Source organism: Ovis aries, chromosome 4 (genome assembly GCF_016772045.2).
Source record: "Ovis aries strain OAR_USU_Benz2616 breed Rambouillet chromosome 4, ARS-UI_Ramb_v3.0, whole genome shotgun sequence".
NCBI classification, from domain to species: domain Eukaryota; kingdom Metazoa; phylum Chordata; class Mammalia; order Artiodactyla; family Bovidae; genus Ovis; species Ovis aries.
This window is the reverse complement of record NC_056057.1, coordinates 67,237,180-67,482,514: the sequence shown is the minus strand read 5'-3', so window position 1 is coordinate 67,482,514 and position 245,335 is coordinate 67,237,180. Positions and strand designations below refer to the sequence as shown.

The following is a 245,335-nucleotide window of genomic DNA, read 5'->3' as shown; positions in this document are numbered from 1 at the left end:
CTTCCACTATTAAAATTGACGAATCTTCGCTTGATAGGATTTTCATCAATATTGTACTGTACCTTGTCTAGCAAGGTGAGACCTCAAACTGTGTTGAGAATTGCTAGTGTTTGGATTGTTAGCTGACAGTCAAGTCAGAACAGCTTGTAGAAAATCTTCCTCTGGAGCTCTCCTGAGAGTTCGTTCCATGTTTGCAGAATCTGTAGCCACAGGAGAAGTGGAGCTTCCCTGAATGTAGCCACCTTCCTCTCTCCTGGGTTCCGTCTGGGTTCCATCTCTCGTGGGTCGTAGAGGCCCTGGAGGAGTCAAAGGGCCTTCAGGGGTCCAGGCCCACTCCAGAGTAAGGTGAGGCTGGGCTGGAAGACCTTTGAAGAGAAGACTCACCCAGCTCCCTGCCCCGCCCAGACCCTAAAGTAACCCAACATGACCTCCACGTGAGGGAGCATGGAACATTGGCTTGCGACACTTCCTGGAGTCCCCAGGGTTTTGTCTCCTAACTCACTGACCCAGAGGTGCTTGCTGCCATTCTGGGAAACCAGCTCGCCGACATTGCTCCCTCCCAGATCCTTTGTGTGGAGGAGTATTTCTCAGACATCCACGGCTTTCATTGTAAAAGTCTGGGGAGTAGGCACTTCTTTAAAGTTGCTGGAGTGAAATACCAAGAAGGCCTGGTGGTTGTGAAGGTCTCTGCAGTTCAGGATCCCACGTTGCCTCTAACCACCTCTAACAAGAGCTTGAGGAACTGAAAATCTGGCTTTGTTGTGCACAGAACTGTCTGTCTAGAAGGCAGCAGAAAAAGCATCTGAAAAGGCAGCCATGCTCTTCAAGCAGTATGTGCAAGACAACCTCTGATCGCATCAACACTCATCCATTCTGAAATGACATTGAGAACAGGCGGCTGCTGATAGGATCATAGAGGTTGTCTAGATCCTCACAGCTGTGGATGAAGCACACAAATCTGGAGTCGGTCATGGGGACATTGGGACTGAGAACGTGATGGGTCCTTCTCACTGGTTTTGCCAGTTTTAAATCCACTTACCTTTCAGAGGACAACCCAGCAGATGTCAACAATTTTTTTGATACTTTGCAGAGGAGAACTTGTTACATTGCTTAACCCACTATGATGCTGCTATTGTTAGACTAGCCTCTGCTGGTTAGAGCTTGTGTGTGTGCACTCAGTAGCTTCAGTCGTGTTCAGCTCTTTGCACTCATATGGACTGTAGCCCACCAGACTCCTCTGTCCATGGGATTCTCCAGGTAAGAATACTAGGATGGGTTGCCAACCCAGGAATTGAACCCATGTCTCTTGCATTGCAGGCAGATTCTTCACCCACTGAGCCACCTTATTGTCCATGTAATAACAATGCATATTTTTGAAGTTAGTGACTATAATATCCCTTATTTTTCTCATATCTTTGAGAATTCCAAGGGTAAACTTTGTTCCTTCAACTATTTGTGTACATTTTAATAATATTTATAGTTGATCTGTTGCTGGGACTCAAGCTTTGTGGGTACCCTCATTCTTGAAGTGACCAGAATTAAAGGAAAAGTATATAATACAGAAACTGTGGCTTTCCTGAGTGTATAATTTGGAGTAAGACCTAACTACATCGTGTGAATATCAGTGTATAAGTCTATTGCTGTTGACAAAAATAATATTGCTGGTAGTTTGATGTTGAAAGAAACTAGCCTCTTACGTTACTGAATTTTAAGGTCCTTTCAGCTACTATGATGCTTAGGATAGGTGGTGAGGTAGGTGTGTTATGTGACTCACCCATCTGTTTTATTTGTAATTCTCACTCGAAATCAGTTGATACAGATTCATATTTTTAGCTTCCCAAATTAATTTGAGTGCTTAATTCTGCATGGAAAATTTCATTGAAATATCTACATTATTTCTAAAATGTAATTTGTTGGGAATCACAGATTCGGAAGTCTATAAATAGTGCATATATGTGGTGATATTGTCACCTTTTTTGAAAGATACTGGCTTATTCAGTATGATTTACTTGTCATCATTTTAATGGAGTGTGAAAAATGCTCTTTGAACTGTGTCTATGGCTAGGCACATCCACAAAGTGATTGGTGGTTGACTTTCTTAAAAATACATATTTTTTATATTAAAAAAAAGCTTTCTTTGAAGATATCCCATGCTCTTGGATTGGAAAAATTATATTGTTAAAATGGTCTTACTGCCCAAAGCAATCTCAGATATGTAATCTCTATCAAATCACCCATGTTATTTTTCACAGAACTAGGACAAGTAATCCTTATATGGAACCATAAAAGACCCAGAATTACCAAAGAAATCCTGAGGAAAAAGGACAAAGCTCAAGGCATATCCCTCCCAGACTTAAGAAAATACTACAGTTACAGTAATCAAAATAGCATGGTATAAAAACAGACAAATGGATTAATAGAGTAGAATAAAGAACCTAGAAATAAACCCACACACCCAAGGTCAATTCATTTTTGACAAAAACAAGAATATACAATGGAGAAAAGACAGTCTCATCAGCAAGTGGTGCTAGGAAAGCTGGAGAGCCCCATGTAAATCAATGAAGCTAGAAGACACCCTCACACCCTCAGAAAACAATCTCAAAATGGCTTAAAGACGTAAATGTAATTCACAACATTATAAAGCTCCTAGAAGAGAACATAAGCAAAACATGCTCTGGAATAAATAGCAATGTTTTCTTAGGTCAGCCTCCCAAGACAATAGAAACAAAAGCAACCAAGAAAGAAAGGGGTGGCGGGGAGTGGTTAATCAAACTCATAGTCTTCCTTTGCACAGCAAAAGAAATCGTAAACAAAATGAAAAGACAACCTATAGACTGAGACGATTGCCAAAGTAAATATGTAAAACCACTGTTACAGCTGCTGAATGCATCACTTACTGTCCACTATTGTTCTGTATCCTCTTCCCTGTTTAATTTTCTTTAAGATGTTGTGTGAAAGCAGTTGATTTATCCACCAGTATCTCTCGAGATTACAAATTGAAAAGAAGGTAACTGAAGAATACAATTTAGTATATAGTGAAACTGTGGTGTCATCTCATTCCAGGGCATAGGTTAGCCACACATGATGATGGTAAAAAGACTATTAATTAAGCTATTGATATCAGCCCTTTGATAGTTCTTTTATCTGGCTTTTGTGTAATGAGCTTATGCTAATAAAAGCCATATCTTGTATCTTGTAGCACTCACTGTCTGCCACCCATCATGCTAAGTACAGATATCTCATTTAATCTGTTGTACAACAGCCTTTCAGGAAGGAATTTTCAGCCTCATCTTCACTGACAGGAAACTTGAGGAAGCTAAGTGATTTGACCAAGGGAAAACCACTGGTAGTTGACTGAACCAAAATTGTGAGTATGAATATCAGAATTCCTGGCTCCAGAAATTGGATAGTGTACCACCAGAAGTTTATAGAGAGGATGTAAAAGCAGAGCTTGATAAGATGTTAGTCTAGGATTTCCTAGTAGCAGAAATAGCAAACCCTTTTTGTCTCAACACAGCTGATCACTGAAGCTATATTATGATAAGGAGGTTGCTTGGTCAGTCATGGAATGCCATAGTAGAGGTTAAAACAGAGAGGACTCATGTGTAAAAACCTTGGGGAGCCTCTGTCTCCAAAGGCAGATTGAGTGGAAACCTCAAAGTCCAGATAAGGGGGAGTAGGACTTAAATTGTAGGGCTAAATGTTGACAGATTTATTTAGGCTCTTAATTTGTAGCTGAGCATAAGTCCCCCTCTTAAACCTCACCTGAGTGTGCCTGGGAGCTTTTAACACCTCATATTTGAAACACAGTACTTTAACTCTGTAACCAAATTCTATCTTTTCAACCACATAAACTATTTTTGCCATGTACCTTAGTTCAGTTCAGTTGCTCAGTCGTGTCCGACTCTTTGTGACCCCATGAACTGCATGCCAGACTTCCCTGTCCATCACCAACTCCCGGAGTCTACCCAAACTCATGACCACTGAGTTGGTGATGCCATCCAACCATCTTGTCCTCTGTCATCTCTTTCTCCTCCTGCCCTCAATCTTTCCCAGCATCCGGGTCCTTTCAAATGAGTCACCTCTTCACATCAAGTGGCCAAAGTATTGGAGTTTCAGCTTCAACATCAGTCCCTCCAATGAACACCCAGAACTGATCTTTAGGATGGACTGGTTGGATCTCCTTGCAGTCCCAGGGACTCTCAAGAGTCTTCTCCAACACCACAGTTCAAAAGCATCAATTCTTCGGCGCTCAGCCTTCTTCACTGTCCAATTCTCACATCCGTACATGACCACTGGAAGAACCATAGCCTTGACTAGACGGACCTTTGTTGACAAAGTAATGACTCTGCTTTTTAATATGCTGTCTAGGTTGGTCCTAACCTTCCAAGGAGTAAGCGTCTTTTAATTTCATGGCTCCAATCACCATCTGCAGTGATTTTGGAGCCCCAAAAATAGCCACTGTTTCCACTGTTTCCCCGTCTATTTGCCATGAAGTAATGGGACCAGATGGCACAATCTTCATTTTCTGAATGTTGAGCTTTAAGCCAACTTTTTCACTCTCCTCTTTTCACTTTCATCAAGAGGCTTTTTAGTTCCTCTTCACTTTCTGCCATAAGGGTGGTGTCATCTGCATATCTGACTTTATTGATATTTCTCCCAGCAATCTTGATTCCAGCTTGTGCTTCTTCCAGCTCAGTGTTTCTCATGATGTACTCTGCATATAAGTTAAATAAGCAGGGTGACAGTATACAGCCTTGACGTACTCCTTTTCCTATTTGGAACCAGTCTGTTGTTCCATGTCCAGTTCTAACTGTTGATTCCTGACCTGCATACAGGTTTCTCAAGAGGCAGGTCAGGTGGTCTGGTATGCCCATCTCTTTCAGAATTTTCCACAGTTTATTGTGATCCACACAGTCAAAGGCTTTGGCGTGGTCAATAAAGCAGCAATAGATATTTTTCTGGAACTCTCTTGCTTTTTTGATGAGCCAGCAGATGTTGGCGATTTGATCTCTGATTCCTTTGCCTTTTCTAAAACCAGCTTGAACATCTGGAAGTTCACCGTTCACATATTCCTTAAGCCCCAGTTAAAATCATTTGCTGCATCTTTAATAGACCTCTGTGGCAATCCAAAGGAATGGATGTCTAGGTTACTTTTTCCTTACATCCTTGCTTATAAATATTCTACCATTCTTTCAGTTCAGTCGCTCAGTCATGTCTGACTCTTTGCGACCACATGAATCGCAGCACAACAGGCCTCCCTGTCCATCACCACCTCCGGGAGTTCACTCAGACTCACGTCCATCGAGTCAGTGATGCCATCCAGCCCATCTCATCCTCTGTCATCCCCTTCTGCCCCCAATCCCTGCCAGCATCAGAGTCTTTTCCAATGAGTCAACTCTTCGCATCAGGTGGCCAAAGTACTGGAGTTTCAGCTTTAGCATCATTCCTTCCAAAGAAATCCCAGGGTTGATCTCCTTCAGAATAGACTGGTTGGATCTCCTTGCAGTCCAAGGGACTCTCAAGAGTCTTCTCCAACACCACAGTTCAAAAGCATCAATTCTTCAGCGCTCTGCCTTCTTCACAGTCCAACTCTCACATCCATACATGACCACAGGAAAAACCATAGCCTTGACTAGATGGACCTTAGTCGGCCAAGTAATGTCTCTGCTTTTGAATATACTATCTATAAGACCTTTCAAAATGCCCTTTCTTAGAGAAAGCTGCCTCTGATTGTGCTAACCTGTTACGAACCACATTCTGTAGTTTGTAAATACTTCATCACACTTAGCCTAATGCCTTTTATCAGTTATTTATTTTCTTATCTGATTCCATCTAGTAGACTTTAGGCCAAAGGGTGGACTTAGTTTTAAATCATATCCACAAATTCTTTGGTGTTTCCCCAATCAAGAGGTAAAAATCAACTTCATTTGTCTTGAGTGTGGGCTGGCCCTACTAATTCTAACTAATACAGCAGGAGTGATGTTGAATGCCTTCCGAGTCTTGGTTAGAAAAGGGAATACTGCTTCTCTCTGGCTCTCTCAGGATGTTTCTGTGCTCTGAGGAAGCCCAGGCCACATCAGTTGCCAGATACGTGAGGAAGCCTTCAAGATGACCCCAGCCCTAGCTACTATCAGACTACAACTATAGGAGAGACCCTGGGTGAGAACAACCTAGCTGAGTTCTTTCAACCCTCAGAATTGTGAGAAATGATAACACATGACAGTTTTGTTTTATGCCACTACATTTGGGATGGTTTTTTACACAGCAGTCACTAACAAGAACAGAAACCTAGGAACGAGAGAGTCAAGGACCATCCCAAAAGGTGGGATGGCTACTTCTCTCAAGCAGTGCCAGGATGTGTGTTTGCTCTAAGTCTTCTGTTGACCAGGGCTTCTTACCAAAGCTTTTCTTCGTCTCAGCATCCTGATGCTTTGGAAATCCTTGCAGTTATGAGAAATGTACAGACAGCTTTCCAAAAATTGGCAAGCGAAGTTAAAATGAAAGTTAAGTCGCTCAGTCATGTCCGACTCTTTGTGACTCCATGGACTGTAGCCCACCAGGCTCCTCTGTCCATGGGATTCTCCAGGCAAGAATACTGGAGTGGGTTGCCATTTCCTTCTCCAGGGGATCTTCCCGACCTAGGGATTAAACCCAGGTCTCCCACATTAGAGGCAGATGCTTTAACCTCTGAGCCACCAGGGAAGCCCGGTTACTACTAAATTTAAGCAAGAAGGAAAGTAGTCAGAGTTAAGAGAGTTGTTCAAGAGTTAACTATTTTCTTTAAGCCCTTCCTGAGTGCACCTGACATTTGTTAGCCATATACATGCTGCTTAGTTAATATTCATTTTTGCTTATCATCATAGTTGAAATGGGCTGTGTATGTTTATTTTGAGCTTAACATAATGCAAAGTTCACTTTAGTTGATGTTTCTAATAATTCCTCCTTTAGATGTTTTAAAATAAAAAATTTCAAGAAAATAAGGATATTTGTTGTAGAAGTTTTCAAAAATCCAAGTGTAACACAAAGGAGAAAACATCATGTTTTTCCTTTCCCCATTTCCCCAGGGATTTTAACCCCCTTAATATGTTGGTATATGTCATTCCAGACTCTTATTCTATGTCTGTGTATTCATAAGATGCCATAATATATCAGATCATATTCCTGTGTTTAAAATCCTCCATGGATCCCATCTTCCTCAGACACAGCTGGAGTCTTTACCATGACCTCAGAGACCCTTACAACATCTGGGGTGTGTGTGTGTGCACACACAGATATGTACATTCCAGTGGCTCTTTCTGAGTCATTCCCCCACCTTTCTTCCTGTTCCCTTGTAGCCACACTGGTTGGTTGATGTTCCTGAAATACCGCAGGCAAGCCCCTGCACCAGGGCCTTTGTGCTTGATCTTCCCTCTGCCTGTGACCTTTCAGGTCTCAAGTATCTTCTTTCACTTTTTAGTTGCTTTGGCTCAGCTGTTGCCTTCCCTATCAGAGGTACCTTCCTTAACCATGCAGTATGAAGTGGGAATACCTGATGAGCCCAGTAATCTCCCCTCACCCTCACAGCTCCTGTTCTCCTTACCCCAACTTGCTCTTTCTCTGTATCACATATTTGGCAAACTTGGCCCATGAACCTTAGATTGCTGAGTCATGTTCTAGAAGATTTGGTGTCATGTTTATTCTGTGATCCTTTTCCAATTTTTTTTTTTTTTTTTTTACTATGGTACAAAGAACGGATTGAAGCTGTTGGGTTTTTTTTTTTTTTTTGCATATGAATGTCCAGTTATTCTAGCAACACTTGTTGAAAAGACTGTTCTTACTTTGATTATATTATGTCAAAAATCAATTATCTGTTCATGTGTGGGTTTGTTTCTGGATTCTGCCTTTATTTCTACCCTTCCCCAGTCCTACACTATCTTGATTGCTGTAGCTTTGTGCTTAGTAGTAAGTCTTAAAATGAAGTAGTGTGAGTCCTCCAACTTCTTTTTTTTCCCGCAAATATTTTAGTTTTTATATTTTCTCCCCCTCTTCCTCGCTCCCTCCCTAGCCTCTTATTACACAGGCTCGGATCTCCAGCGTGATGTGAATAGAAGTGCTAAAAACTGAGAGCTTTGCTTGTTCTTGAACATAAAGGGAAACCCTTCAGTCTCACTACTAAGTTTATGTTAGCTGTAGTGTTTAGTAGATGACCTTTATAAAATTGAGGAAATTGCCCTTTGTTATTATGTCCTAAGACAGTTTATCACGAATGGATATTGAATTTTGTAAAATGCTTTTTTCTCCTTTTCTTTTGAGATGATTATAAGGTTTTTCTTCTTTGATCTGCTAAGATGAGTTTCACTGATTTTTGAATGTTGAACCAACCTTTTACATATTTCTAGGTTCCATTTGCTAATATTAGTTAAGATTTTTTTTACACCTGTGTCTGTGAGAGATGTTGGTGTATAGTTTTCTTACATTGACTGTATCTTTGGGCTCATTAAAAGAGGTAGGAAGTGTTCCTTCCTCTCTTGTTTTCTGAGTTTGTATAGAATGTTGTAAATTTTCCTTTTGGTTCTACTTTAGCTGTATCCCATGAAACTGATATGTTGGTTGAAAACAAGGACGGAGGGTGGTAGACTATATTGGGAGCTGACTCACATTAGACGTCAGTCAACTTTTGTCCCTTGAGGCAGGCAGATTTCCTGAGTTAAGTCAAAGAATTCTTTCAAATCAGGCTGAAGAGTCTCTGAAGAGAGTAGACTGACCGTGGCCGCAAGGATAGGGCCAGTATTTGTTCCTACTCCTAATGAGCTTGTAATGTTTGTACATAATGATTTCAGCAGAAGTATTCTGTTGACTTGAGGTTAGGTTCCAGTTTTTATAAGACTGAAGGGTTGGGGTTAATAAATGTGAGGGAAATCAAATATCACAAAAGACCTATTGTCTGAAGTATATAAAATAACAGTTGTCACTTTAAACTTTTGTCGGTGATGTCAGGTTGTGGATGAAAATAATCTAGCAGTCAATTAGATTTAGAGCAGTAACTGGGTTGAGAAGAGCATACAGGAGGTTTCGCCTTTTCTTGTATCACAGAGAGGTTGGGAGAATGAAAGGCAAAGGTGAGAATGTGAAAGTGTTTTGTTAAGCCATCAGGTGATGGCTAGAGGGCACCAAAGTGTGGTAACAAATAGGGTTAGCAGTAGAGAAGAAACCCTGAGACATCAGGAAATTCATCTCATTCCACTGTACTGGGTAGAAGCTGTCTGCTTCGTCATCATCTGGTCTATCTGAGGGCCTTCAGTCTTCATCTGAAGATCATCTGCTCCAAGAAGATCACTGAGACTCCAGGGCGCAGGTCTCCTGGAAAGGTCTGTTTCATCGGGGCTCAAAGGTAATTTTTCTCTGATATTCAAACACTTTTAAAAATTTCTCTTATGATTTGTCAGTTTTTGTTCTCCTACCCCAAGTTTTGAAAATGAAAATAATCTCTCAAAATAGTTTGTAGTTAAAATGCAAATCACCAGACAAATTCAGTTTTTTTCTGTTTTTCCTCCGTTTATATGGTGAAGAAAAATCACAAATTACCTAGTAGCTGCTGCTGCTGCTGCTGCTAAGTCACGTCAGTCATGTCCGCCTCTGTGCGACCCCATCGACGGCAACCTACCAGGCTCTTCTGTCCTTGGGATTCTCCAGGCAAGAACACTGGAGCGGGTTGCCATTTCCTTCTCCAGTGCATGAAAGTGAAAAGTAAAAGTGAAGTCTCTTAGTCATATCCGACTCTTCGCGACCCCGTGGATTGCAGCCCACCAGGCTCCTCCGTCCATGGGATTTTCCAGGCAAGAGTACTGAAGTGGGTTGCCATTGCCTTCTCCGACCTAGTAGGCATTGCATAATACCCAAAAAACATTGCATTGTAAAAGACACATTGGACGTTTTAGCATTCTTAAATTGGGAGAGGCAAAAATGAAGAGTTGACAAGGAGACAAGACGGAAACATTCAAGTACCTAACTGCAAAACATTTTTACAAGTTGATAATGTAAAAATAGTAACAGTTGCTATTCAAGTCACTCAGTTGTGTCCGACTCTTTGTGACCCCACAGACTGCAGCTTGCCAGGCTTCCCTGTCCTTCACTAACTCCGGGAGCTTGCTCAAACTCATGTCCGTTGAGTTGGTGATACCATCCAACCATCTTCTTCTCTATCATCCCCTTCTCCTCCTGCCCTCAATCTTTCCCATCGTCACAATCTTTTCCAATGAGTCGGCTCTAAGTGACAATTATACGAAATTTAATTTTTTCAAAAAAAAAATGTTAAAATAATTTGAGTGTGCCAAAGATATATAGATTTCACAATATTTTTATTTTTTAGAAAGAAACTACTGTTTGGGCTCAGAGTAAATTGGGTCATTTTATGGCAAGAAAACCCTAATTTTAATTTGACTTTATTGTACATCACCCAAATGGTGATTCACAGTGACGACTCTGTCTGCCTTTCATTAACACAACTTTCTAAAGCCTTCCTAAATATTTGTTAAGACATATGTAAACATGTGATTTTAAGTTTTAATCCTAAAAAATAGTTTTAATCCTGCTTTAAAATAGGATTACCTATTATACTGAATTTCCCATCTTAGTAAAATCATTTCCTTGATAAATAGTTAAACCCTGCTGCTGCTGCTGCTGCTGCTGCTAAGTCGCTTCAGTCGTGTCCGACTCTATGCGACCCCATAGACAGCAGCCCATCAGGCTTCCCCGTCCCTGGGATTCTCCAGGCAAGAACTCTGGAGTGGGTTGCCATTTCCTTCTCCAGTTAAACCCTATACTATGCTTAATCGCTCAGTCCATCAAGGGTCATTGCTTTGCACTCGGACCACTTTATTAAATAAATGTTCCTCAGTGTGTGTGGTCTGTGCTTAAATCTCTCAGTCATGTCCAACTCTTTGCAACCCCATGGACTGTAGCCTGCCAGGCTCCTCTGTCCATGGGGATTCTCCAGGCAAGAATACTGGAGTGGGTTGCCATGTCCTCCTCCAGGGGATCTTCCCAACCCAGGGATCAAACCCAGGTCTCCCACATTGCAGGTGGACCCTATTCATTATCTAATATATATGAGATATATTATTTTGTAACTACATTATAGTTTGAACCATTTCATTAGTTACTACCTTAACCAAGATAATTCATTTTATTTCCTCCAAACAGAGAACTAGAATACCTGAAACCAAAAACTTTAAATTTTTTTCTCCATAGTTGGCTGTATATTTTGTATCTTTTATAGACCTAAAGATTACAAAAATAAATATTTTCCAAGGCATTTACCCTTACTCTTTAGTCATTCTGTAATTTTAAAAATAGGAAACAAGGATAAATTAAAACTAGGTAAGTGACGAGCATTTTGTATCTTTTCTGTCAGTGTCCAAAGATAGTTTAACTCAATATTAATTTAATTTCTTAACAAAGTTAACAATGGATTGGGAAACTGCAATTTGTTTACACATGAAGTTCCTACAGTTCGTAGCATAATAAGTATTACACATGACTAAATCAACTTGACCTAAAATGCAAGAGATGTAGAAAAGTTCAAATCATAAAAACATTAAATCCAAGTCTGTACAAGCTAGTACTTTGCCCTAGTATTATTTTTATGTGATAGTAAATATGTGAGAAGATTGAAGGCTGGTTTCATCTCCATTCATAAGCCAAAAATGTGCTTTTTTAAAAATTCATAAGCTAACATGCAAGGCCATTATGTAATCTGACAATTAACTTTTTCTTCTATATTTTAGCAAGCAAAATTTGAAGAGACAATGTGTGTAAAGCTTGAGACTTAAAAAAAATTGTTTGCATTTTATCTGGACTGGAAGAACATGTGAATAACAACAGATAACTTTTTGATTAATTTTTACTTTTTAAAATTAACTTCTAGTTTAACAGGAAGGGAATGGGGGGCAGGGAGCCAGGTCTAGGCAGATGAGATCATCTGGTAATTGTATAATTCTGTAAAGTATAATTTAATATTTATAGAGAGAGTTGTGGGATTTATAGTACAACCCATGTCAGTTTGAAAGTTTTGTTTCTGTCCTTCCATCAGAGATAATCATCTTGGGCTAAGAGAGATCATTGGTGTTTGGCCGCTACAGTTTCCTTTATATCTCCTTTATGATCGTCTAGAGGCTTCAAGTTCTTCCTGTTTTCAGCTAGAATGAGAAATTGTTCCAGTGACCTTTTGGTTTACAGTGTCAAGTTTTTGCATCTCCTGGACCCATCTGAGGAAATAACGGCTTGCGTGCTTGAATGAGGTCAAGAAGGTTTGGGCCAGGACAGAATTGGGAAGTCCTTAACAATGGCACAAAGATCTGAATGTAACCAGAATTAGAAGTTGACATATTCAGGGCCTCTTCATATAGAGATTGCAGGACTACCTGGAGTTATCATGGATCATTCCAAAGGTAAAAAAGGAGAGGAGAGAAAGCAAAGACACTAAGAAAGTGTGGAACAGGGTTAAGATGAATATACAAGTGAGGCAGACTTTAAATTTTGTACATTTCTTGGTCTAGGGAGTCTATTAGGGAAGTTTTGGAGTCTGGACAGTATTTAGAAGTGTCTCCTACTAATTTTTAGGTGTATTTTAAAGTAACTTTACACTCACAAGGAATTGCAAAAGAATAGGACTGAGAACTAATACCTTCACCCAGAATTCCCCAGATGCCCTGGTAATAAGACCTTATATAACCACAGTTCACTATCAAAAATTAGAATTTGACAGTAGTACAATGCTCTTAACTACACATCTTTTTCAAATTTTACCAAGTTTTACGTGTATTCATTTTTTAAATGTGTAGTTCTATGACATTTTATCACATATATAGATTCCTACAACTACCACAACAATCAGGATACAAAACTTTCCCATGCTAACCTTTTTATAATCATATCTGCTCCATAGTTGTAACCACTGGCCACCACTGATTTGTTCTCTATCACCATAATTTTGTCATTTCAAGATGGAAATGTATATATAATTTTTATAAGTGGGATCATATAGTATATAACCTTTTGAAATTGGCTGTTTTTACTCAGGTTAATAGCCTTGAGATGCTTTCAACCTATTGCACGTCTCAGTCGCTCATTTCTATTGATGAGTAGTATTCCATTGTACAGACGTGCCACAGTTTATCCAGGCACTTTTTATAGGACATTTTGATTGTTTACAGATTTCAGCGAGTACAAGCAAATCTGCTGTAAACATTCATGTAGATTTTTGTGTGGACATGTGTTTTCATTTCTCTAGGATAAATACCCAGGAGTATGACTGCTAATTCCTATGGTATGTTTATGTTTAACTTAAACTGCCAAAAATTTTTCCAGAGTAGATGTATCATTTCATATTCCCCCCAGCAGAGTATGAGAGATCCAGGTGCTGTATATCCTCACCAGCGGCTGGTACTGTGAACTTTTTCATGCCATTCTTTATGGTTTCTAATTGAATTTTTTTGCTTTCTTACTCTTGCGTTTAGAGAATATATATTCTGAAAATAGGACTCGTGAGAATTGTGGATTGCAAATTATCTCCTAGTTCATATATTTTCACCCTTTAACAGGGTCATTCTCATAGCAAAAAGACTTAGTATTGATAAAATTCAATTTGTTATTCTTTTATGATCATGATTTTGGTGTCATAACTAAGAACTGTGCCCAACCCATAAGATTCTCTCCTATGTTGTCTTGTAAAAGATTCATGATTTCACTTTTCACATTGATATTTATGATCCATCTTGAGTTAATTTTGTGTTAGGTGTGATGATGTTTATATTAAAGCTCATTTTTATAAAATCTAAAAAGGTACAGTTATTATAATACCATTTATTGAAAGGCCATTGTTTCTCCTTTGACTTGTTTTGCCCTTTTGTCAAAATCTGTACTTGGTGTGTTATTCCTGGCACTATTTTCTGTCCTGTCCCTCCACCAATACTACATTGTCTTAATTACCATATCTATGTAGTAACTATTAGAAAATTGGGTAGTGTGATTCTACCAGCTTCTCTTTCTTCCTGAAATACTTGTTTTTATATTTCCATATATAAAGCTGCACTATGTCTACCAACAAAAAAGCCTGCTGAGATTTCAAAAAAAAATTGCATTAAGCCTGTAGATAATTGGGTGATAATTGATACCTTTAATATGTTGAATCATTTTTCAATCCATAAATACAGTAGGTTTCTCTATTTAAGTAAGTCTTTAAAAGTATTTTCATCAGATCTTGTCATTTTCTTCATACCAATCCTGTACATATTTTGTTGAATTTAGACTATAGCATTTCCCTCTTTGTGTGTGTGTGTGTGAAGCAATTACAAGTGTGTGTGTATTTTTTATGTGGATTGTTTAAAGTGTTCATTGGCTTTGTTGCAGTACTGTTTCTGTTTTATTGGTTTTTGACAGCAAGACACGTGGAGTCTTAGTTCCTGAGCAGGCATCAAACTCCCACGCCCTGTATTGGAAGGTGAAGTCTTAACCACTGGGCTACCAGGGTAGTCCCATGGTTTTGTGTTTTTAAATTCATTGTTAATATATTTATTGCGAGTACATAGACATCCAGTTGATTTTTGTGTGTGGATCTTGTATCTTGCAACCCTGCAAAACTCACTGTAAGTGGTGCTCTCTGTTCTGTTTCCTGGAAGAAATGGTATAAAATTGCTGTCATTTTTTCAGTGTTTGATACAATTAAGCAATGAAACCATCTGGCCTAGAGGTTTCTTTATCAAAGGGTTTTAAACTGTGGATTCACTTTTGTTAGTATTTACACAACTTCAGGTTACCTATTTTATTTGGGTAAATTTTGACAGTTTGAAGCTTTTGAGGAATTGGTTGATTTTATCTAAGTTGTCGAATTTATGGACATACAGTTGTTTTCCCTTAGTATCTTTTTAATGTTTGCTGAGTCTGTAGTACTTTTCCTTCTTTCATTCATGATGTTGGTCATTTCTTGTAAGACAGGAAAATGCATCTTTATTATGTCAAAGTTTTTTAAATCATGTATAGACTATTTACATGTAAGGTAATTTTGGTCAGTCAGTCAGTTCAGTCGGTCAGTCGTGTCCGACCCTTTGTGACCCCATGAACTTGCAGCACACCAGGCCTCCCTGTCCATCACCAACTCCTGGAGTCCACCCAAACCCATGTCCATTGAGTCGGTGATGCCATCCAACCATCTCATCCTCTGTCGTCCCCTTCTCCTCTTGCCCTCGATCTTTCCCAGCATCAGAGTCTTTTCCAATGAATCGACTCTTCACATGAGGTGGCCAAAGTACTGGAGTTTCAGCTTTAGCATCATTCCTTCCAATGAACACCCAGGACTGATCTCCTTCAGAATGGACTGGTTGGATTTCCTTGCAGTCCCAGGGACTCTCCAACACCACAATTATGTTAAGATTTAAGAGTCTTCTCCAACACCACAGTTCAAAAGCATCAATTCTTCGGTGCTCAGCTTTCTTTATAGTCCGACTCTTACATCCATACATGACCACTGGAAAAACCATAGCCTTGACTAGATGAATCTTTGCTGACAAAGTAATGTCTCTGTTTTTGAATATACTGTCTAGGTTGGTCCTAACTTTCCTTCCAATGAGTAAGGGTCTTTTAATTTCATGGCTGCAATCACCATCTGCAATGATTTTGGAGCCCAGAAAAATAAAGTCAGCCACTGTTTCCACTGTTTCCCTATCTATTTCCCATGAAGTGATGGGACCAGATGCCATGATCTTCGTTTTCTGAATGTTGAGCTTTAAGCCAACCCTTTCACTCTCCTCTTTCTTTCACTTTCATCAAGAGGCTCTTTAATTCCCTTTCACTTTCTGCCATAAAGGTGGTGTTATCTGCATATCTGAGGTTATTGATATTTCTCCCGGCAATCTTGATTCCAGCTTGTGTTTCTTCCAGTCCAGCATTTCTCATGATGTAAGTTAAATAAGCGGGGTGACAATATACAGCCTTGACGTACTCCTTTTCCTATTTGGAACCAGTCTGTTGTTCCATGTCCAGTTCTAACTGTTGCTTCCTGACCTGCATACAGATTTCTCAAGAGGCAGGTCAGGTGGTCTGGTATTCCCATCTCTTTCAGAATTTTCCACAGTTTATTGTGATCCACACAGTCAAAGGCTTTGGCATAGTCAATAAAGCAGAAATAGATGTTTTTCTGGAACTCTCTTGCTTTTTCTGTGATCCAGCAGATGTTGACAGTTATGTTAAGATTTAAGGCTACTATTTTATTTTCTCTTTGTTCCTTCTGTTTTTTCATTGATCTTTCCTATCTTGTGAGTTATTTGAACATTTTTTTTAGTATTCCATTTAAATTTATTTACAGCATTGATAAGTTTATCTCTTTGTACAATTTTTAAGTGGTTATCCTACATTTGCATATATAATATATATAACAGTTGACCAGTATCAGCATTATGTCACTTCAAACGGAATGTAGAAACTGATCATTGGTTAGTTGGAATTTTGCTCCCTTTTTGTGCTAAAGTGCCTGTCAGATGAACAACATTGCTCATGTCAGATTTCTCCAAAGTGACCACTGCAATACCTAATTGTCTTTGATAAAATTATGCACCTTGAAGAGATGTGTGCATGGTTTAGCAATATAACAGGTATCATGAAGAAAAGGTATCTGGCCTTATTAGGGAGTGCAAACTTAGAGTAAAAAATCCTCATGAGGATTATTGCATTGATAATGTGCTTTTGTAACTGTGTCTCCTGTTCTGTCAAAGACCAGATTGCAGGTGAGGACTATTTGAAAAAAAGAAAAAACAGCTCTAAGAAGACACAACTGTAGAAAGTAAGTCTTAAAATACCTTGAAAGGTGACTTTGTGGGCTGAATTGTCTACCAGAAAGTCATGTTGAAGTCTAAACTCCAGGTACCTGTGAATGTGAGTTTATTTGGAAATAGGGCAAAGTTAAAATGAGGTCATACTGAATTAGGATGGGCCCTGAATCCAGTGACTGGTGTCGTTATATGGAGAGGGAGGTCTGGAGATGCACGAAGAGGGACATAGGCCATGTAATCACAGAGGCAGAGACTGGAGAGCTGGAACTATAAGAAGGAAAACCAAAGATTGCAACAACTACCAGAAACTAGAAAGGACTCAAGTTTAATACAGTGACCCAAGGCAGAGTTTATTCCAAGGATTCAGAGCTGATGAGATGAGACTTTCTGAACTTAGAAGCTATCAGAACCAGCCTCACTGGCAGTCCGTCTGGTCTGTCTCCCTCACTGTAGGCTTTCCTTTTATAAAGGAGTGATTGTCAAGAAAATGGACAACTGGGCAGATAAATAGGAATGCTGAGTTAAATGCTTAGCAGCCAAATTTTACCAAAGAGGAGTATAAGATGATCAGAATTCAGAAGTCCTAGGAACCGAGTATAAAACTAACGTTGAAGGGCTCAACAAATTATTTGGAGCTCACATTTCAGCAGCAGTCCTCTTGTAAAGGACAACCTAGAGACTATGGAGATTCAAGGAGTTTGAGATTCGCTCCTGATTTACAAGTCAAGCATGGTTTGTGACAGAGAAGGGTCTAAGCTAGATTCAGAAAGCTCCATTCTTGTCATAACTGACCAATCACAGACCACTGTGGCCACAACTGAGATCAAAGTGAAGTTTCTTTAGCAAGGTGAGGACCTGAGGGGCATCCTTGTAAGAGAGTTGGAACAAACTTACAGGTCTGGACTGGTGCTGGGTGATTCAAAGAAAGGTTAACAAGATGGAGGCTGGTAGTGATTTGGGTGCTGTCAGGAGCTTGGGGCTACTCAGTAATTGTATACCTTGGTAATTTTATCTAGGAGGCGATACATTTAAAGCAGAGATAGAGTTGTTGACAAAAAGAAAAGTCATGTCAGAAACAGGAGATGCATAATTACTTTATACAGAATGTAGTTGCAGAATGTCTCGTCTCTTGTTTGAGACATGCCTGCTGAGTGGTTCTGCCCCGTCTGGGTCCACTGTCTTCACCAAGCTGCCTTGTCTCATCATTGATATATTGTTGTTGATATATGGTGACCATTGTTTATGTTTAGGTGGGGCTGTCGCAACCTTTCTACTACTTGCCAAGACTTTTTCCTTTTCTGGGAGTCCGGCCTGGAGACCACATTTATCACTTCCGCCTACATGCCGTTGGTTAGTACACAGTCATGTGGCTACAGCTAAGAGGATGGGAAGTAGGTTTTAGCTGTGTGCCCAAAGGAAATGTGAAATAAGTTTAGCAATTATGTGACACTCTCTTTTCATTTTTGTTGTTCTTTTTTCTCTTTATCCCCATTTGCACTCCCATAAGACATTCACCGTAGTATTTAATACATGTCCTTCTGAGGTACCTTCTATATATTTAGTTAATTAATATGAATGTTTAAAAGATGCATAGGATTGCTCTGAGTGCATTCTTCAAGTGTAAGTAAATGTTCATTGTATATCATTGTGATAATTTTTACTGCATTTTTGAGATCCGTTTATGCTGCTACATATAGATCAAATCCATACCTCTTGATTGCTTCAAAATATTATGTTTTATTCATATTCATTTGACATTTTACCTAGCGTTTCACCATGTACAAAAAGTCAAAAGCCTTACTAATTTGTCATATTTATTCTTCCGGGTTTTTTTGCCGAGTGGAGCACCCCTTAGTGGTTTACGATAAAGATTTTATTTTATTCACATGCCTGCGGTTGGACTGGGATTGGCAGAGACAGCTCATCTGTGCTCCATGCACTATTAGCTGGTGCTGGCAAGTTCTCAGCTGACTGGGGCTGGAGTCCACTGAATGCTCTGTCACCACTGGTGGATGATGTTGGCTTTTGGCTGGGGCTGTTTGCCAGAGCACCTACACAAACGTGTCCATGTAGCTGCCCGGCTTCCTCACAGTGTGGCAGCTTGGTTAATCTAGTCCTGGAAGTGGTTTCAGCTTAGCAGATCTGTCTTTGATGTTGAGAGTTGCAACCTGTCTTTCTATCCTTCTAAATAAACCCTTCTTTTTGTGGTAAGACTGCTTAGTTAGACTTTCATGACTTACGCTTGGAACTGTCGTTGACAATCCTACTGCTATCTGAATAGCTTGATGTTACTCTTTATTTCTCTCCATGCTGTCTGATTTCTCACACCACTCAGTTTAGTAATAATGCCATCAGCTCCCATTTATTGAATGCCTATCACGCACCAGACACTCTACCCTGTACTTGGCATTTAAGCCTCACAACAACCCACTGAAGAGGATAATTTCCCTATTTTTTGGAGGAAGAAATGAAAATTTACATGGATTAGGTCATTTGCTCAGGTTATATGTAATTGATGAATATGGAACCCAAACCCTACTCAGATCTTTCTAATTTTCAGTCTGTTTTCAGTCTGCCATACTGGATCTGACAGGCATGATTTTTATTTCCTAAAAAGCCAACACAGTTCTGTAGCATCAAGCCGTGAGTTGTTCATCAAACCACTTCCTCCTGTTGCTAGGCACACGACTAGATTCCTTCATTGCAGTTAGGCTTAGCCACATGGTTGGGTTCTACCTACAACATGTGAACAGAAGAGATAGACCCTATTTCATGGCCAGGCCCAATAAAATGTCCCATTTCCCGTCCTTTATGCTCTACTTCTGCCTTCTATTAATAGTTGATGGTGCCTAAAATGACCTTGGAAACCACACATTGATGATGGCAAGAACTGACAGCCCGGGTCTCCGACAGAGGTCCCTGCCACCAACCTCAACCTCTTTAAACTGTTTATATAAGAAGGAGATAAATTTCTGCTTATTTTAGCCATTATGTATTTAGGGGTCTATTTATTACAGCAGTTAGCCTTCCTTAATTTTTATGGACTGTTTCAATTATGCTTTTGTGGGTAACAAACCACCTCAAAATTTTAGTGGCTTAAAACCGCAGTCTTCACTCATGATTCTATGCATTAGAAACGTAGGCTCTTGCCTATACTTGTTCACGCAGCCACAGCCAGCAGGTGGGTCAGCTGGGGGTGACTGGTCTAGCATGGCCTGACTCATGTGTCCTGAGATAAGAGCTAGAGCTGGCTGCTGGCTGGACCACGTGTCTCTAGCAGGTTCGCCTGGGGTAATTCACATGGTGGGGGAAGCATTCTCAGCAGCAAGAGGGGCAAGCCCCAATCTGCAAGTACCTTTAAGGCTTCTACTTGCATGTGTTTGCCGATTTAGCAGTATCCAATGCAAGCCCCGTAGGTGGAGGGAAAAGTGATTTATTGGGGAGCGCTCAGTGCTAGCACTCTCCAGACATGCTGCAGTACTCATGTGCAAAGTAGGCAAATCGTTCACAAGTGTACAACAGCTCAGTCGCACATTTGACAAGAGATTCCAGCTTTCAGCTGTATTCATAATCTCTGAATCGAGTTGTAATAGCAGGGTTGGTTTTAATAAAAATTATAATGATTCTGTTTTAAAATTACATTTCAGGTCTGTATGAAAAAATGAAATATTTGCCAATACGTGATACATTCAGGTTAGTAACACCGGCACTAAAACGATGATGTTGTAGTTTATGGCCTAAATTTACCTGATGTTTTATGAATTCAGTTTATCAAGAGCCTATGGCTTTGTAACCGAATCCATACTGTGAAGCAACCTTTAATGCTAGATTTTTAATCTAGATCTTTAACTCTTTACTCTTTAGATTCACCTTTATTTAGGGTCACTTATAAATAAATAAGTTAGAAGTTCAGTACTTCCTCACTTTCTTTTAACTTTTGCTTTATTAGGCCACACTGAGCCACCTGCGATGGCAGAAAGCTTTCCTCTATGCTCAGGGTGAGGTACTCTGCGTGCTTTGCCTCCCTGATGGTATCAGTACAGTGGTCAAGACCCTGAGTTCTGGATCCAGAATGTCCAGGGTCATAGCCTATCATTTCAGCTGGTTGTGTGACCCTGGGCAATTTAACGACACAGTGCCTCAGTTTTGCACCTATAAAATGGGGATAATTACCACAAAGTAACTCATAGGATTTTTATGAGATTAAATGAGATAAAGTATTAAAAAAAAAAAAACCCTCAGTTCAGTGGCTAGCCGGTTAGAAGAAGTCATAATGACTTTTTAAAATTTGAGGTTTCTTGAGGTATAATTGACAATTTAATATTTTTAATTACTCTTCAGACCTATATATGAGAATGAAATATTTACCAATACATCAGAAACTCAGGTTTGTAGGAGACTGCCTATTAGGAGATGCATGCTGAAGCCTCGACATAAAAGTTTCAAGATGTATATAAGTGACTTTCAAATGCTATAGCAGATAGAAAAATTATATCAAAAATATATTAAGGTAGAACAAATATGATGAAATGTTAATACTTGTCAATGTATGTAGGATATGAGTGTTTGCTTATTATTTCAGGTTTTCTGTAGGTTTGAGACCTTTCCTGGTAAATACGGAGGACGGGCATTCTCTCCCCAGTTCTCTCAGCATCCCATTTTTCTTTTCATTCCTCCCTCCTTTCTCTCATCTGCCCCAGATTCTCTCCTGTCTCTCCCACGAGGGCCTCTTGTCTCTGCTCATCTACAGGTCATCTCCTTGTTATGCCCTTACGACTAGCAGCAGCGTATTGCCAGTATAAGTGGTTAAACATACAGCTCTGGAGCCAGACTGTCTGTGTTGGCGTATCTGCTGTCTCTCTTACTGTGTGACCTTGGGCAAATTACTTTTAAACTCTCTGTGGCTCCTCCAAATGGTTGTGAGGAGTGAAGAAACAATGAGTATCTATAAATAATTAGAAGAGGGCCTAGAATCTTGAGAGCTTTCTGTAGGAATTTGCCATAATGCCACTATCCTCCTGGTGTCCCTTCTTTTCTGTTCAGCAATGATGGGCCCTGCAGCCTTCCTCCTGAGGACAGGTATTTGAGGGAAGATTGCAAATGCTTCTTACTTAATACCTTTTTTTTTTTTCCAACACAAAGGAATTGAAATGAGCAAAAATCCTCCTGAAAAATGTTTCCACGTTTAGAAGAAATATATTCTACTCTGTTTTTGCTTTCCTGTTACCCTCTGAAGAGATAATTGTTTAACAGTAAATGTAGACCATGGCATTAACACCTTGTCTGCACTGTCTTAACTTCCTCTTGAAATGGCACAGCCCTTCTTCCCATGTGAAGCCAGTCTGTCACCTGTGCTGGAGATCCCAGCCTCCTTGCCTTCTCAGGAGCCACGCATTCTCATTTATTCCTTATTCCTCTAGTACTCACCTTTCCCTCCCATCCCATCTTTACCATGAACATTTAGCTCCTTCTCATCTTAAGTTGGGCTTCCCTGGTGGCTCAGATGGTAAAGAATCTGCCTGCAATATGGGAAACACGGGTTTGATCCCTGGAGAAGGAAGATCCCTCGAAGAAGGAAATAGCAACACACTCCAGTATTCTTGCCTGGAGAATTCTATGGACAGAGGAGCCTGGCAGGCTACAGTCCGTGGGGTCGCAAAGAGTCAGACACGACTGAGTGGCTAACACTTTCATCTCAAGTCAGATGAGGGACCCTCCCTAGACTCCATATCCCCTTTGAGCCACTGTCCTGTCTTTCTGCTTCACATGGTATTTCTGGAAAGGTATTTTCCTCTTCCAGTTATTTCTCAGTCCGCTCCAGTGGCTTCCCTGTTTCCAGTTTAACAAAACGGCTGTTACTAAGGGGACCCATAACCTCTGTGTCACTAAATGCATGGGCATTTACTTTGACTTACAGAAACATTCAGCAGCAGTGTAATCTCCTTCTTGAGACCTCTCTATTCATCATTGGCTGTCTGTTGTTCTGTCAATAATGAAGTACTGTGTCTTTGACCCAGGAGGCTCAGGTCTCACGCTAGCTTCCATGAAACAGTGTCTAACTTCTGACTTGTGAATAGGCCAAAATCCAGTCCCAGACATGACACCATTGTATTCCTAGCAGTTCCAGAGTGCTTGGCATGAAGTAGGTGTTCAATATTTGTGAGCTGGATGGATGGACAGACAGATGGACTTTCTCAGTTCTGCCAAGATACTGCAGGGATCAGACCTGAAGAGCCAACCATGTTCTGGATTCATTCTGGGGTCATGGGGGGAGACAGCTGAGAGAACATGAACGTTAATTTGATCTGAAGTTTCTCTGGGCTTATGTGTCTCATTGGAGAGTATTTTGAACAGCCAGCTTCTCTTCTGAAATGTAAACCATCTGACAGAGGTAATCCTATTAGTTCCATTTTATTCTGAATTACTTGAATCCGTGTAATGTTTTAATATTTAGCTGAGTGTAGCAATAGTGCGTGGGGAGGGTTGATGTGGGAGGTCTGCAGCCTGGAGTGGGCAGAGGCCTGGGTTCTCTTTCAAAGGGGGAATTCTGGATATTCCTGGGTTTCTTGGAGAGGATATGACGGTGGGGGAACCAGGAAGTGAGAATGAGAAGTGGGTAACAGCAAAGGCACATTTGGTCGGCCTCAAGATCTACCCAGAGCCTGCCAGCAGTCACTGGGGACATGCCATAGACGTTCATCTCTGAAGCTCCTGGTGACAGAAAGCTTCAGACTGTAATTGTCCCTGTTGGGATGGATTGTTCCCCTTTTACAAAGTAACATAAGCATAGTTTTTGCACATAGAATATAATTATTTTCAGGACAGATAAAAGAGTGAAAAGAATGAATGAAAAAATTTATACCTACTAAGATTTCTTGAATTAGATGCTGAATAATGTGTGGAAAGGCCAACAGCCTTTATGTTGACAGAGGGGTTCTTGGAATAGACAAAGGAGACAAGAATTATCTAGGGTTTGACTATCAACAGGAGGGATATCACCCCTAAGGAGGTAAAAGTTGGTTCTTGGTGGGGGAAAAAGAGTTTAGCTATTCAGTGGCCTGCAGGGTCAGGGTACCTAAACAGAAATACAGTATATTTGTGGTATTAAGAGTTTTATGGTGGAAGAGGGGATTAGGTAAAAATGTCTTAAAATTCTCTTTACAGGGGTGATAATGAAAAAAAGTTGAGAAAAATGGACTAGATGATTCAGATGGAAGCATAACGTTGACCACCAATAGGCCCTCCTCTTGGGAATATATGTTGACTCAGCAGAAGGAAAGAGATCTCACACATTGTCTGGTGAGTACCCACTGGGAGATCTAAAAGCAGCGGTGGGCAGCTGGGCTGTTCCCTGGAGCTGCTCAGTAGGTGATGAGCTGCTGGCTCCGTACAAATGCAGTGCCCAAGATGCCAAGCTGATGGGTCCCGACACATATGGCCAGCTCCTGGACAAGACACAGCAATAGGAGGGTATGAATCAGGATGGGAGTCAGGATTCCAGTGGCTAACCCACCCACCTTCCACACTCCTGTTCTGACCTCCCTCCATCACTACTCTTCTCTCCTGCTAGCTCTCAAGACTGCCATTATTCGTTTATGCTGGAGGCTGGGGGATCAGTAGCTATGTCAACCAAGTGGATGAAAAGAATGCTAGAAACACAGAACCACATGCTGACATCAAAGACAGAAATGACCTTCAGCCATACGATTTTAGTGTAGAATGCCAGATAATTCACTCTAATATCTGTGAAGTCAACTTAAAATGCAACAGACTTTAAGCTTGCCTAATCCCTGCTTCTGAATAGGACCTGGACAGGCAGTTCCTTAACAAAATAAAAATGGAGACAGTGTCAGGTACGTCAGGATACTTAGTTCTTGCGTGCATGCTGAGTCACTTCAGTCATGTCTGGCTCTGTGTGATCCTATGGACCAGAGCCCACCAGGCTCCTCTGTCCATGGGGTTCTCCAGACAAGAAGAGTGGGTTGCTGTCCCCTCCTCCAGGGGATCTACCCAACTCAGGGATCGAACTGGCACCTCTTAGGTCTGCCTGCATTAGCAGGAGGGTTCTTTATCGCTCATGCCACCTAGGAAGCTTAGTTCTTATCCCATAGGTATTCAGCCTCTGGCTTCTGGTTTCTGAGTTGCTTACAAGTCTAGACACTGCTGTCAGTTTGAAAATGGCGGTGTTGTTTCAGAGGGGCTCTCAAGGTGGGGAATGATGGCTTAGCACTGCTCCTCCTTTTGCCCTATCTCTGATGCTCATTAAGGTCGTGCTAGAGGGGAAAGGTCTGATTAGATAACAAATGTTGCTACTTCTAGAGCCCTACTACATGTCAGACACTGTTTTAAGTGCTTTATAAAAATATTTATTAATTTACTCCTCGTAACCAAACAGCCCTGCAAAGGGAGCAGTACTACTACAGATGGAAAGCTCAGGGACAGAAAAGCTAAGTCATTGTCCAAGGTCACACAAGTGGCAGCACTGGAATTTGAACCCAGACCCTCAGTACCCACAGACCTGGCTGTAACTCTGCTGTTTCTCTCCCTAACTTAACAGTGTCTTTGAAGTCATGGATGAATGCACTGACAATGAAATTGCTCTTAACACCATGTACTTTGGATTTTTATGTAAGTAGAACACTGGATCAGTATCAGCACCCCCTACACAATTGAATCCTTCAGGCCACTTATGTAATGGACTAATCGCTGGATACATGCTGCCCTCTTGTGATGGAAATAATCCCAGTATGACCTTCCCCAGGTCTCTGGAATACACCTACTTCCTTTGGTCCAGTCCCATGGTTGTGGCTGGCAGAGGATGTGTGGGCTTTGAAGAGTCAGACTTGGGTCACCCGACATTCTCCAGGGTGTTCCTCACCTTGAGACTGTCAGTCAGTGAGACTTGAAAACAGGAGTCCCGAGTTTTGGAGCTTTTCGCATCATTGGTATATAAAAATAAGACCAGACTTCCCAGAGCAACACTTAAGATACCCCACCTAAGTCCTTGGGGAGCAGAGTTCATTTTGTTTAACTTGCCCTAGTGGATTGAGATCAGGTTTAATAGGCTTGGCAAAAAAAAAAAAGGTCAACTGGAGAATGAACTGGAGGTTACAGACTGTCAGAACAGAAGGGAAAATAAAGCCAGCCAGAAGGCCTGTGTTCTAGTTCTTGCTCTACAGATAATGTGTGTGACCTTGGGCAAGTCTCTTTTGCCCTCTGAGCCAGTGTCCTCACTGGCATGGTAAGAAGGCTGAACTTACCAGGGCCTGTCTGTGGCGGTAGCATCCCTGTGTGTGTGGGCAGGGCCTGGGTGCCATCTAGGGTACAGGTCCAAGGCAGGGAGTCTCATTCCTATTCAAAGGAGATAGTACATTGTTCTCTAACTTCCACCCACTTCCAAACCATTTATTAGACTCCTAAACCTGATGGATTCATGTAGATTGAAAAAAAAAATTAAAATTCACAGCAAGAATCTTTGACTTGCTAATCCCACTCCAAAGAAATAATCCTAAAGAAACTTTTTTACTTCCATAGAAATGTCTATAATAATCATCCCTACAGCCAGTCTGGACACCTGAATGTCTAATACCTGGGACATAATTAAGCAAATTAACATAACAATACAATACAAATGATAATTATAAAGATTAATAACTGTGGGAAAACTAAATAAATTATAAATGTTCACTGTTCCTAAAAAAGGAAATTCTGACATAGATGAACTTTGAGGACATCATGCTAAGAGTCACAGAAAGACTCTGTTTGGCTTTACTTATGTGAGGGAACTAGAATAGTCAAAATCATAGAGAAAGAAAGTAGTAGGTGGTTGCCAGAAGTGGGGCCAGGAGGAATTATGTTTAATGAGCATAGAGTTTTAGTTTTATAAGAAGAGTAATTCTGGAGATGGGCATTGGTGATGGTTACACAACATATGAATGTGTTTATACCACTGAAATGTATAGAAATGATTAAGATGATAAATTGTATATTACATGTATTTTACAGTAATAAAAGTCTCCATGTAGGCAAAATAGGGAAAAATGACATGCAAAAATTAAGTTGCTATTAGCATTATTATAAGCATTATTTGCAGAGTACATCACGAGAAATGCTGGACTGGAAGAAACACAAGCTGGAATCAAGATTGCTGGGAGAAATATCAATAATCTCAGATATGCAGATGACACCACCCTTATGGCAGAAAGTGAAGAGGAACTAAAAAGCCTCTTGATGAAAGTGAAAGAGGAGAGTGACAAAGTTGGCTTATAGCTCAACATTCAGAGAACAAAGATCATAGTATCTGGTCCCATCACTTCATGGGAAATAGATGGGGAAACAGTGGAAACAGTGTCAGACACTATTTTTTGGGCTCCAAAATCACTGCAGATGGTGATTTCAGCCATGAAATTAAAAGACGCTTACTCCTTGGAAGAAAAGTTATGACCAATCTAGATAGCATATTCAAAAGCAGAGACATTACTTTGCCAACAAAGGACCATCTAGTCAAGGCTATGGTTTTTCCAGTGGTCATGTATGGATGTGAGAGTTGGACTGTGAAGAAGGCTGAGCGCCGAAGAATTGATGCTTTTGAAATGTGGTGTTGGAGAAGACTCTTGAGAGTCCCTTGGACTGCAAGGAGATCCAACCAGTCTATCCTAAAGGAGATCAAACCTGGGATTTCTTTGGAAGGACTGATGCTAAAGCTGAAACTCCAGTACTTTGGCCACGTCGTGCAAATAGTTGACTCAATAGAAAAGACTCTGATGCTGGGAGGGATTAGGGGCAGGAGGAGAAGGGGATGACCGAGGATGAGATGGCTAGATGGCATCACTGACTCGATGGCCTTGAGTCTGAGTGAACTCTGGGAGATGGTGATGGACAGGGAGGCCTGGTGTGCTGCGATTCATGGGGTCGCAAAGAGTCAGACAGGACTGAGCGACTGAACTGAACTGAAGCATTATTTTCCACAGTTTATTGTGATCCACATAGTCAAAGGCTTTGGCATAGTCAATAAAGCAGAAATAGTGTTTTTCTGGAACTCTCTTGTTTTTTCAATGATCCAGCAGATGTTGACAAGTTGATCTCTGGTTCCTCTGCCTTTTCTAAAACCAGCTTGAACATCTGGAAGTTCACGGTTCACATATTGCTGAAGCCTGGCTTGGAGAATTTTGAGCATTACTTTACTAGCGTGTGAGATGAGTGCAATTGTGTGGTAGTTTGAGCATTCTTTGGCATTTCCTTACTTTGGGATTGGATGAAAACTGACCTTTTCCAGTCCTGTGGCCACTGCTGAGTTTTCCAAATTTGCTGACATATTGAGTGCAGCACTTTCACAGCATCATCTTTTAGGATTTGAAATAGCTCCACTGGAATTCCGTCACCTCCACTAGCTTTGTTCGTAGTGATGCTTTCTAAGGCCCACTTGACTTCACATTCCAGGATGTCTGGCTCTAGGTAAGTGATCACACCATCGTGATTATCTGGGTCATGAAGATCTTTTTTGTACAGTTCTTCTGTGTATTCTTGTCACCTCTTCTTAATATCTTCTGCTTCTGATACCATTTCTGTCCTTTATCGAGCCCATCTTTGCATGAAATGTTCCCTGGGTATCTCTAATTTTCTTGAAGAGGTCTCTAGTCTTTCCCATTCTATTGTTTTCCTCTATTTCTTTGCACTGATCGCTGAGGAAGGCTTTTTTATCTCTCCTTGGTATTCTCTGGAACTCTGCATTCAAATGGGAATATCTTTCCTTTTCTTCTTTGCTTTTTGCTTCTCTTCTTTTCACAGCTATTTGTAAGGCCTCCCCAGACAGCCATTTTGCTTTTTCACATTTCTTTTCCATGGGGATGGTCTTGATCCCTGTCTCCTGTACAATGTCATGAACTTCCATCCATAGTTCATCAGGTACTCTGTTTATCGGATCTAGTCCCTTAAATCTATTTCTTACTTCCACTGTATAATCATAAGGGATTTTATTTAGGTCATACCTGAATGGTCTAGTGGTTTTCCCTACTTTCTTCAATTTCAGTCTGAATTTGGCAATAAGGAGTTCATGATCTGAGCCACAGTCTGTTCCTGGTCTTGTTTTTGCTGACTGTATAGAGCTTCTCGATCTTTGGCTCAGGAAGCAACAGTTAGCAACAGTTAGAACTGGACATGGAACAATAGACTGGTACCAAATAGGAAAAGGAGTACCTCAAGGCTGTATATTGTCACCCTGCTTATTTAACTTTTATGTAGAGTACATCATGAGAAAGGCTGGGGCTGGAAGAAGCACAAGCTGGAATCAAGTTTGCCAGGAGAAATATCAATAACCTCAGATATGTAGATGACACCACCCGTATGGCAGAAAGTGAAGAGGAACTAAAAAGCCTCTTGATGAAAGTGAAAGAGGAGAGTGAAAAAGTTGGCTTAAAGCTCAACATTGAGAAAACGAAGATCATGGTATCTGGTCCTATCACTTCATGGGAAATAGATGGAGAAACAGTGGAAGCAGTGCCAGACTTTATTTTTAGGGGCTCCAAAATCACTGCAGATGGTGATTTCAGCCATGAAAGTAAAAGACTCCTTGGAAAGAAAGTTATGACCAACCTAGACAGCATATTAAAAAGCAGAGATATTACTTTGCCCACAAAGGTCCGTCTAGTTACGGCTATGGTTATTCCAGTGGTCATGTATGGATGTGAGAGTTGGACTGTGAAGAAAGGTGAGCATCGAAGAATTGATGCTTTTGAATTGTGGTGTTGGAGAAGACTCTTGAGAGTCCCTTGGACTGCAAGGAGATCCAGCCAGTCCATCCTAAAGGAGATCAGTCCTGGGTGTTCATTAGAAGGACTGATGCTGAAGCTGAAGCTGCAGTACTTTGGCCACCTCATGTGAAGAGTTGACTCACTGGAAAAGACCCTAATGCTGGGAGGGATTGGGAGCAGAAGGAGAAGGGGACGACAGAGGATGAGATGGCTGGATGGCATCACCAACTCGATGCACATGAGTGTGGGTGAACTCCAGGAGCTGGTGATGGACAGGGAGGCCTGGCATGCTGTGATTCATGGGGTCGCAAAGAGTCAGACACGACTGAGCCAGTGAACTGAACTGAAGCATTATTTTAAAAATTTTAATATTGTCATACTGCTTTTGTAATACAAATGTGACAGAGAGGAAACTGTCAAGGAAAAAAAAAGATCAAGTTATTTTGATATTTGCTATTTGCCCCAAAAAGCACCTAAGTAGATATGGGGAAAATCAGAAACTTGTTTAGCATCCTTGAACTTATTTTATTTTATATTTTTTGAACTTATTTTATAATTTACCTGGTTTAAAATATTTTTTCATTATTCATTCATTCATTTCATTACAAATCACTGGGGGCCTACCCTCTTTTTAGTCCTTAGTGCTTCCGAAAGAGTTTTAAGCTGGTCTGGGTGCAGTTAATTCAGCTTTAAGTCTGTGAGAATCCTGCTGGGATGGCCCCTGGGCCCTGTAGCTCTGCGGCCAGCCCATCTGTGCAGCAACATGAGCTTTGGCCTCCTTACCAGCTAATTCCGCTTTTCATTAAAATTCCTCTCTATGGACCTGAGATGATGGTCATGCTTTTGCCTTTCAGGTCCAGAGCAAGGATTTTTATTCCTGTAAGTGAGCAATTAGTTACTGGAAATAGACATGTGTCACCCCTGGAAGTGGACCAAAACACCAACGAGCCAAATGTGCCTTCCCAGTTGGGGAGCTGAAAGGGACACCTGGCAAAGGCTGGCGGGCCTGGCTTTGTGCGGTGGTGCCAGCTTTGCTCTGTTCTTACTGTGCCGTGAAGACATGGATGCGCCTCCCTCTGTTCAGTGAGTGACACGTAATTGTAAGAATGATGACAACTCATGGCTGTGCTTTTCACTGAAGGTGTCAGGATACTGCAGGAAGCTCAATGCTGTATGCCTCTAGACTTGAATTTGAGAACTTCTAGTGCTATATTTGACCTTGTTGGGACGTTTCCTAAGCCTAAGTGTCAAGGGGATACTGGGGGATGCCACTGTGAGCAGAAATGAGAAACATTGGTTTTACAATTGTTGTTGTTTAGTCGCTAAGTCATGTCCAACACTTTGGGACCTCATGGACTTTAGCCCTCTAGGATCCTCTGTCCATGGGATTTCCCAGGCAAGAATACTGGAGTGGGTTACCGTTCCTTCTCTAGGGGATCTTCCTGATCTAGGGATCAAATCCGAGTTATCATACTGTGTATTGAGCACTGGGGGCTTCCCTGATAGCTCAGTTGGTAAAGAATCCTCCTGCAGTGCAGGAGACCCTGGTTCGATTCCTGGGTCAGGAAGATCCACTGGAGAAAGGGACAGGCTACCCACTCCAATATTCTTGGGCTTCCCTTGTGGCTCAGTTGGTAAAGAATCCGTCTGCAATGCGGGAGACCTGGGTTTGATCCCTGGGTTGGGAAGATGCCCTGGAGAAGGGAAAGGCTACCCATTCCAGTATTCTGGCCTGGAGATTTGGGTCTCAAAGAATCAGACACGACTGAGCGACTTTCACTTTCATTGAGCACTGACCCTGCACCAGCATTGTGCTGATCTCCATGCGGCAGCTCATTTAATCCCCACAACAACTTTGTAAGTCAGTACTCTGGGGTTTCCGTTTTCAAGGTAGAAACTGAAATTCTGACAGTCTTAAGACGTGGCCCAAAGCCCCACAGTGATTTTACATGGCTTATTTTGTAAGTTCCAAGTCGACATGGACATGTAGGTCTGAAACAATCAACTAACATGTCCTGTGGAAACAGTCGTATCCTAAGTTTGTGGAATTCCTCCCCTCCCCAATTTCCTATTATCTTTTTCTCTCCATTTCTCTGCAGAGAAGTTCACCTATGGGCAGTGGAGAACCTTTCCAACAACTTAGCAGTCTAATTTCTCTTTTGTAAGAAAATCCATCATTCACCATCTGGAAGACCAAAGTATTTCCAGGTTAGAATTTAACCCAATACCACACAAATTCAGTTTCCCTTAGAGGCAACAGTTTTAATTTTCATAGTCTCTAGAAGTAGTAATATTTGGTAGTTTCTGGGTTCATTTTATTATTTTTTGTCTTTTATTTATTTAAATTTATTTATTTTAATTGGAGGCTAATTTCTTTACAATATTGTATTGGTTTTGCCATACATCAACATGAATCCGCCCGTGTTCCCCATCCTGAACCCCCCTCCCTCCTCCCTCCCTGTACCATCCCTCTGGGTCATCCCAGTGCACCAGCCCCAAGCATCCTGTATCCTGCATCAAACCTGGACTGGTGATTCGTTTCTTATATTATACATGCTTCATTGCCATTCTCCCAAATCATCCCACCCTTTCCTTCTCCCACAGAGTCCAAAAGACTGTTCTATACATCTGTGTCTCTTTTGCTGTCTCGCATACAGGGTTATCGTTACCATCTTTCTAAATTCCATATATATGCGTTAGTATACTGTATTGGTGTTTTTCTTTCTGGCTTACTTCACTCTGTATAGTAGGCTCCAGTTTCATCCACCTCATTAGAACTGATTCAAATGTATTCTTTTTAATGGCTGAGTAATACTAAATTGTGTGTATGTACCACAGCTTTCTTATCCATTCATCTGCTGATGGACATCTAGGTTGCTTCCATGTCCTGGCTATTGTAAACAGTGCTGCGATGAACATTGGGGTACACGTGTCTCTTTCAATTCTGGTTTCCTCGGTGTGTATGCCCAGCAGTGGGATTGCTGGGTCATAAGGCAGTTCTATTTCCAGTTTTTTAAGGAATCTCCACACTGTTCTCCATAGTGGCTGTACTAGTTTGCATTCCCACCAACAGTATAAGAGGGTTCCCTTTTCTCCACACCCTCTCCAGCATTTATTGCTTGTAGACTTTTGGATCACAGCCATTTTGACTGGCGTGAAATGGTACCTCATTATGGTTTTGATTTGCCTTTCTCTGATAATGAGTGATGTTGAGCATCTTTTCATGTGTTTGTTAGCCATCTGTATGTCTTCTTTGGAAAAATGTCTGTTTAGTTCTTTGGCCCATTTTTTGATTGGGTCGTTTATTTTTCTGGAATTGAGCTGCATAAGTTGCTTGTATATTTTTGAGATTAGTTGTTTGTCAGTTGCTTCAGTTGCTCTTATTTTCTCCCATTCTGAAGGCTGTCTTTTCACCTTGCTTATAGGTTCCTTTGTTGTGCAGAATCTTTTAATTAGGTCCCATTTGTTTATTTTTGCTTTTATTTCCAATATTCTGGGAGTCGGGTCATAGAGGATCCTGCTGTGATTTATGTCGGAGAGTGTTTTGCCTATGTTCTCCTCTAAGAGTTTTATAGTTTCTGGTCTTACGTTTAGATCTTTAATGCATTTTGAGTTTATTTTTGTGTATGGTGTTAAAGTGTTCTAGTTTCATTCTTTTACAAGTGGTTGACCAGTTTTCCCAGCACCACTTGTTAAAGAGATTGGTTCATTTTAGAATCTCAAAAGTTTAGTTTTAGCAGTTTATAATAAAATATGATTCTGTCAGCTGGGAAGTGTGGTTTTCTGACTTGGCAAGTCTGAAGTCTGTTCTAAGCACCCTTGGCCTTCAACTCACCAAGCACTCAGTCCTTTATGTGATGTGGGCATATCTGCTGCTCAGATATTCTGGAAGAGAGATTCTCCCTTGGGTGGGGGTAGGGGTGGAGGTGGTGACTGTTAGAGATACCCAAACCTGGGGTGGCCAGGACCTTAGGGGACTAGCTCCCATGTGACTGTACAGGATTTTTCCCCTAACTTTCAGGGCTAACTTGTTGAATTATACCCTTCTTAACTGGGGCTGTTGTATAAAGCCTGGGGGGACTTCTGACAACTCCAATGTACTGTTGAATGGGCCCCCCACTTACCCCTGTCAGCTCAGTGCCTCTTGCCACAGTGGGTACAAGCCCACCCTGGTCCTCTACTTGGCAGTGAACAGCCGAGAAGGGTAGGGGACAGCCCATCAGGTTGTGGTGAGGGCCATGAAATCTGGCTATGCCACCATACCCTGGCCCCAACCACCAGGGACTCAAGGTATTCCCTCTGAGAAGCCGTTTGTGTGGACTGGGAGGTTAGATGGAGGGGCCTCAGATGCTTTCTCTGCCTTCTTCCTTCTCTTGGTAGGTGGAGGGATTTGTGAAGGATAACACTGAGGATGCCTCTGACTGTCCCTCGTCTGGTTCTCCTCACAGCACGTCACCCTGGGCCCCCACCCAGTGCAGTAAATGCCTCTAAAGGGGTCACAGCGTGCTTGCCAGGCCAACTTCCTTTTTAAAACCCCTGACTCAGACAATTGGAAGGACTGATGTTGAAGCTGAAACTCCAATACTTTGGCCACCTGATGTGAAGAGCTGACTCATTTGAAAAGACCCTGATGCTGGGAAAGATTGAGGGCAGGAGGAGAAGGGGACGACAGAGGATGAGATGGTTGGATGGCATCACTGACTCAATGGACATGAATTTGGGTGGACTCCAGGAGTTGGTGATGGACAGGGAGGCCTGGTGTGCTGCAGTTCATGGGGTCGCAAATAGTCGGACATGACTGAGCGATTGAACTGAACTCAATTAGAAATAATGAGGGTTTCAGTATTTTACTAACAAATGAATTAGCAAATGAATGAGTTATCTGGTAAAACCTCCTCCTTCCCCCCATTTAGCATCCACTGCATGCCCGCCATGGTGGCAGGGGTCTAACATGCTCTCCCAGCCGAGTTCTCAGCAACTCTGAGCCTTGCCTCCAACACAGCCACCCTCACAACTGCTCAGGGGCAGGAGACTTGCCTTTCTCCACAGAGCAAGAGAGAAGCTCCAGTTTGGATGCCACGGCCACAAGGTTCCTTTTGGAGGACGGTACTGATTCTTCTTCCTGGGGCAGAGCCCATAGCATCAGCCTTCTAGAGGTCAGCCCCATCCCATGAAAGCCCTGAGTGGAGCCTCAGTATTATGAAGACATTGCCCTGTCCCTCAGTCTGGTGAAGAGGGCATCCTGCCATCTTTGTCAGCAGAGGGTGAGACTCCAGAACTAAGACAAAAGCACATGTGGGTCCTTCCTTTGGCACCAAATCCCTACAGAGCCTTGGAGGAGTCAAACCCCCACACTGCACCCCCTCAGTGTCTACAGTGAGGTGGGAATAGTATCAACACTTGGGGAGGCACTGAGGAGGAAGACAGTATTTCAGGTGAAATACTTTCCTTTGTTGAGCACCTTTGCCCCCCAAGAAACATGGTACCAACTGTGCACCATGTCATCAGCTCTCTAGTGAGCACGGCGGTGACTGACTCGCTCCCCCTAGCCTTTGGGCAGGCGTTCCTACGAGCTCTGAGTCTCACTCCTCTAGGTGCAGATTTAAATAATCACGGCTGTGCATTAACATCTCTTTATAGAAAGTTTACAGTCACTAAAATGGCTCATGCTTTTTCCTGCAGAATTGTAACAACTACTCGGGGCCTCTGCCAGTTGGAGGGATCTCTGCCAGATCCCACTTGATCTGCATCATGAAGGCTGGATTCCTAGAAGTCCCTCCTCAGCAGACCCTGGATGCCACCATCCAAGCCAGGCGACTGCACTGAGTTGCCCCCAGGGCCAAGACCCACCCACGAGAAAATATCCCCTCAGAAACAGACAATCCGCTTCTCATCTTCAAAGACCTTGGCCTCCTCGGGCTTTATCAAGTTTCCATTTAAGCTGTTGGAGAAAAAGAACACAAGTAAGTGAGGGACTACTGTATACACCTTCCCAACATGTGTTCCTAACACACTCTCATGCTTCACACAACCCTGAAATTCAAACACTTTTTTCTTTTTTAAAACTGAAGTATAGTTGATTTACAGTATTGTGTTAATTTTAGGTGTATAGCATGGTGATTCAGTATTTCTGAACATTATTTTTTATTACAGGTTATTACCAGATAATGGGTGTAATTTCCTGTGCTACACAGTATATTATTATTTTATAATATAGTAATTTGTATATATGTCAATCTCATACCCCTGATTTGTTCCTCACCCTTTTGGAGGGTAACCACGAGTTCATTTTCTATATTTGTGAGTCTGTTTCTGTTTTACCTATATACAGGCATGTGTGTTATTTTTTAGATTCCACATTTACCTGATATAATAGTTTTTCTTTCTGTGACTTATTTCTTTTAGCATAATATTCTCTGGGTCCATCCACTTTATAAATAGCAGTATTTCATTCTTTTTATGGCTGAGTAATATTCCATTGTGCATATGTGTGTGTACATATATGTGTGTGTTTATCACATATTAATCCAGTCATCTGTTGATGAACACCTGGGTTGCTTCCATGTCCTGGCTATTGTAAATAGTGCTGCTGTGAACACTGGGGTACGTGTATCTTTTCAGATTAGTGTTTTATCTTTTTCTGGATATATACCCAGGGGTGCAATTGCTGGATCATATGGTAGTTCTACTGTTAGTTTAAGAATCCTCCACATTGTTTTCCATAGTGGCTGCACCAATTTACATTCCCACCAACAGTGTACGAGGGTTCCAATTTCTCTATATCCTCTCCAGAATTTATTTGTAGACTTTGATGGTGTCTATTCTGACAGGTGTGAAGTGATACCTTATTGGGTTTAGATTTGCATTTTCTAATAATTAGTAATGTTGAGCACCTTTTCATGTCCCTGTTGGGAATCTGTATATTGTCTTTGGAAAAACGTCTATTCAGGTCCTCTACCCGTTTTTTAATTGGGCTGTTCTTTTGATATTGAGTTGTATGAGTTGTTGGTATATTTTGGACATTAACCCCTTGTCAATTTCATCATTTGCAAATATTTTATCCCATTCTGCAGGTTGTCTTTTCATTTTTTCAGGGGTTTCCTTTGCTATGTAAAAGCTTTTAAGTTTAATCAGGTCCCGTTTGTTTATTTTTGCTCTTATTCATTTTGCCTTAGAGCTACATTTTTAATTCCTAATGTCATATTTTATATCTCCCTGCTTACCCCTTTATTGTTTAGTGTAGTTATAGTCATTTTTACAATTTTTTCACTTTTAATCCATGTACTGGTTTAAGTGATCGTCAATCCTCACTATATATTTGCTTTTCCTATTGGTATTTTCCCTTTCCTATAGATTCTTTTCCATTTAGAGAAGATTCTTCAGCATTTCTCTTAGGGTAGGTTTTGTAATGGTAATTTGCTTTTCTGAGAAATTCTTATATTCTAAATGGTAATCTTCCTGGGATTAAGTATCCTAGGTTGATATTTTTCCATTTCAGGACTTTGAATATATCACGCTATTAATACTTCCTCTGGCATGCCAGGTTTCTGCAGAGAAGTCAGCTGATAGCCTGATGGGGATTTCCTTGTAAAGGACTGTTTTTCTCTTGCTGCCTTTAGAATTCTTTGACTTTTGCCATTTTAATTACGGTGTGTCTTGGTGTGGTTCTGTTTGGGTTCATCTTATTTGGGACCTTCTGTGCTTCCTGTTCCTGGATATTTGTTCCCTTCTTTAGGTTTGGGAAGTTTGCAGCCATAATTTCTTCAAATACATGTTTTATTCCCTCTTCTCCTTCTGGAATCCTTACACAGCAGACACTGGCACAGTTTATATTATTCCATAGGTCTCATATGTTGCTTTCATTTTTTTCATTCTCTTTGTCTGCTATGTTGATTGACTTCCATTATTTTATCTTTCAGATCATTTGCATTTGTGTCATATGGTCTGCTATTGCTTTTACAGTGAGTTTTATCTCAGAAATTGAATTTTTGATTAGATCTTTTTATAGTTTTTGTTAAAATGATCTGTGCTTAGATCAGTTTCCTTTCTTCATTCAGTTAGCATTTTTATTACCAGCTTTTTGGTAATAAAAATTACCAAAAAGACCAATTGCCTCTATTTCATTATTTTTTCCAGGGGGCTTCTCTTGCTCTTTCAATTGGGAGTAGTTCCTCTGCTTTTCCCTTAACTGTTTCACCTAAATTCACTGAAAAAGAGAAAAGTAATCTGTTGTGGTCATGGAGAAGTGTTTTTATGTGAGTGTCCCTGTGTAGACTGTGTGTGCCCAGTGTCTTTGGTGTGAGGACTGGATTTGATTGTGGATGCCAGCCATGTCTTCTTCAGGGTGTGCTGGCCACCATCACCTTGATGGAGTATGGCTAGAACTAAAAGAGCTAGAACCTTCACAGGATGTGATGTGGGACCTCCTTTCTGCTCAGTGACCATCACACAGGGCAGGTGCTGCTCCCGAGCTGCTGGAGCAAATGCCCTGAGCTTTGGGCTAGATAGTTGGCTCTGCTCCCTGTAAGTGTATGTTTTCTCTCCTCCCTGCACTGGGGCTTGTGCATTTACAGAGGTCTGATGCACCACCTGTGTAGGCGGCTCACATGCAGCCCAAGGTCATGTTTCTTCCCATTGTGGTCGTGGCATGGAGAGGCTGGAGCATCTGCTTGGCTAGCAGTGGGGGTCATGGCATTAGGGTTGAAGTGGCTGTGTTGCCATCAGACATCTGGGCTGCTTTGTTAGTGCTGTCAGCAGGCTCCTGGGGGCCACATCTGTGTCCCTAGATCAGGTCTTCTGCCAGGACTTGGCTTCTCTAGATCCAGTGCCAATCTGTGGTGTGGAGTGAGTGGGCCTGGGGTGTTTGCTCAGCGCGGCTTTGGGAGCACAGTGAGGTGGCAGCCACTCGGGCAGACCTCTTTCTGCCCTGTCTGGTGGCAAGCAAGCACCCACACTCCTCCCAAGCGGAGCCTAGGCGCGCCAGCCTTTCTGTCATACTGGTTCTCTAAGCAGCCAACGGGGCTTGTCTCCTCTGCACAGGAGCCCAGGACTGGGACACCCAGTCTGTGGTTCAACCCGCTCACTTCCCAGGCTTCCTTTTCCTCTTAGTCCTTTCCGTGGGGTGCCATCCTCACCTGATTCTTTTTTTTTTTTTTTACCCAGCCTACCTGATTATATGGGAATCTTTCTTGGAGCCTTGGTTGTATAGGCGTTCTCCTGCCAGTTTCCAGTTTTCCATGAGACTTGTTCTACACTTGGATGTATCTGGGGGGAGGTGAGCGCCACATCCTCTTACTCGGCCATCTCGATGACTTGTTTGATATTAATCCTTTCCAGATGGCCAACACACACATGAAAAGATGCTCAACATCACTCATTATTAGAGAAATGCAAATCAAAACTCCAGTGAAGTATCACCTCACACCAGTCAGAACGTCCATCATCAAAACAAATCCACAAATAATAAATGCTGGAGAGGATGTGGAGAAAGGGAACCCTCCTGCACTGCTGGTGGGAATGTAAATTGCTACAACTACTATGGAGAGCAGTAGGGAGGTTCCTTAAAAAACTAAAAACTATGACGCTGCTAAGCTGCTAAGTCACTTCAGTCATGTCCGACTCTGTGCGACCCCGTAGACGGCAGCCCACCAGGCTCCCCCGTCCCTGGGATTCTCCAGGCAGGAACACTGGAGTGGGGTGCCATCTCTTTCTCCAGCGCGTGAAAGTGAAGTCGCTCAGTTGTGTCCGACTCTTAGCGGCCCCATGGACTGCAGCCCACCAGGCTCCTCTGCCCATGGGATTTTCCAGGCAAGAGGACTGGAGTGGGGTGCCATCACCTTCTCCGAAAAACTATCATAGGACCCAGTAATCCTACACCTGGGCATATACTCTGAGAAAACAATTCAAAAAGATACATGTGCTCCAGTATTCACTGCAGCACTACTTAAAATAGCCTAAATGTCCATGGACAAATGGATAAAGATGTGGTGTACCTATACAATGAAATATTACTCAAACACAAAAAGGAACAAAACTGGGTCAGTGTGGATGAACCTAGAGTCTGTCATACAGGGTGAAGTAAGTCAGAAAAATATATTAATGTATATATATGGAATCTAGAAAAACAGTACCGGTGAACCTATTTGCAGGGCAGGAATAGAGGTGCAGACATGGAGAACTGACTTGTGGACACAGTGAGGGAAGGAGAGGCCAGGACAGATTGAGAGAGTGGCATGGACGTATATGCACGCCCATGTAAAACAGAGCGCCACGGGGAGCTGCTCATCTCAGCGCCCTGTGACGGCCTAGGGGGGCGCCCGAGGAGGAGAGAGATGTATACACACAGCTGATCCATGCTGTTGTAAGGGAAACTAACAACATTGTAAAGCAATTATAATCCAATTTAAAAAAATCCCTTCAGGGAGCTACCATCACTCCATGGAATGGGTCTGAGGTCACCAATAGCCTCTATAAAACTGAATTTAAATGACATTTTTCAGGCCTTATCTTTCTTGATCCTCACAGGCATTTCTTCCTCCTCCTTGAAACACTACCATCTGTTTCTTGGCTTGATATTTACAGTCTCTGATATTTACATCAGATCACTCCATCTTCTTTTTTATATTCTCCTCCATATAGCTTCTAAATAATGGATTTCCTCCAGGCTTGGGGCCCAGCCCTCTTCCCCTAGAAGAACCTCATCTATCCCTGGCCTCATCTGTATGTCAGTGACCTGGGCAAGACCTCCCTACTCCGGAGCCTCTTACCTACTTGACGTTTCCATCTGGATGCCTCCCAGGTACCTCATAGTGGGCACCTCCCCCCAGGGTGCCCTAGCTCTGTGAATGGCACCACTCTTTCTCCAGTTGTGCCAGTTAGTAACCTGGAGGTTAACCTTACCACCTTCCCCACCTTCATATTCTGTCACAAAGTTTTGTTTCCTAAATATCCCTAGCATGGCTCCTGGAATCTCTCCACATGTTCCCACCGCCGTCCTGATCTGAGTACCTATCACCTCTTCTCTGCCTCACTGTGCTGTCCTGCTAACTGTCCCTTGACGTGGCCTCTGGCCTTTCCCAGTCCGCTTTCCTATAGGAGCCAGGGTGGTTTTAAAAAAAAAACAAAACAAAAAACAGTGTGGCTCTGAGCACATCCCTCTTTGCTTGAAACCCTTCAATGACTTACTACTGCTTTTAGGATAAATACCAAAAATATCCAGCAGGACCCATAGACCTTTCAGGGTCTAGTCTCCACCCTATCACCTCCACCTCCTGTGGCCCTTCTTCCACGCTGTTCTTCAAAGGCACCATGTTCCTTCGCGCCTCAGAACTTTTGCACATGACGTTCTCCTTCCTGGAACAGTCTTCCCACCTCAGCTGATCATCTCCTATTCGTCCCTCATGGCTTACTTTAAACGCCACTTCCTTCAGGAGACCTTCCCTGAAACCTCCTTTGTATCAGGTTCCTGTCTCAGCCTTCCCCTCTCCAGCACTCATCATGATTGTCATTAAATAATTACTTGAATAATTTTTTCCTTTGTCTTCCTCACTGGATGTAAAACCCATGAGAGCAGCTCCATCTTGCTCACCACTGGATTCTCGGAATCAGCACAGCACATGGCACTCATTCGTTATTCAAGAAATTAAGATGCTGTGCTTTCCCTGGGGACTCTGCAGTGACCCTGACACAGGCCCTACCCTCAAGGAGCTCACAGTCTGGAGGAGACAGCCTCACAGGAGGCTCTTGCAACAGAGTGTGGTTACGTGCTATAATTTATGACATCGGGTCATTGAATATTGCTCATTTCTGTCTTTGAAGGCATAACTCAAGGAGGGACTTCATATCTCAAGTTCTTTTTGAACAGGGATGAGGCAGACATAAATGTTATTACAAAGAGTCCGAGGAGCTGGCCGAAGGTAATCTCTGCCAGTGGTGACGCTGGGCAGAGCCTGACCCCAGCCCTGGAAGCCCATGAAGTGAGACTTCTGGGATGAGCCAGAGGCTGAAGATACTCCTGGGCCAGTGCCCGAGACGTCCTCCTTGTCCTCTTTTCTAATCCTTCCTGACACCAAGGCCTCATTCAGGTTCTACACAGCATTGCCTTAAAGACTGATACTGAGTCCTATACAAATAGTTCTTTGTGTAAGAACAATGGTCTTTGGTGGGCCATTTCAAGCTAGTCAGAATTAAAGCAGCTGCATGTCCTTAAACCAGTCACTGAGCAGAGTGGAGGCCAGCTCTCCTTCAGCCTGGTCCCCTGTCCTCTCACAACAGAGTCAGCAGCAAATGGGGTGCTTCTAGGAAAGGATTCCTGGCTGAGTAGGCTTGGCTTTGAAGACGACTTGCCACAGCCCCTCCATCAGTCTGTTTGGAGCCTGGGCTCTTTTCTCAAGCATAATGTTTTAGAATGTTTTTTTTGTTTGGCCTCCAAATAAGAACATTTTACATTGTGAACCAGCATCTATGCTGGTACACATCTATACATACACACCCACATCTGAAATTAGATTATGAAATATCTCATAGTGTGCACACAGCATTCTGGTGTTCTACTCCATTTCATTCTTTAAATAATGCTAGTTACAACCTACCAAACCAATTTCTGATCCTCTAAGGCGTTCTAAAGTAAAGTTTAAGAAACGCCGTTCTAGCAGCCAAGGTCAGGGAGAAAGCTGTACCTTGACTTATATTTTTGGGGCTATGAAATTCTTCTCCCCAGTACGAAGAAAGCACTATAGTTAAAGATAACTACCCCCTGCACTGAGGGTTTGGGTCATGGCAAGGCTGCTCCATGGACCTCAGGACCCTGGATGGAGCATGAACTCCTGTGGTCTCTGCCCTCCAAGGGAACCCGGCTCTGGCCACTGCCAGGCTTTCCATGTTGGTCTGAGCCTCACACTCTGCTGGGCTATCTCAGGCCAGGCCTGGGGCAGAGAGCAAATTCCAGAGCTCTTGGTGGGTCCGGGTCCGGGTTCAAGGACACAGGGGCCCTTTCTATTACTAGTGCAACACACACATTCCCTCATCCCCTTGAATGTAGCCCAGTCCTACCTGTGGGGGAAGGGGGGGGTGCTGTATGTGTCCCGTGGGAGGCACAAGAAATGGAATGGGGCGCAACATTGCAGTAAGGTAGGCCATGGGCTTTCCTTCTGCTGGCATAAGCGAGTCCTCAGAAGAGAAACAGAAGTTCGAAAAGAGTACAGTCAGCTCAAATACAGCCTGGAAGCCCAGAGAGGAAAAGAATGTGCTTCAGACTCCAGGCCATCTCTCAGTGGGAATCAATTCTCAGTCTGTCTGCCCCTGTACAATCTAGGACAGGGGGACTGCAGAAGAGTCCTAACTATGAAGTCACAGCCTTGAATTTCAGTTTCTCCTCTTAGGTGTGACCTGGGTCTGGGCCTCAGTTTCTTGATCTGTGAAATGGAAACAGTACTACCTACATTACAGATTGTTGGAAAGATGAGAAATAAATGCACATTGCCTTACATTGTGCATAGCACATAGTCAGTGGTGCTAAGTAAATAATCACTGTTGTTGTCGCTACAAAAAGTGGTAGCGCAGTCTTACCAAATCTCCATTATGCCAGTGTTCTTCTGTAATGCCTCTGCCAACTGGGCAATCCCCTTGGCCGTGATCTGGTTCTGGATAAGCCTGTAAGAAAAACATACCTTTTGTATCAAGTCATACTGGATGAACTCTGTCCACGTCATTAGGGGGTTGGAAGGGTATGATGGAATGAGAGGGTCAGGAAGAACTGAATCCATTTAACTTTCAGTCTAGCAAAGATTGTCTAGATCAGACTCAGGAGAATAAATGACATGTTTTAAAATGTTTAACTTTTCTGATGGGCAGAAGACCTAAATAGGCATTTCTCTAAAGACATACATATGGCCAACAGGTACATGAAAAATCTCTAATTATTGGAGAGGTGAAAATCAAAACCACAATGAGGTACCACTTCCTACCAGTCAGAATGGCCATCATTAAAAAGTCTAAAAATAATAAATACTGGAGGGGATTTGAAGAAAAGGGGATCCTCCTACACTGTTGGTGGGAATGAAAACTGGTGCAGCCACTATTGAAATCGGTTTGGAGGTTCCTTAAAAAAACTAAAAAATAGAGTTGCCATAAGATCCAACAATCCCACTCCTGGGCATATATCCAGATGAAATTAATTTTAAAAGACATACGTGCTCCTATGTTCGTACAGCACTATATACACTAGCCAACACATGGAAACAATCTAAATAGCCATCAGACGATACAGAAGATGTGGTATACACACACACACATATCTACACTGAACTATTGCTCAGCATTAAGAATATCATACTAAGCAGAGAAGGACAAATACCATATGACAGTACTTATATGTGGAATCTAAAATATTACACAAATGAACCTATCTACAAAATAGACTGCGAAAACAAATACAGACTACAAAACACATATGGAGAACAGACTTTGTGGCCGGCAATGAGGAGGAAGCGTGGGGAGGGAAGGATTGGGGATTTGGGATTCGTAGATGCAAATTATTATATAGAGGATGGATAAACAGCAAGGTCCTACTATATAACACGGGAAACTATAGTCACAATCCTGTGATAAACCATAATGGAAAAGAACATGAAAAATAGCATGCAGGGAGCTTCCCTGGCAGTCCAGTGAGTTAAGACTTTGCCTTCCAGTGAAAGGGATGCAGATTTGAACCCTGGTTGGGGAGCTAAAAATCCAAATGCCTTGTGGCCAAAAACCCAGAACATAAACAAGAGAAGCAATATTATAACAAATTCAGTAAAAACTTAATTTTTTTAAAAATATATAACTGAGTTACTGTGCTGTACAGCAGAAATTAAACATTGTATTAATATATAAATTATACATCAATAAATGTTTTAATGTTTAACCTTTCTGTATATTTTTAGCATGAGCATAATAGGTCTGTATATTCACATGCAGGTACTTTTACTACATGAACATATATATGCATGTGTGCTTGGCACTTTTCATTGTTTCGAGACTACCAGTCTGAACAACAAACTCTAAGGAACGTTATCTGGGAACAGGCAGTCTGCTATCTCCTTCCAGGTGGCTGGAGAAAGGCAAGGCAGCGTTTAAAGTCAAGTATTTTTAAAGAGCTAGGCATTCTCTTCTTTGATGGGGAAAAGACTTCCAAAATGGTGCCATGTCCTATCCAACATCTGGGAGGGAGGGAGGGGGAACTAGTCATGAGTCCCAGTGGAAAAGCATCCATATTGGGGCCTCTAGGAGTATACCCCATTATGTTGGGTAACAGTGACTCAATGAAACGAAGGTTTCAGGTAGAGCTGAGAAGCCTGAACAATTCCTGAATTGCTCCCCTGGGAGGCTGTGCTTCTAGCCCACCCAGGAAAAAAATGCAGCCCAAGTCAGTGATATGTCTACTTTTTTTTTTTTTTAATCATCACAGGTTCACTCCTCTGCTCTGGCTTTTTGTAGATAAAGGCTGCAAATACACTTGACCTTTAGAAATTTGGGGCACTGATCCAAGAAGGCAGCTGCATGAGGAAGATGAAGGCCTGTATTACCATGACGATGAGATTTCAGAAATTAAGCCAATCCCTTAGAAGGAAGCAGTATAGCATGGTTAAAAGTTCTCCTCATACACAATTACACCTACTCCCCACCTTCCAGCTATAGATCCTTGAAGAAGCTCTCTGTTCTTCGGTTGCCTGACCTATAACACGAGAGTAACTGTAAGAGAACCCCACAACCCTGAGTGTGTCAGTTTCAATAGGAGGATGGGTAGGAAGTAGTTCTCAGTCTCTATCACAGTGCCCAGTGCAAGTTCTTGTCACCATTCCTGCCCAAGCACACAGGGACAGGCAGCCATGCTGTAGCCAGGACCCAGTGATTGTTGCCCCATCTCCCACAAACTGGGGGCCCTGGTCTTGGGGCAGAGGTGGTGACTTTCTGGTAAGCATGACCACAGTGTGACTTGGACTTTTTGCAAAAGGAGCAAAAATAGAACCTGGAAGTGGGCACAGAGTTCTGCATTTAGTTAAATTCTGCTATTTCCTAATGATCCCTTCCATGGTTGCGACCACTGGCACCACCTACGCCTTGCTGGAGGTAGGCTAAGCTGCTTGCAGCCTAGACCTGGCAAGAGGCTGGGTAGGAGGAGAGGTTAAAAAGCCTGGCAGTGCTCAGGCCCACTGGCTACCTTCACCCTGGCCAGTGTGGTCTGTGCTCACACAAAGAGTGAAGACTCACTCTCTAGCCCTCTCCTAACTGTGTTCTCCCTGGGGAGGCTGGCCTGACACCTAGGGAAGGGCATAAAAGAAAGTCTATGGGTCAGAAAGAAAAGGGGAAAAAAAAAAAAAAGTAACACACTGGGTTTATACACACACACACACACACACGTATATATATATATATAAACTGACATGATCTAAAATTCAGATGTAAAAGTAACACACTGGGTTTATACATATATATATATATAGAGAGAGAAACTGACATGATGATCTAAGATTCACGTGGCAATGCAAGGGTCCTGGAATAGTCAAAACAATATTAAGAAGAACAAAGTTGGAAACACACACTTCCTGGTTTCAAAAACTTATTACAAAGTTACAATAAGCAGGACAGTATGGTCCTGGCATAAGGATAAACATATGGTTCAACCAGAATAGAAAGTCCAGAAATAAACTCACACATTTATGGTCTACTGATCTGACAAAAGTGTCAGGGCCATTCAAAAGGGAAGAGTCTTCAACACGTGGTGCTGGCACAACTGATTATCTAGATGCAATAAAGTAAAGCTGGACCCCAAATCTCATACCATACACAGAAACGAACTCCAAATGGATCAAGGACCTAAATGGAAGAGCAAAACTGTGACACTTAAAAGAAATCTTTGTGACCTTGGATTAGGCAATGATTTCTTAGTAAGACACCTACAGCACAAGCAACTAAAGAAAAAATACATTGGACTTAATCAAAATTAAAAACTTTGGTGCTTCAAAGGTCACTGTGAAGAAACTGAAAAGAAATATTTGCAAAATTGAAAAACTCTACAGAAAGGGAGGAAATATTTGCAAATCATCTATCTAGTAAATGTCTCACACCTGGAATATTTAAAGAATCCTAACGACTCAGCAATTAAAAGGCACATAACCCAACTTAGGGCTTTCCAGGCGGCACTAGGGGTAAAGAACCCAGCTGCCAATGCAGGAGACAGAAGAGATGAGGAGTGTGATCCCTGGGTGGGGAAGAACCCCTGGAGGAGGGCTCGGCAACCCATTCCAGAATTCTTGCCTGGAGAATCCCCATCAACAGAGGAGCCTGGTGGGCTACAGCAAAGAGTCGGACACGACTGAACCAGCTTACCACAGCACAACCCAGTTTACAAACGAACAAAGAATGTGGAGCCAGTTCTCCAAAGAAGGTATACAAATGGCCAATATGCACATGAAAAGACATCCAACATTGTTAGTGTCAGGGAAATGCAAGTCAAAACCACGATGAGACAGCACTTCATATCCCCTAGGATAGTATGACCCCAGAAGACCTGTGTTGCTGAGGACGTGAAGAAATGGTGACCCTCATACATGACTGGTGAGAACGTAAATAGCATAATCACTTTGGAAAACAGTTTATCAGTTAACAAAATAACCATATAACCCTGAAATTCTATTCCTAAGTATATACCCAAAAGAAAACACGTGGTTATACAAACATGCACTAATGTTCACAGTAGCATTATTCATAACAGTCATAAAGTAGAAACAATCCAAATGTCCACCAACTGATGAATGGACAAACAAAACGTGGACTATCCATAGAACGGAATATTCAGCCATAAAAAGCAATGGAGTACCGATACATGCCACAGTGTGGATGAAGCTTGAAAACTTATGCTACTGAAATAACACAGAAACAAAAGGCCCCATATTGTACGACTGCATCTCTATGAAATGCCCAGAAAAGGCAAATCCAGAGACTGAAAATAAAATTAGTAGATGCTAAATCCCACGGACAGAGGAGCCTGTTGGGGTACACGGTCCATTGAGTCACAAAGTCGGATACGACTGAGGGGACTTAGCACGTATGCAGGAACCAAGAGAGAAGAAGGATGGGGGGTGATTGCTTAATGCATACAGGTTTGGGGGGAATAGGGGAGGCGGTTAAATGTTCTAGAGTTAGAGAGTAGTACTGGCTGCACAACCTATAAATATGCTAAAAATCACTGAATTGTATGCTTCAAAAGAGTAACTTTTATGGTATGTTAATTTTATGTCAAAGTTTTTTTTTCTTTAAAGCACAGTGTTGAAATCTGAATTACCATAAATGTTTCAATGTCTGGTTGACTTTCAACATCTCTGCAAAGCTCTCTGCCACTTCATCATCAAGTTCATTTTTGGTGAGCCTGTAAGAAAAAGAAAGAGTGGACTCAGGGCAGTCAGTCCTACCTGGTACCCTTTCTTCATTGTGTTCCTGGCCCAGGCGTCTCCAGCTTATGCTGCTCATCCCTTGCTGAGAACTCAGCAAACAGCCAGGCTCCAAACCCAGCCTCTGAGCCCCAAAGAGAATAAATGGAGGTTCATTTCTAGTGCAAATCCTTCACCCAAGCTCCTACTTCTTAGCCCTGCTGTTGTCGGGGAGCCCATACTCCCCTCTATCCTTGCTAAGCTCTCGGATTTCACAGAAGACAGGGGCCCACAGAAGGCAAGGGACCAATGCTTGCTTCTCTGGTCTCCTGCAGCCTTTAAGATCCCTTGAACACCACAGACAGTCTGTTACTAAATTCAGTCTGACGGAGACCTAGAAAAGCCTGACAAATGCATGTTAAAAGGTGATCATCACTTTGCCAGTTATGAAGGACCCAAGTTCTGTGACCGAAAGTTCCAGTAGTCTCTCAGTTGTTCATAAAAGCAGAAAGTGACCTGGGTAAAGCACAGAGGTCGAGACGCTCCTGGTTGTAAAGAGGATTAAACCCTGTTGTGCCAGTGGATGAAAGAATAAATAAAGGAAGGAGAACAAAACAGAAGAAAAAATTAAAAATCATTCCTTGAAGGGCAATTTGGTAGTGTCTATCCATATTTTTTGCATTCCAGTCCTCTATAATGAAAAGGACATCTTCTTTGGGTGTTAGTTCTAAAAGGTCTTGGAGGTCCTTCATAGAACTGTTCAACTTCAGCCTCTTCAGTGTTACTGGCTGGGGCATAGACTTGGATTGCTGTGATACTGAATGGTTTGCCTTGGAAATGAACAGAGATCATTCTGTCATGAGATTGCATTTTGAGATTGCATCCAAGGAAAGACTAGAGATCTCTTCAAGAAAATTAGAGATACCAAGGGAACATTTCATGCAAAGATGGGCTTGCTAAAGGACATAAATGGTATGGACCTAACAGAAGCAGAAGATATTAAGAAGAGGTGGCAAGAATACACAAAAGAACTGTACAAAAAGATCTTCACAACTCAGATAATCATGATGGTGTGATCACTCACCTAGAGCCAGACACCCTGGAATGTGAAGTCAAGTGGAAAGCATCACTACAAACAAAGCTAGAGGAGGTGATAGAATTCCAGTTGAGCTATTTCAAATCCTAAAAGATGATGCTGTGAAAGTGCTGCACTCAATATGCCAACAAATTTGGAAAACTCAGCAGTGGCCACAGGGCTGGAAAAGGTCAGTTTTCATTCCAATCCCAAAGAAAGACAATGCCAAAGAAGGCTCAAACTACTGCAGAATTACACTCCTCTCACACGCTAGTAAAGTAATGCTCAAAATTCTCCAAGCCAGGCTTCAGCAATACGTGAACCGTGAATTTCCACATGTTCAAGCTGGTTTTAGAAAAGGCAGAAGAACCAGAGATCAACTTGCCAACATTTGCTGGATCAGCGAAAAAGCAAGAGAGTTCCAGAAAAACATCTATTTCTGCTTTATTGACTATGCCAAAGCCTTTGACTGTGTGGATCACAATAAACTGTGGAAAACTCTGAAAGAGATGGGAATGCCAGACCACCTGACCTGCCTCTTGAGAAACCTGTATGGCAGGTCAGGAAGCAACAGTTAGAACTGGACATGGAACAACAGACTGGTTCCAAATAGGAAAAGGAGTACATCAAGGCTGTATATTGTCACTGTGCTTATTTAACTTATATGCAGAGTACATCATGAGCAATGCTGGGCTGGAAGAAGCATGAGCTGGAATCAAGATTGCTGGGAGAAATATGAATAACCTCAAATATGCAGATGACACCATCCTTATGGCAGAAAGTGAAGAGGAACTAAAAAGCCTCTTGATGAAAGTGAAAGAGGAGAGTAAAAACGTTGGCTTAGAGCTCAACATTGAGAAAACTAAGATCATGGCATCCGGTCCCATCACTTCATGGGAAGTAGATGGGGAAACAGTGGAAACAGTGTCAGACACTATTTTTGGGGCTCCAGAATCACTGCAGATGGTGATTTCAGCCATGAAATTAAAAGATGCTTACTCCTTGGAAGAAAAGTTATGACCAACCTAGACAGCATATTGAAAAGCAGAGATATTACTTTGCCAGCAAAGGTCCGTCTAGTCAAGGCTATGGTTTTCCCAGTGGTCATGTATGGATGCAAGAGTTGGACTGTGAAGAAAGCTGAGCACCGAAGAATTGATGCTTTTGAACTGCTGTGTTAGAGAAGACTCTCGAGAGTCTCTTGGACTGCAAGGAGATCCAACCAGTCCATTCTGAAGGAGATCAGTCCTGGATGGTCTTTGGAAGGACTGATGCTGAAGCTGAAACTCCAATACTTTGGCCACCTCATGTGAAGAGTTAACTCACTGGAAAAGACTCTGATGCTGGGAGGGATTGGGGGCAGGAGGAGAAGGGGATGACAGAGGATGAGATGGCTGGATGGCATCACCGACTCGATGGACATGAGTTTGTGTGAACTCTGGGAGTTGGTGATGGACAGGGAGGCCTGGCGTGTTGCAATTCATGGGGTTGCAAAGAATCGGACATGACTGAGCGACTGAACTGAACTGGTCCAAATTGTAAATGTGTTTCACTTTGGACCAATAATTAAGACTTCTAGAAATTGACCTATGGTGTGCAAAGACATTACACAAAGGTTTCTATAGATGCAGTATTGATTGCAGTCTTTTTTGGTCATAAGGTAAGACGTGAACAAATTTCAGTGTCAATAGAGGCAGCTGGAGAAATAAGTTGTGAGTGTGCAGCCTTGAGAGAGACTGAGGTAGGAGGAAGAAAGAGGCTGAAGAGCATAGCACTTAAGACACTGAGACAGGCCAGCTGGGAATCGCTTACTAGCAGGGTGACCACAGCAGGTGGTTGAACTTCTCTGGGCCTGAGTTTTCCCATCAGTAAATGTTAACAGTTATGGTACAACCCTCCTTGCATGGTTGTGAGAATGAGTTACCGTACGAAAAAAGACAGTATGATGTATTTATGGTCAGTACTCAGGAGATTCTGGGGATTGACATTATTATCCACCTAGAGCTGTGAGTCTCAACTGGGGTGAGTTTCCATCCAGAGACACTTGCCAATGTCTGGAGACAATTTTGATTGTCACAATTAGGGGTCACTACAGAGTATCTAATGGGCAAAGACCAGGGATTCTGCTGACTATCTTACAATGCACAGGACAGCCTCTCAACAGAAAAGAAATATCTGGACCAAAATGTCAAAACAGTGTTGAGACTGAGAAACCCTGACATATAAAATATGTACAATATATGGCTGAGATGTTTTTTAAGCCACTTGCTAAATTCTATTTTGTAAGAAAAGGGATATTTATTTGAATATACATTCAAATGCTAGAAATAGAAGATTATATTTAGGAAACATGAAAGGGGAGGTACTTTCACTTCCTACTTTCCAGACTTCAGTGTCATATTTTTTTTTTCTCAAAAAGTATGTTTTTTTACTTTCCAAAATCTTTTAAGAGATTTTTTGAAGAGAAAAGGGAAATGAGCTTACTGGGCAGCAGGTCTAGTGTCAGAATTCTCATAATGATGACATTTACATTAACTGATTTAGCCAATATCTCATGAGGAGGATATGGAGACATGTAATATAACTTCTTCACCTGGAAGCAATTTATGATACAGGCAAGTAAGTAAAATACAGTAAAATAAAAATATGGTAAATGGCCAAAAAAAAAAAAAAAGAACCAAAAAAAAAAGGAGCACTTTCAGAAGGTAACATTCATTAATTAGTGGCCCTGGAATGCAGAGAGGAGTGAGGACAGGTGAGCCGGAGCATGAAGGTCAACTCCTGATGTGACTAGCTGGGAAGCAGGAGGCTGCATGGGAGAAAGGCAGTGTAAGAGGAGGAAGGGAGAACATTGAAACAAGAATGCGAAAGTTGGACCCTTCAAGGCATATCTGGGGGTGTTCCAGAGATATCCTGACAGTTCGAATGGCTAGCCTTCTGATTTACCTGAGGCCCGCAGTGGCCCAGAAAGCTAAGGTCTCAGACTCAGGCTCCGAGGGCCCTCTCCACCCATCCTGTTCTTGTCTGTGCTTCTGGGAATGACTATCATCTTCTCCAGGAGGAAATTAAATTACAGACCTTCCTTTGAGGAAAGGCCTAGGGCCTTTTCAATTTTCAGGCTTCCCTGGTGACTCAGATGGTAAAGAATCTGCCTGCAATGTGGGTTTGATCCTGGGTTGGGAAGATACCCTGGGGGAGGGCATGGCAACCCACTCCAGTATTCTTGCCTGGAAAATCCCATAGACAGAGGAGCCTGGTGGACTACAGCCCATGGGGTCGCAAAGAGTTGGACATGACTGAGCGACTAAGCGCAGCACAGAGCCTTCTCAATTCAGAGGCAGCCTTTCAGTTAAGATTCTAGGCTGTGCACAGTCTTTGGAAAAATCCCCAATACCCAACCTTTCCAAATGACTCTGGTTATTACCAGAATATTCTCAGAGATGCATTCTGCTGCAGGGCCCACGCGAGGCTCTTTCCTCCTTCTGTAGAGATGCCGTTGAATGCAAGACTAGGAAGGAAAAACATTTGGAGGAGGTTATTAAAAACATGTCTACATTTGTCTTTGGCCTGGTAGCTTAATGGTAAAGAATTTGCCTGAAATGTGGGAGAACCAGGTTCAATACCTAGGTGGGGAAGATCCCCTGGAGGAAGGTATGGCAACCCACTCCAATTTTCTTGCCTGGAGAATTCCATGGACAGAGGAGCCTGGCAGGCTACAGTCCATGGGGTCACAAAGAGTCGGACGCAACTGAGAGGCTAACACACTCAGCAACTAAAGCAGCTGGGAAGACTTGCCAGGAGGTGGCCCCTGCCTGGGCTGACTCAAAGCAAGAAGCAGAAGTGCTCAGCTGTGCCAGCAGCCGCTCGAGTTTGTTGCTTCAGAGCCCAGGTTCAGACCATGAGAACAGGCCAGAAGGGAAATGAAACATGGGCCATATCTGGCCACAGTGCCCACAGCAGGCTGAAGAGGCTTGGCCAGGTCTGCTTCGGATGCTGAGACCTTACAGGCACACATCAGTGAGGCCTAGGGAAATCTCTGTTCTCACAGGGAAGGAACTCTGCTACTGCCCCTACCACAGGAGACTCTCTGTAAGTGACAGCAAGAACACAGGCAATCAAGAGACAGCCAGGTCTCAGGGATTCAGCCGGAGGTTTAAAGGAGGGCTGGGAAGGACCAAGTCTGTTTACAGAGATGAAAGGTCCCCTCTTGTCCCAGCACCATCCTGAGAATGAAGAAGGGGCAGAAATAAGCTGCCCAGTGTCCCTTTCAGTTTTATTTGGACTGAAGAATTCCTCCCCAACCCTCAAGGGGCACATGCAGACTGCCAAGGAGCTGGCAGCGTCCCATGTCTGATACGATGGGTGTGGGCACACGTCACATTACGGAGCTGAAAACTTCACCAGGATGTCCTTTACTGTATGCCTATCTTCTATGTCAATAAAAATGTTCTTAAAAAGACAAGGTAAAACCACACACACAAATACCTTCCCTGTTAGGAATGCCAGCCACCTCTTCCCCTTGGTTCCTCCCCTGGTGAAACAAGAGGTGTGCCGAGTGAGCAGGTTGGGCCTGAAGACACTGGGTCTCAGAAAGCAGCAGTTACCTCAGGTTGGTCAAGCTGGGGTGGTTCCTCAGAGCCTCTGCGAAGGCCTTTGCTCCTTCATCACCGATTTGATTGCCCCACATCCTGAGGGCAGAGGCAAGACAGTAAAAGTTACCTCATGCTCATCCCCTTATTTTCTGCTCGTGGCCACAGGAGATGGCGTGTAATCTCAACAGGCAGATGTCTCTGCTCCATCTCTGGAGCTGTGGCCTGGAGATGATTCCCTCCACCAGCCCCTTAGTGAGCTGCTCTGGAGGAACAAAACCAGTAGAAGCCTTGGGAACATAAGTCAGACACAATTAGAAACCAAGTCTGTCCCCTGAGTTTTTGGAGAGCTGTCAGTCAGAGCCTAAGCTCACGAGCGTCCCTGAAATGTCACCCACAGGATATACAGGTTGACAAGAGCTTGAAAGGAAGGCCTGGGGGGGTGCCAGGTCCCAATATCCATTTGACCCTGAACAGGGGTGACATGTGTTCCTGAAAGCATAGTCAGTCTTGCATAAAGCAAATATCAAGAAACACACTGAGAAACTTAATCAGCAATTTTCCTGGTATGTAAAGAGGACATGACCAAACCATGCTGTTCAGATTGTTGTAGTTTGGGTGGGGAGTTGCAATGACAAACTGTATTCCCTTCTCTACAGCAGAAAACCTTAAGAGAATCTGGCTAAATCAAGGGTCTGTATGGTAAGACATTGGGTTCCCAACCTGGCCCTGCCCCCCGCACCCCCCCCCCCCCCCGCCAACCTATGCGTGCACGGGTGGTGTATAAACGCTTAGGTCTTAGTCTCCTTGTCTGAAAGCAGGAATAAGAGCATTTCCTTATAGAGTTGTGAGGATGAAGTGAGTTAATATATGCAAAGCACCCAGGACAGTGCTGAGCCTATGAGTCAGCTATTTCTAAAAGGCTGAGGGTCACTGTCTACAGAAAGCAAGTCTGCTGGGCCCACCACAACACAACCAAAGCTGCCTCAGCCGCATGCTCTCACCAGGCAAGTGGCCTGATGTCTCTGGCAGTACGGCTTGTAAAACCCCAGAATGAGAGTTTTCAGCATTTTGCATAAAAAGTGTGTGAATATAACTGCAAAGGATCAAACTTTTAATAAAGTGGAAAACTACTCATGACATGAGAGTCAGTGAAGAAAGGCAGAGTAAAATTCTGTACAGATAGTTTGACGTCGACAATATTAACCAGTGTAGAGAGGGTACCCATTGCATGAAAGAGCTCAAGAAAGCTTACCTGACATCTAGGACAGATAACAATTGTTTTTGAGAAGAAGATCTCTATTATACTTCTCATATTTTCCATAGTTTACAAATAAAATTATCTACGTTTCTTTTAAAATCAGGGGGAAATTGTAACTATGAAAAGCTTTAAATAGTTTCCGGAGTTAAAACCACAATGAGGTATCACCTCACACCCATATGAATGGTTACTATCAAAACACCAGGAAATAACAAGTGTTGGTGAGGATGTGGAGAAATTGGAACCCTTTTGCACTGTTAGTAGGAATGTAAAATGCTACAGGTGCTGTAGAAAGCAATATGGCGGTTCCTCAGAAAAGTAAAAGTAGAATTGCCATGTGGTCTAGCAGTTCCACTTCTGGGTATATACCCAGAAGAACTGGAATCAGGGCTTCAAAGAGATATATGTACATCCGTGTTAAAAGCAGCATTATTCAAAAGAACTAAAAGGTAGAAATAACCCAAGTGTCCACTGACATTAATGGATAAACAAAATGTGGTATGTGCATAGAATGGAGTATTAAACAGACTTGAAAAAGAAGTAAAGTCTGATACATGCTACAACATGGATAAACCTTGAGAACCTAATGCTAAGTAAAAGAAGCCAGTCACAAAAGGACAAATACTGTATGATTCCACTTATATGACTGCGTACAGTAGCTGAATGCACAGGGACAGACAGTAGAAAGGTGGTTGCCAAGGGCTGAGGGGAGGGGAGAATGGGGAATTACTGTTTCATGGGTATAGGGTTTTTGTTTTACAAGATAAAGAGAGCTCTGGAAATGGATAATGATGATGGTTGCATGACTATATGAATATACTTAATTTTAAGTATATCAGACTGTACGCTTAAAATAGTTAAGATGGTAAATTTTATGTTACGTGTACTTTCAATAAAAAATTGAATTAAAAAAGCCTCCAGAGAGGGGAGGCAGAGACAAGATGGTGGATTAGAAGGATGTGGACTCACGTCTTCTTACGAGAACACCAACATCACAACTAAGTGCTGAACAACTATCAGCAAAAAATGGTGGAACCTACCAAAACAGATATCCTACATCCAAAGAAGCCACAGCAAGGCAGCATGAGGGGCATAATCATGATAAAATCAAACTCCATACCTCCCAGGTGAGTGACCCACAAACTGGAAACTTTTATCACAGTTCTCCCACGAAAGTGAAAGTTCTGAGCCCCATATCAGGCTCCCCAGCCCGGGGGTCTAGCAATGGGAGGAGGAGGTCCCAGAGAATCTGCCTTTGAAAGCCAGTGGGGTTTGATCACAAGAATTCCACAGAACTGGGGGAAACAGAAACTCCACTCTTGGAGGGCACAGGCACCAACCCAGGGGAAAAGCAGTGACCTCATAAGAGCCTAGGCCAGACCTACCTGCTCATATTGGAGAGTCTCCTGCAAAGGCAGGGTGGCTGTGGCTTATTGTGGGGACAAAGACACTGATGGTGGTAGTTCTTGGGAGTACTCATTGGCATGAGCCTTCCTGGAGGCCGCCATTTTTTCACCAAAATCTGGCCCCACACAATAGCCTGTAGGCTCTAATGCTGGATCACCCTGGGTCCACCAACCAACAAGGTGGGAACACAGCCCCACAATTAGCAGACAGGCTGTCTAAAGTCTTCCTGACCATATAGCTGCCCACTAAACACACCCCCTGACACAGCTCTGCCTGCCACAGGGACAAGACCCAGCTCTACCCACCAGTGGGTGGGAACTAGTCTCACCCTCCAGGAAGCCTGCACAAGCCTCTCAGACAGCTTCATCCATGAGGGGGCAGACAGCAGAAGAAAAAGGAACTGTAGCCCTGCAGCCTATGGGACAGAAACTGCAGTTGCAGAAAGTTAGACAAAATGAAGACTGCCACAGAACAGAATAAAGAGAAAAGGATGAAAAGAAATGAGGACAGTCCAAGAGACCTCTGGGATAACATACAATGCAACAACATCTGCACTGTGGGGTCCCAGAAGGAGGAGAGACAGAGAAAGGACCTGAGAACACATGTGAAGAGATAATAGCTGAAAATTTCCCTAATACAGGGAAGGAAATAGTCACCCAGAGATTCTCTGCAGGCCAGAAGGGATTGGAGTGATATATTTAAGGTGATGAGTGGGAAGAACCTACAACTGAGAATGCTCTACCCAGCAAGGCTCTCGTTCAGACTGGATGGAGAAATCAAAAGCTTTACAGACAAGCAGAAGCTAAGAGAATTCATCATCACTAAAGCAGCTCTACGACAAATGCTAAAGGAACTTCTCTAGGTGGGAAAAAAAAAAAAAGGCCACACTAGAAAAGCTTACCAGTATAATCAAACATACATAGAGGTAGGATATCATCCACACACAAATATGACCTCAAAGCCAGCAACCATGAGGAGAATATAAATGCAGAATACTGGAAATGCATTTGAAATTAAGAGATCAGAAACTTAAAACAATCTTGCTTATATACAGACTGCTGTATCAAAAGCTCATGGTAATGCCAAACTGAAAATCTACAATTGATACATACACAAAAAAGAAAGAGGAATCCAAACACAACACTACACTTAGTCATCAAGTCACAGGAGAACAAAAGGGGAAGAAAAAAGACCCACAAAGACAAATTCAAAACAATTAACAAAATGGCAATTAAAATATATATATTGATAATTACCTTAAATGTGAATGGATTAAATGCCCCAACCAAAAGACACAGACTGGCTAAAGGGGGTACAAGACACACATACATACATACACACACACACACAGCGTCTACAGTGGACCGATTTTAGATCGAGGACACATACAGACTGCAAGTGAGGGGATGGAAAAAGGTATTCCATGCAAATACACATCAAAAGACAGCTGGAGTAGCAATACTCCTATCAGACAAAACAGACTTTAAAAACTGTTACAAGAAACAAAGAAGGACACTGCAAATATAACAACGGTAAATATGTATGTGCCCAAAATAAAATATAGGAGCACCATAATATATAAGGGAAATACTACCAGCCAGAAAAGGAGAAGCCAACAGTACCACAATAATGGTGAAAGTGGCTCAGTCGTGTCCAACTCTTTGTGACTCCATGGACTGTCCATGGAATTCTCTAGGCCAGAATACTGGAGTGGGTAGCCTTTCCCTTCTCCAGGGGATCTTCCCGACCCAGGAATCGAACCAGGGTCTCCTGCATTGCAGGCGGATTCTTTACCAATACCCCATTTACATCAATGGACAGATCATCCAGAAAGAAAATAAGGAAACATAGGCCTTAAGTGACATATTAGACCAGATGGACTTAATTTATAGAGCATTCCATCCAGAAGCAGCAGGATACACATTCTTCTCAAGTGCACATGGAACATTCTCCAGGATTGATCACATGCTGGGCCATAATGCAAGCCTCAGTAAATTTAAGGAAACTGAAATCGTGTCAAGCATCTTTTCCAACCACAATGCTATGAGATTAGAAATCACCTAAAGAAAATAGCTGTAAAAAACACAAAATGTGGAGGCTAAACAATATGCTGGGCTTTCCAGGTGGCTCAGTGATTAAGAATCTGCCTGCCAATGCAAGAGACATGGGTTTGATCCCTGGGTTGGGAAGATCCCCTGGAGAAGTACATGGCAACCCACTCCAGTGTTCTTGCCTGTGAAATCCCATAGCCAGAGAAGCCTGGTGGGCTACAGTCCACGGGGAAGCAAAAGAGCTGGACACAACTTAAGAGACTAAACAGCAACAAACAATATGCTACTAAAAAAACAATGGACCACTGAAGAAATCAAAGAGGACATTTAAAAAATACCCACAGACAAATGAAAACAAAAAGCACAACAATCAAAAACCTACGGAATGCAGCAAAAGTCGTTCTAAGAAGGAAGTTTATAGCAACATAATCTTACCTCAGGAAATTAGAAAAGTCTCAAATAAACAACCTAAACTTACACCTAAAGCCACCAGAGAAAGAACAAACAAAGCCCAAAGTTAGTAGACAGGAAAAAAATCACAAAGATCAGAGCAGAAATAAATTAAACAGATAAAATAGCAAAGGTCAATGAAACTAAAAGGTAGTTCTTTGAAAAGATAAACAAAATTGATAAACCTTTAGCCAGAGTCATCAAGAAATAAAGGGAGAGGGCTGAAATCAATAAAATTAGAAATGAAAAAGAAGATACAATGAACACTACAGAAATACAAGGGATCATAAGAGACTACTACGAGCAACTACATGCCAATAAAATGGACAATCTAGAAGAAATGGACAAATTGTTAGAAAGGTACAAGCTCCCAAGACTAAACCAGGAAGAAATGGAAAATATGAACAGACCAATTATAAGCACTGAAAAACTCTGAGCAAGCAAAAGGCCAGGACCTGATAGCTTCATAGGCAAATTATACCAAACATTTAGAGAACAGTAAACACCTATCCTTCTGAAACTGTTCCAAAATATTATAGAAGAAGGAAAACTCCCAAACTCATTCTGTGAAGCCACCATCACCTTGATAGCAAAACCGGACAAAAATATCACACAAAAAAGGAAAATTACAGGCTAGCAAGCACTACTGTATACAGAGCAGGTCGTATACAAACACCCACGTGCATTCACCTCTACTCACCCGACTTCAAAGATGGATTTGCTGTTCTTCACAGCCAGAGCGAGACTCTTTCCTCCTTCACTTGTTATTTTGTTTTTTCCCAATCTGCAGAGAGTCATGCACACATCAGCTCCAGCTGTGAGGGCACTCCAGCATCAGCCACCCTCATCCTTGGCACGGAGGCCCCTGGGGCCCTCTTAGGATGGATGGTCTTTCTCCTGGGACCCACAGCAGCCTTCCCTGGGCTTCCCCTCAGGAAGGGGCCTGAAGCTTTGAGGAAAGTAAGTCAGCATTCCTTTCCAGGAGACACAATCTCTGCAGAAACTAAGGGATCCGAGTTCTCCCTCAGATTCTTTAAATGACCTCTGAGCATCACTCCGTTCCATCAGCAGACTAGATGGTTCCCACTTCAACTGCAAATGGTCAAGGGGTAGAGTCCCATCACCAGAGCTGCACCAGGGGCTCCTTCAAGCCTGGTGCTCTGACATCTTTAGCAGGACATTTCCTATGACAGAGCCAAGGTTCAAACTGTTGCCTGCAATTAGATGGCTGTGGCCTGAACGTTCGTCTCCCTCACCCCACCAGAGTCTATATGTTGAAATCCTAACCCCTAGATATTAGGATGCTAGGAGATGGGCCTTTGGGAAGTGATAAGGCCATGCATCACAGCCCTCACAAATGGGATTAGTGACTTACAAGTGAAGTCCAAGAATGCTCCCTCTCCCCCTCTTCCACCACCACGTGAGGACACAGCAAGAAGGCACTATCTGAGAACCAGGAATCGGGCCCTCACCAGGCACCTAACCTTCTGGCACATTAATCTTAGGCTCTCCAGCCCCCAGAACTGCGAGAAAGAAATCCCCAGTGTTTATGCATGCATGCTAAGTTGCCTCAATTGTGTCTGCCTCTTTGACACCCTGTGGTCTGCAGCCCACCAGGTTCCCCTGTCCATGAGATTCTCCAGGCAAGAATACTGGAGGGGGCTGCCATGCCTTCCTGCACAGGATCTTTCCAACCCAGGGATCAAACCTGCATCTCTCTTGTCTCCTGCATTGGCAGGCGGGTTCTTTACCACTAGTGCCACCTGGGAATGTTATTTTGTTACAAAAGCAAGATGGACTAAGATAATGAGAACTTCCTCAGGGGAAAAAGACCTCCAGAAAGGGTGACTGTTGTGACCTTTCTCCTGTCAGGAGTTAATGAAATCAAAATGCCACGCTCCCCCCACAACACAGTAGGGCTTTCCCCTCAGGATCTCCCCACACCCTTCCAAACTGAGCCTCACCCACAGTTCACCACACAGATGTCCCTGGGGCAAGCAGAAGGCAGCTCTAGGGGGACATTTATTCTTTGCTTGAATAACAACAGGTGACCAAGAGAAGCTGCTGAAGACCCCGTTGTACCCACCCCACTTACTTCAGGTGTGTGAGGCCTTTGCACTCATCCAGGATTCTGGCGATGTACCCGGCTCCGACATCGGTGATTTGGTTGTTGTATAAGCTTCGAGAGAAAGCATGGCCATGAGAATTTATGACCCCATTTTTTTAAAGTGCTGTCTGCTGATGTCCAGAGTCTGGGTCAAAAGGAGAAAGGAAGGGCATGTGGAGACCAGAGTTTGGGGCTCAGGGGTCTCATAGGCTGGGGTCAAGGCCAAGACTGACACTTTCCCCAGTTTTATGACCTGGGACAATGTACCCAGCCTCTCTGTGCCTTAGTTTCTCCATCTGTAACAAGGGGTAAGATTTACAGCTCCTCACAGGATTGTTATGAGGATCATACGAGATCATTCCAAGCTCTTGCATGTAAGTGCTCAATAAATGGTAGGCAGGGGGGCACTTTGAGATTAAGGGATAATCTTGAGGGGTAACATTTTCCAACCATTAGAACCACCTCAGTGTCTTCCTTTTAGTCAGTGTACCACTTGATACCAATTCAACAATAGGGTTGAAAGTGGTAAGCAGACAGGTTTCCATGGTCACCGGAACTCCAGAGCCAAAAGGCATCCTGGGATTGAGTGCTTCAGTGTCCTCGTCTGATGGCTGACAAAACTGAGGCCCCAAGAAGCTGACAGGCTGACTCCAGCTCACAGAGTGCACAGCCGCCATGGGGCGGGCCAGGCTGGCCCACAGCCCCTCATCTCAAACTCCAAGATCCCAAAGGCTCCCCAAACCCAAACTTCTTCATAACTATTCTGACAACCAATGTGGTGCTGTTCATGGTCTTTATCTCAGCTGGTTTGACTGTTTCTACATTTTGCTGCAGAAATATTAAAGTGTCTGAAAATGGGGTCATGACACTGCTGGCAGTAGGGACACTGATTTCTGATTCGTGTCATGCTCCAAGGGTTCTGGACAACAGATCACGGACCCACAGTAGTGAAATCTACCACATAAACAGTATTCTCACGTTCATAAAACATATCCCCAGGTATGCAGCCATTACATCTCTCAATCACCACCTGTGAAATTATATCCCTATATTAGGATCCCAATTATACAAGGGGGATGAGAGGGCTGGGTTCAGTGGGATTTCCTGACTTTCTCAAAGAGTGAGCTGCTGGCTGAGCCAAAAGCAGAACCCAGGATTCCTGGCTCCCAGTCCAGTGCTTTTGCTGGTGTCCGGGGCCATCAGTCTCAACCATCCAGTGATCCATAAGAAGGGCAATTTCCTGCTACTCTCTATTCTTACTACATAGCTGTCCCAGTGTTCTTGAGAAATACATACCCTAAAAATGTCAGAATTTTGTATTTGGTCAGCTCTTCATATAGCACCTTCACCCCACTGTCAGTGATCTGGTTCACACTGAGTCTGAAAAAAACAGTAAAGAAATTTAAGAGTCAGAGCAGCTTCTCACTGTGAAAGAACATTAATTCCACAAGGTTCTGAAGCTTATAGGTCCTGGAGTTTTCCCAGCTATAAATGCCCCCAGAGAGAATGGCCATAGTAGCCAGTCAAATGGCCCCTATAGTACCTGGTCTTCATGGGGGCTAAGAGACCCACCAGAATCAGCCCATTGACAAGGCTACAGCACAGCTCTGATTCAACACAAGGGCTACGAGGGGCACCTAAAGGACACATGTGGCCAGCCCCCTCTGATATCCTGCATTTGCCAAGGGCCTCTGTGTCAATGTGGCTCTCACTGTTCACAAGGGGCTATGGGATTTGGAAGCATATGGAGCTGCATTTAATGGTTATGAGGCTAGGGGAGAGGATGTTCCATCATCTCGCAAGTGGGGCCAGAGGTTAGGGGTCCTGCAAAAGGCAGGACAGTCCCCACGTGGACTGTCCCACCCAAAATGCCAAGAGCCTTTCCATCTGGAAACGCACGTGCTACACCTGCCTTGCCACCAAAAAGGCTAGTCAAGGGAGACAGCTCCTGTGGTGTGGTTCTGTGTGGGAAGTTCAATGGCAAGGGCGAAACAGTCGAACAAGGCAGGCCTTGGCAGCCACACTCTCCCATTTCTCTTTAATGCCAGTGCTGGTTGCAGCAGGCCAAGCTTTGAGAGGGGGCAAAAAAAGAGCGCCTTGGGATGATGGATGGCTCCTGGACAAGGGCCAGCTGCACACTGAAATTGCTCTTCAAAAGTGCTGTATTAGCCGGATATTATGATTTGGCCAAAATGCAGAATTTTTTGTTTACTACCAAGGAATCTCTATAACAAACGGCCCTGATCTTCTCAATCCTCCACCCCTTCATTTAGATGAGTCTGAGGGATGGAATGGAGAAAAGGAAAGATATACTCATTTGAATGCAGAGTTCCAAAGAATACCAATGAGAGATAAGAAAGCCTTCCTCAGCAATCAATGCAAAGAAATAGAGGAAAACAATAGAATGTGAGAGACTAGAGATCTCTTCAAGAAAATTAGAGAAACCAAGGGAACATTTCATGCAAAGATGGGCTCAATAAAGGACAGAAATGGTATGGACCTAACAGAAGCAGAAGATATTAAGAAGACGTGGCAAGAATACACAAAAGAACTGTACAAAAAAGATCTTCATGAGCCAGATAATCACAATGTGTGATCACTCACCTAGAGCCAGACACCCTGGAATGTGAAGTCAAGTGGGCCTTAGAAAGCATCACTAAGAACAAAGCTAGTGGAGGTGATGGAATTCCAGTTGAGCTATTTCAAATCCTAAAAGATGATGCTGTGAAAGTGCTACACTCAATATACCAGCAAATTTGGAAAACTCAGCAGTGGCCACAGGACTGGAAAAGGTCAGTTTTCATTTCAGTCCCAAAGAAAAGCAATGCCAAAGAATGCTCAAACTACTGCACAATTGCACTCAACTCACACACTAGCAAAGTAATGCTCAAAATTTTCCAAGCCAGGCTTCAGCAATACTTGAACCATGAACTTCCTGATGTTCAAGCTGGTTTTAGAAAAGGCAGAGGAACCAGAGATCAACTTGCCAACATCTGCTGGATCATGGAAAAAGCAAGAAAGTTCCAGAAAACCATCTATTTCTGCTTTATTGACTATGCCAAAGCCTTTGACTGTGTGGATCACAATAAACTGTGGAAAACTCTGAAAGAGATGGGAATACAGACCACCTGACCTGCCTCTTGAGAAACCTATATGCAGGTCAGGAAGCAACAGTTAGAACTGGACATGGAACAACAGACTGGTTCCAAATAGAAAAAGGAGTACGTCAAGGCTGTACATTGTCACTCTGCTTATTTAACTTATATGCAGAGTACATCATGAGAAACGCTGGACTGGAAGAAGCACAAGCTGGAATCAAGATTGCCAGGAGAAATATCAACCTCAGATATGCAGATGACACCACCCTTATGGCAGAAAGAAGAACTAAAGAGCCTCGATGAAAGTGCAAGAGGAGAATGAAAAAGTTGGCTTAAAGCTCAACATTCAGAAAACTAAGATCATAGCATCCAGCTCCATCACTTCATGGCAAATAGATGGGGAAACAGTGGCTGACTTTATTTTGGCGGGCTCCAAAATCACTGCATATGGTGATTGCAGCCATGGAATTAAAAGACGCTTACTCCTTGGAAGGTAAGTTAGGACCAATCTAGACAGCATATTCAAAAGCAGAGACATTACTTTGTCAACAAAGGTCTGTCTAGTCAAGGCTACGGTTTTTCCAGTAGTCATGTATGGATGTGAGAGTTGGACTGTAAAGAAAGCTGAGCGCTGAAGAACTGATGCTTTTGAACTGTGGTGTTGGAGAAGACTCTTGAGAGTCCCTTGGACTGCAAGTCTTTTGGACTGGTCCATCCTAAGGGAGATCAGTCTTGGGTGTTCATTGGAAGGACTGATGCTGAAGCTGAAACTCCAGTCCTTTAGCCACCTGATATGAAGAGGTAACTCATTTGAAAAGACCTTGATGCTGGGAAAGACTGAAGTCAGGAGAAGAAGGGGATGACAGAGGATGAGACGGTTGAATGGCATCACCAACTCAATGGACATGTTTGGGTAAACTCCGGGAGTTGGTGTTGGACAGGGAGGCCTGGCGTGCTGCAGTTCATGGGGTTGCAAAGAGTCGGACACGACTGAGTGAGTGAACTGAATTGAGGGATGGAATAAAGCTCAGAAATGGAGGAGTGTAAGGAACGAGGTGAGGGTCAGGAGTGGGTGAGATAACAGACCAGAGCTCTGCAATTATTTTCTATAAAGGGTCAGATAGAAAATTTTTAGGCTCTGAGAGCCATCTGAACTCTATTGTAACCACTCAGCTCTGCAGAATGAAGCAGTCAATATGTAAATAAATGAGTGGGACTCTGTTACAGTAAGACTTTATCTAAAACACAAGCCTTGGGCCAAACTGAGCCACAAGCTCCTCTGTAATTAAAACGAGGCTAAAGCGGTAAAAATTTGATCTTTAGGCCTATCAGAATGATCATATCAGACACTCTGGACCCTTCCCACTCATGTTACTCACCTTGGTGATGGGGCACAGCGTGTACAAACACTGCAGGACTATCCCAGAGCCCACTAGTCACTCCCAATATTCATGCTTACTTAGAATCCCCCATTTTTTAGCTGGGCACACATGATTAACTTCTGCCCAGTGAAATCTAAGCAGAATTCTCATTAGCAGTGGTTGAGAAGTTTTCTTAAAAGAATGGGATGTGTCTAAACTATAATTAAAAATATGTCCCTATGTTCAGAGCAGCACTATTCACAACAGTCAAGACTTGGAAACAACCTGAATGTCCATCAACAGATAAATGAATAAAGAAGATGTGGTACAAATACAATGGAATGCTGCTGCTGCTAAGTCGCTTCCGTCGTGTCCGACTTTATGTGACCCCATCGACTGGACTACGCAGCCCACCAGGCAAGAACACTGTAGTGGGTTGCCATTTCCTTCTCCAATACGTGAAAGTTAAAAGTGAAAGTGAAGTCGCTCAGTCGTGTCCAACTCTTAGCGACCCCATGGACTGCAGCGCACCAGGCTCCTCCATCCATGGGATTTTCCAGGCAAGAGTACTGGAGTGGGGTGCCATTGCCTTCTCCTACTCAGCCATAAAAAAGAATGAAATAATTCCATTTTCAGCAACACGTGCAACTAGAGATTATCACACTAAATGAAATGTCAGAAAGAGACAAATACCACATGATGTCACTTATGTGTGGCATCTAAAATATGACAGAAATGAACTTATCTGTGAAACAGACTCACAGACATAGAGGAGAGACTTATGGTTGCCAAGGGGAAGGGTGGGATGGGGTAGGGATGGATTGGGAATTTGGGATTAGCAGAGACCACTATTATATTAATACACATAATGGATAAACAACAAGATTCTATTCTATAGCACAGGGAACTATATTCAATATCCTGTGATAAACCATAATGGAGAAAAGAATATGAAAAAAATATGTAACTGAATCACTTTGAATCAATGAATCACTTTGCTATACAGCAGAAATGCATACAACATTGTAAATCAACTATACTTCAATAAAATAAATTTACCAAAAGAAGAATGGGGTTTGTCCTTTGCCTTTTGTTCCTCTTGGTGACTAGAATGTCAACTGAATGGCTGGAGCTTAAGCAGCCGTTTTGGGCCAGGACTTGGCAGTCAGATAGGGAGGACAACAGAGCAGTAAGGCAAAAGACAGCCAAGGCTGGTGGTCATGGAGACCTCAAAGAAGCCCTAAGCTGCCCTCCTTTAAACTTTTTCATGAGAAACAAATAAGCCGATAACTTATCTAAGCCATCAATATTTTGGTGGTGCTTGGTGCTCAGTCATGCTCGACTCTCTGCAGGCCCAAGGACTGTAGTCCACCAGACTCCTCTGTCCATGGGATTTTCCAGGCATGAATACTGGAGTGGGTTGCCATTTCCTACTCCAAAGGCTCTTCCCAACTAAGGGATGGAAACTGCGTCTCTTGTGTCTCCTGCATTGACAGGAGCATTCTTCACCACTAGCACCACCTGGAAAGTCCACCAGTATTGTGAGTTTTCTCTAACTCTCAGCCAAAACTAATCCTCACTGATGCCCTCAGGGAGCTCAACGTGCCTCCTTAGGGTGGTCCATTTCTTCCTGTTTTGTCTTTTGCTGTCTGGAGGCAAACTACGGGACCATCAGACTGGTGCATCATTTCCACCTTATGAAATGGGCACGGGGAGGCACTGAGTGTGGCGTTGCCTGAGGCTGCATACAGAGAGTTGCTGGCTGAGAGCTCAGAGAACAGATTCCAGACTTCCCAATTCCCAGGCCAGCATAGGCTTGGGCTCCCTACATCCACCCATCCCTGCACAATGTACACTCTGGTGCTGGTCTAACTGGTACCTGGAATCAGTTCCAAATCCCTGCTGCTCTTCAGGAATGCATGAGCCAAGTAGTAGAGAACTGAAACCCCCCGTAGAGATTTACAAGGCGTATTTAACACAAGATGCTAATAGAAGAAAGAAGACTGACTGGCTTTTCTTTCCTCGAAACCATCGAACAGGAAACTAAGAGTCAGCATTCTTTACTGAGATGCTTTGCTGCTCAGGGTTGCCAGCTTTTTTGGTAGAAGTTAACGCTAATAACCATAAAGTCGTCTTTTTTTGCCTTTATAAAATTTTTCACGTGTCAGAAACTTTTCACGGGTTATCTCTGAGCCTCACATAAATCTGAAAAGGTAGGTTCTTTATGATTCTGGCTCCACCACGGCCCCCATGTGCGACCTTGAGCAACTTCTCTGTGCCTCTGCTTCCTCATTTGCCAAAATAGAGATCTGGTGTGCTGCAGTCCATGGGGTTGCAGAGTTGGACACAACTGAGCAACTGAACAACAACTCTTACAGAGATGTTAAGAGGATTAAGCCAGGTAATATTTGTAAAGCCCTTTACTCATTCTCAATAAATGCTGATTGCTATTACTGTAATTGCTAGGATATAAGAGACTCCTTTTTTGAGGAGTGTCCTTGAATGAGGACACTGAAACCTCGAAGAAGTTTAGCAACTTGCTCAAGGACACCCAGTTAGGGCCAATTCACATCCATCTAACTTGGAAGCTTTGCTCATTACCTTCTACCACCCTGAGACAGAGTGGGCTTCCCCTGTGGCTTAGCTGGTAAAGAATCCGCCTGCAACACGGGAAACTTGGGTTCAATCCCTGGGTTGGGGAGATCCCCTGGAGAAGGGAGAGGCTACCCACTCCAGTATTCTGGCCTGGAGAATTCCATGGACTATATAGTCCATGGCGTCCCAAAGAGTTGGACAGGACTGAACGACTTTTACTTTCACCCTGAGACAGGGAAGGTCCGGATGCTCCCAGATCCGTGGTCATGAGTCCCAGGATAAACCAGGAAATCCAGCTCCAGGATCCCAGTCCTTGGGTCTGACACCTGACCCCAGCCCTGCCAACTGCTCCCTGAACCTGGTGGCTTCACCTGATGACAGTGAGGCGGCTGAAGCATGGCTGCAGTTCACGCACGCCGAAGTCGTTGAGGTTGTTGTTGTCCAGGTCGAGCGCCAGCCGCTTGCGCAAGTGATGCAGGACGAAGGAGAGGGCACTGCAGTCAGCCGAGCAGGCGTTGCAGAAGGTCAGCTTGAGGTAGTTGGCACAGATGCCCCTGGCCGCCAGCTGCCCCGCCTTCTCACTCTGCGTCTCGAAGATGCAGCGCAACATCCAGATAAAGGTAGGCAGGGCCTGCACCTGGCTGAAGCCCCCAGACTGGACCCGGGGCAGGTTCTTCAGGTGGGAGCGCAGGCTGGTGAACAGGTGAGTCCACAGGGCCTTGCGTTTTCGCCGCAGGGCAGCTGTGGGCACCAGGTGTCGCAGGAGTTTCTGTTTGCCTTTGGACAACAGCCCGCACAGGAAGAGGTTGGTGAAATGAAAGTGATCCTTGTTCTTGAAGGGGTCTTCCCCATGCAGACCACGGCCCCTCAGACACTGGACGGGGAGAAAAGGAGGAAAGCAGGTCGATGTGGCCACAGCCTCCTCCGGAGGAGTCCACTCCTGGAAGAACCTGAGCAGCTCCCTAGTGCCCACCTTGTCGTCCACCACTAGAAAGAGGGCAGCAAAGAAGGCCTGGAGGGTTAGGTGGAAGAACTCATAGGACTGCTGTTCCTCTCCGAGGCCCAGCTCCGGCACGGTCCGAAGGAAGCCCAGCTGCAGGTCCCCCTCCCGCACCTCGGACGCCTGCACCTCGTCCTGGTTGAAGACGAAGAGGCTCTTCTCCATGCCCCTGTGAGCCACCCGGCCCAGCGAGCACAGCGTGTCCCGGCCGGCGCGGAGGGTCTCTGTCTGGCTCCGCGTGTTCTGCTGCACCAGGCTGGTGGGCTGCGTCCTGTTCAGGTGGACCTCAGTGACCAACAGGAAGATGTCAGTCAGCGTCACCGTGAGATCAGGCAGCTGCGGGGAGCTCTCAAAGGTGTCGTGGAAGTGCTGGAAGCACCGGAAGATGATCCAGCAGAAGAGGGGCACCGCGCACAGGCTGCAGAGGTTGGGGTTGGCCTCCAGTTGATCCAGCAGGCGCTGGCGCATGGCGCGCTCGGGGAACATCCTCCCGGTGTAGGCGCGCAGGTGGCTGGGGGAGAAGCCGCGCAGGAGCGCCTTCTTCCAGAGGAGATGTCGCGGGACCTCGACGCCCGTGCGGGCTGTGAGCAGCTTGCGCGCCCCTTTGAGCAGCTTCCCACTGAGCAGACTGGCCAGCAGGGCCAGCGGGTGGGCGGGCTCCCAAGGGGAGGAGGTGTCGGGCTCGCTGCTCAGGTCGAAGTCTGAGTGCAGCTCGTCCAGGCCGTCAAAGGTGAAGAGGGCCGTGTGGGGAAAGCGCAGCAGGAAGGCAAAAACCTCCCCGGGGTCCTGCTCTGGGTAGCAGTAATGCTTGAAGAGCAGGTCCTGCAGACACAGTGCCGCGCTCTTCTTGAAGCAGCTGAGGGTGCGGCAGCGGAAGTGGAAGAAGAACTTGATCCCTGGGTCCAGCTGGCCCGCTGCCCAGAGGCTCTGCAGCCGCTGCAGCAGCATGGACTTGCCCATGCCTGCATCGCCAAACACGAAGATGATCTCACCCTGCTCGTTGAGGACGCCCGTGGTTGCGTCCAGGAGGCAGGCCAGGCTGTCCAGGCTGCCCAGGCTCTCGTTGCTGAAGTTGACAAGCTCCACCACCGTGTCGGTGTACATCTGCTCCAACAGCAGCTCCTCCTTCTGAGCATAGCACAGAATGAACTTGGAGTCCTGGCCCAGTTGCTGCTGCAGCTTCTGGCTGTATCTGCTCACTGCAGGGAGAGCCGGGGGGTGACAGGTGGAAGAAGGTTGAGAAAGAGACACAGGTGGAAAGGGTATCCAATGGGAGGTCTCAGGTGAAGAAACAAGTACACAGACAAACCCACAGCCTGGACACTGAGTCCAGGTGCAAGGACTCCTCAAATACAGACAGCTAGCAGTCCAGAATCCCCTGGTCCTCTGGCCTCCACCCCTTTTCCTGACCTCAAATTTAGCCAGCCAGCAGGGGCAGAACCCAACTGGGATCAGTGTCTGATTCAAGCTCCCTACTCCTCTGCACAAGTCATCATGGAACACCAGCTAAAAGCTGAAGCCCCTTCAAAATAGAGGGCTAGACTACGTGGCTCTCCTGCTCCAGCCCACCCCAAGTGTTCCACTCAAACAGCTCAGGCCAGTCTGCACTGAAACTTGTACTTGAGGAAGAAACTGTCCCCAAACTTCTTGTGCTTATTACACTGCTCTTAAATGGTCTCATAAAACCCAATGCCAAACTTTTTGTGATGATATGTTTGATATTAACATGGACTACAAAGGGGCTGTGCCTCACTGTAACTGAGTAAATAAAGGACTCCACAGAGCACAGCAGTCCTGGTTCCACAGCTGAGGCCTGGGGAATCACTGATGCTTAGCACATGCCCTAGGGGGAGCCCTGGGATTGCCCATAGGCGGGTACATGATTTAACATGAAGACATGGGTGCCACTCTGCAGAACCAAGCTACAAAATGGCCTTACTCCAGGCAAAAAAAAAAAAGGGGGGGGGGTTAGTCCATAAATTCCTTTGAAATACTTTTGGGATTTTAATGATAACAATAAAAATTGGACACGTGCATATTTCCAGATTTATCTACAACCCTCTCCTATCAACTTGGTTCTCTGCTTAACATTTGTGAAGTAAATCCTATTTTTCTAAGTTTTAGTAAGGAAAAATGTAGACTGTAAATTCACCTATTTTACAACAGGTTTACAATTATTTTTAGTAAATTTTGAGATTTACACAAACACTGCTATAATCCAGGGGTACAATATCCACCATAAGTGCATTTGCCGACTATCTCTGTCTCACCTTGGCCCTGGGAAACTGTTGGTCTGCTTTCTCTCTCCATGAATTTGCCCTTTCTGGACATTTCCTATAAATGGATTCATACAATGTGCAGCCTTTTGCATCTGGCTTCTTATAGAGTGAATTATACTTTAAAATCTGTTACAGTAGCTAGGTAAAGGGCCCAATGGAGTAAAGTCCTTTATAGAAAACTCTTTATCAAAGGAATATTTTCCTTTTTTCATAGGGGAAGATAACAAACCTAGACAGCATATTAAAAAGCAGAGACATCACTTTGCTGACAAAGGTCTGTATAGTCAAAGCTATGTTTTTTCCAGTAGTCATATACAGATCCACCTGGATGTGAGAGTTGGACCATATAGAAGGCTGAGCACCAAAGAATTAATGCTTTTGAACTGTGGTATTGGAGAAGACTCTTGAGAGTCCCTTGGAAAGCAAGGAAATCAAACTAGTAAATCTAAAGGAAATCAACCCTGAATATTCATTGAAAGGACTGATGCTGAAGCTTCAATACTTTGGCCACCTGATGTGAATCTCTGACTCACTGGAAAAGATCCTGATGCTGGGGAAGATCGAAGGCAGGAGGAGAAAGGGGCCACAGAGGATGAGATGACTGGATGCCATCACTGACACAATGGACATGAATTTGAGCAAACTATGGGAGAGAATGGAGGACAGAGGAGCCTGGTGTGCTGCAGTCCATGGGGTCACATAGTCAGACACGACTTAGCAACTGAACAACAACAAAAATAACAGAAGTGAGGTGAGCAGGAGCAGTGAGACTAAGAAGCTAGCAATGGCTGGTGCTTAAGTGTTGGGACCTCAGAAGCAAAAGCTTGGCCCTGACACTGTCTCTAGGTCTAGTTTCTCCCAAATACACACCTGACAGTCTGGAACATGATCCTATGCTTCTGTTTTCAAGGTCAAACTGGATTCTTTGAAACTCAAGAGTTTGGAAGCTCGGTGCTGGTATGTTGCCAACAGCTGTGGAGTGACCACAGGCGTGGAAAGAAGATTCCCTGGTCCTCAGACCAGACTGTGGCTCCAATTACGTGCTCTCTCAGCACCTTGGACTGCTGTGCTCCTTATCACTATTTGCAAATATATATCCGTGTTACTACCAGTTTCCTGCATTAACCTCTGAGCTCCCTGAAGGCAGGAACCATATCTGGGTCTGCTCCCCACTGGACCCCTGGCATCCAGCACCCTCAGCCTTAGCACATGGTGAGCACATCATAAATACCTACAGAACTAATCATTTAACTAAAGGGCAAGGTGGGGGTGGGGTGGGCATGATGTTTTGGAAATAAGGACTGGCAGTCAGGAGTGATAGAAGAATTCTTCGCCTAGAATCAAATTTGGTAAGATTTTTAAGAAGGAAAAAAAAATACAACCTTGAATTTGTACAACCACTAAAATGTCTAGATACCTCAGAATAGGAAGCCAGCAAGGGGTTCAAACAGAAGTCATCCCGATACCTCCATAGGCCCTTACATAAACCAGACCAGCTACACGTGGGCAGTTCAATTACAGTCCCTTGGGCTGCACAAGGGTGACAGGGACCCAGCTCTCTTTTTCTAAAAGGAACACAGCAGCAGAGCCTGCTGCCTGGGGTGGAGGGCAGGGCTGGCCAAGGTGGACCCCACCTTTATCCCCTGCTGGGCCTGCACAGAGAACATTTCCAAGCCCCCGGGGCCTTGCCTCCTGGGCTCCCTCGTACCTGGGTCAGTGTTGACAACAGCTTTGCTCTGAATGAGCGGCGAAGGGGAGAAGCCAATCTCTGACAGCCAAGGCTTGAGATCCACATAAGCGTCTGAGAGTTGCTGGATCACGTGGAGGAAGAACTCGGACACCTCCTCGCCCTTGCTCTGTACCAGGTCCAGAATTCTGCGGACCTAACGGGGTGCAAGCAGGAGGGTAAGGGCCAGTGCTAGGGTTGTTCACCCCCCAGAGGGGCCCACATGCAGGGCCCTGAGCTCTTACAGCCTCGAGCTTGACTGTCCACCCAGCAGTGTGAGATGCTACAGCCTGAATCGACCTCCTGAGCAAGAAACAAACCGCATGGCTCTAGGAAAACAGAGGCTTCCACGAGCCTAAAAATAAAAAGGTCAGACTCACAACTGGGGTCAGGCCCACCCCTGGAATTTCCTTTTCCCAGCTCTTCTTTTCCCTCTTAACCTAACACTACTGCTTTCTGGGAACAAGAGCTGAGGGCAGAAAATCAGCCATTAGGCATAATGAGGTGGGTGCTGGGCCAAACAGAGCAAATGGACAGCAGATTTCTGTCTAAGATGTACCTTCAGAAAGTTTTCTGTCGTATTAAATATTCAAGGGAAAAAAATCACCACAGTGTTCTTTTATGCTTTTCTCAGAAACCTTTCTGGTCTTTTCTGAGCCCAACAGGTCAGAAAAGTGCTGCTGGTGGTTTAGTCACCAAGTCATGTCCGACTCTTGCAAATCCATGGACTACAGCCCACCAGGCTCCTCTGTCCTCTGTCCATGGGATTTCCCAGGCAAGAACACTGGAGTGGGTTGCCATTTCCTTCTCCAGGGGATCTTCTTGATCCAGGGATGGGACTGGGATCTCTTGCACTGCAGGAAGATTCTTTACCAACTGAGCCACCAGGGAAGCCCCGGCAGGATCATGTTACAAATGAATTCTGTCACTCCTCTCCCCAAGAAGGAGGTTTTGGTCCCTCCATTCTATTTTTCTTAACACGACACAAAGTTAAAGTGAAACCAAGGGCTGGGAAGACTTCCCACAGTGAAGTGTAAGAAAGTCTTTACTGTGGACCTGGGCTAAAACGCAGCTATTCCTCAATCAGAAATGAGGGCCATTCTCAGAGCCGTACCCAGCAGTGAGCAGTTCTTCAGGGTTTAACAGGCACGGAAGGGGGTAGCATGGCTAGCATCTCATGCATGCTTGCTTTCTAAAGAATTCACTAATTTAAAGTGAATTGGAAAATGAGTTGTTTGAGAACCAGTACACACAGCAAGGAGAATGGAGGGGGATCAGAGGAGTTTGCTGCATCATGATCACAGAAATGAAATATGTAATTTCTGTTCTGTAAATAATCACCCAATGTACTGAACTCTCAAAGCTCTTCACCCCGTCTGGCCATCAGAGCTGGCCTCCCCGTCACCAGCACCTTGTCGGGCTGCGTGGGGCAGGCACACACGATCTCTGCATCTTCAGTGGAGAAGTAGTCATTCTGCAGCAAGTTGTCCAGCAGACACTGAGTGTTTCGGATGTGAGTGACCAGATGCTCCCGGCTGACTTTCAACAACTTGATGAAGGAGTGAGGCTCTGATGGGACTATTTCCATCTCACTGCGGCCGTGCTTTTCCATGGTTAAAGACGCAAGCGGCTGCTTTCCCCAAACTCATCTTTGGCTGCCTGTGTCTTTCTGGCAGAAGGGCAATCAGGACCCAGGGCCAGCCTCTCAGCGCAGCGCCTGAAGAAACAAATGAAATCACCAACAAAGCCAAAGCCACGGGAAAGGTTTCCCCACCCCACCATCCCCCACCTTTCTTTGGTCCTGGAATTTCTCTATTTAGAGCAGGAATCAGTTCAGTTCAGTTCAGTCGCTCAGTCATGTCCGACTCTTTGTGACCCCATGAATTGCAGCACGCCAGGCCTCCCTGTCCATCACCAACTCCAGCTTTCGAATATGCTGTCTAGGTTGGTCATAACTTTTCTTCCAAGGAGTAAGCATCTTTTAATTTCATGGCTGCAGTCACCATCTGCAGTGATTTTGGAGCCCCAAAAAATAAAGTCTGACACTGTTTCCACTGTTTCTCCATCTATTTCCCATGAAGTGATGGGACCAGATGCCATGATCTTCGTTTTCTGAATGTTGAGCTTTAAGCCAGAGCAGGAATAGCATATTAAAAAACAGAGACGTTACTTTGCCAACAAAGGTCCATCTGGTCAAAGCTATGGTTTTTCCAGTAGTCATGTATGGATGTGAGAGTTGGACCATAAAGAAGGCTGAGCACCAAAGAATTGAAGCTTCTGAACTGTGGTGTTGGAGAAGACTCCTGAAAGTCCCTTGGACTGCAAGGAGCTCAAAGCAGTCAATCCTAAAGGAAATCAATCCTGAATATTCACTGGAAAGACGGATGCTGAAGTTGAAGCTCCAATAATTTGGCCACCTGATGCCAAGAGCCAATTCATTGGGAAAGACCCTGACGCTGGAAATTATTGAGGGGAGTAGGAGAAGGGGACAACAGAGGATGAGATGGTTGGATGGCATCATTGACTCAATGGATATGAGTTTGGGCAAACTCTGGGAGATAGTCAAAGACAGGGAAGCCTGGTGTGCTGTAGGCCATGGTGTCGCAAAGAGCTGGACATGACTGAGCAACTGAATAACAAAAGCAAGAAGGAGTCATGCTTAAGATACTGATCTGAGATGAATTACAGTAAAAAAAAAAATCATAATTTAGTTGTGTCTGCTTGTGGGTTACATCAGTGGTGTAGATGACCAGAGGTAGACAATGCTTTTGTTTAGCAAAACTTCTTAATTATTATCACTTTTTAAAAAAAGTGTGCCTCCATAGAACTCTATTCAATGTTATGTGCCAACCTGGATGGGAGAGGGGCTTGGGGGAGAATGGGTACATACATACATGAATGGCTGAATCCTTTCACTGTTCACCCAAAACTACCACAACACTGTTAATCAGCTACACCCCAATACAAAATAAAAAGTTTAAAGTTTGGGGGGAAAATGCATGTCTCAATCCTAGACTAGAATAAGGATGCAAATGTATGTTTTCCAAATTAGCTGACAGGGATTAGAAGTTTCTATACGCCCTGTGAGGGGACAGGGGCCAGAAGTTGCAGCCAAGGAGTTGTGGGAACTGATGGGAGAGAGCAAAATGCCCTGCGGAGAGAGCGCGCTGGGGCGAGGCATCCATGGTAGTCACGGCTCTCCTGTGGCAGTCAGAGCCCAGGAGCCTGGGAACAGCAGCATGTCCGTCCGTCGTCACTGCCTGATCTGGGCTGTGCTGCAGTCCTCTGCACAGCCCCGCCCCAGCTCTCCTTATATCTCCAGCCAAGCCGGTTACATGACAGCACCTGAGGGAATGAAGGCGTGGCAATGGCCACGCAGGAGTGAAGTGGGACAGAACGAGGGCGACAGAGAGAGGCAACGTGGAGTTCCAAGCGGTGGATGACCAGGAGACACCAGCTCCCTGGAAATCCTCAGAAACCTCATACAGGTGCTGAGCTTCCTGTCTTGGTAGGGCCCAAGCTCTTTTATTTGAGTATTAAGAAAATACTTTGGGTTTGTCTGTGCAACCCCAGAATTGTACTGATTGCTTTTTTTCCCCCTCCAGAATAAGATCTCTCAGCCACTTAATTTTCCAGTCATCCTATGGATAGAAAATGGATCACACTCTTGAAAGCAGAAAGGCCTTGAACTAGTCTTTCATCTAAACCTCATATATCCCAGAGAGATAGCTTTAAACATTTTTTGTTGATCTTAAAGAAAAAATTCATAAGAGTTCCAAACATGTATGTTTCACAAGCCCACCTATGTTAACATTCAGGTCTCATCGTTCTCACATTTTTCCCACAACTAGTCTCCTGCTCTTTGACACATTTTTTTTTTTCTTGCAGTTTTGCATTTTATCATCTTTTACCTTCAAGTTGTGAAATGCAAGCCTTCCAGAGATTCTCATCGGGACTCCACACAATACTCTTCCCTTTTATAACCTGACTGAGCAAAACACAGTACATTCTAACATTCTAAACAAGAAAGGCAAGAGATTCTTATCAAAAGGAATTTGAAGGAACAAAAATGAGTGATTAGCTACTATTCCACTAAAAGTATGCTGATTCATTAGACTCTAATTCAGCTTTTTCTACTGTTGTCAATTCTATGACTCACTTAAGGACCCAAAGTTTTAGAAAATTAGTTTCCTTAAGGATACCAGTTCATGATGTTAAATGTATATTTAAACTAGTGGTTAGTAATACCTTTTTAAGTTTCTGGCATGTGTTCTTTGAAGTGAGTGAGAATACTGTAAAACAACATTCTATCCTTAAATCTTCAATTTCCAATTTCTTTCTGGAATCTGCAAAGTCAAAAAAAAAAGAGAAAAAAAGGTTTCTTTGAAAACCCCCTTGTGCTGCATGGTGAACAAATGAATGAATGAATAAAACTGGAGAAAGTAAGTTTTAATACAGAACTGTAGGATCTCAGAGTACTCTTCGTTACCTTCTTCCTTTGGGACACTGTTTTCCAAATCTTAGTCAATCAGGCATGACAGTCACATTTTTTGGCCATAATTGAGTCTCAAAAGCAAAGCTGTGTACTTGACTTTTTCCTTTAAATTGACTTTATTTTACAACTCTAGCAGACTAATTTTAAAGGAAATTTTATATTACCATCATAACCAAAACACTCACTTGCATTAAATAAAAAAGTAACACAAAAATAAATTCACTAAAGAATAAAACCGTGCTATTGAACTCCAGCTTAACAAAGTTGCCCAGAAAGGCTCTTGGTCTGAGGCTTGTTTTCTCTTAGAAGCATGCGAGAGGTGTTAAAGAAACAGTAGCACAAGAATGAAACTTTCTCTTTGAGATCACGGTAAATCAGAGAGCTGGAAAGGGAACTGCCTTGTCACTTGGTGAATCAGGGTCTTTTCACACCATGATGCTGGGAAAGATTGAAGGCAGGAGGAGAAGGGGACAACAGAGGATGAGATGGCTGGATGGCATCAACTGACTCAGTGGACATGAGTTTGAGTAAACTCCAGGAGCTGGCGATGGACAGGGAGGCCTAGCATGCTGCAGTCCATGGAGTCGCAAAGAGTCGGACATGACTGAGCAACTGAACTCAGCTCCATTCTTCCCAAGGCTTGGAATGGGTGTTACACAGAGCCTTCATTCCTTCACTCCCAATCCTCATACATCTTCACTGTGGGTCTCATTTCACTCCTGGCTTCTAACTCTTCCAAGCCCGTGATTCCCACACAGCCACTGACGTGCCTCCCCGGCCCTTCCTCAGAGTATCGCCCATAGCCATCACTACCTCTTACTGCCTAAGGCAGAAACTTAAGGAAAACCTGATTTATGGCCACCTAAGCAAAGCAACAAATTACACATCAGCCAGTTGGCAAGGAGACTAGCTTGAAATTTAACCAGATTTGCAAAGATCTCTCAACTCAGCAGGAATTTAACAAGGTGTGGATGGTGAAAGAGGAAACAAAGAAAGCTGATCCTGCCCTGTTAGAATGCAAGGGTAGACCAAATCTAAATCATGGAACACTCCAGAGAAATGCAGTTCATGGACATTTGGTCACCAGAAATACTGATGCCAGAAAAGATTGTGAACCGGCTTTTCAGATTAGAGTTTCTCAGAAAGTCAGTGAGACGGGGGTGAAAGAAGTAAACTCACTATAATCCTATAAACTCAGAAACAAAGTAACTACAGGACCTAGTGGCTTAGCCTGAATTCCTCTCAACAATTAGATTTAATTTTCATGCTTGAAAAGATCAGAAAATAAGACACAAAAATGGTTTTGATAGTATGGTGAGGCAAGAACTCTCATACCAGGAATGTAAACTGATGGACACCTTCTGGAAACACATTTGAAATACATATCAAGAGCCTGTGATAAGTTTCAGTTTAGTAACTTCTCATTCTAGATCTCAGCCTTCTGAAAAGGTTCAGAGGTTCCGACAGTTTTGTGGGTGTTTTTTTAAAACAGGGGGCTTCCACTGCCAGTTCTGATAGTGTAGCTTGCTGTTCCCACAGAGGCCAACTACAGGTGAGTGGATGAGCAGATTGGGGAGCCACGTATAGTAGTGCCTTATTGAAAAATAAATATGAATGAAATATTAATATGACATGAATGAGTATCAAAGATGTTATGCTGAGAGAAACAAGACTCAAAAGAGTATGGAGTGTATGATTTCATTCACATGATTCTAGAAATCAGAGCAGTGGTTTCCTGGGTAGGGGGAATAGAAGTGAGAAATTGAATGTAAAGAAGAATACGAGAAATTCCTGGGGTGAGAGAAGTGTTCTTTATCTTGCAGCGCCACAAATTCATGTATATCTCACCTTTTGCCTTTTCATACTGTTCATGGGGTTCTCAAGGCAAGAATACTGAAGTGGTTTGCTGTTCCCTTCTCCAGCAGACCATGTTTTGTCAGGCCCTGACTAGCAGGACATGCCCTTCAGCTGCTCCATGTAGCTGGACGGCATGCCTGGCGCTCTGGTTGTCCCATTGCTAGTCTTTGTTGAGGGTGAAAAACCATCATTGGCCATTGGGTGGCAATCAATGTGCCACCTGGGGGCTAGAGAAGTAAAATGGATGAGAATGGGTGAATTTAACTCAGATGACCCTTATATCTGCTACTGTGGGCAAGAATCCCTTAGAAGGAATGGAGTAGCCCTCATAGTCAACAGAAGAGTCTTAAATGCAGTACTTGGATGCAATCTCAAAAATGCCAGAATGATCTCGGTTCATTTCCAAGGCAAACCATTTGGTATCACAGTAATCCAATCTATGCCCCAACCACCGATGCCAAGAAGCTAAAGTTGAATAGTTCTATGAAGACCTATAAGACCTTTTAGAATTAACACCAAAAGAATATGTCCTTTCATCACAGGAGACTGGAATGCAAAAGTAGGAAGTGAAGAGATACCTGGAGTAACAGCCAAGTTTGGCCTTGGAGTACAAAATGAACAGGGCAAAAGCTAACAAAGTTGTGCCAAGAGAACGCACTGGTCATAGCAAACACTCTCTTCTGACAAACAAGAGATGACTCTACACATGGACAACACCAGATGGTCAATACTGAAATCAGATTGAGTACATTCTTTGTAGCTGAAGATGGAGAAACGCTATACAGTCAGCAAAAACAAGTCTAGGAGCTGACTGTGGCTCAGATCATCAGCTTCTTATTGCAAAATTCAGGCTCAAATTGAAGAAAGTTGGGCAAACCACCAGACCATTCAGGTATGACCTAAATCAAATTTCTTATTATTATAAAGTGGAGGTGATGAACAGATTCAAGGGACTAGATCTGGTAGACAGAGTGCCTGACAAACTATGGATGGAGGTTTGTAACACTGTACAGGAGGTGGTGACCAAAACCATCCTGAAGAAAAAGAAATGCAAGAAGGCAAAAGTGGTTGTCTGAGGATCCTATACAAATAGCTGAGAAAAGAAGAGAAGCAAAAAGCAACGGAGAAAAGGAAAGATATACCCAAATGAATGCAGAGTTCCAGAAAACAGCAAGGAGAGACAGAAAAGCCTTCTTCAGTGAAAAATGGAAAGAAATAGACAAAAACAATAGAACGGGAAAGACTAGAACTCTCTTCAAGAAAATCAGAAATACCAAGGGACCATTTCATGCAAAGATGGGCTCAATAAAGGACAGAAACGGCAATGACATAACAGAAGCAGAAGATATTAAGAAGAAGTGGCAAGAATACACAGTTCAGTTCAGTCGCTCAGTCATGTGACTCTGTGACCCCATGGACCACAGCACACAAGGCCTCCCTGTCCATCACCAATGCCCGGAGTCCACCCAAACTCATGTCCATTAAGTCAATGGTGCCATCCAACCATCTCATCCTCTGTCATCCCCTTCTCCTCCTGCCCTCAATCTTTCCCAGGATCAGGGTCTTTTCAAATGCGCGGTTCTTCACATCAAATGGCCAAAGTACTGGAGTTTCACCTTCAACATCCATCCTTCCAATGAACATTCAGGACTGATCTCCTTTAGGATGGACTGGTTGGATCTCCTTGCAGTCCAAGGGACTCTCAAACGTCTTTTCCAATACCACAGTTCAAAAGCATCAATTCTTCAGTGCTAGCTTTCTTTATAGTCCAACTCTCACATCCATACATGACCACTGGGAAAACCATAGCCTTGACTAGACGGACCTTTGTTGACAAAGTAATGTCTCTGCTTTTTAATATGCTGTCTAGGTTGGTCCTAACTTTCCTTCCAAGGAGTAAGCATCTTTTAATTTCATGGCTGCAATCACCATCTGCAGTGATTTTGGAGCCCCCCCAAATAAAGTCAACCACTGTTGACTGTTTCCCCATCTATTTGCCGTGAAGTGAATACATTCTATTTGCCAGAATACACAGAAGAACTGAAAAAAAGAGTCTTAATGACCCAGATAACCATGATGGTGTGTGGTCAGTCACCTACAGCCAGGCGTCTTGGAATGTGAAGTCAAGTGGACCTTAGGAAGCATTAGTACGAACAAAGCTAGTGGAGGTGATGAAATTCCAGCTGAGCTATTTCAAATCCTAAAAGATGATGATGTGAAAGTGCTGCACTCAATATGTCAGCAAATTTGGAAAACTCAGCAGTGGCCACAGGATTGGAAAAGGTCAGTTTTCATTCCAATCCCAAAGAAAGGCAATGCCAAAGAATTGTGCAGAAACTACTGCACAGTTGCATTCATTCCACACGCTAGTAGGATTAGACTCAAAATCCTTCAAGCTAGGCTTCTGCAGTACATGAACTGAGAACTTCCAGATGTACAAGCTGGATTTATAAAGGCAGGGGAACTAGAGATCAAATTGCCAACAGCCACTGGATCTTAGAAAAAGCAAAGGAAGTCCACACACACACAAAAAAAGACAAAACATCTACTTCTGCTTCAGTGACTACATTAAAGCCTTTGACTGTGTGGGTCACAACAAACTGTGGAAAATTCTTCGATAGATGGGAATACCAGACCACCTTATCTGCCTCCTGAGAAATCTGTATGCAGGTCAAGAAGCAAATTAGAACTGGACATGAAACAACAGATTGGTTCAAAATTGGGAAAGGCATACGTCAAGAGTGCATACTGTCACTCTGCTTATTTAATGCATATGCAGAGTACACCATGCGAAATGCTGGGCTGGATGAGGCTCAAGCTACAATCAAGATTGCGAGGAAAAATATCAATAACCTCAGATATAAAGATGACACCACCCTTATGGCAGAAAGTGAAGAGAAACTCAAGAGCCTCTTGATGAAAGTGAAAGAGGAGAGTGAAAAAGTTGCCTTAAAACTCAACATTCAAAAAAATAAGATCATGGTATCTAGTCCCATCACTGCATGGCAAATAGCTGCTGCTGCTGCTAAGTCGCTTCAGTCGTGTCCGACTCTGTGCGATCCCATAGACGGCAGCCCACCAGGCTCCCCTGTCCCTGGGATTCTCCAGACAAGAACACTGGAGTGGGCTGCCATTTCCTTTTCCAATGCATGAAAGTGAAAAGTGAAAGTGAAGTCGCTCAGTCGTGTCCAACTCCTCATGACCCCATGGACTGCAGCCCACCAGGCTCCTCTGCCCATGGGATTTTCCAGGCAAGAGTACTGGAGTGGGGTGCCATTGCCTTCTCCGACTCTGGCTCTAGACCCCACCAATGTTAGGGGCAGGCCTCAAGCCCAGACCTGATGCCCAGACTCACATGTGGAAGGGCTGACACAGCTAAACTTGGGCTGTGTTCCAAGACTTTGCTGGTCACTCTGGGCTCAGAGACCTCACCTCACACACAACTACAAGGGACAACCACAACCACTGCATTGCTACCGCAGTGGTAAAAGGCCAGTGGGATTCAGATCTTTGGAAATCCTTGCTATGACTTGGTGTGAGCCAGCTTAGATTGTGAAGGTGGCAATTGCCCATCCCTGCCTCCCAGATGATTATATATACACATAAGATTTGTCAAAAGTCTACCTGTACACTTAAACTCTGTGAATGTTACTGAATGAAATAATACTTCACTGAAGTTTATTTTCTTTAAAGTCAAAATATATTTCCAGATAAATAAAAACTGAAAGAGCTTGTGGCCAGTGTAGCTGCACTAAAATAAGTACTAAATAGCTTTTTTAGGCAGAAGAAAAATGATTTTAAACTCAAACAAAATGAGAGCAACAGAAAATTTTAATACATGGTTAAATATAAATGTGTATTGACTGAACAAAACAACACTATGTTCTGGGGTTTAACATATATGTAGAATTAACATTTAAACAAGGGAAACGCTGCAAGATGGCAGAGTGGGAAAGACCCTGAACTTACCTCATTTTACAGGCACACAAAATCACAACTAAGTGCAGAACAACCATTGTTGAAAATGACTAGAACCTACCAGAAAATGTCTTCTACAACTAGAGATATAAAGATGGAAGCACAGAGAGGTAGGCAGGAGGGGCAGAGCTGCCACACAGTCAAGTCCCACATCCCCCAGTGGGCGGTCCACAAACAGGAGAGTAATTAGGACTGCATGGTCTTCCCAAAGGGGGAGAGACCCGAGCCCCATGCCAGGCTCCCCAACCTGGGAGTCCTACACAGGAAGATGAGCCCCCAGAACATCTAGCTTTGAAGGCCAGTGGGGCTTATTTTTTGAGAGTCCCATAGGGCTGCAAGAAATAGAGACCTCACTTTTAAAGGGCACATACAAAATTTCACAGGCTCTAGAACCCAGGGCAGAGGCGCCTGGGTCAAACCTACCTGCTATTCCTGGAGAGTCTCCCGGAGTGGCACAAGGCAATCACAGCTCGCCCTGGGAACACAGACACTGGCAACAGCCATTCTGGGGGGCTCTTTTACCCCATGGACACTGGTGCTGGCAAGTGTCATTCTGGAATCCTCCCTTTAGCTTATCAGCCCCAGGCCCCAGCCCCACATGGGGCTACAGGCACTGAGTGGCCTGCAGGGGCCAGTGCCGGGACAGCTCAAGCCAAGCAACTAACTGGGCATGGACACAGCCCTACCTACCAGCAGAGAGGCTGCTCTAACACTCTTAGATCCACAGCTGCCTCTGGACACAGCCCTGCCCAGCAGAGGGCCCGGAATCCAACTCTATGCACCAGTACACAGGCAGTAGAACCAAGACCATCAGGGCCCTCCAGCCAGAGACTCTGGGACTCAGCTCTATCCAGAGCAGTCTGGAACCGGCCCCAGAATCCCCAAGGCACCAGCCCCGCCCACCAGTGAGCCTGCTCTAGCCTCTCATCCAGCTCCACCCACCAGTAGGCAGACACGAGTCACAGGAAAACTACAGTCCTGCCATCTCCAGTCCTGGCCCACTCACTAGCTGTCCAGATCCTGCCCTGGGCCAGCTGGGCCCAGGACCTGCCCACTAGCAGGCCAATACAAGACTCAAGACACCCCAGACCTTGCAGTCAATTGTGTCAGGAACTGGCCCCACCCACCAGTGATCCGACACCTGCTCTGGGACCCTTCAACCCTGAAACCAGACACCAGGGTACAGCTCTGCTCACTAGTGGATGAGCAATGGCCCCTGAGAGGTCTCCTGGATCCTAACTCCACCCATCAGGACCCCGGCACAAGTATAGACCCCTGGGGGTTCTGCAGCCAGCTGCCTCATGAACCAGTCCCGCCAATGAGTTGCTAGCAGCCTCTGCACAAGGCACGAACTGGCAACCAAAGAAACCAGGGGTCAACCAAGCTCACTAGACTACCCACAGAGCGCACCACAACAGAAAGACCCATGCATCCCTCATGGGGGGAAGCCCTAGAGCATACAACTCATGTGGTGAAAGGGAAGTATCCTGGGACACAAAGGATCCCTATGAAAAGCATCTTCTTCAAGGTTGGGAAATGTAAACAACCCATCAGACACATAAAAATAAAAAAAGCAACTTAGACAAAATGAGGCGACAAAGAACATGTTCCAAATTAAGAAACAAGATAAAACCCCAGAAAAAGAACTAAGTAGACACAGACAATCTACCTGAGAAAGAGTTCAACGTAGTGATCAGAAGATGATCAAAGAACTTGGAAGAATCAATGTGCAAAACAAGAATTTAGGAGTTTTTAACAAACAGAAAATATAAAAAACCACCAAAATGGCATGAAGAACGCAATAACTAAAATGAAATAGACTAAATGATACAGAGGACTGGATCAATGAGCCAGAAGATAGTAGCAGAAATCACTGATGCTTAACATGAAAAAGAAAAAAGCATGAACAGAATGGAAGACCTCTGGGAAAACATCAAACACACTAATATTTGCATTATAGGGGTCCCAGAAGGAGAAGAAAGAGAAAATAAGGCTGAAAACAGAATTGAAGGCATACTGACTGAAACATCCCTAACTTGGGAAAGGAAACAGACATCCAGGTCCAGGAAGTACAAAGAATCCCAAACAGAATCAACCCAAAGGAAACACACCAACACCCCTTATAATTAAAATGGCAAAACACTGACGATAAAAAAAGAATATGAAGAGCAGCAAAGGAAAAAGCAACACATTATGTATATGGGAACTCCCATAAGGCTGTCAGCTGACTTTTTAGCAGAAACTCTGCAGGTCAGAAGGGAATGGCACAACATATTTAAAATGAGAGGGAAAAACCTACAACCAAGAATACTCTACCCAGAAAGTAATCAGGACAAGCCCTGTGCTGCTGGAAGGAAGCTGTGAAAGAGGAAAGTTTCCTGCACCATCGGAAGACCCCTTCCTGGTGGGGAGCGCTACAGGGACAGAAAGGGAGCTTCAGAGGCTTGGAGGAGAGTGCAGCAGCCAGTGGGCAGCAGCTGGAGCAGAGGGAGAATTGTACGGATGATCAGGGCCTCTGCCCTGCGTTCCCCAGTCTGAGACATGAGTCTACTGGGGTGGGTGGGAGCTGGGTGCTGGAACTTGGGCTTTGGAGATCAGAACCAGGGAGAAGATTGGGGTAGGCTGTGTGGAAACAGCCTGTCCTGGGGCTGGAATTCACTGAGCCTATGGCTGGGGGTGTACACAGAGGAAGCCTGGGCCATCCTAAAAGCCAGTTGCCACTGTCTGGAAAGTGTGCAGTGGGAGGGGAGGGAGCTGAATTGTAGCCTTTTCTCCTGTGCATGAGCTCATAGATGACAGGACAGTGCCTGCCCAGGCTCTAGGAGCAGTCATGAGCTATCACCACTCCAGGGGTGCTCAGGAACCACCACTGCCACCTGCCTGGACACAAGGCATGGTTGCAAGCTGCTACCACCCACCTTCACAGATTCCAGGAGTGGAGAATCCCAGGGATGGGGTAGCCTGGTGGGCTGCCATCTATGGGGTTGCACAGAGTCGGACACGACTGAAGTGACTTAGCAACTCAGCAAGAATAGCCGCTGTTCTCATCACATTCTCTTGGGGCACACCTGAGCCACCACTGCTGCCAAGAACCCCCAAACAAAGCACCAGACACCACATCTGCACACCCTCTATCAAGGGGATAATAATACATACACACTAAGAAAATAGATGACAGGCACCCATACTAAAATACAACTCTCGCACCAAATATATTAAACCCACACAAGTTACACAGGGATGTCTCCACATAGAAATAGTCCTCCCAGACCACAGTAGATAATTGTTTCTCCTAAACTCACAGAGTAAGATAAATATAAGCAAAATGAAGAAGCAAAGGAATCCAGGTAGAAAACCAAGAGCATTCCCCTGAAAGGACAAACAATAAAGCAGACCTCTTCAGTCTAATAGACACTGATTTCAAAAAGGAGAAAATGAAGATATGAAGGAATTAAGAAAGGCTATCAACAACAATGCAGAGTACTGTGACAAGGAGCCAGCAACTATAAAGAGGAACCAAGAAAAATTACATAAATCAACCGCAGGGAATTCCCCTGGTGGTCCGGTGGTTAGGGTTTGATGGGGCCTGGTTCAGTTCCTGGTTGGGGAACTGAGATCCCACAAGCCACATAGTGTGATCAAAAAAGAATAAGGAAAACTCATTTGCAGAGATGAAAGCTGCATAAAGGCAATGAATAGCACATTGAATAATGCAGAAAGATAAGTAAGTGACCTGGAAGATAGAATAATGGAAATCACCCAATCAGGATAGCAGACAGAAAGCCAAATGAATAAAAAAATCTATATAAGAGACTATGGGATAATATAAAGCATGCCAATCTATGCATGATAGGGATTCCAGAAGGGAAAGAAAAAGGGGGTCAAAAATGTATTTGAAAAATTATGGCTGAAAACTTCCTAGTCCTAAAGAAGGAAACAGATATCCAGGTACAGGAAGCACAGAGGGTCCCCAACAAGAAAAACAGGCTTACACCAAGACAAATAAAAAGGGGCAAAATTAAAGAGAGGGTTCTAAAGGCAGCAAAAGAAAAACAAAGTTAATTACAAGAGAACCCCCAATAAGGCTAACAGATGATTTTTCTGCAGAAGCACTGCAGGCCAGAAAGGAGTGGCAAGATACATTCAAAGTTCTAAAGGGGAAAAATCTGCAACCTAGGATACTCTACCCAGCAAGATTATCATTTAGAATATAAGGAAAGATAAAGAGTTTCTCGAACAAGCAAAAACTGAAAGAGTACAGCAATACTAAACCTATCCTAAAGGAAACATTGAAAGATATTCTCTAAATAGAAAAGAAGAATCCATAATAGAAAAAAAAATCACAAATGGAAAAGAAATCACTTAAACTAGATTAACACATTTTCTGTGAAAGTGATGAAAACCACAATGAAGAGCAAAAGGATGAACATGAAGATGTAAAAGAGGACCTCAAAATCATAAAATGTGGGGGCAGAAAGTCAGAAAATGTAGATTCAACCCCCACCTCGCCAAGAATGTGTTTGAGCCTATATGACTACCAATCTAAGGCAAGTAGATATAGTAAGTGGTTAACACATTTAAAAAACAGGTTAATCACATATCGAAAACACACAATAGATTCACAGAAACCAAAAAGAACATAAGTATAATACAAGAGAAAATCAAACTACCAAAGGATTAACAAAAACAGAAAGAACAAAGAAGAAATATAAAATCAATGGGAAAAGAAGGTTCCAAATGGAAATAAATACATATCTATCAATAATTAAACATCAGTGGACTAAATGTTCCAATCAAAAGACGTTTAGAGTGGTAGACTGGAAATAAAAGAAAACAAGAGTCTACAATATGCTGCCTACAAGAGATCCATTTTAGGGCAAAGGATACATACAGACTAAAACTGAAGGGGTGGAAAAAGATAATTTGTAAAAAAGAAAATGGCAACAAAGTAGGGATTGCAATAATAGTGAGACAAAATAGACTTTAAAACAAAGACTATAAAGAAAGATAAAGGACATTATAAAATGATAAAAAGATAAATACAAGAAGAGAATTTGGTACTCATCAACATATATGCACCTAATATAGGAGCACCCAAATACATAAAACCATACTAAAACATAAAGTGAGAAATTGATAGGCATACAGTAATAACAAGAGGCTCACGTCGATGGACAGATCTTCCAGACAGATAATCAATAAGGCAACAGAGATCCTAAATGATACAATAGAACAATTAGACCTAATTGATATTTTCAGGCCATTACATTCAAAAAATAGAATACACGTTCTTTTCAAGTGCACACAGAACATTCTCTAGGATTGACCACATACAAGGGCCTGAAAACAAGCCTCAAAAAATTTAAGAGTACAGAAATTATTTTAAACATCTTTTCTGACCACAATGAATCTAAAAATTAACCGCAGAAAAAGACATGAGAAAAAATTACATGGAGACTAAACAACATGGTACTAAAAAAAAAAAAATTAATGAGTCAGTAATGAAATCAAAGTGGAAACTAAAATATCCCTTGAGACAAATGACAATGGAAACACACCCATACAAAAGCTATGGGGTGCCACATGTGTAGTTCTTAGAGGGAAGTTCATAGTGATACAGGCCTTTCTCAAAAACAAGAAAAATCTCAAATAAACCACCTAAGCCACCACATAAAAGATTTAGGAAAAGAAGAACAAACAAAACCTGAAGTCAGCAGAAAGAAGGAAATAACAATAAGATCAGAGAGGAAATAAAATAGAGATTAAAAAAAAAACAAGAGCTGGTTCTTTGAAAGGATAAGCAAAATTGACAAACTTCTGGCAAAGCTTACCAAGAAGAAGAGAGAGAGAACTGAAATAAACAAATTAAGAAATAAAAAAGACATAATAACTGATACCACAGAAATTTAAAAAAAAAAAACATAAAGGAGTACTATGAGCAATTATATGCCAACAAATCTGACAACTTAGAAGAAATGGACAAGTTTCTAGAAACATGCAGCCCACCAAAACTGAATCGAGAAGAAATAGATAATTTGAAGAAACCAATTGCCAGAAGTGAAATAAAATCTGTAATTTAAAAATTCCCTATGAAGTCCAGGACCAGATGGTGTCACAGATGAATTCTACCAAACATAAGAACAACTTGTACCAAACTTTCTCAAACTCTTCCAAAAAACTGAGGAGGAGGGACACTCCTAAGGACACTCAATGAAGCCACTATCACTCTGATACCAGAACCAAAGAACCCAGAAAAACAGAAAATTATAGGCCAATATCTTTGAAGAATACAGATGCAAAAATTTTCAATAAAATATTGGGAAACAAAATCCAACAACACATAAAAAGGATCATACTCCATGACTAAGTGGGATTCATTCCAGGTTCACAATGATGGTTCAATATATGCAAATCAATCAGTATGATATACCACATAAACAAAAGAAAAGACAAAAAATACATGCTCATCTCAATAGATGCTGAAAAAGCATTTGATGAAATCCACTATTCATTCATGATAAAAACTCATCAAAGTGGGTATCAGTTCAGTTCAGCCACTCAGTCGTGTCTGACACTTTGCAACCCCATGGACTGCAGCAAGCCAGGCCTCCCTGGCCATCACAACTCCTGGAGCTTGCTCAAACTCATGTCAGTTGAGTTGGTGATGCCATCCAACCATCTCATCCTCTGTCGTCCCCAAAGTGGGTATAGAGAGAACCTATCTCAAGCTAGTAAAAGTTTTTTATGACAAACCCAGACCCAATATAATACTCAATGGTGAAGAGCTGAAAACTTTCCTGCTAAAATCTGGAACAAGACAGTTCAGTTCAGTCACTCAGTCGTGTGAAACTCTTCGCGACACCATGAACCGCAGCACGCCAGGCCTCCCTGTCCAACACCAAAATCTGGAGTTTACCCAAACTCATGTCCATTGAGTTGGTAATGCCATCCAACCATTTCATCCTCTGTCATCCTCTTCTTCTCCTGCCCTCAATCTTTCCCAGTATCAGAGTCTTTTCAAATGAGTCAGTTCTTCACATCAGGTGGCCAAAGTATTGGAGTTTCAGCATCAGTCCTTCCAATGAACATGCAGGATCAATTTCCTTTAAGATGGACTGGTTGGATCTCCTTGCAGTCCAAGGGACTCTCAAAAGTCTTCTCCAACACCACAGTTCAAAAGCATCAATTCTTCAGTGCTCAGCTTTCTTTACAGTCCGACTCTCACATCCATACATGACCACTGGAAAAACCAAAGCCTTGACTAGATGGACCTTTGTTGACAAAGTAATATCTCTGCTTTTGAATATGCTGTCTAGGTTGGTCATAACTTTCCTTCCAAGCAGTAAATGTCTTTTAATTTCATGGCTGCAGTCACCATCTGCAGTGATTTTGGAGCCCTAAAACATAAAGTCAGCTACTGTTTCCACTGTTTCCCCATCTACTTGCCAGGAAGTGATGGGACTGGATGCCATGATCTTAGTTTTCTGAATGTTGAGCCAACTTTTCACTCTCCTCTTGCACTTACATCAAGAGGCTCTTTAGTTCTTTTCACTTTCTGACATAAGAGTGGAGTCATCTACATATCTGAGGTTATTGATATTTCTCCTAGCAATCTTGATTCCAGCTTGTGTTTCTTCCAGCCCAGCGTTTCTCATGATGTACTCTGCATAGAAGTTAAATAAGCAGGGTGACAATATACAGCCTTGACGTACTGCTTTTCCTATTTGGAACCAGTCTGTTGTTCCATGTCCAGTTCTAACTGTTGCTTCCTGACCTGCATACAGATTTCTCAAGAGGCAGGTCAGGTGGTCTGGTATTCCCATCTCTTCCAGAATTTTCCACAGTTTATTGTGATCTACACAGTGAAAGGCTTTGGCATAGTCAATAAAGCAGAAGTAGATGTTTTTCTGGAACTCTCTTGCTTTTTCGCTGATCCAGCAGATGTTGGCAATTTGATCTCTGGTTCCTCTGCCTTTTCTACAACCAGCTTGAACATCTAGAAGTTCACGGTTCCCGTATTGCTGAAGCCTGGCTTGCAGAATTTTGAGCATTACTTTACTAGCGTGTGAGATGAGTACAACTGCCCGGTAGCTGAGCATTCTTTGGCATTGTCTTTCTTTGGGATTGGAATGAAAACTGACCTTTTCCAGCCCTGTGGCCACTGCTGAGTTTTCCACAATTGCTGACATATTGAGTGCAGCACTTTCACAGCATCATATTTTAGGATTTAAAATAGCTCCACTGGAATTCCATCACCTCCACTAGCTTTGTTCGTAGTGATGCTTTCTAAGGCCCACTTGACTTCACATTCCAGGATGTCTGGCTCTAGGTAAGTGATCACACCTTCGTGATTATCTGGGTCGTGAAGATCTTTTTTTGTACAGTTCTTCTGTGTATTCTTGCCACCTCTTCTTAATATCTTCTGCTTCTGTTGAGTTCACACCATTTCTGTCCTTTATTGAGTCCATGTTTGCATGAAATGTTCCCTTGATACCTCTAAGTTTCTTGAAGAGATCTCTAGTCTTTCCCTCTCTATTGTTTTCCTCTATTACTTTGCACTGATCACTGAGGAAGCCTTTCTTATCTCTCCTTGTTATTCTCTGGAACTCCACATTCAAATGGGTATATCTTTCCTTTTCTCCTTAGCTTTTCACTTCCCTTATTTTCACAGCTATTTGTAAGGCCTCCTCAGACAGCCATTTTGCTTTTTCGCATTTCTTTTTCTTGGGGATGGTCTTGATCCCTGTCTCCTGTACAATGTCACTAACCTCCATCCATAGTTCATCAGGCACTCTGTCTATCAGATCTAGTCCCTGAAATCTATTTCTCACTTCCACTGTATAATCATAAGGGATTTGATTTAGGTCATACCTGAATGATCTAGTGGCTTTCCCCACTTTCTTCAATTTAAGCCTGAATTTGGCAATAAGGAGTTCATGATCTGAGCCACAGTCAGCTCCCAGTCTTGTTTTTGCTGACTGTATAGAGCTTCTCCGTCTTTGGCTGCAAAGAATATAATCAATCTGATTTCAGTGTTGGCCATCTGGTGATGTCCATGGATGCCTATTATCACCTCCTCCATTCAACGTAGTATTGGAAGACCTAGCCACAGCAATCACGCAAGAAAAAGAAATAAAAGGTATCAAAACTGGAAGGGAAGAGATAAAATCACCATTATCTGTAAATGATATGATACTATATATAGAAAACTCTAGAGACTTCACACAAAAACTACTACAACTGATATATTCAGCAAAGTATCAAGATAACAAGATTGACATGTAGAAATCAGTTGCATTTCTTTACACCAACAATGAAATATCAGAAAGACAATGCAAAAAAAGGTCTTTAAAACTGAAACCCCCAAAATAAAATACTTAGGAATAAAGCTAACCAAGAAGGTGGAAGACTTACATCCTGAGAACCATAAAACATTAATAAAGGAAATTCAAGATGATTCAAAGAAAAGACATCCCATGTTCTTGGAAGAATATTGTTAAAATAGCCATGCCACCCAAAGCAATCTACAGATTTAATGTGATCCGTATCAAATTACTCACAACATTTTCCACAGAACTAGAATAATCCTTAAAATTTATATGGAACCATAAAAGACCCAGAGTTGCCAGAGCAATCGTAAAGAAAAAGAAAAAAAGCAGGAAGCATAACCATCCCAGACTTAAGACAATACTGCATAGCTACAGTAATCAAAACAGCATGGTATCAGCAGAAAAACAGACATATGGATCAATGGAACAGAACTGAGAGCCAGAAATAAACCTGAACACCCATAGTCAATTAATCTTCAACAAAGGAGGCGAGACTATACAATGGGAAAAGGACAGTCTCTTCAAGTGGTGCTGGGAAAGTTAGACAGCTGCATGTAAATTAATGAATATACAATACACCCTCTCACCATACACAAAAAGAAACACAAAATGGCTTAAACACTTAAACATAAGACATGATACCATAAAACTCCTAGCAGAGAACACAGGCAAAACTTCTGATACAGATCATACCAATGTTTTCTTAGATCAGTCTCCCAAGGCAACAGAAATGAAAACAAATGGGACCTAGTCAAACTTACAAGCTTCTGCACAGCAAAGGAAACCATAAACAAAATGAAAAGACAATGTACAGAATGGGAGAAAATGCTTGCAAATGATGGGACAGACAAGGATTTAGTTTTCAAAATAGACAAATAGCTTATACAACTCAACAACAAAAGCAAACAACCCAATTGAAAACTGTGCAGAAGACCTAAATAGACTTTTCTCTGAAAAAGAAATACAGATGGTTGATAGACACATGAAAAGATGCTCAACATTGCTAATTATTAGAGAAATGCCAATCAAAACTACAATGAGGTACCACCTCACACCACTCAGAATGGCCATCATGAAAAAGTCTACAAATAACAAAACAACGGAGAGAGTATGGAGAAAAGGGAACCCTCCTATACTGTTGGTGAGAATGTAAGTTGGTGCAGCCACTGTGGAGAACAATATGGGGGCTCCTCAGAAAACTAAAAATAGAATTACCATATGATCCAGCAATCCCACTCCTAGGCATATGACCAGAAAATACTATAATTCAAAAAGATCCATACACCCCTATGTTCACACCAGCACTGCTCACAACAGCCAAAGCATGGAAACAACCTAAATGTCCATTGACAGATAGATGGATAAAGAAGATATGGTACACATATACTATGGTACACATATATATGGTACATATGTACATGGTACACAATGGAATACTAGTCAGCCATTAAAAAGAGTGAAATACAGATGGCCATTTGCAGCAACATGGATGCAACTAGAGATTATCACACAAAGTCAGTCAGACAGACAAGCACTGTATGATATGACTTATACATGGAATCTAAAATAGGACTCAAATGAATCTACGAAACACAGAAGAACCATGAAGACAGAGAGCAGACTGGTGGCTGCCAAGGCGGAGAGGGAGCAGGGTAAGGGTAGACTGAGAATTCGGAATCAGCAGATGTAAGCTTTTATACACAGAATGGACAGACAACAAGGTCCTACTGTATAGCACAGACAACTATGTCTGATATCCTATGATAAACCATAACGGAAAATATAAAAAAGAATGCATATATATGCATAAATAAATCACTTTGCTATACAATAGTAACCATACAATATTGTAAATCAATTATGTTTCAATGTTTTTTTAAAAAGGAGAAATACTGATGTCATTCTTCATGGAACTAGAGCATATACTTCTGAAATATGTATGGAAAAACAAAATATCCTGAATAGCTAAAACAACCTTGAAAAAGAATAGAACTGAAGGAATCCCACTCCCTGACTTCAAACAAGGCTATGTAATCAAAAGTAATCAAAAGAGCATGGTACTGGCACACAAATATATAGATCAATGGAACGAGAATAGAGAGCCTAGAAATAAACCCATACACTTACAGTCAATTATTTTATGACAAAGAAGGCAAGAATACACAATGGATAAAAGACAAGTCTCTTCAATAACTGGTTCTGGGAAAACTGGACAGCTACACACAAAAGAATGAAATTTAGAACATTCTCTAACACTATATGGGACTTTCCAGGTGGCTCTGTGATAAAGAATTCACCTGCCATGTAAAAGGCCACAGGAGATGCAGGTTCCATCCCTGGGTCAGGAAGATCCCCTGGAGGAGGAAATGATACTCCAGCATTCTTGCCAGGATAATCCCATGGACAGAGGAGCTTGGCAGGCTCCAGTCCACGGGGTTGCAAAGAGTCAGACACAACTGAGTGACTGAGCACACACACACACTATCACCATATAGAAATGTAGATTTTAAATGAAGTAAAGACCTAAATGTAATACCAGGAACCAAACAACTCCTAGGAGAAAACATAGATGGAATACACTTTGATGTAAATCACAGCAATTTTTTTCTTGGATCTGTCTCCTAAAGCAAAGGAAATAAAAGCAGAAATAAACAAATGGGACACACTTAAACTTAAGAGCTTTTGCACAGCAAAGGAAACCATCAACAAAACAAAAAGACAATCTACTGAATTGGGGGAAAACATTTACAAATAATAATGGGCTGGCCAAAAAGTTTATTTGTGTTCTACAAGATGTTATAGAAAATTCTGAACAGACATCTTGGCCAACCCAATCTAACTCATGGTGTGTTAATATACAAAATGTACAAATAGCTCATGCTATTCCACATCAAAAACCAAACAAGTCAGGCTTCCCTGGCAATCCAGTGGTTAAGACCCTGTGCTTCCACCGCAGAGGATACAGGTTCTACCCCTGGCTGGGGAACTGAGATCCCAAAAAGCTTCATGACTTGGCCAAAATAACAAACAAAAAACCCACAAACAATCCATATTTAAAATGAGCAGAAGAGTTGAAGAGACATTTTTTCCAAAGAAGACATGGATGGCCCACAGGCATATGAAAAGATGCTCAACATCATTAATCAGAGAAATGTATATTAAAACCACCAAGAGATATCACCTCCTACCTGGCAGAATGGTTGTCATCACACAGAACACAAATAACAAATGCTGGCAAGGATGTGGTAAAAGAGAACCCTTGTATAAGCTACACCTTAAAGAAAATGACAGGATTTAATTCACCCAAGTACTTTCACTTTCACTTTCAAGAAATGATATATTAGATACAAACTAATCAAAAGAGACCTGGTAGAGCTACATTAAAATTAAGGAAGAATTTAAGGGAAGAAATGTTACTAGAGGTAAAGGAACATTTCATAATGGTACAATAATTAATTCTAAAAATGTCATAGAAACTTAATTTTGTATACACATGGTAACTGATTTTCAAAATATATAAACCAAAAATTAACAAACATAAAAAGGAAGTATATACAAATCCACAATCAATGAGGATTTTCAAACAGTGAAAGTCACTTAGTCTTGTCTGACTCTATATAGTCCATGGAATTCTCCAGGCAGAATACTGGAGTGGGTGGCCTTTCCCTTCTCTAGGGATCTTCCCAACCCAGGGTTCAAACCCAGGTCTCTTGCATTGCAAGCGGATTCTTTACCAGCTGAGCCACAAGGGAAGCCCTTGCAAACAGTGAAGGACTTTAATACATTTCTCAGAATAACTGAAAGAATAGACCACAAAGAAGAAACAGAATATGGAGAATATGAACAAAATGATCAATAAGTCTGTCTAGACTGAAATCTACAGAACACCACAGCCAACAGCAACAGAATGTCCAGCATTTAGAATGCATGTTGAGTGTCCAAAGCTGACCAATCTACAGGACCATAAAGCACATTCTGAAGAAATTTTAAAGAACTGAAATCATTCAGAACATGTTCTTTGACCACAAAATTTAAAAAATACTTAGAAAATTTCCAAAATCATAAGTCAAGGGAGAAATAAAAGCAGAAATTAAAAAATACTTTGAATTGCATAATAATGAAAATACAACTTATCAAAATTTGTGGGATATGATTTAAAAAGTCATAGAAATGTATAGCCTTATATGCATATGTTAGAAAGGAAAAACAAAAAACTGTCATATTATTTATACTGTGCTTTTAATTTATTATTATACCAGGCATATTTACTCTTGTTTATAAATATTCTTTGCAAAGATTTTAAAAAAATAAATGAAATTTCATAAGGATGGTATTCTAATTTGTTCAGGCAGTTTCTTATATACATATATATGTATGTATACATTCAGTTCAGTTAAGTCACTCAGTCGTGTCTGACTCTTTGCAACCCCATGAACTTCAGCACACCAGGCCTCGCTGTCCAACACCACCTCCCAGAGTCCACCCAAACTTATGTCCATTGAGTCGGTAATGCCATCCAATAATCTCATCCTCTGTTGTCCTCTTCTCCTCCTGTCCTCAATCTTTCCCAGCATCAGGGTCTTTTCAAATGAGTCAGCTCTTTGCATCAGGTGGCCAAAGTATTGGAGTTTCAGCTTCAACATCAGTGCTTCCAGTGAACACCCAGGACTGATCTCCTTTAGGATGGACTGGATCTCCTTGCACTCCAAGGGACTCTCAAGAGTCTTCTCCAACACCACAGTTCAAAAGCATCAATTCTTCAGTGCTCAGCTTTCTTTACAGTCCAACTCTCACATCCATACATGACTACTGGAAAACCATAGCCTTGAATAGACAGACCTTTGTTGGCAAAGTAATATCTCTGCTTTCGAATATGCTGTCTAGGTTGGTTATAACTTTCCTTCCAAGGAGTAAGCGTCTTTTAATTTCATGGCTGCAATCACCATCTGCAGTGATTTTGGAGCCCAGAAAAACAAAGTCAGCCACTGTTTCCACTGTTTCCCCATCTACTTGCCATGAAGCAATGGGACCAGATGCCATGATCTTAGTTTTCTGAATGTTGAGCTCTAAGCCAACTTTTTCACTCTCACTCTCATAAAGAGGCTCTTTAGTTCTTCTTCACTTTTTGCCATAAGGGTGGTGTCTTCTGCATATCTGAGGTTATTGATATTTCTCCCGGCAATCCTCATTCCAGATTGTGCTTCCTCCAGCCCAGCGTTTCTCTTAACTGTATATAAGTTAAATAAGCAGGGTGACAATATACAGTCTTGATATACTCCTTTTCCTATTTGGAACCAGTCTGTTGTTCCATGTCCAGTTCTAACTGTTGCTTCCTGACCTGCATACAGATTTCTCAAGAGGCAGGTCAGGTGGTCTGGTATTCCCATCTCTTTCAGAGTTTTCCACAGTTTATTGTGATCCACACAGTCAAAGGCTTTGGCATAGTCAATACAGCAGAAATAGATGTTTTTCTGAACTCTCTTGCTTTTTCAATGATGCAGGGATGTTGGCAATTTGATCTCTGGTTCCTCTGCCTTTTCTAAAGCCAGCTTGAACATCTGGAAGTTCACGTATTGCTGAAGCCTGGGTTGGAGAATTTTGAGCATTACTTTACTAGCGTGTGAGATGAATGCAATTGTGCAGTAGTTTGAGCATTCTCTGGCATTTTCTTTCTTTGGGATTGGAATGAAAACTGACCTTTTCCAGTCCTGTGGCCACTGCCATTTACACATATTATAAATAGCCATATACACTAAGAAGAAAACTCAGAAATCTATCGAAACATTGCCATTACATTTGGGTGACAAGATTACAGGTGAGTTTCATTACTTAGATTTTGGGAGGCATATTCCAAATTATCTTTGATAGGGAGCATCTCATTTTTTAAATGAGAAAAAAAATATTTAGCCCATCCCAAGTACTTAGGTTTAACTCTCAGGAACACTGCTGCAGACTTTTGACAAGTTTTTGAGCTTGCTGTCAACCAGTACTCTCCAGCAGTTCTGTGTCCTAGTAACTTGTCTCTTTAGAAGAGCAAGCAGGTAAGGACAAGCCCACATCAGTGCAGGCGCCTGTGCTCTCTGGCTGCCACCGTGGTCTCCTTTGCTGGCCAGTCACCAGGAGAAACTGGAGGGGAGGGGTGTGAAGGGGTAGAAAGAAAGCCACACCTCCAGCGGAGAGTGATCCCAAGGCAGTCTTATCACAGAAGGGTAGGTTGTGATGCCTTCCCAACTGAAGAAGTAGACTGTGAGGGTGAGCTCCCAGAGAGGGAGCACCTCGTGTTCATTCCTGTCTCCATTTTCACTCATCATGTATTTATGGAACATACAGGACACATATGTCAATAAAATCAACTACCCTTGCCCTCAGGGGGCTTACAGAGAAGACAGTGTAACCAACACAAACCAATCAGACCACCAAATGCAAAGAAAACAGATTAACAGCTGAAACAGCTGATACGAGGCTGAAAACGGTGGAAACCAAGCAAAGATTTTGGAATGTGGTGAACATGGATCCCCAGAATGGAAGGAGGGCTGTGTCAGCCAAAAGTCTGGGAAGGCAGGTGAGGCCAGGGGTTTAGAGGGCACGTGGGCTGACGCACCATCAGGCCACCAGGACGCTTCACAGAAAGAACTCACTTTAAAAGGAGTCCCACATCTGGAGAACAACCAGGACCCGTGGGTAGAGACTGACTTCTATTCCAGTAAAACCACAAACATAGGCATATGCATACAGAGCCACACACACACATATGCACACACATTCAGTTTCACTTTCCAAAGAGGGATTTATCATAAGCCTGCTCCTTTCTGCCCTTTCTACTACCCAGGGGATCCAGAAAGGAAATGTGCTTTCTCTGGTAACTGCAATGCTAAGATAAAAGAGATTTCATAAGAAAGTTCATCCATTTCTGATGTTTCATTCAATGTTTTAATAATTTTCCTCAAATATAAAAGCAATACCTGCTCACTGTGGAAATTTGGAATTAAAAAAGTTTAGAGAAACAAAGCTGCCCATCACCCACTGTTAACATTTTGGAGTATTTTCCCTTTCTGCTTTTCTCTATATTCAGTTACACTGATCTTTTTTGCATAATTGGCATCACACTATATGTAGTTGGTGTACCTCTGCCAAGGCCCCCTTTTGAGCTGCAGAAGCTCATTTCTGACAGTTGCTTTGCTTTCCCTGGTTTTTATTTTATAAAGAGTAAGAACCACCTGCCACTCTGCTGTTTTCAAACCTCACACCTGAGAAATTCCATGTGTCAAACCGAGGATCAAAACTGATGACAAATGGTAGCCCCTTCCTAGGCTCAGCCCTGCCTGCCTGAACTGCCAGGGCAAATCTGGACACTACCTGGCAGCCTCCACCAGCTCCCAGTCACACGACGACAAGCTATCCATCAGACAGGCCTGCGGAAGGGCTGCAGCGGGCAGGCGGTGGCGGGGGATGGTGGGTGCTGGGCAGACTCTGGGAGGCTGCATCCTCAGGCATCCTTCTCAGGAAACCCAGTGTCAAACCTGTGCTGCTCAGAGGTCCCAACAGGGCACCAACAGTAATCACTAACCCTGCAGAAGCATTTCACTATGGGCCCAGTGTTGACTGAACACTTCCACTCACTGCAGGAAGCCGGATAATGTAAGGGTTCAATGTGGTCTCTGGAGCCAGAGGCCTGAGTTCAGACGTGCGTCCACTGCTCATGAGCAAGTCAGCCATCCTCTTGTGTCTCGGTTTCCTCCAAGTCTCTGACAGTTCTACATCCAAGTGTTGTAGGATTGAGTTTGTGGTCACTAAGTGCCTAGACCTCATTTAACCCTCTCTGTTCTCTCACTCAATCCTTAGACCAGCCAGAGGCGGCAGAAGTCACTGTTACCCCTGATTTACAGTGAGGACACTGAGGCACGTGGAGGGTACGCAGTGCCCCCGTCACAGAGGTTGCGGCACGGTTGGGCAGATGGACCCAGAACAAGGGACTACAGGAGTGACTGAGAAATGCCCAGAGTCAAGTCTGTCTGTAGCTCTCCCGAGGGCTTCCCTGGCCCCACTGGAGCCCTCTGTAGTGGAAGGTGACAAAGAGAAGTGGCAAGAGCCTCTGTCTAGCAGGCGGTTTGGATCCAAGACACTACAGAGATGCCGAGCCCTTAAAACTCACAGCACACAAGCTCCAGGGGAAGAACTGCCCAGTTGCTGAGCGTCACCCAGGTGTGCCACCCCATTCCATTCATCCTTAGAACAAGGCCCAAACAGAGATCAGTTCAGCATTCCCTGGAGACACTGACAAACACGGCCACTCAGCAGCAGTTTTGTTCTGTGCACAATCATCTGGCAGAGCCCGAGTGCAGAGGTCACCCTGCCCACAGAGTGGTATGAATACTGACTCCCAGGAGGAGCAGACACTTGGGCCCCCATCCCAACTGAAGAGGGTGTGGGGGCTGGAGTGAGCACAGAAACCTTGAGGAAATCATTTCCCAATATCCACGTGATCTCATTCTTTTCTTACACACCCAAGTGTTGGGAATCACATATATATGTATTTCAAAATAAATGGCACAGCTTTCTGAAAGTTGGTTTTTTTTTGTAACACCAGCAGATAAGATTCCCAACAGCAGATAAGATCCCTAGGCCTTAAAACATTCTTTAGCAGTGTGGAAGATGCTAACATAGAGTCAGGCCACCCTACAACCATTTCTGCTGCTGACTTTTTCTACTTTTTCTGCATTCAGGCTGGAAACAAATACAAACATAAGCAAAATCAAGGCCAGCCTTGCTGGCATCCAGGTGCTGTGGCATTTGGCTCAGGGCCATCCGCCTCTGTCCCTATTCCGATCGCCACCTCCCTAAGCTCCAGTCATTTCCGGAAATGTGAGTCCTCACACGGGCTGCCGTTCACTACACTCTGGAACCTTGGAGGCCACAGTAAAACGTCAGTGATTAACTTTCAGGATATAACTTGATTGATCACAGGACAGTTTCACAGACTCTCCTACCCACTCCTTGACAAAGAACACTGGGAGAGAAGAGTGTTGCTCATCAAGCAGTTTGGATTCTCCTCCCAGGTACCAGGTAGGATTACACATTATTGAAGTTACCTGCTCTGACTCATGATACATGAGCAGAAGTGGAACGAGTTACTCAGCATGGTTGCAAAATTTGTCAGCATACAATTCTCCTTTTCCTTTGGCACCGGGACCAGCGACATTCCAGCCAGTGGTTGCTCCATCCACCTGGCCCATAGGCAACCACAGTAAGGAGAGCCTCTGCTAACATGTGATGGGCATAGAGTGTGAACAAGAAACAAAGCTCTGATTTTTTGAGCTGCTGAGATTTTGTAATTACCCATTACTGCAGCACAACCTAACCTGGCCTGAAGATACCATTATTTGGGGTAAGAAAAGCACTTAACACACTAAGAAGCTGAGGCCCAGAGGGGTGAAGTGAGTTATCAAGGGCCAGACAGTTGGCTGGAGGCAGAACAGAAGGCTTGGAATACAGCCTGCAGCCCTCTCCCTGCCTTCACACGGCACCAGTTTCTATAGGACAGAGAGCCAGGACATTAAAGAACCACTCGCAATAAAGATAAAGCCACGGGTTTCCCTGGTGGTCCAGCGGTTAAGGATCTGCCTGCCAGTGCCAGGGGCACAGGTTCGATCCCTGGTTGGGGAAGATCCCACATGCCGCGGGGTGGCTGGGCTTGTGCTCCACAATTACTGAGCCTAAGTGCCACAGCTATGGAGCCCACTCATCTGGGGCCCGTGCCCTGCAACAGAGGCCACTGCAATGAGAAGCCTGCACACCTCAACCAGAGAATATCCCCTGCTTGCCACAACTAGAGAAAGCCTGTGTGCAGCCACAAAGACCCAGCACAGCCAGAAATAAATATTGTTTAAAAAATAAGAGATAAAACCACTACAACTTTTTTCTTCAGATGCCATAAAACTGACTTTAGAATTAAATTAAAATTCAGTATCATTTCCCACCTACTTCAGACTTAAAAATAACCTATACAAGAAAATTGGAGAAGGCAATGGCACCCCACTCCAGTACTCTTGCCTGGAAAATAACATGGATGGAGGAGCCTGGTGGGCTACAGTCCATGGGGTCGCTAAGAGTCGGGCACGACTGAGCAACTTCACTTTCACTTTTCACTTTAATGCATTGGAGAAGGAAATGGCAACCCACTCCAGTGTTCTTGCCTGGAGAATCCCAGGGACGGGGGAGCCTGGCGGGCTGCTGTCTATGGGGTCACACAGAGTCAGACACGACTGAAGCGACTTAGCAGCAGCGGCAGTAGCATACAAGAAAATACTAATTTATTTAAAGCAGGGGGAGGCATACAGCAAGCCATACATTCTCTTCTTATGTACTGGACTGGCTGTGTCTGCTTGTTGGGGTCCTGCATCACCTCATTCCACACAGCTACTTGCCCCACATCAGAAAAACCTCAGCCACTCAACCCAGTCCACCACCACCACTCCTGTTAGAGTCATTGGCTAGGAATCATAAAAGATAAAAAGACATGATTAATGATTAAAGAAAAAGAATGTGGTGGAGCTCCATGTATTGAAAGAAAGATCTTTAAGACATACTGTCATTTGAAAAATCCAAGTTGCAGAAAGAGTACAATAACATAATTTTCCCACATCCTCTGCCCTACAGACATGCAAAACATATATTTTCTACAAGCACACATCTGTGAACATAAATGCAAAGAAAAACACCTGGAAAAAGACATACTTTATGAAAAGAGACAGTACTTCCAGACAGGCAAGGGCATAAAGGATTGGTATAGTACTTTTATTCATAACATTTTACTTTTTTATAAGACTATATACTTGCATAATTTAAAGTTAAACTTTAAATAAGCCTTTTTAATTATTGGGGCATCTTAGGAAAACTTGAGGCAGGCTAATGCAACACTCCCAGCAATCACCATCTTTTAATGAACTCCGAGTTTCAGCTCACCCTCTTAGGGAAAAATGCTGAGTCTCCATTAAACTAAATGACAATCCACTAAAATCAAACACACTCGGATGGAACGGTATGACTCCTTCTGTGCACCTGTCAATAAACAGAATGCTCCTCTTGGTTTGGTGAAATATCATAGTCAGACTTGATGGGTTTTGGATGGGAACATTTTTGTTTTCAATTTAGTAGGAGCCTGTCAACTAACGTTATTACTGCTGAACCTGGTTTGAGATACAGCATGTAAGATGAAAAATCAAGCCCTACAAAAACAAAATGGAGCAAAAGAGTCAACAGAACTGACTTTTAAGTAGATATTTTTAAACCTTAAAACTGTTTAACCTTAAGTAACATTGAAAAAAATGATTCATAATTACCACAAGTCTTTTCATTTCCTTTGTCTTATTTTTCTTTTCATGTAATCCAAGCCACTGAACACTTTAAAATAACATGGACCAGCTTCCTTCTGTGTAACATTCTGACCCTGAGTGATGTTTTCATTTTGATGGATGATGTCAAAGGTGCCTTATACTTTCCATCAATATCTCCTCCCCACCTAAATGGCTATCATTACTAATGAAACCTCTTTAGATTTTTCCTTTCTTTCTGCTTAAAAAAAAAATCATATTGCCAGGATCTATCCAGAAAATGCCATCTCTGGCAGAGCCACATTAGCCATACATGATGTGGATATACAAAACATTCTGTCTGCACATTCCTGGACAATAGGAATTGATCATTGCTGTTTACTTACTGAACTCAGATTTAAGATAATGTAAAATAAAGCCATCCTTCTCTGCTTACCTCAAATAGATACCTGCCTACTTCAGAGATGACATTCCTCAGATTACAAAAAGGCAACAAAAACAGGCTCTGCTGGGGCTTCCCTGGCGGCTCAGTGGTCAAGAATCCAGTAGCCAACACAGGAGATACAGGTTCAATCCCTGATCTTGCAAGACCCCACAGGCCGCGGAGCAACTAGGCCTGTGCACCACGACTACTGAGCCTGTGCTCTAGAGTCTGGGATGCACAGCTGCTGAAGCCCAAGGGCCACAGCGCCTGTGCCCCGCAGCAGGGGAAGCCATCGCAGCGAGGCAACGAGAGTGCGGCCCACACCCTCCGCAAGGAGAGAAAAGCCCACGCTGCAATAAAGACCCAGCACAGCCCAGAATAAAACAGAATCCTTGTTTAAAAAAGGTTCTGCCAGGAGGCCACACCTGAGGCAAGGGATGGGGTCGGTGTTCTCAAGGTCTGCCCAGAGGAGGACTTCTTGTGGGGGGTCTGCCTTGTTCAATCAGTAATGTCACACTGAGTGCCACTGAGTGCCAGCTCCTGAAGAGATCAAGCCCTGAGCCTTTGGAGTGGAGCACTGACTCCAAGACCCTAGACTACCAGAGAACTAACCCTAGGGAGTATCAAATAGTGAGAACTCACACAAAAGAAACCACATGAATACAAGACCCTGCATCACCCAACCACCAGTTGCACGCTGTGCAGGATGCCTCATCTAAACAACAAAGAAAACAAAAATACAAACCATATCATCAGCATACAGGATAACCACCGCACCCCAGCCTTTGCCCATCAGAGGAAAAACAAACAAACAAAAACTCAGCACAAATCTCACCCTATATGAAGCTCACACAAACCACTGGACCAACCTTAGCAGGGCAGAAACCAAAAGGAAGAAAGAATTCAACCTTCTTCAAGGAAAGAAATCAACTTTCCTTGAAGCCTGGGAAAAGGAGACCTCAAACCCAATAAGTTAAAAAAAATAATAATAATGAAAAGGCAGAGACATACTGCACAAATGAAGGAACAAACTAGAAACAGAGAAGTCCAAATAAATCAAGAGGAAATAGGCAAACTACCTGAAAAAGAATTAATTTATTATTCTTTGATAATAAAGATGATCAAAAACCTTGAAAACAAAATGGAGAAAATACAAGAATCAATTAACAAAGACCTAGAAGAATTAAAGAATAAACATACGGACACAAACAACAGAATTACAGAAACTAAAAATACTCTAGAAGGAATCAATAGCGAATATCTGAAGCAGAAGAACAAATCAGTGAGCTGGAAGATAAAATGGTGGAAATAACTTCTCACGAGCAGAATAAAGTAAAAAGAATAAAAAGAACTGAAGACAGTCTCAGAGACCTCTGGGGCCATATCAAATGCACCAACATTCAAATTATAGGGGTCCCAGAAGAAGAAGAGAAAAAGAAAGGGTATGAGAAAAATTTGAAGAGATTATAGTTGAAAAATTCCCCAACATGGAAAAGGAAACAGTCAATCAAGTCCAAGAGGCACAAAGAGTCCCATACAGGATAAACCCAAGGAGAAACATGCCAAGACACATACTAATCAAACGAACAAAGACTAAACACAAAGAAAGAATATTAAAAGCGTCAAGGGAGAAGCAACAAGTAACATACAAGGGAAACCCCATACGCTTAACAGCTGATCTTTCAGCAGAAACTCTGCAGGCCAGAAGGGAATGCCAGGATATATTTAAAGTACTGAGAGGAAAAAATCTACAACCAAGATTACCGTACCCAACAAGCATCTCATTCAAAATTGATGGAGAAATAAATAGCTTTCAGACAAGCAAAAGTTAAGAAAATTGAGTACCACCAAACCAGCTTTACAAAAAATGTTAAAGGGACTTATGTAGCCAAGAAATACAAGAGAAGAAAAAAGATCTACAAAATCAATGGAAAACAATTAAGAAAATGGCAATAGGAACATATATATCAATAATTACTTTAAATGTAAATGGATTAAATGCTCCAACCAAAAGACACAGACTGGCTGAATGGATACAAAAACAAGACCCATATATATGCTGTCTACAAGAAACTCATTTCAGATCTCAAGACACATATAGACTGAAAGTGAGAGGATGGAAAAGTATATTCCATGCAAATGGGAAGCAAAAGAATGCTGGAGTAGCAATCCTCATATCAGACAAAATAGACCTTAAAATAAAGAAGATTACAAGAGATAAGGAAGGACACTACATAATGATCAAGGGATCAACCAAGAGGAAACATAACAATTGTAAATATCGATGCACCTCAATATATAAGACAAACACTAACAGACATAAAAGGAGAAACTGACAATAACACAGTAATAGCAGGAGATCTTAACACCCCACTCACACCAATGGACAGATCATCAAAACAGAAAATTAATAAGGAAACACAAGTCTTAAATGATACATTAGATGAGATGGATCTCATTGATATCTTCAGGACATTCCATCCAAATGCAAAAGAATACATCTTCTTCTCAAGTGCACATGAAACATTCTCCAGGATAGACCACATCTTGGGTCCCAAATCAAGCCTCACTAAATTTAAGAAAATTGAAACTGGATCAAGCCATCTTCTCCGACCACAATGCTATGAGACTAGATATCAATTACAAGAAAAAAACTGTAAGAAACACAAACACATGGAGATTAAACAACATGTTTCTAAGGAACCAGCAGGTTACTGAATAAATCAAAAGGAAAATAAAAAGATTTCTAGAAACAAATGACAATGAAAACATGACAACTCAAAACCTATGGGATGCAACAAAAGCAGTTCTAAGAGGGAAGTTTATAGCAATGCAATCCTACTTCAAGAAACAAGAAAAACATCGAATAGACAACCTAACTTTACACCTAAAACAACTGGAAAAGAAGAACAAAAAAACACCAAAGTTAGTAGAAGGAAAGAAATCATAAAGATCCAAGCAGAAATAAATGAAAAAGAAATGAAAGAAACAATTGTAAAGATTAATAAAACTAAAATCTGGTTCTTTGAGAAGACAAACAAAATTGATAAACCTTTAGCCAGACTCATCAAAAAAAAAAAGAGAGAGAGAGAGAAGACTCAAATCAACAAAATTAGAAATGAAAAAGGAGAGGTTACAGCAGACAATGCAGAAATGCAAAGATTATAAGAGACTATTATGAACAACTATATGGGAATAAAGTGGATAACCTGGAAGAGATAGACAGATTCCTAGAAAGTTCAATCTTCTAAGAATGAACCAGGAAGAAATAGAAATTATGAACAACCCAATTACAAGCATTGAAATTGAAGCTGTGATCAAACGCCTCCCAAAAAACAAAAGCCCAGGACCAGATGGCTTCACAGGAGAATTCTGTCAAACATATAGAGAAGAGCTAATGCCTATCCTTCTAAAACTCTTTCAAAAAATTGCAGAGGAAGGAACACTTTCAAACCCATTCTACAAGGCCACCATTACCCTGATACCAAAACCAAAGACAACACACACACCAAAAAACTATAGGCCAACATCACTGATGAACATAGATGCAAAAATCCTCAACAAAATTTTAGCAAACAGAATTCAGCAACACATCAAAAAGTTCATACACCATGATCAAGTTGGGTTTATTCCAGGGATGCAAGGATTCTTCAATATATACAAATCAATCAATGTGACACACCATATTAACAAATTGAAAGATAAAAACCATGTGATAATCTCAATAGATGCAGAAAAAGCCTTTGACAAAATTCAGCACCCACTTATGATTAAAACTTTTCAAAACATGGGCATAGAAGGAACCTACCTCAACATAGTAAAGGCTATACATAATAAGTCTACAGCAAACATTATTCTCAATGGTGAAAAACTAAAAGCATTCCCCCTAAGATCAGGAACAAGACAAGGGGTGTCCACTTTCACCATTATTATTCAACCTAGTTCTGGAAGTTCTAGCTACAGCAATCAGAGAAGAAATAAAAGGAATCCAGATCAGAAAAGAAGAAATAAAGCTCTCACTGTTTGCAGATGACATGATACTGCACATAGAAAACCCTGAAGATAATATCAGAAAATTACCAGAGCTAATCAGTGAATCTGGCAAAGTTGCAGGATACAAAATCAATACGCAGAAATCACTGGTGTTTCTATATATTAACAATGAAAAATCAGAAAGAGAAATTAAGGAATCAATACCATTCACCATTGCAACAAAAAGAATTAAATATCCAGGGATAAACTTACCTAAGGAGAAAAAAGAACTGTACACAAAAAATTTATAAGACACTAATGAAAGAAATCAAAGATGACATAAACAGATGGAGAGATATTCCATGTTCCTGGGTAGGAAGAATATTGTGAAAATGACAATACTACCAAATGCAATCTACAGATTCAATGCAATCCCTATCAAATTACCAATGGCATTTTTCACAGAACTAGAACAAAAACTTTCACAATTCATATGGAAACACAAAAGACCCTGAATAGCCAAAGCAGTCTTGAAGAATGGAGCTGGAGGAATCAACCTTCTTGACTTCAGATTATACTACAAAGCTACAGTTATCAAGACAGCATGGTACTGGCACAAAAACAGAAATACAGACCAATGAAACAAGATAGAAAACCCATAAATAAACCCATGCACCTATGGGTACCTTATTTTTGACAAAGGAGGCAAGAATATACAATGGGGCAAATACAGTCTCTTCAATAAATGGTGCTGGGAAAACTGGACAGCTACATGTAAATTGCCAACATCTGCTGGATCATGGAAAAGCAAGAGAGTTCCAGGAAAACATCTATTTCTGCTTTACTGACTATGCCAAAGCCCTTGACTGTGTGGATCACAATAAACTGTGGAAAATTCTGAAACAGATGGGAATACCAGACCACCTGACCTACCTCTTGAGAAACCTATATGCAGGTCAGGAAGCAACAGTTAGAATTGGACATGGAACAACTGACTGGTTCCAAACAGGAAAAGGAGTACGTCAAGGCTGTATATTGTCACCCTGCTTATTTAACTTATATGCAGAGTACATCATGAGAAATGCTGAGCTGGAAGAAGCACAAGCTGGAATCAAGACTGCTGGGAGAAATATCAATAACCTCAGATATGCAGATGACACCACCCTTATGGCAGAAAGTGAAGAGGAACTAAAAGCCTCTTGATGAAAGTGAAAGAGGAGAGTGAAAAAGTTGGCTTAAAGCTCAACATTCAGAAAACGAAGATCATCGCATCTGGTCCCATCACTTCATGGCAAATAGATGGGGAAACAGTGGAAACAGTGTCAGACTTTATTTTGGGGGGCTCCAAAATCACTGCAGATGGTGATTGCAGCCATGAAATTAAAATACACTTACTCCTGGGAAGGAAAGTTATGACCAACCTTGATAGCATATTGAAAAGCAGAAACATTACTTTGCCAACAAAGGTCCGTCTAGCCAAGACTATGGTTTTTCCAGTGGTCATGTATGGATGTGAGAGTTGGACTGTGAAGAAAGCTGAATGCCAAAGAATTGATGCTTTTGAATTGTGGTGTTGGAGAAGACTCTTGAGAGTCTCTTGGACTGCAAGGAGATCCAACCAGTCCATTCTAAAGAAGGTCAGCCCTGGGTGTTCTTTGGAAGGAATGATGCTGAAGCTGAAACTCTAGTATTTTGGCTACCTCATGTGAAGAGTTGACTCATTGGAAAAGACTGATGCTGGGAGGGATTGGGGGCAGGAGGAGAAGGGGATGACAAAGAATGAGATGGCTGGGTGGCATCATGGACTCGATGGACATGAGTTTGAGTGAACTCCGGGTGTTGGTGATGGACAGGGAGGCCTGGTGTGCTGCAATTCATGGGGTCGCAAAGAGTCAGACACGACTAAATGACTGAACTGAACATGTAAAAGAATGAAATTAGAACACCTCCTAACACCATACACAAAGATAAACTCAAAATGGATTAAAAGACTTAAATGTAAGACCAGAAACTATAAAACTCTTGGAGGAAAACAGGCAGAACACTCAAAGAGATAAATCAAAGATCCTCTATGACCCACCTCCTAGAGTAATGGAAATAAAAACAAAATTAAACAAGTGGGATCTCATTAAATTTAAAAGTTTTTGCATATCAAAGGAAACTATAAGCGAGGTGAAAAGACAACCCTCAGAATGGGAGAAAATAATAGCAAATGAAACTGACAAAGGATTAATTTCCAAAATATACAAGCAGCCCATACAACAATATCAGAAAAAACAAACAACCCAATCAAAAAGTGGGGAAAAGAGCTAAACAGACATTTCTTCAAAGAAGACATACAGATGTCTAACAAACATATGAAAAGATGCTCAACATCACTCATTAATAGAGAAATGCAAATCAAAACTACAATGAAATATCAGCTCACACCAGTCAGAATAGGCCATCATCAAAAAGTCTACAAACAATAAATGCTGGAGAGGGTGTGGAGAAATGCGAACGCTCTTGCACTGTTGGTGGGACTGTAAATTGATATAGCCACTATGGAAGACAGTATGGAGATTCCTTAAAAAACTAGGAATAAAACCACTATATGACCCAGCAATCCCACTCCTAGGCATATACCCTGAGGAAACCAAAATTGAGACACATGTATCCCATTGTTCATTGCAGCACTACTTACAATAGCTAGAACATGGAAGCAACCTAGATGCCCATCGACAGATGAATGGATAAAGAAGTTGTGGTGCATACACACAATGGAATATTACTTGGCCATAAAAAGGAACGCATTTGAGTCAGTTCTAATGAGGTGGATGAACCTAGAACCTATTATATAGAGTGAAGTGAGTCAGAAAGAGAAAGATAAATAAGCGCAGGCAGCTGCGACCAGCACACTAAGCGTGGCTGAGAGCAGCTACCCCACATCTGAGGTCAGGGGCGGCTGCCAAGAGTGCCAGGCTGTGACGATGCAGGAACAGCTGAGAGGAGCCACCCCGCACCCAATGCCAGGGGCAGCAGCCGGGAGGAGCCACCCCACTTCCAAGGAGTGGTGGCTTCACGGGTGCAGGAGGGCCTAGAGGAGCCATCCCATGTTGAAGATCAGGAAGGGCAGTGGTGAGGAGATACCCCTCATCCAAGGTAAGGAGCAGCGGCTACGCTTTGCTGGAGCAGCCGTGAAGAGATACCCCACGCCCAAGGTAAGAGAAACCCAAGTAAGATGGTAGGTGTTGCAAGACGGCATCAGAGGGCAGACACACTGAAACCATACTCAGAGAAAACTAGTCAATCTAATCACACTAGGACCACAGCCTGTCTAACTCAGTGAAACTAAGCCATGCCCGAGGGGCAACCCAAGATGGGCGGGTCATGGTGGAGAGGTCTGACAGAATGTGGTCCACTAGAGAAGGGAGTGGCAAACCACTTCAGTATTCTTGCCTTGAGAACCCCATGAACAGTATGAAAAGCAAAATAATAGGATACTGAAAGAGGAACTCCCCAGGTCAGTAGGTGCCCAACACGCTACTGGAATTGAATTGAACCGAATGCACATATACAGAATCTAGAAAAATGGTACTGAAGAACTTATTTACAGGGCAACAATGGAGAAACAGACATAGAGAACAGACTTATGGACATGGGGAAAGGGGAAGAGACGGTGAGATGCATGGAAAGAGTAACATGGAAACTTACATTACCATGTATAAAACAGATAGCCACTGGGAATTTGCTGTATGGCTCAGGAAACTCAAACAGGGGCTCTGTATCAATCTAGAAGGGTGGGATGGGGAGGGAGATGGGAGGGAGGTTCAAAAGGGAGGGGATATATGTATACCTATGGCTGATTCATGCTGAGGTTTGACAGAAAGCAGCAAAATTCTATAAAGCAATTATCTTTCAATAAAAAATAAATTTAAAAAATAAAGGTTCTGCCAACCTGATCATAAACCCCTGCACAACCTGAAGACACACAACCATAAACACTGAGGACCACAGCTGGATTCTCAAGGAAATGATTTCTCTCTGGAGTGTGGTTCATTTGAGCAGGACCCAGGGCCTCCTCAGCCCAGTCTTACAGTGCAAAAGACAATTATACCCTGTGTGCTGACATAGATGCTGTGGACAGTAAGGCTCTACCATACTTGAAGCTGCCCAGCAATGAGGTGGGTGGCCCAACACCTCCCATCAGCAATTGAACAGCAAGCTAAGACCAAGCACAACTTTATACAACACTGATACAACTGCACAGAGCACACACAATGTGGGTCAGCTCAAACAGAGTCCTACTTTCTCTGCTGCATAAGCCACAGAAACATCAGCTCAATTATGCTTCCAGAAACTAGACAAACTCAAGCTGCCACTCTTCACTGGGTCTACACGGAACTCTGTCTCTCATGAGCATGGGGTTCTGGGGAGGTTATTCATTTTTCTTGTTTTGTTTCCAATTTATTAACCTGGAAAACCAGCCTAGTACTTCATGCCTCTGCCAAACCTGAAAACTACTAACAGCCCCCTCCAGAGAAAATTTAGCAGACAAGTGAGGCTACAGTCATTATTCAAAGCTCTTAAGTTCCATTAACATTCATTTACTTTAAGTATCTGAAAGCACAATCCCTCAGAACTCCTGTCTCGTTCTCCGTCTCTCCTTCCATCTCTCAGTCTCCCTTTCTCTCTCTCTTGTGAAAGCACCACTCAGACTGAACTCTAGGCACAGACACTGCTGCCCTGCCACGACAAAGGCAGGGATGCAGACACAGAGCACGTGAGTGCTTGGGGGTGGATGCTCATGGGATACCAATCACCTTTCACAGCTGTCTGGGCCTCCAGGGAACTCGAATGTCTGACTCCGCATTCCTGAGCCAAGCATCTCCTTCTGGTCAAGAAACCTGCTCAGAATGCAGAGCCAGCCCCTCCCTTTCCTGCTGGAACCATAGACTGCAAAACAGAATACTGTCCAACACCCCTGTTTTAGAGATGAGGAAACTGAAGCTCTAGGCAAGGCCAAGACTTATCTATACCAACCAGAACTAGAACCCTGGCACTGAGGTCTCCAGGCACTGAGGCCTCCAGGCACTGAGGCCAACGCTCTTTTATTTATTTCTGGTTAGAGTGACCCCCTCAGCAGCCAAGAGTTTCACCCCACCCCACCCCCAGCAGGGACTGGTGCCTGTCAGATGTGGAAAGCACAGGGGCCCCACCTCACCATGTCCTCCCCTAAGCTCCTCTCTCCTCTCAGTGGGAATTCCCATGGTACTTTATCCCCACCTGTGTCACAGGATCGGAGAAGGCAATGGCACCCCACTCCAGTACTCTTGCCTGGAAAATCCCATGGACGAAGGAGGCTGGTAGGCTACAGTCCATGGGGTCGCTAAGAGTCAGGCACGACTGAGCGACTTCACTTTCACTTTTCACTTTCATGCATTGCAGAAGGCAATAGCAACCCACTCCAGTGTTCTTGCCTGGAGAATCCCAGGGATGGGGGAGCCTGGTGGGCTGCCGTCTATGGGGTCGCACAAAGTCAGACTGAAGCGACTTAGCAGTAGACTTAACAGTGTTACAGGATGGGGTACATCACTGTTTTCTTCTCCTGAATTCTTTCTCCTTATCAATTGATGGTGGCAGTGAAGGGGCAAGACTCTAAAACCAGGCTGAAAGTGAAAGTGGCTCAGTCGTGTCCAACTGTTTGTGACCCCATGGACTATACAGTCCATGGAATTCTCCAGGCCAGAATACTGGAGTGGGTAGCCTTTCCTTTCTCCAGGGGATCTTCCCAACCCAGGGACTGAACCCAGGTCTCCCACATTGCAGGCAGATTCTTTATCAGCTGAGCCACAAGGGAAGCCCAGGACCAGGCTACATGGTTCCAGTCACTAGCTGTGTGATTTGGACAAATACATAGCCTTCTGTGTTTCAATGTTCTAATGTTCTTGTCTACAAAATGCAGACTATAACACATACTCTCTAGGACAGGTATGAGGATTCAGTGAGTGAATACTTAGACAGCATTTAGCACAACACTGGTCACATTGCAAGCATGTCATGACCAAGAAGATGGTATAAGTTGGAGCTTTAGACTGGTTCATCTTTGAGGCCCAGCATTTGACTGTGAGGGATGGTGTTCCTATGGTTAGTCCCTATATCTCCAGCACAGAGAGTATGCTGGGTTAAAAAAATGTTGAATGAATGAACCTAGCACAGTATACTGCTAATAACAGGTGCTCCATTAACGATCGTTGAACAAGCATGTAGATTTCCAGAATTCACAGGCTCACTTAGGAGTGTCACCAGGAAAGATCATTAGTAGATAAACTCAGATCTGCAGGCACCAAAATTTTCTATTGCTCTAAGACTTTTCCGTGAGCAGCTGCCTTAAAAAGTTTAACCAAAGTACAGCTCTCACTTGCCAAGCATTCTCTTGGTACACAATCACCCATTGTTTTGTGACAATGTCCTCCATTGTGCCTTATGGGTGCGCTGTGCTAAGTCGCTTCAGTCGTATCTGACTCTTTGCGACACCATGGACTGTAGCCCGCCAGGCTCCTCTGTCCATGGGATTCTCCAGGCAAGAATACTGGAGTGGGTTGCCATGCCCTCCTCCAGGGGGATTTTGCCAATCAAGGGATTGAACCCATTTCTTTTATGTCTCTTGCATTGGCAGGTGGGGTCTTTACCACTAGCGCCACCTGGGAAACCCATTCTTTATGGGGCTGATATACAATTGTTGGTGGACATTTTCCTGTTTTTATCTAGGCTTTGAAAAACAAAGTTCCCAAACCCCCCTGCTGGTACCCATCTCTGAGGGCCCAGTGAATTAAAATACGTTAATAAAGGAAGCCAACAAAAGATAACAGAGTCTTGAATCAGAAACCCAGATCTGGAACCCTATAAGTGGGTTTAGGTGCTTATACCAAAGAAAGTTCTACAGAAGGGGCGGGTCTGGAAGCCAGAGAACATTAGGAGATGGCGTATCTGGAACTTCTCAAATAAAAGGCACTTTATAAGAACAAAACACGTTAGTCGCCTCAGAGGCTTGACGTGAAACCGGTCTTAACAAACAAACAACTCAGTTAACTATCGGCCAAAATGCTTAGCTGGGGACTTTTACTGTCTGGGACACAAATCTACCTGGAGCTTAGTCAGACAGTACCTGGGATGTGTGGGAGAGGACCCCAAGGCCCATCGAGAGGTCGAGGAGATGCCAGGTTCTTCTGAGAGATGGCACGCCCTGGGCCCCCGCCTGGTGAGGGCCTATCTCAGGAAACAGGTCCTCCTTGCCAGCCCAGATACACCTGACCTGCTGTGACCTCTCACTCCACGACCTCATGACAGCTACACAGGGGTGAGAAGAAAGGGGGTAATGCAGATGCCCCAAAACAAGAGGCTTTTCCTGTACCTGAAAGCTCCACGTAAAGAATTTGTTTTTTTAAACACTCCAGTTTTTTCAGTTTAATTCAGCTCAGTCGCTCAGTCGTGTCCGACTCTTTGTGACCCCATGAATCGCAGCACACCAGGCTTCCCTGTCCATCACCAACTCCTGGAGTTCACTCAAACTCATGTCCATTGAGTCAGTGATGCCATCCAGCCATCTCATCCTCTGTTGACCCCCTTCTCCTCCTGCCCCCAATCCCTCCCAGCATCAGAGTGTTTTCCAATGAGTCAACTCTTCACATGAGGTGGCCAAAGTATTGAAGTTTCAGTTTTAGCATCAGTCCTTCCAATGAACACTCAGGACTGATCTCCTTTAGGGTGGACTGGTTGGACCTCCCTGCAGTTCAAGCAACTCTCAAGAGTCTTCTCCAACACCACAGTTCAAAAGCATCAGTTCTTTGGCGCCCGGCTTTCTTCACAATCCAACTCTCACATCCATACATGACCACTGGAAGAACCATAGCCTTGACTAGACGGACCTTTGTTGGCAAAGTAATATCTCTGCTTGTGAATATGCTATCTAGGTTGGTCATAACTTTCCTTCCAAGGAGTAAGCGTCTTTTAATTTTATGGCTGCAATCACCATCTGCAGTGATTTGGGAGCCAGGCAAGAATACTGGAGTGGGTTGCCATTTCCCTCTCCAGGGGAATCTTCCCAACCCAGAGATCGAACCCAGGTCTCCTTCATTGCAGGCAGATGCTTTAACCTCTGAGCCACCAGGGAAGGTGAAGGTAAAGTCACTCAGTAGTGTCTGACTCTTTGTGACCCCGTGGACTGTAGCTTACCAGCCTTCTCCATCCATGGGATTCTCCAGGCAAGAATACTGGAGTGGGTTACCATTTCCTTCTCCAGGGGATCTTCCCGACCCAGGAATCGAACCCGGGTCTACTCGCATTGAAGGCAGACGCTTTAACCTCTGAGCCACCAGGGAAGCCCCCCAAAAATAAAGTCTGACACTGTTTCCACTGTTTTCCATGAAGTGATGGGACCAGATGCCATGATCTTAGTTTTCTGAACATTGAGCTTTAAGCCAACTTTTTCACTCTCCTCTTTCACTTTCATCAAGAGGCTTTTTAGTTCCTCTTCACCTTCTGCCATAAGGGTGGTGTCATCTGCGTATCTGAGGTTATTGATATTTCTCCCGGCAATCTTGATTCCAGCTTGTGCTTCTTCCAGCCCAGCATGTCTCATGATGTACTCTGCGTATGTTAAATAAGCAGGGTGATGATATACAGCCTTGGCGTGCTCCTTTTCCTATTTGGAACCAGTCTCCAGTTTCTTAAGTATATGCAAATTCCCTGGTAGATGAACAGAATGAAGAATGTACCTCTTTCCGGGCTTTGGGGCTAAAGCCAGAGAGAAACAGACTAGCATGAACTACCATTCAAAGCTTCTCCCCTGAGCCAGGGTGTTACCAGAATTTTTACCCACAGACTCTGACAGTCTGGCACCCACGCTGCCATCCTGCCTCCCCTTTTGGGAACCTTTTGTTCCTGTTTCTAAGGAGCTAGGGTGTACTGGACCCCACCCATGTGCATGCACAGAGGCTCCCACTGAAGGATGCTGGCACATGGCTGGCTGGCATGCATTTACACACATCTCCTCCCGAAAAACCACGGAGCAGGTGCTGTGGGCCAGGCAGACCAGTCTCTGAGTCCTGGTTCTGCCATCTTTTCTCTGTTCTGAGATTCAGTTCCTTCATTAGAAACTGAAAATCACAGGGACTTCCCTGGTGGTCCATTGATTAAGAATCTGCCTTGCAATGCAAGGGACATGGGTTTGATCCCTGGTCAGGGAACTATTATCCACATGCCAAGGAGCAGCTAAGCCCGCACAAAGCCCATACACCACAATGAGAGAGTCTGGCACTGCAACAAAGAGATCCTGCATGATGCAATGAAGATTCCACATGCCACAGCTAAGACTCAATGCACCCAAATAAAGATTTTAAAAAAAAGTAATTGAAAACCGTAATTTGTCTCCATAGTTGTCTTGCACATTAAGACAAGGTTTGTTGTCTGCTGTTGTTTAGTTGCTAAGTCATGTCCGATTCCTTGTGACCCTATGGACTGTAGCCTGCCAGGTTCTCTGTCTGTGGGATTTCCCAGGCAAAAATACTGGAGCGGGTTGCCCTTTCCTTCTCCAGATCATCTTCCTGACCGAGGGGTTGAACTCACGTCTCCTGCATTGGCAGGTGGATTCTTTACCACTGAGCCACCAGGGAAGCCCAAGACAAGGTTTATAAAGCTTAACAAGTAAAGGTCATTAATCATCTTTTTCTTATAGATTACTAACACTGAGAAAAGGTATGGGTGGGAACACCTCAAAGCCTCCTATTGCCCTCTACAATAAATTTCCAAATCCTTCCCAGCCCAGGAGGCTCTGCTTGGCCTTCCTCATTGCACTCACCTCAATACACTCCATTCTTTCCACCTCTGAGCCTTCAAACATGCTCTTGCTTGCATCTGGCGTGGCCTTACCTCTCTTCATCCCCAAGAACTAGTTGAAAAGGTTCATTCTTGGAGGGGCAGATCCCAGACTCCCTTGAGCCCAGTACATGTGTCATGACGTACCACTGTTTTCACTTACAGCACTTGGCCCATTTATACCTAGGTACTTGCGTTTACCACCCCTTCCTCTTCCAATAGCTGGCAAATTCCCTTTGGCCAGGTGCTGGGCCCTGGGATTCATTCACTGCTGTATCCCCAAAACTGGGTAGATTCCTGGCACCAGCAAGGTCTTCTGATAATATCTGTTGAATCAATGGGTTGCAGAATTGAAACCCCAAATAGCCAGGAGGAACCAGGAGCTATAAACAGTTCTCTGACAGCCCTCAATACCAGGCTGGGAAGCCAGCAAAGAACTTCCTACCCATGAAGTTTCTTTTTCATTCAGAAAGCCAGAAAAACAAGTGCCAGCTCATTATCAGAAATGTTAAATCATTCTCAAGACACTCAATGGAGAATTCCCTTTTCTAGGCTCCGTGTTCCACTGGCCCAGGCCTCTTGGAAGGCTGCCAGAGCGCCAAACAATGCAAATGCTAGTAGGGTATAGAAGGGCGATGAGTGAGGAATTTCTTTAAAGGTAGTGGGCCTGGCATAGGCCACTGTATTTTTGATGGAATGCCCTTTAAACACTGGCATGTCCACCTGGGTCCCCATCCTGGGAAATTCCAGGCCTGGTTTCTGTTTTCTCAAATACCCAGCACACCTATCTGGGTGACAGTTTTAGAATATGTTTGGAAACACAGAATGTCTGTGTTTTATTACAGCTAGGTTAACAATCTCAGTACTCTGAGATGATCAACATTTATCCCAAAATAAACATCATAATTCATTCTAATAACGTCGGTCAGTACCAGTATCACCACCCCCAGTGTGTATTAGAACATCCAGTGAAAGCAATGGTTGAGGTTTAAAGGTTATAAATGGAGGTGGAGGGGGGCGCCCATGTTCACTCCATCAGCAGGCAGAGGCAGGCAGTTCTTTGCAAGGGCCCTGTATCCAGGAGTACCACGCTACAAAGAGCACAAGCACATCTGTGGGTCAATTCCAGGAGGCAGGCATGGGTGGGGGGGGGGGGGGGGGGGGCAGAGAGGGAGGGGCACTCACTGAGTTCTGAGTGGTTAGAACCTGGATTTCTGCTTTAAATCCTGAGTGTGGCACTAACAATCTGTTCACTTTGGGCTGGTTATTTAATCTCATTGAGCATAACTACAATATGAGGTTGTTGGGCAGATTAAATGAGCTAAAAAACAAAACAGGAACCTAAAGTCCTTCAACCAGTGTTGCAGAGAGTAAACCTACGTAAGCTATCATTATTTAGGGTTTATGAGATCAGACACATCTTTATTTCACTTCATTTCATTAAAGCCTCAAGCCAATCCTTCCAGATTGTTAGTTATCCCCTTTTCACAGATGTAAAAACTGAGGCTGAGGATTAAGTAGCTAATTCAAAGCCAGACAATCATTATACTCATTATCATCATCTTAACCACCATTTCCTAGAAGTCAGGTGGTACACTGAGCACTTCACAGCAACTATCTTATCAAATACTCAAAACCACTCTCTAAGGAAAGAACTGTAACTATTTCATACAAACAAGGACACAAGGTTGGAAGAATTAAATCCTGGGCGAGGTCACACTGTTAGTTAAGGAATGAAGTGGGAGCTTGATCCTAGTTCTGACACCAAAGCTCACAGTCTCTTCCATTCAAGTCCTGACTGTTTAGTATTTGTCATAGATCTTGTAACTTCACTTGAAATCATCAGTGTGCCTGAATTCATATTAAATGTAAACAACACTAGCCTTGCTAAGTGAAGTCCAGGAATGGCCCACGCCATGAAGGGGCCTGCTGTCCTGAATAACACAGAGTTAGGATATCCCCAAAAAAAGCCTAGCTTTCCACTTGGTTCCTTCTAGAGGGCTTGGTTGGGGGGGGGGGGGGGGGGGGCGGTCACTGACAGCAACTGGGGAATGTGTTAAAAAGAAGCATGAGGAGTTCTTAGTCATTAGACTTTTACCTTTCGGGAATTAGAATACTACAAATATTTTCTCTTGTAAATCATCATCTGCTCCCAGCTCTTCTACCATGGAAAGACTTTCTTTTCCTTAGTAGTATTTGACTGCCCTACTCAGCTAAGCATGACTCTGAAAATATCTACCAAGTCGCTTCATCTAACTATTTCCTGTCCCTAAACTGTATTGGGAGATGACATACAGAAGGGCCAATAGCAACAAAGATATAGTGAGGAATATAAAGATGTAGTGACGGTGACTTTTCATGGTTTCTTAAAACAGTAACCAACCAATATCTGGTGCTAACCTGGTGCTCACTCTGCAAATTACCTAGACCCTCATGTTGACCCATTCAATAGTTCTATAGGAAACTATGTTGTTGTTTGCTTTATTGACTGTGCCAAAGCCTTTCACTGTGTAGATCACAACAAACTGTGGAAAATTCTTCAATAGATGGGAATACCAGACCACCTTACCTGCCTCCTGAGAAATCTGTATGCAGGTCAAGAAGCAACAGAACTGGACATGGACCAACAGACTGGTTCCAAATTGAGAAAGGAGTACGTCAAGGCTGTATATTGTCACCCTGCTTATTAACTTATATGCAGAGTACATCATGCGAAATGCCCGGTTAGATGAAGCACAAGCTGGAATGAAGATTGCTGAGAGAAATATCAATAACCTCAGATATGCAGATGACACCCCCCCTTATGGCAGAAAGCAAAAGTGAAATTGCTCAGTCGTGTCCGACTCTTCGCGACCCGTGGACTGTAGCCCACCAAGCTCCTCCATCCATGGGATTCTCCAGGCAAGAATACTGGAGTGGGTTGCCATTTCCTTCTCCAGGGGATCTTCCCGACCCAGGGATTGAACCCAGGTCTCCCACATTGCAGGCTGACACTTTAACCTCTGTGCCACCAGGGAATCCCTTAAGTACAAGAATACAGTCTCTCAGAAAACCTCCTATAGAGACACAGAACTTCAGATCCAAGTACTAACAACATCAAAGATTTCAAGGGAGGAAAGGAAGCCAGGTTGAAAGGAGGAGGAGGCGGGAGAGCGGGGCGAAAGGGGTGGCCTTACAGACATCTCCTGCCACCTACAGATACCCAGGTGTTATGAGGCTTTTCCCTGGGCCTCCAGAGAAGGGAGGACTGGAACTCGGCCCTACCAGAAATCAGAACCAGAATTCGAGTTCTCTGCCAAGAGGAGGTGATCAGTCTCCAATCCTCAGCTCAGGCTGAGGGCCCTTCGACCAGATTCCTGCGTCCAGGACTGGGGGACTAGAAAAACAGGGAAGGATAGGAAGGGTTAAGGAGAGGAAAGAGAGAGGGAAGGGGAGAGAGGTCAATAAAGTCTCTTGTTCCTTACTGGTCAGGGCAATCTGGCCAGTTATCTGCGTCAGGGGGAGACCAGGGACAAAAGGGTCCCAGTTGCAGCTGCTGGGTCTGGTCCATTGGCAGGCAAGCTGGCCCCTGAGTACCCCGAGTGGTTAGGATGTCAGTCTCAGCGAAGAAGAGTCCCCGCCAGAGTTGCCATTTGTTGCAGGAAGAGGGACCCCTTCCAGGGCCCGAAATCGGGCTCTTGTCTAACACTCGGAAATGAATTGTCTGAGGAGACACATGTGCTGACAAAGCACGAGATTTTATTGGGAAAGGGCACCCGGATGGAGAGCAATAGGGTAAGGAAACCCAGGAGAACTGCAGAAAGCGAAGAGGAACTAAAAAGCCTCTTGATGAAAGTGAAAGAGGAGAGTGAAAAAGTTGGCTTAAAGCTCAACATTCAGAAAACGAAGATCATGGCATCCGGTCCCATCACTTCATGGGAAATAGATGGGGAAACAGTGGAAACAGTGTCAGACTTTATTTTGGGGGGCTCCAAAATCACTGCAGATGGTGATTGCAGCCATGAAATTAAAAGACTCTTGCTCCTTGAAAGAAAAACTATGAACAACTTGACAGCAATTTAAAAAGCAGAGACATTACTTGGCCAACAAAGGTCTGTCTAGTCAAGGCTATGTATATGTCGTGTATGCATATGAGAGTTGGACCATAAACAAAGCTGAGCGCCAAAGAATTGATGCTTTTGAACTGTGGTATTGAAGAAGTCTCTTCAGAGTCCCTTGGACTGCAAGGGGATCGAACCGAAGTCAATCCTAAAGGAAATCAGTCCTGAATATTTATTGGAAGGACTGATACTAAAGCTCCAACACTTTGGCCACCTGATGCGAAGAACTGACTCATTGGAAAAGACCTTGATGCTGGGAAAGACTGAAGGCAGGAGAAGGGGACAATAGAGAATGAGATGGTTGGATGGCATCACCAAGTCGATGGACATGAGTTTGACCAAGCTCTGGGAATTGGTGATGGACAGGGAAGCCTGGTGTGCTGCAGTCTATGGGGTCACAAAGAGTTGGATACAACTTAGCAACTGAACAACAACATCAGTTCAGTTGCTCAGTCATGACTGACTCTTTGTGACCCCAGGGACTGCAGCACACCAGGCTTTCCTGTCCTCCACTCTCCTGGAGTTTGCTCAGACTCATGTCCATTGAGTTGGTGATTCTAACCATCTCATCCTCTGCCACCTTCTTCTTCCTTTGCCTTCAATCTTTCCCAGAATCAGGGTCTTTCTCAATGAGTTCGCTGGGCCAGTTGATCTCAGAGCCACTGAAGTTGAATTGAAACCTCAAACTATAGTTTAATTTAAAGGAAAATGACTGCTCAGCAAAACAAATAACAATGCAACAGATTACTAGAGAGCACTGTAAGTGGAAGTTTAACACAAAATTGCCTTGCTGGTTCTATAGAAGCAGATCCCTTGTTAGGGCATCATGCCCCTTCAGAGGGCCAAGGAAAGACCACCACAGAGTAATAGCATCCTAGACTCAACAGCTCCAGAGGCAGGGAGGGTGACTAAGGGGAGGGAGGGTGGCAAGCTTGTCCTGGCCAACTTTGCATTAAAGTCTCTGCCCACAGTTTGGTCTGTGGTGGGTTTTAGATAAAACACAACAAGAAGAATTCAACCCATAAAGTCTTGCTTTGACAAACTTTCCAGCACTGGGTAAAAAACATTAATTAATTGAAATGGGCAGTGATTACTCATCTCTTACTAGGAGAGCCAAGTTTGGGGGGCGGGGGAAACACGTCACTGAGTAATGACGCACCAAAGAATTTTTCTTGAAACAACCTTCCTTCCTTCTAACTTTGGTCTATAGATGGATGAAAGGAAGCCCTTTGTATGAGATTCAACTGACTCTGCCCAAAAGATAAAAGAAAACAGGACTTTCAGAAACCTCCAAGATACCTAAAAGATGACAAAAATTCAGCAAAAGTATAAATCTTCTCTTTTAAAATTTCATCTTGCCTCAAACCCCCAAAATAGAAGAATCATAGAAGGAACTGGTAATTTAAACTTCAAATCCTAAATTTAAGTCTTAGATACTGAATAAATACTGAACTTTTTTTTATAAAAGGAGACAAGAATTTAAGATTCTTATTAGGCAAGTATCAGGGACAGTGCTGTAAAAGCACTTGATTTTTATATCAACATTAAATCATTATTTATAGTATTTTTACTGTTTAATCTAAAATAAACAGTGCTGCTGTTACTGTCAGAAGATCCACACACACAGTGGAACTAAGGTGAAAGATTCAGGATGCCCCCACTGCCAACTGCAGGATGTAGGTTTTCCCTTCCCCAAATTTCTGACTTCTTGTTCATCTAAGAAGGATTCATTGTCCCTAGGCCAAGAGTTAGTAGCAAAACAGGTACGACTGGGGCACAGCCCAAGGATGCTGACAGCACAAAAGTCACGTGTATGTGCCCATGTCAATTCTGAAACCCTGTAAATGGCCCGGCTACAGGGGAGCTCATATGTATATATGTATATACATATATGCATGTGTGAAAATATATATATATATATATATATATTGCAGTAGAATAGAGGAAGTCTCAAACTTAAGGACCACTTTGTCATTCCTATCACGTGGAGTAAAACTGTATTCCAGAGCCATTAATAAGCCCTACTGAGCAACAGGCTGGTGGCCTGAAATTCCAGACCTTAAACTACACAGTGACCGAGGAGGAGTACAAACCCCTCTCCAGAGCAAGGCAGGAAAAGAAAAAGGGAATGGAGTTTCAAGGGAGACAACTGCTGCACACTCTCTTCACTGCGGCTGTACTAAGTAAACAACTGTTGAACACAAATCACCACTACAGTGGCTAATAACTGCTACTGATGGAGCAGCAACCTGGCCTGCCAGGCATTTGATACACATTATCTCATTCAGGACAGAGCTACTATTTTTCCCACTTCACAAGAAAGAAAATAGGGGTTCAGGGAGATCATGCAAGTATCACAGAAGTGACAGAATCTGAATTTGGGCCAGGGTTTGATGGGCTCCAAAGCTTGAATTTAAACCTCTTCATTATGCAAAACCACAATCCACTCTTCTTGGACCCTCTAGAAGCCCTCTCTTCTCCTAGGCTGTTGTTTATTTCAAATCCACCTTTCTTATTTGCCCCACACATGCAGTAGAAATCTGTGTCTTGTCCAGGGGCCCTGGTTGCTGATATTAGCGCTTTCTGCCCCCAGCACATACCCTTGGGTGCTAAGAGGGTAAATTTTGTGCACTCCTAATATCCAAGTTCCTTGGATACGGAAGTCTCAGATAGGAGGCTTTTAGCAGATACAAACCCGACCCTGCAGCAAGCGCACTTGCTGCTGCTAAGTCGCTTCAGTTGTGGCCGACTCTGTGCGACCCCACAGACGCCAGCCCACCAGGCTCCCCCGTCCCTGGGATTCTCCAGGCAAGAACACTGGGGTGGGCTGCCATTTCCTTCTCCAATTCATGAAAGTGAAAAGTGAAAAGTGAAATTCAAGTCGCTCAGACGTGTCCGACTCTCAGCGACCCCATGGACTGCAGCCTACCAGGCTCCTCTGTCCATGGGATTCTCCAGGCAAGAGTACTGGAGTGGGGTGCCATTGCCTTCTCCGAAGCACACCTAACTTCACCCTTAAAGCAGAAATCCCAGAAGCTGTCAACGGGTTTACTGGCTTCCCTTCATTTAACTTTAAATGACAGTAACAGAGGCATTTCCCAGAAAGCAGAACCAGCGAGGCATCATGATCTGGCAAAGCTTCTGTGTTTCACAATATGCCAAAAGACTGTGTGCATAGCTCAGGCAGTATTCCGGCGAAGCTGCCAAGTCTTGTCTCACTTCCCCTCTCTGCGTCTCGGGAAACCAGAGGGAGGGCCACTGCCCCTTCCCCAGGGCCACGCGGGACACTGGGTACAGCCGGATCTGTCGCAGGCTGGACTCTTATCAAAGCCCCTGCCCGCCTTTCCACCCTCTCTTGGCAACCACTCTGGTCGTTGGTGCTCAACTCTGCCCACACAGTGGAATCAGCTGAGAAGTGTAAACGATACAGACCCCCACCCCCTCCACTGCCCCAGGGGTTCTGATGGATCCAGCCTGGGCATCTGAATTTTACAAGCACCCCAGGTGATTCTACAGTGCAGGCAGGACTGAGATGCTCTGTCTGGACCACCATGGGATAAACGATTCCCCTAACGCTGAAGTTCACCCCCCTGAACTTTCGTGGTTCCACAAACACCGGGTTTCTTCTCCTCCTTGATCCACCCGGAGCTCTTCCAGCGCAGCTTTGAATTCCTCCCGCTCGCAGGACGCCGCCTCTCCGCGCCGCCTCCTCCGCCGCGGCGCCCAGGACCCCCAGAAAACGTGTGCCCCGAGCGACCCACCCCCTGGCGCTGGGACTTACTTGGTAGCCAGGTGTGGAGACCTCGCGGTACTGGGGAGCCAGAGCTGGAGTCGGGTGCGCCGGGAGCGCGCGGGCGGGAACTCGGAGGTTGGGGAGCGCCGACCCCGGAGCGCGCGGCGCGGCAACTTCACCCGCTGCAGGGAAGGAACAGCCGCCGCGCGGGCGGGAACGCGAACTGTCACGGCCGTAACGACGGCCGCGCCCCGAACCTCCGCGGCCTGCGCGAAAAGGCCGAGGCGAGCGAGGCGGACGCGGGCGGCCCGGAGCGGCTGCGCGCAGAAGGTGGCCCTGGGCAGCCTGGAGGGGCAGTCCCTGCCCCAGCAGAGTGGCCAGGCCACTGCGCGGGTAGGCCTGAGAGCTCGCCAGAGGTGACCCAGCGCCTACTGGTGGTGCCAGCTCGGTCCCTTCCGCTGCGAGCTCAGGCCTGTCCCGCTAGAAGTGCTAGCCCGGAGTCCGCAACCAGAGGCAGCTGCTTCAAAGCACGACGGTGGAAACGCCTGTTAGAACACGCGCTCCCGCGTGAAACTCCTGTTAACACGTGACACTTGCTCCCGGATGAAAAGCAGCTCCAAACAATCAAACCTTTACGACAGAGCATATACTTCGATATGGACTTTTAAAAAATCTAAGGTTTTCTTCCTGCCCTTAAATCTCTTCTTGGCGGTGTACATTGTATACTGTTAACACTGTGATGACCTGTCAGGGAGTTTGTAACATGCTAGCTAATACATTTCCCAGTAAGATGTGTTTTTTAAAACATTGTAAATGGAGAAGGTCTACATAAGGCGTAACGATGCTATAAATGAGTTTCACACTGAATAAAATACATTCAATCATGTAACCCCATATGCTCATGAATATTTAGATTTCCAAAAAAGGCTGCCTTCTGAGAAGTTTGTTCATAACTCAAAAGTGAAACTTTGCAAAGGTAACACTGGTGGGAGACGTGCAAACTTGTCAAACCTAATATAGAGACGCTAAAGATACCAATTTTCCTTCACGTAAATTTATCCTTACATGAACTTCCGGTAGAAAAATTGCAAAATTTGTCCTTTCTTCTAGGATTTTGGATTTTATCTTCCATATCTTTTAAATACTCACATTTTCTATATCCTGCTTCTCTGGCTGCACTTTCAGTTAACTTCTTCAGTTCTTTCCATTAATCAATTATTTTTGTGGTTATTTGAATCTGCTGTGTTACTGGTCTTCACTAGGTGGAATAGTCCCTTCAGGCCCCCTATAATGTTCAAGTCCTACACCTGGAACCTATGAATATGGCAAAGGAGAATTAAAGTAGCAGATGGAATTAAGGGTGCAAATCAGCTGACCTTGAGATGGAAAGATTAATCATGGTCTATTGGTATGGGCTGGATGCAATCACAGGAGTCCTTATAAATGGAAGAGGGAGGCCAAGAAGGAGAGCTAAAAGAGAGAGCAACTTGAGAAGGACTGGCTCTGATGTTGCTGGTTTTGAAGAGGAAGAATGGAGCTATGAGCCAAGAAATTGAGAGTGGCTTCTAGAAGCTGCAGAAAACAAGGAAATGGGTTCTCTAGCAGGGCTCCAGAAGGAATACAGTCCTGCTGACACTTTGATTTCAGCCCAGTGAGACCCATTTTAGACTATTGAACTCCAGAACCATAATAAAAACTGTGTTGCTCTAGGCCACTAAATTTGTGGCAACTCATTACAACAGCAATAGGCAACCAATACATCATCCACTTAAGTTCTTAATTTCAACAATATTTATTTTCCAAGAGTATTTTGGTCTTATTTCTAATTTTATTGGGCATGTTTAATAGTCTCCTGTTCTCTGCTGATTCTGCTGCTTCAAAAATTCATTTATAGTTATTTTTACTTTTAATCAAACTTTTTATTTGGGGATAGTTGTAAATTTGCTAGAGTGAAAAAGTTGGCTTAAAACTCAACATTCAGAAAACTAAGATCATGGCTGCTGGTCCCATCTCTTCATGGCAAATAGATGGGGAAACAGTGAGAGACTTTATTTTGAGGGGTCTCCAAAATCACTGCAGATGGTGACTGCAGCCATGAAATTAAAAGACACTTGCTCCTTGGAAGAAAAGCTATGACCAACCTAGACAGCATAAAAGCAGAGACATTACTTTGCTAACAAAGGTCCATCTAGTCAAGTGAAAGTGTATTCAATCAGTCGTGTCTGACTCTCTGCGACCCCATGGACGGCAGCCTGCCAGGTTCCCCCGTCCATGGGGTTTTCCAGGCAAGAATACTGGAGTGGGTTGCCATTTCCTTCTCCAGGAGATCTTCCTGACCCAGAGATTGAATTTGGGTCTCCCACATGGTAGGCAGACACTTTGCCATCTGAGTCACTAGGGAAGTCCTAGTCAAAGCTATGGTTTTTCCAGTAGTCAGGTATGGATGTGAGGGTTGGACCATAAAGAAACCTGAGTGCCGAAGTGGTGATGCTTTTGAACTGTGGTGTTGGAGAAGACTCTTGAGAGTTCCTTGGACTGCAAGGAGATCAAACCAGTCAATCCTAAAGGAAATCAGTCCTGAATATTCATTGGAATATTCATACTGATGCTGAAGCTCCAATACTTTGACCACCTGATGCAAAGAACTGACTCACTGGAAAAGAGGCTAATGCTGGGAAAGACTGAAACCAAGAAAAGGGGATGACAGAGGATGAGATGATTGGATGGCATGACCGAGTTGATGGACATGAGTTTGAGCAAGCTTCGGGAGTTGGGTCTTTATTATGTTGAGCCTTCCAAACTATGAACATAGTATACCTCTCCATTTATTTAGATCTTTGATATCGTTCATCAGTGTTTTGTTGTTTTCAGTACAAGTCTTAACACATTTGGTTAAATTTGCACTTAAGTATTTCCTTTAAAAAATTATATACATTGTTGGCAAGAATGTAAAATTGGCAGGGAGGCCTGGCGTGCTGCAGTCCACGGGGTTGCAGAGCAAGACACAACTGAGCAACTGAACTGAACTGTGAATTCACATGCAGATGTAAGAGATAATGCAGAGACCCTTACACCTTTAACCCAATTTCCCTTCATGGTAACATCTTGCAGACCCTGAATGATACAGTCAAGATACAGAACATTTCCACCACTGCAGTGAGCCCCCACGTTGCCATTACACCACACCACCCTTTCTTTAACCCCTGACCACCGCTAACCTGTTCCCCGTTTCTGTACTATGTCATTTCAAGAATGTTACATAAATGGAAGCACACAGTACGTACTGAGATTTTGTTTGGGGACTGGTTTTGTTCACTCAGCCTAAGTCTCTGGAACTTCACCTAGTGCATTGCATGTATCAATGGTTCTCTTTATTACTGAGTAGTATTTCATGGCATTACCACAAAGATACCACAGCTTAATCATTTACATGTAGAAAGACATTTGGATTATTTCCAGTTTTTAGCTGTTATGAATAAAATCGCTATAGACATTAATCTACAGGTTTATATGTGAACGTAAGTTTTCATTTCCCTGGGGTAAATGCCCAGGAGTGCAACTGTTGGGTCATATGATAGTTGCATGTTTAGCACTAAGAAACTTCTAAACTGTCTTCCACAGGGGCTGGACCATTTTGCAGTCCCGCCAGCAATGTGTAAGTCATCTAGTTTCATCACATCCTCATAGCCTTTGGCACTGTCATGTTTTCTTTTAGCCGTTCTATGCCTGTGTAGTTTAATGGTCTATCGTTACGGTTTTAACTTGCTAATGATGGTATACATCTTTTTATGTGCATATTTGCCAACTACGTCTCCTCTTGTGTGAAATGTCTCTTCACGTCTCATTTATTAGTTGAATTGCTTTTTTTATTGTTGAATTTCAAAAGTTCTTTATATATTGTAGGTACTAACCCTTTGTTAGATATGTGGTTTGTAAATATTTTCTCTCACTTCAAGCTTGTATTTTCATTCTCTTAATAGGATCTTTCACAGAGCAAACATTTTAAATTTCAGTGTACACTAGTTTTATCCATTTTTCCTTGTATGGATCATGCTTTTGGTATTCAGTCTAAGAACTCTGTTTGCAAATTCCTAGATGTCAAAGAAAATTTACCGCCCCAAAGTTTATAGTTTTATGTCAGGCATTTGAGTTAATTTTTGAATGAGACTTCAGTTAACTTTTATGGTAATTATTATTTTTGCCTATTATTTTTGCTCCAGCATCATTGTTGGTGGTGGCGGATTAGTCACTAAGTCATGTCTGACTCTTGTGACCCCATGGAGCGTCCTCTGTCCATGGAATTCTCCAGGCAGGAATACTAGAGTGGGTTGCCATTTCCTTCTCCAAGGGAGAAGGGCTATCTTTGTTGAAGGGCAAAGGTATCTTTGTTGAAGGGCTTAATTGTTGAAGGGCTCTCTTTCCTCCGTTAAATGACTTGTGCACCTTGTACGTATTTCTGGATTCTCCATTGTTTCATTGATCTGTATGTTTACCCCTCTGCCAGTACCACACAATCCTGAAATTGGGCCAGTTGAGTCCTCCCATTTTATTCTGCTTTTTTGAAGTTGCTTTACCTATTCTGATTCCTTTGCCTTTCCATATAAATTTAAGAAAAAAAATCTTGAAGGGATTTTGATAGAAATTGTGGTAAACCTACATTGGAGAGAACTGAGCTCTTTATTATGTTGAGCCTTCCAAACTATGAACATAGTATACCTCTCCATTTATTTAGATCTTTGATCTCTTTCATCAGTGTTTTGTAGTTTTCAGTACACAAGTCCTAAAACGTTTGGTTAAATTTTCACTTATTTCCTTTTAAAAAATTATATACATCATTGGTAAGAATGTAAAATTTTTCAGCCATTATGAGAAACAGGTTGGTCATTCCTCAAAAACTTAAACCTAGAATTATCATATGACCCCATCAATTCTATTCCTAGGTGCTTAAAAATATATATGTATACACATGTTCATAGCAGCACTATTCACAATAGTGAAAAGGTGAAAACAGTCCAAATGTCCATCAATGGATGGATAAACAAGTTGTTGTAAACATATAGAAGAGAATTATATGCTTTTAATCCACTCCACCAATTTTTACTTGGTGTCTTGAGATCATTTCATTGAATATACTTATTGATACATTAGGGTATAAGTGTGCCATTTTATTGTTTTTTGTTCTTTCATTTCCCAGTTCTTTCTGTTCTGTCACTTCCCATTTTCTTTTTCCTGTCTTCCTGTGGGTTACCTGAACATTTTTTAGAATTCTGTTTTTATTTACCTGTGGTGTTTTTAAGTGTAGCTCTTTGTATACTTTCTAAGTAGGTAACATGAAAGTGAAAGTGAAGTCGCTCAGTCGTGTCCAACTCTTTGCGACCCCATGGACTGCAGCCTACCAGGTTCTACCATCCATGGGATTTTCCAGGCAAGAATCCTGGAGTGGGTTGCCATTTCCTTCTCCAGGAGATCTTCCCGACCCAGGGATTGAACCTGGGTCTCCTGCATTGTAGGCAGATGCTTTAGCATCTGAGCCACCAGTGAAGTCCCATAGGTAGCATACTTCTATATAATACATATTATACATACATAATTTTTTAGTCTACTGGTGTCATTTTACCTGTTCCAATGAAGTATAAAAACCTTACTTCACTTTACTTTTCACCTTTTATAGTTGTTAATAACATTGGGACTGTAGCCTATCAGGCTCCTCCGTCCATGGGATTCTCTAGGCAAGAGTGCTGGAGTGGATTGCCATTTCCTTCTCCAGGGGATCTTCCTGACCCAGGAATCGAACCCAGGTCTCTCGCATTGCAGGCAGACGCTTTTACCATCTGAGCCACCAAGGAATCCCGTTAATAACATTACCTCTACATATATTATACTTTCCATCACTGTCTAGCCTTTCAGCTGATTTTATCTTCTTTCTAGTTGTTTTCAAGGTAGTACTGGCAAATGTCATATGTAAGGAATTTCCATCAATGATTTTGGCCCTCTCAAAATACAACCAGCTCCTGGTGACACTATCGCCAACATAGTCTTTGAAAAGCATTTCTGAGCTTGAAAGAAAATAAGGAAAATCTTCAATTTGTACTCCACTCTGGGAGATAGTGAAGCCTCACTACAGAATTGCAGCTGTAGCTTTAAAGTTATTTGGGCCTTCTTCCCAAGAGTAAAAACCAAATCTTTATTTTATGCTCCTGGGGTTTCTTCTCTTTCATTCTAATAACCTATTTCGAAGGTCCAATTCACTGGATTCCACAGAGACATGAGAGACTGCATGATAACCCGTGTTGTTTTATTCATGACTCTCTTCCATTTATTCAGTAAATAAATTTAAGAAGGTGACCATTTCTTAATATGCCAAGAAATCAAATTTTAGCTTCCAAGAAATACTTTTCCCTCATGATCTTGACTCTTCTACTTTAAAATTCTGTTCTAAAGATGGGTCAGTACAAACTTAATCTTTCAATAAGAATAATGGTTACTAATACTTATTACATGCTAGGCTGTGTTCCAAGCTTATATATATACCTCTCAAAATGATCCTAAGACCTAGATATTTGGGCTGTCCTCAGTCTGCAGGCGAGGAAGTTGAGTCAAATAACCCGAAGTTTCCCAGGTAGAAAGTGGTGGAACTGACAGCCGATCCCTAATATACTGGATTCCAGAGTCTGTGCAATAATCCTTTAGTACAGAGTAGATATGGCCAAGACCAGACCCAGTATGTGTGATGATGTGAGTCTTTCTCATAAAATGAAATGTATTTTCACAGAGAATACAGGCTAAACCACAAATACATTTATTCCTCTAAGTACATTATGCCATCTTTTAAATTTTAAAATAATTTAAAAATTTTTAAATAGTTTTAAAATAATTTTTAAATTTTATAATCAATTGTCTCTTCAGTTTGCTTGCTCTTATTAAGCTGATTTTTAAAAATCCCAGAGCAGAGGGATTTACTAGCACCATCATTAAGTTGCAAATTTATCTTCAGTCACAGAACAAAAATACACTTCAGATAAACTCAATAAAATAACTTTAAGGGTTCACAGGAGTACTCACACCTAACTGTCATGCATTCCAACACCTCTCACAGCCCACCTTTCAATTGTCTAACTCCTATCTCGGTCTTTTTACAGTCTGAAAACAAGAAAGCACCCAAGTGAAATAACCCTCCAGAACACTGTTGAAATATATTAAACAGAGATACATCCCAGATCCCTGTTCTAAATATTAAAAAGGTATTAGCATATAGAGAAAATATATGTAGATATATTCCATTAAGTTCTAATGAGTCTTTGCTTCCCCCTTTTTGATAATGTCTTCAATTTCTTCTGAGACCTTTCCTTTGTAGTCATTTGGTTCTATTGCATTTAACTTCTTTTGGTACTCCAGCGGCAAACCATTCTCTTTTGCACCCATGCAAATGACCTAGAAAATGGTTAAACAACAACAAAACCCTCTTTTAGTTAGGAACATAATTTAGTTTAGTATACCACAGCTTTATTTGTAGTATCAAAGTATGAAATATTAGCTTTCAGATAACTCTGGAATAAACAACTGTAGAACAAAATGAAGAGTCATTCCTCCCACGATGAGCATGAACGTACAGGGAGTTTTCATAGCCACACAATCCATCCCTATGTAATAGCAACTGTACTCAATACTATGGTTTAAAATATGTTTAATATAAAACTTATTGTATAGAATTTGCGTGAAACGAACAAAATCTTTTAAGAAACAAACACCATTCTTCAAAGAAATTTAAAGTTTATAGGGAGCAGTTTTTAGTTGAATCCTGGAGTCTACTCTACCTCTGAATTACACATGGGGGAATAAACAGCAAGTGTATCCAGTGGTACTCCCCAGATCCACACCAGGCTAATTCCTCTAGGCTCCATTCTAGAAAATTCCAGATTAGGCCCAGGAACTGGGTCACCTTCTCCAAGTATCATGTCCTGATTGGACCTGCCAATAAGTACCTAAGTTTGGGTTTCTGAAGAGGGATGTCAGCCTCTCTATCCTTAATTCTTTTCCTGTGCGTGCATGCTGGAAAGGTGTCCCTGATTTTGAAAGAGGCATGACTTATCCCTCCATCTAGAAATGGAAAACGTTTCAACAGTAGGAAATATATTTTTGCCCTATAAAAATGAATCTTGGGGTTTATGAAATACTATTTTGTGGAGAAGAAAAAAGTGATTAAAAAGCATAGGTATAGAATAACTACAAAAAATACACTCATACATGTTTTTAAAGAAAAATATGTCTAGGATTATGACTCAAGTACATTTCTGAGAGTTTTTTAATAAACAGTTTTAGGGACATAGTTCTATCATTACAAATAAATTGGAACATTTATTCAGTAAATAACTATCATTTTTGTATTAAAAACATACTGATTGAAATGAATTGTTCATATAGAATTTAAAGCACAAAGCCTTTTAAAAACAAGATATTCTGTCATTTAACTCTGTGAAAATTAACAAGGAATCACCAAAAGTCTTTGTAAGTTAAAAAGGATACCTTTTTATACTGGGGTGATGGGGGAACACTCTCATAATTTGTCATCTGATAACTTCGACAGGTTATTTCTTTTCCTTCTTGAGTTGAAACAGTAACTTCTATTGGGACATACATTCCACTTTTAACCCCTTCTTGCCTGGAATCAGAACAGCCACATTTTAATCATATGTTGACTCAGCCAAGTTAGTTTACTGGATTAAAATTTTAACTATTTATGGATGTATGTGTTCTCTATGTATTTGGGGATAGAGTAGAACATACTATAAATACCACCATATCAAAAGTAAGCTTAGCATTTCAATTAGAAAGCTGGAGACTTACTATTACTGGGTATACTTCTAACAGATCTTTAGTTATTGCAGGCTTTATAACCCTGAAACATTGCTCTTTATCTATGAAAACTGGACTATGTGTTCTGACAAGAGAATATCCATTCTGCAAAATTAAGACAGGACAGCTCATTCCTGTTTGCAAGTGAAGTAAAGTAGTAAGCATGTCAGATGTTTGCTCTTCTCAAATCCTACTCTTTTTTGTCAACTTTCTTTGTATTAAATGCTCTGCCACACAACTCTTGAGTTCTAAAAAGCATCAAAGCATTTCTAATATGTTTTGAAATTTTTACAAATTATTATCACTTTTTTTTACTGATTCAACTGCTACCTTAAATATTTTTTTAAAAATCTGACTCTTATAAAAACTGAGTTTCTGTTTTTGAAATCAGTAAAAGTATGTAATAATTACAAAAATCTTCATGCTGTCTCACAATATAAAACTACAAAGATATTTTTATTAAAAAAAAAAAAACAAATAGAAAATAAGTACTTCCATCAATCATAGAAGAGATTACAAAAGTCTCCTGAAATCTTAGAGTGTGTAACCCTTCTAGGGTTTTCTTTTCAGGAAATGAACATTATACCTTTTAGGTTAACTCTCAAGTGTAAAGAATATGTCCATATATATACACACACATTCTTGCATATGATCCACCTTCTAAATTTGCAATGATTTAACTTATAATTAGAAGCCACCTACTTATCCAGAGAACTTAAATTGCTTTTGTTCATTTTCCATACTACTCCCCATACTTCATCGCCAGGACTTTCAAAAATGGTGGCTATACCTCCATGCCAAGTTTCACTTGTTTTGCCTTGGGGATTGCCAAAGTCAAGTTTAAAATCCTACAAAGGAAACCAAAGTGATATGATCAATATCCACATGAACCAAAATTTCCCTTTTCAAAATAAAAACAGATTTACCTTCAACACCATGTAACTAAAACATAAGTTTTGAGTTCCTTCTAAAAAAAACACAAAGATAAACAACCAAGGAAGGACCCAGATTTCAAGGACTATATTTTTCTTAAAAATAAACTGTATACTGAATATGTACCTGTATCTTACCATAAATAGGAGGTTAAGGTGGACAATAAATCCCATAATCCTGATGCCTTAACACAGCTATCTTTATTTTTGAAAGTTGCTTCCCAATCCACTTACTTACACATAAATTTTAACATAGAGGCAATCATAGTGTGGGCTTCCCTGGTGGCTCAGTGGTAAAGAATCTGCCTGCAACACAGGAGATGAGGGTTTGATCCCTGGGTCTCGGGCAGATCCCCTTGAGAAAGAAATGGCAACTCACTCCAGTATTCTTGCCCGGGAAATCCCATGGACAGAGGAGCCTGGTAGTTGCAAAAGAATCAGATACAACTCAGCAACTAAACAGCAATAATCATACTGTACATAATTGTTGAAGCTGCGTGATGGCTGCATAAGGGTTATAACATTATTTCCACTTTCATGTATGTTAAGAGTATCCTATTAGCATATTTTTTTGCCCTAAGGGAGCTGTCATTTGAGGGTGATTTGTATACTTATAAATTTTAATATTCATGAATTATATTAACATATCTATAATAATCGTAAGAGCAGCTAACAATTACTGGGTTCTGTACACTGCTACGGGCTTCATAAGGACTTTTCAAAATCCTGTCAACAACTTTTTATACACATTTAACAGAAAGAAAAACAGTAGCTCAAAAAGATTAAGCAATTTGCCTAAGGTCTCACAACTAAAGTAATGGAGTCAAAGTTTCAAGCTGTTAGTTTCTTCCCTCACAGAGATGAGTAATCAAAGGACAGAATGAGGGAGATTAAGAATCCTTACTCAGCTCTTTGGACTAGGAAGATTTCTTTCCAATTTTTCAGAGTTTAGTTTCCTAATGATATAAAAAAAGTTGGATTAGATAATAAATCTAAAGTTTGTATTTTATCTCTGTTACCTTTATTTTCTTAAAAATCTTTAGAATTTCATTAAAAAGGTTGGTTTGAGTGACCAGTACCTTTGAATGGTATATTAGATGTTCTAGGACCAGGTATCCTCGGCAAGACATCAGGAGATCTGATAAAAGATAAAACCACACTAGGACCTGTCTATACAAAAAAGATCTTCATGACCCAGATAATCATGATAGTGTGATCACTCACCTAGAGCCAGACATCCTGGAATGAGACATCAAGTGGGCCTTAGAAAGCATCACTACGAACAAAGCTAGTGGAGGTGATGGAATTCCAGTTGAGCTATTTCAAATCCTAAAAGATGATGCTATGAAAGTGCTGCACTCAATATGCCAGCAAATTTGGAAAACTCAGCAGTAGCCACTGGACTGGAAAAGGTCAGTTTTCATTCCAATCCCAAAGAAAGGCAATGCCAAAGAATGCTCAAACTACCACACAATTGCACTCATCTCACATGCTAGTAAAGTAATGCTCAAAATTCTCCAAGCCAGGCTTCAATAGCACGTGAACTGTGAACTTCTAGATGTTCAAGCTGGTTTTAGAAAAGGCAGAGGAACCAGAGATCAAATTGCCAACATCCACTGAATAATCAAAAAAGTAAGAGAGTTCCAGAAAAACATCTGTTTCTGCTTTATTGACTATACCAAAGTCTTTGACTGCGTGAATCACCACAAACTGGAAAATTCTTAAAGAGATGGGAATACCAGACCACCTGACCTGCCTCTTGAGAAATCTGTATGCAAGTCAGGAAGCAACAGTTAGAACTGGACACAGAATAACAGACTGGTTCCAAATTGGGAAAGGAGTACGTCAAGGCTGTATATTGTCACCCTGCTTATTTAACTTACATGCAGAGTACATCATAAGAACACTGGGCTGGATGAAGCACAAGCTGGAATCAAGATTGCTGGGAGAAATATCAATAACCTCAGATACACAGACAACACAACCTTTATGACAGAAAGAGAAGGACTAAAGAGCCTCTTGATGAAAGTGAAAGAGGAGAGTGAAAAAGGTGGCTTAAAGCTCAACATTCAGAAAACTAAGATCATGGCATCTGGTCCCATCACTTCATAGCAAATGGATGGGGAAACAGTGGGAACAGTGGCTGACTTTTATTTTGGGGCTCCAAAATTACTGCAGATGGTGACTGCAGCCATGAAATCAAAAGACGCTTACTTCTTGGAAGAAAAGTTATGACCAACCTAGACAGAATATTAAAAGCAGAGACATCACTTTGCCAACAAAGGTCTGTCTATTCAAGGCTATGGTTTTTCCAGTAGTCATGTATGGATTTGAGAGTTGGATCATAAAGAAGGCTGAGCACCAAAGGATGGATGCTTTTGAACTGTGGTGTTGGAGAAGATTCTTGAGAGTCCCTCGGACTGCAAGGAGATCCAATCAGTCCATCCTAATGGAATTCAGTCCTGAATATTCATTGGAAGGACTGATGTTGAAGCTGAAACTTCAATACTTTGGCCACCTGATGCGAAAAACTGACTCATTCTAAAAGACCCTGATGCTGGCAAAGATTGAAGGTGGGAGGAGAAGGGGACAACAGAGGATGAGATGGTTGGATGGTATCACCCACTCAATGGACATGAGATTGAGTAAGCTCTGGTAGTTGGTGATGGACAGGGAGGCCTGGCGTGCTGCAGTCCATGGGGTCGAAAAGAATCGGACATGCCTGAGTGACTGAACTGAACTGATATACTGTTAAATCCCATAGACAATTTTCATTCCTCATCTTGCTCTACTTCTCAGATGTTTCTGACATGGTTATCCACACTGTCTTGATCTGCCTCCTTTCCTTTCAGCTGTTCCTTGATCTCAATTCCCTTTACCAACTCCTCCTCCACTACCTAGTTTTTAAATGTTGGAGTTTCTAAAAGTTTCAGTTTAGGCCCTTTTCTCAGCAGTTTGCTCAAGACAAAATCATACCCTCTGATGACTTCAAATACCATCCAATATTCCAACTGTCTTTTATCCAGCTCAGGTCTCTCTTTTGACTTTGAAAGTGCTTAGAACATAGGAAGTACTTCATGTGCTGTGTTGTGCTCAGTCGCTCAGTCATGTCCGACTCTTTGTGACCCCATGGATTGCAGCCCACCAGGCTTCTCTGTCTAGGATTTCACAGGCAAGAATACTAGATTGGCTTGCCATGTCCTCCTCCAGGGATCTTCCCAACCCAGGGATCGAACCCAGGTCTCCTGCACTGCAGATGGACTGTTTACTGACTGAGCCACCAGGGAAGCCCAAGAATACTGGAGTGGATAGCCTAACCTGTCTCAAGGGGATCTTCCCCACCCAGGAATTGAACCTCGGTCCCCTGCACTGCAGGCAGCTACCAGGGAAGCCCAAGTACTTCATTAATGTTCACTAACATTTTTCTGCTGACTTGGGTATGCAACAAGCATCTCAAACTCAGTACAGCTGACCCTTGAACAACATGAGTTTCAACTGCACAGGTCTACTTATCTGTGAATTTTTTTCAATTTTCAGATCATCAAAGTAACTAAGAATGGGGGAAAGTTTGTGTTTGATTAGAGACTGAAATAGCGAATATGTGTCAAGGGAACTAGGGTCCGAGTCCTGATTCTGTCCAAACCTCTTCAGCTTCCTGCCCTTGGGCGAGTCATTTATTGATTCCTCTGTTTTTGAGGCAGAGATGGCAGTTCTCTGATTTTCAGCTCAGCAAAGGGTGGGAACCACTAACCCTGGTATTGTTCAAGGGCCAATTGTATGCCCAAGCTGAGCTTGATGTTCCCTCCGAAACTAATCCTCTTTTTCTTTTTAACAAATATCACTATTATCCACTCTGTTGCATCAAAAACCATTATCTACTCTTCATTTCACAATCAATCACCAAAGCCTAACAGTGTTCTCTCCTCAACACCCCAAAAAACCATCTACTTGCCCTGGCTACCACTCCAAGGTACCACTCCAGTAGTGACCACTACAAAAGCTTTCTAACTGCGCTCCCACATCCACTTCCAAAAGCCCTTTTGGTAGGTTGCCCCGACCCTTTCAAAGCACTTTCCACAGCAACCAGAACAACCTTTCAAAGATGTAAACCTGATATTTTATTTGCTTAAATTTGGCAGAGGTCTTCTCACTGTTGTTCTCAAGATAAAGATCCAAGTCTTCATTGGCCTCTGGGGCCCTGTAACATGTGGCCCTTCCCCTGCCTCTCTACGCTTCATGCTACATCCTCCTTACACATTAAATTCTAGCCACACTAGCTAGAAGACCCAGCTTTTTTCTCTCCTGAAATCTTTCGTCCCTGCTGTTCCATTTGCTTCTCCCCTCGCCAGTCATTCAGATCTCAGCTTAAGTTACATTTTCAGCCATGGCTTTACTGTACATCCCAGTAAGGTCAGATCCCTAAGTCACATACTCCCATAGCACCTTCAATGCTTCCTTAAAACAATTTTTTTTTCCACTCTTTTCAGAGCAGTTTTAGGTTCAGAGCAAAACTGAGAGCAAGGTACAATTCATCTCCTTTTAAGACTGACCATACCTGTGACTGAATATCATTGGTTAGATAGTTCTTTGCTGCATCCCAACTATAAACATCTAAGCTTCTTTACCATATTTGGGGAATTCCCTATCGTATGAGTTTGATGGGTAGATAGTGCTCAGAGCCCAACTCCTGTTTTTGAAGTTTCAAATGCCAGAGACTGGTTCTCCTAGCTTTGCTTGGAGTCAGGGCATGGGCAAATGGCCAAGATTTAGCCTAGGACACCCACCTAGGGTTCTGAATTAGAAGTCAGTGACATAGGGGAGCAGAAACTCCACTCTGGGGGTGGGAACTGTATTTGGGTTTCAGGAGCTTCCAGATACAGTGACAGGAGAGGCAGGGTCCAGAATGAGTGACTCATGATGCAATGTCCGCGTTTACCAAGCTCAAGGGTGAGTCAACAGTGGCCTCCCGGGCTGTTTCCATCTGCGATACTGGCTATTTTATAGCTTCCCTTCTATGCCTGCCTGTTTTGTCAGCTCTATGGTCCTACCTTCCTGGTCATTCTGTGAGCTGTTCAACAGCCTTTCAACACATTCTTTTTCTGCTTAAATCAGCTACTTCTGTTGCTTGCAACTAAGAACCCAACCAATGATAGCAGAGACCATGTCTGTCTGGTAAAATGATGTCAAAAGGCTCTGTAGGTAATTTGTTTGCCTGTCTCTCCTACAGATGGGGAGGTCCTGAACGCTGCTAGCTTTACTCAGTCATCTCTGTATCTCCAGGTAAGTGCTGGAAGAATATGAACTAAATGAATAAATGTACTGTACTAAGAGCTATGATTCTTACCAAGGCAAGTGAAGGTTCATTCAGCCATTAGACTTAAGTGAGCACAGCCCTTACTATGAATGAGACATAGTTCCAGCTTTCAGGACCCCTCAGGTAGAGAGCAAAAGGTTGGTAAATGGATTTTTACAAAACTAGGTGACAAGTCCTGGAACAAACGTAGACCAGAAAGCAACTGATTCCTTGGCTTGGGTCAGAGAAGATTTCTTAGAGGGACCAACCAAGTGGATTCTGCGATGATGTCTCTAAGTCAGTGGCCAAGGGAGAGGCATCGGGAGCTGGGCAGAATGAGCAGCTGGTGAGAACGTCAGGAGGGCGAGCTCAGGGCAGCCTGGGAGGCACAGGAGCCAGAGTAGCACAGCGCAGCCGGGATCAAGCAGAGGGCTGAGAGAGGACGAGAGGGACCCGTGGGGGAAGGGGGTGGGGGGAGGGTCGTGCAGGGAACGCTGATGAACTTTGAGCAGAGAGAGCTGCATTCCTAGACCAATGCTGGCGATGAGCGGCCCTGAGAAAGTGAGTTCTCAAAATCCTGTCCGCTTTGTCTTCAGAGAGAGCAGAGGACACCTCGGGGGCCAGGAGGAGAGCACTGACCTGCAAGCGGGCCACGCTGTAGAACACGGCGGAGGGGTTTCGGAGGTGGATCCGCTCCGTCAGCAGGTTGCTGCCATAGGCGAAGTAGAGAAAACTCTCCCCATCCTGACTCCGGAGGGCCTCGCAGCCCAAGTTCGCCATGTCCCACCAGACGCCTGCACAGGCCTGGGGTCGGTCGTACAAGCGTAAAGAGAGGACGAGAAATACAGCTCCGTGTCGGAAGCACTTAACCCGGGAACCACTGGCCCCCAGATTTAGAGGTTAGGGGAAAGGCGGGAAGCTGGGGCCGGGCGAGTCACCTGCCAGCACTCTTCTGACTGGCTGCCAGTACCCAACGCTGTGAGTTACTCGCTCTGATTGGCCAACCCACCGCCTCCTCTAGGCTAGCAGCTTGGACTTTGTAATATTCGGTCCTGAGGCGACCGGAGGCTGATTCCTCATTGGACCTGCTCCTCTTTTGTCCCGCCCCCTGTTCAAGGCTCCCTCTGATTGGCGGGTGGGCGGGGCTCTATGAAGGGGCGGGTCAGGTCCTCTGCCGAGCAGCTCACAGGTCCCATTTGGATTTTCTCCACTTTGGGTGATGCGAGCGTGGTTCCCTGACAGTGTATACTCTTTAGGGAGCTTTGGGATCCATTTACAGTGAAACAACGGCTCGGACCATGCACCCGATGGTCCCTCTGCCGGAAGCTCGCCCGGTCCCGCCCTTTGGGTTTGGAGGAATGAGGAGGGGGTCTGTTCACACCACTCGCTGGTTCCTGCACCCTAGCGCTGATCAAACTGACCTCGCACTAGAGCAAACCCTGGGAGATTGTGAAGGACAGGGAAGCCTGGTGTGCTGCAGTCCATGGGCTCGCAAAGAATTCAGACGCGCGAGTTTGAACAGCAGCCCTGATTATCTACCTGATTACCTTTTCTAAGGACCCTTGGCCTCCTGGGAAAGCTCCTCTGAGAGTGAGGGTCTCCCCTGATGGAAGTTGCATGAGGGCCTCAAAGCCCGACGCTGCTGTTTTCTGGACGTGTAACCTCGCATGTGTAACGTTTACTTGCTGTTTACTTGGATGTGCTGTTTACTGGACGTGTAACGATGAACATGAGTTTGAGCAGGCTCGAGGAGTTGGTGATGGACAGGGAAGCCTGGCACGCTGCAGTCCATGGGGTCGCAAAGAGTCAGACACGACTGAGCAACTGAACTGAACCTCTTGTCTCTGGTGTCTTCTTTTAAAATAGAGATTGTAACATAAATTATGATCACAAGTTATAAACGTAAGATATGATCCTCTATCTCATAGGGTTGATATAAATATTAAAAGTAATTTTGTTAATGTTATTAGGGTAAAAGCTCCCATGTAAAGAAATATAATAACAATGACATTAAAACTCTATATTGTTAACTTTGAAATGAAAATTAATATGAACTATCCTTGGCACCCAGAATTTGATTTTTAAATACCACTTTTCCACTAAAAGGTACCAGGGTTCCTTGGAGAAATGGCTGATGCTGGGTCAAGAGGAGCACTCAGAATGTCTTGTGACAGAAAATCAGGAGGTATTAAAAAATAAAGTTCTTTGAAAAGGACACAGAAGCCAACTTGAAGGAACACCCACTGGCTAAAGTTAGAATGATTTAAGCATCACAAATAACCGCAGTTGATTTAAAATGTCAAACATAAAACTAAATCCCCACAAGAGTAAACAAATCTAAAAAAAAAAAAAACAACTTAAAAAAACTTTGTCTACCATACTATTCGTAGTGACTTTTATACCAACTCTTTACTCTGAAAACTGGTAATTTAAGAAAATAAACATTTAGCCTGCTTTTCTAGTTGCAGATGTATTTTAGGGTAACCAAATGGCCCCAGTTGGTGAGGAAACAGTTCCCTTTACAAAAGTAAGCTAAATAATGTAAAATGAAGGATAGAATTAGAAATTCACCATTTTGCAGTCCCTACTGAAATGATTAATTCATACCAGGATCATGAGACCAACAGGTACAAGTGTGATAGGGAACAGGATATTCACATAGAGCCAGGGATCATGTGCCAGTTATCAGGGGAAATCCATAAAGACTGGAGAAATCCGGTCCCTTCCCACCTTAACCTAGGTCAATTTTATCATCACTAAAATTAGACCAACCTGACATGCGTCTCCTGATGTGATATAATATGAAGCATCAGCATCATTTATGAATCACTGTTTCCAAAAATCTTTAACTTCAGAGTAATCAAGCAGGAACTGCAAGGATGAAGGATAGAAGCAAACAATCAGAAAAAATCCAGAGCAAGTGGTGAGACATCCTGTAGAACAAATGGCTCAGTCTCTTAAATTAACTCAGTGCCTTTAAAAAAAGGAAAAGAAAAGAAAAAAGGAGAGAGGCAATACTGAGGGAGGGCTGTTTTAGATAAAAAGAAGCCTAAGAAACATAATACAATGGCCTGTCCTTGGTTCTGGTATAAAAGATATTTTGTGACAATTGGAGAATTTGAATAGAGACTAAAGCATTAGATGATACTAGATAGTTTTGTTGTTTGTTTTGTTTTGTTTTTTGACAGTATTCTGGGCTTCCCAGGTGGCTAGTGGTAAAGAATCTGCCTGCCAATGCAGGAAACGCGGGAGACACAGGTTCAATCCCTGTGTGGGAAAGATCCCCAGGAGGAGGGAATGGCAATCCACTCCAGTATTCTTGCCTGGAAAAATCCCACGAACAGAGGAGCCTTGCAGGCTATAGTCAATAGGGTCGAAAAGAGTCACCACGACTGAGCATGCATGCATACAATGGCATTGTGTTTATTTAGAAAAACTTCTCTTTTAAGATAATATATTGGTGTATTTAGGAGCAAAATGTTTGCTATCTGTATTTAAAATAATTCAGAAAAATTAAAATAAGGAAACTGTTAAACGTTAAACTGTGTGTATATGGACGCTTATTTTATTATTTTCTATATATTTGAATATTTTCATGTTAAAAAGTAAAGAAAAAAATGGTGATGTAAGTAAAACACTGGACATAGTGAGCATTCAATAATGAACTTTACTGTTATATAGTCTGCAAATAGGAAGGTTCATGCTCTCTCCTGCCCCCACCCCAAACATGAAGGCAGCAGAACTTGACATACGTATTTCGGTAAGCAAGTTGCTTTTCTTGGCAAGATCGTGCTCTACTGCACCATGAATTCCCAAGGTCTCTGCTGCAGAGTACCACCATTTAAAACATCCTTCTGCATTATAAACTGCTTTTAAACATTTGAAATATATTTATGATTTAATTACTTTTTAAAGTATTTTGACTTTTTTCTTTCTATACTTCTAAGTGCTTAATTTTATCGTGACTGATTTTTTGCAACACCAGTTTGTGAAAATTTTCTGAAGTTAAACATAGATGGTTCCTCAGACACTGAAAATCTTTTCTTGCCCCAGTGAAGCATTTTATTAAGCTTCCCCATGTAGATTGCCATGTACTGACACCTGTTGGCCAACAAGAGGCAGTAGGTAGCAAGGGGGGGTTGTTTTCTCCCATTTATTTATCTATTTTGTGGCCGTGCAGCACAGGGGATCTTAGTTCTCCACCCAGGGATGGAAACTGTGCCCCCTGCATTAGAAGCACAGAATCTTAATCCCTGGGCTGCCAGGGAAGTCCCTCAGATTTAACCAAAACAGATAACCAATAAGAAGACACTGTATAGCACAGAAAACTATACTCAATATTTTATAATAATCTATAAGAATCTGAAAAAGAATCAGTGACTGAATCACTTTGCTGTGCACCTGAAACTAACCCAGCATTGTAAATCAACCATACTTCATTGAAAACTTTAAAATAATTTTTTAAAGTAAAAAATGTAATTTTTAAAAAAACTTTTTTAAAAAGCAAAGCACACTTTAAAAACCCCAAATTTAACCAAAGCCTGGTTAATATTAGTTAACATTCACTGAGTGCTTATTGTATGCCAGTTTAAACTTTTACATTTAATCCTGAAAAGGGCCCTATGCAGAAATTACTACTATGTCTCATTTTATAGTCAAGCAAACTGAGGTGTGGTCGGTTAAATAACTTGCGCCAGGAAGCAATGACTGAAGAGATTAAGCAATCTGATTCTGGAGTCATTACTTGGTATTGCTTCCCAAATTTCTCAAATTGTAAAGCCCTCATGGTCTAAATATAACTGATTATTATTCAAGTGTAATCTCTATCATATCTATAAGAATATTATGAAATAGTAGTACTAGTATTCAATTACTTGATAAAGATAATGAGGAAAGATTTCTTCCAAATGCCATCTTTTAATCCAGTAGATTAAGTTTTTGATTGTATCATTAAGACTTTTGAGCACATATACTATATATAATAGTATATATAGTTATATATATGATGGGCTTCCCTGGTGCTTCAGAGGGTAAAGCGTCTGTCTACAATGTGAGAGACCTGGGTTCCAACCCTGGGTCAGGAAGATCCACTGGAGAAGGAAATGGCAATCCACTCCAGTACTATTGCCTGGAAAATCCCATGGACAGAGGAGCCTGGTAGGCTACAGTCCATGGGGTCACAAAGAGTCAGACATGACTGAGCGACTTCACTTTCCTTTCCTTTCCCTGGTGGCTCAGATGGTAAAGAATCTGCCTGCAATGTGGGAGAGCTGGGTTTGATCCCTGGATTGGGAAGATCCCATAGAGGAGGGCATGGCAACCCACTCCAGTATTTTTGCCTGGAGAATCCCCATGGACAAAGGTGCCTGGCGGGTTACCGTCCATGGGGTCGCAAAGAGTCAGACACGACTGAGTGACTAAGCATATATATATAAAATATCTACAAAATATAAAATTTTAAAGTAACTATTTTAACTCTCATATCAATGTAAAACATACATATGTTTTATATGTAAAATTAATTATAGATAGTGGATAAAAATCCATATTTCAAATAGTCCTCCTCAAATTTCCATTTTCTAGTTAATCTTGTCAGGTCTTATTAGATCTTCATTATTTTTATATTATTAGGTCCAGAATGAAGAGCTTGTACCGGAAGTCAGAAATGTCAGCTCCTTGCCTTTCTTCATTCTTGTCTTGTGCTTGCAATTTTAGTAAGAGCTTCAGTCTAGTTCTAGGCAGAAATTTTCTTTGTGATAATTAATTAGCTCTCTGGAAATCCACTTAGCCAAGCAAATTACAGTAAATCACCAGACACGGGAAGTGAATGGAGGAGGGCTAGGGCCACAGTCAGCCCCTCCTCAGGAAAGCACTCCCGCCCCTCCCCCAGGGTACCTCAAGTCTCACGAGACAGACGATGACTGTCCCACTGACTATGGGGTCTAGTGTTAAAGCAAAATTCTTGTATTTTGTAATATTTACTAAATACAGTAAAGGCAAAGCATATTTTTAAAAATCTAATATCTTAGATTAAAAACAAAAATAGAATCGTTTTCCCACTTCACTGGCTCAAAAGTTAAAAAAAAAAAAATCTCCCCTATGATATCTCCACCAAATCATCAACTTTGAGCTCAAATCCAAGGCCCTCTCAACTGTGCTAATATCCTTCCAGACTTGTCTCCCATTTCCTGCTATAAATCCACCGCTCTCCAAACCCACTTCTGTGCTGTCCCATGTGATTCGCACCGTTACCCCATCCCCCCTCCCAGAAAATCAGAGTCCGGGAAACCAGCCAGGAAGCTGCTGCAGTGATTCAGGTGTGTGATAATGGCCACAGGGCGAGGCTGGGGAGTGTGGGAGTGCAGAGGAAGACAAACAAAGGCAGCAGTAACAGATGCTACTGACCGATTTGATACAGGTTTCCAAGGAGAGCAGAGATCAGTCAAAGGGAACTCACTGGGTTTTAGGCAGTGAATAGAATTCCTTCCCCATAACTGCTTATTTCACATCCTTGTAGTTGTTGGAGGTTCGTATTTATTTCATACCTAGGTGTAACCTAGGACCACATATAATTAATAATTTCTCGAAGTTACTTAGTTTTCCTGGGCTTCTTCCTTGTATACATGTTATTAAACTTTTGTTTGATTTTTCTTCTGTTTAAAAAAATAATGATTTCTTTATACTTCAGGTCAGTAATACATATTTATTTAAAATAATACCGGCAGAGCAAAATACTTTTAGGTCTCCAAGGAGATAGAAATCTTCAAGAGATACTCTAAAATATCATTGTGGAATTAAATATGCTGCTTTCCATATAAACTATATGCATTTAATAAGAATTGTTTATTTCATTTCCAGACTGGTTTGGAGAACAAGGAAGGTGAGATTACCTGAGACCAGCTCAGGAATGTTATAATCTACAGCCTCGGCATCCACAGGGTAACCTAACCATTTCAGGCTCAAGTTCAAGTTCTCAGGGTAGAAAACTGGAATTAGCAGGAAAACCAGATCCCTGGTTCCCAGATCAGTACTTCTTTCTAGGAAAATCTACTAAAAAGACAAATTTCAATGGGAAAGCTGTTTGGTGGGCATGGAATCACACCTCTAATCCCTCAGCATTCTAATCCTCTCTGCCATAAAAAAAAAAAAAAAAAGACGACCACACACACACACACACACACACACACACACACCCCCAAATCAGTCCTTTCTACGTTTACCACCACTACCCTAGTCCAAAGTCACCATCTGCTCTTGTCAAACTTCTAGAATAGCTTCCTTACTTGTCCCTTAATGGCCATTTTTATCCTTTTAGAACTGATTCTCCACTCAGCATCCAGAATTATCCTATCAAAAAGTAAGTCACATCATAGATAGTAGATAGTGAAGTCGCTCAGTTGTGTCCAACTCTTTCGGACCCCATGGACAGTAGCCCACCAGGCTCCTCTGTCCATGGGATTTTCCAGGCAAGAATACTGGAGTGCATTGCCATTTCCTTCTCCAGGGGATCTTCCCAACCCAGGGATGGAACCCAGGTCTCCCTCATTGTAGGCAGACACTTTACTGTCTGAGCCACCAGGGAAGTCACATCACATGGCTGCCTAAAACACCCCAATAGCTTTTGACTTCTTAGAATAAAATCCAGACTCCTTATCATGGTCTTCAAGGTGCTACGTGAGCTGACCATTGCTTACCTCTCGATCTCATCTTCTACTCCTTCTTCTCTTGATCTTTCCTCTCTAACCAGCTGACTCCCGTGATGTTCCTCAAACATGCTAAACTCACACTTGAAGCCTTTTCGCGTGGCTTTTATTTTCCTAGTGGAAGAAAATGCCTGATCAATGAACACAGATATCTGGTTTATCTGTTACTGTTCTCATTGTATGTCAACAAATTGGCTTTCTGATGTGTACATCAATCTCTCTTGAGTCTGGTTGTAAGAATCTTCTCCCTGAGCCAAGACAGAATTTCTCAGCCCACAGAGCTAAGAGACAGCTTCATGAGACCCAGCCCGTCTGTCCCACTGAAGTTCTACTGGCCTGAATGGCCTTGTCTAGGACACAACTTAGTGACTGAACTGAAGCATCCAGCTGCCCTTCCTCAGCAGACACTCTGCCTTTTTAATGCATACCTCTTCAAACTTGCCACAATGTGCAAATGTTTTGCCTTCAAGTGTTTTTTTTTTTTTTTAATAATAACAATAAAACTGATTACCAGGACGGTATTCAAAGTGGATGAGCAAGTTGAGCCAGTGAGGCTCTTTTGCACCTTTGGAAACTCAATCTTGTAGCTATGCGTAGGATGGATTGGGAGGGAGTAGGATGGGAAGATGGCTGAGTGCTGGATATAAGTTCACTGCAATAGCCAAAGTCATGAAAACATGAACTGGGGCAGTAATTATGGAAGGGAAATGAAGGCATGCAAGAGACTGAAGACATAGTCTTTTAATTTTTTAAATTGTATCACTCCTTTGTGTAGACCTCAGAGGCTGCCTGCTGTTCATTACTTTATCAAGTTCAAGTTCTTGTGTAAGGCTTTATTATCTGATTCCATTCTGTCTGGCTAGTTTGATTTCTCAGGGGATAGTAAACCCACTGGAGGCAGGGACCACACTTTATATTTCTGTATATCTACAGGGCTTACCACAGCAGAAATGAATAGTGAATACTTGCTGGTTAATTGAACCAGAGTCAAAATCTCCTCTACCCTTTGCACAGTCTCCCCAATCTTTTTTTTCCTCTATGGTTTGTTTCCAGCTTTCCTTGATTTACTGAGAGGCACTTCAGCTCTGAGTTAAGATTTTAAAATGTATACTAATGCCTTAACATATAAGATCCTACGTAAATTTTATTAACTATGGTGGTATTTATGTCTCCTAGCAGCTTATGATCTGGCACATGACCAAGAAGTATGTCAGAATATGTTAACTCCAAAATGTTTTTGTGGTGGAAGGGCCCATAAAACCCCAGCAGGCAGTAATTTCTCAATAATTTGATAATCTGTATTCTTGTTTTGAGATTAATCCTGAGAGGTAGTTGTTACAATAAAGTTTATTATTTAGTGCTTGGAAAAATGGTCTGTTTTGATTTCTATGTCTATTTTTATCTATTACTATATGCTTTGGAAAGGCATTCACCAAACTGTTAACAGTGTTTGCCTGTGGGAAGAAAAATGGCATTGGAAGGGGAACAAGTTGAACAAAAAACTTTCATCTTTTCATTCTGTATTCTTTTATACTTTTGCATGTTTGAGCATGTATTTTGGTATTTCTTTTATTATTTAAAATTACCTATATTATTACATTCACATTTTATGGAATTTTAGGTCAGTATCTCAAGGTCTCATGCCACACAGATAAAAAGAGGGCGAGGACTAAATAAATTGCTGAAAGAGAAAATTGATGCAGCCAATACATATCCAAGTAGGTCTGCCTCTCAAGACATCAATCAAATAATTAGGTCAGATCAAATCAGCCTCACTCTGTGGAAGGATATGATCTCATTCTTCCGGCCTCAAAGCTGCAGAATCTCATGTGCCTTTCTCGATGTTCCCTCTTTGTTCTTTGAGATGTCAGCGGACAGAAGAACCACAATATTTCCACAATCTGGCTCCGAAAAAGGTCACATGTATGTCCTAGGACAATGACCTGTTAGATATTACTGCCAACTTTAAATCACTTTCAGAAGGTCCTGGAAATACAGCAGTATCTGGAAATACTGGAAATATAGCAGTATCGCCCTGTCATTTACCATAAGTGTATTAGACCCAGAGGAACCGTTCTCAAGACTGACTACTGTTAAAGTTTGACAAACTGCATCATAATATATTCATTTTCTTGGCTTATATGTTCCTGTTTTTGTAATACCTCAAATTAATCTGAAATTAAAATTAAAAAAAATAATTTGCTGCATTTTTTATTGTTAATAATAGAAGTAATATAAGTAATAGCATTTTAGAATGTAGATTTACTTAAATGAAAATCCCAATATTTCCCTTGGTAAGACCTCATTCTTTTCTTCCTAAAAAGTAATTTAAACTTAGCAAATTCTTAATATCATGCATAGTAATTAGGTGAGAGGCAATATTTTCTTAACATCCCTATAAGAAGACTGACTTTGGAATGAGGCCTAGTTTAGAGTTTGGAAACATTTTTGGAAAATGAGAACTATGCTTGGGTTCTCTGCTCAATTAATGTTCTCGGATTTCATGTTTTCAGTCTATTCAACAATATTTAATTGACAACTAACTTTTCTCAGAGACCTATGTGCAAGTGAAGCTGGTTGACTTGACTATAGTACAAGTCTGGATATTTCGAAATCTTTCCAGAAGAGCTGATCTAGTGCTGGTGTCAACCTTTTTTCTTCTTTATTATTTCTGCTCTCACATGAGTACAACACATCCCAATAATAGAGCTACCAAAAGGCATCTCTACGTATTGTCTTTGCTAAACGCTTATTGGCTGAGAAGACAACAGATGCTCTATACAGCTGAGTAACGCAAACTCAAATGGCTCACTGAAAACAAACGGTATTCATGGGAGAAATAGGTACGTTTTGTGTATAGAGAAGAAACTTGCTTCAGTAAGTCATTCTCTAAGCTGCCTATGGGTAGTGCATTTTATATACATCTTTCCCCAATGCCCTAAAAAGTATGTCTCAAGCTAATCATATGAACTTTTTGATTTGCCTTAGGGTGCCACAGAATTGGAATGGTGAAATTTTGTTTCCATGACCCAACAATTCCACTCCAATGTACATAGCCAAATGAATCAAAAACAGGCCCCCAAATACTTCTACATGAATGTTCATAGCAGTGCTGTTCACAATAATCAAAAGGTAGAAATAACCCCAAGTCCACCAAGGATAAGCACATGACGGTGTATCCCTACTGTAGGAAATCCTTCGGATATAAAAAGAAATGATGTAAGTACTATATCCGCATGCCTAAACCTTGAAAAGATTATGTTAATTAAAAGAAGCCAGACATAAAATGTCACAAATTATATGATCCCATTTAGGTGAAATAGCCAGGTGAAAGTGAAAGTTGCTCAGTCATGTCTGATCCTTTGCAACCCCAAGGACTATACGGTTCATGGAATTCTTCAGGCCAAAATACTGGAGTGGGTAGCCTTTCCCTTCTCCAGGGGATCTTCCCAACCCAGGGATTTAACCCAGGTCTCCTGTATTGCAGGCAGATTCTTTACCAGCTGAGCCACAAGGGAAGCCCAAGAATACTGGAGTGGGTAGCCTATCCTTCCTCCAGCAGATCTTCCCAATCCAGGAATCGAACCGGGGTCTCCTGCATTGCAGGTGTATTCTTTATCAACTGAGCTATCAGGGAAGCCCTCAATCAGAAACAGAAAGCTGATTGGTGATTACTGAGTGAGGCTGGGGGTGGGCGGGAATGGGAATAACTTAATGGGCATGAGGCTTTATTTTGGAACTGTCTTGGAACTAGAAAGAGGTGGTAGTTGCACAACATTGTAGATGTATTACATGTCACCGAAATGTTCATTTTGAAATGGTTAATTTTGTTATGTGAATTTCACCTCAATAGAAAAAAGCAGAAAAACAAAAAACCTTTATTTCCAAGGGTTTCTGATTAGAGGTTGTGAGAGGTAACTGCAGAATGTTGGTAGGTAATTTGGACATCAGGTTCCTTTGATTTAAAGTGGGAATGAGGAGTTTAAAGGATTTGACGTGTCTCCCTAACACGTCACTCCCGTTCCCATAGGTACTGCACCCAAGGCATACGAGACCCTTCCTCTCCTGAAAGGGCTGGTGCCAGAACCTTGGTCCCTAGTAGTTAGTCAGTGGATGCTGTGGAAAGGGAAAGTCTGTCATTGCAAATATGCTGCCCCTTCCCTGGAGTATCCTTCTTAGCCTGTCCAGTGCTCTATTAACAATGTGGAGTGTTCAAGAATAACAATCCTACTTGAACAGGAACATTTCCCAAAGTACTGCTCTGTTACACATTGACCCCATAAGATGGTCTTCCATTCAAAAACAGCATCTGTGGTCCAATGAGCTGGAAACCACTATATTCTGTTTCTTCCTCAATGGCCATGATGTCTGCTACCACAGAGAAATGTGAGGACGCCTGTAGTAAAGAAACCTTGTGAGCTCCCAACTTTCCCAAAGCACCTCGGTCACAGAATCCTTCTAAAGTGGAAAGCATAGTACTGGCCGTGGGAAACGCTCTTCTGTGTTAGTCGTCTGACTTTGATTTGTTTAGGATGATTGTTCAATTCTTGAAAAGTCATATTAAATGAAATCATAGATTATGCAGAAGATTGAAGTAGTGATATTGAAACAGCAGGATGCTATGATACTTGCACAGTCCCCCATCCCCTCTACTTGCCTTTGGTCTGTGGAAAAACTTTAGCCAAAGAATACGTTTAATCAGAAAAGTGAGAAAATGCAGATACAAACAGAAAATAGTCAAAGGAGACCAATTAATAATAATGTCATTAAGCATAGTCAAGGACCTTTAGTTCTGTCTCAAGGAATGTAGATAATAATCTGAGCCATTATCCTGTGAGTTGATCTTATAGATACTGAAACCCCACCAGGTTGAAGAAGTTAACATGATGAACAGACTGTAGCCATGACATTAGCTGTCACAATTCTGAGAACTGGCTTCAAGAAAATGGGCACAAACTGACCCTGGAGCTGAAGATTAACTGTACCTAAAACAAGATGATGTTGGTCAGACCACTGATGACCAACTTCAGGATGACTGTCAGAACTGAACTGTGCTGATTCAGCATAGAGCCTCCTTCCTTGTCTGTAAAAGTTCTTGCCCCCAGATTGTCAATGGGAGGGGATGAGGGAGTCGGCCTTTGGACAGGCATCCACCTTCCCACCCCCTTCAACCTTGGTTGCCAGCTTCCAAAATAAAACAAACTTTCCTTTCCACAAACATGGCCTCTTTAATGGCTTTTGAGTGGCAAACTGCTGGACCTGGGTTCAGTAACAGTATGTTAGCTAGCAAGGGAAGACTCTAAATGTTCGTACTGGTCTGGTTTATCCCTTTTCTCATGGGACTGACTCATCAGAATGTTGCATGGCTTTGCTGGTTAAACACCTGAGAATCAGCTTGAAACTGCAGTTATGTATAAAAATACTTATCAACCACCAACCTCTATTAAATGCAGTAACGGCTGCAAGCTGTTGAAAATAAGAATTTCATTCAAGGCTGAGTGCAGGCGTGAGAGAATACAAAATTCTCAATTAAAAGTAGAAAAAGATTTGGCTCTACTTCCCTCCCAACTGACTTCATCCCTTTAAGACTGTCAAAGCAGTTTAAAGTCTTGACAGAACAGGTTAGACAACTTCATGGAAATTAATTAGCACTGGTAACAGCGGCAGGTGCTGTTAGGCCAGGAGCTTCTCGAAACAAAATGCTTGCGCTTAGTCATTAAAATGTTTTACTAAGTGTCAGTACTGATTCATGTTTTTGGCAGCAGATTAAGGGTTCTTTCTAAATTCCAATGTGGAAGGGATCTGTTGGCTTAGCAAGTTCTCCTCCCTGGTGTACTGTGATTTTCCATGCTGTCAGGTAATCAAAAATTTTCGCAATGCATGTAATCACTAATGAATTGATGATGACAATCGTTATTATATTTGGTGGTTCCAAGTCCTTCCGCCAACCTGGTGTGTATTGTCGGATGGGCTCCTGAGGGGCTCCAAAGTGGGCAAATAGCAGTAACCGCTGGTTTGGCACAGAACCAGGCACGTCTGCTGGGTTCTCAGCCAGGTGTCAGAGAGGAAAGTTTAGAGGTTAATAGTGAGACCATTTTTAGGAAGACTGTCTTCCATCTATCTTAGAAATTATAAGAAATTAAGATATCTCTGAGGAAGAAACTTAAAATATGTATTTTTCCCATTAAATCATTTCATCTACCCTCTTAAAAATAATCTCCTTTGTACAATTATTTTGCATCTAATTTTGCCAACCTATCACTGCCTAAGGAACAAAATAAAAAAAAACTCAAAAGACTGAAACCCAGCAAAATATTGGTTGATATTTACATTAGCAAATTAAGATTAGAGTGAAAAGATTCCTTCTAAAAATAAGACCTGTGAGTTTGGGGCTACCTGAAAACGACTTTTCCTACTCTTCTTTCCGGGAAAACTCTTATTTGTTCTTTAAAATCAAACAAATGTTACTTGCTTTATCAAACCATCCCTAACCTCCAGGTAGATACAACCCTCTATAATTCTGGATTTATGTCTTTACTGTTGCACTAAAACAATTTTAATTATTTGTTAATATACTTCCTCCCTTACTAACCTAGGATGCCCACAGAGGGTAGGAACTATAACTCATTCAACACAAATTTATTGAGTGATACTATGTGCCAGCAGGCTCAGATGGTAAAGAATGTGCTTGCAATGTAGGAGACCTGGGTTCAATCTCTGGTTGGGAAGATCCCCTGGAGAAGAGAATGACTGCCCACTCCAGTATGCTTGCTTGGAGAATTCCATGGACAGAGGAGCCTGGTGGGGGCTACAGTCCATGGAGTCACAAAGAGTTGGATTCAACTGAGCAACTAACACTTTCAAGACCGCAGTACTCATCTTTTCATTCCCTGCACTTAGGATGTGCTGTCCCATCACTGACTACTCAGCAATGAGGTGCTGAATAATTGAATAACTGAGTTAACTAAGGATAAATGAATGAATTGATTCTATTGTGTAATGTAGAAAAGGTACCAGTTTTGTTTTAATGAAGTTTCCCAATTTACAGGCAGAATCGGTACAGAGAGAGGTTAACTTCCTAAGGAGAGCAGGAACTGTCATTCTGCTAGAGACACAGTGGTTCAATTTCTGGTGAGCCTTTAGTGTTTAAAGAGACCAGAGCTATAAGGTGGTATAACTGGGAGATGGCAGTCCTAGCCTGGTCTCTTCTATGTGCTGAAGCTCCACCCTGTTCTGAAATACAGATAGCTGGCTAAATTAGGAAAATTGCCAGGGCTTCCATGCTAATAACCAGAAAGGATGGGGTGAAGGGAAAATGGACCAAAGACTAAAAAATAATACAAATGAGATATTTAAAAGACTGTAGGGTTTTCCCATTACTATGATATGCTTTTTGCAGAATCCCTAAGTCCTGTTGTTTTTTCTCTTACAGTATTTCCCTGATAGTCTGTCTCTCTTTGTAAAGAGTGTGTTAGATTCCATATGGTTGTTGAAAATCATTTTGGACAGCAGGGAGTATGTTTCCAAGGTAAGCCTGAGCCATCCTCAGCCCTGAACTCACTCATCAGCAGTTTGCCCAGGCAGGCAGACAGTCTCCCGGGCTGGTTCAGACAGGCTGCGATGCTTTGGAGTTTCACGCTTGAGGTGAAGGCTTGGTGAATGGAGGCTAATCTAGTCCCAGGAGCAAGTATGATTTCTGTGGTCAGTTCTGGCATGAAGGAAGAGAGACAAGAAAGAAAATTATTAATCTTGAGTTCCTGGTCAATTCCCTTGCCTATTTTCTGCCTGGTTCTTCCAATTCTTTACCAGTCTCCTGAGGCTAAATTATGGTCAGCAAATGACATGTTTTGTATTTTAACCTTAAGAGAAAATAGAGACCACCAGGCATCTACATTTCTTCCTTTCCATATTATGCAAGTCCTCACTTATCATTCTCCACTTTCCTTGTCTCAGAGGAAGAGGATGTGTTCATTTGCTGTAGAACAAATTATCCCCAAATTTAACAGTTTAAAAGAATGTTTATTTTCTCACAGTTCCCATGAATTGGGAATTTTGAAGTAGCTTAACTGCAAGAGCCTGGCTCAGGGTCTTTCATGAAGTTGCAGGCAAGATGTCAGCTTGGGCTTTACTCACGGGAAAGCTTGACTGGGGCTAGAGGACCAATTTCCAAGATGGATCATTCACCTGGCCCTTGGCAGAAGGCCGGAATCCCTTACCACATGGGCCTCTACACTGAAATGCTTTCATGTTCTCATGAAATAGCAGCTGACATTCCCCAGATTGAGTAATCCAAAGAACAAGTATGGAAGTCATATCACCTCTTACAATTTACTCTCAAAGTTTCACGTCATCACTCCCACTACATTCTATTGGAGGTGATACACCAAGTACCACCTACACTCAAGGGGAGGCTAATTAGGCTCCATTTTTTGAAGGAAGGGGAATCAAAGAATTTGAGCATCTTTTAGAACTTCCACAGAAAGATCCCTCTTCCTTTTCAGGGCTAATTCCTCCACACATGAACTTGATTCCATACTTTCCCACCTGCATTTCACTAACTGATCGTGTTCTTTCTTTTCTTAAAATGTTTTTTTCTTTTTTTTTTTGTCTTTTTATTTTTGGCTGTGCTGGGTCTTGGTTGCAGCATGCAGGATCTAGTTTCCCAACAAGGGACTTGAACCTGGGCCCTCACGCACTGAGAGCACAGAGTCTTAACCACTGAACCACCAGGGAAGCCCCTTGACTATGTTCTTTATTAACTTCTCAATAGTAGGTCCTGTATATTGAGCATTTACTGTGTCTAGGCTGCAGTGTCAAACACTTTATTAAATGAATAATCTCACTTAATATAAAATATACAACTCCACGAAGGAGAATGATTACCTTGCTTTTACAAACAAGTAGACCAGGGTTCAGAAGGTTTAACTGAGATGTCCGGTGTCAGATCACTCATAGGTAGGAAAGTGGTTACTTAAGCTCAGCTCTGACTGGCTGCATAGTTGTGCTCTTCTCCGCTAATCTACTTGATACTGCTCCTCATGGACTTTTGATCTCTGCCTCTCCATCAGCTGCTTCTTACTTCTCCAAGAGGCTCAATTCTTCCTCATATAGAAATTACCTTCCTTTGTGTCCTGCCTCATTCAAGCTTTACCACATATGCCCATTTGTAAAGTAGTGGTCAGCAAACACTTCCTCACTCCTATTTTCTCCAGCTCACAACTATCCAGGCCTGCACTTAGTAAAATGGAGTAATCAATGACTTCCTAATATCCAAATCCAGTGCTTCCTCTTCAGCCCACATTTTGCTTTATTTCATCAATTCTAAGATGCACAATTTTTCATACTTCTGAAATCTAGATGTCTTAAAGGCAATGGCACTTAATATGTGATAGAATAAATTTCCTTGCTCTTTAATTTCATTGACTTATCCTGAAAACTCCCCACTCTCAAGTCAGACGTCCCTGTGAACCAGCTCTCCTCTTTCCCTTCCAGTAGCTCTACTTTATTGTCATCAGCTCCTCTTCCTCAGACACATGCCAGAGAGTGGTGTAGATAATTTGGTGGTATAGGACCCCAAAATATCTTTGGCATGTTTTGACCTGAAAACAATCAAGGTCCAAAAGATTCATGAACTTTGAGAGGCTCCCTAACTTCCTATAGAATGTAGACAGAGGACCTATTCCAGGAAAGGGACTGTCATCACAGATAACTATAGTGTGAAGTAGGTGAACTGTAGTATGAGCTAGGTGTATGGACAGGAGGACCCTGGCAAAGTCTGCTTGTGAGTGTCTCTGTGTCCCATTGTCTCTGCGTGGCCCAGCAAACATTTGTTTACCAAACACCTGCTTTTCCATCTTCAGGTGAACTGCCTTCTTCTCCTTTGAGGTCAGAAACCACAGCCCCAACATCCTCTTTTGTCTTTAGCTAAAGGTGGTATTTACTGTGAAGGTTTCGGTCATTTAAGAAAGTTACTCAGTTTTGCTGAGCTCTCCTGTGTATACATGTTATTAAACTTTTGTTTGATTTTTTCCTTAATCTGTCTCATGTCAATTTAATTCTTAAACCAACCAGAGGAACCTAGAAGGATGGAAGAAAATTTCTTCTTCCCAGACAGTGGTGACTCATCATTTTTATGTTAGGCTTTATTGGGTAATCTACTACAAAATCTCCCATACCACACCTACGGTAATAACCCCAAATTACAGCTTCGTGGGCTTCCCAGGTGGTTCAGTGGTAAAGAATCTGCCTACCACTGCAGGAGACATAGGAGACGTGCGTTCAGTCCCTGGATTGGGAAGATCCCTTGGAGTAGGAAAATCCCTTGCCTGGAAAATTCCATGGACAGAGGAGCCTGGTAGGTTGCAGTCCACGGGGTCACAAAGAGTCAGACATGATTGAGCAACTAAGCTTGCGTGCACACATGCAATTTCCGCTTCCGCCTCCATATTTCTTTTTAATTAATAACTTACACTTGTATGTCAGGCAAGAACATTGGGGTGGGTTGCCATTTCCTCCCACAGGGTATGTCGTTTACAAATACAACAAACTTGGCAAACATTAGCCACTTTCCAGAGTTACTTGCCTGCTTTTATTCCCTATCTTGTTTGTTTTATATTCTCTTACTTTTGAGTTTTGCTCTGCCAAGAAATTGTGCATCCAAAGATTATTTATTCATCAACTCGATTAGTCCAAGTTCTCAAAGCCAGCTTAGGCTGTCAATATGATGATTTAGGTTGAGGGTAGAGAATAATACAATCACTGCTGCTATCAAAAAGATTGTCAGATAGATGATATCATAAAATTGATATAGTCAGTGGAAGTGGAGTGACTAATTCTAAATAGTCTTTAACATCTTCTGAAATTCTTTAACAGCAAATATTTTTAAAAGATATAATTATAACTCAGTGTAGTTTGACATACAAATTTCTTATACTTTTATATTATTAAATGATTACAGGACTTCCCTGGTGGCACAGTGGATAAGAACTCACCCGCCAGTGCAGAGGACGCAGATTCAGTCCCGGGTCTGGGAAGATTCCACATGCCACAGAACTAATCCCACGTGCCACATTTATTGAGCTGGTACTCTAGAACCCGAGAGCTGCAGCTACTGAGCTTGTGAGCTGCAGCTACTGAGCTTGTGTGCTGCAGCTACTGAAGGCAGTGTGCCCCAGGGCCTGTGCTCCGCAGCAAGAGAAGCCACCAGAATTAGAAGCCGGCGCACTGCAGCTAGAGAGTAGACCTTGCTCGCTGCAACTAGAGAAAGCCCCCCCACATAGCAACGAAGACCTGGTTCAAATAAATTATTTTAAAAATTATTACTAATGTAAGCTTATCTAAGGAACAAGCCTAGTAAAAGATATAGAGAGTCCACATTAATAAGGATTTCTATAAATAAATCCAGGTCTTGCAAAAGCTAGAATATTAGCCAGCATTATTTTTTACCCTCTTAAAAACAGAGAAAACATTATTGCTTTCAAATCAAAATTGTCAAACCAGTTGATTCAAAGTGTATGGAATTAAGCCTTTTCGTGTTCTTGAATTCTCTTCTATTAATATTAAAGAGTATTCGCTTCTTTAAGTCAAAATCAAAGCTTATTTACTTTTAAAGTGCAATTTAGAAATTCTCTCTGGAGGTGGGCAAAGATACACCAATCTATTTGTTTAGAAGCTATTTATGCCTTATATTCGTCAGCATTCTCCAGAGAAACAAACAATACGATGTGGACATATACTGACAGATTTATTATAAGGAACTGGCGCTTGCAACTTCTCACAGTTGTGGAGGTTGCAAGTGCAAACCTCTGGCCTGGGCCAGCACCTGGAGACCCAAGAGCGTTGCTGGTGCAGATGAAGTCTGAAGACAGTTTGCTGGCGAACTGCCTTATGTATAGGGAGGCTAGTCTTTTGGTCTATTAGGGTCTTCAACTGGTTGAATGGGGCCCACCCATGTTATGGTGGGCAATCCAGACTTAATTTTTTAACTGGAGTACAGTTGTTCTACAGTGCTGTGCACAGCAAAGTACATCAGCCACATGTATGCATATACCCAGTCCTCCTTGGATTTCCTTCCCATTTAGGCCGCGACAGTGTTGAGTAGAGTTCCCTGTGCTACACAGTTGGTTCTCATGAGTTGCCTGTTTCATGCTTCAGTTCAGTTCAGTCGCTCAGTCATGTCCGACTCTTTGCGACCCCATGAATCGCAGCACACCAGGCCTCCCTGTCCATCACCAACTCCAGGAGTTCACCCAAACTCATGTCCATCAAGTCGGTGATGCCATCCAGCCATCTCATCCTCTGTCGTCCCCTTCTCCTCCTGCCCCCAATCCCTCCCAGCATCAGAGTCTTTTCCAATGAGTCAACTCTTCGCATGAGGTGGCCAAAGTATTGGAGCTTCAGCTTTAGCATTAGTCCTTCCAAAGAAATCCCAGGGTTGATCTCCTTGCAGTCCAAGGGACTCTCAAGAGTCTTCTCCAACACCACAGTTCAAAAGCATCAATTCTTTGGCACTCAGCTTTCTTCACAGTCCAACTCTCACATCCATACATGACCACTGGAAAACCATAGCCTTCACTAGATGGACCTTAGTCAGCAAAGTAATGTCTCTGCTTTTGAATGTGCTATCTAGGTTGGTCATAACTTTTCTTCCAAGGAGTAAGCGTTTTTTAATTTCATGGCTGCAGTCACCATCTGCAGTAATTTTGGAGCCCAAAAAAATAAAGTCTGACACAGTTTCCACTGTTCCCCATCTATTTCCCATGAAGTGATGGGACCGGATGCCATGATCTTCTTTTTCTGAATGTTGAGCTTTAAGCCAACTTTTTCACTCTCCTCCTTTAGTGTATATATGCCAATTCCAATCTCAGTCCATCCTACCTCCCTTTCGCTCTTGGTAGCCGTACATTTGTTTTCTACAGATCCAGACTTAAATATTAATCTCATTCCAAAACACCCTCCAAGTTAACACAAAATTGACGTTGACATACCCATACAATGAAAAAATTCTTATCAAACTTTCAGGAAAGCTAGATAATTATAGTGAGATATAGAGCTGAATTTCTACTTTATGATATGCTATTTTCTCATACTTGTTCAGTCCATTTGTAAATTGAGCTAGGGGTTCAGCTTTCAAGTTTATTTAACACCTTGTTGTTGGGTCACAAAGCTTTCCCTCATGTCTTGATGTGGCTCATTGTATTTATATATTATTCCATGGAACTTCCCTATTTCTTTTACTAGAGAATGGAGGAAGAGTCTTGTACTTAGAACTCTTTCAATTTCTTGAGCTGTCATGAAGCTAAAAGATAAGCCAGAAGCAATCATTGTTACTCCATCTGCATTCCCAAAACACATGATTAGACACATTTACACAACTGTTATACAAACTAGTTTGTTAAGTCATAAAAAAGTTTCAATTTTTTCTTTGCCAACATTTCCCTCCCATTTGATAGCAGATGTGTCTGAGTTAGATATAACCTATGGTGTTCACAAATAACAAATTCCTGTGGCTAATTAATCTCTAGTAATTAACAAATCAAAAAAAAAAAAAGCTGCCTGATGGGACTTCTGGGATGCTGGTGTGAGGACGCAAATAAATTTGAAAAAGAACACAATTGAGAGATTCATGTCTTCTGATTACAGAACTTACTACAAAGCAGCAAGACAGTGTGGTCCTGGCATAAAGAAAAACACACAGATCAATAAACTGAGAGTCTAGAAACAAACTCTTGTGTTTACAGTCAATTGATTTTCAACAAAGGTAATTCAGTGGGGGGAAAGAACAGGCTTTTCAACAAATGGTGCGGGGACAACTAGGTATTGACAGGCAAAAGAGTGAAGCTGAACTCTTCTCATATTCAAAAATTGCCTGGAAATAGTCATAGACCAAAATGTAACAGTTAACACAATGCAATTCTTAGAAACACAGCGGTGAGCTCATTACCTTAGGTTAGACAAAACCTACTAAAGTGTGACTTCAAAAGCACATGTGAAAAAGAAAAAAACAGATAAACTGAACTTCATCAAAATTAAAAACTTTTGCGCTTCAAAGGGCATCACCAAGAAAGTGCAAAGAAAATCCAGAGTAGGAGAAAGCAAAAATCACACAGTACATGAAACAGTGAGCCTTGGATTTTGCCTTTGGGCAAGTTAATTGCCTGAAAAGTACCAAGGAGAATGCTTCTCAGGTGGCACTAGCCATAAAGAACCTGCCAGTACAGGAGACGTAGAAGACAAGGGTTCAATCCCTGAGCAGGGAAGATCCCCTGGAGAAGGGAATGGCAACCCACTCCAGTATTCTTGCCTAGAGAATCCCATGGACAGAGGAGGCTAGTGGGCTACAGTCCATAGGGTCACGAAGAGTTGGAGACGACTGAAACAACTTCACACACACACACACACACACACACACACACACACACACACACGCACGCGCGCACGCCCCCACCTACCCACCCAAAGAGAACAGTTTGCCCAGAAGAGCAGAAAGGATTTTCAATTCTTTCTTATTCTAGTTCAGAATAAGTTCCTTATCATCTGCAGCCTCTTAACTGGGTACCCCCATCCATCTGCTACTTAATGCCAAAATTGTCATAATAGAACACAGATGTTCGCCATCCCTTTGTTTAACAGCCTGGATGAACCCCACGTCACCAGTAGAATCAAGTACAAATGCCTTTAAAAGTGGCATGCAAGGCCCGTCATGATCTGGCCCCTGTGAAGCCACCTCTCTACCAGTGGCCCAGCCCCGCCTGCCCTTCCCTGGGTGCCCTCCCCTGAGTTCCTCCTCTTTCTATCACGGTTCCCTCTACTTGGATGCTCTCTCCTCTGCAAGGAAAACCTCCACTCAGCCTTCCGATAGCAGCTCTTCCCTGAAGCCTCCCCTGATTCACTCATCAAAGCAAATCGCTTCCTTATTTGTGTTCCAAAGCACTTCATACAGACTTTTCCACTCCATTACTCAGCATTTACCACATTGTATGGTAACTATCTGACTTTTTGCTCCCATCCTGAGGCCAGTGGCAGTTACCGCTTTGTCTTCGAACCCTCTGGTATCTGTCTTCTGATTTGGCTTCAAGAACCTTCTCAACAAGTATTTGGTGAATCAACATGTCATCCAGCATTAGGACACTGATCAGAGCGCCTATACTAACCCTGCAGGTTATTTAAAAACAAAACAAAATAGTTTATAGTCTGGCAGAGGTTAAGAGAAGTAAATATGAATATTATAAACTGTAGAGCAAGCCAAACTCTGTAGGAGAATTATGAACCAAGTATTACGGTGGTCAGGTCAGGGAAAATGAGTCCCAGAGACAGCTCTAAAGAGTTCCACGGTTAGAGGTCAAGGCCAGGTGATAGTAGGAAAGGGAAGTGGAGGAGCTGTTTACAAATTTGATCCAAGCAAATGTTGACAGATCTCAATAACTTGCAGCAGCAAACTCTGTTTCTGAAGTGTAAAGTCAAGGGTATGAGGGATTTTAGCAAAAGGGGTTCACTCTCTGGGAACTCCCTCCACTTATACAGACTATGGACCTGGAGTGCTCCGTTCTGCTGTCAAGGCGGCCTTCCACTTAGGTATCTGGGAAAAGGCAGTTCTCACTGAGATCCCGAGTCTGCCCACACTGCAGCAGGAGCTTCCCCACTGCCCCCAAGGCTTTCAGCCTTGGTAGTGGTCGATCCTGGAACCTCTGGACCACTGTCCCTGCCTTGATCTGATATTGCTGTAGCTACACTGGCCTGAGGAGAGGGAGAAGCAAAGAAGCTTCACTTCTGCAGCTCCCCCCGCCACTGCTAGACTATCAGTCGGAGACACCCCAGGGTTTTGTTAACTGAAATAAGAAGCCATGGCATAAAAGTTCTGTGTGAAGTCTTCCTTGGGAACCTTACTGAGCTCTGAGCAACTTCTCAGGAGGAGGAGGAATTAGGCTATATATGAATTTCGGTGGGGGGAGACTGGGAAAAACATACACACGTGTGCTTAGCTGTGTCCTACTCTTTGTGACCCCAAGGGCTGCATCCTGCCAGGCTAGTCTATCCATGGAATTTTCCAGGCAACAATACTGGAGTGGGTTGCCATTTCCTCTTCCAGGGATTCTTCCTGACCTAGAGATTGAAACAGCCTTTCCTGTGCCTCCTTCATCTCCTAAGAGACCAGTATATCCAAAGCACAGAATGCTCCCTGTTTTCCTCCATCCTGAATTCCCCTCAGGTGCCCTGTCAGTGGGCAACTGCAGTGGCTGATGGCTTGATTCTGTTAGAGATGGAATGGCAGGCAGTATTTTTTTTCTTTACAGTTCAGTAGTGAGAGATTGGATATATAAATGGACCATAGCCAGACCAAATATAAAAACAGAATTCTGACCCACAGTCCTCAGCAACCAGTCCAGGAAGCCAACCTATTATCTTCAAGTCAGACTTATTTGAAGGCAGACTTCTATCTCTAACAACTAGTCCAAGAAACGCAACAATTACTCCTATAATAATTGGACTCAAATGACCAGAACTTTACTCTCATCTGACAGCCTCTCTAATTTTTGCTACCACTTCCAACTTGAGGCCAACTGGAAAAAGCAAATATGCTCCTCTGACTGATGGAGTAGGAGGCTGTGCTGCTTAGCCTGCCTGTGGCTTCTATGCCAACAGTCTCCAATCAGGACACACCTGGAGCCTTCCTCTGTCTACTACAAAGCTTTCCCACTCCTCGGCCTGCCTTTGAGTGTCTGCTAAACCCCAGAGATATTGACGGACTCCTTTGCTGTTGCAATCCCTAAATAGCCTTTGCTTGGTCTCAATTGGTTGGACTCTTATTTCCACAGTAGAAAAAGGTTTTATAAGCCAGATGCTCAATATTGTTCTCAGAATCAAAGTGGAAAGTGAAAGTGGCTCAGTCGTGTCGGCTCTTTGCGACTCCATGGACTGCAGCCCACAAGGCTCCTCTGTCCATGGAATTATCCAGGCAAGGATACTGGAGTGGGTTGCCATTCCCTCCTCCATGGAATCTTCCTGACCCAGGGATTGAACCCAGGTTTCCAGCATTGCAGGTAGATTCTTTACCATCTGAGACATGAGGAAAGCCCAAAGTGGGCTTTATAAGTGTTCTCTCATGCTTAGCCTCACTTTGGGTTTCTCAAATGTAACCATCCTCATCACCTCCCTAAGCTAGGTAGGCAAGCACACACAGACTGGTCTTGCCCTGGTATCTGTTCCTTCACCCTGAACAGCTCAGTGGAGCATGATAATCCACAGGACCCCCTTTACCCAGGTATAAATTTGGTTTAGAATTATATTACCAAGGAGCTCCAACAGAGGAGCCCGGGGTTGGCATTGGCCCCTCACCCAGGGCAAGGTGAGGTCACAGCTCCCCTCCTTTCCCTATGATCTCCCAGCCCCTGAGGGTGACGCTTGGATGGGAAACCCACAGCTTGGCCTGATAAACAATGCTCACAGACAGTACACTGGGGACTCATGTTAAGGAAAAAGAACATTTTCCTAAAGCAGGAGGATTGGAAAAGAACGTCCTCTCTATCCTACCTCGCAGAGAAGTTTTCTGTCCACTCTGCCCTCCTCCACAGTCCAGCCTGCCGCTGGTCTTATCCACAGTGATGTCCTGCTGGCTTCCTTCCCAGAAGCCAAGTCCCTTGCTCTGGGCGTCCTCCCTAAAGAAACGCAGAACCAGCAGGAGCTTGCACAGTTGTTTTTCATTTCTAGTTTGTATCCTTAGGCTCAGCTGTGTCTTCCTATCAGTCTGGATTATGAAGAAAGGGAGTTGATAAAATTTTCTTTCCCTGCCTTCAGAACAATCCACAGGGGTGGGCATGTGGGAAAGAGGAGGGGGAGTTTTTCTTGTCAAACTTGTGTATGAACATGAACATACAGCTTAAACCAACTAAGTATTTCTGCTTTACATTAATTTTAAATGTGGTAAAATATACATAAAATTTCCATTTTCACCATGTTGAATATTCAGTTCAGTGGTGTTAAATACTTCCAGGTTGTTGTGCAACCAATGCCTAGAACTCTTTTCATCTTGCAAAACTGAAACCCTGTATCCCAGGGTTAAATAACCCCCCATTCCCCCTCCCCCAGCTCCTGGCAACCACCTTTCTTTTTTTAAATTTGTTTTATTGAAGTATAGTCAATACTCTTCTACTTTCTGTCCCTGTGATTTTGACTATTCTAAGTACCGCATATAAGTGGAGTCATACAGTATGTCTTTTTTGAGACTGGCTTATTTCAACCAGCATAATTGAACCACTCCTCAAGGTTCGCCCAGGTTGCAGCATGTGTCAGAATTTCCTTCCTTTTTTAAGGCTGAAAAATAGGTCATTCTAAGTATTTTGTTTATCCACTCATCTGTCAGTGGACACTTGGGTCGTTTCATCTTTTTGGCTATTGTGAATAATGCTATTATGAATATGGATGTTGTTTTCTTTATTCTTTTGTTCTTGACTCTGGCCAGGTTACCTCAGGGTTATTAGGGTGAAAATAAGCAATCTTAAGGTTTTAAATTTATTGTATTGTTCTACTTCTGAAATAACACCTTAATGGAAAACAGAGGAGACCAGATCTCCAAGTTTATACCAAACAATTGATTTTGAAAGAAAACAGAGCAGAGCTTCTTGGCTCTGGCTGCACTGGGGAAATTTGCTAAAGCACCTGTGCCCAGGTCCTACACATCTGAGAGTCTGAAATAATTGATCTGGGCCTGTTAAGAGTCACCTGAGCGCTTTTAAATGGCACAATGCCCAGGCTTTACCCAAGACCCATTAAATTAGGACTTCTGAGGGCAGAGCCCAGGCACTGAGGTACTTTAAAGCTTCCCCAGGTGAGTTTATTGCTAGCAGGGATTGAGAACCACTGGCAGAGCTCCCTAGAAAGACTAAAGTTGGGCCACCTGGACTGGGATGGAGCAGGAAGAGGGCTGGGGCAAGAGCTTGGAGAAAAGGGGACACCTGATGGTGTCAGGTGATCCCAGATGGAGATCCAGATGGAGCCATCCCTGAGCCTGCTCACATCTGTATAAGTGGTCCTTCCATTAAACTCTCCTCCGTTACCTTGTCTGAGTGAATCACCCTTTCCTGCTAGATCCCAACTGATACAGTTGTCCTCATTTAGACAAGGTTTCAAAAATCACTGAAGGCCATGAGCAGATGCTCTAAGACTACAACTACTAGACCTGGATCAGGAAAACTGTTAACAGCCAAGCATGTTGTGAGACAGCGACTCCAGCCCAACCTCTCCCCCGGCCTCTCTTCATCTCTGGGGCTTGAGCCTCTGATCTCTCCTTGCTGCCCCCAAATCTGCAGTCCCAAGGTCAGCCAGCAGAGGGCACCTGGTGGGTCTCCATCTGCGGTCCTGGCCCCTGGCTGGCCTGCGGCAGTGGCGGCCACACTCAGCTCCACCCAGGCAGCGCCTGGAGGTCCCCTGGGCAGAGGACTACAGGCGAGGCAGAGTACCAGAGCACACTGTGCCTGATGTTTCCCGGACACGGAGTCACCACTACCTGATGGCCCGATGGATTTCAGCCGTGCTTTTCTCTTTACTTTTTTGCGGATTAATAAATTACACAAAGTGCATAAAACTTTGTGCAGGTGGATACACTTTTACACCTGTGTAGCCACCACTCAGAAGATACCGAAATTTCCAGCACCTCAAGATGCCCTCTTGCACCCTGCCCCGTCAACTCCCCTGACCCCACAAGGGCGGCCACAATTTTGTTTTCTTTCACTAGAGATTAATTTTGCTGATTCTCGAACTCCGTATCAGTGAAATCACACCCTATGTATTCTTTTGGGTCTGGCTTCTCGTGCTGTATGTTACATCTGTGAGAGTCAGCCGTGTTAGTGAATGAAGAAGGAGTTTGTATTATTCACTGCTGTGTGGAATTTCATTTACAAATGCGTCACAATTTATCCATCCTCTTAATAGACATTTGGGGTGTTAACAGATTGGGGGCTATTATGTATAAAGCTGCTATGAACATTTTCCAGTGCAATTTTTTGTGAACGTGACACTCATTTCTTTTAGGAAGATACACAGGAATGGAACTGCTGGGTCATAGGGTAGACATAAAAGATGCTGCCGATTTTCAAAAATGATTGTACCAACTTACACTTCCACCAGCAATATCTGCTTATTCTAGTTGCTCCACACTCTCATTAATAATTTATATTATCAGCTCTCCTAATTTTAGCCATGCTGGGAAGTGTATAGTTATATATCACCATGGTTTTAATTTGCAAATTTAGTATATTATTAAAGAAACCAATGAATTCATAAGGCAGAGAAATCAAGGAGTTCTTTGTGCTGTTGCCCTTGTCAGAGAAGAAGAAACTGTCTTCTACTTTGTTCTCTAGGTTTTTCTGGATGGTCTAAGAATTAAATTGACATGTGACATTAGCAGGAGAAAATCAAGCAAAAGCTTAGTAGCATCTGTATGTTGGGGCCCAGAGAAGGTTACCCCAACACATGCAGCGGTAGCATACTGATTATTTTGAATTAAAGTTTCTTAACAGCCATAGCAAGAGGGACATTCTGACCCTCCTTTCTGTCTCCATGAAAGCAGGAAATCAGTATCCCTGTGAAAGGTGCCCTCCCTGCATCAGGAGGTGGTGTGTTCTCAGATGCTCAGTAGGGTCCGACTATTTGTGACCCCCTGGAGTGTGGCCCGCCAGGCTTCTCTGTCCATGAGATTCTCCAGGCAAGAATACTGGAGAGGGTTTCCATTTCCTCCTCCAGGGGATCTTCCTGACCCAGGACTGAACCCATGTCTCCTGCGTTGGCAGGCAGGTTCTTTACCACTGCACCAAAAGGGAAGTCTCTGCAGGTAGAAGGTTGCCCTTATCCCCAGAGAAGGGGAATTCAGAGCCAAGAAGCCTCTGTAAACAAACTGTCTTCCTTCTGTCATTTACTACCTCAAGCCCACATTCTGTTTCAATTCTTCACTAATTGGGCACCCAAAACCGGTTTCTTTTTCTGCCACTTCCTCACGAACTTACAGTTCCTTTGTCTAAGAAGTATAAAAGCTGCCTGCTTTGGCTACTTCTTAGGTCCCATTTCCCTGAACCTCTGTGTGAATGAACTTAAGTTTGTCTCTCCTATTAATCTGTCTTGGATCAATTTTATTATTATTCCAGCCACAAGAACTCAACAGGGGTAAGTAGGAAATTTCCCCCTCCCCAACATACACATGGGAGAGACTCAGGAAAACTAACACTCCTTGATGGCTAAAACCTTCACCTTAAATACCGCCTTTGGTTAAAGACAAAAGAAGACACTGGGGGAGTGGTTCAGCACTTCAGAAAGAAGGAAGGAACTTCATATGAAGATGCAAAAGAAAATGTTTGGTAAATAAATGTTTGTTGGGCCATGCAAGGACAATGAGACACAGAGTGGACTCTCATCTTTAGGTTTTTCCAATTCAAGTTAAAAAAAAAAAAAAAAAAAAAGAGGGTCAGGGGAATTAAGCACCTAAAGACACCAAGCTTTTCTGACCAGAGTCGGGCTCAGTATGTGGGGGCTCCTTATTGATGCCCTGGGCCCTCTCACACAGCCTCCGATGACCTTCAGTTATGCCTGCAGGTCTCAAGGAGAAAAAGGCTTAAAAGTCTGTCTGACCCGTGTCTGGGCTGACCCTTCATCACTAGTGGGATTCCTCGGGCAAAGTCGTGTGAATTAAAACCTTTATTTAAAAGGGCTTCTCTAGTGATTCAGAGGTTAAGACTCCAAGCTTCCACTGCGTGGGGCATGGGTTCAGTCCCTGGTTGTGGAACTAACATCCCGTGTGCCACAGCTAAGAGTTCACACGTCGCAAGGAAGATCGAAGCTCCTGAGTGCTGAAACACTTCTGGAACAGTCAAATAAATAAATAAAAATAAATATTTTTAAAAGCAACTTCCCGTTTCTTGCAAATTTGTCTCCAAATATTAAATATTTCTTCCCCCATCCCAGGAACCGTCTGTCTCTCAGGGCTGGTTTTGTTGAACGCTGTGTCCTACACCATCTTCTCCACCAGGTGGCAGCACTAGAGCCCCAGGCACAGGCATCAATTCCCAGCGCCTTCCTCTCAGATTACCACGAAGAATTCTTTTCTCCCCTTTGTATTACGTTTAAAGAACAAACTTTGTTTTGTTTTTAGAGGATATAAGTTTCACAGCCCCTGTCTTTCCATAGGAATCAGACCTTTAGTCTCCCAAAGCCAAATCTGAGTCACAGCCACAGGGCTTGACCCTCTCATGATGAAGTTTTTGCTGCTGGGTCTTTCCAGTCCCTGGACTGGCTGAAAGCTCCGGAATAAGACAGATCTCAAATGACTTCTACCTCTCCCCATCCCTAAGTATGAGATTTTGAGCAGACTGATCTTGAAACCTCCATTCCCTCATCTGTAAGATGGGTACAATGATGATACTCACTTCATCATGTTGATGGGCAGATTAAATGAGTGTCTAGCATAGTCCCTGGCACTGATCAATGGACTGATCAATGTTAGCACTTATAACCATAGTGAAAGGAAGTGAAACTGTTAGTCATTCAGTCGTGTCCGACTCTTGCGACCCCTGCCAGGCTTCTCTGCCCATGGAAGTCTCCAAGCAACAATACTGGGTTGCCATTCCCTTTCCCAGGGGATCTTCCCGACCCAGGGATCAAACCCACGTCTCCTGCATTGCAGGCAGATTATTCACAGTGTGAGCCACCAGGGAAGCCCTGTTATAAGTATATATACCCACAGAAAAAGATACAAATTGTTAACAAGGATTATTTCTAGTGGCAAGATTAGAGCAATTTTTATCTGTTTCCCAAATACTTTTCACTAGGCATGCATTGCTTTTATGATCAGGAAAAAGACAATTAGAATATAATAGATTATTGACACAAGTTGCTGGTGATTCCATTGAAATATTGAAGTATTTTCTCCACTGCTCAATCAGCTCTGAGGGCTAGGCTTATGTCTTACCTATTTTGATATCTTTAATATTAAATATATCACTTGAAACCCAGTAGTAGGTAGTCAATATGGACTTCCCAAGTGGCTCAGTGGTAAAGAACCGGCCTGCCAATGCAGGAGACAAGGGCTTGACCCCTGGGTCAGGAAGATCCTCTGGAGAATGAAATGGCAACCCACTCCAGCATCCTTGCCTGGAGAAACCTTTGGACAGAGGAGCCTGGTGGGCTACAGACTGTGGGGTCGCAAAAGAGTTGGACATGACTTAGCGACTAAATAAGAACAACAGCAGGTAGTCAACATTCATTTCTTGAACAAAATCTCAGTGATAATTGCTTCTGACTTTAGTTTCTCAGTGTGACTGAACATCTTTTCTTTTTCCATGATTTTTTTTCCTTGCTTGGGTCCAATTTGGAATCTTTTTACAAATTTAATTGAATCTTCTTCAAATCCTTCCCATGAGAATTCCTCTTAGCCTGTTGAGCTGGTTTCAGGTGAGTTTCCAGAAAGCCTTTCACCTGAGCTCCGCACAGCTCCTACCAGGAGGAGATATGAATGGGGTTTGAGTTGAGATCAACCTTTTTAGTAGCTAAACAAAGACACGAGTGCCGGGGTGACCTAGATTTCACAAAAACATTTTAAAAGGAAATAGACTTTTCGAGAAATGTATCCTATTTTTAACTTGGAACCCATGGTGAAGAGGGTGGTTTGCTTTTATCTGGAGTAGAGGGTGTAGGGCTATGGAGGATAAGCTTGGCAGTCGCTATCCTTTGCTTCCTTTGATCTTCACTTTGCATGAGTGGAACTGTGGGGCTCCCTCTAGAGAGGACAGGCTTGGGCACAATACTGCTCTAGCATTTCTTTTAAAGAAGCAAAAGCAAAATAGATGACATCAGCCCTTGGCAGCTGATACATTTTAGTTCTTTCCTCACATTATTGATAAACCTTGGATTCTCTCTTTCCAGGGAATTTGAATCTGATGAGAAGCCCAAAAATAATTACTGCTAAGCCACCTGAGGCAGGGACCCTGCGAGACATGGAAACTCTATAGCAGCCCCCATTTCTGCAGAATCTCGATATTCAATCCCTCCTTCAATCCCTCCATCTACACTAGATGCTCCTTCGATTAAGATGTCCAAACACTGAGACTCCTAACTGGGTCTTAAAATATTCTAAGTCAGACTTGGGTCCTGGGCCCAGGTGGAGGTGGTGAGGGGGGGTGAGATGTGGCCAGATGTTGCAATGGTGGTCCTCCTGACATGGACATCTGCATCAGGACCACGTGGAAGATGGAGGGAGAAAGGAAATCTGGGTGCTCGCACACATTGGTCGAGATGGTTACTGTCCCTTGCAACCTAAGATTTCAGTTGATGTGACGCCAAAGCCTGGCTGTGTTCTCTTTGGCCCCCGCACCTGAGCTCCCGATCCTGGCAGGAGTGGGGAGAAGCTCTTGCCCTCTCTGCCTTTGCACTTGGGCATCTGGCCCATGAAGCAGAAGAGCCCTGTCTTCTGCCACGTGCAGCTCCTCTCTGCAGATGGCTCAGGCCTGGTCCTTGTGAGGCTGAGCTGCAGATATTGTCTTTCCACCCCTGTGTCTCTGCCCCCAGGCACTAAGACATAAACATCCTCTCTGGAAGAAAAGTTATGACCAACCTAGACAGCATATTAAAAAGAAAAGACATTACTTTGCCAACAAAAGTCCCTCTAGTCAAAGCTATGGTTTTTCCAGTAGTCATGTATGGATGTGAGAGTTGGACTATAAAGAAAGCTGGGCGCCAAAGAATAAATGCTTTTGAACTGTGATGTTAGAGAAGACTCTTGAGAGTCCCTTGGACTGCAAGGAGATCCAACCAGTCCATCCTAAATGAAATCAGTCCTGAATATTCATTAGAAGGACTGATGTTGAAACTGAAACTCCAATTGTTTGGCCACCTGATGTGAAGAGCTGACTCATTTGAAAAGACCTTGATGCTGGGAAAGATTGAAGGCAGGAGGAGAAGGGGACGATGACAGAGAATGAGATGGCTGGATGGCATCACCGACTCACTGGGCATGAGTTTGAGTAAACTCCGGGAGTTGGCAATGGACAGGGAGGCCTGCCATGCTGCAGTCCATGGGGTGGCAGAGTTGGACATGACTGAGCGACTGAACTAAGTAAATTGGCATGAGGACAACAAAAGAATAAATAAGTGAAAGAAAGTCAAATCATGCAGGTCTCCTTGGCAGAGGCCAAGCATCTCTGGATTGTCAAACTTGCCCTGACATGTCTGAGCTGAGAAGTAAAGGCCGATCAAGCTCACGTCTAAAACCTTGGGTCCTACAGGTTTCCTGTTCTAGCTAACAGGAAACACTGCCCTGACCCTTCCCCTCCAATGATTTAGTAAAGAGCTAGGAAAAGCTCCACTCGTTCAAAGATGAGTCATCAGAAAGGAAGCCGCAAAGAGTCTCTCCGGGCAGAGGAAAGGGAGAGGAAAAGCAAGTAGCAAATGCAGACTCAACAGAAACACTGCCTTAGAGCAGACAAGGGCTGGAACCAAGCAAGAGCCGGGCATTATAAACAACAGTGAGATGGTCCCCTCCAAGGAGACAGAGTACAGGGGAAGGATGGTGCAGCATCTGGAGGTGAAACAAGAGCTCAGAAAAAAAGTGGAAAAAGAAAACAGAAATTAGCCCAAGGAAGAAAAAAACACTGCTGAAAATATCGTTAAGGACATGGAGGGGAGGAATAACAAAAAATGTCAGCAAAATGAAATGGAAATAAATGAGTTTAAGAGAAATAGATGGGCAAAGACACCTGATGTTTGTTAATTAATTTATTAAGCACCTATGATGTACTAGGCACTATTCTAGGCACCGGTGTAGGGCAGCAAACTTGCCTCCCCAAAATATTTCTTGGGCACACGGATCATTTTGAGCTGAAAACAATCAAGGCCCCAAAACTCCGGAAGAGACTTTGATCTTCTGCTTAAGTGCCTGAAAGAATTTAGATAGAGGCTCTGTTCCTGGAATAGAACCTTCACCAGTGACATCTGCAAAGAATGTGAGCCAGTTTTGCTGGAGGAACTCAGCAGAGAGCAGAGTCCACGCTGCGTCCCATTGTCTTGCTGTCAGCCCAGCAAACGCTCCTTTGCCAAATGGCTGCTTTTTCATCACCATGTGAATTGCCTTCCTCCCCTTTGAGGTCCCAAACCAATACCCCCAACATCGTCTTTTGTCTACAGCTAAAAATGGTATTTAAGGTGAGGGTTTTATTCACTTTGGACAGTTAGTTTTCCTGGGCCTCTCCCATGTATGCGTGCATGCGTGCTTAGTTGCTTCAGTTCAGTTCAGTTCAGTCGCTCAGTCGTGTCCGACTCTTTGCGACCCCATGAATTGCAGCACACCAGGCCTCCCTGTCCATCACCAACTCCCAGAGTTCACTCAGACTCACGTCCATCGAGTCAGTGATGCCATCCAGCCATCTCATCCTCTGTCGTCCCCTTCTCCTCCTGCCCCCAATCCCTCCCAGCATCGGAGTCTTTTCCAATGAGTCAGCTCTTCGCATGAGGTGGCCAAAGTACTGGAGTTTCAGCTTTAGCATCATTCCTTCCAAAGAAATCCCAGGGCTGATCTCCTTCAGAATGGACTGGTTGTTTATGTTCAATTCTTTGCGACCCTATGAACTGTAGCCCGCCAGGCTCCTCTCTCCATGGGGATTCTCCATGCAAGAATACTGAAGTGGGTTCCCATGGCCTCCTCCAGGGAATCTTCCCACCCCAGGGATTGAACCCTCGTCTCTTATGTCTCCTGCATTGGCAGGTGGGTTCTTACCACTAGCGCCACCTGGGAAGCCCTCTCCCACGTATACACGTTATTAAAATTTTGTTTGATTTTCTCCTGATGATCAGTCTCATGTCAATTTAACTCCTACACTAGCCAGAAGAACCTAGGATGGCAGAGGACCATTTCTTCCTCCCTAACTCTAGAAATACAGCAGCTGCAAAGCTGACACTGGTTGGGCCCTTACAGCCCCCAAAACAAAGTCGTGTCTCATATTCAGCTTTCTAGACCATCTAAAGTCGAAAATGCAAAGACCACTGTCGAAGGACCAAGGGAATGAAAAGTATCCATCGAACTGAGAAGCATCTTGAGACAAAACAATGAGACAGGCGGCTCTATATGGTCAATGGATCAGTTTATTACAGAGTTACTTACTCACAGGGTGGGATCCAGATCAGGTGGTCAGCAATCCAGGAGCATTTGCAGCTGAATTCCACACCACTGAGGGGCCACAGGGATAATTTTATAGCTAGCCTAAGATCGAGAGGTATGAGCCTGGAAACAGGACATGCATTCCTAAGTCAAGATTTCTGAATGCTAACTGGGCTCATGGGTGCTGGTAATATGTCAGTGAAGTTTTCATCATTGTTTGGGAACCAACAGTTTAAAGGCCACCTGATCCCAATGATTATTAAATAATATCTATGAACTACAAAGCTCTTGATGACAGAGAAGTGATTTGCTGCACAGCAAAGCCCTAGGTAGGGTCAGCAGAGGGACAGGAGAAATGGCAAGGTCCCAAGATGAGGTCTGATATGCTAACAGCCATATAATCACCCAAAGAAGGTGCAGAGTCAGGGTATTCCGTGGACTACTCCTGCTCCCTCCCTTTGGCAGGCATCTGGTGGTACCCAGCAAAGCCTCCTCAAAATGAATTTTCCAGAAATTTCTAACTTTATCCGTGTCTTCTCCATGCCTTGGTCACTGTTGGGCTGACCTAACCATAACCTCCCCAAGGGGACTGTCTCTGGCCCTTAGGGAGGGAATTAAAGTTAAATAAAGTCCTAAGGGTGGGTCCCTGATCCAACAGGACTGGTGACTTTATAAGAAGATGGAGATGCAGGCAGGGGTGCCCGGCTAGTATGCAGTGAGGAGGAAGCTGGCTACAAGCCAGGAGGAGGACTCTCATATGAGACCCGGTTTGTGTTACCTTGATCATTAATCTCCTGCCCGCAGAACTGCGAGAAAGTAAATGTTTGCAGTTTAAGACCTCCAGCCTATATCAGAATTTCCTCCCTTTCTTTGGCAGAATCATACTCCATTGTATGCATATATCACATTGTGTTTATCCATTTATCTCCTTCTATATTCTTTAGAATTCCTTACCCTTTAGTGGTTAACTCTCTCTTATCAGTTAATAATTATATTATCCTTGTTCATATTATGTAGTTCCTATCTCCTGACTGCAACCCTGACCAACACACCTGCCTTTGGGAACTGCCTTTCTCTCAGCATGACTTGGATGGGGCCACTCATGGCCCCTCATTTCTCCCATCATACATCATATTACCCTCATTGTGCTAGTAACAGTGATGAGCTCCAGGGCAATAACATGTCCCAGCCACTGCCAGTCAGAGTCCTTCTGGAGGATGGATGGGTGAACGTGGGAATCCCCATGGATTGCTTCTCCAGAATTCTTGCAGCCACATTTCCAGACACTACAGGGGGCTTATCTTGCGGTAGGAGGAACTGAGACCAATATGCAAAGAGAACTAGAGATGGAAATGAGACAGGAGGAGGTTTCTGATTCACTTAGAGGGGGGACAGCTGGAAAAGGAAGTTAGAATTTAAGGAAATGAGGAAGTCAATAAGAACAGTGAGTTAGGGCAGCCAGATAGGGGAGGAAACCTCAGGAGCTGGTGGCATCCTGCTGTTGTGATCATCATGATATCAAGACAGGGTCTTTTCGGGCGGGGGCAGGGGGGTCGGGGGGGGCGCAGGGTGGGACTTCCTTGGCAGTCCAGTGGTTAGCACTCAGGGCTTCACTGCCATGGGCCCAGGTTCAATCCTTGGTTGGGGAACTAAGATATTGCAAGCCAAGCGGCATGGCCAAAGAATAATTAAATACATTTTTTAAAAGAGAGAGAAGGGAAGGGCTCAAAAATGGGCTGGAAAAAGGCCCCTGGATGGAACACTGGTTGGTGGTGGACCCCGGTGAGAACAGGGTGGGTACAGAGCTCTGGACTAATACCGTGGGTCTCTCCCTGTCCATCTCCAAGACCTTCGAGGGCCCTGGGCTCAGGCCACGCTTGTGTGCTTAGTTGCTCAGTCATGTCCAATTCTTTGCAACTCCATAGACTGTAGCCTGCCAGGCTCCTCTGTCCATGCGGATTCTCCAGGTAAGAATACTGGAGTGGGTTGCCATGCCCTCCTTCAGGGGATCTTCCCAAGCCAGGGATCGAACCCAGGTCTCCCGCATTGCCGGCGGATTCTTTATTGACGGAGCTGCCAGCCAAGTGCCCGGGCCATGCTTGCTGTTCCTCAAAGGTGCTGTGGCTCTCAAGCTTCACAAGCTCATCCTTTTGACCAAGTCTGACTGATTCTTTCCAATTCAGCCCAAGCAAGGCTCTTTAGAGAAGCCCAGCAAGTCAGCTTCTTGATCCCAAAGAGGAGGTACTTGGTGTGTTTTTTCCTTGGTCAACCACTTACCGTCACTCTGTTGACCCCTCGGGTTTGTCTCCTTCTCCAGCCTGTGGACTCTTTGGAAACAGGGACTTGGGTTTATCCATTTTTGTGTTCCAAGCCCAGGGTCTGGCCTTGAAAGGAGCTCAGGGCACACCAATGGATCCGTGACTGCAGGGGTGTGCTCAGGATCCCCCTGTGAGAGGAGAATGTGATCTGCTTGCCTTGGAGCTGAGAGAGCCACTTGTCCACCTGCTGTTTGCAAAGGGAACAAACCGCGGTGAGTTGACTACATTCGGGCATCCGGCCAGCAGGGTCTGCGGACTCCAGGAGCGTGGATGCTGTGCTAACCCTGGGATGGCCGAGACACACTTCCAGCTACGCAGAAGCCTTTCTGCCCTTTTCTCCCAGGCAGGCAAACTGTTGAGGAACATTGAAGAGTTGCCTTCTTTCTGTCCTTGGCAGCTGTAAAGGCCTCATCTCTTGCCAGTGTTCCCTTAGTTCTCATGCCAGTTTTTTCTCCCCCTTCAATGTCCTTTCTACCTCCTTGCCTGCTGCTACCCTAAGGCAGGGGTTCCAGACTCTAGCCTGTGGGCTGGATCCTTGGAGGACCTCAGTCTTTTCCTAAGGGCTTTCTTCTGTTTGGATGAGGCCCACCCACATGATGGAGATTTACTCCACTCAAAGTCTACTGATTTAAATGCTAATCTCATCTAAAAATTCCTTCCAGGGACACTTGTGTTTGCCCAGATATCTGGACAGTGTGGCCTAGCCAGGCGACGCATAGAGTTAAACATCACACTGTATGACCCAGTGCTGGTCAATGGGATGCTAGCAAAAGTGATTGAGTACCCAGGGCTTCCTGAAGAGGGAGACAGCTATGCTGGCCCGGGTCATGGTACTTCTTCACCCTTCCTGTCCAAGAGGTGAGCCTATTAACTGGCCTTCCACTAGCCATCTTGAGCCAGCCCTGGAAAAGCCAACAGAAGCTCAAAGAACCTAGCCGCAACATCCTTAAGCCTCGCACCCACCCTGGACTTCTTACCCTTGGGCTTCTTTTCAGATGAGAGGAAAACAGAGCACTGTGTTGTTACGCCTGTTGTCCATGTCTCTGTTACTTGCAACCAGAAGCAATTTCTAGCTAATATTCTCTGCTTCTTGGCCATGCAGACCTCTCTCAAGTCTGCACATCCTGGTTCCCAGGCTCCCACTGACTCCCTGTTGTACCTCAAGTTAGATGCCCAGTCATTTAGGTTAGCCTGAATGGGATCTTGCCTGTATCCACGAACCCTCCTGGTATAAGGCATAAGCCATGTGGGAAGGACTAAGGAGATCAGGGGCATGATGGGGGAGATGGAAGAATCTGAAAAAAGAATATAACTGAATCACTTTGCTGTATACCCGAATCTAACATATTAATAGTATTGTAAGTCAACTATACTTCAATTAAAAAAAGAATTCTGTCGTGAGCACCCAGATGGATACCACGTTTTTTCCTCCAGCAGGCAGTTTATCATCCTCATACCAAACTCTGGTACCTGTGGAAGTGTTCTCAGTGACCAAAGAGCTCACCATCTCTCATCTCTCCCCTAGAGTTGCCATGGTCACAGCCATTCAGGTGGTCTCAGGCTGCATCATCAAAGATACTGAGTTCGGAACAAGGGAGGTGATGCTCCTGCCCTCTTGACTCTGTTAGAACATACTCCAGCTATATCGTGTCTAGTCTTGACCCCTAACCACAAAGAGAAATGGAGCTAGTCCAGGTAAGGTGACCGTCAGGAAAACACAGCAATGAGGATGTTCTGAGGGACTTGGGACCAGATAGCTCTTAAGGGGATAAGGTCCTATGCATAAATGTCTAAGGGCAGAGGGTTCTTGGTGGCCCTAATACACAGCAAGGACAGGTGGGCAGAAGCTGTAGGTAGGCAGACTTTTGCAACATAAAAACATTATCTGGGTCAGAGTTGCCCTGTGTGGACTGGAAGCCTGAGGAGGGAAAGAACAGCCCCTGCTAAGAGGAGTTTTGGGGGCACCTAGTGGGTTCCTCCTTCTAGGCACCAGGGATGTGTGGAACAGGGACCACACAAATGCCCACACGTGCCAGGAGAGTCACGTGTAGGAGCAGTCCAGCCAATGGCACACAAAATCAAAGTTAAAACCAATGGCAGCAACAGCAAGCACTATGCGTACAGAACAAAGCCTGCTGCAGAGGTGTGACTGAGTGGATGCAGCGCTTCTGCCTAGGGAGGTGGTGGTGGTGGGCTGCTGGAGGTATTAGCTTGCTGGGACTGTCATAATAAAGTACCCCAAACTAGGTGGCTTCACAGAAATTCATCATCTCACAGTTCTGGAGGTTGGAAGTCCAAGATCAAAATACCGGCAGGGCTGTGCTCCCTCTGAAGCTTCCGAGAAAGGATCCTTCCAGCTTCTAGCAGCCTCAGGTGCCCCTTGGCTTTTGGCAGCACAACTCTGATCTCTGCCTCTGTCTCCGTGGCCACGTTTCCCCCGTATTGCCCTCTACTTACAAGGACACCAGTCACATTGGATTAAGGGCCGCCATACACCAGGACAAATTCAATTTACAAGTCATAATGATAACTTAGTTATATCTTCACTGACTCTATTTCCAGATGAGGTCACAGTGGAAGGTGGCCTTATCTTTTTTGAGAGACACAACTCAAACCATAACTGGGAGTCTGAGGTCCTGTCCAGCTGGAGCCGTGTCGGCCTAGGCGTACAGCTAGCTTGGGTGAGCCTCATGCTTATCTGTCTGGTTTTGTCGTCCTATCTTCCCAGCTTGCATAAGCTTCCCCCTCTCCACCTAACTGGCAAAGCCAGAGTTCCACTGATATGTACAGACTGACCAACTCTCTACAGGACAGGTATGGAGGGTCTGACTGCCTTAGGGAAGAGCTGAGAAGGGGCTTGAGGGCTTCCTTATGGTCACGTTCTGGGGGCAGGGTCCCTGGTGCTCAGAAACCTGCTCAGAGGCTACTTCCTGCAAGAATGCCCCAAAAGGCCCGGCCTCCACATGCATGTCACAGCCCTGGCTCTGCGGAGCTGTTGGTTTGTGGGGAGATGCTCCCCTCTGCTGGACAGAGGGAAGTCTGCTCTCCTTCCATTTCTCAGCATGTGTTTCCCTAAGTTGCAGGTTCACAAACCCATAGTAAAAACAGTCAGGGGCTAGAGGTTAGCAGGGCCAGTTTCCCCATTATTCAGTGGGGAGACTGAGGCCAGAGAGGGGAAAGGCCTTGTCTCAGGTCCCACAGAGACCAGATGTGCACTGCCTTCCTCCTACACTAAGGTCTGGGAAGCATCTCTTAGGATCCTGGGGCTGTGAGCTGGAAGAAAGCCAGGGTGGGGCCCCTGGGAAGTCTGCACACGGCTGAGCTTGGACAACAAATGGCCAGAGAAGGAGAAGGTAAAGAAGTAGAGGCATCAGAAAGCTAGACAGACCCTGACCCAGGAAGACAGCCAGGACCACCAGTCAGTCCAGTCACTCGGGATGATTCCCCACCAGCCTGTGTGTAGTCTAACTCCACACTCCTAAGAAGTCATGGACAGACAGAACTTTTGTAAATCAAATGCTCTTCCTACCCTCCCTCTCCTCCTGTGTCCCAGATAATCTGACCATCTTTCCCACTTGTGATGCAGTGGTAGGATGGTAGTTAGAGCAAGTTTGTTGTTCAGTCATCCAGTCATGTCTGACTCTTTCTGACCCCATGGACTGCAGCATGCCAGGCCTCCCTGTCCCTCACCATCTCCTGAAGTTTGCCCAAGTCTACTCCTCTGGTAAATACCAGAACGTATCATAGTTCAAATGCAATGGAAACTCACTTTTTGCTGGTGTCAACAGACCATAGAGCTTATCAGAAAGGAGTCAGGGAGGGGCTCTGTTCCCCATAGCCGCCAAGGCACCAGCCTCTGCCATCCTTAACACATGGACATTGAGACCCAACCAGCAGAAAAGGGAAAGGCATAGAGGATGGTACATAGGCTGGGAAGTGATGTACAACAAATTTCAGTCATGTTCCATTAGCTGGAACTCAAAGGACCTGGAAAGGACGAGGAAAAAAAAAAAAAACAAAAACAAACAGTCCAGACCGGGATTAGATGGTGATCTGATGGGAGGCGTGGCGATACAAGAATACACCTGGCAGACTTCCTACCACAGCTGCGGCTCTTTGAAATCCTTGAGTCTCTGCCAAAGCTCGCCCCCTACAGGCTGCTCCCTGCCACTGACAGCGCAGCTGACGCACTAAGGCAGCTGGTTCCTTTGAGTACAGGGGACTCCCCTACTATCAACTTTGTTCCCGAACTCCCAGGGGCTTTGCTGAACCTTCCTTAGACTACAGGGCAGGCTAGGATGCTTCACTCGGCTGTCTCTCCCTCTCTCCTCCCCATGGGGTCAGACTTCCCTGTGGCCTGGTGGTTCTCCCGGCTTTCCTCGCTTCCTCCCTCTTTCCTTTCACATAGGAGCTCCCCCCAATAAAATCCTTATGCGCTTCACCCTGTCTTGACGTCTGCATCCTGGAGGACTCCGTCTAGCACGGGGGACTACTCCCTCGTATCCTGACTCCAGCTCTCTTTGGAGTCATTTAACCCAGGTGGTGAAGACAGACAAGACTTGTCTGAACAAAAGACGCTCTGGGTAATCTCAGAACCTGCAGATTTCATATAGAGGTATCAGGGGTTAGGATTTCAACATATTTTAGCGGGGGGTGGTGTGTGCGTGCGTGCTAAGTCGCTCTAGTTAAGTCTGACTCTTTGCCACCCCATGGACTGTAGCCCATCAGGCTTCTCTGTCCAAGGGATTTCCCAGGCAAGAATACTGGAGTGGGATGCTCTGCCCTCCTCCAGGAAATCTCCCTGACCCAGAGATCGACCTGTGCCTTCTGCGCCGGCTGCACTGCAGGCGGATTCTTCACCGCGGAGCCACTGGGGAAGGCCCTGCCGCCCGAACAGGGTTACTCTACTTTTCTTCACAAGGGCTTTTACAAACTTTCTCCACCCTCCTCGTTACAGCCCTGCAACCCTCCTCTTCACATTCAACAAATGACTTTACCTACTCCTTCTCAGAAAAACCAACACAAGGGGAGTCCCTTACCCCTAAGCTTTGTCTGCCTCTCACTTTCTCCACCTCCTTCTCCTGTCCTTAATCACCATATTCATCCTTAGGTCTAATCTACGGCCTCTGTTTTGGATCCCTGTCCTCTGATGCAGGAACCCTGCACCTCTCCCATTTTTTTTTCCACACCAGGAAATATACCCACTGGCTTACAAGTCCATTTTTGTTATTTGCTTTTCCTGATTCTCCTTTGTCCTCCAACACAACTCTCTATAGCATGTCTGATTTGCTCTGCCTTTAGAATATTTCCTAAATCCAATCCCCTTTTCTCTAAAAGAGAGGATATAGGTTTATATATAACTGATCCACTTTGCTGTACACCTGAAACTAACACCACACTGTAAATCAATTATACTCCAATAGAAACTTGAAAAGCCCCATCCTCTTTCAGTATCACCACTATTACTATTCTGATCCAGGCAATCGAACAGGCAACTACAGGTAACTATCTCTAACTGGTCTCTCCACCTCCACTCTTATCTCATTCTAGCTCAGTCTCCACACACAGTCAGACATAGTAAAAGACACATTGGACCATTGACTCCTCTGCTTCAAATGTTTCAGTGACTTCCCATTGCACTGAAAATAAATGATTTATTTTTACATGGCCAACAAGATCTACATGATCTGGTCTCTGTTTACCTCTCTGATACTATTTCTTACTTCTCTCTTCACTCACATTCCAGATACATGGGTTTTCTTACTGTTCTTTACACAGGCCAAGTAGGTTCCTACCTCAGGGCTTTGCACATGCTATCACCCCAGGTCTTCTCATGGCTAATTCTTTGTCATCATTCAGTTCAGTTTAGTTCAGTCGCTCAGTCGTGTCCGACTCTTTGCGACCCCGTGAATCGCAGCACGCCAGGCCTCCCTGTCCATCACCAACTCCTGGAGTTCACTCAGACTCATGTCTATGGAGTCCGTGATGCCATCCAGCCATCTCATCCTCTGTCGTCCCCTTCTCCTCCTGCCCCCAATCCCTCCCACCATCAAAGTCTTTTCCAATGAGTCAACTCTTCGCATGAGGTGGCCAAAGTACTGGAGCTTCAGCTTTAGCATCATTCCCTCCAAAGAAATCCCAGGGTTGATCTCCTTCAGAATGGACTGGTTGGATCTCCTTGCAGTCCAAGGGACTCTCAAGAGTCTTCTCCAACACCACAGTTCAAAAGCATCAATTCTTTGGCACTCAGCCTTCCTCACAGTCCAACTCTCACATCCATACATGACCACAGGAAAAACCATAGCCTTGACTAGACAGACCTTTCTTAGTCGGCAGAGTAATGTCTCTGCTTTTGAATATACTATCTAGATTGGTCATAACTTTTCTTCCAAGGAGTAAGCGTCTTTTAATTTCATGGCTGCATTCACCATCTGCAGTAATTTTGGAGCCCCAAAAAATAAAGTCTGACACTGTTTCTACTGTTTCCCCATCTATTTCCCATGAAGTGATGGGACCAGATGCCATGATCTTCGTTTTCTGAATGTTGAGCTTTAAGCCAACTTTGCACTCTCCTCTTTCCCTTTCATCAAGAGGCTCTTTAGCTCCTCTTCACTTTCTGCCATAAGGGTGGTGTCATCTGCAATGTTACCTGCTCAGAGGGGCCCGACCACCTATCTAAACACCACCCTTACCCCAAGTCATATTTCATATAATTTCTCCCCTTTATTATTTTTAGAGTCTTTATCACTGTCTGAAACTATTTACTAGTCAGCTCATTTTTATCTTGCCAGTCTAGTCCCAAAGAACATAAGCTCCTTGTAAACAGGAAGTCTGTCTCTTCATTGCTGTCCATCCAGTGTCTAGGAACAATGTCTGGCACCTAGTAAGCACTCTGTAAATGTCACTGACTGACTATGTGACAGGTGCCAGGGCTTTTAAGCAGAATGCAAGATTTGGGGGTGGGGGGTGACCTCTTTCTGCTGTGACATTCACCGAGCAAGTCTTCAGAAGTCCCTTGAAGGCCAGTAGTTTGGTCACTTGTGTGCCAAGCTGGAACATAGGAATCGTTTCAAAGACTAGGAGTCCCAGGGCTTGCATCCAGCCTCCCTAGGGGTGCTGCATAAGCATGTCTCACCAAGATCCTGGCACTGTGACCAGGATGGTGTTTGAACAGTTGCTGGTCTCCATTTCTTGAGACTCACAGACCTTGGTTCCCAGTCTCAGAGAAGATTCTGCCGCTCTAGCCACTTCTGCTCATGTTCCAAGCCCCTGGGTAGGCATCTTCCCCCATCTCCCCATGTTAACAGTGTTGGAAGATAAAATCTTCTCTTAACTATGCCAAGGACTCAAGGAGGGAAGGAAAGGGCAGCGGTTCTCTTTCCTCCTGATGCTTCCACACCAGTAAACTCAAAACAGAAATTATTCTGGTGATAAATGACTCTGAAGCAGCCAAAGATATTATCACTCAGGACCTTGCCTCCTAGTTTTTGGAGGACAGAGGCTGAAACAAATCTCTGCTTGGGCAGGCTGGAGGTTGAGACAGAACTTTATTAATGACTCAGAAGCCAGAAAGGGCTTCCCAGGTGGTGCTAGCGGTAAAGAATTCGCCTGCAACATAGGAGATGCAGGAGATGTGGGTTTGATCCCTGGGTCGGGAAGATCCTCTGGAAGAGGGTAAGGCGACCCGATCCACTCCAGTATTCTTGCCTGGAGAATACCATGGACAGAGGAGCCTGGTGGGCTACAGTCCATGGGGTCACAAAGAGTCGGACACAACTGAAGAGACTTAGCACACACACATGCACACGGGAGCCAGAAAAGAGACAGTGAGAGAGAATTAAGGAAGCCAGCCCAGCTGGATAGTGGCCTGTGTTCACTCCTCCTACATTTGGAATCTTTTTCAGGGCACCTCCCTGCTTTAGTTCCCACTATTGCTCCTGGCACCTAAGTGCAGAAGACCCATAACAATCAAGCCTTGGGGTCCTCTGCTCCTCAGGGGTTAAATGTTTACTGAATGACTATTTGATAAGTGCCTGGCTCTTCTATAGTAAGGAGATTCAGGGAGGACACTACAGTCACTGCTCTGACACTCTCACTGCCAAAGCTTCACAAAGGTCCTTTAAAAGTCAAAAGATTGGCTACTCACTTCTCAAGACAACAGATTTATGGTCGATTCAGGGAAGAACCCTGTATTAGTTATCTGTTTTTGTATAACAAATGACCCTAAAATCTATCACCTTAAAAGACAACATTTATTACCTCACAGTTTCTGTAGGTGAGAAATTTGGGAGCTATTTAGCTGGGTGGTTCTGGATTAGGGTCTTCCATTAGGTTGGAGTCAAGACATTGGTTGGGGCTGCAGTCAGCTGAAGGCTGGAGTGGGGCCAGAGGGCTTGCTTCGTAGGTGGCTCACTTACTTGGCTTATGGTAGTAGGATTCATCTCTTCGTTGGCCATTGGTACTAGTCATCGAAAAGCTGGAGAGGAGACTTCCCTCGTGGTCCAGTGGTTAAGATGCCTAAGGGAAACCACTTGGGAAATTCTGCTAAGGTTCTTGAAGTATCCTGAGCAGAGGTGCATGAAGCACACCTTTGCCTTTTAGAAATAATCACAGAGGCAGAAGTAGGGAGGATGCACTGGAGGGAGGAAAGGACAGATTTGGAGAACAGTGATAAGACTATCCTCGCATGAACATGGATGCAACATTATTGACTGAAAGAATTTTAAAAATGTATAATTGTATCCAAAGTGTAGAGAGTTTAAACATGGTTTAATAAAAATCTAAATAAGAGTATATCTAAAATTTTAATTGCTTTTCATATTAAAAATTTTTAAGATAAATTCAAAATTATGTATTAAAATAAAGCCAAAAACTATGCTTAACAAATATCAAAATTTGAAATAAAAAATTTAAAAATACAAATAATTCTAAAATTTATATGGAAACACAAAAGAGCCCAAATAACCAAAATGATTTTGAGAGAAATGAACAGAGCTGGAGGAATCACCCTCCCTTACTCTAGACTATACTATAAAGCTAATTAAAACAGCATGGTACTGCCACAAAAACAGACAGACAGCTCAATGCAACAGAATAGAGAGCACAGATATAAACTCACATGCTGTGGTCAATGAATCCATGCCAAGGGAAGCAAGCATATACAACAGGGAAAAGACAATCTCTTCAGTAAGTGGTTTTGGGAAAAGTGGACAGCTACATGTATTAATAAAAGAATGAAATTAGAACATTCTCCCACACCCTATACAAACTTAAATTAAAATGTTTTGAAGACCTAAATGTAAGACCAGAAACCACAAAACTCCTAGAGGCAAATACAGGCAGAACACTCTGACACAATTCATTGCAATGTTTTTTGTTTTTGGATCTGTTTCCTAATAAAAGCAAAAATAAACAAATGTAAAATGTAAAAGCAAAAATAAACATAAGTAAACTTAAAAGCTATTGCATAACAAATGAAGCCACTGACCAAAAAAAGGCAACTTACTGAATGGGAGAAAATATTTGCAAATGATATGACTGACAAAGGGCGCATATACAAAATATCTAAACAGCTCATCCAAGTCAATATTAAAAAAACTGATTAAAAAATGGGCAGAATAACTGAACAGAAATTTTTTCAAAGAGGAAATGCAGATGGTCAGCAGGCACATGAAAAGATGCTCAACACTGCTAATCATCAGAGAAATGCAAATCAAAACCTATCCGTGAGATATCACCTCACACCTGTCAAAATGGCTATCATCAAAAAGAATACAAATAACAAATGTTGGCTAGGATGTGAAGAAAACAGAACCCTCACACATTGTTGGCAGGAATGTAAATTGATGCAGCCACTGTGAAAAACAGTATGGAGTTTTCTCAAAAAACTAAGACGAGAACTACAATATCATTCCACTCCTGCATATATACTTGAAGAAAAACCAAAAAGACAAACTTGAAAAAAATACCTGCACCCCAATGTTCACTGAAGCATTATCTACAATTGCCAAAATACTGAAGCAACCCAAGTGTCCATCAACAGGTGAATGGATAAAAAGAAGATGTGGTACATTGGAACACTACTCAGCCATTAAAAGGAATGAAACTTTGCATCTGCAGCAACATGGATGGACTTGGAGGATATTATGCTAAGTGAAATAAGTCAAAGAGAAATACTGTATGATACCACTTATATGTGGTATCTAAAAAATAAAACAAACTAGTGACTATAACAAAAAAGAAACAGGCTCATGTACGGATGTAAGAGTTGGACCACAAAGAAAGCTCAGTGCCAAAGAATTGATGCTTTTGAATTGTAGTGCTGGAGGACTCTTGAGAGTCCCTTGGGTTGCAAGGAGATCAAACCAGTCAATCCTAAAGGAAATTGACACTGAATGTTCATTGCAAGGACTGATGGGCTAAAGCTGAAGCTCCAATACTTTGCCCACTTGATGCAAAAAGTTGACCCATTGGCAAAGACCCAGATGTTGGGAAAGATTGAAGGCAAAAGGAGAAGGGGGCGGCAGAGGATGAGATGGTTAGACAGCATCACCAACTCAATGAACATGAATTTGAACAAAGTCTGGGAGATAGTGAAGGACAGGGAAGCCACAATGAATTGGACAAGACTTAGGGAAGGAACAACAACAAATAAAATACAAACTAGTGGTTACCTGTAGGGAGAGAGAAGGATAAAGAGGCAACATAAGGGCAAGGGATTAAGAGTATGAACTATTATGTATAAAAAAAGCTGCAAGGATATGTTGTACAACACAGAGAATATAACCAATATTTTATAAAAATCTGTAAGTGGAGTGCTGTTGCTGTTGTTCAGTTGCTCAGTTGTGTCCGACTCTTTGCAACTCCATGGACTGCAGCATGCCAGGCTTCCCTGTCCTTCACTATTTCCTGGAGTTTGCTCAAACTCACATCCACTGAGGCAATGATGCCATCCAACCAGCTCACCCTTCTCAGTCCCTTAAAAACTGTGAATCACTATCTTGTACACCTGAAACTTATACAGTATTGTATATCAGCTATACTTCAATTAAAAATATAAAATTACCTATTAAAATAAAGCCAAATAACAGTTATAATTAATAAATATCAAAGCTTGTACTAAATGAAGTCTCTTCTAGCAGATGCCTAATATTTAAGTTTCACGTCAGGTTAACAAACTTAAATATATTCTCTGTGTACAAAACAGTCATACTACAAAGACTTACTGTATAGCCCAGGGAACTATACTCAGTATATTGTAATAACCAGTAATAGAAAAGAATCTGAAAAAAAAATATGTATGAATGTATAACTGAATCACTTTGCTATACACTTGAAATGCAACATTGTAAATTATACTTCAATAAAAGTATATATTCTATCCCCCAAAATTAAATCTTGAAATAAAAGTTTTAAGAATACAAATTATTTGACATTCTGTACCTGCTCTGCTTATGCTAAGCTGTGCGTACTTCTCTAGAACCACAAACTGAAAGAGGAGGAGAAGTACTATGAAGTTTTCACTGTTCTGGGAAAGGTGACTTCAGTCTGTTAAGCCTGTGTACTCTTGTACACTCCTGGGCACGGGTCCTCTTTGCCCATGACCCCTTTCATTCCCTGGAAGACTTGATTTCCAGGCATCTTCCTCACCTCCTCCACTTTGGACTAAGGTGTGTACCGTTGGTTTCAGGAGATACTGTCAAAACTGTCCTCCAAAGTCGGTACCAATCCACATTTCCCTCAGCTGTGTGGGAGGGTCCCTGAGCATCTCCTAGCATTTTCCATCATTTCCATTTTAGGCATTCTAACGGGTGTGTGTAATGCTATTTCTAAAATTAACACATTCCTTATTTTTCTATTCTCTCTGGGGAAACAGAATCCAGCTTCTTCAGCCAACCTGCCCTTGCCGCAGGAGGGAGAGAAGAAGCCACTTCCAGAGGGTCCATCATCTGGGGCCTAACCATGAGTCAGGTTAGCTGAGACAGGGCCAAGCAGAGGGAAGCCGGGGCACTTGGATGCTCTCTCCACTCCCTGGCACAGTATCGCTTTCCAGTCTTTCTCATGTCTTTGCCTCTTGCCTTTCCTCATCTTTGCTGATTGAAATCTTGTTCGCCCAGCAAAGGATGGTCAGCACTGATTTTCTCCAAATAAGTCCATCATTCTCCCTTTCTTCAGCTTTTGTCTTGACATTGGGAAGGGCATGGATGGGTGAAGATGAACAGATCATTCACTTCTCTTGATCTGTTTCCTTATCTGAGGATCATCTGAGCTTGGGCAACACTAAGTCTAAGTGTCTATCTGTTTTGACGTCTACCCAGGTAGCTCAGTGGTAGAGAATCCGCCTGCCAATGCAGGAGACTTGGGTTCCATGCCTGGGTGGGGAAGATCTCCTGGAGGGGGAAATGGCAACGCACTCAAGTATTCTTGCCTGAATAATCCCATAAGAGGAGCCTGGCGGGCTACAGTCCATGGGGTCGCAGAGTCGACATGACCCTTTAAGAACCTGGGGGCGAAAGAACAGAAACAGAAGTGTGTACTCCCGTGGGTCTGCCACAACGTCAGTGTCCCTGTACACGCCTGTGCTCTGAAGGTCCTCGTGAGTTTCAGTCCGCGTGTCTCGGACAGGGCTGAGTCCTTAAATGTCCACTAACGCACTGTGCAAATCTGTTCGCCGGGGGTCTACCGGGGCCCCACAGCCCTCTTGTACGCCCGAGGCGGCTCAAGCCCTTTCGGGGCTCTGAATGATTCCGGGTCCTTCCGGGGTTTTGTGTCGAATCGGCCGGTGGCGACCCGGCGCCGCGTCGCGGGGTGGGGAGTGTGCGGCTGCGCGCGCCGCGGCGTTTACGCGGCGATTTCATCATGCTCCCGGCCCGGCCGCGCGCGCCGCTTCCGCCGCCGCCCGCTCCCGACCTCCCAGCGCCGCCGGCTCATGCCCTCTCTGCGTCCGGCGCTGCTTAGAGCTGCCCGCGCCGCTCTGCTGCAGTCGCTGCCAGCCGGTCTCCTGGCCTGGCCTCCACTCCTGCCCTGCCGGCCCATCAGCAAGCCCGCCCGCGCCCCGACCTGGTTCCCCGCCGCCGCCTCCCGGAGCAGCATGGACGGCGCCGGGGCTGAGGAGGTGCTGGCACCTCTCAGACTAGCCGTGCGCCAGCAGGTACCGGCATTCTGCGCTTTGCACTCAGCCCCGGCTCTCCTCCCTCCTGGTCCCCTCCTTCTCATCTTCTCTCTCTCTTTTTCCCGGGCACCGGTCCACCTCATCGATTACCCGTCTCTTTCATTCTCTGAAAGCCCTTGGTTTCCAGGCATCTTCCTCGCCTCTTTCACTTTGAACTCAAGTCCCCGCGTGCGCCGGCCACCTTCCCTCCCGTGGACCCCTCTCCTCCCCTCTCCTTGGGTGACTCCCGCGGATCCCTCGACATCCTGCGTCCCTTCTCTCGCCATCTGTTCTCCTTTCCCAGTCCTTGTTACTGCCTTGCCTCTTCCCTCTCCGATGACGCTGGAATCTGTAGCCCTTAGCTTCTCCACCCTGTTCTAGCTCAATAACCTCAATTTTAGATTTCCTGTCCCTGCTATGTTCTTTGTGCTTCCTGGGTGGCGAGATTCCTAATTCCTCCCTGGTCAGTTACGATCCGAAGAAGCTGCGGGTTCTCTCTTCTTACCGCCTGACTCTTTTTTTTTTTTAATCTTCAAGATGCTTTAAATAGTGTTTCTTCCTTGACATCTTCATTCGGTGCTTAGTGAGCCTAATGGTCCGCTGAAAAAGTAAAATAGTTGAAACCTGGATAAGGGGAGGTTTTGAGCTTCCTCCCTCTATTCTAATAATGTGAGTTCATCATCCTTCGCTCCTGTCATTTTGTGGGTTCCGAAAAGACCACTTGAAACGAGTGAGCTTTCAGATCGTAAACGTGGGAAGCTGTAAATGTTCCTGAGTTACTTGGTGAAGGCAGCCATCCTTCGTATGGAACATTTTGAAATTTGATTTTGTGGAAGGGAGGGAGGTTTCATGGAGTGGAGAGCTTGGTGGTTTAATCCAGGCCTCCTTTTCCTAGGGCACTGCATGGACATCAGAATTTAGAGAGGACAGGGTATTCTCACATCCAGTCAGGTAGAACCAGAAGCTCGGAATAGAACCCCAAGAGTAGATGACCTAGTAGGAAGCACCGAACGGGTTTCTCCAGCACCGGCGCCTGATGCAATAACTTGCCTTGGCTACGGAGGGTGGATCCCTCTCTCGGAAATAATTCATTGGGGAAGCACTGCAGAAAATTCGGCAAATTCTTCCCCTTTATCTACTTCTCTCTAGTGTGAGCCTGATTGATTCTGTCCTGTTTAATTTTGAAGTTTTACTGTGGGCTTAATTTATTCTTTTTTCTTGGTATCAGAGCTTTATGCATGCTTGTTCTCCATCTTCCTCCACACACCCTCCTTAAATAAAATTAAGTGTGATTCCTTTTGTCTTTTCTCTCTCAACCTTTTTCTTCCCCCTCTTTCTTCATATCCTTCACTTCAGAAGGGAGAATACATCTAATTTGGAAAAACGCACACCCAAACCCCTCCCTCTGCCACGTTACCCTGGAACTGCAGTGCACATTATCCATCTGTAGTAAGACTTCAGAACTAGTTAACTGAAGTACACTTTGATGGGGGAATAGCCTTCCCCTGTTATTACTGTCTTGTGTATTGTTTGTGTTGGCTTGGTTGCTAGATATTTGGTGCTTCAAGCTATTTTCCGAATATGTAAGTTAGTCTATGTCAGTCAGTTTGTGTTTTCTTTTCCTGATTTTTCAGGACCACACATAAATCAGTTAACTACCTGGGACTTTGAATCGCACTGATTTCAGGGTCAACTGGAAGGGAATTTAAAGATCATCTGGGTAACCTTTTTTTTTTGCTTTCGAAGAAAGGAGATGCAATTTCCACTGTGAAGTTTGTGCAGTTGAAGACATCCTTGGAGTGGGATTTGTAAGGTGCTTAGTAATGGGTTTTGTTAGTGGCACGTGTTTCAGATAGATGGCTAGTTCCTATAAATTTGCCAATCTGCTATGCCATGTGAATGCTGCTGTTTTTTTTACAGATTTGGTTTGTTGATTGGCTGAAATGTGTTTCACCATGGCACATTCTTAGTTGTTTCCTGAAGAATTTAGTTTTGGAGCTTGTAAAAGGGCCTCAGAGCACCTAGAAAACTTAATTGTTTGATGAAGGACACCCTAGGGCATTGGGCTAAAAAAAAAAATTAGCATACAGTGGCCAGACGTTATTTTGCCAGATTTGTTGTTTAGTTGTCAAGTCGTGTCATACTCTTTTGTGACCCCGTGAACTGTAGCCCACCACCAGGCTCCTCTGTCCATAGGATTTACCAGGCCAGAATACTGGAGTGGGTTGCCATTTCCTTCTCTAGGAGATCTTCCTGACCTAGGGATCAAACTCGGGTCTCCTGCATTGCAGGCGGACTCTTTACCACCGAGCTACCAGGGAAGCCCCAGTTTGCCAAATAAGGGCATTAAAAGAAAACAAAGCAGTGCAATCAAGAAACTACCATCTGGTTTCCCCTTTTATTTCATAAAAGAAAATCTATTTTAATACCTAAGAAAGGACAGGCCATAACTCGGAATAAAGAACAGTCTTTTATATTTGAAAAATGTTCTGATATATTGGCACCCCACCACCACAACCACCACCATGCTGATGAACATATCCTGGAGTGTCTTGTTTGGGAAGTGGCTCTAGGGCAGCGTTTCTCAAAGTATGCTCTGCAAACCCTTGGAAGTCTCCAGGGTCAAAACCACTTTCATGATGAAACTAAGATGTTATTGGCATCTTTCACTCTGGACATTTGCACTGATGGTGCAAAACATGGTGAGTAAAACTGCTGGCCTGTTTTACTAATGGGCACATTAGAGCTCTTGCTTAATCCACAAAGGACAAATGATACATTTATGAAGTTTTTGTCAATAGTTGTAAAACATTTGGGAATCTGAAATTAGTTTATTAATCTTCACAAGAACTGTCCAGGTCCATAGGTAGAAAGTTAAACATTGTTAAAAGGTAATGTTTTCTTGTTTTTCTTGGCTGACTGAATATACACCATGATATGTATGAAGGATGAATGAAAAAGGGCTGTTGGAATGATTTCTCACCTGTAATTATTTCATTTTATAAACACAGACTTTTAGTTCTAATCTATGTCTTTATGGTAAGAATTTATATAGAAATTAAGCTTCTAGTTGATGTATCTTGAAGGTAATTTAGAAATATTGATATTTCACATTGATTTCATTCAACACACACATACACACACGATAGTCAGTGGTGAAGAAAGAGGAGAGAAAATAATTAGAAATTAGGAATCCATAAGTACTTTCTTTCCATGTTTAGATCAACTACACCTTTTGTTTTCAGAATTAGATCATTATAAATCATGGTTTTAATTATTCCATTATTCAGAATGAACTCGATTATTTTCTTTTTAAAAAAAGTTTGTTTATTTTTTAATTGAAGGATAATTGCTTTACAGAATTTTGTTGTTTTCTGTCAAACCTCAACATGAATCAGCCATAAGTATACATATGTCCCCTCCCTTTTGAATCTCCCTCCCATCTCCTGCCTCATCCCACCCCTGTAGGTCAAGTATTTTCTTAATTGACTGAGGTTTTTAGAGATGATTAACTCAGTGTAGGATTCCTGACTGTTCCACTGCTTCTGTTGATAGTGAGCCTCTCCTGGAATGTGTGTGTGCCTCATTCTATGCCTGAACTTTAAAAAACAGAAAAAAAATGATTCAGGAAAATTAATTTTAAGTTCTTCTTACCTTTACCGAGTTGTGGCCTTGCTTGCCCAGTGTCCTTTGAAAAGCTCCAAAAGAAAACATGGGAGTGCCAGTACTTGACACACAAAGGTAGGTATTCAAAAGAACTGCTTGCTTCTTTTAGACATTCAAAAAGAACTGCTTGCCGCCCTCTTTTCAGAACACAGACTCTCATAGGTTCTTATCCCCATCAAAAAGGACTGTTAGTGAACCTTTAAGAGATAAGTGTTCTGACAGGTAGAGGAAGGGAAAAGAACCACTGAATGTGTAAACGCTAAGCCAGTAGATATTTACCAAGTATTAAGTGCTTGGGATTGTGCTAGGTTTAGGTTGTGATAGCAGGCAAGAAATATTTGAGTGCCAGCACTGACATTCTAGGGTTCCTGTCTTAAAAGAGCCTGCTGTATAATGGCAGGGACAAATAAAATGCATGTAAATAAATAAGCCAATCCATTGATGGGATGATTTCAAGTATTGTGTGTATAATAAAGAAGTTAAAATTAAAAGGTGACTGAGGATGTTGCTTTAGCTAGAGGGGTCAAGATAATAAAAGTTGTTAGTGTAATAACAGACCAGACCTATTTGTATGTAATAAGAGAATGGAAAGAAGAACCAACTCAGTGACTCCCAACCATATCAGACTCAGTGTCCCCTTTTATACCACATATTTTGAAATTCTTTACTACCCTGTAATGAAATTCATGCCTCAGAAATATCATGTTTCATAAGAAAAATATATGTACACATAGTGCTCTAAATGTAATACAAATAAAAAGTAATTTATAATAAATAATATGTATTTCAGTACATAAGTTTGGGGGTATGACTCCACTGAAAGTTATACTGAAGTAAGCAGATGCTGCTGTTGCTGCTGCTAAGAAGCTTCAGTCGTGTCCAACTCTGTGTGACCCCATAGACGGCAGCCCACAAGGCTCCCCTGTCCCTGGGATTCTCCAGGCAAGAACACTGGAGTGGGTTGCCATTTCCTTCTCCAATGCATGAAAGTGAAAAGTGAAAGTGAAGTCGCTCAGTCGTGTTCGACTGTTAGCGACCCCATGGACCGCAGCCTACCAGGCTCCTCCGTCCATGGGATTTTCCAGGCAAGAGTACTGGAGTGGGGTGCCACTGCCTTCTCTGAAGCAGATGTTTATACCCCATACAGATTTACTGTGAATGTGGTTGCTACTAATGCACATTGATAAAGATATATTGCATTGTTTACTCAGGGCAGCAGCATAGCCGGCAGTCACATGTCTTCTTTGTTTTTTGTTCCAAACAATAGCAACTTTCTAAAATTCTGAACAAAGCAAGGTATAGTCTTCCTTTTTTATTTTTTTAGTTGAGGTGTAGTTTATTTAGGGGCTTCCCAGGTGGCACAGTGGTAAAGAATCAGCCCGCCAGTGCAGACGATGCAAGAGACACAGGTTTGATCCCTGGATTGGGAAGATTCCCTGGAGGAGGACATGGCAACCTGCTCCATTATTCTTGCCTGGAAAGTTCCACGGACACACGGCATGGTGGGCTACGGCCCATGGAGTCGCAAAGAGTACCACACAGCTGAGCAACTGAGCACTCACGCATAGTTGATTTTAGTCTTCCTTTAAATTACATTTTCCTGGGTGCATCCCTGGAAAATTCAATGTATGCTAAAACTGGGGAAATACTTCTCATTTATAAGCAGAGTTAGATTCTTAGTTCAGATAATTTTAAACAGCTTTTTCACCTCCTAACTGGGACATTGTGAAATAGCATGAATTACAGGAGAGTGGGTTCTGTTCACTGAATGGGGGAAGTAGGCAGGAGCTTGGGAAAATATCCACAATGGGGAAAGGATGATGGTAGGCCCCTCAAAGGACTTGGGGTTTTAGAAAGAGAAAGGAGGAATCAGTTTGAAAGTACAGAGGGTGTTGAGGTCCTTTAATGGACCTGGTGGTCCGGAGTCAACGATAAGAAAGTAAAATAGAGAGAAAGAGGCTGATATTCCTTGGTTTATGCAGAAAACCAATAAAGTCCTTGATACAGGGCTTCCGTCGCTCACAAAGGCACCTGGCGCCCTCTCGAGGGGGTGAAGGCACAGTGCGCCTTCTCAAGAGGGTCACAGAAGCCTGGGCAGGAGAATGAGCACGACGGGTCCCTGTGCTCCAGAGAATTAACCTGAGAGAGAGAGAGAGGAGGAAAGAAAGAAAGACATGGGGACCCAAGCTCTGATGGAGCAAAGGTGTTTTATTCAACATTGTGTGGGTATTTATACTGTCTTACAAGGTAGCTATTTTCAGCAGAGATAAAATCGAAAAGTTATCAAGGAAACATGAGGTCATTCATATGAAAGAGAGAGGGTTGTAAATAATCACTTTAACCGTATGGTTCATAAAACGGAAGGGGTTAGTAAATAGTTACTCATCACCGTATGGAAAAACTAAGGAAGGCAATGCATGCATTCCTAAGCCCCTGGGATAGTTTGCTACTCCACTTAATTCATGAATATTCAGGACTTAATAAGGGACGGAGGATTCTTGACAGATGCAAAGCAGCACACAGGAAGCCTCCTGTTAAATGCTTCCTGACAATTCCCCCTATTTTATTATATTTGTAAAAAAAGGTCCTGACCAATTGAGTTTGTTTAGTATTGCTGCTGCTGCTGCTAAGTCACTTCAGTTGTGTCCGACTCTGTGTGACCCCATAGACAGTAGCCCACCAGGCTCCCCCGTCCATGGGATTCTCAAAGCAAGAACACTGGAGTGGGTTGCCATTTCCTTCTCCGTGCATGAAAGTGAAAAGTGAAAGTGAAGTCTCTCAGTCATGTCCGACTCTTAGCGACCCCATGGACTGTAGCCCACCAGGCTCCTCCGTCCATGGGACTTTCCAGGCAAGAGTACTGGAGTGGGGTGCCATTGCCTTCTCTGTTGTTTAGTATTAACCAACCTTATAGAAAGGCTATAATAAACAAATATAATTATCAAGACAGTCACCAAAGTTACAGTTCCAGACCCGATGCTGTGGGTAATACTTTGAAACCATCTTCGTGGGTCTAGCCCAGATAATTGATTGGCTAGTTGTTCAGCTAACGTTTCCAAATTAGTGGAGGAGGGGAGACGTTTAGAAAAAGTTTCAAAGATTTCCTTTTGCAGTGATTATACATTCAGAGAGGCATTATCATGTATGTTTTGTAAATGAAATTTGATTTGTTCTCAGTTGTAGGCACTGTGATTAAAATGAACAGGAGTAACACAAAATTGAAGTAATCTGGAAGCAAGTCCAGCCACGGGACCTTCTTCCCAGGGTCGCTGGAGATTTACTGGTAACCACAAATTAGGTTGAGATCGAAGAATCAAAAGGGAACCATTTCTTAAAGGGATAGAGGAGTTAAGACAAGAATATAGTTTGCAATTAATATAAGTTACAGAACTAAAGTCTTATTGTAAATTTCCTATGGCTATAACAAAAGGAAGTGAGACACAGGCCTGTGTAAAATATGACTGATTATAGAGAAAGAAATAGTTACTATGACCACGACTGGTGCCTGTGATATGTGCGGTCTAAGTTCCAAGTTCTTCGGTGCTCACAGCAAGTTTCCAAATGTCCCATGTTCAGGCCCACTCTGTTTATCGAGGACGATCCTAGGATGAGGTGGGGCTGATCCACCGTCAAGCCACCCAAGAAGTCCTTTGTCGTGGTAATGCTCCATCGTAGTATCGGTGACCTTCCATGTCACTTGTGTAACAGTCATACACCATGCTGTTAACCTCTTCTGAGCAGTTAGATAACCATATACCATGGGGTCACCAAGCAACAATTGTATGATTAGCCACAAACATTAATTTTCCTGATTTGGCTTGACGTTTGTCCCAATGAACAGGAGTATATGTAAAGTTCTTATATGTAAACCCTTTGCATAATGTTCTTTGTTCTTTCCCTGACTCTTTCCCTAAAGTCTCAGTAGTATAAACATGGTTCAGAGACAAAGAAAGGGCAGTAAATGATCCAGGCAACGTCTGAAAGTCTTCTTTTGGAGGCAGGGCGAAAGCCCAAGTTTGTTGGCTGACGATAATGCATAATTTTCCTGGGCCCAGGTCACAGGGGAAGGACTTCATAGCTTAAAGAAATGTTAATTAGTTTTCCCTCCTCCCCAAGATGTGAGGGCCCATTCACGTTCCAGGGAGGAGGCATATGGGTGGAGTCATTGACAGGATCGGTCTTCTCCGTCCATTTTGTGACCTGCAATAAAAGGGGGTTGAGTAAGTAAGCCCAGTTAAGTCTGATTAGTTAATCTGGTTCGAGCAGGGGAGGCACAGGTCAGGAGACTGAGAATTCTCAGGAGAACGTATTCAGGACTCAGGGGCATTCTCTGTTGAGAAACCAGATTTTTAGCTTGATTAGTAAGGGTTTTATTTGTCCCCAAGTGGGGAGATCATAAGGGTGATGCCACCGAGGGCGGTACCTCCTAGAGATCTTTAGAGCCATCGTGGCCCATATTGGAATTTCTTCCTCCTGGGGTTTTTGTTGTCCCGTCTCCATTTTGGAGGCCGGGGTCCCCCTTGGGTCGAATCTTCCAAAGAGGAAGCCATGTGACTTTGTTGGATCCATCTGGGGAAATACAAGCATACCCCTTTCCCTGTAAGATTAATTTCCCAGATTTCCATTGTTTCGTTAACCTGTCTTGGTACCAGATGGACAGAGGAAGAGAAGTGTTCTTCAATTCCTTGAAATGCTTTTCTGCCCTCGTTAAAATGTCTCCCTGTGGTAAGTTTAAAAAATTTAAAACAAAGCTGTATTAACAATAGTTATAGGTTTAGAAAATATCTTATGTTGGAATCTAGTAAAGTCTGCTTTAGATAAGAAAGACAGTGGTGTTCCTGTGTATTCCCCCTTTTTAATTTTTTTATTTGTAACTTTAGTGTGTGATGTGCTCTTTCGACTATGCCTTGTGCCTGTGGATTATAATGAATACCTGTAATATGTTTGATAGAAAAAGATTGTAAAAATTGTTTAAAGTGTCTAGAAATATAGGCAGGGCCATTGTCTGTTTTTATAGAACTAGGAGTTCCCATTACAGCAAAACAAGTTAATAAGTGAGTTATAACGTGTTTTGTAGCCTCACTGCGACGAGGTGTGGCCCAAATAAAAGGAAAATTAGTGTCGATACAGACATGCAAGAAAGAAGATGGAGAAAGTTCAGGGCAATGAGTTGCATCCATTTGCCATAGTTCATTAGGTTGCAAACCTCGAGGATTAATACCTTGTGCGACCGGTTGAGTTGAAGATGTAGGGGTCTACAAGTAGAGCAATTACTAATAATTTCTTTAGCCTGGCGGTATGGGATTTTCCATAGCTGGTGTAGGGAACCAGCATTGTTACGCAACAGAGCATGCTGTTCTTCTGGAGTACCAAAGGAAACCAGTTTACCAGCTTGCTCATTACTATAAGTCATGGGACCGGGAAGGAAAGAATGTGCTCGAGTATGTGTAATATAAATGGGAGAATTGCGGTTTCTAATGACAGATTGTAGTTCAAAAAAGAGTTGTTGAATAATAGGTTGATGGGAGTTTATGGTGGAGGTTTCTATGTTTTTTAATACAAAAACTGAATATATAGAGTCAGAGACTATATTAATGGGGTAGGGATGTAGGCAAATAAGTTGAATAAGAGTGTATAATTTATTTTGTTGAGCAGAATGAAATTTTTTTTTCTTTTTTTTTTTAATTTTAAAATCTTTAATTCTTACATGTGTTCCCAAACATGAACCCCCCTCCCACCTCCCTCAGAATGAAATTTAGTGTAAAAGACTTTATATTCCTTAAGAGACCAGAACGAAGCTTTGGCGTTTTTAGTCCCATCTATATAAAAAACCTTAGCCTGTGGTATAGGCTGTGAGCTGATAATTCGAGAAATAATAAATTCAGTATTTTTGAAGAAATTCCACAGCTTACCAGAAGGATGATGAAATGAAATTTCTCCAAAATATTCCAGAAAAGCTATTTGGAAATCGGTAGAAGTTTTTAATGTGTTCTCAAATTGAGATTTATTGATAGATATTACAATTTTATGAGGATCAGAGCCAATTAGAGTTTTAGTCCTATTTCTTCCATTGATAATGATTAGAGCAATTAAAGTAAGGTAGGGTGTACGTGACTTTATTCCCCTAAAATGGGTATAGATCCTTTCTACTGGATGTTCTTGTTGGGCAAGAAGTCCTGTGGGAGAATGAAGAAAGGGGAGTACAAATAATTCTAGAGGTAAATCCAGTTTGATGTAAGTAAGAAATTGTTTTTGTAATGTATTTTGCACCAAATAGAGTTCCTTTCGTGCCTCTTGAGAAAGTGAACGAGGGCTATTTAAATCAGGATCTCCTTTTAAAGTATTAAATAGGTTATTCAGTTGATAATTAGCAATGTCTAAAGAAGGTCTAATCCAATTTATATCATCTAAGAGCTTTTGAAAATCGTTTAAGGTTGATCATTTATCAGTACGGATCTGAGTTAGTTGGGGAGTAATATGTTGTCTATTAAGAACAAACCCCAAGTAATGATAAGGTGTAGAGGTTTGAATTTTTTCAGGGACAATGATTAATCCAGAGGTTTTTAAGCATAGTTGAGCTATATCAAACGTGTGTTGAGTTTCTAAGCTAGATGGAGCCGAAAACAATATATCATCCATATAGTGAATAACAAGAAAGTTAGGAAATTGCTTTCTCACAGGCTCAAGGGCATTGGCTACCTAGTACTGACACATGGCGGGAGAATTCATCATCCCCTGTGGCAGTACAGTCCATTGGTACCTTTATGGGGTCCAGTATGATTAGGATAAGGGAGAGAAAGCAAATCTCTCTCTGTCTAAAGGGTGTAAAGGTATATTAAAAAAGCAATTGTAAATCAGCAATAATAATATGCCAATTTTGAGGAATAGTGGTAGGTGATGGGATTCCTGGTTGTAATGCACCCATAGGTTTCATAGATGCATTAACTTTTTTAAGGTCTGTTAGGAGACACCATTTGTTAGTTTTGTGTTTTTTAAATAACAAAAATAGGAGAGTTCCAAGGAGAACAAGATTCCTCAATGTGCTTTAATTCTAGTTGTGTATCTAAGTTCCTTAGCCGCCTGTAATTTCTCTTTGGTGAGGGGCCACTGCTCTGTCCAAATAGGCTCGTCATTCTTCCAAGTTATTCTAATAATTGTATTGTTTGTTAAATGAGCAGTGGCCCCTAGGAAGAATGTGGAATGCACATCTGAGTTTGCCGTCGCATAAGGAAGTCCCTTCCTATCAGGTTAAGGGGTGCGTCTATCACATAAGGTCTTAGTGCTGCAGGTTGGCCTTCTGGTCTCTCACAGGGATAAATCTGAGTACTCTGATGAACCTCTTGTACTTTGGTTTGAGAAATCTCTGCAATTTGGCAAGAAATTTTTTGTACAGGCCACGATTTGGGCCATAAATGTTTGGAAATAATAGTGCTATCAGACCCAGTGTCGAGGAGACCAGAAAATCTTTTACCATTAATCTTGACATTTATGGTTGGTTGGGCAAATTCAGATACTAATGATGTCCAAAAGGACTGTTTTTGATCTGTACTGCCAAATCCACCTGTCCGTACGTCATTAGAGGAATTAATAGAAAAGTAAGGTAAAAGAAGTAATTGAGCAATTTTATCCCCCTTTTTAAATTGTCATAAAATCTGAGATGACATCATAATTTGAATTTCTCCTGGTTTAAGGAAAGCTGTTATGAAAGTTCGCCAGTCATGGGGAGTAAAATCTCCAATAGAGGATGTTATAGAATTTAGAAGTGCTTTAGTAAAAGATGAATGTGGGCCATACATAGTTATAGCTTTTTTTATTTGTTGCATGTGAAAAAGGTTAATACCCTCATAATGAGGTATTATTTGCCCTTGAGCATCAGGATTTCTAAAAACTGGAAAGGCGGAGAAACATCAGCTTCAGAGACCTGTGATTGTAAAGCCAGCAATTCAGAGAGCCTCTATCGTGAAGGAGAGTGAGTAGGTCGATTATTGTTATTCAGAAAGGTGCTGTCGGTTTTAATGTCAAAAGGTGTCTTAGGGGAGTCGTTGCCAGAATCATTAGGTTCTAGCAAAGGAGAGACTTTGGGATTCGTGCCTGCTGGCAGGGGAGGAGCGCTTGGAGCAACTTGGGCAGGGCTTGTAGGAAAATTCTGAAATATTTTATGTTGTTCTAATTCAAAACCACCTTCATCAGGGACCCAAGGGTTACATTCATCCACTGTCTGAAGGCAAGCCTCTATTCACTGATGTGAAACTGAAAGTCCCTGAACTTTAAATAAGTGCTGAAGTAAAGTAGAAAAGTGGCGGCGCTTTCCAGCCGTATTACCCATCTCCTAGTACTTACCAGTCTCAGTAGGCCCTTGGGGTCAGCTTGTCCGAATTTGCCAAGTGCACCAGGCTCCTGTTTGGACGCCACTTGTTGAGGTCCTTTAATGGACCAGAACCTGGTGGTCCGGAGTCGACGATAAGAAAGTAAGAGAGAGAGAAAGAGGCTGATATTCCTTGGTTTGCACAGAAAACCAATAAAGTCCTTGATACAGGGCTTGCGTCGCTCATGAAGGCACCTGGCGCCCTCTCGAGGGGGTGAAGGCACAGTGCGCCTTCTCAAGAGGGTCTTAGAAGCCTGGGCAGGAGAATGAGCACGACGGGTTCCTGTGCTCCAGAGAATTAAGCCTGAAAGAGAGAGAGAGGAGGAAAGAAGGAAAGACATGGGGACCCAAGTTCTGATGGAGCAAAGGTGTTTTATTCAACATTGTGTGGGTATTTATACTGTCTTCCAAGGTAGCTATTTTCAGCAGAGATAAAATTGAAACTTAGAAGTTATCAAGGAAACATGAGGTCATTCATATGAAAGAGAGAGGGTTGTAAATAATTACTTTAACCGTCTGGCTCGTAAAACACTTTAACCGTGTGGCTCGTAAAATGGAAGGGATTAGTAAATAGTTACACATCACCGTATGGAAAAACTAAGGAAGGCAATGCATGCATTCCTAAGCCCCTGGGATAGTTTGCTACTCCACTTAGTTCATGAATATTCAGGAATTAATAAGGGACGGAGGATTCTTGACAGATGCAGAGCAGCACACAGGAAGCCTCCTGTTAAATGCTTCCTGACAGGAGGGGAATAAGGAGAACATGTATCCCATTTCCAGTCTCTTTTCTGTGTTTGATTATCTGTATTTTCAACTTTGTCTTTCTGTTCCATCCCATGGAATGAAAATTATCCAGGGGTAATTTCTTTTCTAAGTCACTAATTCTCTCTTCAGCTCTCTGATCTGCTGTTTAAACTGTCCAGTGAGTTTTTAATTTCACTGATTTATTTCCTAATGTTCTATGTGTTTCTTTTTCAAGTCCCCTGATTGTTTTTGATAGTCTCTTATTCTTTACTCATGTTTTTGATTCCTCTTTTTATTTTACTTTAAACATCTTAAGCATTTAAAAAGTATGTTTGGTCATTCTAATACTTTTAAAGGATCTAATTTCATTATTTGTTGTTTTTGCCGAGTCTCATTCATGGTGTCTTTCTTCCTCATGGATTTTAAAATTTTGAGCTGAGTTCTTACTTTGGTAACCTTTAACTGGAAATCCTAAAAGGCCTGTGGAAGGTCTACTTTAGAGAGCAGTTGCTTCTGTTGGGCCCCCCAGGGCTCTATTAATTTGATACCTTTTAATTTCTCATCTTGAAATTTCCCAGACCATGTGGTAACGTTTTGTTTGTTCTCTCAGATTACTTATTCTACCACGTTACTGTAAGAAAATCAATGTACGGGTGGTAGGTTGTTGGAGGTGAGTAAAGTAGTCTAAAGAAATTAGCAAGGAAAAAAATGCAACAGTAAAGGGCAGAGGAAGGTAAGTGACTGAGAACAAATGGGCAGAGAAGTAAGCAGAAAACTAAAACAGTCTCTCTTTTTTGTATGCAAGAAAAAAAGAGATTCAAGGAGATGGTAGTCTCATTGGTTCTTCTGAGTCCTCAGCGCTTATATTGCTCTTTACTTTTTTTTTTTTTTTCCTGTGCTGGATCTCTGTTGCAGGGAGCAGGCTTTCTCGAGCTGCAGAGTGCATACTGCCTAATTGTAGCATGTGGTCTTAGTTGCCCTGCGGCATGTGGGATCTTAGTTCTCCGACCAGGGATCAAGCCCTCATCCCCCTGAATTGCAAGGCAGATTCTTACCCGGTAGATACCGGCAGGGTTTTTACTTTTTGATCAGTGCTTTTCTCCCCTCTGTGCATCTCCTCCCTACAAAGAAAACAAACCAGTAATAATCACAGTGCAAGAGTAGTGATTTATGTGCCTGTCTATATGTTTAGATTATACATGCTGAGAGCAGAGACCTACAGTATTCATAATGACCTTTTACATAATAAACCTTTGAATTTCCTCATTCTCACACAGATACTGTTTAAAAGACCTGCTGAAAAGCACATTTCTAACTTTACTTCTGAAACCAATCATGACTACAGATTCTCTTTGTTGGCTAGGGAGATCTCGTACGAAAACTCAAAGAAGATAAAGCACCCCAAGTAGATATAGACAAGGCTGTAAGTGAGCTCAAAGCCCGAAAGAGGATTCTGGAAGCAAAGGTGAGTCTTGGATCCTTGGAAAGGAACGTAAGTAGATATAGAATTGCTCATCTTTACTTAGTCTCTGTGGGTGGGAGAGACCTAGAAAAAAATCTAAAAGTTGCTCTATCTCTGTTTATCCAGAATGCCTTCTCCTCCTTCTCTACTTGGTGGATTCCTTTCTTTCAATGTGTAATTCAAAATGTCAGCTTTTCTACAAAACTTTTCCTCACCCTAACCTACTCCTTCTCCCACCAGACAAAAACCCTAGACTGGTTGTGTTCCATTAATTTCCCTGGAAGGCAATTGTGTTCTTCTTGAGGAATTCTTTTATATTTACAAATAATGGTTATGCTGTTTTAGAATCTCTTCTTTTAAGGAAAAGTTTTATTCATCTGATACCTGCTCACAAACCTTTCATATTATCTCACATCACTAAACTGAAATCGTTTGGAGTTTTTTCTTTTTTTGGCCAAGCTGCACAGCTTGTGGCATCTTAGTTCCCCAGCCAGGGGTTGAACTCAGCCCCAGCAGTGAAAGCGTCCAGTCCTAACCACTGGGAAGCCAGAGAATTCCTCATTTGGAGTTTTAAGTCACTATTTCACTACAGTGATCCTCTAAAATTTAGATACTGCTTATTAGTATCTACATCTAAGTAAGCTTAGTTTTATAATCTTGGAAATAGTCATACATTTTCCTAAATAGTTAAATAAAGGTATCTTTTCTGTAACTCAGAGGGAAAAACCCCCAAGGTTTCTATTGTTTTAAGGGTATGAAAATCTTATCTGATAAATTTTATATTGAATTCTGAGGAATAGAGTAAATTTAGGTGTGTAAACTGAAATTCGCACTCACTCCTTCAATCACATATTTTCTCTTTAAAAATCTCTTACAGGAGCTAGCATTACAGCCCAAAGATGATGTTGTAGACAGAGCAAAAATGGAAGATACTCTGAAGAGGAGGTTTTTCTATGATCAAGCTTTTGCTATTTATGGAGGTAGGGGATTAATGAATGAAAAAATGTGTTGTTAGTGGCTTTAATATGGTTCCTAAATGAAAAGCACAACTTGCCAATGGATATCTCGTTGTATCAGGTCATGCAAAGCAGGGAATAGATATCTTGCATTTATTTGTTTAGTCATTCATTTGGTATGATACCAGTTCTTATTTCCTTCTACCCTCCTTATTCCTGAAGATGGCTTTTTTCCCATTAGGACCTAGGGAATTGGAGGGGTAGGCAGATATTAAGTGTTTGATGTGTCCGTGTACATATCAAACTCTTCTTAAAATCCCAGTGGAGACTTGGGAGTAGTAGAGGGCCATCTGTAGCACTGGCCAGCTGCACTGTGCTGCTCCCCACAGGGCAGTGATAAACCCTAGTTCCTATGTTACTCATTATGGCAACTGCCAGGTGAAAACATTCTTCTTAGCTATGCAGATAAATTTCTACATCCCTCTGAACACTACATGAATTTATATAGACAAATATAATTCACTGATATTTTCATAAGTAATGGAGATCATTGCCACAGTATTAAACTTTCAATACTTTGCCACTGAAACTTGATTTGATTTTTAGTCCCAGCAGATCTCTAAATGTTTTATTTCTTGAGGTTTAAATAGTGGCTCAAATACCAAGAATAAATTGGAGAATGGGGTATTGGGCATCATTGTTATTCCACTGATGCAGCAAGTTATTTTCTCATTTCTGTGGCAGAAAACTATAATCTGCTTTTTCATTTTGTTTCTTGCATAAGGAGGAACTTCTTTTTGTTTTTAGGTTTTTCTAATCCTTCTTGAAATTTCAGCCTTCACATACAGAAATAGTAAATAGAGTAAGACGTTTTCAGTTTAAACATCTGTTGGCTAGTTGGAAATAAGACTCTTTAGTATTGGGGGATTTGTAATGTTGGCTTGAATACCTGTTTTGGGAATATGTGAGTCTTTCGGCTTTCTGATGTCTTCTTGCTTTGATTTGTTCAGAGTGATAAGGCAGAGTTCGTTTTCCTTTCATTTTGCAGGTGTGAGTGGTCTTTATGATTTTGGCCCAGTTGGATGTGCTTTAAAAAACAATATTATTCAGACCTGGAGGCAGCATTTTATCCAAGAGGAACAGATCCTGGAGATTGATTGTACCATGCTTACCCCTGAGCCAGTTTTAAAGTAAGATTTCTACTTTGAAGGCTGAAATTCTTTAATTTATATACCTAAGTAACTTTTTGATTAAAAAAAATTACCCATGTTCATTGTGAAAATCTGAAAAATAAAAACAAAATATATACTCATTGCCAACAGATAGCCAGTTTAAAATGTTGTATTTATCCTTTCTTTTTAAGTTTAGAAGTAGCATAGTGTGGCGTTTAGTAGTAGCACAATGCTTTCTTTCACCTAATATAGGTGAACATTATATCAATAAGCTTTAAGAGTATTTTTAATGACAGAATACTATTCTCTGTTACAGATGTGGCATAATTTACTTAGCTGGTGCATTAGTATAGGCGTTTAAATTTTAGTTTCTGAGTTTTGATTGTGCTGAACATCCTAATAGATGAATATCCTGATTTCTTTAGTATAAATTCATAGAAGTTCTGGGCAAAACTATGTACATATTTTAAATTAAATACTACTGTGTGTCTTGATGTTTCAATGCCGAAATTTAGATTGTTCCTACCAACATTGTTAAAAGCAGGTCAGCATTTCTCAGATATGAAACTGAAAGAGGAATTGTTACTATTTTTCATCATTTCATTTAATATTGCTTGTTAAAGAGCTAATTTTCACTTTTTGTATACTTTAAAGTGAAAGTGTCAGTCTCTCAGTCATGTCTGACTCTTGGCAACCCCATGGACTGTAGCCTGCTAGGCTCCTCTGTCCATGGAATTCTCCAGGCAAGAATACTGGAGTGGTTAGCCATTCCCTTCTCCATGGCATCTTCCCAGCCCAGTGATTGAACCCAGGTCTCCAGCATTGCAGGCAGATTCTTTACCATCTGAGTCACCAGAGGAGCCTTTTGCATACTTTAAGCTCTCTCTCAATAATTTCAGGCAATTAAAATAAGTTGAAATTCTTGATGATAGATCTAAAAGATCAGGACAACCTATTCTTAGCTGCTTGCTCCACTAATAGGAGCCACGTAGCGATAAAACCAGTGTCCCTACAGGTTTCAGCGGCAGAAAACTCTTTCTTTAAGGTTCAGTGTCTATACTGAGTTCTCGCAGATTCTTGGCTAGTCAAATTCCCCATGGTTTTGGCTTTTGCTTGGATCACTAATAATAATGGGATAGGCATGGAGTAACTGATCCTGAAAAGTAGCACAGACCTTGACAATTTGTGAAAAAGTATAATCTAGCTAATATTTTTTTTCCTAAGGGAAGGGAGAACTTTGGAAGCAGGTAGGAATAGATTTAAGGAAGAATTTTCTTTGGTATACATTTTTATCTACCATGGGATATTCCATAATGGATATGGGAGTTTTCATCTGTCAGATACACAGATGTAAGCTATGGATAAATATATAGATGGCAGATTGTCTTAAAAGGTAAAATTTATGTGTTAAGCTGTATGAAAATGACTAATTGACTTGGTATTAACTTAGGACTTCTGGCCATGTAGACAAATTTGCTGACTTCATGGTGAAAGATTTAAAAAATGGAGAGTGTTTCCGTGCTGACCATCTGTTGAAAGGTATGGCTTTTCATCTCAAGTAAACACCTTTTCAAGTAGGATTGATCAAAGCAAAGGGTTTGGATTAAACTTTTCTCTCAAGTTTTTACATTTTTTTTCTTGGGACATAATATACAAAGAATAAAGTGCACAGATCTTAGTATATAGAACAAGTCCTTTATTGAAAAAAAAGAAATATATATACACATATATACAGATAATTAGAAATTCTAAGTCACCGAAAGAATCAAGAGAGTATCATGACTGTCTCTGTAAAATCAGCCATAGGATTCATATAAATTAAGAATATTATCCTTGGGTTCAGTTTTTCACCTGTCCAGTGTTGAAACTCAAAAGTACATTGTCCTTTTTTCCCACTGATTGAAATTGACATGTACAACACTATTCTTGCAGCTCATTTACAGAAATTAATGTCTGATAAGAAGTGTTCTGCTGAGAAGAAATCAGAGATGGAAAGTGTCTTGGCCCAGGTAAGTACTTGAGAGATGTTATCATGATAACCCAGGTAGGTGCTGTCTTTCTTCAGGATTTGATGACTTAAATTCCATATTGTGCTGACCTGGTCAATAGTATAGGAGAGCTTACCTTCTGTCCTTTGTATCATCTGTTTTTGCATTTTTATTTTCTCTGTCAGCATTTTATGGTTAACCCTTTATTTATGTCAAACTAGCAAGTCAGTGTAAATAGGAATGAAATTAGTTTTCTCTCCTTAGAAACCAGTTTTCTGGATTTAATAGCAAAAACCAGGACAGTGTCTAAGGATGGGTAGTGTTCAGTGTGGAGATCTGGGGCAGACATCTGTGTGAGACTTTCTCATCAGCCACTTGATCTATTTCGGATTGGACTGTCCCTGACTATGTGCTGTTCTTAGAACCTGATGGAGCAGGCCCCTGCTTTTGCTGTAGACCTTTAGTTTTGTATTTAAGTTGACAAGTTTTAGGGAAGGCATTGAGATCATCTATTCTAACTTTTAGCCAAATGCAGAAATACCTTCTCTATCAGAAGTAGTTCTTACTCTTTTTGGGGGGCCACAAACTGCTTTAAAAATTGATGAATACTGCACACCTTTGCCCCAGGAGGATTACATGCCTGTATGTGAATGTTGCTGATTTCTCGCCTCATCTGTCTTTTTAAGCAAAGTATTTCTCCAGCACCATATTTGATCATGAAATCCACCGCAGCTCATCTCTTAAATTTTATTTACTTCCTTGGATGAAAAAAAAACAACCAGTGCTTTTTTTTTTTCATCCAAGAAGTAAGATTTTCTCTATCTTGTGTATGAATAAGTAAGGCTGAGTGTAGAACTAACACCCCCAAAAGATGTCCTTTTCATTATAGGCGACTGAAATGCAAAAGTAGGAAGTCAAAAGATACCTGTAGTAACAAGCAAATTTGGCCTTGGAGTACAAAATGAAGCAGAGCAAAGGCTAACAGAGTTTTGCCAAGAGAACACACTGATCATAGCAAACACCCACTTCCAACAGCATAAGAGAAGACTCTACATGTGGACATCACCAGATGGCCAGTACTGAAATCAGATTGATTATATTCTTTGTGCCAAAGATGGAGGAGCTCTATACAGTCGGCAAAAACAAGATTGGGAGCTGACTGGCTCAGATCATGAACTCCTTATTGCCAAATTCAAACTTAAATTGAAGAAAGTAGGGAAAACCACTGGACCATTCAGTTCAGTTCAGTTTAGTTGCTCAATTGTGTCTGACTCTTTGCAACCCTGTGAATTGCAGCACTCCAGGCCTCCCTGTCCATCACCAACTCCCGGAGTTCACTCAGACTCATGTCCGTTGAGTCGGTGATGCCATCCAGCTATCTCATCCTCTGTCATCCCCTTCTCCTCCTGCCCTCAATCCCTCCCAGCATCAGAGTCTTTTCCAATGAGTCAGTTCTTCACATGAGGTGGCCAAAGTACTAGAGTTTCAGCTTCAGCATGATTCCTTCCAAAGAACACCCAGGACTGTGTTCTCCTTTAGAATGGACTGGTTGGATCTCCTTGCAGTCCAAGGAACTCTCAAGAGTCTTCTCCAACACCACAGTTCAAAAGCATCAATTCTTTGGTGCTCAGCTTTCTTCACAGTCCAACTCTCACATCCGTACATGACTACTGGAAAAACACAGCCTTGACTAGATGGACCTTGGCAAAGTAATGTCTCTGCTTTTTAATATGCTCTCTAGGTTGGTCATAACTTTCCTTCCCAGGAGTAAGCAAAGTAATGTCTCTGCTTTTGAATATGCTCTCTAGGTTGGTCATAACTTTCCTTCCCAGGAGTAAGCGTCTTTTAATTTCATGGCTGCAATCGCCATCTGCAGTAATTTTGGGGCCCCCCAAAATTAAGTCTGACACTGTTTCCACTGTTTCCCCATCTATTTCCCATGAAGTGATGGGACCAGATGCCATGATCTTCGTTTTCTGAATGTTGAGCTTTAAGCCAACTTTTTCACTCTCCTCTTTCACTTTCATCAAGAGGCTTTTGAGTTCCTCTTCACTTTCTGCCATAAGGGTGGTGTCATATGCATATCTGAGGTTATTGATATTTCTCCCGGCAATCTTGATTCCAGCTTGTGCTTCTTACAGCCCAGCATTTCTCTTGATGTACTCTGCATATAAGTTAAATAATCAGGGTGACAATATACAGCCTTGATGTACTCCTTTTCCTATTTGGAACCAGTGGTATGACCTAAATCAAATCCCTTAATGATTATACACTGGAAGTGACAAATAGATTTCAAGGGATTAGATCTGATAGACAGAGTACCTGATGAACTATGGATGGAGGTTTGTGACACTGTATAGGAGACAGGGATCAAGACCATACCCAGGAAAAAGCAGTGCAAAAAGGCAAAATGGTTGTATGAGGAGGCCTTACAGATAGCTGAGAAAAGAAGAGAAGCAAAAGGCAAAGGAGAAAAGGAAAGATAGACCCATTTGAATGCAGAATTCCAAAGAATAGCAAGGAAAGATAAGAAAACCTTCCCCAGTGATCAGTGCAAAGAAATAGAGGAAAACAATAGAATGGGAAAGACTAGAGATCTCTTCTGGAGAAGGAAGTGGCAACCCACTGCAATATTCTTGCCGAGAGAATCCCATGTACAGAGGAGCCTGGTGGGCTGCTGTCCATAGGTTTGCACAGAGTCGGACACTACTGAAGCGACTTAGCAGCAGCAGCAGAGATCTCTTCAAGAAAATTAGAGATACCAAGGGAACATTTCATGCAAAGATGGGCACAATAAAGGACAGCAATGGTATGGACCTAACAGAAGCAGAAGATATTAAGAACAGGTGGCAAGAATACACGGAAGAGCTGTACACAAAAGATCTTCATGACCCAGATAACCACGAAGGTGTGACCGCTCACCTAGAGCCAGACATCCTGGAATGCGAAGTCAAGTGGGTCTTAGGAGGCATCACTACGAACAAAGCTAGTGGAGGTGATGGAATTCCAGTTGAAGTATTTCATATCCTAAAAGATGATGCTGTGAAAGTGCTGCCCTCAATATGCCAGCAAATTTGGAAAACTCAGCAGTGGCCACAGGACTGGAAAAGGTCAGTTTCATTCCAATCCCAAAGAAAGGCAATGCCAAAGAATGCTCACACTACTGCACAACTGCACTCATCTCACACACTAGTAAAGTAATGCTTAAAATTCTTCAAGCCAGGCTTCAACAATACGTGAACCATGAACTTCCAGATGTTCAAGCTGGATTTAGAAAAGGCAGAGGAACCAGAGATCAAATATCCAACATCTGTTGGATCATCGAAAAAGCAAGCGAGTTCCAGGAAAACATCTGCTTTATTGACTATGCCAAAGCCTTTGATTGTGTGGACCACAACAAACTCTGGAAAATTACAAGAGGTGGGAATACCTGACCACCTGACCTGTCTCCTGAGAAATCTGTAGGCAGGTCAAGAAGCACAGTTAGAACTGAACATGGAACAACAGACTGGCTGCAAATCAGGAAAGGAGTACATGAAAGCTATATATTGTCACCCTGCTTATTTAACTTATATGCAGAGTACATCATGCCAAATGCTGGGCTGGATGAAGCACAAACTGGAATCAAGATTGCCAAGAGAAATATCAATAACCTCAGACATGCAGATGACACGACCCTTATGGCAGAAAGTGAAGAAGAACTAAAGAGCCTCTTGATGAAAGTGAAAGAGGAGAGTGAAAAAGTTGGCTTAAAACTCAACATTCAGAAAAAAAAATCATGGCACCTGGTCCCATCACTTCATGGCAAATAGATGGGGAAACAGTGGAAACAGTGACAGACTTTGTTTTCTTGGGCTCCAAAATCACTGCAGATGGTGATTGCAGCTATGAAATTAAAAGATGCTTGTTCCTTGGAAGAAAAGCTATGATCAACCTAGGCAGCATATTAAAAGGCAGAGACATTACTTTGCCAACAAAGATCCATCTAGTCAAAGCTATGGTTTTTCCAGTAGTCATGTATGGATGTGGGAGTTGGACTATAAAGAAAGCTGAGTGCCAAAGAATTGATGCTTTTGAACTGTGTTGTTGGAGAAGACTCTTGAGAGTCCCTTGGACTGCAAGGAAATCCAGCCAGTCAATCATAGTCATGAATATTCATTGGAATGGTGGAATCCAGTCATGAATATTCATTGGAAGGACTGATGGTGAAGCTGAAACTCCCAATACTTTGGCCACCTGATGCAAAGAACTGACTCACTAGAAAAGACCCTGACTCTGGGAAAGATTGAAGGCGGGAGGAGAAGGGCATGACAGAGGATGAGATGGCTGGATGGCATCATTGACTTGATGGACATGAGTTTGAGTAAGCTCCCGGAGTTGGTGATTTACAGGGAAGCCTGGCGTGCTGCAGTCCATGGGGTTGCAAAGAGTCGGACATGACTGAGCAACTAAACTGAGGACTCCCTAACACTGCTTTCCTCTGATGGAAATTACTGGACACTTCTCCACTGTTGCCTTGATTTTTTTAAACTTGCTGATTTTCCTCTGCAATGTCTGGCTTTCCCAACATTAGCTGAGAAATTGTCTCCTTTGTCATTTAAATCGAAAAACTTCTTAATTTGGCTGTTGACTCATCTGCCAATTTATTTTGGGCCATATGAAGTATATTCTGTTCCCTTTTTGAAACTCATTCCTTCCACGTTGTTGCTTACGGCTTAGGAAATGAATTCTTATACTTTAATACTGTTAGAGCCACACCCTCATTTCTCATTTCCCTCCTTTTCCAAAGACATGACCCTTAGTAGAAAGAAGACATGAAAAGCACCCCAAGTTACACCTAAATTATTCTCTTTCACATTCAGAATTGTAGATTTATTAGGGATTTTGTATGTATGTGTCTTTGATCTTAACAGCTTCGTTCATTTCCAAATAAATTGTCAGAAACAGGAAGTAGTTAGTTGTTTTGTTAAGTCGTAAGTTATAGTTTGAGCACTGACTTTCTGTTTCATCAGGTCTATGTTCCAGGAGAACAGTTTGGATTTTGATTTTGATTGCCATATCATATATATCTGTGATATCTCATACACACACACACACACAGTCGACCCTTGAACAACATGGTTTGAACTTTGTGAGTCCACTTACGCTGTGATGAGTTTCAGTAGTAAACTCTATAGTACTACACAGTTTTTAGGTGGTTGAATCTGCAGATACAGAATAACTGTGGATAGACAGGGCTGGCTGTAGGTTACACGTGTTGTTCAAGGATTAGTTCTGTATTCTTGTCAATTTAATCTTCAGTGAAGTGTTAGAAACCCATGGAAGTGGCCTGATGCTGAAATGGCCCCAAAGGATTTCCTGGGCAGAGGCCCATCTGTTGCTTCAGCATATAATAGCATTTTTTGCATCTGTTAATGCTTGTGATTCCTTCTCAGCTTTATGAAGCATGATATTAATAGTTTATCTAAAAGGCATTGATTCACCCTCTGTGGCTAAGACACGAGGTAGAATCTGTTCTCCCCATTTTGCAGATAAGCAAACAGGCTCAGAGAGGTTAGGAAGGAACTTGATCCTGAATCACACAACCCATCTGTGGTGGAGTTGGGCAGTTTACCCAGGATTTTCTGATCCCGAATGGCCATAAATCATTAGTTGATTTATCTAATTATTTTTATTAGACATTTTTTTAAATTATTTTTTTTATTAGACATTTTTTAAGTTTAAATATTCTTTACTATTAGATGGTTTGTCATCGTCATTCAAGGTTCTTGAATGGGAGATCCTATATCATTTTAGAGGGTTTGGCATTGATCATCAGTGTATAGGATGTGCAGTGCACTGGGAAATGCAGAAGTGGATAAGACACAGCTTCTGCCTTCAAGCTTCTCCCATGATATCTAATGGGAGAGGAAAGTTACATGCACATTTAATTAATAGACAGGGAAGCGCACCTGGCTCTTAAGTATACAGAGTAGTAAAATTCATTGTGTAGACTTATCTGCATGATTCTTGCCAACCAGTAGCTGTTATAATTGAACAAGAGATATTTTGCCCTATCTTTCATTGTGAAATGGTACACGTGTGAATTTTAGGTCGGTCCTACAAAGACACTCCATTTCTCTGTTGCTGAATGTAAGCTATGTAAATTGGCTATGGTTTTAATATAGACATCTTGAAGATTAGGTTAATCTGATATTTTTATTTTGGGTGAATTTTAATGGTGGGTGGGGTTTTATATATAATATTTTATTGGTATGCCTTGTTTTTTCTCAGTCTCTTACACTAATCATTTTCTTGATGTATTCTTCAGCTCGATAACTATGGACAGCAAGAACTTGCAGATCTTTTTGTAAACTATAATGTAAAATCTCCCACTACTGGAAATGATCTTTCCCCTCCAGTGCCTTTTAACTTAATGTTTAAGACCTTCATTGGACCTGGAGGAAACATGCCTGGGTATGTATCACTTATTGTTTATGTAATTTATTATAACTACTTGTAATAAAAGGTAAATATTAGTAGCAACCATGAAGGAAAATGTTTGAAAAATGATTTGTACGAAGTACACACAAATATATTAAGGAGAAATAATGATAGATATATTCTAAAATTTTATTTCTTCTAATTCTTTCTGAGTTTAATTTTTTTTATTATATATTGTCATTTGGGGGAGGGCATAAATACAGAAGTCTGTAATCATCACTTCTTATAGTTATTACTGCATAGGGCAGGAGAGAGAGTTGAAGAATGATTTGAAGGATATTGAACCCATTGTTGAGGGAGACTTTAGAAACCATTTAGTGTAGATCACACTGCCCACTGGAACTTTCTGCAGTGTTGGAAATAGTCTATAAGCTGTTGCTGTCCAATATGGTAGCCACTAGCCACTGCCATGTGGCTGTTGAGCATTTGAAATGGGGCTAGTGCTTCTGGGGAACTGAATTTCTAAACTTATTTATTTATTTTTTGGCCATGCCACATGGCATGTGGGATCTTAGTTTCCCAACCAGCAATGGAACCTGTGGCCCCTGTGCTGGAAACAGATCTTAATCGCTAGACATGTGACTAGTGGCCTACCCTGTTGGACCGGATACATTTAGCTTGTTGATTCATTAAAAGGTGGTTTTTGCAGATAGAATAGAAAACCTGTAACAGTTTGCAGTATGATCCAGAATTTATATGTTCAGATTCTTTGTTCATTGTTAGCAAAGCTAGTCAAAGTATTCCATTTCATAGCCTCAGATATTTTTCTCATGGTCTCATTTTAGGGTAAGACAGGATAGGTTTTGCTAGATAAAACTAGATCATGCTTCCTGGAGTAGAGAGTGAAGAATAACAAACACGAATTGTGACAATGTATTATTGGAGTAAGACAGTGGGCTGGTTTAGGATATTTTGTGGAAAGAGGCAAAGGATGAGCCTTTCATTTTGTTAATACAGAGAGTCATAAAATGGGCCATGACCTGTGACCTGCCTTCCCACTGCTGTGAATTTATCTAAGGAAAGAATTCAAAAGGAAAGGAAGGTATACTTATCAAGAGCATATTAATTAATGATAGAAGATAGTGGAACAAAACAGCAAAAATGTTGTTCAGTAAAGTTCTTGGGGAAAAAATAAAAAACAGCTAATTTTAATATGTCTTTAACTATTCCTACTTTAAAAGAGGATTTTAAAAGATAATTCAAGATAACCTGTGCTCTGAAAGTGGTTTATAACATCTAATTCTTGCTCTATGTCTTTAAGCAGTAACCTAATAGGATTTTATTATGGATGTGAAAACAAATGTGACTACTTTGCCAAAAAAAAAAAAAAATAGAGTATATAAATTGAAAGTAAAAATAACCTATTCATCCAGTAATTTGAGGACTGCTAAATAAATGATAGTAGTTTATTTTAGTAGAATACTCTGCAACTGTTAATAAGAAAATTTTACTGTTTTTTTATAAAATGGAAAAGCATAAAAGAAAGAATTAATAATTTAGTACATTCTACTTAATAAATATGCATAGTAACTGTAACTATGCTTATATTTGGATAAATACCAAAAAATAAAAAGAATTGATATATTAGAGTGAGAAGACGGTAAAATTTTATTTTTTGTTTAAAAATTTTTTTCCATAAAACGTTTTTTTGAAGTAAGTTCTTGAGAGTGCTTTCTTGTGTGATATTTTGCATAGAATATTTTCTGTGAAATTGAAAAGAAAACAATGGCTATAATGGTATATTTGAGTGACTATGTCTTTTTAAAATGTGGAGAAAATCAGAAGCAGCCTTGGGCTGAAAATACAAAATACCACAAAGATTTGATCATTCTGGATTTCCCTATTTCTTTGTGTCTCTGGGTACAAAGAAGAAAATTATATGGAAAGCCTTGAAAATTGCCTGCTGTGATGTAATGGTTTTGTTGAGTGAGTTCTGATGTTAATTGTCAGCCTGTACTGGCTTCTTTTTATTAATAGTTCTACGGTTATGCTTTGATGTGGGTTAACAGCAGAGGGATGCTTAACTTTATTTTTAAAAGGATCTAAAATTGTCATCTGCCTCCAAAGTAAGTGATTAATCAGGAGAATATCTGAAGTTTTAGAGACATCATGAGAGAAGTCATCTTTGATTCACTGGAGTGATGAAATAAAATGACATTTCTAACAGTGGTATTTCCATACCAATCACCTGATACCTTCTCTGTTACCTGTGTGAGAATGTTTGCTACTGAGGAAAATATCTATTTCTAAAACATTTTTAGGGCCCATACAGCTTTGTGTGAATAGTATATTTAGGACTTTCAGGATTTGTATCTAGAATTTCAGATTTATTGGAAAACATGATTTCTTCCTTTGTAACAGACTGGTTTGTTTAAATTTATAGATATTTGAGACCAGAAACTGCACAGGGGATTTTCCTGAATTTCAAACGGCTTTTGGAATTCAACCAAGGAAAGTTGCCTTTTGCTGCTGCCCAGATTGGAAATTCTTTCAGAAATGAGATCTCCCCTCGATCTGGACTGATCAGAGTCAGGTACCACCCATGGTGTTCTGCTGGTGAAATTAGTGAGTGACTTTTGCATTGAAGTGGAAACAAAGGCTTGCTGATTTGAAACAGCTTTCTTCTTGCTTACCTCATTTTTAAACTTATTTCTTTTTGGTCGCACTGGGTCTTCGTTGCTGCTCACGGGCTTTCTCTAGTTGCCGGAAGCAGGGGCTGCTCTTTGTTGCGGTGCACAGACTTCTCACTGGGGCGGCTTCTCCTGTGGCACAGCGCCGGCTCTAGGGCGCATGCTCAGTAGTTGTAGTGCCCAGGCTTAGTTCCCCGCCACTTGGAATCTTCCCCGACCAGGGCTCAAACCCGTGTCCACTGCATTGGCAGGCAGATTCTTATCCACTGTACCACCAGGGAAGTCCTTTCTTACATGATTATATCTTTATTTTTATCCTCCAAAAGTTTGTTTCATGTTTGTTACCTGCAGTTGTAGTCTCTGGGATGATGGGCGGTTTTGAGTGACTGTGTGGTTTGAAGGGAAGGGGTGAATAGCTGACGTTTCACGTCTGCTCCAAAATGATCCTTTCCCCTTGTTCATGTTCCGTTTTGAGGATGGCAAGATCTTGATTGTCAACGCAGGCATTTCCTGGAAGTGGTGGTGGAGATGAGAGTAGGGTGATTTAGAAGGAGGTGAGGGTTATGGCAGGAGGGCCATCCTAGGCATCCAGGGCAGACAGTATTGCTGGTGTTGGGGTGAGGGTGTTTCAGTAGCCAGCTGGTATTCCTCCACATATTTGGGGCACCTTTATGACAGAAAGTCCAGCTGGCAAGCCTGCTTCTGTCTGCTCTAGTTCAGACAGTCTCTTGTCCCTATTCTAATAACCTCCCTTTGTCAGATGTATCCAGGAATGTGCAGGAAGGCGTCTTGGCCCTGCTGAGTTATGTTTTTCTCATTATGAGTTAGCTATTTGTGACTTAGGTTTTTTGCAATTTCTGTACATTTTCTTAGTGATATTTTAAGGTAATAAATTTAATATAAAATGGGCTGTGTTGGTAAACTTCACTTTCTTTTTCTTAGACTCCAGAGTATTTTCCACAGCCCCAGCAGCCCACCCACTTCCTTTGTTCTCTTTTTGTCATGCTGTGCTTAGTCTTCCAGTTGTGTCCGACTCTTTGTGACCCCATGGAGTGTAGCCCGCCAGGCTCCTCTGTCCGTGGGGATTCTCTAGGCAAGAATACTGGAGTGGGTTGCCATGCCCTCCTCTAAGGGATCTTCCTAACCCAGGAATCGAACTGGGATCTCCTGCATCACAAGCAGATTCTTTACCAACTGAACTATGGATCTTACTTGCTGAAATTACAAGCATCAGGCATCGCATATCCCTCCTATAACTATCAGAGCATGCAAAGCCCCTGCCTAATCTTATGAGTCCTGGTGACACCCTCTGAGGAGATGCTCCTATGTTCTCACCAGACTTTATCTTCAGGCCTATAGTCCCTTCAGCTGAATGGTCTAGGAAAGGGAGAGTTCATGAGGAAGGAGCTTGTACAACTTAGAGAAGTGGAATGGGGAGGACCTGCTGAGCCTTGCTGCAAAATGAAAAATAGTGCTAAATTTTCACTGGGTATTGTAACATTGACAAACTTGTCAGACTTGAATTTGTCTTATTTCTCAGTCTCTGGGTTTCTCCATGTCTTTTTTCCTTTTGCTTTTGGAAAAGAAAGTGTCTGCAAGCGTGCTTTCAGAATAGCTGTCTGAGACTGAGCTTGTCTAAAGCCAGTGTTTTGGAGAGGGTTTACATCAAAGAGAGTAACCATTGAGTGATTATAAAGGACCATGAATTAAGGCAAAACTTGGGGCCTGTGGAATAAAAAGTGATAAGCAGGGAAAGCAGTTTAGAACAGAGAAATTGTCCCAGGAGTTAATGGGGGAAAGTCCACTGGGGCTTCCTGCCATTTTATTTCCTGGTCTTCTGGATTTTGGTTGATTTTTGTCATGTGCCTTTGCAGAATCCTGGTGGAAATCCATTCATCCTTCACAAGTCAGTATCTCCATGGTTTTTATTCCATGGTAGGGCTAGGACGGAGAAGGCAATGGCACCCCACTCCAGTATTCTTGCCTGGAGAATCCCAGGGACGGGGGAGCCTGGTGGGCTGCCGTCTATGGGGTCGCACAAGAGTTGGACACAACTGAAGTAACTTAGCAGCAGCAGGGCTAGGACTTGTTTAATGTTTCAGCTTCTTCTTGACTTAGAGTTGGCAGGTGGTAAGTCTTTGTATAGCTGTGATCCCTTTCGTTTAGGTGGGGAGTATCAGTTGTCCATATGAAATTTTTTAAAATTAAATTTCATTTTGATTGTCTGGCTCTGTCTTCTAGTCTGATGACTATTTTGTCTCCATAGTTCAGGTAGAGTCTCTGAACTCAAAGACGAGAGACAGCTGATACAGCCAGTGCTTGTGATGATCTCCGTCTCCTGTCTGTGAGCTTGGATTAATTGACAGGACTTTGGCAGCTGATTATCTGGGGATTCTGGGCAGGGTCTTTATTTTGATCTGCCCTTCATTTTAGGTGTTCTCTTGCTGTCGTCCTGGTTGGAAGCTTTGTAAGGACAGACATCAAGCTTCTCTTGTCTGTCTCTCATTGCTATGCTTGCAGAAGATGTTTGATAGCTTTTGAAAGGCAATGAAGATATAGGTGCTGCTGGACTGAACAAGAGATGACATTAAAAAGTAAAAGTAAAAAAAAAAATCAAAGCTCTTTTGCAATGCATTTCATGTATTTTTAGGACCCATTTAAGCAATTTTTCATTACTTCTAAAACATCTGAGATAATCATGGAAGTACCCTAGTAAATTATGTATGTGTGTTTTAAAAGAAGAGAGATTTGATTTTGACTCATAAAATTAACTTAAAACATTCCCCCCCCAATAGCTACTAAATTGCCATTCAGGGAAATCTTTTTGGGAAACCATTACTATGTGCATATTTATCTCATCATTATGCAGTTCGTTTGATGTTAGCTTGTTCAATTCATGCTTTACGTCCTCTGCCTTGAATAACACATCATTTAGGAAGCTGTTAGTCTAAAGACACCAACTGTATGGTGCCATCATCAGTCATTTACTTGTTCAGAGCAATAAAAAGGAAGAAATCAGACTGTTATAAAAGCTAAATTCACTTTTAATTGCCATTCTTTGAGAAGTAAATATCAGGCACTTCATTTAGTGTGCATTAGTAAAGACTTGCCAGTGCTTTAAGGAAAATGGTTTTATTTGGAAGGCACTATTCAGTAACTCATTTTTTGTGTGTGTCTGACATTTGCTCAGATTCTCTTAAATTTTATTTTTTAAAGATTGTTTTTTGATGTGGACCATTTTTAAAGCCTTTATTGAATTTGTTATGTTATTGTTTCAGTTTTATGTTCTGGTTTTTCGGCCAGGAGGCATGTGGGATCAAGATCAAGATCACTCCCAACCAGGGAGTGAACCCACATCCCTGCATTGAAAAGCAAAGTCTTAACCATGGGATCACCAGGGAAGTTCCTGGGTTTTCCTAATTTAGAAAAAACTGTATCAATCTGTTCTTTAACAACTATTTTCCATATCATTCTGTGTTATTGTAAAATGAAGTTTAAAATAAGGGCTTTGTTCATTTTTTTTAAGTGTGCCACTTTTATCCTTTATATTTTTGCTTTCAGAGAATTCACAATGGCAGAAATTGAGCATTTTGTAGATCCCAGTGAGAAAGACCATCCCAAGTTCCAGAATGTGGCAGACATTTACCTTTATTTGTATTCAGCGAAAGCCCAGGTCAGCGGACAGTCTGCTCGGAAAATGCGCCTGGGAGATGCTGTTGAGCAGGTAAGATTCCATAGATAACTTAATTTAGAGCATACTTCTTCCTGGAGTTCAGCACTTAGCAGATTCTGTGTACTGGATGATAAAATGTTTTGACAGTCACTTTATTTTGATACAGTATGTGGTTTGTTTTTTTTTTTTTACAGTATTTATTACACACTGTTTTTATAGTGGGAGGGAATTACCTGAATATGCTAATGTGTGGGCCATTGGGACTAACATGAAAAAAGTTTAGTAGGGCATGTGGAAGAACTTTGTTGGTTTGAGTTGTACCGCATCAGTTTTGTTTTTTTTTTTTCTTGGCCACACTCGTCTTCATTGCTGCATGCAGACTTTCTCTAGTTGCGGTGTGGACTTCTCATTGTGGTGGCTTCTCAAGCTGTGGAACACGAGCTCTAGGGTCTTAGGCTTGTGGAGTTGTGGTGTGTGGGCTCAGTAGTTGCAGCTTGCAGACTGTAGGGCTCAGACTCAGTAGTTATGGCACACCAGCTTAGTTGCCCCACAATAGCTGGAGTCTTCCCAGCCTAAGGATCAAATGTGTGTCCCCTGCATTGGCAGGCAGATTCTAACCACTGGACTACCAGGGAAGTCCCCCATCAATCTGACTTTTAACAATCTGGACTGCTTTTGGGGAGACATTTTGACTTACAGGAAGCAAGCCCTTTATTTTAAACTCCTTTGTATTACCCATAACAATTGGGATAAGGGCTTGCATATAATAGAATTTCTCTATGATTATTTGCCTAGAGAAATGAGTGAGTGAAAACTTGGTAACAGTAGTTGCTGCCTAATAATGGAATGAATTGCCCTGGGAACAATGAGCTTCCTGTCTGAAAATATTCAGGTGGAGGCTGAGTGATAATTTGTCAGCCATTTTGCAGAGAAGAGCCCTGTAGGTGGTAGGAGATGGGGCTAGACGATTTCTAAAACCCTTCTGTACTAAGGTTGTAAGGGGATTCATACTATATGGGGTTCACAAATTTTAGTGGATAAGAATACATTAAAGTCCTTTCAGCATGTCTTATGACTTTTGTTAATTCAGAAGGAATATATGCCATTCCTTAGGGTCATTACTGTGAATGTCATTTTTAGTACTGTAGATTTAGAAGGTATGAGGTAATAGGCTGAATTTTTGCTGACCCAGTGAGTATGGTGGAAAGATTTTGAATGACATCATTCATTATTATCTGCTTGTTAATCTTGACAATTAAACTTTTGAAAATAGCCTTAATCACATTTTTGGGTATTTCAGATCATTCTGAAAGCTGTACACATTAGCTTGCTTTGTGTTTCAAAGATTTTTCAGTAGATGATAAATAACTCAATGGAAAATGGTACCTTGGCCTTCAGAAGCCTTAATGTTTGTGATTTTTTAAAATTCCTCTGTGCTTGTTTGCATGTTGCTTGCCTACTTACCTATGAGTTTATTTATTCATTTATTTTAGGGTGTGATTAACAACTCGGTGTTGGGCTATTTCATTGGCCGCATCTACCTCTACCTTGTGAAGGTTGGAGTCTCTCCGGAGAAGCTCCGCTTCCGACAGCACATGGAGAATGAGATGGCCCATTATGCCTGTGACTGTTGGGACGCTGAATCCAAAACATCCTATGTGAGTAGAACGCAGTGGCTCTAACCACGCGATTTTCACGTTAACTTGGACGCATAGATGTCAAAGCTGCCTTTTATGTGCTTCTTGTCAGAGTGGAACAAAAAGGAAAGAGATCTCTTCCTGAGCAAAATGGAAAAAGTAGTTGCCCCGGTGTGCTCTCATAAGAGGGGGCTACCCTTATGTCCCAGGATCCCTTTGTAGATATGGATGGCTTTTACAGAGAGAGAGAGAAGGCTGGTGACAGTGTGTTCCTGGCATGTCCTTTGCTGGTGTGGGCAGTGTGATTGGTGACATGCCTGAACACAGCTAAGATGGAGTGGCCACCTTCCTAACCCCCGCAGATACTGGAAGTGGTGACCAGGCTGAGTAAAGAAGCCCATAGTGCTCTTCGTTTGGAGAGCTGTTTGGTAAATTTGGAGGATAGACTAGGAGATTCTGATCTCTTATTTACGAACTACCTTTTTTCAAATTCTGTGTATTTAATAATAATTCAGAGAAGACCTCCAGGTTACCTCTTCACTGTTCCTTCCCCCCCTCCACCCCCCAGACGTGAACATTAGTACTAAAGTCTAGGATTAAAAGGCATTTAGATATAGGAGGTGCTTTAGCATTGGTAGCAGTGGGAACAGGGCAGCAACCACAAGAAGCAGGCCCCAGAGTCTTCTGCATTTCCTTTATTTGGTATTGGAGAGACTTCGCACCCATACAGAGACTTAACTCAGGGTCCTTGATTCTCACATGCCCTTGGTTTCTCTTAAAAAGTAAAAATTGAAAAGTGCCTTTCTTTGAGAAAATAGGTTCTTTTTTTTTTTAATTAAAAAAAATTTTTTTTAATGGTACTGAAACTTCTATTTGCAGAGCAGGAATAGAGCTGCAGATGCAGAGGACAGACATGTGGGCACAGGGTAGGAAGGAGAGAGGAGTGTTAACGCATCTACACCACCGTGTGTGAAATAGACAGCTAGTGGGAAGCTGCTGCAGAGCACAAGGAGCTCAGCTGGGTGCTCTGTGATGTCCTGGAGGGCTGGGGCGAGGGCAGTGGGAGGGGGGCTCACAAGGGAGGGGATATGTATATACTGAGGGCTGATTCACATTGTTGTACAGTAGGAGCTAACACAGCGTTGTAAAGTAGTTATCCTCCAGTTAAAAAAAAAAGTCATTTAAAAAATGGCAACCTTTTTTTGTAAAACGGAAAGTGAAAAATAATTCTTTAAGTGTGTTATATAAAAAGTGAAACTTCCAACTGTGCTCCCCAAGAGTATTCCATGTCTGTTTTCTCAGTCAGGGCTCAACATTTTCCGTAGTAAACACAGTAAGTGTTTTAGGCTTTGTGGATCTCTGTGGCTCTCTTCTGTTTTTTGTGTTTTCTTTTTTTAAAAACCCTTTAAAAACATAAAAACTGTTCTTAGTTTCATGACCCTTGATTTGTCAACCCCTATTCAAAAGTAATTTTATATGCTTTAAAAACATATACATAAGTGACAGATAGCCAATAAACACTTGAAAAGATGCTCAACATCACTCATTATTAGAGAAATGCAAATCAAAACTATGAGGTATAGTAGAAACCAACACAAAATTATAAAGCAATTCCTCACTAATTAAAAAATAAATAAAATGTTTTAAAAGTACGCATGTGTATATGCATGATAAATGCATATATCTGTAGTGACTATTATTGATATTGTTTTTAGCATATACTCTTAACTTTATTGAATTAGGAAAGAATCTGTTTGGTTTTTCTTATTATGTTAACTTTATTCACAAACTTACTTGACATATGTTTGCTTAAATGATAGTGGTAATTAGTTTTGGATTATAGGTGATCATTAGTTTCTTTATATGTACTAGATATTCTGAAGTCTCTCTTTATTTTCAAGTTAAACCAATAAAGTGTTTTCTGTGAGAAGATTTCAAGCTAAACCAGACCCAGATTCTTGCTGTTTTCAACTTAGATTCTGAATCCTGCCTGAATGGCATTTCATTTGTTTGATCATTCGGTATTTGTAATTGTTAAGGGCTATATACCATTCTAAGTGTATCAGCCTGTGTAATCCTCACAATAATTCCATTCATTGGTTCTATTTCTCAGGAGACTGAAGTGCTGAGAAGTTAGTTGATTTGCCCAAGTCTCAGCAAGGGAGTGGTGGAGTGGGGATGTGAACCAGGGCTGTCTGACTCCAGGCCCCTGCCCTTAACCATGGTGCTACACTGATTTCATAAACCCTGCTGCACTCCTGCTCATCCTTTCTGAGTGTCACTGTGAGCTGTGGCCAAACCCTCAAGGATGGGAAGTCAGAAAATGTGGGTCTGAGAAGTCCTGAGGATGGAATATACAGCATGGTGACTATAGTTAATAGTACTGTATTGTGTATTTGAAAATTGCTTAGACAGTAGATTGTAAAAGATCCCATCACACACACAGACACGTGATTATAACTGTGTGTGGTGATGGATGTAACCTAGACTTATTGTGGTGATCATTTAGCAATATATACAAATATCAAATTGTTACATTATACACCTGAAACTAATATCATTGTGTATGTCAATTATATCGAAATTTAAAAAAATTAAAGAAAAAATTAAAAAGAAAATGTGGGCCTAGCTTTGAGATTAGGCCTCACATTTTGTGTAAGATCATAAGAAGACTGGACTCAGTTCAGTCGCTCGGTTGTGTCTGACTCTTTGCGACCCCATGAATTGCAGCACGCCAGGCCTCCCTGACCATCACCAACTCCCAGAGTTCACTCAGACTCATGTCCATCAAGTCAGTGATGCCATCCAACCATCTCATCCTCTGTCGTCCCCTTCTCCTCCCGCCCTCAATCTTTACCAGATTCAGGGTCTTTTCAAATGAGTCAGCTCTTCACATGAGGTGGCCAAAGGATTGGAGTTTCAGCTTTAGCATCAGTCCTTCCAATGAACACCCAGGACTGATCTCCTTTAGGATGGACTGGTTGGATCTCCTTGCAGTCCAAGGGACTCTCAAGAGTCTTCTCCAACACCTAACCAAAAGCTCTGAAGTAATAAACTTTTAAGAAGAGGGGGAAATGCTTTTAGAGACTTGAATATTTTCTTTTTGTGTGCTTCATATTGTATTTTTTTAAATAAAAAAGCTACTGATACAGTTAATGCTCTAACCTTTTCTTCTCCCTCGTAAGGGGTCACCATGATTTCAAAATTGTTGTCTACCATTCTCAGGCATATTTTTGTAGTTTCACCATTTAGTACATAAATATCTTCATCAATATCTTTAGTAAATGATAATGAGTAAGTATATGTTTAAGAACATAGATATACTAGTTGGCATCTTTAGTGACTCAGATGATCAAGTTACATATTTTTAGCTTTTTTTTCCCCCGTTAATTCCTGTTTTGTTGTTTTTATGTGCTGGGGTTTCTGTGCATATATTAGTTTTATTTTTGCCTCTTTGTTTGAAACACCCCATGTGGTAATATGTGCTTGGAAAGCTTATTAGGTGTTACGGTTGAATTTTCCCAAACTCTGGATCAAAGGCAAAAATAAGTATTTATGAGAAGGACTAACTAGACATCTGCTGAACTAATAAGCCTTTTGCCTCTTTGGTTCTTACTCAAATAACAGGTTCTTAAGAGTCTTTGAAAACACTTTAGATTGTGCTTTTGAAAAGTGACTTGGGCAATAATAAGAAATGGAACCTGCCACTGCTGTGATAGTAGTGCTGTTATTAAGTTTTATTCTGTGATCTAAACAGTACCTGTTCTTTACTGAATTTTCTTTTGTTGGGTAGGAAACTGGATTGAGTACAGACGCCCACATTTGTGGCCAGCTGAGATGTGTGTTAGTATAGTCATCTGATGCCAAGTTTTGAGGGCAGTAGACACTTCGTACAAAGAGAATGCAGTCATCCCTCAGTGGCTGCTGGGGTGTTGTTCCAGGACCCCCACCGACACCAAAATCCTGGGATGCTCCAGTCTCTTACGTAAAAAGGCTTAGTATCTATGCAGACCCTATGCACATCCTCCCATACACTTTAAATTAGCTAGGTTACTTACGATACCAAACATACTGTAAATGCTTTGCAAATAGTTGCCAGGTTTGCAGCAAAGTTTAAGTTTTTGTAACTTTCTGAACATTTTTTTTTAAATACTTTCGATTCACAGTTGAATCTGCAGATGTAGAAGCCACAGATACAGAGGACTGGCTGTATTGCTGGGTGTTAACACTTAAATATACCCTTCAGAATCTACTTACAGTTTTTCAAAACCTTTTTAGAGGGAAAAGGCCAATAAAACAATGAAGTAACAACATGAATAAAGTTCCTTTGTCCTCTTTGTCCATCTGTCCTCTCTGAGCTAAGTTTACATTTGTATGGTTTCTTCTTTGACCTTTCCATGTGGTGAGTACTTACACAGAGTTTACCCACTTAAATTAACAGATTAAAAAGAAGAGGAAATAGATGACATTTCATATATTTGTGTTCCAGTTTAATAACGTCTTTCCAGTATACAAAAATCGAGTGTGACTTTGGTACCACCATCATTGTTAGGCCAGCGTTTTGACATTCCTCTTAGTTCTTAGGTTTTCCCTTGATCTCTGAGTGCTGGTTTTGGCATATGTCCATTCTGTGTAGCCATCAAGGCTGATGTGATGCATTAGCACGCTGTTCATTTCCTCCTCCAGTGTAGTCTCGCTGTTTTTCTTTTTCTTTCTTTTTGAATGATTCAGATAAATGTATACATGCTGTATTATTTTCCTTATAATTTCTCATAAATATCTTCCAGTGAAGAGTTACAAGCGAGACTGTAGGTGCAGGGCATGCTGTGATATAACTTAAGTCCCAGTGGATTTCCCCCCACAGGTGTTACTGTCGTATCTTTGTCACTTGCGTTCAGAGTGGCCATCGCCACAGCACCCTAATAGCATGTTCTTTCTGCTGCTCTTCTGCTGTAGTGCCATGATGTCTGTGGTAGTGTCTCCTCCTCCCAGCTTACCAATGCCTTTGGTGAATCCCTGCCTTCCTGCCTGCAGCTATTATTGACCTTATTTTTCATCACCTGTGTTGGTCTCTGAACCCACAAGAGATTTTCAAGGGGCTGATTGGGTCACTCACCCTTGACTGTTGTTTTCCGTGGTAAAGACTGGTAAAACCCTTCTTCCTCTTGACTGTCTTCCAAGCTTTTAAAAGATTATGAAAGTTGTTGTCCTTCTCCACAAACTTTTTTTTGAGGTGAGCACTACATTTAGATTTGTGGATGCATATGTTCTGCGCTGACTCACAAAAGGGAGCTTGGTTGACCCCTGGGTCCTCCACGTGAGCGGCAACAGGAAGTATCCGGGAGTGTGCTGTTGTGTGTGTCCTGTGGAATTCGGGAGGTCGACTTCTGGCCAGGACTGTGATTTACTTGCTAGTGTAGAGCTCTTCTGAACTAGCCATGCCCTTCTCTTTGGCAGTTCTTAAAAGTGCACAGAGAGTAATGACTTTGTAGGTGGAAATTCTTTGATTTGAGCCAAAGTGCTAACAATACAATTGTATGGGCAGGAGGGAACCATTACAGTCGTCCTTGGGAATCCATGGGCATTGGTTCTAAGACCCCTTGCTGCTGTTGCTCTTGTTTGGTTTCCCAGTTGTGGACTGCAGCATGCCAGGCCTCCTTGTCCCTCACCATCTCCTGGTTTGCCCAAGTTCATGTCCAGTTTATCGGTGACCCCTTGTGGATGCCAAAATCCATCAATGCTAAAGTGTTTTACGGAACAGAGTGTTGTGCTAGTGGTTTCTACCAGATTCATTTTGACTTCTGGTCAAAAATTTGAAAGAGATCTACAAGTTTTGTTTAGGTTCACATTTTATTTCCTTAGCTAAATCCCAGCAAATACTAGTTTACCCCCACATTCACAATATGGCAAAATAATTCTGTCCAGAAAATAAAAAGACTATTTTGTGTACATGTGTGGATTATATTTTATAAGATTGCTACTGCTTGATGTATAAAACTGTACCCATTTCAAACATTTGTAAAAGTTGAGTGGAAATTCTGTAGTTGAATTATTCATGAGTACGTATAATCTGCATGCATTTGTGAATGAACCTTGTGTGAGTTACGGATGTTTATTATGTCTTCTTAGGGCTGGATCGAGATTGTTGGATGTGCTGACCGTTCCTGTTATGACCTGTCTTGTCATGCGAGGGCAACCAAAGTCCCACTTGTAGCTGAGAAACCTTTGAAAGAGCCCATATCCTTTCTGGTCACTTCTGCAAATCAGGAGTAAACATCTTGAAAATGGATAAGTTCAAGACTGTACCTTGATCTGTGGATAAGCTGAGATGTTTTGGCACTTTATTTAAACCAGTCATTTTATGCATCTCACTGTTCCTTTCTTGTTCTCTTTACCTGTAGTCTAACATGTGCCCACTCAGTGTTTGGTCCTTGAGAGAAAAATGCTCTGTATCTCTCAGGATGTTGACCAGTTTTTCTCAGCTGTTTCCAACACCTGTGTCTGTGTACATGCTCTTTAGATAAAGGGTGCTTGGTGAATGTTTTCTCTGTTAAAAGATGAATGCCCTTTTATGATGAAATAATATATCTCATTTGATCTGTAGATCAGCAAAGGAGAAATTTCCTTCCTTTACCAGACAATGAGATTGTAAGTTTATCTAAGGGCTAGAGTGGTGACAGGAAGTAGATCCTATTGTGCTGACATAAAGAAACAAATGAATTGTTATCAGAGTTCATTATGCTATGTATTGGGTTTATTGCTGATTAGATAATGTCCCTTTATCTCATTGTAACTTTGGAAAAGTCTTTTTTGATGATGTTCACTTATTTTGAGTGGGGTTTATCTGAATGATTTTATGAGTAGTTGTTTTGTCTTGTACTTGAAATCAGCATAAAGAGGATCTTGGGAACTGGTAGTTGTTTTAAGTCAATGAAGGCTTGTCCTCAGAATCATTTCTGGAAGTACTGGGGCAGTTCTGTAGCTTTGTATTCCTTGACCCCTTCATACAAAACAGTCAGTGTTGTTCAGTTTGAACCCAATAAGGGAGCAATTGGTAAGGCGTATAAGAAGGATGCAAAGCTGGTGATGGAATACCTTGCCATTTGTGATGAGTGTTACATTACAGAAATGGAGAAACTGCTGAATGAAAAAGGGTAAGTTTTAAGATGTGTACTTTAACATGGGCTCCAGTCAGCCATGTTCTCTTTGCCATGTTTTGAAAATTAGGGGGACATTAGTTTCTTTATAAATTTTTGCAAGTGAGTACCATCTCTTGGCTACTTTTGAGGGACTGTTTGTTGAGATTTTGGCATTGAGGCCTGGAAGTAGACTTGAAATGGACTACAAAGACCTTTCTTCCTCCCAATAACCTTCTTAAAGGAGGAAACTTACCCACGGTAATTAGAAACTCCATCTATCTCTCAAGTCAATACCCTTTTTCTGAGTTTGGAGTCCTGAGCATAATTGTTGTAAGTATAAAAGAAAAACCATAGAGAAGAATCTCTAAAGGAATTCAACAAAATTCATTAAACAATGTAGAATTTACTATGTCTGGCAAACAATGAAAAAATCTCTAGCCATATGAAAAAGCATGAAAAGACCCAAAATAAGGAGAAAAATCAATCAAAGAAATACCCAGAAGTGACAAGCATCATGGAAATAATACAGAAGGATGTTAAAACCGTGTTCGTGTGCTCAAGGTCATAAGAGAAAACATGAACATATGAGGTGGAAAATGGAAAAGTACATATGTTAAGAAACCAAATGGAACATCTAGATAGAGGTGATATCACAAATGTAATTGTGTGTACTTAGCCACAGTACAGTCTAATGAAATCTTCTCAGGTTCTTACAGACAAAAGCCTATACCCGCCAAAAATGTCTTTTCAAAAAAAATACTTTAGGAAAAAGAAGAGAGAATATTTTCAGACAGAAAACTTGGAGGATACATTGTCAGCCAGAGTTACACTACAGGAAATGTTAAAGGAGTTCTTCAGGCAGAAGTGTGGAAACTTAGACCTACCCAAAGAAACTAAGAGCTCTAGAAATGATGGCTATGTGGGTGATATGAGTGACATTTTCTTTCATTGATTTAAAATGACATCTCTAAATTTCTTTAAAAGATAACGGGTTGTTTAGAGAATATTAAGTGTATTGTGGAATTTGTAATGTGTAGAAATAGCATTTGTGTCATCAGCCCAAAGGATGGGAGCCAAGTATTGGGAATATGTAAGAGTATGTATACTTTTGTAAGGTACACATGTTACATATGCTAAGTTTAATAAAAAGGGACATGTAGTCAACTTTAGATAATTGCCTGGATAATACACGGAGAAACCAAAGGGATGTAACTAATAAACCAATAAGGGCGCTAAAATGGAATAATAAATGCTCTAGAAAAAGATAGGAGAAGAAAAATGAACAAAGAACAGATGAGACAAATAGAAAACAACTCAGGAAGTGGTAGATTTCAACTCAACAGTATTGATAGTTATTTTAAATATAATGATCAAAACACTCAAATTAATAGCCATGTCAGACTGGTTAAAAAATTCGAGACCCAGTTAAATATTGTTTACAGGAAACCAACTGTAATTTTAATACGGGCATACTTTGGAGATATTGTGGGTTTGGTTCCAGACCACTGTAATAAATTTGTCCCAATAAAGTGAGTGACACAAGTTTTTTTGGTTTCACAGTGCATGTAAAAGTTATGTTTACACTATAATGTACTCTGTTAAGTGTGCAATAGCATTATATTTTTAACAACAGTGTATGTACCTTAGTTTAGAAATATTTCATTGCAGAAAAATGCTAACCACTATCTGAGCCTTTAGCAAGTGGAAATCTTTAGTAACATCAAAGTCTTTTACTGATTATAGATCACTAGAACAAGTATAATAATAATGAAGAAGTTTGAAATATTGTGAAAGTTGCCAAAATGTGACTCAGAGACATGAAGTGAGCAAATGCTGTTGCAGAAGCAGCGCTGATAGACGTGCAAACGCTGGGTGGCCACAAGCCTTCCAATTTGCCAAAAAATGCAACGCTTGTGCTTCTTGTGAAGCACAAGAAGGCAAGGTATGCCTCTACTCAAATTTTAGGTTTAAAGGGAAAAGAATTTTTAAAATATTCCCCATAAAAACATTAATCAAGAAGGTGGAGTGCCTTATTAACATCAAAGGAAACTTAAGAACAAGAAAAATTATCAGGTTGTATTTCATAATGATAAAGGGATCATCAATTCATCGAGAACATACATCACTTCTAGCCATGTGTGCCACTAAAAATCACCTCAAGATATGTACAGCGAACTGGACAGAACTGAACAGAAAGTTAGACAAATTCAGTTACAGTTAGAGATTTTTATACCCCTCTCAGTGGTTGGTAGACAAAAAAGAATTGGTAGGAGTTTGAAGGTATAAACACTATTTATCAACCTACTTGTTGTTTGTAGAATACCTAATAACTGGAGTATATACTTTTAAGTACATTTGGAACATCTTTCATATTTTTTGTATCACAATGCAAAGAATGACTTGGCATTTTCAAAGGGTTGTTTTTTAAAAAACGCAGTATGGGAGTCTGCTTATGGTCTCCAAACCCAGCAAATTTTATAACTGAATATTTCATGATTAGCCCTATACAGAAAGTTTGCCAAACCTTGTCATAGACATTAGGCTAAGTGAAAGAAGCTTTACACAAAAGATTATATGCCAGACTCTAGGAAAGACAAACCTAGTTTAGAGTAATAGAAAGCACATCAATGGTTGAGTGAGAACGGAGGGGATCAAAAGAGAAGGGACCCAGGGGAACTTTCGGGGCCATAGTGGGTGCATATGTATATGTATTTGTCAGCTGTTGTAAGATGAACACTTCAAAGTTGAAAATAAAATTATCTATTTCAATAGGAAAATTTTAAAACATTTCTGGTCTCCTAGAATTAATGTCTGTTTATGCTAGAATAACCTCATATCCCATTAAAGTTAACATAGGTTTCTAACAGATTTATATACAAACAAGACAGCTGTTTAAAAATTATTCTCAAATAGTAACTGTCTCCTTGCTAATTTCAGCTTTTTTATAATTGTTGCATACCGGTACACTTAGACTGTGCTCACAGAGAAAATATATATGATACTATCTATGTGGAGTCTTTAATACATGCATGCACAAACTCCAGAATAGTAAAGTTGGAAGAAATCAATGAAAATCATTCATATGCTGCACGAGATTATCAGTGCTAGGAACTAGCAGAATGCAGTGCACCATGTAGCAGCCATACAGCTCCAAGGACAACCACCTGAGGGCTCTCTTCCCAGCACCAAGCTGCTCGTGAGACCAGACACATCTAAACTGATCATAATGTAATGGAATGCCTCATAAGCTAAAATACAGGTATTACATGAAGTGCTTTATAAAGGTGAATTCTTATAACCTGAAATGGAATGGGCATATCTCAGGATATAAACATGAAGCAGTCAGTGATTTGGGGGGGGATAGTATTTTATATTGACATATCAAGCAGAATCTTTAAACTTCTTTTAAGCTGATCTTCATCAGCATAAGTATAAAACTTTAGTTTGGAAAAAGTGTGGGAATTTTAAAAATTCTTTCTGTAAGATGACAAGTTGGTCATTTTTACATTTGTTGGGATAGTAATAAGAACAGTGGTCTTTTTGCCAGCAGACCTGTTTCTGACAATGTAATTATTCTATAACTGAGTTTAAAAAAATTTTTTCTTTAGTTTTATCTTGATCTCAGAATCAAGGAGTTGGTCACTAAGTCACTTGTGGAATTTTATAAGACTAGCCACATATTTGGGTGCCTTCCAAAATACTGTTTGGTGCTGTTGTTAGAATAATACTTAATTTGGTACTCCTTATGAAAAATTTAAATTTGACTTCAGTTGTTATATCTGGATTGTTGACCAAGTTGTATTACACTTAAAATGAAAAGAGGTTTAGCAGTCTGTAAAACTCCTTTAAATTAAGGCATGGGCATATACGTTTTCACTAATATGTGCTTTGTTTCATTGTAGGGAATTTACTGTTGAAACTGAAGGGAAAACATTTCAGTTGACAAAAGATATGGTCAATGTGAAGAGATTCCAGAAAACACTACATGGTAAATTTGTAAAAATAAATTAAGGAACAAGCAGACAAAAATCATTACTCCTTAATGGCATTTTTTTTTTTTAAGTTTCATAGCATAACTATTTTATGGAAAATTTGAAGAAGAAAATGAATCCCTAATGTTACAGCCCTAAATTTGATGAATATGTTCAAGACATTACCTTGTTTTTTAAAAAAGAAAAAAACATAATTGTACTCATACTTAAAAATAACTTATAATGCCATCTTTATATGTTCTGTGACCAAGGCACATATGAAGAGTATCTCTGATTAAAAGCATCTTTTCTTTTTTCCCTCACTTTAAGGAAAAATTCTTTTTTTTTTAAGCAAAAGAAAGAACTTATCCACACTGTCTTTTCTGGCAGATTAACTTATTAAAAGTCATTTAGGCTAGTGGTCGTTCGTGCTTTTTAAAAGCCAAGGAGATGATGATCGTTTTGTAGGACAAATTCTGTGAGTTGGTAAGTGAATATTTTGGAGAAGGTATGAAGGATTCTTGGTTGAATTGATGCTCCTGGAAACTGCGAGTAGTGGGTATTTGAGACACTACTGCCCGTGGAGTGAGCTGGCCTCCTTTTCCATTTGTTTTTGGCTTGCCTCGTTGTTGCTAGGCCTCATGGAGCTGTAAAAGCAGTCAGAGCAGTGATAGGAGAGAGCAGGGGAGCCCTTCTTCATGCTCTGAGGCCTTTTAGCCACATCCTGGCAGCTGGCTTAGAGCTGTCCTTCAAGATGCCACCTTATCGGCAGAAAATGCCTTGGTCATTTCTCAAATGTTACTCGCATGTGCGAGCTTTGGGTTCCAGTTATCTCCTTTCTCTTGAAACAAGCTCTCAAGGTGAGGGTCAGTTTAGTTAGATGTGGATGGTGCTTAGCCATGGTTCCTTTCTGAATAATAAGTGATAATGAAGGCAATTCCTATGTATACCACAAGTATAACTGCACCCATGGGAAGAGCTGTGGGTTTCCTGGTCTTTGATTGACTTCTGGTACCTGAGCAAGCTCTTCTCTAACGGACTCCTGACCCCAGAATCTTGGAAATACAATAGCAGTAACCTGACTGTCTTAAGGAGTTCTCATCCAGATAGTAAGATAAAGAGTAAAGCACAAATCACATGATACTTGTATGTAGGAGTTGTTTTCATTAAATTTGCCAGCTGCGGTAGTGGATTTTTAATTCTAGCAAAGTCTTACAGAAGCTCTAGAGTTTCAATGCTTTCTGCATAGGTGAGGCAGAAGGCATTGCTCATAGCTTACCAACTTGGTGAAGGAATACACTGGTATCTTGTTTTATTTTTTATGGTATGTAAACAATTAAATTTGGTGAAAAAAAAAGTTTTTCTCTCCTGTTTTCTCTTTAAAGGCATCATGTTTTCTACCAGGAAATGGTTTTTAGGAATGTTCTGATTTTTTTTTTTTTTTGTCCTGCTGTACAGGATCAATCACAATCCATCTAGAATAGAGATATTTTTAGGGCCAGTTAGAATTGTTTCGAGAGGACCCGAAGTGCTTCATGTGGGGTTTAAGAGAGTCTTACTGAATTTCTGTCTCTCTTGCAGTGGAAGAAGTTATCCCAAGTGTAATCGAACCCTCTTTTGGCCTGGGCAGGATCATGTATACGGTATTTGAACATACATTCCAGGTTCGCGAGGGAGATGAACAGAGAACGGTGAGTTGCCATGCAAAGTGTACTGTTTGTTATCTTACAGTGTCAGAGAATGACATCTCTTGAGTGATGTTAAGACAACTCTGAAACAATCAGTTATTATTTACTGGAATATTAACACCTTTGCTTAACTGTTTACGAAGCAAAGCACTTCCTTCTCTCATTTGTGCTTTCGAATGTGTAGGTTATTCCAGATGCCATTGTTTTAGTTGCTTCTGAGTTCTGAGACAACATATTACTTTGGGAGAGCTGTCTGTATTGCATCAAGGGAAGAAGGCGATGATTTATAGAATTTGGACAAACTTAAAAACTGTGTTTATACTTTGGTAAAGCATTAAAAGGAACCTTCTCAAACTGCATGTAATTGTCTGAGGTATTTTGAGGGTAAAGATGTAAATTCCTAGGTTTTAGTCCAGAGATACAGATTCATTAGGTCTGAGACCCCAGGATCCAGGTTTGTGTGTGTATGTGTGTTTATAAGAAACCCAGATGATTCCCTTGTGGGAGATTGACATATTATAAATTGAGCAGAAGTATGTGACGTGTAGGCTTTCCCAGCATTCAGACCTAGCTAACGCTGCATGTTTTTAGGAAGTCTTCATCCACCAAGCTTTCTTTTGCCTCCAGTGCTTTTGAATTGCTGCTCCATGTCTTCCACGTAGCTCTTCATTATGGCTTATTTCGCCTTCCTCACCTAACCTCGGGTTGTGGAAATTATACTCCTTTGATGTATAACTACAGGTTTCCAGGAAGGTCACTCAGAAGAAGAACGCTAGAGAGGAAAGGTTGTACAGGTCAAAGTAACTGAAAGAAGCATTCTTACCTGTGTGACCAGCTAAAGCTGAGTGTGTACACAGTGCTGGACATCAGCTCTGTAGTTTATCCTAGGGCGTTTAGCCTTAAAGATGAACTGATTAGTTCTTGGTTGGATGGCATCACTGACTTGATGGACATGACTTTTGAGCAAGCTTCCGCTGTTGGTGATGGACAGGGAAGCCTGGCGTGCTGCAGTCCATGGGGCTGCAAAAAGTCGGACATGACTGAGCAATTGAACTGAACTGAACTGATGAGTTCTTGGCACCAGTATTTTTAAAAGTTTGACATAACTATTGATAATGTACAGCTAATAAAGCTACTCTTTTATTCTGTGCCCCAAAGTCACATCTTCATTTCCTGACGTTTAAGGAGTGGCTTTTCATTCATTAACAGATAGCAGGAACCTGAGCCTGGACCCCAGAGATAAGACATAAGGGATGGTTCTTCCTGAGGAATGACATCATACTTTACTGAATGTGCCCTTTTTTAGAGACCAAGTTTGCTTCAAACTTTTCCTGGTTATTTTTCTAATTAAGAGTTTTTTAAAAAAAAGCTTTCAGCTATTCCTTTGACTCTATCATGATAAAACCAAAGTTGTAATAGAAATTTCTTAAAGGCTAGGCAAGAATAAGTTATAGGGTTTTATGAATTACATAGAGATTTCACCATGAAAAGGAATTTAATTAGGCTGTAAGAAGCCAAAAATGTTTCTAAATTACTAGCACGTAGTCCCTCGATCCATTTTCCTATAAATTTGGTATAAAAGCATTGCTGGTTAGATAACCAAAAAAAAAAAAAACAAAACATTTTTCTATAAAGTCAGTTCCCCACTTCTCTCTCACATTAAATGGAATTATCATAAGAGGAGGAGAGGAGTGGAATTAGGAGTGTTCCACAATTCATGTGCCATATTGGTGTAGTCTAGGGTTTACTTACAGTGGAATATTCACCATTGCTTGACATTTTAAGATTAATTAGGCTTTTGGGGGGCCAAACTGGACCCCATGCCATTCATTATATTTATGGGACCTATTCATTCTGAGTCCCATATTCTTGTCTTCAAGTGAACCTTTTGTACAGATCCTACTTAAGAACCATCTTCAGCTCCCATTTCCAACCCAAAATGGTAGAATTGTTCGCCTTCTGCCAACTATTTTTGCTTTCTTTTATTTCTGAGTAACTCTGAAATCTGTTTCAGGAGCAGTTTAGGAGGGCTGTATTTCTCTCTGGGTATACAGAACCTCATTTTCGGTTTTTTGTTTGTTTTCTTCCTACTGTTTATTTGGGACATGCATTTGTAAGCTAATTAAACTGTTCTGTTTTACTTAGTCACTAAGACTCATTCATCCTTCAACTCTGTTGAATCTCTTAAAGGACAGAACGGAATTTTGTCTGTTGACACTACTTTTTTGATGATTTGGGGGGAGGTTCTTAGGGATCTCCACAGAAGGAAGTAAGGCTTTTAAGTAGTACCAAATAATTACCATCTTAGATGTCAGTTTTCAAAATACTCTACATCATTTAATATTTTCATGATTGACCTGCAAAGTAGGCAGAGCAGATAGCAGAGACCTACGTTTTAGACAGAGAAGCTAAGATCCAGAGAGGTAGAGTCCACTGAGTTGGTCCAGATTCTGAACTGAAAACCAGATCTTTGTGATTCTAACTCTGGTTATCTCGCTATCTGTTTTATCACACTGCTTTTTAACGTCCTATTTTCCGGTATTTTGATAGTGAAATTTGGACGTTAATGTTTAGATCTTTATACACTAACGCATTTGGATGTCTTTTTAAATCATCTAGTTCTTCAGTTTCCCTGCTGTAGTAGCTCCATTCAAATGTTCCGTCCTTCCATTGAGCCAGAACCAAGAGTTCATGCCATTCGTCAAAGAATTATGTAAGTAAATCCAGTTGGTTAATCTCCATGGGAATACTGTCAGGCAGACTGAATTTTAGGAAATGTCTCTTAAAAAAAAAGTATTGAATAAAGAGTATGCTTGCTCGGGATGTTCTCTCCTAGCATTTGAATGAGTTGGGATAGACCCGAAGAGTCCGATTGCATATTGCTTCTCCTGCTGACCCTGCTGGTCACTTCATCAGGGGACACCAAATGGAGGGTGACAACCCTGCAGATCTGCAGCTGCTGGACAGCACTGAAAGGGATCTTTGCGGCCATCTGGTGTGGCCTCACATTTCAGAGTTGGGAGATGGGAGGCATCCACTGAGCTGCTTGGGGCCACACCAGTCTCCTCACCTTGGCTGCTCATGCCCCTATAGCCGAATGAGGTGCAGGGATGAGTTGAGGGTTTGGGCTCCAGCAAGGGCTTAAACTTTGGGAATGTTTCTGTCTCTTGCAGCTGCAACTTCTTGCTCTATAGTGTTAGCTCCTGTTATAAGTTTCCTGGGCTCATATGACATTTTTAATTTACTGAATTTATTTTGGATAGCGGAGGCCTTGACCAGGCACGGCATCTCTCACAAAGTAGACGATTCCTCGGGATCCATCGGAAGACGCTACGCCAGGACTGATGAGATTGGTGTGGCTTTCGGCATAACCATTGACTTCGATACAGTGAACAAGACCCCTCACACGGCCACATTGCGGGATCGAGACTCCATGCGGCAAATCAGAGCAGAGGTGGCTGCCTTCGCTTTGGCATTTGTAGTCTTAAAAATGCTGGTTGCTTCTGAGCTGAGATGGATTTTGTTGTGTTTATGCTTCCCTTCTTGTTTTTGTCTTTTTCATTTTAATCGTAAGTTTGGATCAGACAGAGCACAGATTTCCCAAATCCCCTAGGCTTAATTATGAAAATATTCATTAACACTTCTCTAATATTTTACGGCCGTTTGTATCACTCTGGGCTCATTCTCTGACAGTTTGCATTTATGATTGTTTATCTGAGCAAGAGAAATATGATCGCAAGTGGTTGTTGCCATAGTTTTATTGGCAGGCTTTGGGGGGCTTAGACAGTTTTATCTTCATATTTCCATGTAAGTATACACACGAGTATGTATAAACTTCTCCATGCTAATCAATTTCAAAACAGTGAATAATATTTCAGTAATTGTACTTGATCGGAAGGGAACGATGGAGATGGGAAAAGTACAGGAGGGAAGGAAAAGAGTGGCCACTTTGACAGCTGCCTGACCAGTTTATGTTGAGCAAGTTTGTATTTTGAACACCTTTCATTTGCTTTGCTTATTACTAAGAGTTTGTAATAGGGAAAACAGGAGTGAAAGGCTGCTTTTTTCCCAAAGGAATTTTCAGTCTACCTTAGAGGTCACAGATTTCTGGCTCATCTTTTTACAATACCAGATCTGGCTACTCTGAACCTGTATTCCTGTCAGGCAGGGGTTCTCAGAGTGTGGTCCCTGGACCAGTAGCATCTGCATCACCTGGGAACTTGTTAGAGAAAAGAAATCTCCACCCCAGACCTGCTAAGTCAGAAACTGGGATGGAGCTGGGGTTTGGAGAGGGAGAAAGGGTGGGCAGAACTGTTTTAACAAGCCCCCCAGGGACTTGCTTGGCAGCCCAGTGGTGAAGACCCTGTGCTTCCAATGCAGAGGTGCGGGTTTGGTCCCTGGTCAGAAAGCTAAGATCCCACATGCCTCACGGCCAAAATGCCAAAAACAGAAAACAGAAATGACATTATAACAAATTCAATAAAAACATCAAAAATGGTCCACATCCAAAAAAAAAAAAAAACTTTAAAAAAGAAACAAGCCTCCCAGATGATTCCTATGGTTGGTCACTCAGGTTTGAGAACCCCTGCTGTGTGGTGGCCACCGTTGGTTCTGGCTGATGAACAGCTGGCCCCTTCCTTAGGGCCTTTTCAGTTTCCTGACTCCCTTCACTCTTGTTACTTGACTGACCGTGGTTCTAAGAGTTGAATTAATACGAATGAAGTGACTTCAGGTCACTGGAGGCTTGGAGGCTTGGAATGACTAGGAAAGGCTCTGTGGGGAATTGGGGTACCCAAGGGAGCTGGCAGGGCTTCTGGGCTGGAGGAAGAGCAGGACCCCAGCCTGGGAGGGGGGGTAGGTAAAGAGGCTTCGGTGGGAGTCACTTAGAAACACACCGTAGGGACCAGTTTTTGGAGGGATCCTGTCACTGTGTAGACCCGGACTCGACTATGTCGTTTCCTGAGTTCAGGGTGAATCCTCTTTTTTTGACAGCCTGATCCAGTTAGTTGATTCTGGGACTTCTCTTTTCTTTTACCCCAGGTCTCTGAACTGCCTGGTGTTGTCCGCGATCTAGCCAATGGCAGCATCATGTGGGCAGATGTGGAGGCCAGATATCCTGTCTTCGAAGGTCAAGAAACTGGGAAAAAAGAGGCAATTGAAGAATGAGAACAGTTTTGGCAACTTCTGACCATTTGCTTTAATAAAAGAATAACTCTTATCATGTCCACTTTACAAAAAAACAAAACAGCATCTCAGTTCCTCCCCAGGACTACATTTTATCCTCAGTGGCTGCCTGATCTTACTCCCACAATTAAAGTGGAAGGAATTCTGAACAGACTTGTAACCTACATGCTCTTGTTTCTGCTATTTTTCCGACCTTGGGTAGACACTCATGACTTAATGTGAAACAGTGAATACACCTTAAACTTAACTTTAGTCATAAGACCGTAAAACTCACCTGAACAAGCTGATGACATGTAGTGTATTTACAGAGTTGTGCAACTGCTACCACCATCCAATTTTAGAACATTTCCGTCGCTCCTAAAAGAAATCTCATGCGCATTCCAGGCCCAAGCACCCACTTACTGTTTTCTGTCTCTATGGATTTGCCTTTTCTGTTCTTTTCTGAGCTGATGCATTGTGCTGAAGAGGCAGCAGTCTCTGAGTAGGGGGACTGGTGTCTGGGAGGTGCTGCGGTGTGCAGGAGGCTGCAGAAGCAGTGGAGAAGGAAGAGACTTGCTGGGGTGGGGGTCAGGGCTGCTCACCCCAGTATCCTGATGACACTCTGCTCTTCAGAGTGTCCAGGTGGGGTGCATCAACAGAAACCGTCTATTTTAATTCTAAGGTGTGCTTGGCTTCCCAGATGGCCCCGGAAATCGCTGAACTTCTGATGCTAGAGGAGCCCCATCTGCCGTGTCTTGACGTAGCACTTTTCAACTGTCACAGTGTCTTTGATTTTAGCCTAGTAGTTTTTGGCTTCGCTTTTGAGGGACTTCACTGCTATGATGTTTTTGTATAGAGTCAGAACACGTGTTCATTTGTTAGGAAGAAATTCAGGATGTGTGTTTGAGCAGCTGTTTATTTGCTGTGTTAAGACTGTCTAGCATCCCATCGTCCTCTCAGACAGTAGGGGGGGTGGGGTGCCATATCTAGAATGTTTTCCTTGTCTTGAGAATGAAGCGCAATTGAAGAATCCCACTGGGATTCTCTCATCTTTATCTCTTCTGCAATAGTGCCTACCACAGTGCTGTACACAGTATGTAGTCAGTAAATAGACTTTGCATGAGTCTTGATTTTGAACAAATCTCTGGGGTATAAATCATTTCACTGATGCTTATTTCTCCTCTGACCTATGCTTTTTAAAGTATTCATTATTAAATTAGAAGAAACTAGCTTTTAAATAAACTTGAGTTTTTATTTTCTAGGTATTTTTTCACCCCTTATAATATAGCTCTTAACTTGGTGTATATTCTAGTATTCTCACATTGGGGCTGGGACAGAGGTATAAGGGGGCAGTTGTCTTTACTACTTAACATTTATTTAACTTTTCACAGTGAGCACCTCCCTAGTCAATCACCCCCACCTCAGGCATTGTTAAGAGCTGCTTAATAGGAAAAATTTAGTAGTAGTAGTAGTAGTAGTAGATTTATCTACTTTGGATCATAAAAGGATTGGAACCAAAGCTCTCTTCACTTTTCATTGGCAAACACATTTGTCATGTGTTAGATGGTGGATATGAATTCTATAAGCCCTGCTTTCTCTGGTCTTTCCTCTAGGTGCAATGCATGATTTCTCCCCAAAGAGCCCCTACTGCCTATCAAGTGATTGATTACCTGCATGGGGAAGCTGGGTCAATAGCCAATGGTTCTGTCTGTCATATGCTTGCTTCTAAGCAAGCAGGGGAAGAGCTGTTTTCTAAAGAGGCTCTACACACTAAAGAGTTGTGTGTACAACTCCTCTCTTCTGTTCAAGTCCAGTGTGTAAGCCAGGGACTTTCTGGCTTGATGTGCTATGCAGCCCATCATTTATGCATTTGTATCAAACTGTGGGCTATCTTGGGGGCTGGCTAAGTAGCACTGTCACACCTGTTCTCCATTATTCTCAAAAATAGGAAGAAGGGTGACAGTCTGATTCCTATGCAATGTACATTAAGAAAACAGTAGTTTCTTGAAAACAGGTTAAATTCAGGACATTCAGACAAGTAGGAGTTGTGTCTAGAGAGGTGGTTGGTGCCTGAGTTCTGCAGGAGTCCAGAACCTTAATACTGCTTAATGGCTCATAATAAAATACTGAATATAGAGTGCTCCAGAATTCATTGTGAAGTCATATAAATAAATGATCCTACTAGTCAGGTGAGATAGTACTAGAGCTGTCAGATTGTTCAAAGGTCTTTGTGATAACAATTCGAAAATCATTTTGTCTAGACCCTTATTTATTAATCCCTTAACCAATATAAATGTAGGCTAATGATAGTGACTGTCTTGCCTAGTGGAGTCTATTCACAAGAGAACCAAATAAACCAGAAATAAATCCAAATTATCTCTGGATGCAGCTGCACTTAACCTCCTATCACCAGGGATAACTATTAATCTGCATCTCTTGGGAGGGGCTAGGATGAAGAGGTTTGGATAGCATCAATCACGTTAAAGAGCCTTGCACCGGCATCTTTGCTGATAGTCTGACTATGTGTAAGGCAGGTTTTGTTTGCTTGGCATTTGTCCACCCCAAAGAAGTTTAGTTGAAGATTCAGCATATGAATGGATGAATAATTTTATTGTGCCTCAAAATTCGCCTGTCTCTTCAATAAATCTCGGTTATTGGGTTGCGTCTAAGCAGTAATTGTGTTAGGATCATGTGGAAGGGATTAATGGCTCTCCTGGAAATTGGTTATTATTTGGGAGCATCACCAGGAAATACCTGAGAGCTGGAGCCTATGGCCCTGACCTCTTGCCAGGAGCTTTTCTGGTGCTGGTGACTTCTGTTCTCCCAGCTATGAGGGTAGACCTTTCTTGCATGATTAAGGATACATCCTTTTAAACCTTTTGCAGCAGTGAGAGGACAGTAGTTCTCAACCCTGCCTGCACACTGAATCACTGGAACTTTTTAATGCTCATGTATGTGCACCCTTCAAGCCAGTTTACTGAGTTTTGACGTTCAGACAGCAAAGTTTTGAAAGCCCCCTTAGGAAAACCTCTGCTAAAACAGATATTTTGGCTCAAGCCATAGAAAGGCTGAGCCCTCCCCACTCCTGCCCCACTCCAGAGTGGGGAAGCATCTTCTGAACAAAATTTTTGCTGACAACAGGTTAAAAGTTGTCATTAAAAATACCAAAGTTTCAGAAAA

General features: G+C 42.4%; 3 protein-coding genes and 3 long non-coding RNA genes across 11 annotated transcripts; 3 read left to right on the top strand and 3 right to left on the bottom strand.

Moving 5' to 3' along the window:
- Positions 1 to 34,385: 34,385 nt before the first annotated feature.
- NOD1 (nucleotide binding oligomerization domain containing 1) lies at positions 34,386 to 126,560 on the bottom strand. 5 transcript variants are annotated; one of them, XM_042248630.2, is made up of 14 exons: positions 126,085 to 126,560; positions 77,212 to 77,309; positions 76,875 to 76,951; positions 74,375 to 74,680; positions 72,946 to 73,120; positions 68,330 to 70,157; positions 62,201 to 62,284; positions 60,893 to 60,976; positions 59,498 to 59,581; positions 53,644 to 53,727; positions 52,464 to 52,547; positions 47,880 to 47,963; positions 43,121 to 43,204; positions 34,386 to 35,495 (listed from the first exon to the last, which is right to left on the bottom strand). In XM_042248630.2, the coding sequence occupies exons 4-14, from the start codon at positions 74,573 to 74,575 to the stop codon at positions 35,423 to 35,425; spliced, it is 2,865 nt and encodes a 954-aa protein (XP_042104564.1). In that variant the 5' UTR covers positions 74,576 to 74,680; positions 76,875 to 76,951; positions 77,212 to 77,309; positions 126,085 to 126,560; the 3' UTR covers positions 34,386 to 35,422. The 5 variants fall into 5 exon arrangements, with proteins under 5 accessions (XP_042104564.1, XP_004007979.2, XP_027824442.1 ...); XM_004007930.6 differs by lacking the exon at positions 76,875 to 76,951; XM_027968641.3 differs by lacking the exons at positions 76,875 to 76,951; positions 77,212 to 77,309.
- On the top strand, positions 35,237 to 44,459 carry LOC105606575 (uncharacterized). The gene is made up of 2 exons (XR_003589170.3): positions 35,237 to 35,517; positions 40,193 to 44,459. It is a non-coding gene; the product is annotated as an uncharacterized LOC105606575 (long non-coding RNA).
- A 5,750-nt stretch (positions 126,561 to 132,310) lies between the features above and the next one.
- GGCT (gamma-glutamylcyclotransferase) lies at positions 132,311 to 142,009 on the bottom strand. The gene is made up of 4 exons (XM_004007929.5): positions 141,754 to 142,009; positions 135,592 to 135,737; positions 134,560 to 134,695; positions 132,311 to 133,467 (listed from the first exon to the last, which is right to left on the bottom strand). The coding sequence occupies exons 1-4, from the start codon at positions 141,892 to 141,894 to the stop codon at positions 133,324 to 133,326; spliced, it is 567 nt and encodes a 188-aa protein (XP_004007978.2). The 5' UTR covers positions 141,895 to 142,009; the 3' UTR covers positions 132,311 to 133,323.
- Positions 138,578 to 144,656, top strand: LOC132659691 (uncharacterized). The gene is made up of 2 exons (XR_009600412.1): positions 138,578 to 141,101; positions 141,711 to 144,656. It is a non-coding gene; the product is annotated as an uncharacterized LOC132659691 (long non-coding RNA).
- A 46,455-nt stretch (positions 144,657 to 191,111) lies between these two features.
- On the top strand, positions 191,112 to 242,340 carry GARS1 (glycyl-tRNA synthetase 1). Of its 2 annotated transcripts, XM_060415032.1 has the most exons (17): positions 191,112 to 191,415; positions 205,557 to 205,658; positions 206,533 to 206,635; positions 207,660 to 207,801; positions 209,234 to 209,322; positions 209,716 to 209,792; positions 216,082 to 216,227; positions 218,638 to 218,787; positions 222,446 to 222,608; positions 224,051 to 224,215; positions 230,324 to 230,432; positions 231,204 to 231,348; positions 235,236 to 235,321; positions 236,886 to 236,995; positions 239,612 to 239,705; positions 240,256 to 240,446; positions 242,033 to 242,340. In XM_060415032.1, the coding sequence occupies exons 1-17, from the start codon at positions 191,194 to 191,196 to the stop codon at positions 242,156 to 242,158; spliced, it is 2,220 nt and encodes a 739-aa protein (XP_060271015.1). In that variant the 5' UTR covers positions 191,112 to 191,193; the 3' UTR covers positions 242,159 to 242,340. The 2 variants fall into 2 exon arrangements, with proteins under 2 accessions (XP_060271015.1, XP_060271014.1); XM_060415031.1 differs by having other exon boundaries at positions 240,256 to 242,340.
- Positions 191,901 to 203,878, bottom strand: LOC121819404 (uncharacterized). Its single transcript, XR_006059636.2, has 2 exons — positions 203,422 to 203,878; positions 191,901 to 199,281 (listed from the first exon to the last, which is right to left on the bottom strand). It is a non-coding gene; the product is annotated as an uncharacterized LOC121819404 (long non-coding RNA).
- Positions 242,341 to 245,335: the final 2,995 nt, after the last annotated feature.

Bases quoted from the DNA above. Each gene is read 5' to 3' on its own strand.
- NOD1 (XM_042248630.2), bottom strand. From the start codon at position 74,575: ATGGAAAAGCACGGCCGCAGTGAGATGGAAATAGTCCCATCAGAGCCT. The intron at 62,285-68,329 runs GTGAAGCCACCA...TGTTTTTTTCAG, and splicing joins AGCCGCCTCACTGTCATCAG to ACTCAGTGTGAACCAGATCA. The intron at 59,582-60,892 runs GTAAGTGGGGTG...GACTCTCTGCAG, and splicing joins AAAGGCCTCACACACCTGAA to ATTGGGAAAAAACAAAATAA.
- GGCT (XM_004007929.5), bottom strand. From the start codon at position 141,894: ATGGCGAACTTGGGCTGCGAGGCCCTCCGGAGTCAGGATGGGGAGAGT. The intron at 135,738-141,753 runs GTCAGTGCTCTC...TTTCCTTTGTAG, and splicing joins ACAGCGTGGCCCGCTTGCAG to GATTTTAAACTTGACTTTGG. The intron at 133,468-134,559 runs GTATCCTTTTTA...ACCATTTTCTAG, and splicing joins CATCACCCCAGTATAAAAAG to GTCATTTGCATGGGTGCAAA.
- GARS1 (XM_060415031.1), top strand. From the start codon at position 191,194: ATGCCCTCTCTGCGTCCGGCGCTGCTTAGAGCTGCCCGCGCCGCTCTG. The intron at 206,636-207,659 runs GTAGGGGATTAA...TTCATTTTGCAG, and splicing joins AGCTTTTGCTATTTATGGAG to GTGTGAGTGGTCTTTATGAT. The intron at 235,322-236,885 runs GTAAATTTGTAA...TCTCTCTTGCAG, and splicing joins ATTCCAGAAAACACTACATG to TGGAAGAAGTTATCCCAAGT.